Consider the following 284,752-nt stretch of genomic DNA (forward strand, 5'->3'; position numbering starts at 1 on the left):
CAGGTTAAGAGCTACAGTTTACAAGAGTTCACCAATGTCCATAATACGCTGATGGTGAATTTTCTCATAATTATAAAAGATGTAAGCCTTTCATCATTGGCTTCCTTCAAAAGGACATGAAGTCTCCATCCTGCAATTTCAGGAACAAGTGTTTCCCAAGCAGCCACTACAGCCACTGCCAGATGACAATCTAGTCTGGGATTTGTGAATTTAGAAGTCATGATTCTCCATGTCACAAGAGGAGAATAAAAAACTTGAAACGAACAAGTCCTCCCAGAGTCATGAGAGCACCGATTCAAAGGGCAAACTGGTGTCCTGAAAATGGAAAACAGAAAAGAAATGACTTTTAAAAAATGCCCCAAATATTCTGTTCTTAGGGCCTGTTACCTGTTTCACCAGAGTCTCACATAAAGAAAAAAAAATATATAGAACATAAAATCCATGACCCTCACATGACCTTCTTTAACAGAAGACTTATATACACACAATGAAAATAACGGAAGGAGAAGAGAGATAAAAATAAGTAACAACCGGTAAGATTTTCCTAATACCAATGATGAATCTCAGTTGAACAAGAAAAATGAAAACACCTAAAATGGAGATGAAAGTGTATTATAATCAAATAGAGAGAAAAAAAGGCAAAGAGACTATACTGTCAGAAGGTAGAAATACACTTTTGATATAGAGAAACAAAGACTAGAATCAACTTGGAGTTCTTTTCAGGAAAACAAAAAAATACAAGCAAGAACCAAATGGACTGAAGTATTTAAAGACCAACAGACACACAGAGATTAGAAGAAACCTGACAAAATGATTAAAAGGTCCATTCTCCAAAAAAGTGTCTTTCACATGTACATACATAGCAACAAAGTGGCAAACTATATAAGGCAAGACATGAAAAAGGCAGGGAGGACTCCTGGGCAATTATCTGGAGAAAAACACGATTAGAAAAGATAATGTGCCCCCATGTTCAGTGCAGCACTGTTTAACAATAGCCAAGACATGGAAGCAACCTAAATGTTCATCGACAGAGGGACAGATAAAGAAGATGTGGTCCATATATACAACGGAATATTACTCAGCCACTAAAAAGAATGAAATAATGCCATCTGCAGCAACATGGATGGACCTAGAGAGTGTCATCTTGCCTGGAGAATCCCAGGGATGGGGAAGCCTGGTGGGCTGCTGTCTATGGGGTCGCACAGAGTCGGACACAACTGAAGCGACTTAGCAGCAGCAGTAGAGAGTGTCATACTGAGTGAAGTCAGACAGAGGAGAAATATCTTATGATATCCCTTACATGTATAATCTAAAAAGAAATGATACAAATGAACTTACTTACAGAACAGAAACAGACTCTCAGAATGAGTTTCTGGTTGAGGGTTGAGGGGAGGAGACAGAGAGTTAGGGATGGACATATACACACTGTTATATTTAAAATGGATAACCAATAAAGACTTACTGTATAGCACATAAAACTTTGCTCAATATTATGTAGCAGCCTGGATGCGAGGGGAGTTTAAAAGAGAATGCTGCTGCTGCTAAGTCGCGTCAGTCGTGTCCGACCCTGTGCGACCCCATAGACGGCAGCCCACCAGGCTCCCCCGCCCCTGGGATTCTCCAGGCAAGAACACTGGAGTGGGTTGCCATTGCCTTCTCCAGTGCAGGAAAGTGAAAAGTGAAAGTGAAGTCGCTCAGTCATGTCCGACTCTTAGCGACCCCATGGACTGTAGCCTACCAGGCTCCTCGGTCCACGGGATTCTCCAGGCAAGAGTACTGGAGTGGGGTGCCATCGCCTTCTCCGTCAGAGAGTAGGTACATGTATATGTATGACTCAGTCCCTTCCCTGTTCACCTGAAACTATCACAACATTGTTAATTGGCTATATCCCAGTACAAAACAACCAAAAAAAAAAAAACCTGAACTGAACAGCACCATGAAACAACTCAGTTTAATTGTAATCTAAGAAATGATCAATGTGACGAAAGCAAAATTGACATTCTTTTCAAATACACATGGAACATTCAACAAGACAGAACATTTTCTGAAACATAAGACTAACTTAAGGGGCTTCCCTAATGGTCTAGCGGTTAAGAAACCACCTGCCAATGAAGAGGACGAAGAAGAATGATCTCTGGTACAGGAAGATCTCACATGATGACAGGGCAACTAAGCCTGTGTGCCACCACAACTACTAAAACTCACCCACACCTACAGCCTGAGCTCCACAAGAGAAGACACCGCAATGAGAAGCCTGCATGCCACAACCAGAAAGTAGCCCCTACTCACAAGTAGAGAAAGCCCATGCTGCAAGGAAGACCCAGCATAGCCAAAAATAACTAGTATTTAAAAAAAAAAAAAAAACAAACTTAAGAAATCTGAAAGAACAAAAATCATATAAACGATGTTCTTAGAACTCAAAGGCATTCCTCTAGCAATCAATACAAGCAAGAGTTGGAAAATCCCCTAACATACAGAGATTCAACAGCATATCTCTAAACAATAAATGGGATGAAAGAAGTTTCAAGAGAAATTAAAATTTACGTAGAGCTAAACTGTGGGATGATGCAAAAGCAGTATCTACAGAGAAAATTATGCCATCATCAAATACACTCAGAAAAAACAAAGATCTGTAAACAATAATGCAAGCATTTATTTTAGGAAACAACAAAGAGAAGAGCATAAAATAACAAAGAAAGTGGAATAAATTACAAAAATCAGAAAGGAAATTAATATAATTGAAGGAGAAAAAAATTTAAGCCAGATCTTTGACAAGATTAATAACACTGATAAACATCTAGTCAATCGACTACAAGGGTAGATAGAAATTATTAGTATCAGAAAGGAACAGAGAGGGAAATGAAAATTTAAAAGGATTTTGTAAAATCCAGCGCCCACTTATAATCACAAATAAGTAACAGAGGGAATATCTACTCATGGTGAAACAAGATATTCATGAATCCTGTAGGTAAAAGCAAATATTTATTCTCTAGGGCATAACTGGGCTTCCCAGGTGGTTCACATGGTAAAAAAATTAGCCAGCCAATGCAGGAGATGTGGGTTCAATCTCGGGGTTGGGAAGATTCTCCTGGAAAAGGAAATGGCTACCCACTCCAATATTCTTGCCTGGGGAATCCCATGGGCAAAGGAGCCTGGCGGGCTACAGTCCATGGGGTCACAAACAGCTGGACATGACTGAGCGACTAACACTTACTTTCTACACTTCACTTATCTCTGTGAAACATCTGAAAGTTTCTCCAACAACAGATAACTGGAGTTCCCCAGACTGAAAAAAATCAATTGTTCTCCTATAGATCCACAGTGAACTTGGACAACGAAGGAAAGGCAATTCAAACAAAATCTTTTCAACAAATATGGCTGGAAATAATGGATATTCACAAAAACATACAAACAAACAAAATAAATGCAGACACAGGATTTATAAATCTGACCAAAAAGCCCTGAAAACGTATCACAGATCTAAATGTCAAATGCATAAGCAGGACTTCCCTGGTGGTCCAGTGGCTAACACTTCATGTTCCCAAATGCAGGGGGCTCAAATTCAGTTCCTGGTCAGGGAACAGGATTCCATATGTCAAGACTTGGCACAGCCAAATAATATGTAAATAAATGAAAAAATGTTTTTTAAGATTCAAAAGTAACAAACTTCTGGAACATATCATAGGATGAAATCTAGGTCACCTTGGGTTTGGTGATGAATTTTCAAATATAACAACAAACACAAGGTCTGTAAAGAAAAAAAAGTATAATTTAACACCATTAAAATTTTAAAAAAAAAGTCTCTTCTACGGAGGTGATATATGTGTACATATAGCTGATTCATGTTTTTGTACAGAAGAATTGTAACATTGTAAAGCAATTATGAAAGTGAAAGTGTAGTCACTAAGTGAGTCAGACTCTTTGTGACCCCATGGACTGTAGCCCGCCAGGCTCCTCTGTCCATGGAATTCTCTAGGCAAGAATACTGGAGTGTATTGACATTTCCTACTCCAGGGGATCTTTCAGACCCAAGGATTGAACTTGGATCCCCCGCATTGGCAAGTGGGTTCTTTACCACTGAGCCACCAGGGATGCCCTAAGATGGGGGGAATGGAATCTGGTACCCTTCCCATGGAAGACAGGAGCTTTTTTTCAAAACAAAATATACTCTTAATATGTAAATTAAGGCCCACAATCACACTGTTATTTGTCCAAATAAGGTTAACTCATATTCACACAGAACCCGCACATAAATACCTGTAGAGCTTTATTCACAACTGTCATGAGTTGAAAGGTAAGCAAGATATCTTGCAAGAGTCAAATAATCAGCAGTATATCCATATGATGAAACTGTTGTTCAGTTGCTCAGTCGTGTCCGACTCTTTGTGACCCCATGGACTGTAGCATACCAGGCTTCCCTGTCCTTCACCATCTCCTCCTCAGTCATCCCTTTCAATCTTTGGCAGGTGGATTCTTTTACTACTGAGCCACCAGGGAAGAAATCAAGCTATGAAAACATACCAGGAAAGCTCAAAAGTAAATTGCTAACTAAAAGAAGTCAATCTGACAAAGCTATAAATGGTATGATTCCAAGTATATGAGTGCCTTCAAGTACTTCCCCTTGAAGGCGCCAAGGGGGCCTTAGCCTGAAAACACTGACCTCAGGCTCTGCTCTCCATTTAAAGAGCTCTCTACCACCACTGAAATTTTAAGTATACAAACTCTGTCTGACTAATTCAGGAAAATTACTCAAACCCAATGTTTATGTGGAAATGAGAGAAGAAAATTACAAGTCACTTTTACTACTCTACCCAGAAAACCCCAAGCATCTATTCCTTTCAGAAAATATATATCAATTAATACTTCCAGGGCAAGTTTATTTTCTACATAATTAATCATACTTGAATACTTTTAGTCTGCAAGTCTAAATCCTATAATGCCGTTTGAAATCAACCAATAGTACAGTCCAAAATAAGTCACCATACTCACTCAGGGAATAAAAAACAGTCAAACAAAAATTCTTCACAAATGGAATGTAATACTAGAATTTATTACCCCCTGAAATTAACCTCTCTTAGCTCTTACCAGGTTCTATTAATTAAATACATTTTACACTATTGAAAAAAAAAAAAGAAACTTAGGGAGTAAATCTTTTGAAGGGGAGCTAACATAGTGACTGACAGGGTAGATCCAGAAAAGTTTTCAAAAAACCCTCTAGGGGGGCTCCCCGGTGGCTCAGAGGTAAAGACAGGAGACATGGGTTCCATTCCTATTCTGGGACGATCCCACATGCAGGGGACCTACTAAGACAGTGCTCTAGAGACCGCAGCCAACTACTGAGCTCACCAGCCCTGAGACCCCTGCTCCGAGGCGGCAGGGGTGACCACTGCAATGAGAAGATCGAGCAATGCAGCCAAGAAAGGCCCCCGCTTTCCACGACTGGAGAAGGGCCGGCGCAGAGGCAAAGGCCCAGCACAGCCAAAAATGAATAGATGAATTAAAAAAAAAAAATTCTCCACGAAAGAACTTCTTCTAGGATATCTGTTCTCAATCAAAAAAGAAAAAATCGGGAACGGAAAGGATTTCATGCAACCTACTTCCCAGTGGTTATTTTCGCGGCTTGCCGCTCAGGTAAAATATCCACAGACTGCCCCCACCCCGCCCCGCCCCGCCCCGCCCCGCCCCTTGAAAATATGCCATCCACGACTCCGTAAACAGGATGAACAGTTAGAACATTGCTTGTGTTTAAATGCACCGCAGAGACAAACAGCTGATAAGTAATTTGAATCCGAGAGGCGAAATCGACTTTGAGAATGAAGGGAGCGATCTGGAAATTTAATGATTCACTGCCAGTCCTACAAAGCTGCTCTAGAGGGCTAAGGTGTTCAATTTTCAGAGTCCACTTCCCAAATATTCGGAAAACTCAGAGGAAACCCGGCGCTCCCCCTCTCCTTCCTGCAGAAAAGATGGTCTGGGACCCCTCAGACAACAGCTAATCCCGCGACAGAATCTTGGACAAGTCCCAATTGTCTCCTGAAGACCGTGCACGTGGTCAGCGCACAATCTAGGGGAGAAGAGGGTCTGCAGGCGCAGAGCCAGCGGGCAGAGGCTCCGGGGCGGAAGTTTCTTCCGGAAGTGACAAGATTGGACGCCCGGGGACCCGGCTGCTGGCCAACAGCCCTGCTGAGAACCCGAGGGGGCTGCGATCCGAGCGGAGCCCCAGACAACGCGTATCTGCACACTCCAGGGGTGAACACGAGGGGCCAGTTCAAAATGGCGGGTCTCCGCCGATTCCCACTAGTCCTACCGCGGCGTCCGATGCCCTGGTCAGCACACTCACCATTTCCAGGTCTCCTGGGACTGTCTGAGTCCCTCCCAGAGAGAACCACCAGAGCGACAGAAGATGCACGAGAATGACCAGGCCAGTGACCCAGACAGAACACGAACCTTGCGCAATGCGAAAAAGAGAGGAAGTCCACGTAGCGGGACATCGCCCCGCCCATCTGCCTCAGCGTCCTCTTGGTTGGACAGATCCCAAAGCCCCGCCCCTTGGGCCTAAGTGACAACTTGCCGGAGGTGAGGTGAGCCCAGACCCTCGTGGCTGTCACTTTTGTTGCGTTGTTGTTATTGTTGTTGCGCTTAGTACTCAGTCGTGTCCGACTCTTTGCGACCCTATGATAGAAGACTTTTTCCTGGCTAAGATTGCTTTTAGGCCTGGAAAGTCCCATGGACGGAGGAGCCTGGTGGGCTGCAGTCCATGGGGTCCGGAAGAGTCGGACACGACTGAGCGACTTCACTTTCACTTTTCACTTTCATGCATTGGAGAAGGAAATGGCAACCCACTCCAGTGTTCTTGCCTGGAGAATCCCAGGGATGGGGGAGCCTGGTGGGCTGCCATCTCTGGGGTCGCACAGAGTCGGAGACGACTGAAGCGACTTAGCAGCAGCAGCAGCTCCTCCTGCCCTGGGATTCCTGGTTTAGTTTGAAGCAGCAAGTACAGATAAGAGGATGGCCCAGGCCAAACCTGCCAGGAACAAGGTTTTTGAGTCCACCAGGGGTCAAGGGCTTGGTGTAAGGTTGCGTGGCCAGGCATGAAATGTGCTACCTTTTAAGAAAACCAGACACTTAAATGTGAACTCCCCTCTGCAGTAAAGGGGTCTGATGCATTTTCATCTTTGGTCCTTGACTGCTCTGAGCCTTCTACCCATCCCTGCACCACTCCCACTCATTAGGTACTTAAGCTGAAGAATCCTAGAGCACTTGGCTCTCTGTTAGGAGGTCTGAATCACTCAACCTTTTCTGGTACCAATGTTGCAGAAGCCAATTCTGACTCCATGTTAAAACTGTTTATTTGACTTGCTTTTCATTGCCTTTGTTATTATAGTTATACATAACGACAAGCCCTTGACCCCTGGAGGACTCAAAAACCTTGTTTCTGACAGGTCTGGCCTGAGCCATCTTCTTATCTGTACTTGCTCTTTCTTCAAACTGATAATAAGCTTCCCTGATGGCTCAGTTGGTGAAGAGTCTGCCTGCAATGTCAGAGACCCAGGTTCCATCCTTGGGTGGGGAAGATCCCCTGGAGAAGGAAATGGCAACCTACTTCAGTATTCTTGCCTGGAGAATTCCATGGACAAAGGAGCCTGGTTGGCTGCAGTCCATTGGGTCCCAAAGAGTCAGACACTGAGTGACTAACACTTTCACTTTCAATGGCCTGTCTCAGACGACCCTGCCAAAGGGCGTTTGTTCAGATCACAGGGAGATAATCTGACTCTGCCTCCTGTGAAAAGAAGAGATTGACACATCGCTTCCAAAGGCTAGCCATTCCCTGAGATGTTTTGCAAGACTGATGGCCCTTTTTGCTTTACTTCCTCATTGTCTCTCCCTCTCTATTCCGGCCTTTTGTTGTTTTTTGAAATTTTAATTGGAGGATAATTGCTTTACAATATTGTGCTGGTTTCTGCCATACATCAACATATGATGTTGAGGGCACATATGTGCCCTCCCTCTTGAACCTTCCTCCCATCTCTCACCCCCATCTCACCCCTCTAGGTTGTCACAGGACACTGGATTGAGCTCCATCCCACTGGCTATCTATTTTACATATTGTTGTTGTTGAGTTACTAAGTCGTGTTGGACTCTGCGAACCCACCGGCTGCAGCAGGGCCAGACTTCCCTGTCCTTCACTATCCCCCGGAAGAGTTTGCTCAGACTCATGTTCATTGAGTCAGTGATGCCATCCAACCATCTCATCCTTTTTCACCCTCTTCCCCTCTTGCCCTCACTCTTTCCCAGCATCAGGGTCTTTTCCAATGAGTCTGCTCTTTGCATCAGGTGGCCAAAGTATTGGAGCTTCAGCTTCAGCATCAGTCCTTCCAATGAATATTCAGGGTTGATTCCCTTTAGGATTGACTGGTTTGATCTCTTTGCTGTCCGAAGGACTCTCAAGAATCTTCTTCAGCGGGCCGGGTTCTGGGCTGTCTGGGGGTGAGGGCCTCGTGGGCTGGGGACCTGGCCTGGGCGCATCCCGGCGGTGGCAGCGGCGGTGCCCGGGTGGCCGAGAGCCTGAGCTTTCCTCGCCAGCCGGGCCGGCCCTTGCCCCGCCTCTCCCCTCGCCCTTTCCTTCCCCCTTCGTGTCCCCCTCTCCGCCCCCCCGGCAACGGAGGGCGGGGGAGCCGTGTTCCCGTCCCGCCTCATGGGTCTGTCCCTCTCCCCCGGACCCGCCGGTGACGTTTAGCACACGTGCGCGGAGGACGCGCTTGTGACTGGGGAGAAGGGGGCGGCGGGGGCGGCGGGAGGAGGCGCTGGATGGGGAGAGGGGGCACCCACTTCCTCCTGCTCGCCGGCTCCCTGGCCTGGGACCGTCCCGGCGTCCTCGGACCCGCCCCTGGCGCGGCCACCCTCCCTCTCCTCTCCACAGCACCCCCGCCCCGCTCCGCGCGCGCCCGCCCATGCCCGGCACCGCGCTTCTGCTCCGCACTCCGGGCCCCCTCTACAGCCGGCACCGCTCCCCTCCCCGCCCCCGAGCCAGGCTGGTTTCGGAAACGCCCTTACAGCAGCAGGCAGAACGCAGGCTGGAGCTAGAAGAAAGCGATCAGCACTACTCTCACAGGGTTAAAAAACCCCCAAGGGCAAAGGAAGAGCTGCACTCCGAAGTCCAGAGAGCCCCAAGACTCCAAAATCTCCCTCAGAAAAAACACGGTATGATACATCCCTTGGTCTGCTCACCGAGAAGTTCATTCAACTACTGAGCCAGTCACCTGATGGGGTCTCAGATTTGAACAAGGCAGGAGAGGTGCTGAAAGTGCAACAGAGAAGGATTTATGACATCACCAGCGTCCTGGAAGGCATCCACCTCATTAAGAAGTCTAAAAACAACCTGCAGTGGATGGGCTGCAGTCTAACTGAGAACAGGGGCATACAGGCCCAGTGTCAAGGGGTGTCAAAAGTGACTGAGCTCAGTCAGGAAGAGAAGAAATTATGTTATGTGTAGTTGATTATCCTTTGTGTGAACTCCTTTTATAAACCAATACTTTTTTATTGTGAAACCAGAACATGCGTCATGCAGCGTTGTCCCTTCCTCCTTTCTTCCTCCAAGATAGTATCTTGAAGTAAACTACAGATTTCAGAACGAAGCTGACATTTTAATGAATTAAAAAACGAACAACTGCCTATCAAGGCACAGTTACAGGCTCCCTTGGGAAAGCCCCGCCTTGCCCCAGGCTCCAGAATCCCCTGAAGGAGTCAGCAAGTGAGAAAATGTGCAATCAGGTGTCTCTCACCCGTCCTCTGCCTCCCCTGCTCCCTCCCTCCTGGATTGGCTTGCTGTGTCTGAGGGATGATGGGCTGTAGAATGGGGTCTGGCCACCTGGCCCATTCAAAAGCAGCAATTTTCCTTAATAGCATTTCAAGTCGTGCCTTCTCCGCAGAATGCATGTCTTTGGGGGTCTGCTAATTTGAGGTGGAAACTGCAGGCACTGTAAACTTGAAGTCATGCAAAAGTGTGAAATGGATTTCTTCAGCTCTTCTTAGGAATATTTAAATTACTCTCATACTCCGTTTAAGCCATGGACTGCGTGTACCACTCTGAGGCCAAGAGATCTTCCACATCCTTTCGGATGAAGAAACTGTTCTCTAATATTCATCCAGATACAAGAGTTCTGACCCTCTAAGCTGTTGTGGAGTTTCCTGTCTCCATAAACCCCTCCCACTCTCTTGGCCCTGTAGGGGGAGTTTGTTATTTGCTCAGGTCTGTCTTGTTGCAACAAAAATTTGAAGCAACAGGCTGGACCAGTGTTACAGTTCCATGTTACAACTCAGTTTTATGTTAACTCAGTTTTATTTAGAAAGTAAAGGAAAATACATCCTCCAGTTGTAAGGGCATGCCAACCCAAAAGACCCGAAGAGAAGAGAGGCCCCTTGGCCCAATTTTGGCTCCCCCTTTTATATGTTTTTTTTTCTCCTTCCCCTGAGTCTGCCCTGTGTAAATTGGTCTAGCATGGAGGCTGTTTGTTTTACCTGAGGTTCTCTCTCCGATATTCCGACCTTCCTTTGCTCTATTTTAGTGGGCTCTTCCCTTCCTTGTCTTTTAGCTACCGACATTCTGGACTCCTTTTTCCTATTCTGACTGCCTAACACCCCCAATGTATTTGTAAGTCTGAAGTTTGTAGCAAGTGCCTACTTAGGAGTTCCTTGTGGATTGTTTTAATTTTTTTCTTTTCTTTTTGTAGCCGCCATTTAAGCATTCCTGTGGCACCTATCAACCATTTCAATATAATTGTTTACTTTGAAGCGATTTTTCCTGATTCAAATGATTTTAAGCAGAGGTAGAGAACCTCTACTGATCAGAGCATGTGTGATCTAAGGCTTAATAGCCTTGGGGAGAATCTTCACCCCATCTCACTTTCTTCCCCAGGAGGGGATGCTCGGAGTGAGTGGAGCTCGCTGACAGGGGGCGGCCCATTGGAGAAAACCAGGTCAGATGACATCGCAGCCCCAAGGAGCAGCAGGTGTGGATGGATCCCTTCATCCCTTGGGCTTCCCAGGCCCCCTGTGACCGGGGAAAGGGCTCTTATACTGCATTCAGGAAGACCACTTCTCAGGATGGGGTCTGATGGAGAGGTCTTTGTGGAGAAGGACATCCCCCGTTGTGAGTAGCATGCTATCAGTGGCATTTAGCTTCAGTCCTTGAGAGGAGGGAGCTCTCACTGTGTCAGGGGCTACAGGAGTCCTGGCCAGAACTCCCTGTTCCCCCTTTCACTGTGAAGGAGCAGGTTGGACCAAGGAAAGCTGGGGCTGTAGGAAAAAACATAGGGCAGGATGCCGGGGCATTTCCCACTTAACTCTTCAAGAATAGCATCCCAAGTCAGAGGCTTCCTGATAGAGACAAAATCCTACCAGTTGAGTCCAAGAATGGCTTTCCCATTAGCCAGGGGGGAGAAGGCCATCTCCCACTGGGAATGTGGCAGAGCACCTCACATCCATTCCTTGGATGCTAACGACTGTGGGAATGAGGGAGTCATCTAAAAAATAAATAAATAAACCTCAACACAAAGAACAGTTGAATTGAATCACTGTTGTGCCCGACACAGTGGGAGGCACATGGTAGGCACTCGATTCAACAAGATGGGAAAAAAAAAAGACTGGGTTAGCCAAAATGTTCATCTGGGCTTTTCCATACCATCTTATAGAATATCCCTTGCTTATATCCCTTAGAAAAGTACAAAACAAACCCACGAAAGCCCAAGCCGATGACAGGCACTCCCCTAGTGCCTGAATGCTGTCAGATCCTGAGTCACAGTAGAGGCTTCAGAGACCTCCGTTCCTGCCTCTGGAGTTTCCCGTCAGGCCTGAAGCTGTACACAGGCTTCTAACCGAGGTCCTGCCCTGGCCCTGTACTGTATGCCACTCAAGCTGCAATTATAACTCCTGACAGAGCTGTGCTGAAAACAGATAGCCCTGAAGATAGGACCCCCTCATTCAGATTCTCATTATGAATTGGAGCCTGTAAGCAGCACTCCAAGAGTTCAGCACAGCTATGGAGACCCCCCTGAGACAAGATACAGCTGATTCTGGGACACCCCCCCCGCCCCACACACACACCATAACCTACTTGCAGGAGGAGGGGGCCTCCCCTCTCCTGGGTCCCTTGCCAGGTGCCAGGTGATGAAGGAGGTCACTCCTTTCCAGACCTCTAGGCTCCCTGTGGGCTCCTTAGGATTCCCTGAGTGAAGAGCAAGGAGAGTTCATAGACTTCAGAATGATTATCTCCACATTCATATGTGATCCAGCTCTTCACGTCTTAGTTGGGACATTCTGCTGAAGGAAGGGACTCAAGGGTTCACAGCAGACCCAACATCAGCCTGTCATCTTAGCCCTGACCAGCAGTTGGCTTGGACAGCATGTGTATACAAACCCCTGGGTGACTGATCATCTAAGAGTTGATGATAAAAGAATTCTGGGAATCTATTCCCTACCAGATACCCATGATCTACATCAAGGTAACACTTGTCTGCATATATACTGAGGCCTCGCCAGGACACTCTTATCCACATCAGAGCCCCAGGTACTGCTGATAGTAACCAAGGCACTCATTTCACTTCTCAGGACATCTGCTGGAACACGGCATTCAGTGGAGTTTTACCCTCTCTTCCAAGTCTCAGGGTTCAGGCCTCATAAGAGCACCATAATGGCTCATTGAAATAAATTTAAAGCAGTTGAATGAAAGATGACCTTTTCCAGTTATCAGTCACCATTCAAGATCAATATTAATACATCGGTCTTTATCTTTTTTTCTAATACACTTATTTATGGCAGTTTTAGATTTACAGAAAACTTGATGAGAAATTAAACAGAATTCCCACATAACCCCCTGTGCCTCTGGATAGTTTGCCCTATTTTTAATAATTTGTATGACTGTGGTATGTTTGTTACATTCAATGAGCTAATATTGATGCATTAAAATCTACATGTAAAATTGCTTTGATTCTCTGTGTTATGGGGTTGGCCAAAAAGTTCCTTTGGGTGTTTCCATAAGATGTCACAAAAAATCCAAATGAACTTTTGACTCACCCAATAAACTGTCTGGACTTTGATGTTAGGAAATAACATGTCTTTCATTTCTGTGTCTTGTACTTTCGCTCTGCTAAAAATCCCTTGTGCTCCACCTCTTATTTACCCCCTCCCACCCCAAATCATTGGCAACCAAAGATCTTTCACTTTCTCATAGTCTTGTCATTTCCAGAAAGATATAATCACTTAGCAATCTTATTTTAAGGTTTCTCCATGTCTTTTTGGCTTGATACCTCATATCCTTTTATCACTGAACAATATTTCATTGAGTGGATGTTCTCATGATTATTTTCTCTATTCTTTATTGGAGGATATCTTGGTTACTTGTAAGTCTTGGCAATCATGAATAAAACTCTTATAAAAATTCATAATTAGGTCTTTTATGAACCTAAGTTTCAGCTCATTTGGGGAAATAGAAAGGGACATGCTAGAGTGGGTGGAAAGGATGGGTTTCGTTTTAAGAAACTGCCTGTTTTCCAAACTAGGCATCAGTTCAGTTCAGTCGCTCAGTCGTGTCCAACTGTTTGCAACCCCATGGACTGCAGCATGCCAGGCCTCCCTGTCCATCCCAACTCCCGGAGTTTACTCAAACTCATGTCCATTGAGTTGGTGATGCCATCCAACATTCTCATCCTCTGTCATCCCCTTCTCCTCCCACCTTCATTCTTTCCCAATCAGGGTCTTTTCAAATGAGTCAGCTCTTCAAATCAGGTGGCCAAAGTATGGAGTTTCAGCTTCAACATCAGTCCTTCCAATGAATATTCAAGACTGATGTCCTTTAGGATGGACTGATTGGATCTCCTTGCAGTCCAAGGGACTCTCAAGAACCTTCTCCAACACCACAGTTCAAAAGCATTAATTCTTCAACACTCAGCTTTCTTAATAGTCTCCAACTCTCTCATCCATACATGACCACTAGAAAAACCATAGCCTTGACTAGATGGACCTTTGTTAGCAAAGTAATGTCTCTGCTTTTGAGTATGCTGTCTAGGTTGGTCATAACTTTTCTTCCAAGGAGTAAGCATCTTTTAATTTCATGGCTGAAACTAGGCATATCATTTTACATTTCCACCAATAGTGAGTGGGGGTTCCTGTTACTACACATCTTCTCTATTGTTCAGTGTTTGTTCTTGATGATTTGATTTGAGCCATAATAGTAAGTATCTAGTCATATTTCATTCTTCTTTTATTTGCACAGACATTACTCTGAATGTCTGAAAGAAAAGGTGTGGCCTTGGGAATTTTGACACAACACTGAGGGCCTCACCAGCAATGTATTGCTTATCTAAGCAGAGAATTAGATGTAATTTCACGTGAGTGGCCCCACTGCCTAAGAGTAATTGGGGCAGTGGCTTTATTAACACCCGAAGCTTTAAAAATAATTAATGGACGAAACCTTACTGTACTGCCTTCTCATGATGGGAGTGGAATCTTAAATTCTAAGGTTAATATTTGGATGACAGACAGTAGGCTTCTTAAATATCAGTCACTGTTGTTAGGAGGACTAGTAACTAAGCTTAAAGTTTGTGAAAATTTAAATCCTGCCACTTTCCTTCCTGAGAAGGAAAATGAAACACCTGATCATGATTGTTCCCAATTTCTAACTTTAAACTATGCAGCTTGGGAGGATCTAATGGTTACCCCATTAGACAATCCTGACATGGAAATATTTACAGATGGCAGTTCTTTGTTTGGTATGCCGTGGTGACAGCTGAACAGGTTTTAGAAGCAAAACCTCTCCCCCAGGGAACCAGTGCTCAGTTAGCAGAGCTTGTGGCTCTGACCCGAGCTTTCAGTTCAGTTCAGTTCAGTCGGTCAGTCGTGTCCGACTCTTTGTGACCCCATGAATCGCAGAACGCCAGGCCTCCCTGTCCATCACCAACTCCCGGAGTTCATTCAGACTCACATCCATCGAGTCAGTAATGCCATCCAGCCGTCTCATCCTCTGACGTCCCCTTCTTCTCCTGCCCCCAATCCCTCCCAGCATCAGAGTCTTTTCCAATGAGGTGGCCAAAGTACTGGAGCTTCAGCTTTAGCATCATTTCTTCCAAAGAAATCCCAGGGCTGATCTCCTTCAGAATGGACTGGTTGGATCTCCTTGCAGTCCAAGGGACTCTCAAGAGTCTTCTCCAACACCACAGTTCAAAAGCATCAATTCTTCGGCTCTCAGCTTTCTTCATAGTTCCACTCTCACATCCATACATGACCACTGGAAAAACCATAGCCTTGACTAGACGGACCTTAGTCGGCAAAGTAATGTCTCTGCTTTTGAATATGCTATCTAGGTTGGTCATAACTTTTCTTCCAAGGAGTAAGCGTCTTTTAATTTCATGGCTGCAGTCACCATCTGCAGTGATTTTGGAGTCCCCCAAAATAAAGTCTGACACTGTTTCCACTGTTTCCCCATCTATTTCCCATGAAGTGATGGGACCAGATGCCATGATCTTCGTTTTCTGAATGTTGAGCTTTAAGCCAACTTGTTCACTCTCCTCTTTCACTTTCATCAAGAGGCTTTTTAGTTCCTCTTCACTTTCTACCATAAGGGTGGTGTCATCTGCATATCTGAGGTTATTGATATTTCTCCTGGCAATCTTCATTCCAGCTTATGTTTCTTCCAGCCCAGCGTTTCTCATGATGTACTCTGCATATAAGTTAAATAAGCAGGGTGACAGTATACAGCCTTGACATACTCCTTCTCCTATTTGGAACCAGTCTGTTGTTCCATGTCCAGTTCTAACTGTTGCTTCCTGACCTGCATACAGATTTCTCAAGAGGCAGGTCAGGTGGTCTGGTATTCCCGTCTCTCAGAATTTTCCACAGTGTATTGTGATCCACACAGTCAAAGGCTTTGGCATAGTCAATAAAGCAGAAATAGATGTTTTTCTGGAACTCTTTTGCTTTTTCCATGATCCAGAGGATGTTGGCAATTTGATCTCTGGTTCCTCTGCCTTTTCTAAAACCAGCTTGAACATCAGGAAGTTCACCGTTCACGCATTGCTGAAGCCTGGCTTGGAGAATTTTGAGCATTACTTTACTAGCATGTGAGATGAGTGCAATTGTGCGGTAGTTGGAGCATTCTTTGGCATTGCCCCTCTTTGGGATTGGAATGAAAACTGACCTTTTCCAGTCCTGTGGCCACTGCGGAGTTTTCCAAATTTGCTGGCATATTGAGTGCAGCACTTTCACAGCATCATCTTTCAGGATTTGAAATAGCTCAACTGGAATGCCATCACCTCCACTAGCTTTGTTTGTAGTGATGCTTTCTAAGGCCCACTTGACTTCACATTCCAGGATGTCTGGCTCTAGATGAGTGATCACACCATCGTGATTATCCGGGTCATAAAGATCTTTTTTGTACAGTTCTTCTGTGTATTCTTGCCACCTCTTCTTCATATCTCCTGCTTCTGTTAGGTCCACACCATTTCTGTCCTTTATCGAGCCCATCTTTGCATGAAATACTCCCTTGGTATCTCTACTTTTCTTGAAGAGATCTCTAGTCTTTCCCATTCTGTTGTTTTCCTCTATTTCTTTGCATTGATCGCTGAAGAAGGCTTTCTTATCTCTTCTTGCTATTCTTTGGAACTCTGCATTCAGATGCTTATATCTTTCCTTTTCTCCTTTGCTTTTTGCCTCTCTTCTTTTCACAGCTATTTGTAAGGCCTCCCCAGACAGCCATTTTGCTTTTTTGCATTTCTTTTCCATGGGGATGGTCTTGATCCCTGTCTCGTGTACAATGTCACGAGCCTCATTCCATAGTTCATCAGACACTCTATCTATCAGATCTAGTCCCTTAAATCTATTTCTCACTTCCACTGTATAATCATAAGGGATTTGATTTAGGTCATACTTGAATGGTCTAGTGGTTTTCCCTACTTTCTTCAATTTGAGTCTGAATTTGGTAATAAGGAGTTCATGATCTGAGCCACAGTCGGCTCCTGGTCTTGTTTTTTGTTGACTGTATAGAGCTTCTCCATCTTTGGCTACAAAGAATATAATCAGTCTGATTTTGGTGTTGACCATCTGGTGATGTCCATGTGTAGAGTCTTCTCTTGTGTTGTTGGAAGAGGGTGTTTGCTATGACCAGTGCATTTTCTTCGCAAAACTCTATTAGTCTTTGCCCTGCTTCATTCCACATTCCAAGTCCAAATTTGCCTGTTACTCCAGGTGTTTCTTGACTTCCTATTTTTGCATTCCAGTCCCCTATAATGGAAAGGACATCTTTTTTTGGTGTTAGTTCTAAAAGGTCTTGTAGGTCTTCATAGAATCGTTCAACTTCAGCTTCTTCAGCATTCCTGGTTGGGGCATAGACTTGGATCACCGTGATATCGAATGGTTTGCCTTGGAAATGAACAGAGATCATTCTGTCGTTTTTGAGATTGCATCCAAGTAAGCAAAAGGCAGTGGGTAAATATCTACACTGATTCTAAGTATGCTTATTTGACTTTATATGCTCATGCTGCAATATGGAAAGAAAGTTTAAAACAGCAACAGGAGAATCTATTCAACATTTCACAGAGATCGAGAGACTTTTAACTGATAATATTGTCCTAAAGAAGTAGCTGTTATGCGTTGCAAAGGGCACAGCAGAGAGGGGGGTAAAGTAGCCGAAGGTAATCAGCTGGCTGACTGTCAAGCCAGAAAAGCGGCACTTTAGGAAACCCCTGCACTGCAGACGCCTTTGATCTGGACAGGTCCTGTGGAACAGGAAAAACCACAGTATACTGAGGAAGAATTAGAAAGATATGAGAAAGGAGGAGCAAAGATTGCTGATAAAGGATGGTTACAGTCCGAGGATGGATGATTAATAATTCCTGAAAATGCTCAGTGGAAAATTCTTAAGGGTTTACAGCAGAGTTTTCATTTGGGTGCAGAGAGTACTTAGCAAATGGCTTCTCGTTTGTTTGAAGGTAAAAATGTAATGAAAACTTTAAAGAACATTATCAAAAGGTGTGAGGTTTGTCAAAAAAATAACCCAAAGACTGAAAAGCTAGCAAAATCTGGATTACAACGAAGTGGAAAGTATCCTGGAGAGGACTGGGAAATTGATTTTACTCATATGCCAAAAGCTAATGGGTATTCTTGCTCACAAGTTTGGGTAGATACTTTTACTGGATGGATTGAGGCTTTGCCCTGTAGTGAACAGGCTAAGGAAGTTATGAAGATTTTAATCCATGAAATTATCCCCAGGTTTGGGCTGCCACGGAGCCTTAAGAGTGACAATGGCTCTGCCTTTAAAGCTGCTGTAACTCAGGGGGTGTCTAAGGCTCTAGGAATAGAATATCACTTACACTGTTCTTGGAGACCCCAATCCTCAGGAAAAGTTGAAAAAGCTAATGACATTATCAAAAGACATCTGTGCAAATTAACTCAAGAGACGCAGGACAATTGCATTATAGTCCTACCCATAGCTTTAATGAGGACTCGAACTGCCCCCCAAAAGGAGAGACTGTCCCCCTTTGAATGCATTTATGGAAAGCCTTTCTTATGCACAGACATTGTTATAGACCCTGAAGCCTTGGAATTAACTAGTTATGTAACTTAACTCTCAGGTTTTCAACAGACATTAACAGAACTCCAGGAGACAACTCCTGACCCAGCCTCTGAGTCAAGCAAGCCTCTTTTTGAGCCAGGTCCTCATAAAGTCATTAGGGCCTGGGGGCCCATCCCTTGAGCCCCTCTGGGAAGGCCCTTACCAGGTTATTCTTTCTTCTCCCACAGCTGTCAAAGTGCCAGGAATTGATTTGTGGGTACATCACACTCGAGTGAAGAGTTGGCACCCTGACCAGAACAAAGTAACTTCATTTTATGTCTTTACTTTCTATGCTCTGACTTTGTACTTTTCAGATGGGCCTGATAACCTATGTGAGCTTACTTCTGCTGACTCCAAACATCCTGAGTCTGCCGTTTGATCCTCAAGACAATGCCTTCCTGTCCTGGGCTCATTCCTACGCTGCATTCCACAATCAGTCTGACTGCTGGGTCTGTGGAGCACTCCCCTCTTCATCAGTGAAAGTGGACATCTCCACTTCAAGGAAGACTTTCTCCAAGGCTGCAAATACCTTCAACAACAATTGCATGTGAGGTCTCTTCTTAAACTGATGACATCTAACAATCCTAAGATGGACTGATGTAACTATGGACATAATATGACTTTTAATTTTGATTTTAACCTATTTTAATGACTGTTTTGCCTTGCATCTGTAACTGTGTAATTGGATTTGTTTCTAGTCACATAAAGGCTTTTAAGTTACAAACGGTTGTCCAAGCTCCTACGAGTGCCACAACCTCTTCCAAATATTACTTGGGGCCCCTGGATCAGAGACCCTCAATATGAGGGTTAGGAGAATATGTTGCCTCACTCATTTAGGGACAATGCCCCTTATCAGCTCAGAAGCAGTTATGTAATGAAAACGACACCCCTTTCCCTTGGCAACATAATTCTCCTAAAAGAAAAGGGGGGAATGACAGAGTCATTTCCTAGGCAGGTTGATAAGCAGTCTAGGGGTCCCCAAGGAGAGAGGGGTCTGGAATTCTCAAGGAGGAAGAAAGGACAAATTTTTTGTTCCTCTACATTCCTTAGGATTATAGAACAATAATGTATGACCTAAATCAAATCCCTTATGATTATACAGTGGAAGTGAGAAATAGATTTAATGGCCTAGATCTGATAGACAGAGTGCCTGATGAACTATGGGCTGAGGCTCATGACATTGTACAGGAGACAGGGATCAAGACCATCCCCATGGAAAAGAAATGCAAAAAGGCAAAATGGCTGTCTGGGGAGGCCTTACAAATAGCTGTGAAAAGAAGAGAAGCGAAAAGCAAAGGAGAAAAGGAAAGGTATAAGCATCTGAATGCAGAGTTCCAAAGAATAGCAAGAAGAGATAAGAAAGCCTTCTTCAGCGATCAATGCAAAGAAATAGAAGAAAACAGCAGAATGGGAAAGACTAGAGATCTCTTCAAGAAAAGTAGAGATACCAAGGGAGTATTTCATGCAAAGATGGGCTCAATAAAGGACGGAAATGGGTATGGACCTAACAGAAGCAGAAGATATGAAGAAGAGGTGGCAAGAATACAGAGAACTGTACAAAAAAGATCTTCACGACCCAGATAATCACGATGGTGTGATCACTCATCTAGAGCCAGACATCCTGGAATGTGAAGTCAAGTGGGCCTTAGAAAGCATCACTACAAACAAAGCTAGTGGAGGTGATGGCATTCCAGTTGAGCTATTTCAAATCCTGAAAGATGATGCTGTGAAAGTGCTGCACTCAATATGCCAGCAAATTTGGAAAACTCCGCAGTGGCCACAGGACTGGAAAAGGTCAGTTTTCATTCCAATCCCAAAGAGGGGCAATGCCAAAGAATGCTCCAACTACCGCACAATTGCACTCATCTCACATGCTAGTAAAGTAATGCTCAAAATTCTCCAAGCCAGGCTTCAGCAATGCGTGAACCGTGAACTTCCTGATGTTCAAGCTGGTTTTAGAAAAGGCAGAGGAACCAGAGATCAAATTGCCAACATCCTCTGGATCATGGAAAAAGCAAGAGAGTTCCAGAAAGACATCTATTTCTGCTTTATTGACTATGCCAAAGCCTTTGACTGTGTGGATCACAATCAACTGTGGAAAATTCTGAAAGAGATGGGAATACCAGACCACCTGACCTGCCTCTTGAGAAATCTGTATGCAGGTCAGGAAGCAACAGTTAGAACTGGACATGGAACAACAGACTGGTTCCAAATAGGAAAAGGAGTATGTCAAGGCTGTATATTGTCACCCTGCTTATTTAACTTCTATGCAGAGTACATCATGAGAAAAGCTGGGCTGGAAGAAACACAAGCTGGAATCAAGATTGCCAGGAGAAATATCAATAACTTCATATATGCAGATGACACCACCCTTATGGCAGAAAGTGAAGAGGAACTAAAAAGCCTCTTGATGAAAGTGAAAGAGGAGAGTGAAAAAGTTGGCTTAAAGCTCAACATTCAGAAAACGAAGATCATGGCATCCGGTCCCATCACTTCATGGGAAATAGATGGGGAAACAGTGGAAACAGTGTCAGACTTTATTTTGGGGGGCTCCAAAATCACTGCAGATGGTGACTGCAGCCATGAAATTAAAAGATGCTTACTCCTTGGAAGAAAAGTTATGACCAACCTAGATAGCATATTCAAAAGCAGAGACATTACTTTGCCAACTAAGGTCCGTCTAGTCAAGGCTATGGTTTTTCCTGTGGTCATGTATGGATGTGAGAGTTGGACTGTGAAGAAGGCTGAGCGCCAAAGAATTGATGCTTTTGAACTGTGGTGTTGGAGAAGGCTCTTGAGAGTCCCTTGGACAGCAAGGAGATCCTACCAGTCCATTCTGAAGGAGATCAGTCCTGGGATTTCTTTGGAAGGAATGATGCTAAAGCTGAAACTCGAGTACTTTGGACACCTCATGCGAAGAGTTGAGTCATTGGAAAAGACTCTGATGCTGGGAGGGATTGGGGGCAGGAGGAGAAGGGGACAACAGAGGATGAGGTGGCTGGATGGCATCACGGACTCGATGGACGTGAGTCTGAGTGAACTCCGGAAGTTGGTGATGGACATGGAGGCCTGGCGTGCTGCGATTCACGGGGTCACAAAGAGTCGGACACGACTGAGCGACTGAACTGAACTGAACTGTATGTATCCTGCTTGAAGAGAGTCTCTGGAAAAAACCTTCTGGCTAATCCTGTTATCTTAAGGTGTAAATTCTGGGAGTAGATCTAGTGAGGTCTTTACAACCTATAGACATTCTTTTGATTCACTGTAATAACTAATTAGAGAGTATTTAACTCCATGGTAACACTAGCAAGGGGGTACTGGTTCTGCCCCCTTCTGATGCCTATGTCAGAAGCTTTCTCTATCTCCTTTATACTTTAATAAAACTTTATTACACAAAAGCTCTGAGCGATCAAGCCTCGTCTCTGGCCCCGAATTGAATTCTTCTCCTCCGGAGGCCAAGAATCCCAGAGTCTTTGCGTGGTTCAACAACAACGTTTCACAGTAGTAAAGAATACACCTGCCGATGCAAGAGACTCGCGTTCGATCCCTGGCTGGAAATACCCCCTGGAGGAGGAAATCCACTGCAATATTCTTGCCTGGGAAATACTATGGACAGAGGAGCCTGGCAGGCTATACAGGTCACGCAGAGTGTCAGACACAACGGAGCAACTGAGTACGCATCATAAAACATATCGCTCTCCTGGGAAAAGATCAAAATTCACACTTTGAAGTATGATTTCCACTTAATTCATATTGCTTTCATACCATTGTAAAGTTGAAAAATTATAAGTTGAAGCATCATAAGTTGGGGGCAGTTGATAGAAGCCTTTTTTTGTTTGTTTGTTTCACCCTTGTTGTTTTTGTTAGAAAGGAATTTGTAAATTTTTTTATGGTCATTGGTTTTATATCTGTTAAATGTTTAAAGGATTAAATCTTGAAGTGATTTCCTATGTAGAAAAGTTTAATTTCCAAAATCGAAAACTAGGGACTTCCCTAGTAATCCAGGGTCTGAGACTTTGAGTTCCCAATGCAGGGGGCCTGGGTTTGAGCCCAGGTCAGGGGACTAGATTGCATATGCCACAGCTAAGCCCCAGTGCAGCCAAATAAATAAATATTTTTTAAAAAGCAAAAGCTAATTAAAAATAATGATCAATTGTAGGAAAATACAGCATATGTAAATTTCTCTTCTTATTTTCACTATGTAATGCATGGGAAGGTTGAATCAAAAAAAATTTTTTTTTAATTCCTAATATAGGAAACTAGTGATGTTGGAGATGATTTTTGAGAGTCCCTTGGACTGCAAGGAGATTCAACCAGTCCCTAAAGGAAATCAGTCCTAAATATTCACTGGAAGGACTGATGCTGAAGCTGAAACTCCAATACTTGGGCTACCTGATGTGAAGAACTGACTCATTTGAAAAGAGCCTGATGCTGGGAAAGATTGAAGGTAGGAGGAGAAGGGGATGACAGAGGATGATATGGTTGGATGGCATCACTGACTCAATGGACATAAGTAAACTCCAGGAGTTGGTGATGGACAGGGAGGCCTGGCGTGCTGCAGTCCATGGCGTTGCAAAGAGTTGGACATGACTCAGTGACTGAACTGAACTGAACTGAAGATAGGAAACTAACCTACATATCCTGCTCTATTTTGCTCTTATTCCAGCCACCCTGGAGTCGGAAATTGCAACCCACTCCAGTATTCTTGCCTGGAGAATTGCATGGACAGAGGATCCTGGTGGGCTACAGTCCATGGGGTCACAAAGAGTTGGAGATAACTGAGTGAATAACCCTTTGAAATAAGCAGTTTTGATTACTTCCTGATTTCATTTTGTTAGTGTTTCCTTGTATGAAAACAAACCAATGCGAATGCTTACTGGGTTTGTTCTTATAATGAGCTGTCAGGGGTTCACATATTTGATGTTTGCCTAGTATTCTTGCCTGGAAAATCCCATAGATGGAGGAGCCTGGTAGGCTACAGTCCATGGGATTGCAAAGAGTCGGACACGACTGAGTGACTTCACTTTCTTTCTTTCTTTCTAGTAGTACAAGTTAAGCCACATCCCTCCCTTTTATCCTAGTGCTTCTTACCTGGACAGGCTGATAAGAAAGCCTCGAGGCTCTTGCTTTTTGAGCTGCTGTTTGCTGGGGAGCTTTTCCTATGCCCTGTGCTGGCTGCCCCTGGGTAGCATGGTGGACCCCACCAAGCCTGAATTCTATATACAGAGGACACCGAGTTGGAAGTTTTGGTAATTCCTTATCTTTTCTGGATATTGTTTTTGCTTTGGCTCCGTCCCTTCATTCTTTCTAGAGTTATTTCTCCACTGATCTCCAGTAGCATATTGGGCACCTACTGACCTGGGGAGTTCCTCTTTCAGTATCCTATCATTTTGCCTTTTCATACTGTTCATGGGGTTCTCAAGACAAAAATACTGAAGTGGGTTTCCATTCCCTTCTCCAGTGGACCACATTCTGTCACACCTCTCCACCATGACCCGCCTGCCCTGGGTTGCCCCGAGGGGATGGCTTAGTTTCATTGAGTTAGACAAGGCTGTGGTCCTAGTGTGATTAGATTGATCAGTTTTCTGTGAGTATGGTTTCAGTGTGTCTGCCCTCTGATGCCCTGTAGCAACACCTATCATCTTACTTGGATTTCTCTTACCTTGGGCGTGGGGTATCTCTTCACGGCTGCTCCAGCAAAGCACAGCCACTGCTCCTTACCTTGGATGAGGGGTATCTCCTCACCGCTGCCGTTCCTGACCTTCAACGTGGGATGGCTCCTCTAGGCCCTCCTGCGCCTGCGCAGCCACCGCTCCTTGGACATGGGGTTGCTCCTCCTGGCCGCCTCCCTGGCCTCGGACGCTGGGTGGCTCCTCTCCGGCGCTGCCCCTGACCTCGGACTCAGGGTAGCTCCTCTCGGCCGCCGTCCTTGGTCTCGGACGCTGGGTAGCTCCTCTCCGCCGCCGCCCCTGACCTCAGATGCGGGATAGCTCATCTCGGCCATTCCTGCGCCGTCGCAGACTGGCACTCTAGGCCGCTGCCCCTCACCTCGGAGGTGGGGTAGCTCCTCTCGCCTGCGCTTAGTGCGCCAGCTGCAGCCGCCTGGTGATAGAACCAAGGTCTGATGCTGTAAGAGCACTATTGCATAGGAGCCTGGAATGTCAGGTCCATGAATCAAGGCAAATTGGAAGTGGTCAAACAAGAGATGGCAAGAGTGAACGTTGACATTCTAGGAATCAGCGAACTAAAATGGACTGGAATGGGTGAGTTTAACTCAGATGACCATTATATCTACTACTGCGGGCAGGAATCCCTAAGAAGAAATGGAGTAGCCATCACGGTCAACAAAAGAGTCCGAAAAGCAGTACTTGGATGCGATCTCAAAAACAACAGAATGATCTCTGTTCGTCTCCAAGGCAAACCACTCAATATCACGGTGATCCAAGTCTATACCTCAACCAGGAACGCTGAAGAAGCTGAAGTTGAATGGTTCTATGAAGACCTACAAGACCTTTAGAACTAACACCCCAAAAGATGTCCTTTTCATTATAGGGGACTGGAATGCAAAAATAGGAAGTCAAGAAACACCTGGAGTAACAGGCAAATTTGGACTTGGAATGTGGAATGAAGCAGGGCAAAGACTAACAGAGTTTTGCCAAGAAAATGCACTGGTCATAGCAAACACCCTCTTCCAACAACACAAGAGAAGACTCTACACATGGACATCACCAGATGGCCAACACCAAAATCAGACTGATTATATTCTTTGCAGCCGAAGATGGAGAAGCTCTATACAGTCAACAAAAACAAGACCAGGAGCTGACTGTGGCTCAGATCATGAACTCCTTATTACCAAATTCAGACTCAAATTGAAGAAAGTAGGGAAAACCGCTAGACCATTCAAGTATGACCTAAGTCAAATCCCTTATGATTATACAGTGGAAGTGAGAAATAGATTTAAGGGACTAGATCTGATAGATAGAGTGCCTGATGAACTATGGAATGAGGCTCGTGACATTGTACACGAGACAGGGATCAAGACCATCCCCATGGAAAAGAAATGCAAAAAAGCAAAATGGCTGTCTGGGGAGGCCTTACAAATAGCTGTGAAAAGAAGAGAGGCAAAAAGCAAAGGAGAAAAGGAACGATATAAGCATCTGAATGCAGAGTTCCAAAGAATAGCAAGAAGAGATAAGAAAGCCTTCTTCAGTGATCAATGCAAAGAAATAGAGGAAAACAACAGAATGGGAAAGACTAGAGATCTCTTCAAGAAAAGTAGAGATACCAAGGGAGTATTTCATGCAAAGATGGGCTCGATAAAGGACAGAAATGGTGTGGACCTAACAGAAGCAGGAGATATGAAGAAGAGGTGGCAAGAATACACAGAAGAACTGTACAAAAAAGATCTTCATGACCCGGATAATCACGATGGTGTGATCACTCATCTAGAGCCAGACATCCTGGAATGTGAAGTCAAGTGGGCCTTAGAAAGCATCACTACAAACAAAGCTAGTGGAGGTGATGGCATTCCAGTTGAGCTGTTTCAAATCCTGAAAGATGATGCTGTGAAAGTGTTGCACTCAATATGCCAGCAAATTTGGAAAACTCCGCAGTGGCCACAGGACTGGAAAAGGTCAGTTTTCATTCCAATCCCAAAGAAAGGCAATGCCAAAGAATGCTCCAACTACCGCACAATTGCACTCATCTCACATGCTAGTAAAGTAATGCTCAAAATTCTCCAAGCCAGGCTTCAGCAATGTGTGAACCGTGAACTTCCTGATGTTCAAGCTGGTTTTAGAAAAGGCAGAGGAACCAGAGATCAAATTGCCAACATCCTCTGGATCATGGAAAAAGCAAGAGAGTTCCAGAAAGACATCTATTTCTGCTTTATTGACTATGCCAAAGCCTTTGACTGTGTGGATCACAATCAACTGTGGAAAATTCTGAAAGAGATGGGAATACCAGACCACCTGACCTGCCTCTTGAGAAACCTATATGCAGGTCAGGAAGCAAACAGTTAGAACTGGACATGGAACAACAGACTGGTTCCAAATAGGAAAAGGAGTACGTCAAGGCTGTATATTGTCACCCTGCTTATTTAACTTCTATGCAGAGTACATCATGAGAAACGCTGGGCTGGAAGAAACATAAGCTGGAATCAAGATTGCCAGGAGAAATATCAATAACCTCATATATGCAGATGACACCACCCTTATGGCAGAAAGTGAAGAGGAACTAAAAAGCCTCTTGATGAAAGTGAAAGAGGAGAGTGAAAAAGTTGGCTTAAAGCTCAACATTCAGAAAACAAAAATCATGGCATCCGGTCCCATCACTTCATGGGAAATAGATGGGGAAACAGTGGAAACAGTGTCAGACTTTATTTTGGGGGGCTCCAAAATCACTTCAGATGGTGACTGCAGCCATGAAATTATGACGCTTACTCCTTGGAAGAAAAGTTATGACCAACCTAGATAGCATATTCAAAAGCAGAGACATTACTTTGCCGACTAAGGTTCGTCTAGTCAAGGCTATGGTTTTTCCTGTGGTCATGTATGGATGTGAGAGTTGGACTGTGAAGAAGGCTGAGTGCCCAAGAATTGATGCTTTTGAACTGTGGTGTTGGAGAAGACTCTTGAGAGTCCCTTGGACTGCAAGGAGATCCAACCAGTCCATTCTGAAGGAGATCAGCCCTGGGATTTCTTTGGAAGGAATGATGCTAAAGCTGAAGCTCCAGTACTCTGGCCACCTGATGAGAAGAGTTGACTCATTGGAAAAGACTGATGCTGGGAGGGATTGGGGGCAGGAGGTGAAGGGGACGACAGAGGATGAGATGGCTGGATGGCATCATGGACTCGATGGACGTGAGTCTGAGTGAACTCTGGGAGATGGTGATGGACAGGGAGGCCTGGCGTGCTGCGATTCATGGGGTCGCAAAGAATCGGGCGCAACTGAGCGACTGAACTGAACTATCTTTTCTGAGTATGGGAATTAGGTCTTTTTTAAAATAGTGCTCAGTCGAAGTGTTGGCTGTAACCTACTTGTGTCTTTAAGTAAAAATGTAATTGAGGCTGGGATTGCCTGCTCTTAAGAGAGGAAAAGCCTGTTTACACCTTGTGAATGAGGTGAGCCCTTCAGATGGTCACTGCTTAAAGAGCAGTTACTTCAGAGAAAAAGCATTTGGAAAAGGTGGCCACTAGGTGGCAGGCTGAGTCCACGCCTAGTAGGCAGGGCTCAGTCAGTAGGTCAGTCAGTCACAGTCCAACTCTTTGTGACCTCATGGAGTGTAGCCCGCTAGGCTCCTCTGTCTATGAGATTCTCCAGACAAGAATACTGGAGTGGGTTGCCATTTCCTCCTCCAGGGAATCTTCCTGAGCCAGGAATTGTACCTGCATCTCCCGTGTCTCCTGCTTTGCAGGCAGATTCTTTACCTGTGAGCCACTGGGAAAGCCCTTCACCAGGACCTTTAGGTACCTCTGCTGCTGACCCTGCCTCTCCTGCAACAAAGCTCCTGACCCTCTGTGTCAGGGGGACAGAATACATACACAGCAAAGGGGTTAGTTCACACCAGTTTAAGCCTGGGGTGCCTAAACTCTATAAAATAACCAGTTATCATGGAGGAGGTCTCTGATCCCGATGACACTAGTGTGCACCTCTCTGGAAGCAAACATTTATGAATGCCAGGGTAGAGAAGACACACTCTTTTCTAACTTAACACATTATTGGGGCTTCCCTGGTACCTCAGCTGGTAAAGAATCTGCCTGCAATGCTGGAGACCTGGGTTCGATCCTTGGGTTGGGAAGATCCCCTGGAGGAGGGCATGGGAACCCACTCTAGTATTCTTGCCTGGAGAATCCCCACGGACAGGGGAGCCCAGCAGGCTGTAGTCCATTGGGTCGCAAAGCGTCAGACACGACTGAGCAACTAAGTACAGCAGCACATACGGCACAACACGTTATTGACCAGGGTCTTCTTGCAGAAACTAACGCTTGTGTCATTAACACTTCTCCGGTCAATAATGTGTTAAATCGTAATCTAGGGAAGAACAGGAGAGAAGGAACAAAAGGAAAAAGATACTGGAAAAGGTCCACAATTTTCCAGCTGGAAATACAAAACGCACTAAAGGAATTTACAGGAGTTTCCCTGGTGGCACAGTGGTTCAGACTGCGCTCCGCATACGTGTGTGTGTATTGGGGAGGGGTGGGCTGGGCTCGACTCCTGGTCAGAGAACTAGATCCTGCATGCCACAACTAAGATTCTTTTTTTTTAAATAAGAATTTACATAGCTAAAAAGATAAAAAGGACAGTCCAGGCCTTTTGGACCTCTAGAATGTAGGGGGTTTTTTGTTTGTTTTTGTTTTCCTTTGTTTGGTTTTATTCTGTTTTTTAGCTGCAGCCTGCAGGATCTTCGTTTCCCCACCAGAGATCAAACTCATACCCCTGCATTGAGATCACAGTCTTAACCACTGGACCACCAGGCAAGTCCCTACAACTTAGGTTTAGAATCAGTATTACTGTCTCCTATAATGAAAGAATTTACTAAACCTTCCAACAGTTACTCACTGCAAAGTCTTGTATTTGTTGTACTTAAATTTATACTGCATGATCTTAGAGGAATTGCTGAATATAATATAGAGGACATATTGGTATACTTCAGAACTCTGCCTGTCCTTATGATCACAGCGCCCACTGTTGTAAAATATTCAGCAGTGAGCAGGAAAGCTCTGAACCAGTAAATCATACAAATTAAATTCTTGTTACTTCCAAACTGCCTTCACAAAATGAAATTCCGTGGTCTTTATGCCTTAGTTAAATTAGTGGTATGGTCCAGGACAAGTTAAAAAGGGCCTTTGAGGATTGAAAACTGTTGTTAGAAACCTTTAATTTGGGATTATATAAGTTTGCAATTATCCCTGGTGCTTCTACTTTGAACAGCCTCATTTGACCTGTTCTTAAGCCTAGAAAGAGTTACAGACACCTCACAGTGGGATGCCACGGTCTTGAGGCTGTTGTCCAACCAACTAAACCCCTTATTCCCAGTCTCCAACGTGTGGAAATGACTGACTCCATCCACTCAGCAGCTGCTGAACATTCTGCTTTCACAGATTTGGCCAAGTGTGTTCTGTTTTGTGTCTATTTCAGCAGCCCCTCATCTGTGTTTGGCCTTCTCCTCTGAAGGGACACGGATAGCTTTACCTGGTTACCCTGGGGGAACCTCAGCACCATTGCCACTGCACAGCCTCAGCGGGCAGGGTCTGTGCTGTATCCACTTTGTGCCATGAGCAGAGGGGTGTTGTGGCATTAATGACATCTCTTCTGAGGAAGTTCATTTGACATTTAGGACATACAATATTGAAAAAGGAGGTTTGTAAAAAGTGGATGGGCATTGCTTCAAGCATATGAGGCCTTTCCTCAAGGAACTTCATTTATATTGATATTTTTTCTTTTCTTATAACCAGCAGTGCCAGATAATCAGACAGGTTTCTGACCATAGGTAATATTTATGGGCTCCTCCCTCCAGAAAAACAAACAAAACAGACAAACATATGAGGCCTGGACATCTTTTAATGGATGCATTAAAAAAAAATAAATAAACAGAAGGCCTCCCCCTTCCTGATACCGTGAAGAAATAGCAGTAGTCCCTCTCAGCACCCACAACATTGTCTACATTTCTTTGATGTTTTGGAGGCAACAAATCCCTTGTTTACAACTTTATTGGAGCACATATGCTATTACTTGCAAATTGGGCCACCTTGAACCCAAATCCTCTACTACAGAAGGCTCTGCTGCTGCTAAGTCGCTTCAGTCGTGTCCGACTCTGTGCGATCCTATAGATGGCAGCCCACCAGGCTTCGCCATCCCTGGGATTCTCCAGGCAAGAACGCTGGAGTGGGTTGCCATTTCCTTCTCCAATGCATGAAAGTGAAAAGTGAAAGTGAAGCCGCTCAGTCGTGTCTGACTCTTAGCGACCCCATGGACTGTAGCCCACCAGGCTCCTCTGTCCATGGGATTTTCCAGGCAAGAGTACTGGAGTGGGGTGCCATTGACAGAAGGCTCTAGACTGTTTAGTTTGCCTTACAAAAGGCACACACAGGGCCTTCAGTACCTACCTCATATACCTCCTGGTTACCCATGATGCCTTACATTATAATTTCTGTCTCTCTTTTTAAAATTTCATGTATTTAGTTTTGGCTGCACTGGGTCTTCATTGCTGTGTAAGTGGTTGTGGCAAATGGGGGTTACTGTCTAGTTGCAGTGGCCAGGCTTCTCACTGCAGTGCCTTCTGTTGTTGTGGAGCACAGGCTCTAGGGTGCGTGGGCTTCAGAAATTGTGGTGCAGGGGCTTAGCTGCTCCGTGGCATGTGGAATCTTCCCAGACCAGGGATCGAACCTGTGTCCCTTGCATTGGCAGGCAGATTCTTAACCTACTGGACCACCCGAGAAGTCTTCTCTCTTAGTAATGATCACAAGATATTTATCAGTTTCATTAATCATGTCAGAGAACCAGAGAACCAACTCTTCAATTGCAGTGCACAGGCTTCTCACTGTGATGGCTTCTATCGTTGTAGAACATAGGATCTAGGTGTGTGGGCTTCAGGAGTTGTGGCTCATGGGCTTAGTTACTCCGTAGTATGTGGAGAGTCCTGTTTTGGAGGAGTAAACCTTTTCATAGTCTATTGGGAGCATGTGATATCATCAACTGAGGAATTCCTATGCTCAGGGATTTAGCTGCTGTGTTGCACTTAGTCACTCAGTCGTGTCCAACTCTGCGACCCGGTGGACTGTAGCCTGCCAGGATCCTCTGTCCATGGGATTTCTAGGCAAGAATACTGGAGTGGGTTGCCATTTCCTTTTCCAGGGGATTTTCCTGACCCAGGGTTTGAATCCAAGTCTCCTATGTCTCCTGCATTGCAGGTGGATTCTTTACCACTGAGCCATCAGGGCAGCCCAGGGATTAAACTGCCATGCTCCTTTACTCCCTAGGGGAGCTTGGATGTAACTGTATGTAGGAGGGCAGCCTCTAGAGTGGCTACTCAGGAAACAACTTCCTCCTTAATGGAAAATGATTTTTGTTCTTTCGGGGGAAAGTACTGCTGACACCTTTATATAATGTATCATGGACAAATCCACCATCTGACCGTTATGGACTAGAAGAAGCTCCCTTGCAATCTTCATCTTCTTAACTTAAAAAAAAATTTGGTTGCATTGGGTCTCAGATGCTGCATGCGAGACTCTTGTTGAGTCATGCGGGACACTTCGTTGCCATGCATGGGCTCTCTTGTGGTGTTTGGGCTCCAGAGCACACAGGCTCAGTAGTTAGGGTGTGAGCCCAGTTGCTTTGCAGCATGTAGGGTCCTAGTTCCCTGACCAGGGATTGAACCCGCATCCCTTGCATTGCAAGATGGACTCTCAATCACTGGACCACCAGGGGAGTCTCATTAACGTTTGAAAAAGTGTCAGCAGGGCCCAGGAGAGATTATTGTGGTTCTGTGGGAAAACGCTTTTTTGGTATGTTGTTATGTCTGTGTGTGTATACCAAAAATTGGCTGGAAACAGTCTTGATGTACACAAACATAGGGAGTTTATAATCTTAAGTTTTTACGCCTTCTTCCTCATGTCTGAGCTTGAAGTTACAAATAACTTTCTAACCTGTCAAACTGAACAGAGAAAAAGAAAGAACTGGGTTTGTGATAAATATTACACAAAGTAGAAGCTGTGCTTTTCTGCAAGAATATTTTCATTCTAAGTTAGCAGCCTCTGATTACTTCTAAGGGCTTGGAATACTTTAGGCCAAAATGGCCAGCTGGATCTTGTTAAAAGTTGGATGCCACAGGCCTCCTGAACTCTCATATTTGGTGATGGGAATAGAACGCTATGTTTTTATTCATTTTACCCTCATGCAGACTTGAGCCTCTCTCATGGAATGTATAAATTGTGGGTAGTAAAGAAGGAGAGGAAGGCATTTTTCTCTCAAGAAGTGGGTGATTTTGAATTGATATTTTGTTTCATTTGTATAGCATTTCTGCCATTTCTCAACATACTGTGGACCCTGCCACTAGATAGCAATAGATGTAATGCAGGGCTTCCCTGGTGGCTCAGCGGTAAAGAATCCGGCTGCCGAAGCAGGAGACACAAGTTTGATCTCTGATGCGGGAAGATCCCACATGCCTCGGAGCAGCTGAGCCCATGTGCCACCACTGCTGAGCCCATGTGCAGCCACTGCTGAAGCCCGTGGTCCTGGAACTGGTGCTCCACAGCAAGAGAAGCCGCCGCAGGGAGGAGGCCAAGCACTGCAGCTAGAGAGCAGCCCCCACTCGCCACAGCTAGAGAAAAGCCACAATGAAGCAATGAAGACCTAGTGCAGGCAAAAATAAATGAAACAGATTTGTAATGTGGTCACAGTAAAACAGCTATGTAAGTAGTTTACACATGTTCACGATGCTGTTAAATTTATGAGGAAGTGAGCGTGGACAGAGAGTTTCTGATGAACAAGTCAAAAGATAAATAAATGGGAAACAACAGAGTCAGAAGTAACCCTCCTCTAAGTGGAGTGTGGATGTGCAGAGCTGTCAGGTTCACTCATCCTACTGTACACATATTTGGGATATTTTAGGATTCAGTGGTCTTGGAGGATGTGACTGTGAACGTCACCCTGGAAGACTGGGCTTTACTGGATTTTTCACAGAAGAAACTCTACAGAGATGTGATGGGGGAAACCTTTAGGAACCTGGCCTCAGTAGGTAAGGAAGACAACTGACCTTCACCTTGTCGAAGGACAAGTTTTTCTGCCCGTCAGTGTTTTTCTAAGAGGTGGAACGTGTAAAGGGAGGACATTGGTAAATAAATAAATTAGGTATTGTCACAGCTCATTGTAGAACTAGAGTCTACTGATTTTTCTATAACTTCTAATACTTTGGAATAATTTTTATGTGTATTTTAGGAACAACATGGGAAGATCATGACATTGAAGATCAGTACAGAAATCAGGGGAGAAAACTAAGGTGAGTGGCATTCACAGTAGAAAGCAGTATTTCACATGAGAATTATGCTATTGTACCAGATTTTAAAAAGAAACAAGGTAACCCATGCTTCAAATGTATTGCTCCTCAAAATTTTCACCAAATTGCTTTCTTATATATGATATAATGTTCAGTGTTTGCAAAATAGTTCACTTGGAAACAGTATTAATAAGCCCTATATATAAATATCACCATTTTGGTGAGTCCTCTTGTGGAGTACTCGGTATGTTCAATTTTGAACAATTCACACGTGCTAGAAAAAAAACCTATGCTTTTGCTATAAATTGTAAAAGTGTAGCTGAAGCATTTTTAATAAATATAAAATCATTAACAAAGAGATCATTAATACTTCCTTCTTGTTTTTTTTTGGAGAAGTCAGAAGGCAGAGAGAATCTGTGAAGGTAAAGAGGATAGTTCCTGTGGAGAAAATGTCAACCTTATTCCAAATCGCAATCCGAACAAGAAAACTCTTACCAGAGTAAGACCACAGGGACACAAAGTATGTGGAAAAGACCTCATGCATCATTCCTCCCATAATAGGTCCACCAAAGTCACACTGGACACAAGCCATACGAGTATCAGGAAAATGGAGAGAATAAATGCAATGTATGTGGGAAAGCCTTTAGTTACCTTCAGTGTTTTGAAAAACATAAAATAAATTACAGTGGAGAAAAAACCTACACATGTAAGAAATGTAGGAAAGCCTTCATATGGCTCAGAACTTTGCAAAGACACATGCCAAAACATAGTGGGACGCCTCTTATAAGTGCAAAGGCTGTGGGAAAACTTAAAGTTCTTCAGCTTCACTTCAGATACATGAAAGGACCAGCACTGGGGAGAAACCTTATAAATGTAAACATTGTGGAAAAGCCTATGGATATTATCAACCTTTCTGAACACAAAAGAGGACTCACACAGGAGAAAAATCCTATGAATGTAGAAAATGTAGTAAAGCATTCAGTTGTCTTAGTTCACTCTGAATACATGAAAAGACTCATACCAGAAAGAAACCTTATGACTGTAAATGATGCGGTAAAACCTTCAGATATTACCCCTCCTTCAAAACACAAAAGAGTTCACACAGGAGAGAAATGCTATGAACGTAAGTCATGTGGTAAGACTCAGTTCTAACATAGGTTTCCAAATACATAAAAGAAATAACAATGGAGAAAAACCCTACCAATGCAGAAAATGTGGTAAAGCCTTCAGTTGTCCCAGTTCTTTTCGGAAACATCAAAAAATTCATACTGGGGAAAAACCTTATGAATGTAGGGAATGTGGAAAAGCCTTTAGAGCTCTTGCAAGGCTTTGCATGCACTTGATCACTCATAACTGGAGTTGGACCTTCTAAGTGTAAGCAGTGTGGGAAAGCGTTAATGAGAGGGTAACAGGCAGGAAGGCCAGGGGTCTCCAAATGGAGGAAATAGCCTGCAAGTGTCAGACGTTTTTATCTCTCTTAAGCGGCAGGAGGAAACAAACTAGCGATATTTTTTTCCTTCTCTATACAAATCTAAAAGGAGGTTTCTCTTAAAATACTGTGTTGCCATAATGACACCTGGTTTCACCTAAGTTCAGTTCAGTTCAGTTGCTCAGTTGTGTCCGACTCTTTGCGACCCCATGAATCGCAGCACGCCAGGCCTCCCTGTCCATCACCATCTCCCGGAGTTCACTCAGACTTGCTCACCATCTCCCGGAGTTCACTCAGACTTGCGTCCATCGAGTCCGTGTTGCCATCCAGCCATCTCATCCTCGGTCATCCCCTTCTCCTCCTGCCCCCAATCCCTCCCAGCATCCAAGTCTTTTCCAATGAGTCAACTCTTCGCATGAAGTGGCCAAAGTACTGGACTTTCAGCTTTAGCATCATTTCTTCCAAAGAAATCCCAGGGCTGATCTTCAGAATGGACTGGTTGGATCTCCTTGCAGTCCAAGGGACTCTCAAGAGTCTTCTCCAACACCACAGTTCAAAAGCATCAATTCTTCCACGCTCAGCCTTCTTCACAGTCGAACTCTCACATCCATACATGACCACAGGAAAAACCATAGCCTTGACTAGACGGACCTTAGTTGGCAAAGTAATGTCTCTGCTTTTGAATATACTATCTAGGTTGGTCATAAATTTTCTTCCAAGGAGTAAGCATCTTTTAATTTCATGGCTGCAGTCACCATCTGCAGTGATTTTGGAGCCCCCCAAAATAAAGTCTGACACTGTTTCCACTGTTTCTCCATCTATTTCCCATGGAGTGATGGGACCGGATGCCATGATCTTCGTTTTCTGAATGTTGAGCTTTAAGCCAACTTTTTCACTCTCCTCTTTCACTTTCATCAAGAGGCTTTTTAGTTCCTTTTCATTTTCTGCCATAAGGGTGGTGTCATCTGCATATCTAAGGTTATTGATATTTCTCCCGGCAATCTTGATTCCAGCTTGTGTTTCTTCCAGTCCAGCGTTTCTCATGATGTACTCTGCATAGAAGTTAAATAAGCAGGGTGACAATATACAGCCTTGACGTACTCCTTCTCCTATTTGGAACCAGTCTGTTGTTCCATGTCCAGTTCTAACTGTTGCTTCCTGACCTGCATACAGATTTCTCAAGAGGCAGGTTAGGTGGTCTGGTATTCCCATCTCTTTCAGAATTTTCCAGTTTGTTGTGATCCACACAGTCAAAGGCTGAAGTTAACTATTCTCAAACCTTGAGATAACCAATGCATTTTTTATGGAAATGTTTGTCTTAAGCTATGCTAATGTACTATGCATTTACCCCAAACTGTATCTTCAAGTCAGTCCTGCCTAATGGCTCAGAACCTACTTAACAAACCAGTATGTTATACTCAGATATTGTTGCCCTAATCTATGTAAAGGAAACTATTTGTATGGCAATCTGTCCTTCTACAAGATTCAAGTTAATCATTTTATGCCCAGGATGAACCATTTGGTGCCAAGATTATCCCAAAATGCATCTTATGGGTGTGAGGGGCCTGGTGCCATTCTGAGTTTTAAGACATTCCTTTATTAACAGACTGCTAGTGACTATGTTCTTGCCTGGAGAATCCCAGGGACGGAGGAGCCTGGTGGGCTGCTGTCTATGGGGTCGCACAGAGTTGGACATGACTGAAGTGACTTAGCAGTGACTATACTCTTGCCTGGAAAATCCCATGGGTGGAGGAGTCTGGTAGGCTGCAGTCCATGGAGTTGTGAAGAGTCGTACATGACTGAGTGACTTCACTTTTCACCTTCATGCATTGGAGAAGGAAATGGCAACCCAATCCAGTGTTCTTGCCTGGAGAATCCCAGGGATGGAGGAGCCTGGTGGGCTGCTGTCTATGGGGTCACACAGAGTCGGACACGACTGAAGTGACTTAGCAGCAGCAGCAGTGACTACATAACATCCAGCTGAAGACTAATGGGTGGGGGTACTCTTTCTGCCCTCTTCTGACACCTATGTCAGAAGCTTTCTCTATCTCCTTTATACTTTAATAAAACTTTATTACACAAAGCTCTGAGTGATCAAGCCTTGTCTCTGGCCCCGGATTAAATTCTCCTCCGGGGGCCAAGAATCCTGGTGTCTTTTTTCGTTCAACAACAACCTTTCAGCTATTTCCCCCAGTTCATTTCAAATACACCAAAGGAGTAACACTGGAGAGAGACCTTATGAATGTAAACAGTGTGGCAGAACCTTTGAGTAGTACCCCTCCTTTCAAAAACATGAAAGAACCCACACTGGAGAGAAACCCTATGAATACAGGGAGTGTGGAGGAGCTTTTAGTTGTTCAACCTCACTTTGAATACATGAAAGAACACACACTGGAGAGAAACTCTATGAATGTAACCAGTGTGGAAAAACCTGCAGAGATTATACTTCTATAGAAATGCACAGAAGAATTCATATTCTACGAATGTAAACAATGGAAAAGCCCTCGGATGTTGTCAAAGTTTTCGAAGACATGAGAGAAATCAGGCTGGAGAAAAACCCTACGAGTATAAAAAATGTCATAAAGTGTTCAGGTGTCCCAGTTACCTTCGAACATGTGAAAGAACTCACACTAGAGAAAAACCCTATGAATGTAAACAATGCGGTAAAGCCTACAGAGGATACAGTTCCTTACAAAACTGTGAAAGGACTCATACAGGAGAGACACCCTATGCATGTACGGAATGTGGGAAAACTTTCAGGTGGTATCAGAGTTTTCAAAGACATGAGAGAACTCACACTGGAGAGAAACCCTATGAATGTAAAGAATGCGGGAAAGCCTTCAATCATACCACTTCCTTCCGAAGGCATGAAAGGACTCATCTCATGGGGTAAAAATCTTTTGACTGTAAAGAGTGTGGGAAAGACTTCAGTTGGTCTTCATCGTTAAATGTTAAAACTCCCACCAGAAATAATTACAAATGTGAGTAACATGAGAACTCATAGCTTGATGAAAATTAATCTGGGTATAATGTTCCAGAGCGCCGAAGAACTGATGCTTTTGAACTATGGTGTTGGAGAAGACTCTTGAGAGTCCCTTGGACTGCAAGGAGACCCAACGAGTTCATCCTAAAGGGGATCAGTCCTGGGTGTTCATTGGAAGGACTGATGTTGAAGCTGAAACTCCAACACTTTGGCCACCTGATTCGAAGAGCTGACTCATTTGGAAAGACCCTGATGCTGGGCAAGATTGAGGGCAGGAGGAGAAGGGGACGACAGAGGATGAGATGTTGGATGGCATCACTGACTCAATGGACATGGATTTGGGTGAACTCCGGGAGTTGGTGACGGATAGGGAGGCCTGGTGTGCTGCGGTTCATGGGGTCGCAAAGAGTCGGTCACGACTGAGCGACTGAACTGAACTGAACTGAATGTTCCAGAAACCTTTAAACCACAAAAGAATTGTTTTTAACAGGTTGTAAATATATTGGGAAACCCTCTTTCTTAAACTACATCACTAGAGTGTGAGTTTCTACTAGTTAGTTTCATACATGAGTATTGGGGTGATATAATTCTGCAAGTCATCTTTCAACAGCAGTTGTTCAGTTCCTCAGTCATGTCCAATTCTTTGCGACTGTAGCCCACTAAGCTCCTCTGTCCTTGGAATTTCCTAAGCAAGAATACTGGACTGTGTTGCTCCAGGGGTCTTCCCGACCCAGCAATCGAACCCGTGTCTCCTGTGACTCCTGTGGTGGCAGGTGGATTCTTTGCCACTGGGCCACCAGGGAAGCCAGTCAACAGTAGTACATGAGATTAAAAGGTAGTGCTTTTCCTTTGAATCAGCTAATATTTTCTCTCTCCATTTGAAAGTCTATTGGATCCATGGGTGAATTGAAATTTATATCGGATGCATGTGTAGTCAGGTTTCATTTTTTGTAATTTTATTCTGTATTAAGAAGCAACTGGAAAATGTGGTCATTTCTTCGGATTTTCCTACAGGATATCTGGATTCTGGACAATTCGTGGATGTCTTTATAGTCTGTTTTCTGTGTTTTATCTTTAACAACAAAGCTCCTTTTTGGAGACTTTAATGTGAATAATTGTTTTTATATTTGGACCTTTGCTTGTTGTCCTTCCTCTGACTGGTATTTGGTGAATAGATTTCGAGAAGAGAGACCTGTGATGGGACAGATACCTGATTCTCTGTGTAATGTTAGAAACAAAATTTTCTAGCATCCATCCTATTTATGGTTCAGTGTTAGAATTCACTGATAGCCTTACTTGCATAGGATTTGGAAAGCAGAAGCAAACAAGGCATTAGTCAGAGTTTGGAGGCACCATACATGAAGAAAGACACCCATATACGAGCTTCCCTTGTGGTTCAGCTGGTAAAGAGTCCACCCGCAATGCAGGAGACCTGGGTTCAATCCCTGGGTTGGGAAGATCCCCTAGAGAAGGGAACGGCTACCCACTTCAGTATTCTGGCCTGGAGAACAGTCCATGGGGTCACAAAGAGTCGGACACAACTGAGTGACTTTCACTTAAGGATACTACCTTTTAGCCCATCATTTTGGATTCTTTGACCTTCCAATCAAGAGTACCTCAAAACCACCACCAGTGTTTGGCTTCCATTTTTGTAGAGCTGTAGGTTTCCATTGATGTCTTCCCAAGATCCACATCAAAGATCCATCGGAGTTGGGATTTTTCTGTCAGGTCTCCTGTGTCCACCAAGAAGCTACTTTGGATTGTACTGTTTGGGAGTATTTTCTGATCCCCCTCTTCTCTAGATTGTATCCATTTAAAGTCTAAAGTGTTTAACAAATGCCTTATGCTGTTAATGGTGCTAGCGAGGGTGTTTTCCTGATTCACCATGACATCTACAGTGATGCAGTGAAAAACCAAGGGAGTTTGTTTCTCTACCACATTGTATGCCGGCTGCCTTCTCCTGATCTTTTATTTATTTCTGAAAATAAACTCCTTCCTTGTGTTGGTGTGTCCTGTTCTGGTAGTTGACTATAATCTCTCAATATGTTATAAATTATGTTTGTATGTAAGAAGTATGTGAGTTTTTTTTTTTCTTTTTTTGCCACAGGAATGCTTTGGTAGTTGTTTCATAGAAACATTTTATTAACTATTCTCTAACCCATCACGTGCTAACAAACACTGTGTTTTTAATTTCTTGAGAGGATCTATGAAAATGACCCATTATAATTATCAATTTTCAGGTAAACTTTGTAATTTTCTGCCTTTGTTCATTATATTTTATGAGTCAAGATTATGTACATATGAATCCAGGTGTTTTTTCTGCCAGGAAATTTTTCTTTTTTTTTAGTTTTGATTTTAGTCATGTAGCTAATTTCTTAATTGTTCTTAATACCCAGAAGTTAAATCACGTGGGTTTTTTTTGTTTATTTTTTGGCTGTGCTATACAGCGTGCAGGATCTTAGTTCCTGGACCAGGGATTGAACCTGGGCCTTCTGCACTGGGAGCATGGAGTCCTAGTCACTGGACCACCAGGCGAGTCTGGGATTTACAGTTTCTGAGAGTGAGGTATTAAACAGTAACAGAGCATCTACAGTATTAGCATCATGCCTGGGATGCTTCAAGCAGCGTGTTGGGGAGTCTCTGCTTTAACCGTTCAGTTAGATTCAGTGCAGAAAAAAAATGAAAAAAGGGACTGTCTTTATTTTTTCTCTCAGATCTTTCCCCTGAGTTTTATTCATCTTCAAATTCAAAGTAGGCTCTATCTCTCTAGAGTTTGCTGCCACTCTGGGACTCAGTCTTCCCAGATACCAAGTCCCAGGGCTGAGTGCAGAATCATGGCTGACCCACTCATTCCTCTTAGTCTATTTCCTACCTTGGAGGACCTGTGATGAAGGAGAAGAGTCAGTGAACATCCTGGTGAATCTGAACATCAGAGAATAAGGTAGTTCACAAGGAACTTGAGACTGCCAGGGCTTCGGGGAAGGGGATGCAGAACAGGGAGGAATAGAGATGGGGTGATGGCTGCCCAGGAGTCAAGGAGAGAGGTGTTCAGGGGGTGACTAGGAAGGTAAACCTCACTTAAGTGGGATGTCGATTTTGTTCGTTAGCCACGTCTGTGCCTATTTCACCAATCCTGGTGTCCCTGAGGGTGTGAACCCATCAGACAGAAGTTGCAGTTGTCTTCAGGACATCGAAGGGGAGACCTTTTCTCAGCCCACTGTGAACCAGGTGGGGGCCAGGCCAAGAAAGGCCTGGAGGTTGTGTCCGACCAACGTGGTTTGCTTCTGTTCCAGCCAACCTCCTCTGGAAACTGTCTGGGAAAAGGGGACTTGCGCAGGTGTCACTGCAGCTTCCTCAGGTCCAGGTGCGGCAGGTAATAGCCCACGCTATCGGGCTGTAGTTGCTGAACCTCATAGTCCGCCTCCTTCTTCCGCTGGTGGACTCTGGCCTGCGAGGGTGAACAGAGGGCTCAGAATGGACCAGTCGTCTGGTCAACTGTGGGAGGCTACGGGTGAAGGACATGACTGCAGCCACGGATACCTGCTGCTCCTGTGCGTCTCTCTTCCCATTTTCTCTTTTCTCTCAGCCTCTCCTTTTCCCCTCTTTCACCTCTTTTTCTTCTTTCTTCCCTTTAACTCTCCACTTTTTTCCTACCATTTTCTCTCTGATAGACCCTTTTTTTATCTTTTAAAAAAATTTGTTTTTTTTTTCTTTTTTCTGATATCCCCTTCATATCTTGTCTCTTTTCCCTAACCCCAGCTTAACTGATATACAGTAAACTGCACATATTTTTAAAAAATGTTTAAAGTTTATTAGAATTAGACATCTTTCAAAGAATGAGTATGTAGTTTTTTTTTATTTTTTGCCATTTACTTGAAATGTGATCAGTTGTATGCATGGTGGGTTCATTAGCTTTCAGCATCTGCTTGTAAACTTGGAATCAAAAAACAGAAGGAATATGTATTCCAAGTTATATATATACATTTAAAATTATTAGATCATGGTGGTCTAGCTACTAAGTGGTGTCTTACTCTTTTGAGCCCATAGACTGTAGCCTGCCAGACTGCTCAGTCCGTGGTGGTCTCCAGGCAAGAATACTGGAGGGGGTTGCCATTTCCTTCTCCAGGGGATCTTCCTGACCCAGGGATCGAACCTCTTGGTCTCCTGCATTGCGGGCAGATTCTTTACTGACTGAGCTACAAGGGAAGCCCCTATTGGACCATAATTGTTAATAAATACTGGTTGTCTATATATTAGTTATTTTATCAATCAGTTTTAGTAATATTAATACTGTCTTTAAAAATTTCCTGTACCTTTTTTCATATTCTGATCACTGAGTAATATGTGACAGTACCTTAAAGAATTATTTATTTACGGCTGTGCTTGGTCTTTGTTGCTGTGCATGGGATCTCTCTAGTTGCACTGAGTGGGAGTTAGGGCTGCTCTCTAATTGCAGTGCATGCGCTTCTCATTGCAGTGGCTTCTCGTTGAAGCTCTTGAGCTCTAGAGCACAGACTGAAGTAGTTGTGGTGCATGGGCTTAGTTGCCCTGTGGCGTGTAGGATCTTCCCTGACCAGGGGTGGGACCCATGTCCCCTGCATTGGCAGGCAGATTCTTAACCACTGGACCACCAGGAAAAGTCCTGCAGCATTACTTTTTAAATCAACTCACTTTACTAAAGAAAATACAAATGCTAAATATTTTAGCTTTTGAACAAAATCATGTAAGCTTTTACATTATTATGAAAAAGTATATTATTCAATATTTTCTATTATTGTAAAGATTATATAGACTTCAACTTCTAGTAATACATCATCGAGTAATTTGGACTAAATGTCTTATAAAGATAGCTAGAAAACTTAGACAGAATGAAAAAATGCCTATTTGAAAGCTTTGGAGAAAAACAATGTTACTAGACTGGGATATATAAGATAATGGAGGCCCTGAGAAGGATCCTATTTGTAGGTAAACTGCATACATTTAAAGTGAATGATTTGATAAGTATGGATTATAAACTTATTGAACCATCCCTGTAATCAAAATAAGGAATGCTCATTATTCCCCCAGTTTCCCTCATGTTCTTTTGTAATTCTTCCTCCCCTGCTGTTTACAAACACATTCTTATCCCCAGACAACCACCGATCTGATTTCTATCCTCAGAGATTAATTAGTATTTTCCAGTTTGTTTATAAATGGAATCGTACAATAAGTATTCTTTTTCATCTAACTTCTTTCATTCAGCACATTCAAATTCAAATTATTTTGAGATTTGTCATTGTATATGTTAATAATCCAGTATTATTGCTAAATAGTTTTGAATTGTGTGAATATACCACACATTGTTTACCCATTCACCTGTTGATGGACTTCTTGGTTTGTTTTTCAGTTTTTGACTAGTGCAAATATTATTATGAACATTTGTGTACAAGTCTTTGTATAGATAGGTGTTTTAATTTCTCTTAGACAAATTCCTAGGAGCGAATGGTTGCACAGATATACGTAACTTTGAAAATTTATTTTTAATTGAAGTATAGTTGATTTACAGTGTTGTGTTTGTTTCTGCTATACAGCAAAGTGACTTAGTTATACACACACACACACACACACACACACACACACACACACATATATATATACTTTAAAAATATTCTTTTTTATATTATGGTTTATTCCAGGATACTGGATATAGTTCCCTGCGTTAAACAGTAGGATTTTGTTTTTATCCATTCTATATGTAATACTGTGTGACTACTAACCCCAACGTGACATTTACTTATTTTTATTGTAATTGCTCTACAGTGCTATGTTAGTTTCAGGCATGCAGCAAAGTGAATCAACAACATGTATACATATATCCACTCTCTTTTAGATTTCCTTCCCATTTAGTGGAGAAGGGAATGGCAACCCACTCCAGTAGTCTTGCCTGGAGAATTCCATGGACAGAGGAGCTTGGCAGGGCTACAGTCTATGGGATCACAAAGAGTGGGACACGATTGAAGCAACTAACACTTTCACTTTCCCATTTAGGTCACCATAGAGCACCCAATGTAACTTTTAAAGATGCATCCAAGCTATTTTTCACCAGCACTATAGGAGAGTTCCAGTTGCTTCATATCTTCACCGACACTTGTTATCATCATTTTGATTTTAACCCTTCTCATGCATAATGGTATCTCATTTATAACTTTCATTTACATTTCCCCAGTGACAAATGTTGTTAAGAAAAGGAAAAGGCAAACCCCTCACAGACTAGGAGAAAATATCTGCAAAACACATCCCCGCAGAGGACATGTCCTTATAATATATAAAAAGCTCTTACAACCTGATAGTAAGATGACAAGACCTCCTTGCTTACCAGGAAAAAGCCGATCAGGCCCATGATGAGCACCAGGAGTCCTGCCAGGCAGATGAGGATGATGGCCCAGAAGGGGAGGTCTGGGGAGACAAGTCCTTGTGTGAGACACCATCTATCATTCCTCCAGGGACCCTGCTTCCCCAAGCCCCTCCCCCACCCCCCTGCCCACTGACCCTGACTGTGCCCAAGTCCCAGTTTTGGGTTGACCAACTTTCATCATCATCCAGTGCCCTGGGTATGTGGCTCTTTTCAATGAGGCAGAGAACCAGAATATTCCCTCTCCACCCTGGGCTACAGCATCTTTGAAGCTTACCAGAATTCTCAGTCACGACATCATTTCTGTTGGGAGGATACCCTGAACGTGAATGAAATGGAGAATACATGTGAGTGTGTTTTACTTTTTTAAATAAAACTTTTCAAATATACAGACAAATAGAACCACATCACAAACATCCATCATCTAGAAGTAACAATATTTATGTCACCCAGTTAAAACAATAATATTTGTTGTTTAGTCACTAAGTCGTGTCTGACTCTTTGTGACACCATGGACTGTAGCCCACCAGGCTCCTATGGACAGAGAAGCTTGGTGGGCTACAGTCCGTGGGATTTTCTAGGCAAGAATACTGGAGTGGGTTGCCATTTCCTTCTCCAGGGGATCTTCCCCACCCAGGGATTGAACCTGAGTCTCTTCCACTGGCAGACAGATTCTTTACCACTAAGCTACCAAACAATATCATACCTAGTGGATAGGTATTTGGCTTCCCAGGTGACGCTAGTATAAAGAACCTGCCTGCCAATGCAGGAGATGGAAGTGATGGGGGTTCGATTCCTGCATCAGGAAGATCCCCTGGAGAGGGATAGGACAACCCATTCTTGCCTGGAGAATCCCACTGATAGAGGAGCCTGGTGGGCTATAATCCACAGAGTCGCAGAGTTGGACATGACTGAAATGACTTAATAAGCATGCATGTATGTATAACTTATTAACACTTGCCACACTTGTTTCATCCCATGCTGCTGCTGCTGCTGCTAAGTCGCTTCAGTCGTGTCCGACTCTGTGCGACCCATAGACGGCAGCCCACCAGGCTCCGCTGTCCCTGGGATTCTCCAGGCAAGAACACTGGAGTGGGTTGCCATTTCCTTCTCCATGCATGAAAGTGAAAAGTGAAAGTGAAGTCACTGAGTCGTGTCCAACTCTCAGCGACTCCATGGACTGCAGCACACCAGGCTCCTCTGTCCATGGGATTTTCCAGGCAAGAGTACTGGAGTGGGGTGCCATTGCCTTCTCCATAATTCTACTGCAATATTAAAGTCATGTAGACATAATGGTTCACCCCATTTTAGTTTGCATCACTGGAAAATGAGGATACTTACTACATAATAACAAAGCCACAATCACACTACAAGAGTGTGATATTTCAAATCATACCTCTGGGAATGGATGGATGACTGGTGATGGACTGAACTATCTTATGCTAGTGGAGGGGAGAATGGGTCATAGGAGTTGACAAGACCATGGGATCTCTCTAAATTTATAAATTCCTGCTCAAAAGCCCTCTGCCTGTGAACACATTCACTCCCTTTTCCCTTTACTGAATTTTTTTTTAATGCTTATTTTCCAGGATTCACCTAGACTGTAATTTCCTCTAGGAAGCCTTCTGATTACCACTCCTAAGTGTGGATTGGTTCACATCAAGTAATTCATTGTTTTCAACTGCCTATTCTTGTTATTTCCAACTGCAACATAAACTATTTGAGAAGTGATTGGCACTGACTAGGGGAAGGTTGTAGGCCCCCCTTGCTTGTACCACCTCTCCCTAGCCAAAATCTTTTTTCTTTTTAATTTTATTATTTTCTGATTTTAATTGAAGTATTCTTTTTAATTGGAGTAAAATTGCTTTACAATGTTGTACTGGTGTCTGCCTCACAATGAAATAAATCAACCATAAATATATGTATATGGCCCCCTCCCTCTTGGATCTTCCTTCCCATCTCTCCTCCCCAGGCAAATTCTTAAGATGTGCTGTGTGATATAAGCAGCGACAAGTACCATTTTATTTTATTTTATTTATTTATTTATTTTTGTTTTTTGATAGTGACTATTTTAAAGTTACATTTTTAATATATTTTTTATTTTTATTTTATTTTTATTTTTTTTATAGTTTTTTATTTTTTTAATTTTAAAATCTTTAATTCTTACATGTTTAAAATTAATATTAATGAAGTAAAGTTTTAAAAAAATCTGGTACTCTGTACTATTAAAATTCAGTAACCATAAAAGCCAGTCACAATAAGTGAAAGTGAAAGTTGCTCAGTCATGTCTGACTCTTTGTGAGTCCATGGTCTATATAGTCCATGGAATTCTCCAGGCCAGAATATGGGAGGAGGTAGCCTTTTCCTTCTCCAAGGGATCTTCCCAACCCAGGGATTGAACCCAGGTCCCCCGCATTGTGGGTGGACTCTTTACCAGCTGAGCCACCAGGGAAGTTCAAGAATCCTAGAGTAGGTAGTCTACCCTACCCCTTCTCCAGCAGATCTTCCCGACCCGGGAATCAAACGGGGTCTTCTGTGTTGCAGGCAGATTCTTTACCAACTGAGCTATCAGGGAAGTCCTCCGTCACAATAATCATACTTCAAATATACTCAGGAGTCTCATGTGATGTATGCTCTGGGCAGTACAGATATAGGACATTTCCATCATTAAGAATTTCTACTGCATTATGCTGTCTAGGAGAGATGGCAAGTGTCTCCTGTGTCCCACTGGGTATCATTTCTTCTCCCTCAGTGATGGGTAAAGGGAGACTGTGCCACCTCTGCCAGCCTGGAAAAGTTCAATGCTGACTCATCCTCAGGTCTCCAGACTCCCAGGAAAGCCCCCATGTGAGGAAGTTGGAAGCCCTCACTCCTGCCCCAATGATCAGGGAGTCTTACCATCCACAAGTAGACTGTTCCTGTCCAGGGTGAAATTCTGCAGCTGAGTGCCATTCTTGGTCAGACGCAGGAATTCCTCATAGATGACAACTCGGTTCAGACTCCGAGCCAAAAATGCGAAGTTACACTGAGCGTTAACCCCACTGTGGTTGCTTGGAGGGACAGACCTGGAAAGATACCAGTATATGGAATTCTACCCCAATTCTAGGTTCTCTGCTGGCCCTGTCCAGGAGAACTTTCTGCAATGATGTAAACATTTGTGTCTGCAGGATCCAGTGCAGTCATTATTTGCCCCTTGTTACCGAGCACTTAAAATATGGCTGCTGTGGGACTTCCCTGGTGGTCCAGCGGCTAAGACTCTGTGCTCCCAATGCAGGGGGCCTGAGTTCAATCCCAGGTCAGGGAATCAGATCCCATATGCCACAACTCAGAGTCTGCATGCCACAACTAAAACAGATTCTGCATGCTGCAATTAAGACGCGGCGGTGGCTCAGACGGTAAAGAATCTGCCTGCAATGTGGGAGACCCAGGTTCAACCCCTGGGTTGGGAAGATCCCCTGGAGAAGGGAATGGCAACCCACTCCAGTATTCTTGCCTGGAGAATTCCATGGACAGTCAAATAATAAATATTAAGAAAAATGGTTAATCTGCACATTATGAAAGCAAACCAGAAAGAAATAAATCAAATTTGCCTCAAAAAAAAAAACATGACTAGTGTTAAGTGAGAAACTAAATGTCTCATTTTATTTAATTGGATTAATTTATAAATAAATAAGCACAACAAGAACATTTTGAAATGCTAAAGTAAGGACTCCCGAAAATCTGTAAAAACAATGAGAATACTGGTAAACATGGCCAAAATCAACTTTTCCAGAAGTCTGGAAATGAACCGAAGGCTGGCAACAAGCCAAGCAGCATTCAGGTAAGAAAAAAATGTTTGTATCTTGGTAAATAGAGTCAACGTTATGGCATTATACCTTGCAAAGTTCTCATTCCACTCTCACAAAGGACTCAGTAACTGTGACAACCGTAAGGTTAGAACCAGTTGACTCATTAGCATGGGTCCTCCCCATTCTTCCCTCACTCTCATCCCTTAGCAAAAAATTTCCTTTCTCCCCCTGGGGATTCACTCTTCTGGACAATAGGCATTCCATTTATATGAAATGTATGTAAATGGAATCACATGCTGTGTGGTCTTTTGTGACTGATCTCTTTCATTAGAACAGTGTTCTTAAGAGGGAGGTGAATATAGGTATAATTATGACTGATTTGCATTGTTATACGGCGGAAAACTGAAAGCATTAGTGGCTCAGTCATGTCCAACTCTGCAACACCATGGACTGTAGCCCGCCAGGCTCCTCTGCCCATGGGATTTCCCAGGCAAGAATACTGGAGTGGATTGCCATTTCCTCCTCCAGAGATCGAACAGGTGTCTCCTACAGCTCCTGCGTTGGTAGGCAGATTCTTGACCACTGAGCCACCGGGGAAGCCCCAGTGTTTAGGTAACAGCTCTATGTTCCTAGGGCTCTCTTCCATAACAGCTAGGAACTGAAAGACTACAGCAGTGGGGACACTTCTAAAGGACAGTGCGAGTCTCCAAAGGGATCAGGTCCTGAGCTGGAACTCACCTGAATGCTGAAACTTCACAGTCAGAAAAATGAGTCTTGATGCTGCTGTTTCGGAAGAGCTGGTTGAGCTGAAAGGTAGGGCAACATTTCCTAGGTCAGAATCCATGACTCTGTGGCACTGGAGAATGCCAATTAGCCAATGAGTACACTGCCCCATTTATTTATTTATTTATTTTTCTGTCGGTCAAATGGTAAAGAATCCCTGCTCCCACTGCAGAGGGCATGGGTTCCATCCCTGGGCAGGGAACGAAGACCCTGCATGCTGCACAGTGCAACCAAGAAAACAACAAAGAAAAGAAAAACCAGCCCAGGTATGTACACCAAAGCATGTCCTGTTCCAGGATATTACTTGGGCTAGTAATTGAACCCTTCAATGGCTGTCTCTTCATTTGTAAAATGCAACTATTTATGAACTATTAAAAAAAGAAGTCATCTTCTGGATAACCAACAAAGATCTACTGCATAGCACAGGGAACTATACATAATATTTTATAATAACCTACAATTGAAGATAATCTGAAGAAGGATATATATATATATACATATATACATATGAATTGCTATGTTGTACATCTGGAACTAACCCAGTATTGTAAACCAACTATACTTCAATTAAAAAAAAAATGTCCAGGGCACTTCCCCTGGTGGTCCAGTGGTTAAGAACTGCCTTCCAATGCAGGGGATACAGTTTTGATCCCTGGATGGGGAACTAAGATCCCATATGCTGCACGGCAGCAAAGCCCACAGGCTGCAGCCACTGAGCCCGTGCACTCTGGAGCCCATGTGCCACAACCACAGATGTCTGTGTGCTGCAACGAAGACCCAGCACCACCAAAATAAAATAATAATAAAAAATAAATAAAATTTAGAAATGTCCAGATGCTAAACTGAAAAAAAAAATGTAAGTGTGCACACTAAAAACAAAGGTCACCCTCTGACTCTTCAGTGTCCATAGGTCAGTCTCTGCAGAGGAACAGAGTGGGCACAGAAGCCCATTCTTACCGCATCTTCAATATTTCTCTTGTTTCTCTGGTATTTGGGAGTGTCTGGCTGCTTCATGTCCTGAGAATAGAATAGGTTGGTGACAGTGAAATTTAGCTGGACTTCCTGGAAACTGGGGCTGATCGTTGATTGGTCTGTTGGTAGATGAATTGATGGCTCCACTTCTAGAATAAAAGGAAAGTGAAAGTTCCCATCAGGGGAAGTTTTCAACAAAGAAGTCATTAGAGTCAGTCTACTTATTCCTGGCACTGTGGACTGAGCTGGGTTTTTAAAAGTGGGTTACAGGAACTTCTCTGGTCCCCCAGTGGTTAAAGATCTGCCTTGCAATGCAGGGGATGGGGATTTGACCCCTAGTCTGGGAACTAAGATCTCACATACCGTGGGGCAACTAAGCCCACTTGATGCAAAAGAAAAGCCAGTATGTTGCAACTAGAGAAATCCTATGTGTGCAATGAGGAAGACCCAGGGCAGCCCTCCCCACAAAAAGTAGGCTACAATAAAAAAAGAATGAAATAATACATTTGCAGCAACATGGATGGACATAGAGATTATCATACTAAGTGAAATAAATCAGAAAAAGAAAGACAAATACCATACGATAGTACTTGTATGCGGAATCTAAAATATGATATAAATCAACATATCTATTAAACAAAACCAGACTCACAGACATAGAAAACAGACTAATAGCTGCCAAGGGGGAAGGAGATAGAGAAGGGAGGGAATGGGAGTTTGGGATTAGCAGAGGCAAGCTATTATATATAAAATGGATAAACCACAGGTCCTACTGTATACCACAGGGAACTATTAATATATTCAGTTGTCTGTGACAGGCTCTAATGGAAAAGAATATGAAAAAGGAAAATACATATGTGTGTATGTTCTTGTTTAATCACTATGCCATGTCCGATTCTTTTGGGACACCATGGACTGCAGCCTTTCCAGGCTCCTCTGTCCATGGGATTTCCCAGGCAGGAATATTGGAGTGGGTTTTCATTTTCTTCTCCAGGGTCTTCTTAACCTAGGGATCAAAGCCATGTCTCCTGCACTGGCAGGCAGATTCTTTATCACTGAGCCACCTGGAAAACCCGTATATATACGTATAACTGAATTGCTTTACTGCATTGAAGAGGGTAACACAACATTGTAAATCACCTGCACTTCAAGGAAAAGTTTTTAAAAATTGGCTACTGAAGACCATCTGTCCACCTTGAATCCATTTGTCTGTCTGCCTGTCCAGCTGTCCACTAAGCATTGTGAGAGAGTTCAGTAGGTTGTGGGGAAGAGGAGTTTTCTCTGGAGCAGTTGGCAGATGTTGACCATTCCAGTGGGCATCCATCATCTTTGCTGATCTAGGTCCCTAATGTGTCTTTCTCCCTCTCCCCACTCATTGTCCTGGTAGAGGGCAATCACCAGAGGATGAGCTTTCTAAAGTAGAACTCTGAGTGTGCCATGTTCCTCCCCAAACCATTCTAGTGCTCAGGAAAGTCTCTGCCCACATCTTTAGCCACAGTTGTCACCCATCTTATGTCAAGGTGTATGCTCCAGCCACACCAAACTCCTTATATCCTCCTTCAATGACATGCTCTATCTTGTAGGTTACAGACACATGTGGCTCAACTCCGTATCTCTTCCCTTCAGCTACGTCCTATTCTCTTTCAGATCTGTTTCTTCATCACTTCCTCTAGAAAACTTTCCAAGAGAGAGCGGTATAATCCTTCTTTGGAATTCCCACAGACTTTCGAAATTCCTCTGTCGTAGCAGCAATCACAATGTACCATCAGTGCCTATTTATTTTCACGGCATATACATTTAATGACTAAACAAATGATTCAAACGATGTATGACTCATAACCACAGCCTAAGAAGGAAACCCAGGATCCTTCCCATTTTGGGTTAGAAAAACTGACATGCAAAATAATCATTCTGTTGGTTGCAATTGCTGGATTTTCTCTTCCTGTCTCCTGTTGGATGACGTTGCCATGAATCATCAGCATGGGCTTCCAGAAAGCCTCTCCTTTTTCCTTTGCACCCTCTATCCATGTCGCTCATACCCAGAAGCCCTATCCTTCACAAAACCATCTTTTGGACTTCCCTCATGGTCCAGTGGTTAAGATTCTGCCTGCCGATGCAGGGACCCCCTGGTCTGGAAAGATCCCACAGGCTGTGGGGCAACTAAGCCCACGTACACATCACAACTACTGAGCCCATGCTCTGGAGCCTGACAGCTACAACTACTGAAGTCCAAGTGCCTAGAGCATGTGCTTCACAACAAGAGAAGCCACCACAATGAGAAGCCTGCACACTGCCACTAGACAGTAGCCCCTGCTCGCTGCAGCTAGAGAAAGCCCACTCAGCAATGAAGACCCAGCGCAGCCAAAAATAAATAAAATTTTTAAAAAGACTAAGAATATACAGTAGTCATATACAGATGGAAGAATTGGACCATAAAGAAGGCTGAGCACCAAAGAGTTGATGCTCTTGAACTGCGGTGCTGGAGAAGACTCTTGAGAGTCCTCTGGACAGCAAGGAAATCAAACCAGTCAACCTTAAAGGAAATCAACCCTGAATATTCACTGGAAGAACTGATGCTGAAGCTGAAGCTCCAATACTTTGGCCACCTGATGTGAAGAGCCAACTCATTGGAAGAGACCCTGATGCTGGGAAAGACTGAGGGCAAGAGGAGAAGGGGGCAACAGAGGATGAGATGGTTGGATGGCATCACTGACTCGATGGACGTGAGTTTGAGCAAACTCCGGGAGATGGTGAAGGATAGGGAAGCCTGGGATGCTGCCATTTAGGGGGTCATAAAAAGTCAGTTGGACATGACTTAGCGACCGAACAACAACAAAAGAATTTTTAAAAACACCTTTTCCAGCACTCTATGTCCCTCACTCTATGGGGGGACATATCCCCCCATATCCCCCACTCTATGTCCCACCTGTCACGTGCACATCTGTCAGCTGATAGGTGGCACCCAGCCAGTGGGATGAGGCGTTCAGGGTCTTGTCTAGAAATACTTGCTTCACCATGCTGGAGTCCACTCTGGAGGAGAACTGGGCCTTGATGGTGACCGATATGGGATCCAACCTGGGAACAGAGACCATGGGATCTCAGCCAGCACCCAACACCAGCAGTGTGTCCTGAGTTCCTGCTTTGTAGAGGTAAAGACTTAAGGGTAAGCACCGCAGGATCTGACTGCCTTCTTGCTCCAGGCAAGAGAAGAGACGCTGAGCAAAAAGGGAAAAGCCTTCTAGGAATTAAGAAGAGAAGCAATAACAGTAACAATAATGAATGTCTATCGTGGACCTCTAAGAAGTGACTTCCACAGTCCTTCCCTATCACTCTGGTAGAAGCTATAATTATAATCTGTTGTTTAGTCACTACGTCCTGTCCAACTCTTTGTGACCCCATGGACTGCAGCCCAATAGGCTCCTCTGTGGGATATTCCAGGCAAGAATACTGGAGTGGGTTGCCATGTCCTTCTCCAGGGGCTCTTCCTGACCCAGAGATCAAACCCAAGTCTCTTGCATTGGCAGGTGGATTCTTTACCACTGAGCCCCCAGGGAAGCCTATTTTTATAATTATCCCCATGTTAAAGACAAAAGAACTGAAATGATTAACTTTCAAAGTCAGCAGCATGTCCCATGAACCTCCCTCTCTGTGGTATAGATATCCTAGGCCTCTACTTATCCTTCAGAGATGTGGGTTCAAACCCAACTTCTATGCATCAGTTTTCCCATGTGAACATGGGGGATGCACATACTGTATCTCTCAGGTGAGAATGTTAAGCAAATGAAATTAGATGATCATGCACAAAAGTACTCAACAGGAAGCCTGGCCATGATAAATGTTATTAGATTACTATTAGCTAGAAGTTGTATTTCCCAAGAAGGAGGTGGGTGCAGGGAGATGGTGGGTCCATGAGGATAACCCTTTTCCTGTACCCCAAAGACCTAAGGAAGGAGATGGAAGGAGATGGTAAGTTGTCAGGGATGTGGGGAAGAATGGGCACCATGTCAATGACTTCCAGTCCAAGGGTGTGCCAGCCAGTGCTCAGAGCCTTGAGCTGCCATCTCAGCCAATGCTTTCAGTCTCCTCAACTTACGTCAAGTTGGTGACCAGGCAGGAGAGGAATACGTCTTGTAGCTGGCTGCTCCTGTAGAGTTTGGTGACCTAGAATAAAGAGGAGGGAGGCTGGGTGAGAGGGAGGTCTCTTGGGGCTGGAGGGGGCCACTGGAGCCAGAGGAACAAACATAGGTCTTGAAGCAAGGGAGACCTGAGTTCTGATCCTGGTTCTGCCCTTAACTCCACTGTGCGCCCTTAGGCACAATGTTCCCTTTTCTGAGCCTCAATTTTCCCATCTGAAAAGTGGGGAGGCAGCTAGGGTACCAACTCCGGAATCTGAAATAACCTAGAACATGTAGGTAAAGGGAAGAGTTGAAACAATCACTTAACAGATGCAGGGCAGGACTTCTCTGGTGGGTCAGTGGATAAGAATTCACCTGCCAATGCAAGGGATATGGATTCGATCCCTGGTTAGGGAAGATTCCACATTCTGCAGAGCAGCTAAGACTATGCCACAACTACTGAACCCATGCTCTGGAGCCCAGAAGCCACAACTACTGAAGCCTGTACACCGAGGGCCTGTGCTCCACAACGAGAGAAGCCACCGCAATGATAAGCCCACGCACCACGACAAGGAGTAAACCCCGCTTGCTGCAACTAGAGAAAGCCCGAGTGCAGCAATGAAGACCTAGCACAACCAAAAATAAAATATAATAATAATAAAAATGGAAGGGGAACAGCTTAGAAAAATAGATGCATGTCAGACTGAGGAATAAGAGGGGCACTCAGGGTCAGGAGAGATCGGAGGGGTGAGAAAGACCCCCACCTTGTCACTGATGTCCCACAGCAGGGCGATGTACTCTGATGATGTGGGGTCTGGGTTGCTGAGATTCCAGTTGATGATGTGGAAATTTAGTTGGTATTCCCTCTGGATAGATAAACTCTGGGGTGCATAGCCTGGAGCCACAGAGAGGAAGAAAAGACAGACAAAGACTCGGCTTTTAGCATAGAGACATGGTGGCCCAGGGGACGCCCTACCTACCATCATAATCAAAATCAGGTCCGTATATTGGAGACTTTAGGGGCTCATGAATGGAAAGTCACCCCATAGGGGAGGAAAATTGGAATTTTATAAGAAATTTCCTGAGCTGAGCTTTTCTGCTTGAGCTTATGCAGTTCCTGCTTCCTGGAATGCTCTTCCACCTTCCTCTTTTCCAGGAAAACTCCTATTCCTACTTCAGGAGCCCACTGAGATGGAGCTCAATAAGAGCAGGCCCTCATCTGTCTTGTTCTTGTCATGTCCAATGCCTAGTATAGTTTCAGGCACATAATCTCCTCCTCCAGGAAGCACTGCTTGACTTGCCCTGCCCGTGCACTCCCATGGCACCCTGTTAATAATAGTGTCTCTGCCTTTTCTGTGTCCCCAGTTTATTTTATTGAAGTGCAGCTGATTTACAATATTGTGTTAACTTCTACTGTGCATGCGCGCGTGCTCAGTCACCTCAGTTGTGTCTGACTTTTTGCGACCCTGTGAACTGTAGCCCACCAGGCTCCTCTGTCCATGGGATTCTCCAGGCAAGAATACTGGGTTGCCATGCCTTCCTCCAGAGGATCTTCGAACCCAGGTCTCCCGCATTGCAGGCAGAGTCTCTACTGCTGAGCCACCAGGGAAGCCCAATTTCTACTGTACAGCACAGTAATTCAGTTATATATTTATCTTTCACATTCTTTTCCATTATGGTTTATCCCAGGATATTGAATTTGGTTCCCTGTGGTATAAACTAGGACCTTGTCATTTACCCATTCTATATACAATAGTTTGCATCTGCTAACCAAACTCCCACTGGATCTCTCCCCCATTCCCTTCCCCCTTGGCAACCATAAGTCTGTTCTCTGCGAATCTGTTTCTGTTTCATACATAGTTTCATTTGTGTCCTATTTTAGATTTCACATATAAGTTATATCATATGGTATTTGCCTTTGTCTTTCTGACTTACCTTACTTGTGTCCCTAAGTAATCTTTAATTCCCTTGATTATGACTTTTTCAGGAATAAAACTGTGTGTATTCTATCTCTATGCCCAGAATATGGTTTGGTACAGAATGGTCACACATATGAGTTTGCTGAATGAATGAATGTGAATTGCAATGGATCCCCAAATATTAGGACTGAGATACTCAACTTTCGTTTGTTCACTGATTCATTGTGTATTACAGTGTATCAACATATTAAGAACAGGATCCAGTGCCATGTTAAACAAACACTAATTCTGTAGAGTTGGACCATTAATTAATTGCTGTGAAGTGTGATAAGTGTTGGGCTTCCCAGGTGGTGCTAGTCAAAGAACCTGCCTGCCAATGCGTAAGAGCCCTGGGTTCAATCCCTGGGTCTGGAAGATCCCCTGGAGGAAGGCATGGCAACCCACTCCAGTATTCTTGCTGGGAGAATCCCATGGACAGAGGAGCCTGGCGGGCTGCAGTCCATGGGGTTGCAAAGAGTCGGACATGACTGAAGCAACTGAGCAGGCACGCATGTGATAAGTGTTGGTCTGGTCCTCAGCTAGGAACAATGGGACCATGTTCAGCAGGGTTTCTCATCCTCAGAACTACTGAAATTTGAGGCTATATAATTCTTGGTGGTGAGGGTCTGCTGTGCATTGAAGGATATTGGTTACATTCTTGGCCTTTATCCACTAGATGCCAGGAGCACCCTCCCCTACTGTGGTAATCAAAAATGTCTCCAGACACTGCTGAGTATCTCTCAGTGGGGCAGAAATCACCCCCAGGTAAGAACCACTGCCATGGAAGAACCTTGCATTGAACTTCAGTCCCAAGAGATCCCATGGGTTAGACATTTTGGTTCTGAATGAAAATTCATTGACATTCATTTGGTCAAAGAATTTCATGCTATTTTCCTGAACTAACAAGGAAGACCAATCTCATGGAGGTTTGGAAGGTGCTCCCCAGATAGAACTTGGGCTGACTTGTTCAAGAGGAAATAAAATAGAACAGAGACAAGTAGTGATCACTGTTAATCCAAGTTCAGCATAAACACTCACCATTGATGAAGAGGCTGTCCTTGACCAGAGTGTAGAGGCCCAGCTGGGTGACACCATGGGTCAGTTGGCTCAGCTCCCAGTAAAGCTGCTCTATGTTCAGCCTGTGGCCCATGGGGTCAGGGTGGTAGGTGCAGACGACATACACGCTGGTGGCTGCACCATCCTTCTCAGGTCTAGGGAGAGGGAGGTGGGAACTCAAGAAAGAGGTCTTGAAACCTCTGGGCGTGGGGCCCAGAAGAGGAAGAAGCAAGTGAGAGGTCAGTGGGAAGACTGAGAGAGGGGTGGACACCAAAAGTGGTCTTTACTGGCAAATACTCAGGAAAAGGTCTTACTTGAGGGAGATCAGTCTGCCACCTGAGTAGAAGGGGCCCAGGCTGCTCTTCTGGAACAAGGATCCAAGCTGGGGAGGTAGGAGAAAGATGATGAGCAGAAAGGAAGGCACTGGGGCAGAGGATACATGGGAGTGATCCCACCAGTGGTTGCTGGGACCAGCATCTCACCAGGTGATGCAGGATCATCTTGGTAGAGTTGAACATCGCGGAGCCATTGCTCATGTCTGATGAGTATGGAAGGTTGGAGATGGTGAAGTTAAGTGTGAGGGTCTTCAGGTTGTATCCCATAGCTGCAATAAGAGAGGGGGATAGATGGTTATCACTGAGAGCTGACCTGGAACCACATCAGAGTTCCATATTCTTTGTATTTGGTTGTCTTCCAGTAGCACTACCACCCACCAAGTCAAAACCAGTGTTATCTGTTCAGCTCCTCCTCCCTCATCTCCAGTTAATACCAGCTGTGCTTGCAGAACAGTTCCTCCATACATCCCCTCCACCCCTGTTGCAGCTCAGGTCTTATCTTCTCTGACCTGGACTGACACCCCAGCAGCCTCACTGGATGCCCTTACTAAAGGATGTTCTCTACACCGAACAGTAGAAGAAATTTTCTTAAATAAAAACCTGACTCTTGTCACCACTGTTCTAGGACCACATGTGCCTCTCTATGGCCTTCAGCATAAGTTCAACTTTTTTGATCTGGCACTCAAAGTCCTTCTTAATCTGGTTCTTGCCAACCTTTGAGCTTAATGTGTCCATTTGCTTCATCTACACCAGGGCTTCCCTGGTGGCTCAGACAGTAAAGAATTTGCCTGAAATGCAGGAAACCCAGGTTCAGTCCTTGAGTCTGGAATAACCTCTGGAGAAGGGATAGCTACCCACTCCAGTATTCTTGCCTGGAGAAGTCCATGGACAGAGGAGCCTGGTGGGCTACAGTCCATGGGGGTCACAAAGAGTCAGATGTGACTGGGCAACTAAGGGATCCATCTACTCCAGCTTAAGCTTTAAACTTCATGCAAACCAAATTCCTCCCAGTTCTCCCCATACGCTATGCTGTTTTTGACCACTGACATTTTTGCTCGTGGAATCCCACCAGCCAGGAAAATTCTCATTCCCTATTTGCCTGGATGGCTCTTACTTTTAGTTAAAGACTCAGGTCATATGAAAGTTTCTCCAGAAAGCCTTTCCCTTCTAAATGGTGCCAGGGGCCTTTCCCCAAGACATACATTAGAATAGTCTGTAAGTCTCACAAGAGTGGGGGCTCCATGAGGGCCAGCATCAGATTGAATTGTTGGTATAATCTTTGAGATAAGCGTGATGGCCCTAAAGCCAGAACTGCACACCCTGGCCTCCCAGATTCTACGTTACAATTGGCTGGTGGATGTGTGGGGCTGGAGAGCTTCTCTTGGGAAGGAAAAGGGGCCTCCGATACCTGTGGTGGATTCCGGTTGCACAGGTGATGGTGAAGTGGGAAGGAACGTGGTAGCTGGTGCGGGAGCTGTGGAAAGGGGAGGTATAAGGGAGGAACACAGCCCATCCCGAGACTTGGAGAAGCCCCCCAGGGTATAAGTGGTTGTCCAAGGACAACCATTCATAGATCTACCATTAAGGAGTGAGAGCAAAGGAATCATTGTGTAAGTAGAGGGATGAACAAACCTGTGAGTGAAATGAACCCAAGAGAGTGGGTAAACAAGAGAGAGACTGAACAAAGAGGACAGACATATGGAAGGGCAGAAATATGGACAGACGGATGGGATACCTGGATGGATCAGAAGAAGAATGAACAAAAGGACGATCAAAGAGGAGAGAAGGATAAACACAAGGAAGAAAAGTTGAGAGATAGATGGAAGTGCAGAAGGAAAGAAGGAAAAACAGGTGTATAGGCAGAAGCATGGTTGGATGGATGAATGGATAGATGGGTGGATGGATGGAAGGAAGAAAGGGAGGGAAGGGGGAAGGGAGGAAGAGGTCCAAGAGCAGGTATAACTGGGAGGATAGAGGAAGGATTGGTGAAAAAATAGGTAAAGTGATCATTACAAGTGTGAAAGGACAAATATGGCCAAACTGCTGAGTAGCCACTAGAGCTTGCACTTTGACACTATGACCCCTTCTGCCTCTCCTATAAAAGATTTTGTTATCAGGAGGCAGAGACTACAAGGTCATTATATGACCTCAACCCTTATTACTGTAGGGAATGCTCGTTCAAATTTCTTCCTCTAACCCAGAAGGGTGTGGAAAATTCAGAATGCCAATACCATGGCTGTGGATCCCAAAAAGAGACCAAGGACTCATCATCCTTTCTCCCACTGACACTTTGTCCACATTCAAGAGATGCAACCTGAGTTTGAGGCAAGCTCCTTTTGTCAATGACAAGAAAAGTTAGGCTCAAGACCACTAGAGGCTGAAATGGACAGTGGATGAAAAGATACCTACTTGTAGGAGGCTCATCTGGACCGCGTTCATTATAACCTGGAAGCAAAAAGGCCACACGTTAAGGGGAGGTGGAGGAACAAGCCCAGATAGCCCTCCCTGCCTTTGTCCACGTGGGGTTCCTTTCTGGATGCCATTCCTTCTGTACCAGGTGAGTATCTATGCATCGTCTAGGAGCAGACTCACATGTCATCTCCACGATTAAAGCTTTCCTGACCTTTGGATTAGAAATTAATTGTGGGACTTCCCTGGTGGTCCAATGATTAAGACTCCATGCTTCCAATGCAGGCGGTGCTGGTTTGATTCCTGGTTGGGGAACCAAGATCCCACATACTGTGCCATATGGCCAAAAAGAAAAGAATAAAATGGGCATCATAAAGGACCAGGATGTCTCCCTGCCTACCGGATGGTGCAATGGTGATAAGAAAGTGTGAGCTGTCAAACTCTATTCCCGGGTGGGGGACAGACAAGGGAACCAGAGTATAATTTCAGTCAACTTCATCACAGCTGTGCACTGACCATCAGGGACCCCCTTAAGGGTCACCCTTTCAAATGCTGTTTCTTTCTGGATTTGATGCTCATTCCCAGTGTGTCTGAAGCTTGGATCTCCTGGATGTTCAGAGTGCCTGCCTTCCTTCCTGGCTAGAGGCCCCATCCAAGAGAGAGGCCCATCCTGGTCAAAAGTGAGGAGTGGGACACAGGAAACTCTACTCAATACTCTGGAATGGTCTATATGGGAAAAGAATTTTTTTAAAAGTGGGCATATGTATATATATAAAAAAATAAGCAAAATTTTTAATCATTTCAGTTACACATTTAAATAAGATAATGATGTTTTAAATCACTAAATAAAAGGAAGAAATAAAGGAGGTCAATGACTTTAAAAAAATTACCCCAAACTGATGTAGAATTTAGAATTAGATGCCATGTCATTTGTGAGTAGTGATGGTTTTGCTTCTTCCTTGCTGGTTTGTGTGTCTTCTGTTTCTTTTTCTTGTCTGATTGCTGTGGCCAGGAATTCCAATGCTATGTTGGGTACAGGTGGAGAGAGTGGGCATCCTTGCCTTGTTTCTGGTATTGGGGAAGGGCTTTCAGCTCTTCACCATTGAGTGTGATGTTGGCTATGGGTTAGTCATAGATGGGTCTGTTGTGTTGGGATGTGTTCCCTCTGTACCACCTTTGATGGGGGCGCTTCAGTTGTGAATGGGCATTGAATTTTGTTGAGTGCCTTTTCTGTATGTATGATCATGAATTGATCATGTGATTTTTATCCTTCCTTTGTTGGTATATTGCATTACATTGATTGATTTGTATATCCTGGAACTGACCTTATTTAAGCATGGTATATTAAAAAAGAAAGTGAGAAGTGGGGGAAAGGAGACAGATATGAGCTATTCTTTCCCTAAGTCTCCCCTAGAAAGATTTTTTTTTTGTGGCCATGCCCCTCAGCATGTGGGATTTTAGTTCCCTGACCAGGGATGGAACCCATACCCTCTGCATTGGAAGCATGGAGTCTTAACCACTGGACTGCCAGGGAAGTCCCTAGAAAGATTCTTCTATGAGTTAAATGGATAGAAGGGAGCACAATGTTGGATCCTGAAAACAGTCTTGTACCCTGACTCTGCCACTCTCAAGCCACACCCACTTGGGCAAATTACATAATCTTGCAGAACCTCAGTTTCTTTGTCTCTAAAATGGGTTTGCTCAAGGACCAGCTTTGCAGGGTGGCAGTGTGAGTTCAGTGTGGAGTCAAGATTCACACCAGAGTCTGTCTCAAGGTTTCCCCTGGAGAACTGGCTAGCTAATAGAGACTCTTCTGGAGTTAGGGTGTGGACCCAGTGAGGTGGGCTGAGAACCACTCACCATTGAGGTAGAGACTGTCCTTGTCCAGAGAATAGGGACCCAGCCGGGTGATGCCGTGGGTCTGTCTGCTCAGCTCATGGAACACCTGCTTGGCCAGCAGACTGGGGCCACTGGGGGACTGCCGGTAGGTGCAGAGGATGTTCACACGTGTCTTGGCACCATTTTTCACAGACCTGCGGAAGGAGAGGTTGACCTTTGGGAGATGCAGTCCACTTGGCACTTCTTTACCTGTGGTCACCACATACACCTCACTTCCTGTGTTCCAGCCTTATTGAACCATTCTTAGTTTCTTCACCTAGTCGTACTCTCTCACCCTAGGATCTTTGCACATGCAGTCACTTCTGCCTGTAAGTTTCTCCCCTTCTTTCTTTACTTAGGTAATTTCCTGATCATCCTTCAGGTTGCCACTTACATACTTCATCCTCCTCCTCCAAGAAGTCTCCCAGACTGGGTCAGGTTCCATTCAGGTTCCCACAATATCCCATGCTTGTCGAGTCACAACCCTGGTTATCTTCTATGTGAGCATATGTTATTTGTCCCTCTTCCCTCCAGATGGTGACCTCCATGAGGTCAGGGAATAGGTTCACTTTTGTCAATATGGAACCCCCCTGTACCTAGCACACTGCCTGCTCTGTGTAAAAACCCAAGTACTGCTGAATGGATTTTAAAATGTAGTTCATCCATCCAGGGGGATGTTATTTGGCCTTAAAAAAAGAAGGAAATTATGGCAAAGGCTGCAGCACAGATGGACATTGAGAACATTATGTTAAATGAATTCAGCCAGTCGCACACACACAAATAGTATATAATGTACACTTCTATGAGGCACCCAGAGTTGTCAAGTGCATAGAGAAAGAAAATAGAATGGTGGTTGTCAACATTTAGGGGTAGATGGAAATGAGGCACTGTTGTTTAATGTTTAATGGGCATAATTTCAGTTTTGTGAGTTCTGGAGCCTGGCCGCACAGCAATGTGAATGTACGTAACACCACTGAGCTATGTGGCCTTCCCTGGTGGCTGAGCGGTTACGAATCCACCTGTCAATGCAGGAGATGCAGGTTCAACCCCTGGTTTGGGAAGATCCTCTGGAGAAGGAAATGGCAACCCACTCCAGTATTCCTGCCTAGGAAATCCCATGGGCAAAGGAACCTGGTGGGCTGCAGTCCATGGGGTCGCAAAAGAGTTGGACATGACTTATCAACTAAACAACAATGACTGAACTATACACTTAAAAATCATTCAGATATAAGTTTCACGTGACGTGTATTTTACAATTAAAAAAATCAATTTGACATATGGTAGATATTCATTTAATAGGAACTCTATGGAGAATCCCAAGGACGGCAGAGCCTGGTGGGCTGCCATCTATGGGGTCGCACAGAGTTGGACACGACTGAAGCGACTTAGCAGCAGCAGCAGCAGCATGGTAGGGAGAGATTAGAAGGGTTTAGAGTTGTTTAGCCCCTGAATCCCTTGATCTTTGATGAGACCAGTCCTACAAAATATGATACAATAGACCCTAAAAAAGTTTCTTGCAAAACCAGCACTTCAAAAATGCACGCATGTATACGTGGAATCGAGAGAGATGGTACTGATGAACCTACTTGCAGGGCAGCAATGGAGATGCAGACAGAGACAGCAGACCGGTGGGCACAGGGTGGGAAGGAGAGGGTGGGATGACTGGCAAGAGTAGTGTGGAAACATACGCATTACAATAGGTAAACCAGATAGCCGGTGGAAACTTGCTGCATGACTCAGGGAGCTCAAACCAGTGCTCTGTGACTATCTAGAAGGGACATATGTATACCTATACCTATGCATGTAGACATATGTATACCTATACCTATGCATGTAGACATATGTATACCTATACCTATGCATGTAGACATATGTATACCTATACCTATGTATGTAGACATAGGTATATGTGTACCTATGTATGGCTGATTCATGTTGATGTATGGCAGAAACCAATGCAATATTGTAAAGCAATTATCCTTCAATTAAAAATAAACTTTAAAAAAAAAAAATGCATGCCTGCAGTGGCATTTACACCTCCACAAATGCTGAGAAGAACTAGGTGTCTAGTGCTAAAGAAAGACATGCTACAAAAATGTTCCCATGACAAGAAAAAAATGTAATTATGTGTTGATGGGTGTTAACTAAATGTATTGCGGTAATAATTATTTTACAATATACAAATATATCAAGTCATCTTGTTGTACACTTTAAACTATTAATAATACGATGTTATATGTCAATTACAACTCAATAAAACTAGAAAAGATGAAAATAAAATGACACACAAAAGGAAGAAAGGAAAGAAAACATTCATCTTCCTTGAAAGGACAGTATAAATTCATGTGTGTGCGTGTGTGCTAAGTCGCTTTAGTTGTGTCCGACTCTTCACGACCCTATGGATTGCAGCCTGCCAGACTCCTCTGTCCATGGGATTTTCCGGGCAAGAATACTGGAGTGGGTTGCCATTTCCTGCTCCAGGGGATCTTTCCAACCCAGGGATTGAACCTGTGTCTCCTGCTTGGCAGGAGGACTCTTTACCACTGAGCCACCTGGAAAACTGTTCTCCAGTTCTATTTCTTTATGCTCTCACTGCCTTTGAAATCACTTTACTTAGATATTTATTCTGCTACTAGGTATCCGTTTTATTGACTAGATGTGGGCAGGTCTACTGCCTGCCACCCAGAGTACCACTTGCCTCAGAGGCTGCACCATCAGTGTCAGTTGAATGAAAATAAGAATGAAAAGTGCTTCACCCATACCAACAGTTCACAGACTGACCAGGAGAAGTGAGATTAACTGCTCAGTGGACACCGAATTTCTGCTCAGGGTGATGAGAAATTTTGGGAGTAGACAGTGATGATATTAGCACACCACTGTGCATGTAATCAGTATCACTGAATTGTACACTCAAAGATGGCTACAAAGGCTAATTTTACATTTGTATGATTTATGTTATCGGGCTTCCCTAGTGGCTCAGTGGTAAAGAACCTGCCTGCCAAAGCACGAGACATGGGTTCCATCCCTGGGTCGGGAGGATCCCCTGGAGAAGGAAATGGCAACCCACTCTAGTAGTCTTGCCTGGAGAATCCCATGGACAAAGGAGCCTGGAGGGCTATGGTCCATGAGATCACAAAAAAGTTGGACATGACTTAGGGACTAAAACAATGATAACAACAACAAACAAAATTATGTTATCACAATTAAAAATAATGAATAATGTAATGCGAAAAAAGTGGATGCAGAATAGGACCCTCCAAGGATAGCCTGCTGCCTCTTTGGGCAGCTTCCACAGCCTGGAGTCCACGTCCTTAGGCGGTGTACCAGCGGCGGGGGTGGTGGGGGTGTTCTCACCTTAGGGAGATGACCCTGCAGCCCGCATACCGGGCACCCAGGCTGCTCCTCTGGAACAACGGGCTGAGCTGGAGAGGAAGGAGAGAGCCGTTGATGGTCACATGTGGGTGTTGGTCCACAAGAGGGGCACAACGGGGTGAGTGGGGGAAGCTGGCATCTCACCAGGTGCTGCATGAGGGTGTCTGTGATGTTGAACTTGTGGGAGCCTGGGTGACCCATGTCTGCAGAGTAGCGCAGGTTGTTGATGGTGAAGTTCAGCGTGAAGGGCTCCTCACTGACCTCCCCAGCTACAGTAGGTAGAGAGATAGTCCAGGCTCACTAGGAGCTTGGGTCCCAGCGTCCACCCAGGTGGGGCTTCCAAGGGTCCTGTGTCTTCTTCCCGATCAATCTGAAGGTCACTTGTTGATGTGATGGCTCCAGCAACCAGTGAGGGTTGGCTTAATGATTTGGGGATTCATTTTTTGCACCCTGATGTAGGCGTGGAGGGCTCTGTGAAAACACTGGTGGCTTTGTCCTTTCCCAGGAGAAAAGAGCATTAATGACCCCAGACATCTGTCATAGTCTCTCTGCTCTCCAACTCTCTGTCTCTGTCTCTATGCACATATATTTATATTTAAATATAAATTTATAAGTGAATGTATACTATATAAACATGTAATTAATATATTACATATTATGTAATATATAAATAAATATACATATCTTCCCATATATATATATGTGTGTGTGTGTGTATATTTCTTTCTCTTTCTTCTCCCCTTACAGACAGATGTGCCAATCTTTTATGCATTGGTTAAAAAAACCCAACAATCTAGTAGCTATAACCAACCTTTCAGCATCTCAGTGAACTGATGTGTAAGATAATATAAAAATGACTCCTGCTTCAAAGGTTGTTATGAAGTTTCAACAAGTTAATTTTTGTAAGCCATTTAATAAGCACAGTGCTGGGAACAGATGGATCAATAGTTGGGGTGACGTGTACAGATCCCAAGAGAAGTAGAATAAATGAATGTATGATGCAAGTGAGACCAGAGACCCCTTGACTTGACTCTAGACTAGATAAGCACAGCCGGAGCTAAGTGATTAAGCGAAACTTTTCTCTGGGATAAAAGTTTACTTCTTTTCTCCTCCTTTCCCTCCACTCCTTTCTATGTATCACTACGTCCAGATTTCCTTCTGTTCACCTTTCCTTCCATCCTTCCATATTTCTTCCCAAGCATTTCTCCTTCCTTCTTCCTTCTATCCTTTCTTTCTTTTTTCCACCCACCTATCCGTACATCTGTCCTTTTATCCTTCCTTTCCTCTATCCATCCATTCATCCATCCATCCACTCATCCATCCGTCTTTCCTACCTCACTCTTTCCCTTCCTTCTTCCCGTTCTTCTCCCCTTCTATGATCTTTCTGTCCCTCTTTCCTTCATCCCCTGCTTCCTTCCACCCATCTTTCCTTGCTCCCTCTCTCCTTCCATCATTTCCTTTCTTCCATCCATCCATCCTCCTCTCATTCCATTCACTCCTATTTCCCTCCTCACATCTGTTTATACATCCTCCCTCCTTCCCTTCACTTTCCCTTCTTCCGTTCATCTTTCTGCCTTTCATCAGCGCATCCATCTTCTCTCTCTCTCTCCTTCCACTCATCACTTCTTTGATCAGTGACAGACCCAAGGACAGTTTGAGAGTGTTGAAATAACACACTTCTAAGGCAAGGGTGAGTTTCCCTGATGCGTTAATGGTAAAGAAACTGCCTTCCATGCAGGAGATGCAGGATACGCGGGTTTGATCCCTGGGTTGGGAAGATCCCCTGGAGGAGAAAATGACCATCCACTCTGGTATTCTTGCCTGCAAAGTCTCATGGACAGAGGAGGCTGGGGGGCTACAGTCCATGGGGCACAAAAAGCTGGACATGACTTAGTGACTGGGAAAGACAAGGGCGGTAGATTCTTGAAAACCTACAAGGTTCTCATTACAGGATTTGCTGGGAATGCATTTCAGTGAACACCTATTATGTCTGGTCCATGAAATAGAATATAATAGGTGTGCACCAAAAATCAGCATGTCTTTTGAGATAAACTCACTATAAATAGCAAGAAGTGACAACATGAGTTTTGGAATTGTATGAACTCTTCGTTTTCCTATTTGTCTGCTGTGTAGCTTGGTATTCTGAGTCTGAGTTTCCTCAATTGTAAAATGGAGCAAAATCACATGACTGTATGGAGAATTAAGGTATAGAGTGTATATACTTTAATGAACTGTTCCCCCATTCACATGTTGAAGCCCCAGTCTCCGTTCCTCAGAAGGTGACCGGAGACCTCCCTGGTGGTCCCGTGGCTAAGATTCCCAGTGCGTGGGACCTGGGTTCGAGCTCTTGTCAGCAAACTAAGATCTCACATGGCAAAACTAGGAGTCTGCATGCGGCAACTAAAAAACGATCCTGCATGAGCAACTTAAAAATAGGTCCTGAGTGCCACAACTAAAGATCCTGCATGCCATAACCAGCATCCGAAGCAGTCACATAAATAAATAAAATATTTAAAAAAGAGTACCAAGGGCATGGTTTTAGGAGAATTAAAATTCAAGCCATATGAAGTCAGAATATAGTGGGATAACGTTGTTGATTTTCAATCACTCAGTCATGTGACCCCATGGACTGTAACCCACCAGGCTCCTCTGTCCATGGAATTCTCCAGCAAAGAGCACTAGAGTGGGTTGCCATTTCCTTCTCCAGGGGATATTTCCGACCCAGGGATTGAATTCACGAGTCCTGCATTGTGGGTAGATTCTTTGCTGCTGAGGCACCAGGGAAGTCGGGTGGGAGAACATAAATGTGTCTAAAACCTCCTGGGCGGGAACTTCCCACCAGGATCCAGGAGAGAGAGAAGGGATGAGGTAGGGACCTTCCAGAAGGACGGGGGGTGAAGAAGAAAAACTACTTCCCAATCGCAAAGTGGAGGCGGGCCAGGAATTCCAGGCAAGGCATACTCACTGGTGGTAGTGGGGGCCAGGACTGCATAGGTGTAACCTGCGGAGAGAAGATGAGAGAAGCTGAATCAGCACTGGGGTGAACATAAAAGATTAAGGGATATATCGTGTTCGTTCTTCTCTTTCAGACTGTCATACAGAATTAAGTCAAAAAGAGAAAAACAAATATTGTATGTAAACGCATATATGGGGAGTCTAGCAAATGGCCCTGATAAACCTATTTGCAGGAATAGAGACAGAGACATAGAGAAAGGGCACGTGGACACAGCGGGGAAGGACAGGGTGGGATGAACTGGGGGATTAGCATCGACGCCTATACACTGTGTGTGTGTGCTGGGTTGCTTCAGTCGCATCTGACTCTGTGCGACCCTACATGGACTGCAGCCCGCCAGGTTCCTCTGCCCATGGGATTCTCCAGGCAAGAGTACTGGAGTGGGTTGCCGTGCCCTCCGCCAGGAGATCTTTCTGACTCAGGGACTGGACCCACATCTCTTATATCTTCTGCACTGGCAGGCAGGTTCTTTACCACCAGCGCCACCTGGGAAGACCTTATATACTCTGCTGCTGCTGCTGCTGCTGCTGCTAAGTCGCTTCAGTCGTGTCCGACTCTGTGCGACCCCATAGACGGCAGCCCACCAGGCTCCGCTCTGCTATGTGTGAAACAGCTAGCTAGCAAGCTCCGAGAGCTGGCGATGGATAGGGAAGCCTGGAATGCTGCAGTCCACGGTGTTGCAAAGAGTCGGACATGACTGAGCAACTGAACTGAACTGGGAGGCTACTGTATAGCAGCGGGAGTTCAACTCAGTGCTCTGTGATGACCTAGATGGGTGGGATGGGGGCAGGGCGGGAGGCTCAGGAAGGAGGAGGGGTATACATACTTATAGCTGATCCACATTGTTGTACAGCAGAAACTAACACAACATTGTAAAGCAATTATGTGCACGCATGCTCAGTTATGTCTGACTCTTTGTGACCCCATGGACTGTAGCCTGCAAGGCCCCTCCAGGATTTTACAGCCTTCCAGGCCCCTCTGGGATTTGCCAGGCCTCTCTGGGATTTTACCCTGGAAAATCCCATGGACAGAGGAGCCTGGTGGGCTGCAGTCCATGGGGTCGCTAAGAGTCAGACACGACTGAGCGACTTCACTTTCACTTTTCTCTTTCATGCATTGGAGAAGGAAATGGCAACCCACTCCAGTGTTCTTGCCTGGAGAATCCCAGGGACGAGGGAGCCTGGTGGGCTGCCGCCTATGGGGTCGCATAGAGTTGGACACGACTGAAGCAACTTAGCAGCAGCAGCAGCAGCATGGGATTTTACAGGTGAGAATACTGAAGCCGGTTGCCATTCCCTTCTCCAGGGAATCTTCCTGACCCAGGGATTGAAGCCTCCCTCCTGTATCTCCTGCATTGGCAGGCAGATTCTTTATCACTGAACCACCAGGGAAACCCTAATTAAAAAAAAAATGAAGGAAGTTATTTCAAGGAAAAAATGAAAACGTGTTATTGAGAATTTGAAGCATTTTAATGGATTAATGTTATTATTGCTATTAGAACAATAAAATTAAGCAAAAGTAGTGGCTCAGATGGTAAAGAATCTGCCTGCAATGCAGGAGACCTGGGTTCGATCCCTAGGTTGGGAAGATCCCCTGAAGAAGAGAATGGCAACCCACTCCAGTATTCTTGCCTGGAGAATCCCAGGGACGAGGGAGCCTGCACTCCATGGAGTTGCAAAGAGTTGGACATGACTGAACGACAGACACTTTCACTTCCATACAAAAAATAAAATAAAAAATATTATACATAAGAAAAGATTAAAGAAGAGGGTGGATTTAGGGGCCTATGTGGGGAAAGCAGAGAAGAAGAGGTGGTGGAGGGATGTTCAAGAAGCAAGCAGGCAACAAGACTGGGCAGAACCAAGTTATTACTTCATCATAATGAAGACAACCCAGACCAGGAGAAAAAGATGGATCAGAGCGTCCTTTAGAAGAATGAAAACAATGGCAACTCAAGTCCCCCTCCTCTTGAGAGACCATGGCTATCACACAGTCCCTCACCATTCACGTAGAGGCTATTTCTGTCCAAACTGAAGGAGCCCAGTTGGGTGATGCCGCCTGTCTCATGGCTCAGTTCCCAGTACAGCTGCTGTTCGTTCAGTGCGGGTCTTGTGGGCTCAGAGCGGAGGCTGCAGACTACATTCACTCCAGTGGCTGCTCCCCTCTTTTCAGGCCTAGAGAAGAAAAGATGCAGGAACGTGGAGCACTAAGGAGGAGTCTGTCTAGGTATGAAAGGGAGAAGGCTAAGGGAGATGCTGAAGGCATTAGCTTGGAAGCCTGCAGGGGTTCTCCTAAGTGTCTTTCATCTGAGACCAGCCCCTAGCAACTCAGGACAGAAAACATTTTAATTAGAAATTTGCAGGGGCGTTCCCTGGTGGTCCAGAGGTTAGGACTTGGTGCTTTCACTGCCCTGCTTGGGTTCAATCCCTGGTGGAGGAACTAAAATCATGCATGTGATGTGACCAAAAAAAGAAAAAAAAAAAAAGAGGGGCTTCTCTGGTGATCCAGTGGTTAAGAATCTGCCTGCCAATGCAGGGGACATGGGTTTGATCCATGGTCTCGGAAGATCTCACGTGCTGCAGAGCAACAAAGCCTGTGTGCCCCAACTGCTGAAGCCAGCGCACCCTAGAGCCCGAGTTCCATAACCAGAGAAGCCAGCACAGAGAGAAGCCCGTGCACCTCAACTAGAGAGCAGCTAGCCACAACGAGGGAAAGCCCACGCAGCAACAAAGACCCAGCACCACCAAAATAAATGAAAGCATAAATAAATCGATTTCTTTAGAAAAAGGAATTTGCAGTTGGGAATTTGCACTGATTATCCCACTTCTTCGCAAAGGAGTGCTTTCATTTGAAACAAAATATCATACAGATTCTGTAAATAACAACATGATGCCTTGTTTCCAAGCATCGAGCATAGCACCATCTGGGCATGAAGAAGGCATGAGGGGTCATGGCGGGCACTGGCGCTCAGTACTTCCAGGGACATGCCTAGCCACTGAGTCCAGCGCCCGGTGCAAGAGGGTCCACTGACCGGATGAATCATTCCATCTGGGGGAGTCTCACCTGAGCAACTCCAGCCTGCAGCCAGCATAGAGGGGGCCGACACTGGTCTTACTGAGCAAGACCCTGAGCTGGTGGGGAAAGAGAGGGAGGTGAGCCGAAGGGATGAGAGGATACACAGGGACAAGGTGGACCTAACAGAGGCCACCCAAGGGCTCTCACTCGGTGCTGTAAGATCCTTTCGGTGGCGCTGAACTTCAGAGAAGATGGGCGCCCCATGTCGTCCGTGTAGTGCATGTTGGTGATGGTGAAGTTCAGGGTGAAGGACACCAGGTGAAGGTCAGTGGCTGCAGCGGGGAAGGAAGAGAAGGATGTCCAGTTTGGGCCACAGTCATGGCCAAGTTTTCCTGGGAGACTGGGACTGACATATACACACTGTGTGCTAAGTTGCTTCAGTCGTGTCTAATTCTTTGAGACCCTATGGGCCGTAGCCCACCAGAATCCTCTGTTCATGGGATTCTCCATGTAAGAATACTGGAGTGGGCTGCCATGCCCTCCTCCAGGAGAGCTTCCTGACCCAGGGATCAAACCCACATCTCTTACATCTCCCTCATTGGCAGGCGGGTTGTTTACCTTTAGGGCCCCCTGGGAAGCCCATATATACACTACTGCGCGTAAAATAGATAATTAATGGGGCCGACTGTATGGCAGAGGGAACTCTACGCAAGGCACCAGAAGCAAATTAAGGAAAGCTGTAGGCTTCTCAAGCTGAAGGAGAGAACATGCTGGAATTGCCAAGACATCAGGAACCTTCATTCATTCATTCCGTGAGCACTTACTGAATACCTAGTGTATATGAGGTTCTGTGTTGGACTCTGCACGCCCAAAGATGAATAGGGCATGGGACTTCTCTAGTGGTCTAGTCGTTGAGATTCCACGCTACTGATGCAGGGGGACCGGGCTCAATCCCTGGTCAGGAAACTAGATCTGGTGTGCCACAACTGAGAGTTCACACACTACAACTAAGACTTGATGCAGCCAAATAAATAAAATATTAAAAAAAAAATGAGTAGGGCAAAGTCTTCCAGCGTGGCCAGTGGAGTGAGCAGGTCATTATGCTGCAGGGGAAGCTGGGGGTGGGGGATGGTGTGCAATTCCAGGATAGGCACCCAGCCAGTGACTGAGGAAAGATTCTTAGAGGAAGCATCATTTTAAGTGTAACCAAACCTATGAGTAAGAGTTAGGTGAATAGGAGCAGAGCAAGTGTTAGGAAGAGGGAGCAGGGTGGCTGTAGTCCTGGCAGGAGGGCAGAACAGTTACACTCAGAATGAAGTGCATTGGCCATGGGGGAGTGTAGATGTGAGACTGGAGGGATCCTCTGAGCCCAGAACACTGAGGCAGTGGCTATGCAGGACAAGGGTCCGGACTCGATTTGTAGACCAGATGGGGCCATCCAAAGATTGTCCACAAGAGAGGAATTAGGGCTTCCCTGGTGGTCCAGTGGTTAAAAGTCCGCCTGTCAAGGCAGGGGACAGGGGTTTGATCCCTTGCCAGGAAGATTCCACATGCCACAGAGCAAATAAGCCCACACGCCTCAACTACTGAGCCTGTCTGCTGCAACTGCTGAAGCCCAAGCTCCTGAAGTCCGTGTTCCACAACAGAAGCCGCTACAATGAGAAGCCTGCCCACCGCAACTAGAGAGGAGCCCCTGCTCGCTGCGACTAGGTCAAGCCTGCAAGTGGCAAGGAAGGCCCAGCACAGCCAAAAATAAGTAAATAAAAGTGAGGAATTATATGGACAGAGGCTTGTTGGGAGGGACACTGCAGCTGCTGTGGGGAAAACTAGGAAGCCAGTGTGGAAACTGCCAATAGAGATTAAGCAATGCAGATGCAGGGAAAGGAAAGACTCAAGACATTCCGAAAGGAGATGATTTTGTGATGGATGGACGTGGGTGGTGAGCGAGAGGGAGGGCTTAAGCTGGCACTCATGTCCCTGCCTTTGGTGATGGGGAGAAGGAACAAATTTGGGAGAGGATGATGATGTTAAGGGTCAGAGACCAAGAGGTTGTGTGGTGTCTGGCAGCTGGGTGGACCCAGGGTCGGGAGCTGCTGTGTGGTTGGGGCTGGGCTCAGGGTTTAGATTCTGAACAACTGGACCCTAAGCAGCCAGATGGCCCTTAAGATCCATGGAAATGGATGTATTCACTCAGGGAAGGTGAGTAAGCAATGACGGAAGAAGTGATCTGGTGGGAATGATTTTGTAAAAATGGCCTGGGTACCAGTAAGAGCCTTCCTACATGTAGGCTTGGAGGATGGAACCAGAGAAGACACTGGGAAGAATGTGGAGGTCCCAGCAGCTGAGGAAAAAGACACCAGAAATGAAATTGAGAGTGGTACAACTGTAAAGAAATAGAGGCATTGGTGGTGGTTCTAGTTATAAAAATGTGCCTCTTTTCAGTTCAGTTCAGTTCAGTCACTCAGTCGTGACCGACTCTTTGTGACCCCATGAACTGTAGCACGGCAGGCCTCCCTGTCCATCACCAACTCCCGGAGTCCACCCACATCCATGTCCACTGAGTCAGTGATGCCATCCAACCAGCTCATCCTCTGTCGTCCCCTTCTCCTCCTGCCTTCAATCTTTCCCAGCATCAGGGTCTTTTCCAATGAGTCAGCTCTTTGCATCAGGTGGCCTAAGTATTGTAGTTTCAGCTTCAACATCAGTCCTTCCAGTGAACATCCAGGACTGATCTCCTTTAGGATGGACTGGTTGGATCTCCTTGCGGTCCAAGGGACTCTCGAGAGTCTTCTCCAACACCACAGTTCAAAAGCATCAATTCTTTGGCGCTCAGCTTTCTTTATAGTCCGACTGTCACTTCCTTACATGACTACTGGAAAAACCACAGCCTTGACTAGATGGACCTTTGTTGACAAAGTAATGTCTCTGCTTTTTAATATGCTGTCTAGGTTGATCATAACTTTCCTTCCTCTTTTAGAAATGGATAAAGAAGATGTGTGTATACACACACACACACACACACACACACACACAGAGGAATATTACTCATCCATGAAAAAGAATGAAACAATGCCATCTGCAGTAACATGGATGGACCTACAGATTGTCATACAGAATGAAGTAAGTCAGACAGAGAAGGAGAAGCATCATGACATCCATTACACGTGGAATCTAAAAAGACATTATACAAATGAACTAACTTACAAAACAGAAAGAGACTCATAGACTTCGAGGACAAACTTAATGATTGCAGGGGTGGGGGGAAGGATGGGGGAAGGGATCCTGACTAGGGAGTTTGGGATGGACATGTACACTCTGCTTTATCCAACAAGGACCTACTGTAGAGCACAGGGAACTCTGCTCAATGTTATGTGGCAGCCTGGATGGGAAGGGAGTTTGGGGAGAATGTATATATGTATATGTATGGCTGAGTCCTTTTTCTGTCCACCTGAAACTATCACAACATTGTTAATCGGCTATACTCCAAAATAAAATAAAAAGTTAAAAAAAATAAAAACAAAGAAACAAAAACTGTGTCTTGCTCTGCCCTGTTTAGCCTGCAGTCAGGGCACCATCCTCAGTTGTGTGTATCAGGGAGGGGAGGAGAGGTGACTCCTGCCACCTGTAATTCAGTCCACAGTTGCTGTGTATGTCCTCTAGACCCCTCCCATCCAGAGGGGTATAACAGGAGGGAAAGGTTGGCTGGTTAAACAACTCCTATTTTTCAGGGGAAGGGAGGTGGTCATAGGCACATAGAAATACTCACTGTTGGCAGTGGTGGCTGAGGTCCGATGGGAGTAACCTGTAAAGAGGGGGTGAGACAGTGAGGAAGGGGAGGGAGAGACGTTTAACGAAGAGACAGCTTGGCCATTGGAGAGACGGCAGCTGGACTGATATGGCTCTGAGTTGTTAAAAGAAAGACCAAGTGCTCACCAGGAAGGGATCAAAGTCTATTACTGCCCTCGGTCTCCAGAGAGACAAATGTGTGCTCTGTTGTTGTTTAGTTGGTAAGTCATGTTGGACTCCTTGTGATCCCACAGACTATAGCCCACCAGGCTCCTCTGTCTGTGGGCTTTCCCAGTCAAGAATCCTGGAGAGGGTTGCCATTTCCTCCTCCAGGGCGTCTTCCTGACCCAGAGATTGAAACCGAGTCTCCTGAATTGCAGATGGATTCTTTACCACTGAGCCACCTGGGAAGACCAAGCTGAGCTCTAAGCATTTTGAAATATGAGTCCCCAGTGGAAGTGCAGAACCCTTCTGCGGCAGAGTCCACCCAGTGGGAATGAAGAGACCCACCCCCAACATAGCCCCTCACCATTGATGGAGGCACTGTCATCACAGAAGCTGGGAGAAAACATCCCAAGTGCTTGGGTTGGGGACCTCATCATCTTGGGGAATCCAGGAAGGAAGGGGCTACGCCTGGGACTTTGGTGGGTATTGGTCTCTGTTTTCCCAAGGTTGGAGGCAGATGGGGGTAGGGAGAGGAGGCAGTGGGCTCCAGGACTCTTCTGTTCCCAAGGGCTGGGATTCAGACAGAGGGTTATAGAGACTTCTGAGGCCTCTTAATACTCACTGCTAGGGGTGGTGGGCTGAGTTTGGTGGCTGTATCCTACACATTTAAGGGGAGGAAGGGAGAAGAGGGGGAAAGCTGAGTCAAAGTGAAGAAAGGATAGGGAGAATGTGGGGCCTCATGAAATGCAAACATTAAACAAATGATGGTGGTCTTCCTGGTGGTCCAGTGGCTGAGAATTTGCTTGCCAATGCAGGGGACATGGGTTCAATCCCTGGTCCGGGAAAATTCCACATGCTGAGGAGCAACTAAGTCCATGCGCCACAACTACTGAAATCCACATGCTGTAGAACCCACGTTCCGCAACAAGAGAAGCCACCGCAGTGAGAAGCCTACACACAACTAGAGAGTACCCCTCACTGCAACTAGAGATCGCACGGCAACAAAACCCAGCAGAAACAAAGTAAATAAAAAGGATGGCAGACCCTCACCATTGACGTAGAGACTGTCCTGGTCCAGGGTGTAGGGGCCCAGCTGGGTGACACCGTGTGTCAGCTGACTCAGCTCCCAATACAGCTGCTCTCTGTCCAGCCCAGGGCCCACTGGATCAGGGCGGTGGGTGCAGACCGCATCCACTCCAGTGGCCGCTCCATTCTTTTCAGGCCTGGGAGGAGCAGCAGGAGAGGAGGATGACAATAAATGGAAACTCCAGGGGTAAGGGAGGGTATCGAGATCTCTGGGGATAGGACAGGAAGGGGCCAGGGGAAATGGGAAGGCTGGTAGAGAGGTGAGAAGTCAGACTTAGATTTTCTGAGAGCACAGACTTCCAGCCAACCTGGGACTGTGAGCAGAGTTGGTGGTGGGGGGAGGAGGAAGTATTTCAATTAAATTGCAAATCTGAAGCCTGCTTCTTTCTGGGATGGGGACAAGGGAGCTCACACTTGAGACAGATGAAGAGCTGGACAGGGGAACAGCTGGAATTTGGGATTAAAGCAGGTGAAGAAGGCATGCTTCTCTTGAGAAAAATCATCAGGATAGAATTGAAAACCTAAAGGAAATGCCCTCATTGGTCAAGGGGAGGGGAGGGGGGGAATTCAGAAGGATGACCAGCTCAGGGGCTCAATCCTGCTGATGGTCTGCAGAATCTGGGGACTGTTGGGGGAAGTCCTTGGTCCTTAAGTAGGTGACTCCTGAATACCACCTCAGTTGAGGATACAGGGGAGACAGGAAGGAGGAAGGTCAAACTCCTTGGGTCTGGGAGCATTTGAGGCAGCTCTGGCCGCCTATGCTAAGGTCCTACCTGAGCGATGTCAGTCTGCAGCCTGAGTACTGGTGGCCCACACGGGTGTTCTTGAACAAGAGTCTGAGCTATAGAGGAGGGAGACGGAGAATAGGAGGTGTGAGGGTTGGGAGAAGGGCAGATGTGATATGGGTGTGGCTGGCATCCGCGGGAGCAGGGGTGAGGTGGGTGGGGCTTATGTTAGGTGGGCGGGGCAGGAGTGAAGTTGGCCGGGCTCTCACCAGAACCTGCAGGACTTTCTCTGTGTTGACGAACTTCGAGGAATCAGGGCGATGCATGTCCTCCACATAGTGCAAGTTATTGATGGTGAAGTTGAGGGTGAATGGCACCAGGGCAGGGCTGGCTACTGTAGTAGGAGTTTGCGAGAGATATCCACTGAGCTTACCCTATGCTCAATAAGCTGGGGCATAGGTCATCCCACCTGCATGTCTTCAAGATTGGGAAGGGTCTTCCCCCAGCATGGGTAGTTTCCATAGAGAGAAGATTCCAGACATTACCCTCACTGGAAGCACTGGAGATAGTTATGAAAAAGTACACTAAAGAGTAAATATTGGGTTGGCCTGAAAGTTCCTTCAGGTCTGTCCATGTGCTATAACGGAAGAACCCAAACAATTTTTGGGCCAATCCAATACATCCGCAGGCAGGATGCAAGTATATCTGACCCTTCAGTTAGCTAAAATTCCAGACAGATATCCTTTTTCTTTTTTTTTTTTTAGCTTTAAAAAAAAACAATTATTTTTCTGAGATTCATCTACTTATTATTTTAAAAATTTTATTTGAAGAAATGCTTGCATTGCATTTTTATGGGTAAGGCTCTGTTGTAAGTACCTTCCTTACATTTTAACTCATTTACTTCTTGAGGCAAAACATTTGGAGGGAGATAGTATTCTTATCCCCATTTTACAGATGTAAAAACTCAAGGGAGGTTAAGTAATTTGCCCCAAGCCATTTAATCTATAAGTGGCAGAGCATAGAATGAATCCAGGTGTGTGGTCCAGGAGTCTGTGCTCCTAACCCCTCCACTTAGGACCACTGGCAAGTCCCGTCTGGAGTGACCACTCACTCTGGCCTGAGTGGTCAGTGGTGAGAACTCCTTCAGAGGCCCTAGCTGATGAGTATCTAGAGATTCAAGCGAGCCAGCGATAATGATATCTCAGACCCTCAGTCGGGTCAATGGGTGGTATTGAAATCTACTCTGGGCCAGTTGGAGGCCAAGAATGGGAAGCTGGCCTCTGATCGAGCCAGAGTCTGCCTAAGTCCCTGACCAGGACCTGTGAGACAGCTATACTTGTAGCTCATGTGATTCCTCTCTTTTCTGGAAATAAAAACTAAATTCCCTGAGAGAAAGAACCAACCCTTCTCACCACCAAATCTCACCCTTGATAATGCTAATTATAATTCAATATTTACTTGTACATTCACATGTTTAGTCTCTGTCTTTCGTGTTGGAAGCCCATCTAAGACTAGCCCTTTCTATTCTTTTTGTTGCTGTATCACCAGGGCATTTTGTATAGTAAGTGCTAAATAAATACTTATCAAATGAATGAATGAATGAGTATGATGATCTCCAATGACCAAGTGCCCAAGATCTTTGCAGGAAAACAGTGCAGAGAGGAAGCTCCTACCTGAAGAGACTGAGATGGGGGCCACAGAAGTCGCTGGGAAGATGGTAGAGGTCGTGGCAACTGAGAAGAAAACACAGTTAGGCAAATACAGTGGAAGAGAGGGCTTCTCTAATCAAGGAGGGCCCATCATGGAACCTTAAGATCCTTTTCCTGTTCAGCCTAAGGGCTGTGCTGGGCTTGTCTTTTTCCCAGCTGGAGAGTGAAAGTAGGGAAAGTCCAGAGATTTCCTGGTACCTTCCACCTCTGGGTACATGGACTAATGATAACAGGGAGGAAAGATGGACCCCAAAGCAATGGAACATTAGGGCCCACAAATTACTACTCACTGCTGGGGGTGGAGTTCAGGGCCTGATGGGTATAGCCTGCAGAAAGAGAAGGAGACAAAAGGTGAAGGTATAAGGATGGGGGGGGGGGGGGTGGGAGTGGCAAGAATCTGGGGCCCTTTGAGTTTCTATGAATCTATTTATTTAATATATTTAATTTATTTAATACCCATTGGTAAAGAGTCTGCCTGCCAAGCAGGAGACACAGGTTCAATCCCTGGGTCAGGAGGATCCCCTGCAGAAGAAAATGGCAACCCATTCCAGTATTCTTGCTTGGGAAATCCCATGGACAGAGGAGCCTGGAAGCCTACAGTCCATGGGGTTGCAAAAGAGGTGAACATGACTTAGTGACCCAGTCACTATAACAGCGATTTATTTAAGTAGTGTTCATGGTGCACCTTCAAAGTGCAGACTGTATAGACAAACCTTAGAGAATGCAATGAAAACAGAGAGATTTTTTAATAGATTTTTTTACGTGGACCATTTTTAAAGTCTTTAATTGAATTTGTTATAGAATTGTTTCTGTTTTATGTTTTGGCTTTTTGGCCACAAGGCATGCAGGATCTTAGCTCCTTGACCAGGGGCCGAACCCTCACCCCCTGCATTAGAAGGTGAAGTCTTCACCATTGGATCAGCAGGACAGTCCCGAGGGGACTCTCTGAATCAGGTCATCTGTTGCCTATCCCTCTGCCATCTCTTCCCCTCACCCTCTCTGAGCGTCTGATCCCTCAATGTATCTCCAGAAATGCTGCGAATGAGGGAACAAACCAAAGGTGCAGGCTAGTTTGAGACAAGCTCAAACCCTCCTCATACCCGATAGGAGGACAGGTGATCCGAAATGTGTGTCATGAGCCCAGGGCACATGGTCTACAGTGAGCCCCACGAGGAACCAGGAGGAGGTCCTGAGTGTAGCTCATGGTATAGTGAAAGGTGGGGAGGAGCAGTTAGTGCGTCAGGGTTAAGGGAGATGTGGGGACCCAATATGAGTCAAGGATACTCTGGTGCAATAAAAGGGGCTTCAGGGGGTAGAGGCCATCAAGGATTCCCCATTAGCATCCTCTCATCCGGAGAGAAGGCCTTGAGGGTGGAGTCGGTTCAAGGTTAAAAAGAAATCATGAGGGGCTTCCTTGGTGTCTTAGTGATACAGAATCCACCTGCCAGTGCAGGGGACATGGGTTTGACCTCTGGTCTGGGAAGATCCCACATGTCTTGGAGCAACTAAACCTGTGCACCACAGCCATTGAGCCTGTGCTCTGAAGCCTGGGAGCCACAACTACTGAGCCCAAGTGCGGCAACTGCTGAAGCCCCTGGGCCCTAGAGCCTGTGCTCTACAACAAGAGAAGCCACTGCAGCGAGAAGCCTCAGCTAGAGAGTAGCCCCTGCTCAGCTCACCTCGAGAAAGCCCACACAGCAAAGGACACCCAGCATAGGCAATAGATGAATCTATTTTCTGTTTAAAAAAGAAGAAACCATGAAGCCAAGATCTGAATCAACACACCCAGAGCACACAGCCAAGCCTCTAAGGGCAAGACAGGGAATGTGATCTCAAGTCTGAGCTGCTCACCATTGACGTAGAGACTGTCCCTGTCCAGGGTATAGGGGCCCAGCAGAGTGACACCATGGGTCAGGTGGCTCAGCTCCCAGTACAGCTGCTCTCTGTCCAATCCAGGGCCTTTGGGGTCAGGGCGATGCATGCAGATGGCGTCCACTCTGGTGGCTGTGCCGTCCTTCTCAGGCCTGTGTAAAAACCTCCATGTGGTTGGTCCAACTAGCTCTCCATCTGTCCATCCTGCCCTCCCTCTCTTTGCCACCCCTAAGGCAGAAACCTCAGAAGCCTGAATTAACAAGAAAACTTCCGGGATCATCCTCTCTGTTTTTTTCAGTCTTTTAATTTTACTGAGACTTTCAATGGCTAAGTCAAAGATCTCTCTTGGTAAATGTTACATTGCACTTGAAAATATTTGGGTTATTTTCAAATATCTTCGGATATTGATTTCTGACATAATTCCACAGTGATAAGAGAACAGACTGTATGATTTCAATACCTTTAGGCTATGAAATTTTTGCATATTGTTTCATGTCCCTGGATATGTTCCAGTGTCTCCCAGTATACAGTCTATGGGAATTTGAATAGAATTTGTATCTTACTGTTATGTGAAAACTGTATAAATCTTAATATCATATTCCTATAGGTTATTATTCCCTGAAAAGGACATGTCAACCTCCTCCAGTATTCTTGTCTGGATAATCCCATGGACAGAGGAGCCTGGTGGGCCACAGTCTATGGGGTTGCAAAGAGTCAGATACAACTGAAGTGACTTAGCACACACGCACGCACGTGTAATTACTATACCTACACCATATATAACATATACTGGGCTTCTCAGGTGGCAGTAGTGATAAAGAAGGTTCTTCATTATGTCTCCTGCCGGTGCAGTAGACGTAAGAGGTGCAGGTTCAATCCCTGGGTGGGGAAGATCCCCTGGAGTAGAAAATGGCAACCCCTCCAATATTCTTGCCTGAAAAATCCCATGGACAAGAGAGCCTGGCAGGCTAGAGTCCATGGGGTCGCAAAGAGTCAGACATGACTGAGGGACCAAGCATACACCTTGCAAGGATGTAATGAAGGCAGGCAGTGGAGGCAGTGCTATTTAAGGGCTAGGAGTTTGGCTCTAGAACCTGAAATGCTGGGGTTGTTCTGTGTGACCTTCACAAATTACTTAATCCCTCTGAGCCTCAGTTTCTCCTTTTGTTCTTGCTACCTGAGTCTGTGGAGAGGACTGATGATTAAATATAAAGTAACAGCACACTGCCTTGGGTCTTAGCACTTGTTAGTTGCTGGTGTTCTGGTTGTTGTTAATACTTAGTATCCATGAACAGCAGTCGTGCTAAGTGTGAGTGAAGTCAGGGAGCTGGTAGATTATGGTCCCATTAACCTGCTGGCTGTGTTGTTGGGGAGGGTCTTACCTGAGCAAGGCTAGTCTGCAGCCTGAATAGAGGGATCCCAGACTGCTGCTATTCTTGAACGTGTGTTTGAGCTATTAAAAAGGAGAGGGGAGTTGAGAAGGAACCGCTGAGAGAGGCCAGGAGGAGCTGGGACATAGGTGGACTAATAGGTCAGGTGGGTGGGGCTGGCAGTAGTGGGCGGAGCTGGGGCAAAGTGGGTGGGGCTAGTGTTAGTGGGTGAGGCTGGCATTGATGGGCGGGGCTCTCACCAGACCCTGCAGGATCAACTCGGTGGCATTGAATTTCCAGGAGCCGGGTTGCTGCATGTCCTCCTCGAAGATTAGGTTGGTGATGGTGAAGTTGAGGGTGAAAGGCATCAGAAGAGGGACTCCTGGTGCAGCAGGGGAAGGAAAAAGACCACTCTTGAGTCAGACCTGGGCTGACCTCTAAGATAACTTCCAGGGACAGAAATGGAGGGCCCAGATCTGAGGAAGTAAAGATTCCTAGCTGGCAGGCCACTGTAGGACCAGAGACAGTAGGCTAAATAAGGAGCAAAGCAAAATGCTGTTAAATGCAGTAGGGTGCATATTCATTAGGATGGCTACTACTTTTTAAAAAGGAAAGAAAAAAAAGCGTTGGGAATTCCCTGGCAGTCCAGTGGTTAGGACTCCACCTAGTCTTTCACTGCTGAGGGCCCAGGTTCAATTCCTGGTTAGGGAACTAAGATTGTGCAAGCCATGCCATGTAAAAAAAGATACTGTTGGTGAGGATATGGAGAAATTTGATTCTCATGCATTGTTGGTGGAAACGCTGGTGGAGTTGCTATAGAGAACAGTTTGGTGGTTCCTCATAAAGTTAATTCACTCCTAGGTATGTACACCCAAAGAACTGAAAACAGGGACTTGGAGACTTGAAAACAAATGTTCACAGCAGCAGCATTTACAGTAGCCAAAAAGTGGAAGAAAACTAAGTATCCATTAACAGATAAATGGATAAAGAAAATGTGGTATATACAATGGAATAGTATTCAGCTATAAAAGGAATTTAGGAAGTCAAGAGATACCTGGAGTAACAGGCAAATTTGGCATTGAAGTACAAAATGAAGCAGGGCAAAGGCTAACAGAGCTTTGTCAGGAGAAGGCACTGGTCATAGCAAACACCCTCTTCCAACAACACAAGAGATGACTCTTCACATGGACATCACTAGCTGGTCAATACCGAAAAGATGGACAAGCTCTATACAGTCAGCAAAAACAAGACCAGGAGCTGACTGTGGCTCAGATCATGAACTCTTTATTGCCAAATTCAGACTTAAATTTGAGAGAGTAGGGAAAAACCACTAGACCATTCAGGTATAACCTAAATCAAATCTCTTACGATTATACGGTGGAAGTGACAAATAGATTCAAGGGATTAGATCTGATAGACAGAGTTCCTGAAGAACTATGGATGGAGGTTCATGACATTGTACAAGAGGCAGTGATCAAGACCATCCCCAAGAAAAAGAAATGCAAAAAGGCAAAATGGTTGTCTGAGGAGGCCTTACAAATAGCTGAGGAAAGAAGAGAAGCCAAAGGCAAAGGAGAAAAGAAAAGAAATACCCATTTGAATGCAAAGTTCCAAAGAATAGCACAGAGAGACAAGAAAGCCTTCCTCAGTGATCAATGCAAAGAGATAGAGGGAAACAATAGAATGAGAAACCCTGGAGATCTCTTCAAGAAATTTAGAGCTACCAAGGGAACATTTCCTGCAAAGATGGGCACAATAAAGGACAAAAATGGTATGGACCTAACAGAAGCAGAAGATATTAAGAAGAGGTGGCAAGAATACACAGAAGAACTCTACAGAAAAGATCTTCATGACCCAGATAACCATGATGGTGTGATCACTCACCTAGAGCCAGACATCCTGGAATGTGAAGGCAAGTGGGCCTTAGGAAGAATCATTATGAACAAAGCTAGTGGAGGTGATGGAATTCCAGTTGAGCTATTTCAAATCCTAAAAGATGACGCTGTTACAGTACTGCACTCAATATGCCAGCAAATTTGGGAAACTCAGCAGTGGCCAAAGGACTGGAAAAGGTCAGTTTTCATTCCAATCCCAAAGAAAGGCAATGCCAAAGAATGCTCAAACTACCGCACAACTGCACTTATCTCACATGCTAGCAAAGTAATGCTCAAAATTCTCCAAGTGAGGCTTCAACAGTATGTGAACTGAGAACTTCCAGATATTCAAGCTGGATTTAGAAAAGGCAGAGGAATCAAAGATCAAATTGCCAACATCTGTTGGATCGTGGAAAAGGCAAGAGAGTTCCAGAAAAACATCTGTTTCTGCTTTATTGACTACGCCAAAGCCTCTGACTGTGTGGATCACAATAAACTGTGGAAAATTCTGAAAGAGATGGGAATACCAGACCACCTGACCTGCCTCCTGAGAAACCTATATGCAGGTCAGGAAGCAACAGTTAGAACTGGGCATGGAACAACAGATTGGTTCCAAATAGGAAAAGGAGTACATCAAGGTTGTATATTGTCACCCTGCTTATTTAATGTATATGCTGAGTACATCATATGAAATGCTGGGCTGGATGAAGCACAAGCTGGAATCAAGACTGCTGGGAGAAATATCAATAACCTCAGATATGCAGATGACACCACTCTTATGGAAGAAAGCTAAGAACTAAAGAGCCTCTTGATGAAAGTGAAAGAGGAGAATGAAAAAGCTGGCTTAAAACTCAACATTCAGAAAACTAAGATCATGGCATCCAGTCCCATCACTTCATGGGAAATAGAGGGGGAAACAATGGAGACAGTGACAGACTTTATTGTTTTGGGCTCCAAAATCATGGCAAATGGTGACTGCAGCCATGAAATTAAAAGACACTTGCTCCTTGGAAGGAAAGCTATGACCAACCTAGACAGCATATTATAAAGCAGAGACATTACTTTGCCAACAAAAGTCTGTCTAGTCAAAGCTATAGTTTTTCCAGTGGTCATGTATGGATGTGAGAGTTGGACTATAAAGAAAGCTGAGCACCAAAGAATTGATGCTTTTGAGCTGTGGTGTTGGAGAAAACTCTTGTGAGTTCCTTGGACTGAAAGGAGATCCAATCAATCCATCCTAAAGGAAATCAGTCCTGAATATTCATTGGAAAGACTGATACTGAAGCTGAAGCTCCAATACTTTGGCCATCTGATACAAAGAACTGACTCATTGGAAAAGACCCTGATGCTGGGAAAGATTGAATGTGGGAGGAGAAGGGGATGACAAAAGATGAGATGGTTGGATGGCATCACCGACTTGATGGACATGAGTTTGAACAAGCTCTGGGATTTGGTGGACAGGGGGGCCTGGCGTGCTGCAGTCTATGGAGTTGCAAAGAGTTGGACACGACTGAGCAACTGAACTGAACTGAACTGATAAAAGGAATGAACTTCTAATACTTCTACAACATGGATTAATCTTAAAAACATTATGCTAAGTGAAATAAATCAAACATGAAAAGACAAATACTGTATGATTCCCCTCACATAAAGTTACCTAGATTAGGCAAATTCACAGAGGCAGAAGAGAGAATAGAGGATACCAGGGCTGGGCATGGGGGTTAAGGGGATTTAATGTTTAATAGGTTTGGAGTTTCTGTTTGGGATGCTTCAAATTTTCTGGAAATGCATGGTGGTGATGACTGTACAATATTGTGAATAAACACTTAAAAATGATAAATTAAAAAAATTTAAATAGTAAATTATATCGGTTCTATAGTAAATTCTCTCAGCCTCTCGCCAGTCATGTGACCAGGGGCACGTTACTTAACTTGTCTGCCTATCTCCATTTCTTTATCTATAAAATGGGGAAGATTATGCATTGTAGAGAAATTATGAAGGTTAAATGACTGTTAAAAGAGTCAACACATTTCAAGGATATTATGCTGAATGAAAGGAGCTAATCCTCAAAGGTTACATGTACTTATACAACATTCTCGAAATAACAAAATTATAGAGATGGAAAACAGATTAGTAGTTGCCAAGCGTTCAAGTGGGAAAGATTGTTGTTTGTTGTGTCTGACTGTTTGAGACCCCATGGACTGTAGTCCGCCAGGCTCCTCTGTCCTTGGGATCCTCCAGGCAAGAATACTAGAGTGGGTAGCCATTTCCTTCTCCAGGGGAGCCTCCTGACCCCGGGATCAAACCCAGGTTTCCTGAATTGCAGGCAGATTCTTTACCATCCATCACAAGGGAAGCCCTTAGTAGAGGGGGTGAGGGACGAAAATCTTATTCCCTCTGCTTAGCACAGAACACATATCCAATAAATATTTGTCACACTGAAATCCTTGGTACTCCCTGTGGTAGGTGTTTTATGCACATTTTCTTTCTTTTTAAATTAATTTTTTAATTGGCATATAGTTGATATACTCACATTTTCATTTCACTTTCACAAAGACCACCAAGTATTATTATTCTTACTTGGCAGGTGAGGAAACTGAGGCACTGAGAGGATACGTAAATTACCCATGGTCAACAGAACTGGATGGATGAAGAATTCATATTCCATGCCCTGGAATTTAGAGCAGTGCAGGGGCAGCCCATGGTAGTTCTCATTGTTTCATGGCAGCTTGTCTCTGAAACCCATGGGTCCTAGCTTTGAGCCTTCCTAGAAGGATCTGGGGGCTTTCCTGGTGGCTCAGAGTGTAAAGAATTCACCTGCAATGCGAGAGACCTGGGTTCGATCCCTGGGGTGGGAAAATCCCTGGAGGAAGGCATGGTCACCCACTCCAGTCTTCTTGCCTGGAGAATCCCATGGACAGAGGAGCCTGGTGGGCTACAGTCCATGGGGTCACAAAGAGGCAGACACGACTGAGTGACTAAGCACGCACAGCAACAGAAAGATCTGGAGAAAGAAGTCACCTACCTGTGGAGCTAGGGAAGTGGGTTGGCACCATGGAGGTCCTTGGGAAGGGTGAGGAGGTCCCAGCAGCTGAGGAGAAATGGTCTGGAGTGAGAATAGGGATTCTAAGTGGGGCATGGATGCCACCACGTGCATTCTTCTGATCCAATTGGAGCCACTGTACGTAGCAGGCACTGGACGAGACACCCAGGTCCTCCCATATCTCTGCTCCCTGAGGCTCTGGAAGGAGGGGATCAGTGTCTGTCCACCAGGGGCCTGGAGCACACAGTTATCAAGGTCTTGAGTACTCACCACTGGGGGTGGAGGCTGACGTCCATTGGGTGTAACCTGCAATGAGAAATGGAGACAGGATTGGGATGCAAGCAGGAAAGAGATGGCCAAGATAGAGCTCAAGGACCAACAACCCCCACCCTCAACTGAGACTTCAAGTTGCATAGCAACAGTTATGATGGAGGAATAACCACATCTTGTTCTTAAAAGGCTTGTGACCCCATGGACTATAGACCACCAGGCTGAGAAATCAAAGATCCAATATATGTCTTCATGGGTTCACAATTTACTGTGTGTTTTAGTCACTAAGTCACATCCAACTCTTTGCAACCCCATGGGCTGTAGTCCGCCAAGCTCCTCTGTCCGTGGGATTTCCCAGGCTAGAATATGAGAGTGAGTTGCCATTTCCTGCTCCAAGGGATCTTCTGGATAGAGATGAAACCTGCGTCTCCTGCCTTGGCAGGTGGATTCTTTACCACTTAGCCACAAGGGGAGCCCTTGCAATTTATTTGGGAAGATAAATACACTGACAATTCTAGAACACGGGCTCTAAATTCATGCTTTTCTAGAGGAGATTTGAGATATTGCCAGGGGGAAGATGAATGGCCAGACTCTTGGGTCCCCATTGGCTACAGGCAGATTGATAGTATCTTTCATCTTCTTTTTTTTTTTTTAAATTTGTGTATTTGGTTGCAGCAGGTCTTAGCTGTAGCATGTGGGATGAAGTTCCCTGTTAGGAGCAGAGTTAGTTGCTCTGCTGTGCCCAACTCTTTGCAATTCCCATGGACTGTAGCCAGCCAGGCTCCACTGTCCACGGGATTCTCCAGGCAAGAATACTGGAGTGGGTTGCCATTTCCTTCTCCAGGGGATCTTCCCAGTCCAGAGATGGAAGCTGGGTCTCCTGCACTGCAGGCAGTTTCTTTAGCATCTGAGCCACCAGGGAAGTTTCCTGACCAGGGATCAAACTTGGGACCCTTGCACTGGGAATGGAAGTTCTAAGTTTCTTTCATCTTCTGGAGGAAGGCAGGCTCTCTGCCTCAGACAAGTTTATAAATGAAAGTCCTGGAATGCAGGAATAGCCCATGGGCTTTCTTGAGTCATCAAGAGAGACTGCTCAAGTGGGAAACGATACACAGGATGGGTCCTGTGGAAAACTGGAGAATCCTATCCCTTCTGGGAGGGGAGAGTATCAGCTTCAACCTGTGGTTACAAAAAGGACACTCAGATTTTGCCCATCTCTGACAGTGAAAGCGTTTGATGAATGTCTGTCCTCTACTGTGTCGAAGATGGAGAAAATGATTCTTTCTAGAGTTTCGATCATTAAATGGCAGGACTCATGGCATGCAGTTAGAAGCCAAAGGCAATCCATAAGTGATCTATGTGTATGTAGAAGGCATTTTTAAATTTTTATTTTATATTGGTGTGAAAATGTGAAGTCGCTCGCTCAGTCATGTCTGACTCTTTGTGACCCCGTGGACTATACAGTCCATGGAATTCTCCAGGCCAGAATACTGGAGTGGATAGCCTTTTCCTTCTCCAGGGGATCTTCCCAACCCAGGAATCGAACCCAGGTCTCCCACACTGCAGGTAGATTCTTTACCAGCTGAGCCACCAGGGAAACCCATATGAGTGTAGTTGATTTGCAAAGTTATGTTGGTTTTGGGTGTGCAGTGGGGGTGATTCAGTTACACACACACACACACACACACATATATATCTCCACTCTTTTTTAGATTCTTTTCCCATGTGGGTCATTATAGAGTGTTGAGTGGAGTTCACTGGGCTGTACAGTGGGTCCTTGTTGACTTTCTATTTTTTATATAGTAGTGTGTGTATGTTAACTCCAGACTTCTAATTTATCCATCCTCCCCCCTTTTCTTGCATAAGTGTTTGGAAATTTTCTGTGTGCAAAATTTAATCCCTCTATATGAAACTTTTATCTCAATTTTACTGACAAAGAAACTGAGGCTTAGAGGGATTAAATAAATTATCCTAAGTCACAAGACTGATTTTATCCCAAATCTATGGAGTTCCATTCCTTCTTTCACACCATCCTTTACCTTAGAACTACTCAGTCGTGTCCAACTCTTTTCAACCTCATGGACTATACAGTCAATGGAATTCTCCAGGCCAGAATACTGGAAGGGGTAGGGTAGCCTTTCCCTTCTCCAGGGGATCTTCCCAACCCAGGGATCGAATCCAGGTCTCCCACATTGCAGGCAGATTCTTTACCAGCTGAACCACCAGGGAAGCCCAAGAATACTGGAGTGGGTCTTCTCCAGTTGATCTTCCTGATCCAGGAATTGAACCAGGGTCTCCTGCATTGCAGGAAGATTCTTTACCAGCTAAGCTACCAGGGAAGCCCACTTAGAACTATTCATATAAACCTAAGAAGGGCTTCCCAGGTGGCTCAGTGGTAAAGAATCCTGCCAATGCAGGAGATGAGGGTTTGATCCCTGGGTTGGGAAGATCCCTGGAGGAGGAAATGGAAACCCACTCCAATATTCTTGCCTGGGAAATCCTATGGACAGAGGAGCCTGGCAGGCTACGTATAGTCCATGGGGTTGCAAAGAATCTGGCCCAACTTAGCAACTAAAATAACAATAACAACCTAGGAAAGCTAACACTTTTGGAAATAACTGATATGCATTAAAACAAAAAACCTTTAAAATATGTTACATTATTTAGATGGAATATTACATTGTTTTTTCTTCCCTGCCCCGCCCCCCCCCCCCCCCCCCCACAAAAAAAAAAATAAGATGCTCACCATTGACATAGAGGCTGTCCTTGTCCAAAGTGAAGGATCCCAGCTGGGTGACACCATGAGTCTCATGGCTCAGTTCCCGGTACAGCCTCTCTCGGTCTAGTTTAAGGCCCATGGGGTTAGGTCGGTGAGTACAGACAGCATCAACTCCAGTGGCTCTTCTGTTTTTTTCAGGCCTGGGTAAGGTAGGACACAGGCATAGGGAGGTGGGAATTCCAGAAAAGGGCTCTGGAAAGCCTCACTGAGGGAAGGAATTGAGAAGAGAAAACTGGCATGGTTTTGGTGTTGAGGGAGAATTGGAAATGACTATGCCAGCCAAGGTCCCTGAACACAGTGGATGTAGCACCTAGAAATGCTGATATTTGTGCTAAGCTGGCACTCAAAACAAGGCATCACACACCGTAACAACAAAAGCAGGACAGAGGGGTTGGAAGGAAGGAATCTGAGGGTTCAACAAGGTTACAAAAGGCAATGTCAAATTCCTTAAATTCCAGCCTTGCCACTCAACTGCTGAGTGACTCTGGCTAAGTCTCTCAAACTCTCTGTGGCTAAAGTTTTTTCATTCATTAAATGAGGTAATAGTATAGACCTCATAGTACTTAGCACTCTGCTCAACAAAAGGCAGCTAAGTTTACTACATATTAATAGGGCCAGCGTTCTTGGTGAATGGACCCTGTGATGAGAGAGACAAGAGTTTTTGAAAGAAACAGTGAGGTCAAGCTGCCAGTCTAGGGTGGAGGTGGGATGGGGGATTGTATCGCAGAGCCAAAAATTTCTCAGTGGATCAGTGGAATCAGTGGAAATGGGAAGACCTAGAATCATGTCTGGAGGGCAAGGGTGACTATCTTCAGAGCTGGGGGCATTTCATTCTCTGACAAAAGGTCAGTGACCAGCAGATGTCACACAAGGGAGTAGGGTACCCTGAGTATACACATGGAGTTTTCCACATGCTGAATTTACTCTCAGTGCTTGAATATATAAAATATTGTAAGGCTTTCCTGGTGGCTCAGGGGTGAGGAATCCACCTGCTAATGCAGGAGACAAGGTTTGTTTGATCCCTGACACAGTAAGATTCCACATGCCGTGAAGCAACTAAGTCCGTGCACCACAACTACTGAGGCTGTGCTCTAGAGAGTAGCCCCCACTTGCCACAACCAGAGAAAGCCCATACACAGCAACAAAGATCCAGCATAGCCAAAAATAAATAAATACAATTATTTAAAAAGATTGTGAATAATTTATTGCATGCATAGATATAATGACGCACCCTCTACAGGAAGCTTTCTTAACCTTGGCACCAGGAACATTTCAGGTCAGGTAATTCCTTGCCTTGGGAGACTGTCCTGTGCACTGTAGGATATTTAGCAGCATCCCTGGCCTCATTCACTAGATACCCCCAGTAGTAACCTCCACTCTTGAACTGTGACAACCAAAAAAATGTCTTGGACTTCTCTCGTGGTGCAGTGGATAGGAATCTGCCTGCCAATGCAGGGGACATGGGTTTGACCCCTGTTTTGGAAAGTTGTAGCCCGTGGGCTACAACTGCTGAGCCCGTGCTCTAGAGCCCAAGAGCCATAACTACTGAGCCTGAGTTGCAACTACTGAAACCCTTGCACACAGAGCCTGTGCTCTACAACAAGAGAAGCCACTGCAATGAGAAGCCTTTGCACAACCGTTAGAGAGTTGGCCCCACTCACCGCAACTAGAGAAAAGACTGTACAAAACAACGAAGACCTGGCACAGCCAAAAAATAAATGAGTAAAATGATTTTTAAAATGTCTCCAGATATTGCCAGATATCCCCTGGGAGTGAAATCACTCTTGGTTGAAAACTACTGCTCTCTAGTGGTGAAGCTGACGTGATTATTTGTTTCCTTGATGAGCTCCAGAAGAAAGGTCTTTCTGAAAAGTTCTACCTTCTCTCCTGGGAAGGAGCATCTAAGAGGATTTTGCATTTTCTGGTCAGAAACACAGTGTGAGGCAGGGTGAGAGCTGGTGGTCAGCTGTCCCTGGGATAGTGGGTATAAGATGTGAGGGTCTAGGTCTTGGTCATCACCCCCCCCTCTTCCCTGCATTATCCGGGTGTCTACTCTGGCGTTCTCACCTGAGCAAGGTCAGTCGGCAGCCAGAATACAGGAGCCCAATACTGCTATTCTGGAACAAGGGTTTGAGCTGGGGATGAAAGAAAGGGAAGTGAGCATATGATGCGCAAGGGTCTGGGCAGGACGCGGGTCGGCACTGGAGGGGTTCTCACCAGGCGATTCAAGATCCTTTCCATGGTGCTGAATAGCTCAGATCCTGGGGGACTCATGTTCTCTGTGTAGTTCAGGTTGGTGATGGTGAAGTTGAGGGTGAAAGGTACCAGAGAAGGGCTCATGCCTGCAGTGGGAGGGGAGAGAGAGGTTCATTATGAGCCCTGTCTGGGATGGCTGTGAACGGTGAGTTGTCAGCTTAGCCTCAGCATCCAGTGAGCCAGGCTTAAGATAGCCAACCCCTGTCACCCTTGCATCCAGCCGGACTTAGAGAAGGCGAGAGGCCTCCATACCGGAAGGATAATTTTAGCTGGAAAAAGAACCTCAACTCTTTTCAGCCTGTTGTGTCTAAAGATAAACAGCTATTAGATATTTCTGTGGGAGGAAGAGAAGCAAAGTCACTCGACCACCCCCAGCGGCAGAGACCTCCCATAGTCTCTGACTTCATTAGGAGAGAATGTGCGGCTATTGAGTGGTCAAGACTGTTCCCCCCATGAAAGTGACCCCTCCTTCTTTGTCAATAACCATTGTTGAAGAGTGCATTTTATTTTATTTTTTAATCAATAGTTTCAAGCTGAAGTACAGTTATTTACAATGTTGTGTGAATTTCTGCTATACAGCAAAGTGAAAAAGTTGAAGCCATGGTGGCTGAAACTTTCCCAAACTTCTTTAAAGCATACATTTTCAGATTCAGGAAATTTTATAAAATCCCACAGAGGAGAAACTCAAAGAAAACCAAGCTCAGATGCATATGATCAAACTGTTGAACACCAAAGATGAAGAACAAATTGTGGATACATCCTGAGACAAATGACAGCTTCAGTCATGAAGTGACTTGATTTATAGCACATGTCACACTTCAGACATGTTATATAAACAGTTAAGTTCATCAGGGTGGAGCAGTGAGGAAGTGGACAGTATGCATCCTGCCTATAACGTGTAAAAAGTTTGCAGTGTCTAGCCTTGCAAAACACAGAATTCCTGAAGGCAGAATTCAAATTACGAACCACTAGTTTGTATCTCGTAACCCTGGACTCACATGGTGGGATTAAGGTTCAAGGATGCTTACCCTCCACCATGACCCATATAGTCAAAGCTATGGTTTTGTCATATATAGATGTGAGAGTTGGACCATAAAGAAGGCTGAGTGCTGAAGAATTGATGCTTTCAAACTGTGATGCTAGATAAGACTCTTGAGAGTCCCTTGGACAGCAATGAGATGCTTGCAGAGACTCAAACCAGTCAATCCTAAAGGAAATCAGTCCTGAATATTCATTGGAAGGACTGATACTGAAACTGAAGCTCCAATACTTCGGCCACATGATGAGAAGTGCTGACTCATTGGAAAAGACCCTGATGCTGGAAAAGATTGAAGGCAGGAGGAGAAGGGGATGACAGAGGATGAGATGGTTGGATGGCATTACTGACTCAACGGACATGAGTTTGTGTAAACTCTGGAAGATGGTAAAGGACAAGGAAGCCTGGTGTGCTGCAGTCCATGGGGTTGCAAAGAGTCGGATAACACTTAGCGACTGAACAACAATGCTCACTCTGGACATGATAAAGATCTGAAGACTCAAAAAAAAAAAAAAAAATCTTGGGACTTTCTTGGTTTAACAATCCACCTGTCAGTATAGGGGACACAGATTCGATCCCTGGTCTGTGAAGATTCCTCACATGCCTTGGAGCAACTAAGCCTGTAAGCCACAACTGCTGAGCCTATGCCCCTAGAGCTTTCACTCTGCTACAAGAGAAGCCACTGCAATGAGAAGCCATTGCATTGTAATCCAAGAAAGCCCACATGCAGCAACGAAGATCCAGGGCAGTCAAAAAAACCCCCAAAACTTAAGGGCTGGGGTAAGACAGGTTTTATGGTATAAACCAAGTCCCTGTACCACGTACCTGGAGATTCAGGAGCCCTTAGACGAGAGTATGGAGCAAGAATCAACTCAAGACTAAGATCCTAAATGATTTTCTGCATGTTCAAATACAATCCACAAATTCAAACCTATACAGAGATTGCTACACTCATCTAATCAATAAATATACAGTGAATGCTGATCAGGTGTTAAGCTCCAGGGTGACAAATACACAAAGACTGAATAAAGCAAACTGGAGTAAATTTCATAAAAGAAATACTCAAGGTGATACGATAGAGAAAAACCCGTGAGCCAGGTATGGATTCAGGAGAAATGCTGTCTCATTTAAGTGACTTTGGAAGGTCTTTCGGTGAAGGTGATGATCAAGCTGAAACGTGAAAGTTAAATAAGTTGCTAGGCATACCTCATCTCCACTAAAAAGGCTACTACAAAGGCAAGACAGAGGTTAGGACAGTAGAAGAACAGACAAGCCTCTGATGTGGCCAAAGCTTAGAAAGTGTGAGAGAAAATGTGGGACAGGATGAGGCTGGATGGCCAATAGGGACCAGACAGTGCAGAGTTGAAGTTTCCTAGGCCCCAGAGAGCAGGTCCTACCTGTAGAGCTGAGGATGGGGGACAGAGACGTGGAAGATTCCAGAGAGAATGTAGAAGTCACTGGAGCTGAGGGAAAAAAATGGGGGAAATGATTTAGTTCCATCTGGAACAGATTGCAGAAGCAGAAACTTTTCATTGGAATTTGGATTTCTATCTTAAAAAAAAATTTTTTTTTTGATGTGGACCATTTTTTAAGTCTTTATTGAATTTGTTACAATATTGCTTCTGCTTTAGTATTTTGGTCATGAGGCATATGGGATCTTTTACAGTGATAAAGAATCCACTTGCCAGTGCTGGAAACACAGGAGATGCAGGTTCAGTCCTTGGGTTGGGAAGATCCCCTGGAGAAGGGCATGGCAACCCACTCTAGCATCCTTGCCTGGAGAATCCCATGGACTGAGGAGCCTAGTGGGCTATAGTCCATGGGGTCACAAAGAGTTGGACACAACCGAGCAAGCATGCAGGCTCCCCGACCAGGGATCAAACCCACAGCCTTGACACTGGAAGGCAAAGTCTTAACCACTGGACCAAGAAGGAAGTCCCTGTGTCTCTATCTCGACTCAGAACAAGAACTTGGGTAGGTTATGAGCTTCTCTGGGGCTACGGCTGGGCATTTAGGGAAGAGGCATTGGGAATTTCTCTCTTGAAAGATGTGCTCTGGGGAATAAGGGTCCAGTGGGCATTGAAGAGGCACAAATTGAAATACTCACTGCTGCTGGTGGGCATCCAGTACTGATGGTTATAACCTGCAGAAATGGAGAAAAGAGTACAGAAGGACTGTTATGATGTTAAGGAGTCAGATGGCAGACCTAGAAATGAAACTAACAAATTCCCTGAGATCCACGTGAACAGTAATGGTTACATCTTATTCTGTGACCTTCTGTGCCTTGTCCTTTGAAAATAACAATGAACATGCTCACTATTGTTATTGCTAAAGTGTTTTAAATTAATTTTTTATTGGAATATAGTTGCTTTACAATGTTGTGTTAGCTTCTACTGTATACAGATACAGAAAACAAACGTATAGATGATGTTCAGTCACTAAGTTGTGTCTGACTCTTTGCAGCCGCACGGATTGCAGCACATTAGGCTTTTCTGTCCTTCGCTGTCTCCCAGAGTTTGCTCAGACACGTGTCCATTAAGTCAGTAATGCCATCCAACCAGTGTATGGATACCAAAGGGGAAAGGAAGAATGGGAGGAATTGGGAGATAGGGATTGACCTGTATACACTATTGATCCTATGTATAAAATGGATAACTAATAAGAACCTACTTTATAGCACAAAGAACTCTACTCAAGGTGCTTTGGTGACCTGAATGGGAAGGAAGTCTCAAAAGGAGGGGATATATGAATATGTATGGCTGTACATTTTGCTGTACAGTAGAAATTATTGCCAAAACTAAAATGCATTACTAATATCTGGCTCTATTTATTGGGAATGCATCAGAAATAATGCTAAACACTACAAAGATAATGGGGCAAATTTATGAATGAGTGTGTGTTCCAAGCCTTACCCATGCTCTCTCAGTCTCTAAAGACAATTTTGTCCTTGCTCTTTCACCTTCTCTGCAACCACAAAATTTTTATGATAGTATGGTCTTTTCTGGCTTAGTTTCTGGTTTTTTCTTTTAGTGTGTGTGATGTAGAATTGACAAAATTGTGGCAGGTGGGAGAGTCGTATGTGGAGATAAAGGTACAAGCAGATGGAAGAAAGGGGATGCATGTGGTTCAAAATAGAGAAAATTTGCATCTGGGGTTGGGTAGTGAGAAAGAGGGAGAAGGCAATGGCACCCCACTCCAGTACTCTTGGAAAATCCCATGGACGGAGGAGCCTGGTGGGCTGCAGTCCATGGGGTCGTTAAGAGTCGGACACGACTGAGTGACTTCACTCTCACTTTTCACTTTCCTGCATTGGAGAAGGAAATGGCAACTCACTCCAGTGTTCTTGCCTGGAGAATTCTGGGGACAGGGGAGCCTGGTGGGCTGCCGTCTGTGGGGTCGCACAGAGTCGGACACGACTGAAGAGACTTAGCAGCAGCAGCAGTGAGAAAGAGGATAGACTCAAAAGTCAGATGAATAGTAGAAAGATTGGAGCCTGAAAGAAATTGGGGAAAAGAGAATTTCTTTTTTTTTTTCAGTGATGATGCATTTTATTTTTTAACTTTTTATTTTGTATTGGTGTATATTGGATTAACAATGTTATGATAGTTTCAGGCAAGCAGTGAAGGGACTCAGCCATATATATATACATATATCCATTCTCCCCCAAACTCCCCTCCCATCTAGGCTGCACAGAGTTCCCTGTGCTATGCAGTAGGTCCCTGTTGGTTATCCATTTTAAATATAGCAGTGTATACATCTCCATCCCAAACTCCCTAGTGGTCCCTTTCACCCATCCTCTGACCCCACCCTGGCAACCATAAGTTCATTCTCTAAGTCTGTGAGTCAAGAAGAGAATTTTTTTTTTATGATGTTCCCTCCATTATGGAATGCATGTCTTTGATACTCTCTGGGAGATGCGAGTGAAGGCTGGACTAAGGGGAGCTCTGTGATTTAGTTGGATTATTGCTAGATCATCTCATTTGTCAGGACAATCCTGTGTGGTATGTGTGTTTAGTCCATTCTATAGATGGGACCTTAGAGCCTGGAGAGGTCACATGGCTTGTCCAGCATCACATAAAACATCCGTCACTCATTAATCTCCATACTATTAATATGCTTTCAGTTAGTCCCAATCCTGGAATTAAACCCTCTATAGACACCACACAGGATGTGTTATTGTCAATCCAGTAAAATATATATTCCAAACCATATGTAAACGACATTTCCAAGCTGACATAGAAGGGAAATAACTAACCAAGCGTCAGGTTGTATTGCTGGCGAGAGATCATCAAACCCTCTCTCTTCCTGTCCTGACAGGCTTGCACTGAATGGTCTACAGTGCTGCCTTGTGGTCCAGAACTTGGAATTTAGACTTAACCTTCCATTTGAGTCCTGACTCTCCCTTGCATTATGGATGGATTATCTGGGGCAAATGATATCCTGCCTGAACGCATGATGGCTGTCTGTAAAAATGAGTGGAACAAGTCACAGGGTTTGGGGTAAAATTAATATGAGATCACATAAATAAAGTCCTTATCATAATTCCTGGCACGGAAGAAACTCTGGGTAAGAATTAGCTACGGTTGCAGTTATTAGTCTTGGTGCGGCACTGCGGTCGCTGTTGCTGTGGTGCGTTGTGTGCGCGCATGCTCCATTCTGTTCTACTCTTTGCGACCCCATGGACTGTAGCCCACCAGGCTCCTCTGTCCATGGAATTTTCCAGGCAAGAATACTGGAGTGGATTGCCATTTCCTCCTCCAGGGGACCTTCCCAACCCAGAAATCAAACTCGAATCTCCTGCATTGGCGGGCAGCTTCTTTACCACTGGGCTACCTGGGAAGCTCAGGTATATATTTCATTACATATCACAATTAATAAAGTGCGCAATAAATGTAATGTGCTTGAATCATTCCCAAACCATCCCCCCTCCACCTCCACTCTGGTTCGTGGAAAATTTTTCTTCCACAAAACCAGTCCCAGGTGTCAAAAAGGGTGATGCCACTAGTCTAGAGAGTTCTTCATGGTGGGGAGGCTGCCTTTTGCATTGTGGGATGTTTAGTAAGACCCTGATGCTGGGAAAGGTTAAAGGCAGAAGGAGAAGAGGGTGACAGAGAATGAGATGGTTGGATGGCATCATCGATTCAATGGACATGAACTTGGGCAAACTCCAGAAGATGGTGACGGACAGGAAAGCCTGGCCTGCGGCAGTCCATGGGGTCGCGAAGAGTCAGACACGACTTGGCGACTGAACAAAAAATATTTAGTAGCACTTCTGGCATTATCCACTAGATGTCGCTAGCACCCCTCCAGTGATGACTTGAAAAATGTCTTCGGACATTGTCAAATATCCCCTGGGATGCAGAATCTTCCCAGGATGAGAACTATTGGTATAGAGAGACATGGCTGTAGGAGACCCTGGCTGCAACACGGACACTCACCATTGACATAGAGGCTGTTACTGTCCAGAGTGTAGTTGCCCATCCTGGTGACACCATGAGTCAGCTGACTCAGCTCCCGGTACAACTTTTCTCTGTCCAGCCCAGGCCATGTGGGGTCAGGATGGTAGGTGCAGATGGCATCCACTCCAGTTGCGGCGCCATCCTTTTCAGTCCTAGGACGGCAGGAACAGAATAGGGACATTCAGAGATGTGGGTGAGTTACATACTTTGTTCATCTTGAAATAGGCTGAGACCTGGGATGTGAGACTCTTTGAGGCAGGGCTTGCACTTGGACAAATGTCTCCTGCAGCAATAAAATATGAAGAAAATATAGCGGGCTAAAAATAAGTGAGTGTATGTGCGTGTGTGCTCCGTTGCTCAGTTGTGTCTATTTGTGACCCCGTGGATTGTCGCCTGCCAGGCACCTCTGACCATGGGATTTCCCAGGCAAGAATACTGGAGCGGGTTGCCATTTCCTTCTTCAGTGGATCTTCTCAACCCAGGGATCGAACCCATGTCTCCTGCATCTCCTACACTGGCAGGCAGATTCTTTACCACTGCCCCAGCTGTTGGGGCAAATTATGGACAACAAAATACAAAGAGAACAAAACAAAAAACCAACCCAACTGCCACTTAACAAAAACAGGGGTTTGGGAGCAAAAATAGGATACTATGCATGCACCTTGCACATAGCACCACCAAATCGGTGGGCAGACCACCCAAGTCACCCCCTGGCCTGACCCCCTGAAAGCACCCTTATCCTCACCTCATATAAGGGACCAGTTTGCTCCACCCCTCGGGGAGCAAACAAACAAGGGAACCGTTGCTTGCTCTCACCCCCGCACTGCTTCAGCGGGAACTCCAATAAAGCCTTGCCTGAATTTCCTGTCTGGGATCTGATCAGTTTGTATTAAGAAGGACAAGAACCCTGGTTGGTAACAGTCTCTCTCTTAATGAATCCTCCTGCCAATGCAGGAGACAGAGGAGGTACAGATTCGATCCCTTGGTTGGGAAGATTCCCCTGGAGGAGCAAATGGCAACCCATTCCAGTATTCTTGCCTGGAGACTCCCATGGACAGAGGGGCCTGGCGGGTTACTGTCCATGGGGTCTCAAAGAGTCAGATATGACTGAGCGACTAAACAAAGCTGCCCCACCACATCGTAAACCACAAGTCTTCCCCTCCAGGTGAGCTAGCCTGTAACAGTGCAGCCCTCAGGTTGTGTGTGTGTGTGGAGGCGGGGGGAGCCTTGCCTTACCTGAGCAGGGTCAGTCTGCAGTTAGAGTAGAGTGGGCCGACACTGGTGTTCTTGAGCAGAGGACCAAGCTGAGGGGGAGGTGAGAGGGAGATGAGTGGGGGGAGCCAAGGTGCCCGGTGGGGTGAGGACGAGGCAGGCCAGTGCAGGGACTGAAGGGCTCTTACCAGGTGATTCAGAACCTTCTCAGTGAAGTTGAACTTCTCGGATCCTCGGTGCCCCATGTCTGGGGTATAGAACAGGTTGGTAATGGTGAAATTAAGGGTGAATGGCATCAGGGCTGGGCCCATGTCTGCAACTGGAGGGAGAAAGAGAGAGAGGAGACCTGTCAGTCTTAGGTCTGAGCTGTTCAGGGCAGAGGGGGAGGGACTAGTGGCATCTCTCTGGGCATCACTGTACAGTAGGCGAGCCAGACTGAGGTAGCCCACTGGAATACCCTCCCACTCCTCAGTCAGCCGGAGGAGAAGGGACCTTTGTCTTAGAAATGTGACATCAACTTGAAAGGAAACATCAACTCTCTTATCCCAGAGTGTCCAAAAGGTTGACATGTTGTGGGCTATTTTGTAGGAACAGGAGGTACCAAGACCTTTTGAGCTCAAGCTTTAGGCCACAAATACTTGAAAAAAGTCAAGAAAATAAAAATAGCAGTAACTTTTGAAAATGTGCATTTTATATATTCTATTAATCTTAACTTATGGTTACCAGAGAGGGAAGGAGGGAGGGAAGAATAACCTGGAAGACTGAAATTGGCATATATACACCCCTATATATAAACTAGATCACTAATAAGGACCTACTGTGTATCACAGGGAACTCAACACTCTGTAGTGACCTATATGGGTCATTACATGGTCTATCTGGGAAATGAACCTAAAAATAGAGTGGCTATATAGCCAGTCTACATACAGTTCTATATGTAGGACTTGGCTGTACATCTGAAACTAACACAACATATCCTAACAAAAATTGAAAAAAAAAGTGCATCTTATATATTTCATGGACAAGTCTACATTTATTAAAATTTTTTGAATGATTTAACAAATTTTACACAGTTTTAAATTTGCAGCTATTTCCATTTACAGCTATTACAAAATATTGGCTACATTTCCTGCACTGTACAATACATCGTTGAATCTATCTTACACCCAATAGTTTGTATCTCCCCCTCCCCACCTCTGTATAGCCCTTCTCAGCTCCCCCTGATAACCACTGCTTTCTTCTCTATACCTGTGAGTCAGCTTCTTTTTTTGCTATATTGACTAGTTTGTTGTATTTTTTTAGATTCCCATATAAGTGATATCATACAGTACTTGTCTTTCTCTGTCTGATTTATTTTACTAAGCATAATGCCCAAGTCCATCCAGATTGCTAACAAATGACAAAATTTCATTCTTGTTTACGATGGAGTAGTATTCCATGGTGTGTGTGAGTGCTGTCAGATCTTTATTCATTCATCTGCTGATGGACACGGAGGTTGCCTTCATAACATGACAGTTATAGATAGTGCTGTTCTGAACATTATGGGTGCAGTGTCTTTTCGAATCAGCGTTTTTGTTTTCTCTGGCTATATATACCCAAGAGTTAAACTGCAGGAAAAACTAAACTACTTTTAGTTTTTTGAGAAACCTCTGAACTGTTTTGCTCAGTGGCTATATCAATTTACATTCCCTCACAGTGTACAAGGGTTCCCTTTTCTCCAAATTCCCGGTAACAGAATAGCAGTAATTTCCAAGAAGGAACTGTTCATAGAAATAGAATAGAGATCAGCTAGGGAAAAGCTATTTTCTAGGAGGTGGTGTCTGAGCAAGAACATGCTGAGATGAGATCCGGAGAACAAGGAAGAACCAAGCACAGCTGAGTTCCTAGAACAGTAAGTTCCAAGAACAGTAAGGATGGACGGATGTTTGGGCCCTGCAGGAACAGAAATGAGGCTGGACTAGGGAGCAGCGTAGACAGTGGGATGGGCTGAGGCTGTGTGGGTATCAGGGTCCAGAGCATGCAAGAATCCATCAGCCATTGAATGGAAGTTGAAGATTCATGAGATCCAAAGGTTAGATTCCTACCTGTAGAGTTGGGGACGGAAGTTGGAAATGCTGGAGGTCCTGGAGAGAAGGTGGAGGTCGCTGGAGCTGAAAGAATAAAATTGTTGGGGCCTGTCATAAAGCTAGGAGAGGCTACGGTGGTTGATGGATACTTGCATCTGTTCCTTGGCTTCACCTGAGACTTTTGCTGTTCTGAGGCTATTGTGGGGCTGAGGATTTGGGGAATGGGGCATGCCTTCCTTCCAGGGAGCAGGCTTAGGGTGGAAGGGTCCCAGGGTCATGGAAACATTTGAGCCCTCATTACTCACTGCTGGTGGTGGGGATCCAGTACTGATGGTTGTAACCTGCAAGGAGAGGCAGAAAGAAAGCATAAGATGATGGGAGAGCATCAAGAAAGGAGTGAAGTGTAGAACTAGAAACACAAACTCACAGACCTTCCTGGGTATTTTTTTTGAGATTCACCAATAAATAATGATGGTTCTTCTTTATTTTTATTTTTTTTATTTTTTGGCCACACAGTGCAGCATGTGAGATATCTCAGGTCCCTGACTAGAGATCGAACCTGTGCCCCCTGCATTGGGAGGGCAGAGTCTTAATCACTTGACCACTGCCTCTTTCTCTGGTCCTTCTGATTAATTTCATCCTCATAACCATTAACCTCAAAGAAAACAATGATACCTGGAATACTATCACCCTCACCAAATGAACGTGTTTGTCTCTCAGTCATGTCCAACTCTTTGCAACCCCATGGACCTGTCCATGGAATTTTCTAGGCAAGAATATTGGAGTGGGTTGCCATTCCCTTCTCCAGGAGATCTTCCCAACCCAGGGATTGAACCCATGTCTCCTGCATATGTAGATGGGTTCTTTACCGCTGAACCTAAGAGGACCCTATCCATGATCCAGAACCATACTTATTTAAATCCTCTTTCCCCCATTTTTTCTTATTCTCCAACTTTATACTCTCTGGCTGACCCCCAAGTCTCTCTTTCTCTTCCTTTCTGTCACTATCTCATAGGAGTGGGTTGCCATTCCCTTCTCCAGGGGGTCTTCCTGACCCAGGGGCTTAACCCAGGTCTCCCACATCGCATACATCTTCTTTACCATCTGAGCCACTGGGGCTTTATCAAAGGACAACAATTTTCCTGTGAGTGTTTTCAGCCTTATTTGTGTTTTTTCATCCATGATGTATAATTTTGTCCTTGCTCTTTGAGTTTCTCCCACTCCCCAACTCTCCAAAGACAAAGCTTAAGCTTTGACAGCATAGTCCTTGGATTTATGTGATGTTGGGATTGAGACAGTGAGAGAGAGGAAGAGAGAGAGAGACTTGGGCGTCAGCCAGAGAGTATAAAGTTGGAGAATAAGAGAAAGTGGGGGAAAGAGGATTTGAATAAGTATGGTTCTGGATCATGGATAGGGTCCGCTTTGGTGACTCAGTGGTTAAGAACATGTCTACCTATGCAGGAGACATGGGTTTGATCCCTGGGTAGGATAGATCCCCAGGAGAAGGAAATGGCAATCCACTCCAATATTCTTGCCTGGGAAATTCGATGGACGGAGGAACCTGGTGGGCTACAGTCCATGGAGTTGCAAATGAGTCGGAAATGACTTAGAGAATAAACAATAACAACAAAGAAATGTAACTGAAACTTATGCTTATTTTGTATTTGATGGTTTGAATGGGTTTATTGAAATGAAACTCCTCGCTGAGACTGGGCCACATGGCGCCCAGTTAACTTGAATTATTCAGGTTTTATCTCATTTGACCATCACACTAATCTTGCTGCTGCTGCTGCTAAGTCACTTCAGTCGTGTTCGACTCTGTGTGACCCCATAGACGGCAGCCCACCAGGCTCCCCTGTCCCCGGGATTCTCCAGGCAAGAACACTGGAGTGGGTTGCCATTTCCTTCTCCAATGCATGAAAGTGAAAAGTGAAAGTGAAGTCGCTCAGTCGTGTCCAACCGTTAGCGACCCCATGGACTGCAGCCCACCAGGCTCCTCTGTCCATGGGATTTTCCAGGCAAGAGTACTGGAGTGGGGTGCCATTGCCTTCTCCGCACACTAATCTTAGGTGACTTTAAAAAAGAACTTCAGTCTATGTTTGATACAGGATACAGGATGCTTGGGCCTGGTGCATGGGGATGATCCAGAGAGATGATATGGGGTGGGAGGTGGGAGGGGGGTTCATGATTGAGAACTCATGTACAACCGTGGTGGATTCATGTCAGTGTATGGCAAAACCAATATAGTATTGTGAAGTAAAATAAAGTAAAAATAAAAATTAAAAAAAATAAAAAAGAACTTCATTCTAAAAAATGGACAAAAGTCTAGAGAGGTCATGACTTGCCCAGGGCCACAGAGTAAGTAAAAGGCAGGATCAGGGCTTAACTGAAGCAAGACCTGTAATTCACCAAAACCCACAGTAGTTAACTACTGCTTTTAGGTAATTCTTAAGGACTACTGAAATACAAAACAGATTTTAATCCAAGAAGAAAGAAATTGTCCAAGGTGATATAGTGAGGACATAATTAATTAATTAGTTTAAATTGTCATATTAGAGGTCCTTTATGTTTTGAATATTTGTTTCTATTTACTTGTTTATTTGGCTGTGTTGGGGCTTAGTTGTGTCACATGAGGTCTTTACTTGTGGAATGTGAACTCTTAATTGCAGCATGTGGGATCTAGTTCCCTGACCAGGGATCGAACCTGGGTCCCCGGCATTGGGAGTGTGGAGTCTTAGCCACTGGATCACCAGGGATGTCCCTAGAAGTCCTTTAATATGCTTTTCTGTCCTAATATTTGAGCTCGGTATTTAGCTGGGTTAGTCTGCAGTGTAGCATAGTAATTAGGTGGGCTTAGATTTTAGAGTCAATTTAGGTTTGAGTCCCAATTCTACCACTTGTATTAGTTCGTCTGGTCTTGGAAAAATGGATTTCTCTTCCTAAGCCTTGTTTGTTCCTCTGTAAAATATATATAAAACTCCAAAAATATACATAAAACTCCAAAATATACATAAAACTCCAAATATACATTAAACTCCATGTTGGGCAGGATTACCAAGGCATAATACGTATAACACTCTAGAACATGGGTTCCTCAATAAGTACTAGCTTTTAGTACAGGTGTTATCGTAGGTATTGTTGCTAAGAGCATTATTGCAAAGGAATTTGTTGCTAAAAACATTACTAACAGCTTTGTTGTTTGTTTCTTGGGTGGGGTTTAGTTCCAGTAGGCCCTTGATGAGTGAGTAAAGGACCACAAGCTGTTATTGGGAAAATAAAGACGTGAGGATTAGTCACTGCATTGCAAACCCATTGTTTCTCGGGCAAGAGTTAACCCCAGTGACCGCCATGGGCCTGCTTTCTTTCTAGATGTCTGCGTGTTCCATTTGGGCTTCTGTGAAAGGTCATTGGAATGAAGAAGACTTTGGAAGGAACCTTTATTTCCAGACCTGAAAAGTTCCTTTTAAGTTGTTCTGAGGGGAGAGAACTGAGTCCCTATGGAAATTGTAGGTTGTTCCAGAACTATGAAAGTGGGTACAGAGAAATCACACTGCAAGGAGACCCCATCTGGGGAGTAGGAGGAGACCCCAGCTAGCGCAGAGCTACTCACCATTGACATAGAGACTGTCCCTGTCCAGGGTGTAGTGGTCCAGCCGAGTGACACCCTGGGTCTGCTGGCTTAGTTCCCGATACAGTCGTTCCGTGTCCAGCCTGAAGCCTGTGGGATCTGAGCGGTAGGTGCAGACGGCATCCATCCTAGTGCTTGTTTCACCCTTGTCAGCCCTGGGGAAGAAGGGACACAGGAACAGGAACAGGAAGCACGCTTAAAGGTTGGATGCTCTTGATAACGCTTCCCCTTCAATTGCACTCCTTGGTTTTTATTTTTTAAAAATTCTTTTTGGAGGATAGTTGATTTACAATGTTGTGTTAGTTTCTGCTGTACAGCAAAGCGAATTAGTTAAGACATGTATCCACTTTTTTTTAAAGATTCTTTCCCCATATAGACCTAGGCCATTACAGAGTATTGAGCAGAGTTCCCTGTGGTATAGAGTAGGTCCTTATTTATCTATATAAATGAGTTATCTGTTTTGTATAGACTAGTGTGTATATATCAATCCCAATCTTCCAATTTATCCCTCCCTGCACCTTACCTGCTGGTAACCATAAGTTTGTTCTCTACATCTGTAACTCCATTTTCATTTTGTAGAAAAGTTCATTTTTACCCTTTTTAAGATCACTTCCCTGTTTTTTAAAAAAATATTTATTTGTTTTATTTTATTGTTTTGGCTGTGCCAGGTCTTCATTGCAACATGTGTGGGCTCTAGTTCCCTGACCAGGGATGGAACCCAGCCCCTCTGCACTGGGAGTGTGGAGTCTTAGCCACTGGACCATGAGAAAAGTCCCTTGGTCAGCACTCTCCCCTGGGTTTCTTCTGCTTTTCCAGACACATCTTTTTCCATCTTATGTGGGGCTCCAGGTCCCTCCAGCTCCTAAGTGCGATACTCTGCAGGGCTACTCCTTAGCTCAATTACTTCTTTTTGTCCCCATTCTTTTTTTTTAAGTTTTAATTCTGTTAAATTAATTTTTATTGGAGTATAGCTGCTTTACAATGTTTGTGTTTCTACCGTAGAGAAAAGTGAATTAGCGTATGTTTACATATGCACCCTCCCTTTCGGGCTTCCTTCCCATTCAGGTCACCAGAGCGCATTGAGTAGAGTTCCCTGAGCTGTACAGTATGTTCCCGTCAGTTGTCTATTTTATACATAGTAGATCAGTGTGTATATGAGAGGGCAACAGGCAGGAAGGCCAGGGGTCTCCAAAGGGAGGAAATAGCCTGCAAGTGTCAGACATTTTCATCTCTCTTAAGGGGCAGGAGGAAACAAACTAGCAATATTTTTTTCCTTCTCTATACAAATTTAAAAGGATGTTTCTCTTAAAATACTGCGTTGCCATAATGACACCTGTTTCCACCTGAAGTTAACTATTCTCAAACCTTGAGATAACCAATGCCTTTTTTATGGAAATGTTTGTCTTAAGCTATGCTAATGTACTATGCATTTACCCCAGACTGTGTCTTCAAGTTGGTCCTGCCTAATGGCTCAGAACCTACTTAACAAACCAGTATGTTATACTCAGATATGGTTGCCCTAATCTATGTAAAGGAAACTATTTGTACGGTAATCTGTCCTTTACAAGATTCAAGTTAATCATTTTACGGCCCAGGATGAACCATTTGGTGCCAAGATTACCCCAAACTGCATCTTATGGGTGAGGGGCCTGGTGCCATTCTGAGTTTTAAGACATTCCTTTCTTTCATTAACAGACTGCTAGTGACTATATAACATCCAGCTGAAGACTAGCAGGGGGGTATTCTTTCTGCTCCCTTCTGATGCCTATGTCAGAAGCTTTTCTATCTCCTTTATACTTTAATAAAACTTTATTACACAAAAGCTCAAGCCTCATCTCTGGCTCCAGATTGAATTTTTCTCCTCCGGGGGCCAAGAATCCCGGCATCTTTGTGTGATTCAGCAACAACCTTTCATATATAAGTTAATCATAATCTTCCAATTCCTTCCATCCCCTCTTCTGTCTTGGTATCCATTTATTTGTTCTTTACATCTGTGTCTCTATTTCTGTTTTGCAAATAAAATCATCTATACCATTTTTCTAGATTCCACATGTGTTAATTTATGATATTTGTTTTTCTCTTTCTGACTTATTCACTCTGTATGATGCTCTCAAGGTCCATCCACGTCTGCAAATGACCCAATTTTGTTCCTTTTTATGGCTCAGTAATATTATCTTCATTCTTTTTATTAATTGATTCAAGCTCATTGTTTCACCTACCAGCCCTTAGTGCACTCCCTGTCTACTCATGAAGGTAAATACAGATAGTGACCACTCCAGTAACCATTGAGTCCTGCTTGGGCCCTGGGGTTGGGGATGTAAAGATTTTAGGGAGGACAACAGAGATTTCTAGGGCAGGGAGCATGTGGAATTGTGGTGCTGAAAAAGACTCCTGAGAGTCCCTTGAACTGCGAGGTGATCAAACCAGTTAATTCTAAAGGAAATCACCCTGAATATTCATTGGAAGGACAGATACCAAAGTTCCAATACTTTGGCCACCTGATGTGAAGAGCAGACTCATTGGAAAAAGACCCTGATGCTGGGAAAGATTGACAGCAGGAGGAGAAGGGAGCCGCAGAGGATGAGATGGTTAGATAGCATCACTGACTCAATGGACATAAATTTGAGCAAACTCCAGGAGATACTGCAGGACAGAGGAGCCTGGTGTGCTGCAGTCCATGGTGTCCCAAAGGGTTGGACATGACTTAGCAACTGAACAACAACAGCACATGGAAGGGAAACCCAAGAGCATCATAGACCTTGGATAATGTGAATGAATCACCCCATGGCTGGCTGTGACATTGTGTAACAACCTTCATGGAGCCTGAAAGGGGGCGGATTTTATTTTCACATGGGCAAATCCAAAGGCTCTTTGGGAACACATGTTGGGCAGGCGATCAAGTTTGGAGAAAAACAGAGAAAATGAGTTAAGAAGAAGTAAAGGGAGAGATGGTTCAAAAATATCTTTGTCTTGTGGAAGCAACTTAGATGTCCATCGACAGATGCATGGATAATGAAGATGTGATACATACAAACAATGAAATATTACTCAGCCATAAAAAGGAACAAAATTGGATCATTCGTAGTCACGTGGATGGACCTAGAGTCTGTCATACAGAGTGAAGTAAGTCAGAAAGAGAAAAACTATATTAATGCATATATATGGAATCTAGAAAAATGGCACAGACGAACCTATTTGCAGGGGGGGAATAGAGATGCAGATGTGGAGAAAGGACATGAAGACACAGGGGAGAAAGAGGAGGGTAGGATGAATGGAGAGCAGGGCACTGACGTGTATGCACTACCGTGTGTAAAACAGATAGCTGGTAGGAAGCTACTGTATAGCACAGGGCGTCCCGCTTGGTGTTCTGTGACAACCTAGAGGGGTGGGATGGGGGTGGGCGTGGGAGGGAGGCTCTAGAGGGAGGGGATAGATGTATACATATAGCTGATTCACTTTGTTGTACAGCAGAAACTAACACAATATTGCAAAGCAATGGTGCGTTGAGTTGCTTGTGCATGTGTGCGTGCTAAATCGTTTCAGTCGTGTCTGACTCTTTGCGAACCTGCCAGGCCCCTCTGTCCATGGAATTTTCTAGGCAAGAATACTGGAGTGGGTTGCCATTTTCTACTCCAAAAGCAATTATATGCCAATTTAAAAATGCTATATATAAAAAGAACTAGTTATATGAAAACATATTTTTAATAAATAAATAAAGGAAAAAAATATCTTTGTCTTGAATTTAAGCTGACCCTACGGTGATTCACCCAAAGCAGTGGCTTTTTCAGGAAGGAAGAAAGATCCCATTCCTCTCTTGTCTGGGAATTCTGCTTGCTATTGTCTATACACTTCAAAGTATTCCCATCACATGTCCCTGTAGCATAGTACAGTAGTTCTCAAAGTGCAGCCCAGACACCCCTAGAGTTCCTCAACCTTACAGGGCATCCACCAAGTGAAAAATATTTTCATAGTTATACTAAGATATTATTTTCACTTTTACTCTTTCAAGAGTATACAATGATTTTTTTCTCCAGAGGCCACAAGGTGAAATATTGTAAATGTGGAATGCAGAAGCATATATTCTGCTGTGTCTTCCACTAAAGCCAGATGGTAATATTGTGGAAAAATAGAAACAATGACCCCCTTCCTCGTTATGCTTTTCTTTTGGCAGGGGGTGGGGCTAGAAGAAATATGGCTATTATTCACTCATTCTTCTTCTTTTTAAATCTGTTGGCCATGCCACATAGCATGTGGGATCTTAGTTCCCTGGGAGACGTCTCACCTGAGCAAGGTCAGTCTACAGCCGGCATACCGGGAACCAATGCTGCTGTTTCTGAACAAAGGCCTGAGCTGGAAAGAATGAGAGGGAGACGAGTGAGAGGGAACAAGACAGCAGGGTGTTGGGAGGCCGAGGCAAGGTGGGAATTGGTGTGGGTCTCTCACCAGCAGCTGCAGGTGTCTCTCAGTGTCTTTGAATATCTTAGAGTCCGAGTTTCCCAGGTCTTCTGTGTAGTGCAGGTTGGTGATGGTGAAGTTGACAGTGAAAGGCATCAAGAAAGGAATTGCAGCTGCAGTGGCTGGGAAAGTAAAATGAGGCCAGTCCTGAGTCAAGCCTGGGCTGAGGGCGGGAGCTAAGGCTCTGAGGACACACCTTTACTCCACGTCTCACATGGGTGCCTGGCATAGGCTGTCCCACCTGAGACACCCCATGAAGCAGTCCCTGTCCAAGATCCTCCCATATCAGCTGACCAACCATCCCAGTTTGCTTGGGATTACGTGGATTCTTAGGGCATCCCTAGTGGTGTTGGAGAAGACTCTTGAGAGTTCCTTGGACTGCAAGGAGATCCAACCAGTCCATTCTGAAGGAGATCAGCCCTGGGATTTCTTTGGAAGGAATGATGCTAAAGCTGAAACTCCAGTACTCTGGCCACCTCATGCGAAGACCTGACTCACTGGAAAAGACTTTGATGCTGGGAGGGATTGGGGGCAGGAGAAGAAGGGGACGACCGAGGATGAGATGGCTGGATGGCATCACTGACTCGATGGACGCAAGTCTGATTGAACTCCGGGAGTTGGTGATGGACAGGGAGGCCTGGCGTGCTGCAATTCATGGGGTCGCAAAGAGTCAGACACAACTGAGCGACTGAACTGAACTGAACTGAGTGGCTCAGTGGTAAAGAACCTGCCTGCCAATGCAGGACACACAGGTTCAATCCCTCGGGCGGGAAGATTCCCTGGAGGAGGACATGGCAACCCACTCTGGTACTCTTGTCTGGAGAATCGCATGGACAGAGGAGACTGGTGGGCTATAGTCCATGGGGTTGCGAAGAGTCAGACATGACTTAGTGACTACAAAAGCAACAACAACAACATGTAGCTTCTTGGGATGCAGAACTGATCACCTTATTCCCACTTCCCCTTTGCTCTTACCATTTCAGCACATACCAGCACCTGCGTCTCTTTGTCTTAGGGGACTTAGGCCCAGGGAGCATCCCCATAGCAATGATTCCTGGGAGTTGGTGGATAAATACCCTAGCTCCCTCCCCATCCAAGATAGGTTAATTCTATAGTTCATGTTCTGTGCATTCTCCCAGGGTCCCCCTCCAGCCTCCAGAACTGGGAGGAAATAAATTTCTGTTGCTTAAGCCACTCAGTTTGTTGTACTTTGTGAAGGCAGCCCTAATAAGTAATTCACCAAATGACTTAACAATTTTTATTCTAGGTGTATACCCAAGGGGAATGGAAAGAGGGACTCAGACAGATCGGTGCACACCCAAGTTCATAGCAGCATTATTCATCATAGCCAGAAGATGGACACAGCTTGAGTGTCCAACAGGTGACCGGACAAAATGTGGCCCATCTATACAAATGGAATATTATTCATCTGGTGGCTCAGTGGTCAAGAATCTGCCTGCCTATGCAGAAGATGCGAGTTTGATCCTTGGGTCAAGAAGATCGCTGGAGAAGGAAATGGCAACCCACTCCAATATTCTTGCCTGGAAAATCCCATGGACAGAGGAGCCTGGAGTGCTACAGTCCATGGGGTCTCAAAAGAATCTGACATGACTTAGTGACTAAACAGCAACAACAAACAGGAATGAAGTTCTGATAAACACTACAACATGGATGAAGCTTGAAGAAGATATCATGCTAAACAAAAGAAGCCAGACACAAAAGGAAACATACATTGTGTGATCCCTCTTATATGAAATACCTATAATAGGCAAATTCATATAGACCCTGAATAGATTAGATGTTGCCATGGGCTGGAAGGAGTGGGAAAGGGGGAATTTTTGCCTAATGAGTTCACAGACCCTGTTCAGGGTGATAAAAAATTTTGAAAACAGATAGTGGAGATGTTTGCACAATAGCGTCAATGTAATTCATGCTGCTGAACTCTCCATTTACATATGATTGGTAAATGTATCTACTATTTCATATGTGCCCAGTTGCTTAGTCGTGTCCAACTCTTTGTAACTCTATGGACTATAGTCTGCCAGGCTTCTCTGCCTATGGGATTTTCCAGGCAAGAATACTGGAGTGGGTAATAATACTTCAATTATTTCATATATATGTATACATTTTATCACAATAAAAACATTCTTACTTGTTCCTGAAGTCACAGTCACAGAGGCCAAGGTGGATGTTCCAGGTGTGGTCACATGGGCAGAAGGACTTCCAGCCAGTGTGTTGAAGGTGGTTGTGGTCTCGGCCACAGTGGGGCCTGAACCTGTGGCAGCTAAATGAGTGGTCTCAACAGTGGCGGTTTTCAGGATAGTGGTTGTACTTACTCCTTCCACATGACTGGTTTTAGGTTGCATTGTGGTCTCCGATGGTCTCAAGCTCACAGTGTCCCCTGTCACAGTTTTGGGAAATTCTGAGAGTTCAACAGAGGTTGCAGGTAGTGAGGTTTCTGTGTTCCCAGAAGTTACAGTATAAAGCTCAACGGTTGTTGCAGGGGTCCTGGAAGGCCCAAGACCACCAGGGGAAAGAGTCAGAGCAGGGAGGCTTGTACTGGCCTGGGCTTCAGGACTGGTGGCCAGGAAACCTGTGGTCTCTGGTAAACCATGGGAAGTAGCTGACACTGCAATGGCTGTGCTGAGTTGTGTCTCCTCAGTGGAGACTGAGGCTGTTTCTGAAGAAACCCCAAGTGAAACAGTTGGATTTAGATCAACTCTGGCTGTCATGGTCACAGGTATAGTGAAGAAAGAGGATGTTTCTGGTGGACTGAGAGAGACAGTCTGAGATGGAGGAGCTGTACTAGTCTCCAACTCAGGCCAGATGGACGGTGAGGCTGTGGTTTCTGGTAAATGAGGAAAAACAGTTGAAGCAGAAGTTGTGCTCGTCTCTGCACTGGAAGAGGTGACTAATAAGGCTGTGGTTGCTGCTTCACCAGGAGAAAGAGTCAGAGGTAGAATAGCCATAGTGGTGTCTGTTTCAGAGCTCACTGTATCTGGTAAACTAGGGGAGACAGTTGTAGCTGGGACAGCTGAACTGGTTTCTGTCCCAGGTCTGGTGGCTGTTGAAGGTGTAGTGTCAGATTCACTATGGGAAATACTGGGGGTTGTCTTGAGAACAGTTGGGCTGGTCTCTTCAGGATGGGTGACAAGTGAGACTGTTGTGTCTGGCTTTCCAGGAGAAACAATCAGAGTTGGAACAGCTGAACTCGTTTCAGTCTGGGTGAACCCTGAGGCTGTAGTCTCTGGTTTCCGTGTGGAATTAGTCCGAGTTGGAAAAGTTGTACTGATCTCTGTCACAGAATTGGTAACCAGAGAAGTCACCATCCCTGATACACCAGGTGAGACAGTTGTAGCTGGGAGAGCTGAACTTGTTTCTGTCCCAGCACTGGTGGCTGTTGAAGGTGTGGTGTCTGATTCACTCTGGGAAACTTTGGAGGTTGTCCTGGGAACAGTTGGGCTGGTCTCTTCAGGATGGGTGACCAGTGAGACTGTTGTATCTGGCTTTCCAGGAGAAACAATCAGAATTGGACCAGCTGAACTTGTTTCAGTCTGGGTGAACCCTGAGGCTGTAGTCTCTGGTTTCAGTGTGGAATTAGTCCGAGTTGGAAAAGTTGTACTGATCTCTGTCACAGAATTGGTAACCAGAGAAGTCACCATCCCTGATACACCAGGTGAGACAGTTGTAGCTGGCAGAGCTGAACTTGTTTCTGTCCCAGCACTGGTGGCTGTTGAAGGTGTGGTGTCTGATTCACTCTGGGAAACTTTGGAGGTTGTCCTGGGAAGAGTTGGGATGGTCTCTTCAGGATGGGTGACCAGTGAGACTGTTGTATCTGGCTTCCCAGTGGAAGCAGTCATAGTTTGAACAGTTGAACTGGCTTTTGTCTCAGAATGGGTGACCCATGAGGTTATGGTCGCTGGTTCATGTAGGGAATCAGTCAGAGCTGGAAAAGCTCTACTGGTCTCTGTCCCAGAACTGGTAACCAGTGAAGTCACCATCCCTGGCACACCATGTAAGACAGTTGTAGCTGGGACAGCTGAACTGGTGTCTGCCCTAGGACTGGTGGCTTTTGAGGGTATGGTGTCTGATTCACTCTGGGAAACATTGGAGGTTATCCTGGGAAGAGTTGGGCTGGTCTCTTCAGGATGAGTAACCAGTGAGACTGTGGTATCTGGCTTCCCATGGGAAACAGCCATAGTTGGAACAGCTGAACTTGTTTCTGTGTGGGTCACCCCTGAGGCTATAGTCTCTGGTTTGTTCATGGAATCAGTCAGAGTTGGAACAACTATACTGGTCTCTGCCATGGAACTGGTAACCAGTGAGGTCACCAGCCCTGGAACAGCAAGTGAGACAGTTGTAGCTGGGACAGCTGAACTGGTTTCTGCCTCAGGACTTGTGCTTGTTGAGGGTGTTGTGTTTGATTCACTATGGGAAACACTGAGGGTTGTCTTGAGAACAGTTGAGCTGGTCTCTTCAGGATGAGTGACAAGTGAGACTGTCATATCTGGCTTTCCAGGAGAAACAATCAGAATTGGAACAGCTGAACTTGTTTCAGTCTGGGTGACCCCTGAGGCTGTAGTCTCTGGTTTCAGTGTGGAATTAGTCTGAACTGGAAAAGTTGTACTGATCTCTGTCACGGAATTGGTAACCAGAGAAGTCACCATCCTTGATACACCAGGTGAGACAGTTGTAGCTGGGAGAGCTGAACTTGTTTCTGTCCCAGGACTGGTGGCTGTTGAAAGTGTGGTGTCTGATTCACTCTGGGAAACTTTGGAGGTTGTCCTGGGAACAGTTGGGCTGGTCTCTTCAGGATGGGTGACCAGTGAGACTGTTGTATCTGGCTTCCCAGCAGAAACAGTCATAGTTGAAATAGCTGAACTTGTTTCTTTCCCAGAATGGGTGACCTCTGAGGCTGTTGTCTCTGGTTTGTGAGTAGAATCAGTCAGAATTGGAAAAGTTGGAACAGCTGAACTGGCTTTTGTCCCAGAATGGGTGATCCATGAGGTTGTGGTCTTTGATTCATATAAGGAATCAGTCAGAGTTCGAAAAGTGGTACTGGTCTCTGCCTCAGAACTGGTAACCAGTGAGGTCACCATTCCTGGTATACTGGGTGGGACAGTCATAGCTGGGACAGCTGAACTGACTTCTGCTGCAGGACTGGTAGTCATTGAGGGTGTGGTGTCCGATTCACCCTGGGAAACACTGGAGGTTGTCCTTGGAACAGTGTGGCTGGTCTCTTCAGAATGGGTGACCAGTGAGACTGTTGTGTCTGGCTTCCCAGGGGAAACAGTCATAGTTAGAATAGCTGAATTTGTTTTTGTCCCAGAGTGGGTGACTGCTAAGGCTGTTGCCTCTGGTTCATGTGTAGAATCAGTCACAGTTCTAAAAGTTGTACTGATCTCTGCTCTCGAAGTAGTGATCAGAGAAGTCATAACATCTGGTACACTAGGGGAGATAGCTGTAGTTGGAATGGCTGAACTGGCTTCTGCCTCAGAACTTGTAGGCATTGAGGGTGTGATGTCTGATTTACTATGAGGAAAACTCAGAGTTGTTCTAGAAATAGGAGTATTGGTCTCCATAGAATGCATGACCCATGAGGCTGCTGTCTCTGGTTTATGTGAAGAATCAGTTGGAATTGTAAAAGCTGTACTTGTCTCTGTCCCAGAACTTGTGAAAAGTGAGGTCCCCAAGCTTGGCATAGTAGAGAAGACAACTGAAGTAGCTGAACTGGCCTGCACCCCAGGATGAGTGACCAATGAGGCTGTGGTCTTTGGTTCAACAGGAGAAAGTGTCAGAGCCGGAATAGCCATACTAGCATTTGTCTCAGAACTGGTGGCTTGTGGGTTCACTGTATGTGGTACACGAGTGGAAACAGCTGGAGTTGGACTAGCTGCACTGGCTTTTGGCTCAGAATGAGTCACCCATGAGGCTGTGGTTTCCATTTGACCTGGAGAAGCAGTTGGTGTAGGAAGAGTGGTACTAATTTCTTCCCCAGAACTAGTAACCAGAGAGGTCCCCAACTTGGTTACACTAGGTGAGACAGTTGTAGCTGGGATTGCTGAACTAGATTCTGTCCCAGGACTGGTGGCTGTTGAGAATGTGGTGTCTGTTTCAGTATGGGAAACACTGGGGGTTGTCCTGGGTAAAGTTGGACTTGTCTCTTCAGGATGGGTGGCCACTGAGATTGTTGTATTTGGCTTCCCAGGTGAAACAGTCATAGTTGGAACAGCTGGACTTGTTTCAGTCCCAGAGTGGATGATCCCTGAGGCTGTTGTCTCTGGTTTGTGTGTGGAATCAGTCAGAGTTGGAAAAGTTGTACTAGCCTCTGCAACAGAACTGGTGATCAGTGAGGTCATCATCTCTGGTATACCAGGTGAGGTAGTCATAGCTGGGACAGCTGAACTGCCTTCTGCCCCAGGACTAGTGGCTATTGAAGGTGTGGTGTCAAATTCACTCTGGGAAACATTGGGGGTTGTCCTGGGAATGCTTAGGCTGGTCTCTTCAGGATGGGTAACCAGTGAGACTGTTGTATCTGGCTTCCCAGGGAGAATAGTCATAGTTGGAATTGCTGAACTTGCATCTTTCTCAGTACGGGTGACACCTGATGCTGTTGTCTCTGATTTGTACATAGAGTCAGCCACAGTTGGAAAAGTTGTACTGGTCTGTGCCACAGAACTGGTAACGTGTGAGGTCACTGTCCCTGATACAGCAGGTGAGACAGTTGTAGCTGGGACAGCTGAACTGAATTCTTCCCAAGGACTTGTAGCCACTGAGAATGTGGTGTTTGATTCACTATGGGAAACGTTGGAGGTTTTCCTGGGAACAGTTGGGCTGGTCTCTTCAGGATGGGTAACGAAAGAGACTGTTGTATCTGATTTCTCAGGGAAAACAGTCATAGTTGGAACAGTTGAACTGACTTTTCTCTCAGAATGAGTGACCCATGAGGCTGTAGTCTCTGGTTCATGCAGAGAACCAGTCAGAGTTGGAGAAGTTGAACTAGTCTCTGCTGTGGAACTGGTAACCAGTGAGGTCACCATTCCTGACACACCAGGTGAGACAGTTGTAGTTGGGAGAGCAGAACTGACTTTTGCTCCAAGACTGGTGACCACTGAGAGCATGGTATCTGATTCATTATGGGAAATAGTCATTGTCTTAGACACAGTTGGGTCAGACTCTGGAGGTTGGGTGACCAAGGACACTGTTGACTCTAATTCATGTGGGAACCCAGTCAAAGTCGGAAAGGTTGTACTGGTGTCTGTCCCAGAACTAAGAACCAGGGAGGTCACCATCACTGGTTTGCTAGATGAGTTAGTCATCACTGGAGTGGCTGAACTGGCTTCTGCCCCTGGACTGGTGGTTGCTGAAGATGTGGTGTCTAATTCTCTAGGGGAAACATTCAGAGCTGTTTTGGAATCAGGTGTGCTGGTCTCTGTGGAAAGGAGCCATGAGGCTGTTGTAACTTGTTCATCAGGGGAGACAGTCAAAGTTGAAAAAATGGAACTGGCTTCTGTCCCATGATTGGTGACCCAGGAGGCTGTTGTCTCTTGTTCATGTGGGAAACCAGTCATAGTTGGAAAAATTGTGCTGGTCTCTGCCCCAGAACTGGTGGTTGGTGAGATTTCCACCCTTGATACATCAGGGGAGACAGTTGGAGTTGGAACACTTAAATTGGTCTGTGTCCCAGGATGGGTAATCAAGGAGACTGTTGTTTCTGGCTTACCAGGGGAAACAGCCAGAGTTTGATCAGCTGAGCTGGTCTCTGTCCCAGGACTAGCAACCAGTGAGGTCACCATCCCCAGTACCTCACGGGAGACAGTTGGAGTTGTAACAGCTGTACTGACTTCTTTCCCAGAACTTGTAGTTGTTGGGGGTGTGCTGTCTGATTCACTATGAGAAATATTGAAGATTGCCCTGGAAACAGTTGGACTGGTCTCTGCAGGATGGGTGACCCATGAGGTTGTGGTCTCTGGTTCATCTGAGGAAACAGTCAGAATTGGAACAGCTGTACTGGTTTCTGCCCCAGAACTAGGGACCAGTGAGGGTGTAGTCTCTGGTCCTCTACTGAAAATAGATGAGGTTGTCATGGGAACTACAGCGCTGGTTTCTGCCCCAGAACTAGGGACCAGTGAGGGTGTAGTCTCTGGTCCTCTACTGAAAGTAGATGGGGTTGTCATAGGAACTGTGCTGGTCTCATCTCCAGGTCTGATGGTCAAAGAGGCTGTCATCTTTGGACTATCTGGGGTTGTGATGATCGTTCCTATTGTGCTTGTGCTGGCCTTTTTATCTGATGTCCTGAGGAGAGGCAGCATTCCTGAAGTGGGAGTAGACATTCTGGTAGTCACTGTCACTGTGGTCTTCAGAGCTGTGGCAGTGGTCTCTGTCCTCTCTGTCCCTCCTGTTGATAATCCTGTGAAGTGAAGGATGGACACAAAATTGGGACAACATGATTACTATTTACTGGGTTGGCAATTGCTTATTTTGTCTCCATGTCAGGAAAGGGAGAGAAATGTCTGCCTGGTATGTGCTGAGATCCTTCTGGAATGGGAAAATGCTCTCACCTTACCTGGGGCTTCCCAGGTGGTGTTAGTGGTAAAGAACCTGGCTGCCAATGTAGGAGATGTAAGAGATGCAGGTTCGATTCCTGGGTCCAGAAGATCCCCTGGAGAGGAGCATGGCAACCCATTCCAGTATTCTTGCCTGGAGAATCCCATTGGCAGATGACCCTGGTGGGCTTCAGTCCATGGGGCCTCAGAGTCGGTCATGACTGAATCGACTTAGCATGCATGTTCCTTGCCTGACTCACCTTGGGCTGCACCTCCTCCACGAATTCTTTTTGTTGTTGTTGTGGGTTTGTTTGAAAGTATTTATTTAAAACAGGAACAGAATTTTTAAAAATCGGTTTCTGAATTAATTATAAATATTAAGGGTGTGAAAATAAAAAAGAGAACAATGAAAAATTGAAAATGGAAACCAACATAAGTTTTTTTTTTCCTCACTCAGGTAGACATCATAAAAATAACAGAAACAAAATTTAAAAACATAATGAAGTAAAACTCTCCTTAACAAAGAACCATGCACATAAAATGAAAGAGCTCTCTGTAAGCCAAATAAATCGAATTGCTCTTTTTATTAAATATAGAGAGGTGGCAGCTATGTTACCCAAATTCCAGAGAGTATAAATAACTCAGGACCATATTGGAATACTCTCTAATCTAAAATGAGTGAAAGCAGAAAAAGGAGAGGAAAGCTAAGAAAATTAGATCACTGTTTTTTTCTTGTTTTGACTGGGCCCTGTAGCTGTGGTTAAGATGCTGCACTTCCAATGCTGGGGATGCAGGTTTGATCACTGGTTGGGGAACTAAGATCCCACATGCTACCTGGCACAGCCAAAATACTCCTAATGAGGACTTCTTGTATAGCAGAGGGCACTCTAGTCAATACTATGTAAGGCGTATATGGAAAAAGAATCTGAAAAAGAGTGGATAGGGACTTCCCTGGTGGTCCAATGACTAAGATTCCATGCTCCCAATGCAGAGGACCTGGGTTTGATCCCTAGTCAGGAACTAGATCCCAAATGCCACAACTAAGAGTTTGCATGCTGCAACAAGACCCAACACAGACAAATAAATCATTTTTTAAAGAGTGGCTATATGTATATGATACATGAAACATTCACTTTGCTGTATGAAGCTAACACAACATTGTAAACCAACTAGTCTCCAATAAAAGCTGAAAAAAGTTACATCATCATTATTTTGTTCCTTTGCTGTCTCCTCTACTGGACTGAGAGAGCTCCACAGATGCAATGCCAGAGTATTTTCATTTATGTACCCTCAGTTTATGTCACAGTCTCTAACACACAGTAAATTAATAATAAGCCTTTTTAGAATTAAGTGAATATGTGAAGCTGACGCATTCAACCTTGAGCTAAATTCACTCAGCCATGTTAGGAGGGAAGGAAAAGTAGCATCTACCTGGTAACTACTTGACAAAGATCCAACTGGGACAGTGAAGCCCATGGCAACTCCATATAGTTCTTTGTCCAAAGAAACAGGGCTTCCCTAGTGGCCCAGTGGTGAAGAGTCCACCTGTCAGTGCAGGAGACGCAAGTTCCATCCCTGATCTGGGAAGATCCCACATGCTGCGGAGCAACAAAGCCTTTGTGCCACAACTATTGAGCCTGTGCTCGAGAGCCCAGGAACCACAGCTACTGAGCCCCCGGTGCTGCAGCTACTGAAGCCTGCATGCCCTAAAGCCAGTACTCCATTACAAGAGAAGCCACTGCGATGAGAAGCCCGAGAACCTCAGCTAGAGGGTATCCCCTGCTCTCTGCAACTAGAGAAAAGCGTGCACAGTAACAAAGACCCAACACAGCCAAAAATAAATGAATAAAAGAAAGAAAGAAAAAATTTTAAAATTTTTAAAAGGAAACATTTCATCTTTCTCAGGCAAGAAATAAAAGCATAAGTCAGATTATTGGGAAATAAAATGTTGAACCTACCTGTAAGACTAGCAGATGTGGATGCCTGGGGAGTATGGATGGTGGTGCCTCCATGGGCTGCTTTATTGGGTATCTTTGTGATATGCTTCACAATGTCATCAGTCCCTGTAGGAGAAGGCAGGGAAGAAGCCTAAGGTAACTATCTCTTCCAGAAGGAGAACATGATCTAAATGGATCCGCTTAATTTGACTACACAGCTCAATTCTTCTTAACCATCTGTATGGACCAGAACCAGGGCTATATGTCTTGAGTGGTCACACCCATTCATAGATCCATCCGTTCACCCAGAGATTCATCCATCCATCTACCCCTATATCTACCCATTTATTCTTTCATCCATTCATCCTTTTATCCTTTCTTCCTACCATGCATCTTTCTTATCATATTTCTTCTTTCTTTGCAACTTTTCATCCTTATTTCTTCAATCTCTATTTCTTTTGATCCTTCCTTCCATCCATCTTCCTTATTTTCATCTTTCCCACTATACACCCATCTTTTCTTCAGTCGTCTCTCCCTTCATTCTCCCTTTCTTCCTTCCTCCCACCTTTTTACCATTCCATTCATCATTTGCTTTCTGAACACCCATCACTCAACTACCAACCAATGTTTTAAGGGCGCATCAATCCCATTCAATGTGTTTAACTTGGTTGTGAATTGTTAAAGCTAGTTTGAGAAATAAATCACCCTCCTGCACATATTGCCTAGTGAACAGGTGCTGGAGTAGTTGGAGGGCCTCACTGGATTTGTGTCCAGAACAAAATCTGTGGTTGAACTCAACTTATCCATGGAATGAAATCCCCCTAAGTTCCCTCCCTCATCTGCTGTTCTTTTGAATGTGGTATTTCTCCTCCTAGGTCTTAAGGTCCTCCCATACCCACAGATACTTTTTCCCTCGGTTTTCACTCACTCCTTTTTCTTTCCCTAGCTGATTCTGTTCTCAATATAGAAACAGGCTCAGTTTAAAGGGGAATCTCTCCTTTTATTTACGCATTATTTTACCTGTCGTTTCAGTCCTCTAAAACTCAGTGATGCTCCTAGAATCTTTGCGGACCACATGTTGTCAAAGAACTTCTCACCTTATTTCAACTTGGCTCTTCTGCAGCATTTGACAGAACTAACCAGTACTTCTCAAAACTCTCCCTTCTGGCTTCTAGGAATCTCCTGCTTCTTCTCCTACCTCTGTGACCATTCCCACCTAACCGAATGGTTAAGAGTGTGGTTCCTAGTACCATGCTTTTGCTTAGATAGTCTGAGTTCTTACTCTTACCAGCTTTAATGATTTTGAACAAACTACTCAACCTCTCTCTATATCTATATAACTCACTTGTAAACGGAGTTTATAATAATTCCTTCTCAAACTGTGTTCCAATGGGAATTAAACAACTTACTAGAATAGCATTTGACACAGAAGAGGTGTTCTATAAACATTTGTTGCTGTTATTATTATTGCCATCATTAGCATTAGCAGTAATGTTAGAACATCCATCATGGTACTCTAATGACTCAACTGCTTGCTTACTTAGTTTTGTTTCCCCAGTGCCCATCTCAGTGCCTGGAAATGGAAACAGATCAGCTATAGTTTTTCTAAAGGAATTTCTGGTGCAGTAATAGACTCCTAGGGCTTCCCTGGTGGTTCAATGGTAAAGAATCCCCTGACAATGCAGGAGGCGTGGGTTCAATCCCTGGGTCGGGAAGATCCCTTGGAAAAGAAAATGGCAACCCACTTGAGTATTCTTGCCTGGGAAATCCTATGGGCAGAGGAGCCTAGTGGGCTACAGTCCACGGGGTCACAAAAAAGTTAGACATGATTTAGCAACTAAACATCAACAATCAGACTCCTAATTAATGTCATTTTCTTCTCCAGGGGATCTTCCTGACCCAGGAATCGAACCTGGGTCTCCCACATTGCAGGCAGATTCTTTACCATCTGAGCCACCAGGGAAGCCCAACTCCTTTTTTACCTGTCAGGAAAGAAGCCAAGCCCGAAATAATGAGAGTGTAGGAGCTGTGGGTCCTTACTTGTTGACTGTGTTGAGTGTGGAATAACTCTAAAAGAACTTGTCACTCTTCCCAAACCAACACTCCCTGTCATTTTAGTGTCCATAATGGGTGGCAAAGATGTCCAATGTGGCTGGGTCCAAGTCTGCAGCATACTAGTTGTAACCAAAGGTAATTCACTAGTCCTTCTGCTCTCTGTGTCAAGGCTGGTGTCTACTGTGCTTGGGGTGGCTGGGGAGGAAGTAATCCAATGGGAAAGGGAGCTCATTGAAGGATCAGTGGTATGTAAGGTTGAAGAGGGGAATGGTGTTGAAGCTGAAGAAGGTAGACCGTCTGCAGCGGTGGACCTGGTATCCTCCTTGGGGTCTGATTCTGTCCTAGAAAATGGACCATCTGAGGAGGTAGCTGAGATGGCACCTGGAACTCCAGATGTGGCAAAGGAAGCCATGGCCTCTGACATGGGAGATGTCAGTGTGTTAGCAAGAGTAGTCTCAGCTGAAGACAGCATATCTGTGTGTAGGTGATGAGTATTTGCTGATACAGGCATAGAAAGACTGGATTCTGGGAGAGTTATACCAGCAGATCCATTTATGGAGGGAGAAGCATTAAAGTGTGTGACTGTTTTAACTGGAACATCAGTATCCTGTGTAGACAGAGACTGAACTGGGGCTGATGATGTCACAGAAGAAGTAATATCCATCTTGGGACTCTTCAAACCATGAGTGGACAGAGCCGATGCAGGTGTGTTCGTGAGTGTGCTGGAGCTGAAACGCAGGGTCATGCTTGTCTCCTTCAGTCCAGGCGTCAGATGGGAAAGTTTCTTGGTCTCAAATGTTGTGGTCTCAAAGGAGGAAGGCTTTGATGTGGAAAGAGTGATCGCATCCATGGAGGAAGCAGGATATGTGATCCTGGAGGACTCAGAGAAATTTGAGCCAGAGGAACTAAGTTCATGGCCAGAACTGCTGGAACCCTCGGTGGTCATTGTGGTGTGTATGGAAGGAGGAATTTTCACTGTATCTGTGGAGAATTCAGAAGTGGAGAGTGTCTCCATGATAGGACTACTCAAAGGTGGAGGTGAAGTGGTCACTGGTTTGAATATGGTGTCCAGTTTCTCTGTGGTGTTCATGAGACTACTGGTGAGAAGTGAGGTCGCAGGGGTGGGAGAGGAGGGGCTCTTCCCTGGTACTATGGGGAACTGAAGGGAGGGTGACGTCATGGCAGATGAATGTACTGAGGAAGATGGAGAGCTGGTTGATGTGTCCAAGGTAAGTGTGCCCTGTGATGTAGCCTCAGGGAGACCTGTCTGGCTGGTGATGGTCATTTCTGCAGATTCCGTGGTCATAGGGGATGTGGAAAGGCTGGTGATGATGCCTGCAGGGTTGTCTGGGGACACTGCGGATTGAGTGGGGCTAGGGATGAACGTGCTGCTGGAGGAGATGGGTTGTGTCTTAGACAGCTCAGTGGTTGTATCAGTGGGCACTTTGGAGAGAAGAGTGACTTCCTCTGTGGTTGAACTGTTCTGCTGGATGGTGCTGGTCTCTCTAAGTTCAGGGCTCAGAGAGGATGTGGAGGCTGTCTCAATCATTGTAGTTTCAGTAGAGTGAGGCACTGGTGTGGAAACAGGGTTCTCTCTAGAGATGGAAGGAGTAACAATTTGAAATGTGACATTGGATGGCTCTGAGTCAGCTGGGGTAGAGGAATGAACTTCAGGTCCAGAACTCGTGTGGACCCCATGGGTCCTGGCGGTGCTTTTGGAAGGCTGAATCACCTCTGTACTTGTGGAGGCTCCAGAAGTGGACAGTAGCTCAGTGGTGGAGCTCATCTCAATTGAAGGTGAACTGGTCACAGGTCCCAAGCCAGTACCCAATGTGTCTGTGGTCTTCACCAGACCATGGGTAAGAAGTGAAGTCACAGGGGGAGGAGAGGAGGGGCTCCTGCCTGGTAATGTGGGAGACTCAGGGGAGGGTGATGTCACGGCAGATAAAGTCACTGGGGAAGGTGGAGAGCTGGTTTCTTCCACAGAGGCAGGGCTTGTCCAAGACACATCCTGGGGACCCCTGCTCATGAGAGTGCTCATCTCTGAGTGTGTAAAGCTCTGAGTCACAGCTGGGTGAGTGCCTGCCCCAGAGGCTTCGGTCGCTGTGTTCAAGGTAAGTGTGCCCTGTGATGTAGCCTCAGAGGGACCTGTCTGGCTGGTGATGGTCATTTCTGCAGATTCTGTGGTCACGGGGGAGGTAGAGAGGCTGGTGATGATGCCTGCAGGAGTGTCTGGTGACATGGTGGACTGAGTGGGGCCAGGGCTGGATGTGCTGGTGGAGGAGATGGGTTGTGTCTTAGCGAGCTCAGTAGTCGTATCAGTGGGCACTCTGGAAAGAAGAGTGATTTTCTCTGTGGTTGAACTGTTCTGTGGGATGGCACTTGTCTCTCTGAGTTCAGGGCTCAGAGAGGATGTGGAGGCTGTCTCAATCATTGTAGTTTCAGTCGAGTGAGTAACTGATGTGGAAACAGTGGTCTCTCTAGAGGTGGAAAGAGTAACAACTGGAGACATGACATTGGATGGCTCTGAGTCAGCTGGGGTAGAGGAATGAGCTTCATGTCCAGAGCTTGTGTTGGCCCCATGGGTCTCAGCTGTGCTTTTGGAAGGCTGAATCGCCTCTGTACTTGTGGAGGCTCCAGAAGTGGACAGTAGCTCAGTGGTGGAGCTCATCTCAATTGAAGGTGAACTGGTCACAGGTCCCAAGCCAGGACCCAATGTGTCTGTGGTCTTCACCAGACCATGGGTGAAACGTGAAGTCACAGGGGGAGGAGAGGAGGGGCTCCTGCCTGGTAATGTGGGAGACTCAGGGGAGGGTGATGTCACGGCAGATAAAGTCACTGGGGAAGGGGGAGAGCTGGTTTCTTCCACAGAGGCAGGGCTTGTCCAAGACATCTCTTGAGCGCCTGTGCTCATGGGAGTCATCAGCTCTGTGTGTAGAAGTCCCTGAGTCACAGCTGTGTTGGTCTCCACCATGGATGTTGTGGTTGATGTGTCCCAATCAAGGGTCCTCTGTGATGTAGCTGCAGGATGACCTTGTTCAATGGTGACAGTTATTTCTGTTGATTCTGTCATTGTGGGGAAAGTAGAAAGCCTTGTGATAGTTTCTGTGGAGATTACTGGTGACATGGTAGAAATGGCAGGGCTTGCACTGAGCACACCACCAGAGGAGATGTCTTCCGTCCTTGCCACCTCAATAACAGAACCAGTGTTCATATCAGAAAGGATGGTAGTTTTGTCTGTGGATGAGCTGGTATTCTTGGAGGTGCTGGTTTCCCTCATTTCAAACATCAAGGAGGAACTTGTCTCAGCTTCAATTCTTGGAGTCTCAGAGAAGCTAGACATTGGGGTGGAAACAGTGATTTTCCCTATGGTGATGGCTGTATTCATTGGGAATACAGTTTTGGATGGTTCTGAGTCAGTTGAGACAAAGGAACGTGATTCGTGTTCATCATCGGTGGTCCTCATATTGGTTACTGCTGTGTTTTTGGACGGATCTCTACTTAAGCTTTCCTCCTGATGGGTGCTGGTATCCCTTGGTCCAGCGGTCAAGGAAGATGTTGGCTCTGTCTCAATCTGTGCAGTTTTGGAAGAGTCTGGAGTTGATGTGGAGACACTGGTGTCTCTTCTGGTAGAAGACATAAACGTTGCAGTTGTGGCTTCGGGTGGCCCTGTGTTGGCTGAACTAGTGATCCCCATATCAGTTACTGCTGTGATTCTTGAAGAATGAGTTGTTTCTGTATCGCTGGTGGCTTCTGAAGAGGTTAGTGTCTCCTGTGAGATGTTGGTCACACTTTCAGGTGTACTGGTCACAGGTTCCAAGCTTGTGCCCAAAACCTCTGTGGTTTTTTCCAAGTCAGAGGTGAGAACTGAGGTTGTGGGCACAGGAGAGAAGGTACTGTTCCCTTGTAACATGAAAGGTGCAGAAGGTGAGTTTGTGGCAAAAATGGGTTCTAGGGAAGATGGAGAGCTGGTCTCCCCCATGGAGGCAGGGCTTGTCCAAGACATATCTTCATGACCTTTGCTCATGACAGTGGTCATCTCTGACACTGTGCCCGGTGACTTGTTGGTCCCTTCTGGAGTCCCAAAGTGAGCATTGGTCCAGTCCTCAGATGGGGAGGGGGAGACCCATTCTGTAGTTGTGGTTCCTCTTGCTGGTGACTTGGCCGCTGTCATGAATCCTGTGGGTGAGGGAGGGAGGCTGATGCGGCCACTCCCTGTGGCCACGGACTGAAGGGTGCCCGGTTCCACAGTGGTCACCATAGGGACAGCTGCTGTTGAAGTCTTCTGAGAATTTTCCAGAGTGTACCTGGTCTCTGTGCTGATGCTGGGCTCCTGGGAGCTTATGATTTTCAAGGCTGTAGCCATTTCTGGGCTTCTTGTGGACATACCTGTGATTAGAAAGCGAGTTGGTAGGAGATATGCAAACAGCACAGAAAGGGTGTCCTCCTGGTGGACAGTATAATTTGTTCCTTCCTGTGATTTCAACTCAAAATATTTCCTTCTTCTCCAGAAAAGAAAATATTTACCCTTTCCTACCACACTTCCAGAGTCTGGACACCAGAGAACATACTGACCATCCCAAAGATGGACCAACGTGGGTTGGGATTAGGGTGAGTGGGGTGAGGGCTTTGACTCATATTGTTTGCTCAGAAGAAACTGTTGCCTGGAACCCAATATACTGCAGACCCCCAAAAGAAAGACTCTGTACAAGGAAGGGCGTGATGAATCTGGGCTCTACCCATGCTAGAGACTTTCCCTACTCTGGTTTTACTTTTCTCCTTGGTGCTTGCTCTTGCTGAACCAGTTTCAACTTACAAATTGCAGCCTTCTCTAGATATCCTAAATCTTAGTTCACTGAAAGGCCACATAAGGATTTCTGTTTGAGAAGCAAGAGACTAGAAGGGCGACAGAATTCTTTTTCTTTACCTTCAACCTCTTTCAAATTCATCTGTCTCCCCGAACCCTTTTCCCATCCTTGAGGAGAAGGACATGTAACTGCCCCAGGAGTGAGAAAAGCTCAGCCTTCTAAGAGCACTCTTTCTGGGGACTACTTTCTCAGATTATTCTCACGATGGTGGCATGGCCAAGGACCATGATCCCTTCTTCTACTACTACTTATTGCCTTAAGTCTATCTGTGTCCTCCCTATCAACACAAGATTCCAGTGACGATCTCTGATTTAGAAACAGAAAGTGGGCAGGGAACTGGCCTGGGACATTTTCTGTTGCTGAACTGATTGGCTGGTTAAGAACAATACAAATAACCAGGGTGAAGCAATAAATGTGTTCCATGAATACAATCTCTAGGAAAAAAACCCAAAACATCCTCAGAGGGGCAAAAAGCCAAAGAAATCAATTTCAAACCTTGTCATTTTACTTCCTTAAACAATCCAACTTTTGACCCCAGAGAAGAGGGGAAAGGACCCACATGGGATGGCCTTGAAGGAAATAGAGATGATGGGCCCCCCCTGGTGGCTCAGCGGATAAGAATCCATCTGCCAGTTCAAGAGACGTGGGTTCGATCCCTGGTCTGGGAGGATCCCACACTCCTTGGAGTAACTAAGCCCGTGAGCCACAACTACTGAAGCCCTCACACTCCAGAGCCCATGCTCTGCAACAGGAGAAGCCACCTCGGTGCGAAGCCCGTGTATCGCAAATAGAGAGTAGCTCCTGCTTGCCACAATTCCAGAAAAGCCCATGTGTCAACAAATACCCAGCACATCCAAAAATAAATAAGTAAGATTATAAAAAAAGAGATATAGATGGTGCTTCTGCTTACCCACACTGATCGTAGTCATAAGAGATGCAGGATTACTGGTTGGCCGAGCAGCACCTCCATGTTTTCCTTGACTTGGCTCCCTGGTGATAGTGGCCACAGACTCATCTGGCCCTGAAGTAGAAGACAGAGGTGTTACCTTTCATTCCCCAAGCATATGGATCTGTGAGGACCATTCTCACTAGACACTGGATTAGCAATGCCCTCATTTAGCTCTCAGAAGGGATTTAAAGAATAATTCTCATTTACATTAAATCTTATGTTAAACCAAACCCTCAAGATGGTCATAAGGGATGAAAAGCTTTTTGTTAATTGTGGGGACTTCTCATCTGATTGGTTTCAAGGAAATGATTTTCAGACAAAAAAAAGAACATAATTTTTTCCTTATAAAAAAAGATTATTGAAGTATGCTTGACTTACAATGTTGTATTAATTTCTGTTATACAGCAGTTATTCAGTTATACATATTATATATTCCTTTTCATATTCTTTTCCATTATGCTTTATCACAGGGTATTGAATATAGTTTCCTGTGCAGTACAGTAAAACCTTGTTGTTTATCCACCCTATATATAGTAGTTTGTATCTGCTAATTCCAAACTCTGAATCCTTCCCTCCCCACCCCTGGCCCACTTGGCAACCACAGTCCATTCTCTATGTCTTTAAGTCTGATTCTGTTTCATAGGGATGCTCATTTGTGTTGTATTTTAGATTTCACACATAAGTGATATTATCTGGTATTTGATAGCAAGTCTGTGCACTGAAATGAAAAATCCCGCATGACTCAATGAAGATCCCACATGCTGCTACTAAGACCCAACACAGCTAAATACATAAATATTTTTTAAGGTAGATTCTGCCTAGGAGGCATTAAAACAGATCCCTGACAGCCATCTTCTCCCATTCAGTCACATTCGCAAAAGCTTAGAATTCCAATGCAAAGGAAATCAGGGTTCTTACTTGTAAATGGGGTGGAATTGTCAAGGACTGGAGCAGATCTGAACTCTGCACCAGAGGAGCTCTCCTTGGTAAGTGAAGTCTCAGCTATGCCAGATATGGGGACCTTTGGTGGTTCATCCTTAGCCACTGAAGTGGTGATGCCCACAGTGGTCATCCCAGGGGTCCTGTCCTCTCCTGTAGCAGTGCTCAGCGACCAGCAGGAATCTTCTGGGAATCCAGTACCTGGGAAAGTGTTGGTTTTCTGAGACTGAATGTTTGTGGATAATGTGACTGGTGTCAGTTCTGAAGCAGGAGGAAGTGACATGAGGATTGTGGGTTCCTGTGCTTCAGAGGAACTGGAAGAAGGTAAGAGGAAGCTGGGAAAAGAGACTGGGGAAAAGAGAAATTTGGTTTCTTCTTTAGAGAAAAAGCTTCTCCATGATAGTGTCCCTGGACCTCTGCTCATAGGAACAGTCATCTTAGTCATATCCAAGGGTATCCCTTCCCAGAAATCTGTGATTGTTTTGTCCAGAACAACTGCCTCCCCAGGCTTCCTCCTAGTGGGACCTGTTGATGCTGTAAAGGTAATATGTAAAGATTCCGCTGTAGAACTGTTGGAAGAGGAGGTAGAACTGTTGGCATTGGTTCCTTTGAAGATACTGGATATCTCCAAGGACTGAGCAGGACCTGGGCTACATATTCTGTCCAGAGAGGTGAACTCAGTCCTAGTGACATCAGTAGCAGCAGCACCATCCACCTGAGAAGGGATCATGCTTCTCTCTGTGGCTGAGCAGGTCTCCCTGGGCCCAGAGGTTTCAGTGGAAACAGGTTCTTCCTGAGTCCCGGTAGACACAGGATAAGTGGAAAATGTCTGAGACAGGTTGGTGGTCTCCACAGTGGAGGTAGTAACCACTGAAGAAATGGTCTTGTGAGACGCTGAGTGTGCAAGGGCAGAGGAACATGGCTCAGAACCAGAACTGAGAGCCTGATGAGGGGTCACTGCTGCTTCTGTCAAATGATTCATCTCTGTGTCTGGGGTGGTCTTGGAAATGGCCAGTCTATCATGTGAACTACTGATCAAAATTGGAGATTTCTTGATCCCAGATTCCATGCTTGTGCCCACAAGCTCTGTGGTCTTCAGTGGTCCAGGAAAGTGAGAGAACCCCTTGATTGTCTCCAGGGGGATGGAAGAGACTGATGCTATTTCTGTGGTCGGTTGTGTGGTCCAAGTTGTCTGTACTTCACTTCTAGAGATGGATGGATCTGTCATCTCCAATATAGGAGCCCCTAGGCTCTGTCCCTGGGCACTTGAATTGCGGGTTAGGATTCTCACTGGAGATGTGATCTCTCCAGGAAGAGTCACTGAAACTGTGGACTTCTGTCTCGAAAATATAGAAGTCATGACGGGAGAGAGCACGGAGCTCTGCTCTGACTCTCCACTGGTGAGCACAAGATCTCCAGTGATGGACACTTCGGTGCTACTGACTGTCTGAGGCAACATGACCCCATCTGTCATGGTCCTTGGAGGAAATGGCAGCAATGAGATAGATGAGTTATCACTGGACTCTGAGGTGACTCCTTGAGATCTTGTGGTTCTAACATGAACTGAACCTATTATAGACGCTGAAGACACAGATCTTCTAGGGGCCAAATCCAAAGTGGAGACATGAGGCGTGAAGGCTGGAGGAGAGCCATTATGTCAGTCTGTGTGCTTGGCAGCTCAAGAGAAATAATGAAAACTGGGAGGGCTGTTATTTCAGGTCCTCGGGGAGTCGAGTTTGTACCTGAAATCTGAGAGCGCTCACCTCCTGGTCGTCAGGAAAAATTTGCAGTGGGAGCAGATGTGCTTATGTTCCTTGGACTTCAGCCTTCTAGTCTTGTGCTGAGGTCAGTGATTTTTATCTGAACAAGAGGACTATAGAGCACCCAGAATCATTCCAGTGAAAATTGAAGAATGATGGATAGATCCTGTTGCTGGGCCGTTGCTAAGGATGATGATGTTCTTCCTGTATTATTGACCTCAGGAAAATCATATAAGTGGCCAGCTGTGCCTGTGGAAGTCCATGGAGAAGTCCCTGGTGCTTGGGTGCAGTGTGGGGTTTTGAAGGCTCCTCTGTGTGGTAGGTGAAACTGACCTCGCTCCCTTGGGGCTGGAGGTGATGACCTCCTGAGTGAGGTCCCCACCCTCGATTGTTAGCTCTGTAGGAAATGATGTCACAGAAAGGGCCCCAGGTGGAGATGTAGTTTCAATGGTCTCCTGTCCTGTGATGGACTCAGACTTTGGCCCCATTGAAGAGAAGGTAGCCAGCAGTCTCTCTTGCAATACTGGTAAGGTTGATAGTGGTTGAGTCTTCCGGTCTACTGGAAGTCCAAGGCTGAAATAATGTAGGCTCTGAAGGTGGTAATAGCTATGTCTGTATCCACAGAGGAGACCCTCAGTGTCAGGTCACTTGCGGCTGTCTGCTCTGACCTTGAGCTAGCAGAGGAATAAGCATCACCCACAGGTCTATGCATTATAGCCGTCATTGCCTTTTTACTCAGGGCAGTGGAAGGAATGACTATAGAGCTGACCCATATCATGGATCTGAGTTCAGATTTATCTGTCACTGAACCTTTGGTTACTTTTTTTTTTTTGGCCACACTGCTCAGCATGTGGGATCTTAATTTCCTGACCAGGAATCAAACCCATGACCCTTGCAGTGGAAGCATGGAGTCTTACATGGGACTGCCAGGGAAGGCCCAACCTGGGGTTACTTTGGTGATCATAACAAAGCTGGTTGCAGAGTCTTGAAGGTTGGTGGGGCATGTGCTCAAAAGGGCATACATGTTTATTATGGTCCTTCCTATGGAGCCAAGCCATGTGGATAAGTCAGTTCAATTGTCTTAAGAATCAGAATTAAGCTGACTCACTGAATATTCCCTATGAAACAAGGGAGGATATTGATCCTCTTTTTTAAACTTTTATTTCCTTCCTTATACTTTGAGTTTATTCTGTTCTTTTTCTTTATTTATTTAAATATTTTTTGGCTACAGTGGGTCTTCATTGCTGCATGTAAGCATTCTCTCGTTGCAGCAAGCAGGGGCTGCTCTCTAGTTATGGTACCTGGGCTTCCCATTGCAGTGACTTCTCTTGTGGAGCATGAGCTCTAGGGTGTGTGGGCTTCAGCAGTTGTGGCGCACAGGCTTAATTGCCCCACAGTGTGTGAAATTTTCCCAGACCAGGGATTGAACTTGTGTCCCCTGCCTTAGCAGGTTGATTCCTAACCACTGTACCCCCAAGGAAGTCCCCTTCTTCCTATATATTTTTATACGCTTTCACTTCTCTCATCAAAAAAGAACAGAAACCTTTTATCTTCTAGCACAGAGGGACATGTCAAATTATTATCATATATTTATACTTTTATTAGAATTCCTCAGAACTGTAAACAATTGGATAACATATTAGGAAAATAACATGGAACATCAACATCCTTTAAACTTGTACCACTTATATATTTACACATAAAGTTACTGTATACAGAAAAAATATTTTCAAAGACTCATGGGCTTGGGGATATTTAAAAGACACTATTGCCACATTTGAATATTTACTAAAAATATTCCACAAAATAATTTCAAACATTAAGCTACCACAAAGAAACAGCAGATGTAAAAAAAAATGATAAAAGTATAAACTTTCAAGAATGTCCCAGACAAACTCTCAGTGAAGTTTTGCATCATTCTAAGCATTTTAAGTGAATACCTCCTCTCAACTACAAGCCATGTATTGAAAGCCATAACAGAGGACAAGAATTCTTTCACCTTCTGTTATAATCATCTTAGCAATGAATTGTCCTATAAAATAAACCTATGGCATCTCACTTTTATGTTTCCTGCTCATGGCAACCCCTGATCTATCTTAGTGATAGTGCCTGTTTTAGGAAAGCCCTTCATACTTGTCCGCTGACTTGTGGAGTCATATATTCATTCCTAAGTGGAAGCAATTGGCTCTTGTGGATATAAATTACCAAACAGAAGCAATTCATGTTAGAAGTCGGATTAGAAATCTCCCTAAAAATGAGTATCAATAGCTTCTGAGTACAAAAGTAGAAAGTTGTGATTATCTACTAGAATCTGGAACATAGACAATCAATTAGCTTACTTCAAAGTGAAAGCATTAGTCGCTCAGTCATGTCCGACTCTTTGCAACCCCATGGACTGTAGCCCACTGGGCTCCTCTGTCCATGGAATTCTCCAGGCAAGAATACTGGAGTGGGTTGCCATTTCCTGCTCCAGAGGATCTTCCTGACTGAGGGATTAAACCTGCATCTCCTACATTGGCAGGCAGATTCTTTACTGCTCAGCCACCAGGGAAGCCTCTTACTCCAGAGACCAGGAGAAAAGACTCAAGTATTATGTACCAAAATATGATCATACATACCCAGACTGATGGTCTTCAGAGATGTGAAGCTACCCATTGGCTGTGTGGTGCCTCCAGGTTCCTCCAGATCCGTGGTGGTGGTTGCCACTGACCCTGAGGGAGAAGGGGACAGAAGCGTCAGTCTCCCATCCCCTTAAGATGCACATCCACAGGAAATGCTCTTGCTAGATCCTGGCTCAGTATCTGATCCTCATCTGCCTCTGAGAAGGCACTCTGGAAGGAATAATTCTCTTATTGGCATGAAATCAAACCCACAATATGACCTGTGTCTTAATTATGGAAAATAGTGGGACTGCTGAATGTATTGGCCTCAAGCAAAAACATTTGGTGATAGTATGTCTCCATCACTTAAAAAAATATATTGAGGGCTTCCCTGGTGGTGCAGTGGTTAAGAGTTTGCAATGCAATGCAATGCAGGGGACACAAGTTTGATCCCTGGTCTGGGAATTTCCCACATGCCATGGAAGGACTAAGTCCATGCATCACAACTACTGAGGCTGTGCTCTAAAGCCTGGGAGCTGCAACTACTGAAGCCCGCATGCCTAGAGCCTGTGCTTCACAACAAGAGAAGCCACCACAATGAGAAGCCCATACACCGCAACTAGAGTGTAGTCCCCACTTGCTGCAACTAGAGAAAGCCAGCACACAGCAAGGAAGACCCAGCACAGCCAAAAATAAATAACTGAATAAGTAGAATTAAAAAACACCGGATTCTCCTCTATTTATTTATTTATGGCCATGCTGTGGCATGTGGGATCCTAGTTTCCCAACCAGAGATTGAACCTGCACCCTTGGCTCAACTACTGGATAACAGGGAAGTCCCTCCATCACTTATCATGTGTGAATTCACCATTGTTTAATTTTTCACTTCTATGGTTTGGACTCCACATAAGTAAAATCAGAATAATACCTGGAGTTACAATTATATCTGGTTAGTTAACATATAAAATTATTTCTTGATTACTCATTTTGTCATTTTCTTTTATCATTCTTTTATAATTATTAACCACACACACTCTACCGCTGGGAAGGGAAAAGCTAGGCTCTGCCTGGGAGGACCTGAATCTGGGCTCAAGAATGCTAAAAGTGTCACTAGTTGCATACAGATAGTAGAATGACCCTATGAGATAAGTGGAAACTGAAAGGGGAGGTGAAAGATACTGCAGAGACTTTGTAAGTGAGAGCAGAAGGAGATGAGGACAAAACATGGAGCTGGCTGCTTCTAGCAGAGCTGAGCACAGGAGATGAGGTTGGTGCTTCTGGCATTCTCAGAACCAGTATGTGAAGGCTGAAGCTGGATGTGTTAGTTGATTAAAGGTGAGATTCTGGGGGTGGAGATTTCTCTGGTGGTCCAGTGGCTAAGACTCAGAGCTCCCAATGCACGGGTGCATGGGTTTGATCCCTGCTCAGGGAACTAGATCCCACATGTTGCAACTAAGAGTTCGCATGCCGTAACTAGGAGTTCACATGCTGCAACTAAGACACAGCTCAGCCAAATAAATAAGTAAAATAAAAATAAGGTAGATGCTAGGGGCAGAGACTCTCCCTTCTGACAACTCCATTGAGGGAATGAGGTGGAATACCCAGGGGGACCAGAGGTGTGCTTCCATAAATCAACACTTGTGGCGATATGCCTTGGTGATAAGGAAGTCATAGAAGGTAACTTGAGCTGTCCCCATTTACTAGTTTCAGTTTTATCCCTTAACATGCTACTGGAAAATGTGGTCACTGTGATTTTGTAAGTGAGAGCAGAAGGAGATGAGGATAAAATACAGAGCAGTTGCTTCTAGCAGAGCCAGGTGCAGGAGATGAGTGAATTGCAATTGTTTGCGGAGTCAGAGGTGGGCTGGTTCCATCCCCAGACAGTGTAATCCCACTAGGGGCCAAATGATAGAGTGCATCAGAAAATGTGCCAACTGGGAATTCCCTGGTGGTCCAGTGGTTAGGATTCTCACTTTCACTGCCAGGGGTGCAGGCTGGAACCTTGGTTGGGGAACTAAGATCCTACAAGCCAGACCCATGGCGAAAAAAAGGAAAGAAAGAAAAGAAAGAAAAAGGTGGTACATATATACAATGGAATATGACTCAGTCATTAAAAAGAATTAAATAATTCCATTTGAAATACCATATGACATCCCTTATATATGGAATCTAAAAAAAATGATTCAAATGAACTTACAAAACAGACAGAGACTCACAGACTTAGAAAATGAACTTATGGTTGCCAGGGGAAGGGACAGTTAGGGACATTGGGAAGGTCATGTACGCACTACTATATTTAAAATGGATAACCAACAGAGAGCTTTGTATAGCATATGGAACTCTGCTCAATGTTACGTGGCAGCCTGGATGGGAGGGGAGTTTGGGGGAGAATGGACACATGTATATGTGTGGCTGAATCCCTTTGCTATTCACCTGAAACGATCACAACATTGTTTGTTAATTCAGCTACATCCCAATACAAAACGTTTTCGGTGTTAAAAAAATAAAAATTAAAAAATAAGTTAGCAAAATGGATAACTAACCAGGACCTACTGTACAGCATAGGGAACTCTGCTCAATGTTACAATGCAGCCTGGAGGGGAGGGTAGTTTAGGAGAGAATGGACACATGTATATGTATGGCTGAGTCCAGTCACTGTTCACCTGAAGCTATCACAGCATTTTAGTTGGCTATGTACCAATACAAAATGGGCTTCCCTGGTAACTCAGCTGGTAAAGAATCTGCCTGCAATGCAGGAGACCCCAGTTTGATTCCTAGGTTGGGAAGATCCTTAGGAAAAGGGATAGCCTACCCACTCCAGTATTCTTGGGTTTCCCTGGTGACTCAGCTGGTAAAGAATCCACCTGCAATGCCGGAGACCTGGGTTTGATCCCCGGGTTGGGAAGATCCCCTGGAGAAAGGAATGGCTACCCACTGTAATATTCTGGCGTGGAGAATTCCATGGACTATTCCATGGGGTCACAAAGAGTCAGGCATGACTGAGTGACTTTCACTTTCAATACAAAATAAAAAGTTCAAAAAATAAATAAAATTAAAAAAAAAAGAAAATGTGCCAACCAATTGGCCTGAGGGCTGGAGCTAGAAGCACCCACTGACTGAAATGGAGACATTGAGTTTGGGACACTGTTCTTGGCCAAGAAAAATCTGTAGATGTCTCAGAGGGAGATGTGGTTCCAATGGGCAAGTGGCTTGTTCCCATCTTTCTTTCACACTCAGAGCCCCTTGTGGATTTTACATTGGTGGGAGCTAGAGAATGAACAGTGACTGGGCCACTTGTATCTCCGCTGTGAGTGTGGCTCTGCATGCTTCCTTAAGAGAAGTCCTTTCCATGGAGGTCATTGTTGGAGAAATAAGTTTAGGGATCACCATGGAAGCAAGGAGAGAAAAGGCAGAGGCTGAAATAGTGGTTGGTGCAAAACATCATCTTGAGAGTGTTGAAATGAAATGGTTAGTCTCTCAGTCATATCTGACTCTTTGTGACACCATGGACTGTAGCCTGCTAGGCTCCTCTGTCCATGGAATCCTCCAGGCAAGAATACTGGAGTGGGTTGCCATTCTCTTCTCCAGTGGATCATCCCAATTCAGGGATCGAACCTGTGAATACTGAGCCAGATACTGCAACCCGGACACACTAGAGCCTGTGCTCTGCGAAGAGAGAAGCCACAGCAATGAGAAGGCCAGGCCCTGCTACTAGAGAGTAGTGTCTGCTCTGCACAACTAGAGACGTGCCCTTGCAGCAACGAAGACCCAGCACAGTAAAAAATAAATACATAAATAAGATTATTAAATAAAAAATTAAACTGGTTCTCTGGCCAGATTCTGTTGACATACAGTGAAATAAATAAAAGTGCCATTGTTGGATATCACTACTGCAGAAGCAAAGCAGAAGTCCTAGATGGGTGAGAAGGGCTGTCCTGGTGGAGTTTGTAACTGAGGCACTGCTGTGTCTCTGAGCTAACTCCCTAGGTGGGATGAAGAAAACTGAGTTGAATGTGTGCTGTGTGTTTCCATGGTGAGGAAGCTGTGGGTAGGGGACAGAGGTGATGACCTAGGTGGTCATTAAACTGAAAGTAGAGGTCTCAGGTTGAGACATGGATAGATTCAAAATTTCCCTTGGTTTCCTCTCGAGTTAGGTGGGGCTTCCCAGGTGGCTCAGTGGTAAAGAATCTGCCTGCTATTGTAGGAGACACAGGTTCAATCCCTGGGTCAGAAAGATCATCTGAAGAAGGAACTGGCAACCCATTCCAGTATTTCTTCCTGGAGAATTCCATGGACAGAGGAGCCTGGTGGGTACAGTCCATGGGATCACAAAAGAGGAGTCGACATGACTTAGCGACTCAACAGTGTTAACAATAAATAGGTGGCTGTTGGTCTCTGCTGAGGAGGAAGGGGTGAAGAGAGAAAAGTGGATGTCTTTTGAGAAATATTGACAAGGTTGAGGGGATGAGGATCAGCTGACTCCTCTGAAGCCAAGGAGCTCAGTATGGGGAGGGTGAGTGAACCTGTGATATCAAGAGAGATGCCAAGACTGAGGACACATTCATCCCTTTGCCTGATAGAGATGAGACAAACAGCGGAAGTCATACCTCTGACTCTTTCAGTACTTGTTTCTGCATTACTGAGTGTACTGGAGAGAGGGGAGGCCGAGCTGGGCTCTGTCTTTGCTGTGGTCTCAGGGGTCTCTGTGTGCACAGAGGAGGTGAACTTAAGATCTGAGAATGTGCCGAGGCCTGATGCTGTACCATCAAGAATTGAAGAGGACATCAACAGAGGAGGGCTGGTGCTTTTCATGATATTTCCTGCAGGGCTGGATTCAGAAGACAAAAAACGATGTCTGGAAGTTGATGGAGTCAGACCCCAGCTGCTTGGCTTCCCAGAATCAGGATTCCCTGTAGATAAGACTTCTGGAATTGTGGAAGAAAGCTTGCTTGATGTTGGGCTTGTCCCTGCTGGAGCACTTGAGCCAGGAGGCACCGTGATCCCTGCTGTAGCCACGGACACTGGGGCACTGCTGATGGCTGGGGTCAAATGTGTAATTGTTTCAGAGGAAGCTGTGTCTCTGCTAGTTGGGTAGGTCATATCCTGGCCGGTCCTTGTGTCACTGTCACCTGTGCGTGTGATCTCAGTGGAAGGTGTAGTCTCCTCAGGGGTTGGGCCAGCTGTGGCTTCTAGGGGGGGTGTGTCTGAAGATGTTTCTCCAGGTGACGCTGTTTCAGTGAAGCTTGTGCTTGGCTCAGTGGACTCAGAAACCACCCAGTTACTAAGGGAGGTGTGGATAGGGCCTGTCTCCGTGGTCAATGTTTCCTCTGTAGGACTTGTCTCTGCCCCCCAGGTGGACTGGGGTTCAGCTGAGGGTTCACTTGTACCTGCGCTGGTCCACATTTCTTCTGATGGGGTGCTGGAATCTAGTGTCCTGGAGATGGCAGAGCTCCCGGGGGCAGTTGTGCTGGGGCTGTGTCTTTCAGAAGTGGTGTGTGGTGTTCTGAGCTCCCATTCTGGATGGGATTTTGAGAGCTGAATTGAGCTTGTCCCCTTGCCGTCCGTAGAACTGAAGCCTGGGGAGGGGGCAGAAGTGGTGGCCAGATTATCCTCCCTTCCGGGAGCAGAGGTCACAGATGGAGCCACAGGTGCTGTCAAAGTTTCTCTGGTATGTTTCTCGGTCATAGATGGATGAGTACTGGTCTCCTCTGAGACGGAGGTGGTGGAAGGGGATGCAGTTTTCACTCCTAGAACCTGGGTGATGCCGAGGGTGGCCAGACCAGCTGAAACTTCCAAAACCAAGGTACTGGCTGTTGATGAGTCTGTGGCATCAGGGGATGTACTAGGCACGAGGACAGTCCTTGCTGTCCCTTCCCCTGATGGAGATGGGAGGCCCAGAGGGAAAGTTGTACCTCTGACTCTTTGGGCACCAGTTTCTGCGTCAGTTAGTGTTTGGAAAATAGGGGAAGCTGAGCTGGGCTCTGTCTTTGCTGTGGTTTCTGTGTGCATGGAGGAGGCGACTGTATGGTCTGAAGCTGCGCTGATCCGTGATGTGGTATCATCAGGAGCTGAGGTGGACAACAGCAGAGGAGGGCTGGTGGGTATCCTGCTGTCTCCTGCAGGAGTACTGTTGGGAGAGGGTTGATGTCCAGGGTTGGATGTCCAGTACTGATATCCAGGGTTGGATGTCCAGTACTGATGTCCAGGGTTGGATGGAGTCAGAACCTGGCTGGTTCCCTCCCTAGAATCTTGCTTCCCTGTAGATAACATCACAGGCATTTTGGAGGAAACCTTGCTTGTTGTGGGGCTTGTCCCTGCTGGAGCACTGGAGCCAGGAGGCACTGTGGTCACTGTTGTAGCCATGGACACTGGGATGTTGCTGGTGGCCAGGGTCAAGTGTGTAGTTGTTTCAGAGGAAGCTGTGTCTCTGCTAGTTAGGTAGGTTGTATCCTGGCTGGTCCTTGTGTCCCTGTCACCTATCTGCGAGATCTCCGTAGGAGACGTAAACTCTTTAGTGGTTTGTCTGGTTGTGGCTTCTGGGATGGGAGTGTCTGAAGATGTTTCTCTGGGTGATGCTGTTTCAGTGGAGCTTGACCTTGGCGTGGTGGAGCCAACAGATCCCCAGGTAACAGGGGAAATGGTGACAGGACCAGTTTCACTGGTCAGTGTCTTTGTTCCAGGACTTATCTCTGTCCGCCTGGTGAGCTGGGATCCAGGTAAGTGTTGACCTGTACCTGCACTGCTCCGTGATGCTTCTGTTGAGGTGCTGGAAACAGGAGTCCTGGGGAAGTCAGAGCTCTCAGGGGGAGCTGTGCTGGGGATATGTCTTTCAGAAATGGTGTGGTGGCTTCTGAGCTCCCTCCCTGGGGGTGATGGAGAGACCTGAGTTGTACTTGTCTCTCTGCTGTCAGTAGTGCTCAAATTTGGGGCAGGGTCAGAGGCGGTCATCCAATTACTCTCCCTTCCAGGAACAGAGACCTCAGGGGGAGCTGAAGATCCACTGAAGGTCTCCTTGGTCTCATTTCCAGTTAACGATGGACGGATATTGGTCTCCTTTGAGACGGCGGTGGTGGAAGGGGATGTGGTTTTCTCTCTTGGAACCTGGAGGCTGCTGAGGGTGCCTGGTTCAGATGACCCTTCCCAAGCCAAGGTGCTGGCTGTGGAGATGCTGGGTGAGTCTGTGGCATCAGGGGATGTGCTAGGTGTGAAGACACTCCTTGTTGTCCCTTCGCCTGAGGGAGATGGGTGGCCCAGAGGGGAAGTCGTACCTCTGACTCTTTCACCACTGGTTTCTGTATGACTTGATGTTTTGGAAAGAGGAAAAGCTGGGTTTGGCTCTGTCCTTTCTGTGCTCACAGGAGTCTCTGTGTCCCTGGAGGAGGCGACCGTGTGGTCTGAAGCTGGGCTGGACCGTGATCCTGTAGGATCAGAAATGGAGGTGGACAAGAACAGAGGAATGCTGGTGGGGGTCATGAGGTCTCTTGGTGGGCTGGTGTCAGGAGAGGAGAAGTGATGCTCAGCTTTGGATACAGTCAGAACCTGGCTGGTTCCCTCCTCAGAATCTGGCTTCCCAGGCATTTTGGAAGACGTCTTGCTGGATATTGGGGTTGTCCCTCCTGGAGCACTTGAGCCAGGATCCAGCATGGTCACTGCTGTCCACATGGACACCGGGGCAGAAGCGAGGGCGGGAGTCAAACCTACAGCTGTTTCAGACAGAGCTGTGGCTGCTGTAGGTAGGGGTGTTGTATCCTGGCCGGTCCTCGTGTCACTGTCACCTGTGTGTGTGATCTCAGTGGAAGGTGTAGTCTCCTCAGGGGTTGGGCCAGCTGTGGCTTCTAGGGTGGGTGTGTCTGAAGATGTTTCTCCAGGTGATGCTGTTTCAGTGAAGCTTGTGCTTGGCTCAGTGGACTCAGAAACCACCCAGTGAGTAAGGGAGGTGTGGATAGGGTCTGTCTCCATGGCCAGTGTTTCCTCTGTAGGACTTGTCTCCGCCCCCCAGGTGGACTGGGGTTCAGCTGAGGGTTCACTTGTACCTGTGCTGGTCCACATTTCTTCTGATGGGGTGCTGGAATCTAGTGTCCTGGAGATGGCAGAGCTCCCGGGGGCAGTTGTGCTGGGGCTGTGTCTTTCAGAAGTGGCGTGTGGTGTTCTGAGCTCCCATTCTGGATGGGATTTTGAGAGCTGAATTGAGCTTGTCCCCTTGCCGTCCGTAGAACTGAAGCCTGGGGAGGGGGCAGAAGTGGTGGCCAGATTATCCTCCCTTCCGGGAGCAGAGGTCACAGATGGAGCCACAGGTGCTGTCAAAGTTTCTCTGGTATGTTTCTCGGTCATAGATGGATGAGTACTGGTCTCCTCTGAGACGGAGGTGGTGGAAGGGGATGCAGTTTTCACTCCTAGAACCTGGGTGATGCCGAGGGTGGCCAGACCAGCTGAAACTTCCAAAACCAAGGTACTGGCTGTTGATGAGTCTGTGGCATCAGGGGATGTACTAGGCACGAGGACAGTCCTTGCTGTCCCTTCCCCTGATGGAGATGGGAGGCCCAGAGGGAAAGTTGTACCTCTGACTCTTTGGGCACCAGTTTCTGCGTCAGTTAGTGTTTGGAAAATAGGGAAAGCTGAGCTGCGCTCTGTCTTTGCTGTGGTTTCTGTGTGCATGGAGGAGGCGACTGTATGGTCTGAAGCTGCGCCGATCCGTGATGTGGTATCATCAGGAGCTGAGGTGGACAACAGCAGAGGAGGGCTGGTGGGTATCCTGCTGTCTCCTGCAGGAGTACTGTTGGGAGAGGGTTGATGTCCAGGGTTGGATGTCCAGTACTGATATCCAGGGTTGGATGTCCAGTACTGATGTCCAGGGTTGGATGGAGTCAGAACCTGGCTGGTTCCCTCCCTAGAATCTTGCTTCCCTGTAGATAACATCTCAGGCATTTTGGAGGAAACCTTGCCTGTTGTGGGGCTTGTCCCTGCTGGAGCACTGGAGCCAGGAGGCACTGTGGTCACTGTTGTAGCCATGGACACTGGGACGTTGCTGGTGGCCAGGGTCAAGTGTGTAGTTGTTTCAGAGGAAGCTGTGTCTCTGCTAGTTAGGTAGGTTGTATCCTGGCTGGTCCTTGTGTCCCTGTCACCTATCTGCGAGATCTCCGTGGGAGACGTAAACTCTTTAGTGGTTTGTCTGGTTGTGGCTTCTGGGATGGGAGTGTCTGAAGATGTTTCTCTGGGTGATGCTGTTTCAGTGGAGCTTGACCTTGGCGTGGTGGAGCCAACAGATCCCCAGGTAACAGGGGAAATGGTGACAGGACCAGTTTCACTGGTCAGTGTCTTTGTTCCAGGACTTATCTCTGTCCGCCTGGTGAGCTGGGATCCAGGTAAGTGTTGACCTGTACCTGCACTGCTCCGTGATGCTTCTGTTGAGGTGCTGGAAACAGGAGTCCTGGGGAAGTCAGAGCTCTCAGGGGGAGCTGTGCTGGGAATATGTCTTTCAGAAATGGTGTGGGGGCTTCTGAGCTCCCTCCCTGGGGGTGATGGAGAGACCTGAGTTGTACTTGTCTCTCTGCTGTCAGTAGTGCTCAAATTTGGGGCAGGGTCAGAGGCGGTCATCCAATTACTCTCCCTTCCAGGAACAGAGACCTCAGGGGGAGCTGAAGATCCACTGAAGGTCTCCTTGGTCTCATTTCCAGTTAACGATGGACGGATATTGGTCTCCTTTGAGACGGCGGTGGTGGAAGGGGATGTGGTTTTCTCTCTTGGAACCTGGAGGCTGCTGAGGGTGCCTGGTTCAGATGACCCTTCCCAAGCCAAGGTGCTGGCTGTGGAGATGCTGGGTGAGTCTGTGGCATCAGGGGATGTGCTAGGTGTGAAGACACTCCTTGTTGTCCCTTCCCCTGAGGGAGATGGGTGGCCCAGAGGGGAAGTCGTGCCTCTGACTCTTTCACCACTGGTTTCTGTATGACTTGATGTTTTGGAAAGAGGAAAAGCTGGGTTTGGCTCTGTCCTTTCTGTGCTCACAGGAGTCTCTGTGTCCCTGGAGGAGGCGACCGTGTGGTCTGAAGCTGGGCTGGACGGTGATCTTGTAGGATCAGAAATGGAGGTGGACAAGAACAGAGGAACGCTGGTGGGGGTCATGAGGTCTCCTGGTGGGCTGGTGTCAGGAGAGGAGAAGTGATGCTCAGCTTTGGATACAGTCAGAACCTGGCTGGTTCCCTCCTTAGAATCTGGCTTCCCAGGCATTTTGGAAGACGTCTTGCTGGATATTGGGGTTGTCCCTCCTGGAGCACTTGAGCCAGGATCCAGCATGGTCACTGCTGTCCACATGGACACTGGGGCAGAAGCGAGGGCGGGAGTCAAACCTACAGCTGTTTCAGACAGAGCTGTGGCTGCTGTAGGTAGGGGTGTTGTATCCTGGCCGGTCCTCGTGTCACTGTCACCTGTGTGTGTGATCTCAGTGGAAGGTGTAGTCTCCTCAGGGGTTGGGCCAGCTGTGGCTTCTAGGGTGGGTGTGTCTGAAGATGTTTCTCCAGGTGATGCTGTTTCAGTGAAGCTTGTGCTTGGCTCAGTGGACTTGGAAACCACCCAGTGAGTAAGGGAGGTGTGGATAGGGTCTGTCTCCATGGCCAGTGTTTCCTCTGTAGGACTTGTCTGTGCCCCCCAGGTGGACTGGGGTTCAGCTGAGGGTTCACTTGTACCTGCGCTGGTCCATATTTCTTCTGATGGGGTGCTGGAATCTAGTGTCCTGGTGATGGCAGAGCTCTCGGGGGCAGTTGTGCTGGGGCTGTACCCGTTAGCAGTGGTGTCAGGACTTCTGATCTCCCCTGCTGTGTGTGATGGAGAGACCACAGTAGAACTTTCTTCCTGGCTGTCCACAGTGCTCAAATCTGAGGTGTTAGAGGTGATATCCCTACTGTTCCTTCTTTCAGTAACAGAGGTCTCAGGTGGAGCTGTAGAGGCACTCGAAGTTCCCTTAGCCTCATGTTCAGCCATTGTTGGGTGATTGGTGGTGTTTTTTGGGACAAGGATGGCAGGAGATGTGGTTGTCACTCCTGAAACACTGGTAAGGTTGATCTTCCCAGGACTCCTTTGTTCTCCAGAAGTTAAAGCACTGGTTTTGCTGATGTTGGTTGATTCTGTGGCTCCTGTGGGTCTAGAATTCCCCAGTGTGATGTGGGTGTTGCTGCCTGGTGTTGTCAAGGACTGGGTTGACGTCGTTGATGCAGTGGGGCCTGTGGGTTCAATTAGGGATGGGTCATTGTTATCTCTGGGTGTTCAAGTTTAAGACTAGTCCTCTGGAACTTCCCTGGTGGCTCAGTGGTAAAGAATCCACCTGCCAGTGCAGGGGACATGGGTTTGATCCTCGGTTCTGGAAAGATCCCACATGCCGAGGGGCAACTAAGCCTGTGTGCTACAACTACTGAGCCCGTGCTCTAGAACCCATGTTCCACAGTGAGAAGCCCGAGAACAGCAAAGAAGAGTAGCCCCACTTTCTGCAACTAGAGAAAGCCCTCGGACAGCAGCAAGGATCCAGCCAAAAATGAATAAATACAATTTTAAAAGAAAAACAATAGTCCTCTGAGTGGAGTTGGCTGCTACAGACCTACTTTGCTTTGCATGCGTGCTCAGTCATATGAGATTCTGTGACCCCACGGACTGTAGCCCTCCAGGCTCCTCTATCCATGGGATCTTCCAGGCAAGAATACTGGAGTGGGTTGCCATTTCCTCCTCCAAGGAATCTTCCCAACCCAGGGATAGAACCCAGGTCTCCCACACTGCAGGTGGATTCTTTACCACTGTGCCATCTGGGAAGCCTACTACTGACCTTCTGCAGTTTAATTTTGTGGTATGAGATTTAGGTAGAATCTCTGGGCTCTGTTGGACAAAGCTGGGTCTGTATGAACCGTTATATAGTGGAGGCTGGAGGAAACATGGGCAACTCTTCTGATCAAGAATACATAAATTTGGGTGGAATGAACTGGGAGGTTGAGATTGACATATATACTCTACTACGTATAAAACAGATGACTAATAAGAACCTACATATAGGCCAGGGAACCCTACTCAGGCTCTGTGGTGACCTAAATGGGAAAGAAATCCAAAAAAGAGGGGCTATATATATGATTTGTAGCCTCTGATCTGTTCTGGACTATCTTTGATTGGTTTGTGTGCTGTTATGTGAAAAATATCTGATGATATGGTTAGATCTGGGCTTCCCTGTTGGTGCAGTGGTAAAGAACCCACCTGCCAATGCAGGAAACACAGGTTTGATTCCTGGGTCAGAAAGATCCCCCCGGAGGAGGAAATGGCAACCCACTCCAGTATTCTTGGCCTGGGAGAATCCCTATGGACAGAGGAGCCTGGCAGGCTACACAGTCCATGGGGGTCTTGAAAAGGTTGAACACGACTGAGCAACTAAACAACAAATATACACACATATATGCATAGCTGATGCACTTGGCTGTAGAGAAGAAAATAACATAAACTGTAATGCAGCTATACTGCAATAAAAATTTTTAAAAGAAAAGTAAATTTGGGCAGGAGAAACAGGAGGGTGTTGCAACCACAGAAAGTTCTTGAAGATGAAAAGCTAACCATTTCTCAGTTCCCTTTCTGAAATCTTTCAATGGATCCTCACTGCCTATAGGATAGAGTTCCTTAGCGTGTCAGGGTCCTTAATGATCCATCCCCTTGTGTCTCTAAAATGGTGCTTCTCAACCCATTGTGATTGTTCTTCCAGAGAACAGGTATTATCTATGCACCTTTAGTTGTCACAGCTAGTGATCTTCTACTTCCATCTAGTGGTCAGAAGCTAGGGATGCTTCTAACAACTGTAATGCATAGCCCACCCCCTCCCCTGCAAAGAATTACCTGGCCACGACTGAACTGAACTGAACTGAATCTCAACAGTGCGGTCCCTGGTGGCTTAGAGGTAAAGAATCTGCCTGCCAGTGCAGGAAATTCAGGAGACACGGATTCAACCCATGGGTTGTTAAGATACTCTGGACAATGGCTTGGCAATCCATTCCAGTATTCGTGCCTGGAAAATCGCATGGACAGAGGAGCCTGGTGGGCTACAGTCCATGGGGGGTCACAAAGAGTTGGACACAACTGAGTGACAAAACGACAACAACACAATAGCGCCGAGGGTGAGACTCTCTGCTCTGTCCTTATATCCCATAAAATCCATCCTCTCATCTTCTTTAAACCACAGCTACATTCTCACAGTTCCCCAGCCCAAGAGCATAATCCTTCACTCATCTTTTCAATGATCGCCATGTCCTTTACACAAATGAACACCTATTCATTAACTCAGCTTCTGTTATTGTATTCACTCTTCTCTCCTTACTGAATTGTCTTTTCTTTTTTCTTTCTTTCTTTTTTTTATTGGCCTCACCTGCAGCTTGTGGGATCTCAGTTCCCCAACTAGGAATGGAACCCCCTGCATGGAAAGGAGTTGGAAGTGTCGAGTCTTAACCACTATTACTATTGTTGTGTCTTGACTCTTTTGCAACCCTATGGACTGTAGCCCATGAGGCTCCTCTGTCCATGGGATTTCCCAGACAAGAGTACTATAACTGATTTAACTTTTATGCAGAGTACATCATGCAAAATGCTGGCCTAGATGACTCACAAGGTAGAATCAAGATTCCTGGGAGAAATATCAACAACCTCAGATATGCAGATGATACCACTCTAATGGAAGAAAACTAAGAGGAACCAAAGAGCCTCTTGATGAGGATGAAAGAGGAGAGTGAAAAGCTGGCTTAAAACTCAACATTCAAAAAACTAAGATCATGGCATCTGGTCCCATCACTTCATGGAAAATAGATGGGGAAAAATTGGAAACAGTGACAGACTTTATTTTCTTGGGCTCCAAAATCACTGCGGATGGTGACTGCAGCCAAGAAACTAAAATATGCTTGTTCCTTGGAAGAAAAGCTATGATAAACCTAGCTAGCATATTAAAAAAGAGACATCACTTTGCTAACAGAGGTCCACATAGTCAAAGCTAGGGTTTTTTCCAATAGTCATGTACAGGTGTGAGAATTGGACCATAAAGAAGGCTGAGTTGGATCATAAAGAAATGATGCTTTTGAACCGTGGTGCTGGAGAAGAGTCTTGAGAGTTCCTTAGACAGCAAAGAGATCAAACCAGTCATTCCTAAAGGAAAACCAGCCCTGAATATTCATTGAAAGGACTGATGCTGAAGCTGAAGCTCCAATACTTTGGCCACTTGATGGACTCACTGGAAAAGACCTTGATGCTGGGAAAGATAGAGGGCAAGAGGAGAAGAGGGCAACAGAGGATGAGATGTTTGGATGGTATCACCGACTCAACAGACATGAGTTTGAGTAAACTCGGGGAGATGGTGATGGACTAGGAAGCTGGGTTTGCAAAGAGTTGGACACAACTTTGTGACTGAGCAACAAATAACTGATTCACTTTGCTGTGCACCTGAAACTAACACAACATTGTACAGGGTTGGCCAAAAAGTTCATCTGGTTTTTCTGTAACATCTCATGGAAAAATCTTTACAAACTTGAGGGCAACCCAATAAATCAACTACGTGTGTGCTTAGTTGCTCAGTTGTGTCCGACTCTTTTTGACCCCGTGGACTGGAGCCCTCCAGGTTCCTCTGTCCATGGGCTTTTTCAGGGAAGAATACTGGAGTGGGTTACCATGCATCAACTATACTCCAATAAATTTTTTTTTTAAAGAAACAGTTCTGTCTCTGAAGCATCCTCCAAAGTTCATGTCCCAGATGAGCCATGCTTTCAGAGACACAACTGTGAAGAAAACAGGGACTCAAAAAAATTGGTTGAACATTGTCCCCAACGATGTGCCCAAAGCAAGACTCATGACAGGACTGGGGACTGAACCCTGGCTGAAGAAGAGGTATTTGTGGGTACCACCTGACACAAACCCAGAGGCTTCTTCAGAAGGCCCTGCAGCAACAGAGAAAGGGGTGCGGAGGGAGAGGTGGCAAGCTGAAGGCTTCTGGAAGAGTCGGGGGAGAGCTCAGCACTGGGCTCGTCCTGGGGCGCTCAGAGGAGCCGCAACTGTCAGAGAGATGCTTTGCGTGTCTTCCTGTCAGTCGGGTCCTGCTTTGGACAGAGAAGATGAACTGGCATCCCCTTAGGCTATCAGGACCGCTGTCATGACCCGGGAATGAGGCTGCAGACCAGTAATCTCAGCAAGAGAGATTTTTTTGCCTTTATTATTCATGAGACAAATATTTCCTGCATACCTACTATTTTCAGGTACTGTGACAGGCTGCATTTGGCAATGTCTGGAGACACTTTGGGGATTCCCAGGTGGCTTCCCGGAGCAACTCAGCAGTACGGAATCTGCCTGCCAGTACAAGAGACACAGGAGACTTGGCTTCCATCTCTGGGTTGGGCAGATCCCTGGGAGAAAGTAATGGCAACCCGCTCCAGTATTCTTGCCTGGGAAATCCAATGGGTAGAGGAGCCTGGCGGGCCACAGTCGCAAAGTATCAGACATGACTGAGCATGTACTCATGGAGCATTTTTGGTTGTCATGACTCGAGGGTCAGTTGCTATTGGCATCTTGTGGGTAGAGACCAGGGATGCTGATTAATATCTTCCAATGCAAAGGACAGTGCTCCCACAACAAAGAATGATCCAGACTCAGATATACTGACCTCTGTGCCCAACTGAGAGACTGTTCTAGTGTGCTTGGTCTAAGCTTATTGCTGTTGCATAGAAAAAGCAGATAGGAACCCAATTTAGTGGGTTGTCAACAGCACCAAAAATGTAAGAGGATAACAGAATAAGGCATCAGGGCACACTGGGTGCAGCAGAGGTAAATGATTTTACAAAAGTATTTTTAGATACACACACACCTAAGCACAGAGCTGGTCACAATGTAAGATGCATTTCTTTTTCATTCCCTCATAGCTCAGTTGGTAAAGAATCTGCCTGCAATGCAGGAGTTAAAGTGAATTTCTCAGTCATGTCTAGCTCTTTGAGATCCCATGGACTATACAGTCCGTGGAATTCTCCAGGCCAGAATACTGGAGTGGGTAGTCGTTCCCTTCTCCAGAGGATCTTCCCAACCTAGGAATCAAACCTAGGTTTCCCGCATTGCGGGTGGATTCTTTACCGGCTGAGCCACAAGGGAAGCAATGCAGGAGACCCCGGTTTGATTCCTGGGTTGGGAAGATCCACTGGAGAAGGGATTAGGCTACCCACTCTAGTATTCTTGGGCTTCCCTTGTGGCTTAGCCGGTAAAGAATCCGCCTGCAATGCTAGAGGCCTGGATTTGATCCCTGGGTTGGGAAGATCCCCTGGACAAGGGAAAGGCTACCCACTCCAGTATTCTGGCCTAGAGGATTCCATGGGCAGAGGGGCCTAGTGGGCTATAGTCCATATATTCGCAAAGAGTCAGACACACAGAGACACACACACACCCTCTCCCTCTGAGACTTCCCTCCCAACCCCCCTCCCACCCACCTTCCTAGATCATCCCAGAGCACCGAGCCGAACCTTCTATGCTATACGGCAGCTTTCTACTAGCTAGCTATTTATACATGGTGGTGTATATGTGGGTGCAGGCATGCATGCTAATTCGTGTCAGTAGTGTCCAACTCTGCGACCCCATGGACTGTAGCCCGCCAAGCTCCTCTGTCCATGGGGATTCTCCAGGCAAAACTACTGGAGTGGGTTGCCATGCCCTCTTCCAGAAGATCTTCCTGATCCAGGGATCAAACCCAGGTCTCACGTCTTCTGCATGGGCAGGCAGGTTCTTTACCACTAGCGCCACCTGGGAAGCCCTACTGTATATATGTCGGTTCTAATCTCTCAATTCATCCCCCCTTCCCTTCCCCCCACAATGTCCATATGTCTGATCTCTATGTCTGCTTCCCTATTCCTGCCCTGCAAATAGATTCCTCACATTTTTTTTTAAGATTCCACATATACGCATTAATATACAATATTTGTTTTTCTCTCTCTGACAGTTCACCCTGTCCTGCTGACTCTAGGTCCATCCACATCCCTACAGATGTATTTCTTATTATGAATCCCAGTCAAAAACTCTGCCAGATGTTCCTGCATCAGCTCATCCTCTGCTATCTAGCTTCGCCTGGCTTCCTTCCCCATCCCATCTCTTCTCTCACACTGGTGTCACTGGGAAGGGAGCTGGTGTCAGCATCACTGGGCATTTACAGAGCCAGGCTGCCTGGAAGAGAGGTCCAGCTCTCCCACGGACCAGTGGCATGACCTTGGGCAAGTCACATAAACTAACAAGGCCTCCATTTCAGTTTCCTTATCTGCAAATCAGGCCACTAAGAGGATTAAATGAATTAATCTACGTAAAGGGTTTAAAATAGTGTCTGGGACTTCCCTGGGGGTCCAGTGGTTAAGACTCTGCCTGCCAATGCCTGGGACACGGGTTTGATCTCTGGTTGGGGAGGATTCCATGTGTCTTGGGCAACTAAACCCGTGTGCCAGACTACTGAGCCCACCCATCCCAGAGCTCGTGCTCCACAAGAGAAGCCACTGCAGTGAAGCCCAGGCACCACAACTAGAGAGAAGCCCCCGCCTGCCGCAACCAGAGAAAGACTGCCCAGCTTTAAATAAATGCATTTATTAAATAAATAAAATAAAAAATCCCATTGTCTGGCATATATTGCTTTTGATTGTTGTATGAGTATAATTTGTCAAAATTCACCAAAGACAGTGGGCTGGATGTGAATTAAAATTTAAAAACATAAGCCATTAAAAAGAATACATTTGAATCAGTTCTAATGAAGTGGATGAAACTGGAGCCTATTATACAGAGTGAAGTAAGCCAGAAAGAAGAACACCAATACAGTATACTAATGCATATATATGGAATTTAGAAAGATGGTAATTGATAACCCTGTATGCAAGACAGCAAAAGAGACACAGATGTATAGAACAGTCTTTTGGACCCTGTGGGAGAGGGAGAGGGTGGGATGATTTGGGAGAATGGCATTGAAACATGTATATCATATATGAAATTAATCGCCAGTCCAGGTTCGATGCATGATACTGGATGCTTGGAGCTGGTGCACTGGGATGACCCAGAGGGATGGTACGAGGAGGAAGGAGGGTGGGGGGTTCAGGATGGTGAACATGTGTATACCTGTGGTGGATTCATGTTGATGTATGGCAAAACCAATACAATATTGTAAAGTAATTAACCTCCAATTAAAATAAATAAATTTATATTAAAAATAAAAAAATTAAGATGAAAAATAAAAAAGAAAAAACATAAAATAGAATAGAATAATAAAAATAATTGAAAAATATTATTATTACCTTGGCTTATTTTAGCATAGCACTGAATGCTCTTATTATTATTATTAGTTAGAAGGAGGATGTAAATGGGATCAGAGTTCTGTTAGGGAGTGGGTCAGAACCAGAGAAGTGGGAATCAGAATAAGAATCAATGATGGGGGGCTTCCCTGGTTGTCCGGGGATTAGGAATCCGCCTGTCAATGCACGGGATACAGGCGAGGAAGTTCCCATACGCCTCAGAGCAACTAAGCCCATGTGTCACAACCACTGAAGCCTGCACATCTAGAGCCCATACTCTGCAACAAGAGAAGACACTGCAATGAGAAGCCCGAGCACCTCAACTGGAGAAAGCCCTTGAGCAGCAACAAAGACCCAGTGCAGCCAAAAATAAATATATAAAATTTAAAAAAAGAATCAGTGATGGGGAGCAGGGGTCAGATTCACTGTATCTTGTTGCTTAGTTGCTAAGTCATGTCTGACTTTGGGACCCCATGGATGCAGCATGTCAGGCTTCCCTGTCCTTCACCATCTCCTGGAGCTTACTCAAACTTATGTCCATTGAGTCAGTGATGCCATCCAACCATCTCATCCTCTGTCACCCTCTTTTCCTCCTGCCCTCAATCTTTCCCAGCATCAGGGTCTTTTCCAATGATATGGCTCTTCGCATCAGATGGCCAAAGCATTGGAACTTCAGCATCAGCACCAGTCTTTCCAATGAATATTCAGTACTGATATGCTTTAGGATGGACTGGTTTGATCTCCTTGCTGTCCAAGGGACTCTCAAGAGTCTTCTCTGGCACCACGTTTCAAAAGCATGCATTCTTTGGTGCTCAGCCTTCTTTATGGCCCAGCTCTCTTGGGGAGTCCCAAAACTGGGTGCCCAAAGGACAGCTGTCCCAGAACAGATATTGCAAGCGGCTGGCTGGTCCAATGGAGATGAATGAGACTGGTCAGGATGGGTAGGGGACAGCCAGGCAGGATGCCCTGCTCAACTTCAGTGTCCGTTCCTTTGACTGCTGAGAGGTCTGGCTCCACACATGTATGGGGCCGCACCAGGCAGGGCAGCTCCTGGGATGTCTCCTCCCAGGCAAGGACCCAAGGTGGGGGCACAAGGAGGTGAAGCCCATCCCGAACAGCAGAGGAAATGCCAAGCCCAGCTCTACCCTCAGGTGGGGCCTCAGGTAGTGGACTGAGTCCCTTGGTCCCACCTTGCCTTGCTGGCCTACCCTGCACCCCTGCAAGGGACTGCTGGTTGGGTAGGGGTCCTTTGGGGGTTTCAGCACCAACTGAAGTCCTACCTTCCCTGGGAGGAGAGATCTAAGGGCTCCTCTCCATCCCTGAGAAAAGTGAGGACATGCTGTCAGAAGAGAAAGAAGAGGGCTCATCAGGGCTTCCATGGTGGCTCAGTGGTAAAGAATCCACCTGCCAGTGTCAGGGACACAGGTTCAATCCCTGGTCTGGGGAGATCCCCAGGCTGGGGAGCAACTCAGCCTGGTGCTGCAGCCACTGAGCCTGTGCTCTAGAGCCCAGGAGCCATAATTGCCAAAGCCATGCTCCCTACAGCTCGTGCTCCACAGCAAGAGAAGGCACTCCAATGAGAAGTCTGCACACAACAACCAGAGAAAAGCTCTCGCAGCAACGAAGACCCAGCACAGGCAAAAATAAATAAATAATTTGCTTTTTTTTTTTAAAAAAAGGAGAGTACCCCTCATAAGAAAAAAGAGCTTGTTTTGCTCTCTCCCTATCTCACACACACTGTCTCACATACATACGCACACTTACACAAGTGCACACACACAGCCAGAACTCAAGCCCTGGTATCCTGGATTTCAAGCTGGTCCTGCCCCACTCACTCCACAGAGCCTCAGTTTCCCCATTTTTAAAGCACAAATAACATCAGAGCCCACCTGCCTCTGGGTTGCACAGGGTTTTACTGGGATGCATTAGTTCATTGACCCACAGGAGGCTTCCCCTCACCCTGACCTACTGATGAGAGCAATCCACCCCAACACACTCCAGCACCCCAGATTCTCTGTCCAAAATCTCTTCTCCTTATCACCATTTTAATACTTATGTGTGCCTAATTGCTCAGTCATGTCCAACTGTTTGCCACCCTTTGGACAGTAGGCTTCCAGGCTCTTCAGTCCATGGGATTCTCCAGGCAAGAAAACTGGGGTGGGTTGCCATTTCCTTCTCCAGGGGATCTTCCTGACCCAGGAATCAAATCCTTGTCTCCTGTTTGTCCTGCATTGCAGGAGGATTCTTTACTCACTGAGCCATCAGGGAAGCCCCTCTTAATACTTAAATGCATAATTTATTTACTGTTGATATGGGTTTTGATCTGTCTCCCCTGCCAGAATGTCAGCTCGGCAGGGATCTTTGTGTTGCTCACAGCTGTATCCTCATCACCAGAACAGTGCCTGGGACACAGTAGGTGCTCAAGAAATTATCACTGAACAAATGAATGGATGAATGAATCGCTGTGTAAGAGTGTTGAGTAAAGAGGTGAGGACCTCCCCAATAGAGTGAAGATGCTTAGGGACCCTTAATGTGAGGGAAAGGGGGACCTTTTCGACTGAGGAGAATGAAGACCCCCCTCTCCGGGGGAGAGTGAGGACACCCCTAGAAACCAGACATGAAAGAGAAGGGTGAAAACTCCATCCAGGTGGGCTGGTGGGATGTAAAGTTGTTGTTTTTTAGTCACTAAGTTGTGTCCGACTCTTTGTGACCCCATGGACTATAGCCCACCAGCCTCCTCTGTCCATGGGATTTCTCAAGCAAGAATACTGGAGTGGGTTGCCATGCCCTCCTCCAGGGGAACTTGCCAACCCAGTTATCGGACCCACATCTGTTGCATCTCCTGCGTTGGCAGGTGGATTCTCTACCATCGTGCCACCCAGGAAGCCAGGATATTGGCCCCTAGACAGCTGAGGTGCATATGAAAGGAACAATCTCAGTGAATCCAGACTCTCGCATCTTCCCATACTTAGAAAGGCACTCAATTCCTTAACTTGGGCTATCTGGTTTTCCTCCTGTAATTCTTTCTTTTTTTTGGCTGCCCCTTGCAGCATGTGGAATCCTACTTCCCTGACCAGGGATGGATGGAACCCAGACCCCCTACACTGGGAGTGTGGAGTCTCAGGCACTGGACCACCAGAGACCCTGGTTTTCTTTAATTAACAATCATCTTTTGATGTTCAGGCTACCTGCCCTTTGTTGCAAAACTTTTGTATAACCTGGCTCCTCCCCTTGCCTCCTCGGAGCAGTTCTCTCAGTGTTACTTGAGATGCTGCCTCCTTGGCTTGAAGTCCTAAAAATTTCCACCAAGTAAAACATAACTCTCAACTTTTAAGTTGTGAGTATTTTTTACGTTGACAGAGGGGTGATGAAGGGCAGTTGCTGTCTACCTTGGGGGATGGGGATACCCAAGGGCCAGGAAACAGCCAAGAGAGGAGAAACACTCCTCAACCCTCAGTCTTTTCCAGGCAGAGGGTGAAGTACAGGACTTAGGAATCATCCAGAAATGGGAGTTCAGACCCCTTCCCTCATTTGTTAAAAAATTGTTTTTAACCTGATGCAAAGAAGCCAACTCATTGGAAAGACCCAGATCCTGGGAAATATTGAGGGTAATAGGAGAAGGGAGTGGCAGGGAACAGATGGTTAGATAGCATCATTGACTCAGTGGACATGAACGGAGCAAACTCTGGAAGGCTGTGAAGGACAGGGACGCCTGGTGTGCTGCAGTCCACGGGGTCACAAAGGGTTGGACACGACTTAGTGACAGAATAACAATAAACGAGTGGCTTTACCACGCCATGCTAGTCACCACTGTACAGCAAAATGAGTCAGCTACACACATACATATGTGTGCATGCATGCTAAGTCGCTTCAGTTGCATCTGACTCTTAGCGACCCCATGGAGGCTCCTCTGTCCAGGGGATTCTCCAGGAAGGAATACTGGAGTGGGTTGCCGTTCCCTTCTCCAGGGGATCTTTTGGACCCAGGGATCAAACCTAGGTCTCCTGGGTTTCCTGCATTGGCAGGCGGGTTCTTTACCACCAGCGGCACCTGGGAAGCCCATACATACACATATATCCCCTCTGTTTTTGGATTTCCTTCCCATTTAGGTCACCACAGAGCACTGAGTGCTTGCTGTGTGACTTTAAAACAAAGAGCTCAATCTCTCTGAGCCTGTTTTCTCTTCCATAAAATGGGAGGCAATGTACCCCTACTCTCACCCATGCAAGCTCAATCCAGAGAATGCGTGTGAAAGCCCTGGCCCAAGGTAGGTCCGCAATAGAAAATGATGATTACTGTGGTCCTCTGGGATCTTATCAGGTTTCAGCCACACGGTCAAGAAGGGGGAAAGTACAGCATACAGATGCAGAAGAAGATTCACAGGATGGGGTCTAGGGTGGAGGGAGAGGTGAGAGGGGAGCGGATCTCCACCAGCTCTGGAATTTTTAAAATTACCCTTTAGGGAGATAGAAACTCAGAGAGGTTAGGCATCAGGCCCAAGGACACACAGCCTGTCAACGTCGGATTTACATTTCTTTTCGTCTCTGCCCAGGAATCGAGGGAGTCTTTTCCAGAATTAAAGAGAAGAGTCCTGAAAGGTGTCTGAATTGACCTGCCAGGGGAACCCCTCCCCAACAGGCTTCCTGTTTACTGTGGAATTGATGGGCAACTGGGGAGGGATGTCAACCCTTAGTCCAGGCAACCAGCCCTCCTTGGGGTGGGAGCAAGAGCCCGTTCCATTCACACGGCCCTCGGCATCTGACTCTGAGGAAGCCTCGGGGTCAAAAGCAGTCAAACAGCCTCTGTTTGTGGTGACGTGCTTTGGGGACAGCTCAGGGGGACACGCCCCATCAGAGGTGGTGGAATTGTCCGGTACAAACCCGCCCACCATTCAGGCCATTGTGTGGGTGCCTTTCAGTGGCGTCCAACCGCAAAGCTTTTCCGGGGCCCAGAGCTGTCCTGGGTGACTCAGGGCTGGGGGCTGGGGCACCCTCTCCACCTGTTCCAGGAGCTGCGGAGAGTGAGGCTTGAGTTGGGGAGGGACTAGGAGGTGGCCCACCCACCCTGGGTGGCTTCCAGCCTGCCAGTGTCCGTGGCCTCAGCCCCTGAGAATGGGGGGAAAAGGATGCCCTCACCCCGACTCCCCTTCAGGCTCTAGAAGCTTCTGTTTTGCAGCCAAGCATTACGGACAGTCCTTTCTCCTGGGAGGAGTAAATTAACAGATATTTAAGCACCCAGCACAGTGCAGGAGACATGGGTTTGATTCCTGGGTTGGGAAGATCCCCTGAAAAAGGAAATGGCAAACCACTCCAGTATTCTTGCCTGGTAAATCCGATGGACAGTGGGGCCTGGTGGGCTGTAGTCCATGGGCTCACAAAAGAATCAGACAGGACTTAGTGATTAACAAACAACCACAGTGTAGATGGTGGTTTTCAGGTTATTTTGCACACCAGAGGGCTTCCCTGGTGGCTCAGACAATAAAGAATCTGCCTACAATGCAGGAGACCTGGGTTCAGTCCCTGGGTTGGGAAGATCCCCTGGAGAAGGGAATGGCAACCCACTCCAGTATCCTTGCCTGGAGAATTTGGACACCAGAGTGGTTTGGCTGGAGAGCCCTAATTTCCTGCCCAAGGGGTAAAAGTGTGGGGGTCTAGAAGCCCTGGAGCCACACATGGAGAGCCTTGGACCTTTTGGTAGAGAAGAGAATCTGATTCCTCTCCCCAACACCAAGCTGGAGTCCCACCTCTTCCTGAGGCCGGTGGGCTTTCTCTGGTTAGCCAGGCCCAAGCTGACCCCACAAATGACTAACAGGCTTATGAGGTCCCCCTTGGGGTCCAAGAGCACACCTTCCATAATCCTCACAAGCTGCCTTTCCACTACCACCCGTCCCCTCAGCATCCCCTGATTGTGCAGCCCAAATTCGCTCACAGCACATCAAAGGACCCAAATACACCTTGTAGCTTCCTGTCTCCTGGCCTTTGCCCCCTCGGTTCTCCCTTCCAGGAGTGTCCTTTTCATTCTTCCGCTGAACTTGTCTGTAGAAATTCCAGCCAATCCAATACTGCCCTGCAGTTTTGGGGAAACTGCCGCCTCTCTGCACCCCTAAGGTGGCAAAGCTCTTGCTCAACTTTGTACCAAGAAAGACTGGGCACCCCTCTGACTTGCCCACCAGCCTGGAGTTCCTGCAAGCCTGGGGCTGTGACTTGCTCATTTCCTATCTGGGAGCTCAGCACAGGTACTGAAATCAGAGGTGTCAATAAAACAAAACAAAACAAAAAAAACAAAAAAAAATGGAACTTCCCTGGCTGCCAGTGCTTAAGACTCCAGGTTCCCAATGCAGGGGGGACGGGTTTGATCCCTGATCGGGGAACTAAGATCCCCAAACACTATGTGGCTCTGTCAGAAAATATAAAATAAAATAAAACTCATCATAAAAAAAGAACCAAAAACCCAGATGGATAACCAATAAGGACCTACTGTACAGCACACGGAACTCTACTCTATATTCTGTGATAACCTTTATGAGAAAAATCTTAAAAAAGAAGGAATATATATACATAAATTACTGAATCAGTTTGCGATACACCGGACACTAACACATCATTGCAAATCAACTATCTGCTTAGTCATTCGGTCATGTCTGACTTTTTGGGACCCCACGGACTGCAGCCAACAAGGCTCCTCTGTCCATGGGGATTCTCCAGGCAAGAATACTGAAGTGGGTTGCCATGCCCTGCTCCAGGGGATCATCCCAACCCAGGGACTGAACCCAGGTCTCCCACTTTGCAGGCAGATTCTTCACCGTCTGAGCCACCAGGGAAGCCTGTAAATCAACTATACTCCAATTAAAAAAAAAAAAAAGCCCTAGGAAATGAATGTGTCAGTGAGCCAGTGAAAGGAGGAATGCTTGGCCATCTCTAATCCTGCAATATTTAATTCCCACTGTAGCCATTCTGTGATGTCTCCTCCAGTCAGTATGGAAAACCAGCCCCACCTGGCTGACTGTGATAGAGGCCTTTGCCAAAAAAAGCAGAAGCCCTCTGGACTGCCCCCGAGGGGGTTCGGGAGGCCTGAGGCACTTGTCACATCTGTCCCTCTCTCCTCCAGGTATGTATCTGCCTCCTCCACTGACCCCAACCCAGCCCGGCTTACCTGGCCAGCAGGTGAGAAAGAAGCTCAGGGTCAGAGCCACCAGGTGCCCTCGCCGATGGCGCCCCTGGTATGCAGGGTCTTTCCTGCCCATGCTCCTGCCCACCCTCCTGCCCACCCGCCTGGGCAGTGCTCCTCACACCCTGAACGAGCCCCAGTGACTGAACCCAGCCCAGCCTGGCCGGGCTCCTGGGAGGGTGGTGAGGACACGCCTTGCTGAACTTCCCAAGAGGGGCAGGGCTTGCCCTAGGGGGAAGCAGTGGTTCTGTGGCTGGCAAAGGTCAGCTGGCTTTATTCAGTGCCCTTGTGATGACTAATGCCTGCAGACTGATACTGATACTGTCCAGGGCCCTGTGGGGCTCCTGGGCACAAGCCCTTTCTGTGTCCCACACCTCCATTTCTTTGATTATAGGAAACACACCTTCATTCAGCTTCTAAGACCTTCTCTGAGTTCCAAGGGGCAGATTCAACCAGATGTTAATTAGGGAAGGGATGGGGTGTAAGACCAGGGAGAAACTAACAGTCAAGAGCAGCCTTGGGGCAAGGTCCTGATTCCTCATCAATGGATACACACATCTTTGAGTTCTTTTGCAGAGACTGAAAGCCCCTCCAGGTGGGAGAAGTTAATGATTAATAATGGTATGCTGCCCACAAGCGTGTAGACCCCAGACTTGTTGAACTTGAAGGTTGATGATGCTGACTCCTACTTACCTCACCACCAACCCCTCAGAAGAATATCCACAAGCTGATCATGCCCTCTTTGAATATTTACGATAAAATCTCTCACTCCTGGTGGCTCAGCGATAAAGAATCCACCAGACAATGCTGGAGATGCGGGCTCCATCTCAGGGTCATGAAGATTCCCTCAAGAAGGACATGGCAACCCACACCAGTATTCTTGCCTGGAGAATTCCATGGACAGAGGAGTTTGGTTGGCTACAGTCCATAGGGTTGCAAAATGTTGGACACAACTGACTAACACACAGCACAATCTTTCCCAAGAGAAAACACGTGGTTTTGAGGGCATGCACCCGCTGTGTCCCCCTTTGCTTGCCAAAGCAATAAAAATTTCCTTTTCTACTTCACCCGGAACTCGTCTCTGATATTTGATTCAGCACTGGCGTACAGAGAAGCTGAGGTTTTGGCATCAATACCCTCTATGAAGAGGGACACATGGGACTTCCACACACCAGACGAAATCTGGCTCCTGAAAAGCCTGCTGCCAGACCAAGAGATGCCCTGAAGTGGCTGGCTGCCTGGGCTTAAAGGCGAACAGAGGTCTGGGCATAGATCTGTTCTAGTCTTCCCAGCCCCCTGGGTCTTACCTGGCTGACAACTTCCTGCTCAGGAGCTGGCACTACCAGACTGAGCCGGGTGGACCCTCCCTGGGGGAGGCACGGCTGGCTCAAACGGTTTTGGAATGTGTGGGAGTGGACGGGAGATTGCATTCCCATGTGAGAACTCTCTGGCTGCTGGGGGAGTGGAGGGCTGGACTTGGTGTACCCTTGGGGAGCCCTGCAGAACCGCCCTCTGCCACCCCTGGACCCCTCTAGGACTCACATGGCCAGCATGGAGGATGTAGCTGAGCCATTCAGCAGCCCCCAGGGGCAGAGAAGGCCAGGAGGGGCTGGCCTTGAAGGTTACTTATCACCCAAGCCTGGACTGTTACAACAGCTGCCCCTAAAAACTGCCTCTCCCCCACCGTCTGCCAAACACAGACTGTGCCAGGGTGATCCTCTGTAGGTACGTGATCCACAGTGGCCCCCATGCGCCTGCCTCATCCAGGGGCTCAGGAGATCCCCATCCTCCTTCCTGGTCCACCCCTCAAGCCTCTCACAGCCAGACATGTGGGTTTGTCTTCTCTTCCAGGGGATGACACGGGAAGGCACCTAGTGTGAAGGTGACAGACAGGGGCAACCCCGCAACACCTCACATCTCTCCTGCAGCTGGTTGTTGTTGTTGTTTAGATGCCCTGGTACCCAGAGCCAAACTCCATGGATTGTAGCCAAGGAGAGCTTATCAGAACACTCCAAAACCCAGCTCCTTCATGCTCAATGCAACTTCCTGCTAACCTGTTCTCCTCCCTTCTTGCCCCGATGATCTCAGTTCACTCGTTCTCAGCTCAGACACACGCTGAGCCCTGAATACCCTTCGGACATGCAGCCTGGCCAAGATGCACAAGTGGTTAAGATGGGCTGACAGAAGCACTGTAGTGGCCCAGTGGCTAAGATTCCGAACTCCCAATGCAGGGGGCCCAAGTTAGAGCTCTCCGGCCAGGGAACTAGGTCCCACATGCTGCAACTAAGACCTGACACAGTCAAATAAATAAATAACTGAGAAGTCAGTTGGAGATATCAGTCCCAGACAGGGAAGCTGCAAGGGATCAAGGAAGGCTTCCTGGAGGAGGTGCCATGTACACCAAGTCCTGAAGCTGGAGCCAGCTGGGCCAGGGGAGTTGGGGAATGGAGAAAGGAGTGTTCTGGGGAGAAGACACAGCAATAGCAAAGACTGGAGGTAGCAGGAAGCAGGAAGTGGAGTCTGGCCTTTGCCCAATTCCTCTCCCTTGGTTGTCTGCCTGGGCACCCCCTCCCTTCCTTAAGAAAACAATCACAGAGAAACAGAGGCCAAGCCAGAGTCCCGTGGGAGATTACAGGGTTCGGTTCCCACTACCTCACAGAGGGGAAAATTGGGTACCAGAAAAGCACCAGGACCAACAAGATCTGTGACAGAGGGGACTAGACCCCAGACCCCGAGATTCTTCAGACTCTTCCTGAGTTAGCAATTTATTTACTTATTTATTTTTGGCTGTGCTGGGTCTTCATTGCTTTGTGCCAGCTTTCTCTAGTTGCGGCAAGTGGGGTCTACCCTCTGCTGCAGCGTGCGAGCTTCTCATCGCTGTGGCTTTTCTTGTTGTGGAGCACTGGCTCTAGACACTTGGGTTTCAGGATTTGTGGCGCGTGGGCCTCGTTGCTCTGAGGCATGTGGAATCGTCCTGGACCAGGAATCAAACCCACGTCCCGTGCACTAGCAGGTGGATTCTTATCCACTGCACCAGCAGGGAAGTCCTGTTTAAACGATTTAAATCTTCTGTCTCTCCAGAACACGACAACAAGCACTTCCGAGCACCATCTGGGAGTCCTCAGGGTCCTGGAGCTGCCCTGCTCTTCAAGGGGTGCATAGGGGTTTATAGGTTTAGGTTCACGATGGGTAATCACAACTTTACTGTTTATTGAACACCTACTACACGCTGGGCATGGCTTCCAGTCATGATCCAGACCCTGAAGCTAGGTGTCACTCCCACAGCATTCCCTAAAGTGGTTGCTACTCATTGGCTCCATTGCAGAGATGAGAATGCTGAGGCTTGGGGATTTGCCTCCAATCATGCATCTAGCACACGACACAGCTGGGGCTTGAACTTTTGATGAAGAGCAGTGCTTCTCACCTAGGGGCTATTCCCCTCTTCCCGCTCTTCACTCCCTCCACCCCCTACCCCCAACTCCCTCCCACCACCGAGGACGTTTGGCAATGCCTGGAGTCGTTTTGTCGGAAAAGGCAATGGCACCCCACTCCAGTACTGTTGCTTGGAAAATCCCATGGATGGAGGAGCCTGGTAGGCTGCAGTCCATGAGGTTGTGAAGAGTCGGACACGACTGAGCGACTTCACTTTCACTTTTCACTTTCATGCATTGGAGAAGGAAATGGCAACCCACTCCAGTGTTCTTGCCTGGAGAATCCCAGGGACCGGGGAGCCTGGTGGGCTGCCGTCTATGGGGTCGCACAGAGTCGGACACGACTGAAGCGACTTAGCAGCAGCAGCAGCAGCAGTATTCCATTGTATATATGTACCACACCTTGATCCATTCAGCTGTTGATGGATCACTAAACTGTCTCCCCTAAGTTAGTGGTTCCTGCACCCGTGACAAGGATGGAGGGGATCCATATTCCCCTCTCTGCCCCTGATGATGTTTAACTATGTCAGCAGGACCACTTGGGAACTGGGAAAGATGAGGGGAATTTTCTGGATGCTCTTCTCTCAGAGGTCTGCCGGCCCCTCTGTGGGCACGCACTGCAACTGTGGAGCCCAGGTGCTCTGGAGTCCATGTGCCACAGCTAGAATCGGTGCATCACAACAAAAGATCTCACACGATGCAACAAAGATCCTGTGTGCCGCAACCAAGTTTCAACACAGCCAAATAAATAAATCATTTTTAAAAAGTTCTATAACTCAGACTGTGCAGTGATGCAGTTTGAGTTTCCATTCATAATATGTTTAAGAACACGCAAGACTAACAGATGGGGTTGGAAGTCAACAATGTTCTGAGGATGGAAACACTGTTTGGAAAAGGAACATGAAGGAAACTTCTAGAGCAACAGTTCTTAATCGAGGACAAGTATGCCCCCCAGGGGACATTTGGCACTGTCTGGGGGACATTCTGGGCTGTCCAAACTAAGGCACATTCTCAAAGAAGACATAGAGATGGTCAACAGGTACATAAAGGTGCTGAACATCACTAATCATCAGGAAAATGCAAATCAAAACCATAAGGAGATGTCACCTCAACCTCTTATGATGGCTGTTATTGGAAAGACAAGAGATAGTTCATAGCAGCGCTGTTCACAATAGCTAAGGCATGGAAGCAACTATCAACAGAGGGATGGATAGAGAAGATGTGGTTCATGAATACAGTGGAATGCTACTGAGCCATAAAAAAGAATGAAATAATGCCATTTGCAACAACATGGATAGACCGAGATTATCATACTAAGTGAAGTAAGCTAGACAAAGACAAATACTATATGATATCCTTTTTATGTGGAATCTAAAAAAAATTACAAATACACTCACATACAAAACAGAAAGAGACTCACAGGAAAGAAACTTATGGCTATCAAAGTGGAAAGGAAGAGTGGCAGGGATAACTTAGGAGGTTGGTATTAACATCTACACACTACTATACATAACACAGATAACTAACAAAGATCTACTGTTTAGCTCTGGGAACTATATTCAGCATTTTGTAATAACCTATAAGGGAAATAACCTACAAGGAAAAAATAGTTTCCCTGATAGCTCAGACTGTAAAGAATCTGTCTCTGAGGCAGGAGACCTGGGTTTGATCCCTGGATGGGGAAGATCCCCTGGAGAAGGAAATGGCAATCCATTCCAGTATTCTTGCCTGGAAAATCCAATGGACAGAGGAGCCTGGCAGGCTACAGTCCATGGGGTCACAAACAGTCAGACACGACTGACTGAGTGACTTTCATAAGGGAAAAGAATCTGAAAAAGAATATATATATATATGAATCACTGTTCTGTATAACTGAAACTAACATGATATTGTAAATTGATTATATTTTGATAAAAAATGAAAGAGTTTAGCACTTTAAGATAATCATATATATAATATATATATACATGCATACACACACATATATATGTATATATAAACTGCTATAAAAAAGAAAAGAGATAAAAAATGCTAGTGTGAATGTAGAGAAAAGGGAATCCTCATGCACTATCGGTGAGAATGTAAATTGGTGCATTAAAATATTTTATTTAAAATATTTAAAATAGAACTACCATAGAATCCAGCAATCTCACTTATGGGTATTTATCCAAAGGAAACAAAATCACTATCTCAGAGAAATATCTACTTCTCCACTTTCATTGCACCATTATTCACAATAGTCAAGACATGGAAAAAACTTACGTGTCCATCAATGGATGAATAGATTAAAAAAAGCATCCCACACACAATGGAGTATCATTCAGTCATAAACAGGAGAAATCTTGTCATTTGTGTTACCATGGATGCACCTGAAGGGTATCATGTTAAATGAAATGTCAGGCAGAGAAAGACAAGCACTGTATGATCTCACATGAAATCTAAGCAAACCGTATTCAATAATACAGAGAAGAGGACTTCCCTTGTGGTCCAGTGGTTAAGACTCTGCCCTTCCACTGCAGGGGACACGGGTTCAATCCCTGGTCGGGGAAGTTCCACGTGCTGTGTGGTGTGGTCAAAAACAACAACAACAACAAGAAAAACAACTGAAACAAAACCAAGCCAAAAAAAAAAAAAAAAAAAGAGAGAATAGATTGGTAGCTGTAAGAGATGGGGAATGTGGTGTGAAGGAAATAGGTAAACATAGTCAAAAGGTGCAAACATCCAAGAAACAAAGAACAAGTGAGAGGCGATGTGTGGGTGGTGGCTGGGGTCAAGGTTAACACCCTGCAATGCACAAGAGAGCCCCTCCCAACGAAGAGACGTCCCACTCCAAATGTCAGTGCAGTAGAGACTGAGAAACTATGTCCTTGCAGAAAGGAATGTTCTATACCTTGTGCGGGGTGAAGGTTACACATGAGTAAAAATTCATTGAGTCATGCACTTATGACCAGGGCATTGTGCACTTTACAGGGGAGCTGTTATACCTCAACAAAAAGTTTTTTTAGGGGCTTCCATGGTGGTTCAGTGGTTGATACTTAGCCTTCTTATTCACGGGGTGGGGGTATGGGTTCGATACCTGGTAGGGGAGCTAAGATCCCACATGCCTTGAGGTGAAAAACCCAAAATATTAAGAAAAAAAATAATGTTGTAACAAATTCAATAAAGACTTTTTAAATAGTTTTTTTAACTTTAAAATTTACTTTAATTTTTATTTTCTATTGGAGTACAGTTATCTGGGCTTCCCAGGGGGCACTAGTAAAGAACCTGCCTGCCAATGCAGGAGATTAAGAGACCTGGGTTTGAACCCTGGGTCGGGAAGATCCCCTGGAGGAGGGCATGGCAATCCACTCTAGTATTCTTGCCTGGAAAATCCCGTGGTCAGAGGAGCCTGGTGGGCTACAGTCCATAGGGTTGCAAAGATTTGGACATGATTGAAGGAATTTAGCACACATGCACAACTGATTTACAATGTTGTGTCAGTTTCAAGTGTACAGCAAAGTGATTCAGTTATACATATACATATACCTATGTTTTTTCAGATTCTTTTCCCTTATATGATTATTATAGAATATAGTGGAGTTCCCTGTTCTATGCAGTAGGATCTTGTTGATTATCTATTTAATGTATAGTAGCCTGTATACATTAATCCCAAATTTCTAATTTATCCCTCCCCTCTTTTCCCCTCTGGTAAGTTTGTTTTTGAAATCTGAGTCTGTTTCCGCTTAGCAAATAAGCTCATTTGCATCATTATTTTTTAGATTCCCCATATAAGTGATATCACATAATATTTAAAATATTTTTTTCTTTAGAAGAAAAGATTTTTATTGTTGCAACTAAAGTGCAAACCGTCATTTATATGGCAAGTTGGAAAACTGTACAGTTTGACAGTTCTGTGAGGTCACCGAAGACCCTGAGACATACCGCCCCCCCCCTTTTAAAATATTTCATATGCAATTGGCAGAGGGCAATGTTGAACCAAAGCCTGTCTGAATAATACTGGGTTGGCTAAAAAGCTAGTTCTGGTTTTTTCATTAATACCTGAACGAACTTTTTGGCCACCCACAGTTTTTCACCTGAACAACGTTCACGTTGCTCAGTGACTCCCTGCTTGCCTTCCTGCTCCACTCCAAATCATTCTCTATGGCACCTCTGTTCAAACCTCCAGTGTCTTCCATGTGCCACACTTGGAGCAGTCTCAATTCCCCATCAAGGTCTCCACAGCCCTCAGGTCTGACTTCAGCCGCCTCTTGTCTTTTTCCGCCCCCTTCTTCTCTCCACCCTCTCTCTCGCTCTCTCTCTCTCTGATCTACCAACTGGTTTCCTTGCTGGGAGTTACTCATGTGAAAGCTGTGCAACCTCAGGGCCTTTGCACATGCTTTCTCATGTGCCTGACTCTCTACATAACTGGCACCTGCCCATCCCTTTAGCCTCCACTGAGATATCACCTCCTCAGAGAGGTTTACTAGTCACCACCCCCGCCCCCCACACCCAACTGTCCTGTCTTATCCATCACTTGCCACCTCATCCTCCTCTTTTTTCTCCCCGCCCCATTCCAGGGGTTCCCTGATGGCTCAGACAGTAAAGAATCGGCCTGCAATGTAGGAGACCTGGGTTCGATCCCTGGGTCGGGAAGATCCCCTGGAGGAGGAAATGGCTACCCATTCTGGTATTCTTGCCTGGAGTATTTCATGGACAGAGGAGCCTGGCAGGCTACAGTCCATGAGGTCACAAAGAGTGGGGCAGGCTGAAGAACTATCACATCACCCCCACCCCAGTGTTCTAAATTCTCCATTTGTTTGCTTGTCTATTGTCTCCATTTGCTCCTGGTGGGCAGGGCTGAGTCTACCTTAGATATGGCTGTATCCACTCCGTTAAGCCCTGGGTGGGACAAAATAAGCCTTCAAATAGTTGTTGAATAAAAAAATAAAGTCCTAGGATTTCCTCAGTGGACTTGAGAAGGGAACTCTGTTCTATTTACTGTTTGAGGGCTAGTAGCCTAGAAATCAGCCTTCTAGGGATGCCCCACGTGAAACCCGGTTCTGGACCACCCTTCCCTTCCATCCTCAGAATATTCTATGTTATTCTTTTTTTACTATTATTATTTTTAAATTTTTTTGGCCATGCTGTCACAGCATGCAAGGGCTCTTAGTTCAGTTCCCCAGCAAGGGGTCGAACCTGCCCTCCTCTCAGTGGAAGCGCACAGTCTTAATCACTGGAGCTTCAGGGAATCACCTGCCCCTTCTATCTCATTCTTGCCTCTCTGCCCCCAGCCCCACCTGAGTTCAAGCCTTCGTCATCTCTGACTTTTTGAAACTTGGCCTCTTTACTCACGCTCTTCCTCCAGCTCCACTCACCCTGTTCCTCTCCACCCAGCTGACAGAATGACTTTCCAAAAATGCAAAATGGCCCATGCCCCACCCCTGGGCTGAATTCTCCAGTGGCTTCTCATTGCCCTCACGTCCAAACTCTCCAGCCTGGCTCTTAAAGCTACTTCTGGTCTGGGGCCAGCGCCCCCACACCCGCCACCCCATTCCCCTCCCTCCGCCCCTCTGCATCCGCTTGAGCACTGTTTCCCCATGAACCAGCGCTTTAGTCATGCTCAGAGCACCCATCCACCCACTACCCCAGCGTTTGGCCTGATCGCTCCCCTTCAAGCCTCTGCCCTGACTGTTCCCTCTCCCAGGACTCCCCTCCAGGCTTTCACCTGATACATTCCTTCAAAGGCTTTGTTTATAGGTCCTGTGATTCCCGAAGGGCTCCTCCCGCCTCTCCCCCACCTCCGCCTCCCCTCAGTGTTTAGCTCCCCTCCTGGTTCTCAGAGGTTCCTCCCTGAAAGAGCTTGACCCCATGAGCACACATTTATGTTTGCATCTCTGACAGTCTCAAGATCAGTGAATACCACAGAGGGTATCTGACACACAGAAGGTGTGCAAAAAACTAAAAATAAAATAAAGGAATTTGCTGACTGATTCATTCATTTACTTACCTATCACCCGGCACCAAGCGCTGGACATAAATAAAGAGATGAATGAAACAGACCCACTGCACCCCCTCTGTGTTTTCTGTACCTCTCTGGTGCTTCATTCCCCTCCCTTTTAAAGACATTTAGTATTATTATTTTATTTTTTGGCATAAAGGATCTTAGTTCCCCAACCAGGGATTGAATAGGTGCTCCCTACGGTGGAAGGAGGAATCAACCACTGGGCCACCACCCACGTGCCTGCTTAATTGCTTAGTCATGTCCCACTCTTTGCGACCCCATGGACTGTAGCCCACCAGCCTCCTCTGTTCATCAGATTCTCCAGGCAAGAATACTGGAGAGGGTTGCCCTCCTCCAGGGGATCTTCCCAACCCAGGGATCGAACCGAAGTCTCTTACTTCTCCTGAATTGGCAGGCAGTTTCTTTACCACTAGGTCCACTTGGGAAGCCCATTGATGTTTAGAATCAAATAATCCTTTGCTGTGGCAGGGGGGCTGTCCTGTGGGGTGTTTGTAGGGTGTTTATAGGTTTGTAGGGTGTCTAGCAGCATCCTTGACCCTTACCTACAAAATGCCAACAGCCCCTCCCCAGTAGTGACAATCAAAATGGCTCTGGATATCACCAACTGTCCTCTAGGGGCAAAGTGAAAGTGAAAGTTGCTCAGTCATGTCCGACTCTTTGCGACCCCATGGGCTATAGTCCCTAGAATTCTCCAGGACAGAATACTGGAGTGGGTAGCCTTTCCTTCTCCAGGGGATCTTCCCAATCCAGGGATTGAACCCGGGTTTCCTGCACTGCAGGCAGATTCTTTACCAGTTGAGCCACCAGGGAAGCCCTAGGGGGTAAAATCACTCCTAATGGAGAACCTAATTGATTTATAGTAATATCAAAGAATCTGGCCCAAAGACAAAATCCAGTTATGAGGAAGAAAAGTAACTCCAAGTCCAGCCCAGTGGTTAAAGCTTAGAGTTCACATAAAAATTCACTGAGTGATACACTTAGGATTTGTGGATTTTACTGAGCATAAATTATACTTCCATAAGAAGAATAACGGAGAAGGCAATGGCAACGCACTCCAGTACTCTTGCCTGGAAAATCCCATGGATGGAGGAGCCTGGAAGGCTGCAGTCCATGGGGTCACTAAGAGTCGGACACGACTGAGCGTCTTCACTTTCACTTTTCACTTTCATACATTGGAGAAGGCAATGGCAACCCACTCCAGTGTTCTTGCCTGGAGAATCCCAGGGACAGAGGAGCCTGGTGGGCTGCTGTCTATAGGAATGCACAGAGTTGGACACGACTGAAGTGACTTAGCAGCAGCAGCAGCAAGAAGAATAAAAGGGAGGATAATGTGCTGTATCTCTGGGGTGAGGCTGGTGATATTTTATAGCTCAATAGAAAATCGGGTTATACCAATGTATGCATTTGTTCAAAGTTAGCAAATTACACCTGAAGAAATTGAAAGTGAAAGTGAAAGTGAAGTTGCTCAGTCGTGTCCGACTCTTTGCGACCCTGTGGTCTGTGTCCATGGGATTTTCCAGGCAAGGGTACTGGAGTGGGTTGCCATTTCCTTCTCCAGGGGATCTTCCTGACCCCAGTCTCCCACATTGTAGGCAGATGCTTTACCGTCTGAGCCACCACCCCTGAGATCTATGCATGTCATTAAATGTAAATTAGATCTCAAAAGATAAAAATCTACACACAAATACCGAACTCTAGTTAATACTCCACATGATGAACTACTTGGAGGGTACTGATAATTCAACTTCTTTGGAATGTATCAAAATTAAGATGGTTAGATAAGATGGATAGAGGGATGAAGGAATGAATGGATGGATGGATGGATGATGGATAGATGGATGGATGCAGATAGACAGATGTGTGATAAAGCAAGTATGGCAAAACGTGAAAGTAGAAACCAGTTGGTAGGTATACGAGAGTTCAAAGCGGCATTCTTTCAACTTTGCTGTAGGTTTGAAGTTTTTCAAATTAAGCTGTTGGAAAACAGTGCCTTGGGCTATGTATGTTTTTGTGCGTAAGTTTTCATTCCTTAAATAAGGAAAACATAATAGCCTCTCTGGCTATAGGTTCAGATCCACCTCTGACCAACCTGTGCCCTTTCTTCCTCTGAACCTGCTTTCTCTCCCATCAACTAGGGGTCGTGATTTATTGAGGCAGGGTTACCGGCACAAGCTCTGGAGGGAAACACATGGGGTTCACATCAGGACTTGACCACATCAAAAGTAAGTAGCCTTGGACAACGACCTCACACTCTGCGCATCTCAAACTGGACAATGGCGTTTGCAGCAACATGAATGGATGAATGGACTTAGAGGTTGTCATACTAGGTGAAGTAAGCCAGAGAAAGGCAAACAAATGATCTTTCTTATATGGGGAATCTAAAAAGAAGGCTACAGATTAGCTTATTTACAAACCAGGAAGAGACTCACAGACATCGAAAACAAACTTACGGAGAGCGGCACTGACATATATGTGCTGCCATGTGTAAAGCAGACAGTGGGGAGCTGCTGCATAGCACAGCAAGCTCAGCTTAGCGCCCTGTGATGACCTGAAGGGTGGGAGGGAGGCTCAAGAAGGAGGGGATATACGTATACATACGGCTGTTTCACAATGTTGTACAACAGAAATGAACACAACCTTGTGAAGCAACTATACTCCAATAATAAAATAAAATTACAAAAAAAGAAAACAAGCTATGGTTATCTAAGAGGAAAGAGCGGAGGGGTGAAATAGGAGGTTGGGATTAGCATACACACGTTACTATATATAAAACAGGCTTCCTAGGTGGCACAGTGGTAAAGAATCTGCCTGCAAATGCAAGAGATGTAAGAGGCTTGACTTTGATTTCTGGGTCAGGCAGCTCCCTGGAAGGAGTACATGGCAACCCACTCCAGTATTCTTGCCTGGAGAATCCCCGTGGACAGAGGAGCCTGGCGGGCTGCAGTCCATGCGGCAGCAAAGAGGTGGACACGACTGAGCTACTAAGCATAAACACATATGTAAAACAGATAACCAACAAGGACCTATTGCATAGCATAGGGAACTACAGTCAATATAGTAACTGATATTATATTTGTAATCACCTATCAGGGAAAAATGTAAAACAGAATTGTATAACTGAATCACTGTGATGTACATCTGAAACCAACACAACATTGTAAAAAAAACTATAAGTCAGTTTAAATAAGATGAATCAAGGGGTTAGGGAAAACACTGAGCAATAGCCGTACCTATCTATTTTGCAACACTGCCAATGGGGCTGAGATGAGAAACTTTGTACTTGTGTAGCAAACCTAGTGGTGACAAGAGGTGGCAGTGAGCACACTAATCTGGGAGTGTGGGTGAGACACCTCACTGCCATCCACCTGGGGGAGACCTTGAGAGACTTTAGAAAAGCAGAAGAGGATGGTAGGGGAGGGCAAAGCCAAGGGAATATTTTCTTGTAAGTATGTGCAATAAATAAATAATAAAATCTATTCATTCTCATTTCCCCTGGTGATGCAGCCTGAGAAAGAGAAATTCCAAAGGCACATTTGCTCTTCTTCACTTGCAGGTCTTGAAAGCGGGATTAAGATGCCTTCCAGGGACTTCCCTGGTTGCCCAGTGGTTACGACTCCATGCTTCCACTGCAGGGGGCATGAGTTCCATCCCTGGCCAGGGAACTAAGATCCTGAATGTCATGGGATAAGGTAAAAAAAAAAAAAAAAAGATACCTTCTAGGACTTGCCCTAGAGGGCCTCTCCAGCCCTCAGCTTAAGAGTTTATTTTACCAAGTTCCTCTACTCATATTTCCTCAATTATGTGAAAGTGGAGGCAAAGATGATTGAGGTTTCAAGTGTGGGTGACTCTGAGGGCAGAAGCCTCATGTTTATGGGTTAAACTGTGTCCTCCCCCCCCCAAAAATACTAAAGTCCTCACCCCCCAGTACCTGTGTGTGGAACCTTAATTGGAATAAGATCTTTCCAGATGATCAAGTTAAAATGAGGTCATAAGGGTGGTCTCTAATCCAATATGACTGTGTCCTTATAAAAGGGGGAAACTTGGACACAGATAGACATGCACAGGGAGAAGGCACATGAAGATGAAGGCAGAGGTCAGGGTGATGTATCTGTAAGACAAACTGCCAGAAACTACCAGCTGGGACTTCCCTGGTGATCAAGGGGTTAAGAATCCACCTGTTAATGCAGGAGACACAGGCTCCATCCCTGGTCTGGGAATATCCCACGTGCCATGGGGTGACTAAGCCCGTGTGCCATAACTACTGACCAGTCATAACCACTGGGCCACCAGGGAAGCTGAGCCCACGCGCTGCAACCACTGAAGCCTGCAAGCAGAGCCCATCCTCTGCAAGAAGAGAAGCCACTGCAACAAGGAGAAGCTGGCGCACCACAACCAGAGAGTAGCCCCCGCTCGCCACAGCGAGAGAAAAGCGCAGGCAGCAGTGAGGACCCAGCGTAGCCAAAAATAAGTACATAGATAAATAAATTTAACAACAAGATTTCCAGCAAACCACCATGATCCAGGAGAGAGGAATGGACGAAACTCTGCCCTCAAGCCATCAAATGAAGCCAACCCTGACAACACGTTGATCATGGACTTTTTTCCTCCAGAACTCTGAGACAGTTCATTTCTGTTGTTGAAGCCACTCAGCTCGTGATGTTTTGTTACAGCAGCCCTAGGAAACAGATACACCTGTATCCAGTAACCAGGAAGCCAGCCCTGGGGCGGGAGGAGAAAGGACAATGAGTCAGATCAAGCTGACCAGGTGTTTCCAGGAGCTGCATGACAGGTACTGTGCCAGGTATGAGGATGTAGCCATGTGCAAGGGTCACAGCCTCTGCCTGGAGGGAGCTTTAGAGTGACCCAAAGGTTGGGAAGATATTCTGGAGGAGGAAACGCCAACCCACTCCAGTATTCTTGTCTGGAAAATTCCATGGACAGCGGAGCCTGGTGGGCTACAGTCCATGGGGTTGCAAAAGAGTCAGACGCGACTGAGTGCACACAGACACACACACAGACACACACACACACACACACACACACACACAAGGAGCCAAGCAGTAAGGAATAGTCCACAAGCCACTGTGACTGTAGGTGATTTACAAGGTGGGGATTTAATCTAATCTGGGAAGTTGGGGAAACAGGGTTGGGGAGGGTGGTATGGAGACATGAAGTATGAGTAATGCCAGAGGAGCATTTAGACAGATGGGGCAGCATGCCTCAAATCCAGAGACTAGAGTGAGCTGGGGCAGAAATTTGGGGAATGATATCCAGAGAGAACCTGGAGAGACAGGTGGTGGGACCAGAAGACAGTGGACACAGACATGGCTGGCAAAATCAGGCCCTCCCAAAGATGTCCATGCTCTCATCCCCAGCATGTGCAAATGGGACTTTCCATGGCAAAAAGAGGGGACCCTGATGTTGGGAAAGACTGAGGACAGGAGGAGAAGGGGGCAGCAGAGGATGAGATGGTTGGAGGGCATCACCGACTCAATGGACATGAATTTGAGCAAACTCTGGGAGACAGTGAAGGACAGGAAAGCCTGACGTGCTGCAGTCCATGGGATTGCAGAGTTAGACATGACTTAGCAACTGAACAACGATGGCAAAAGGGACTTTGCAAATGTGTTTAAGGATCTCCAGATGGAGAGATGATCTTGGATTACCCAGGTGGCTCAAAGTCATCCCAAGGGTCCTTACCAAAGGGAAGCAGAGGATTCCCTGGTGGCTCAGTGGCAAAGAATCCACTTGCCAATGCAGGAGACAGGGGTTCGATCCCCGGTCCGGAAAGATCTCACATGCTGTGGAGCAATTAAGCCTGGGCGCCACAACTACTGAGCCTGTGCTCTAGAGCCTGGGAGCTGCAACGACTAAAGCCCGCATGCCCTAGAGCCTGTGCTCCGCAAGAGAAGTCACCGAAATGAGAAGCCTGCACACCGCAACAGAGAGTAGTCCGGCTTCCACAACTAGATAAAAGTCCTTGCAGCAACAAAAATCCAGCATAGCCAAAAATAAATAAACGAAATAAAACTTCTTTAAAAAAAGAGAGAGAGAGACAGGCAGGAGGATCAAAGTCAGAGAAGGAGACGTGAGGAGGGAAGCAGATGTTGGAGAGTCAGAGAGATTTGAAGATGCTACACTGCTGTTTTTTTTTTTTTTTATTTTTGCTGCTCTGCGAGGCATGTGGGATCTTAGTTCCCAGAACCAGGGATCAAACTTGTACCCCCTGCAGTGGACGCTTGGAGTCTTAATCACTGGACCTCCAGAGAAGCCCCACACTGCTGGTTTTGAAGACAGAGGTAGGAGCCATCAGCCAAGGAATGTGGACCGTGTTCCTGAAGGTGGAAAAAGCAAGGAAGAGATTCTTGCTGAGAGCCTCCAAAAGAAATGCTACCCTGCTATCGTAAAAAAAAAATTATTTATTTATTTAATTGGAGGATAATTAAAATATTGTGATGGTTTTTGCCATACATCAGTATGAATCAGCTATAGGTATACATGTGTCCCCCACATCCTGAACCCCCCTCCTACCTCCCTCCCCACCCCATCTCTCCAGGTAGCCTGCATCACACATCAAACTCCCACTGGCTGTTTTACATATGGTGATGTATATGTTTCAATGCTATTCTCTCAAATCATCCCACCCTCTCCTTCTCCCACTGAGTCCAAAAGTCTGTTCTTTGCGTCTATGTCTCCTTTGTTGACCTGCATGTAGGATCATCAGTACCATCTTTCTAGATTCCACATATACACGTTTAATATACGATATTTGCCTTTCTCTATCTAACTTACTTCACTCTGTTATAATAGGCTCCAGGTTCATCCACCTCATTAGAACTGACTCAAATGCATTCCTTTTCATAGATGAGTGATATTCCATTGTATATGTGTACCACAACTTCCTTATCCACTCATCTGCTGATAGACATCTAGGTTGCTTCCATGTTCTAGCTATCGTAAACAGTGCTGCAATGAAAATTGGGGTACGTGTGTCCTTTTCAGTTCTGGTTTTCTCAGGGAATATGCCCAGTATACACTGGATATATGCCCAGTTTATACAGTTTTATTCCTAGTTTTTAAAGCAATCTCCACACCGTTCTCCATAGTGGTTGCATCAGTTCCCATTCCCACCAACAGTGTAAGAGGATTCCCTTTTCTCCACACTCTGTCCAGCATTTATTGTTTGCAAACTTTTTGATGATGGCCATTCTGCCCAGTGGGAGATGATACCTCATTGTGGTTTTGATTTGCATTTCTCTAATAATGAGTTCGATAATATTTTGGTGTTAACCCAATGAGACCCATTTTCAAACCTTTGACCTCAGAAGTCTAAGATAGCAAACTGGTTTTGTTTGAAGGCATTACTGTTTGTGGTGATTTGGGACAGCAGCCTTAGGAAACTAATACACTAAGGGAACAATCAGGAGGGACTTCACTGGGGAGGTTCAGAGAAGTAAGGCTGGTTCCCCACAGAGAGCACGGAGGGATGTCAACACCCAGGCTCCAAGAAATGGTTGCCAAATGACCGTGTGAATAGGTGAGTCAACAAACAATTTGGCAATCCTCATCACTACCATCATCACTTACTCTTTTTCTTGAGCACTTACAGTATATGTAGGCGCTTCCTGGCAGGATCTTGTTTTATTTCTTTAAACCCCACAACAAACTTAACAGTTATGTAATATTTCGCCCCTTGTTCAGAGGTGGAAACTATGGCTCTGAGGAATCGCCTCACTTGATCAATAATCAATGGAGGAGAGACAGAAGCAGGGTTTGAACTCAGGCAGGTCGGAGTCCACAGCCTGCATGCGTGTACTTCAGTGTGCCTCGTTTCCAAGTCATTTTATTTTAACTTTTTATTGGAGTATAACCGATGACCCATGTTGTGATAGTTTCAGGTGGACAGTGAAGGGACTTAACCATACATATACACGTGTCCATTATCCCCCCAAACTCCCTTTCCATCTGGGCTGCCACATAACATTGAGCAGAGTTCCTTGCGCTTTACAGTAGGTCCTTGTTGCTGATCTATTTTAAATAGAGCAGTGTGTACATCAGAGATGAATATACTCACAAAAGCATTCACAGCCCTGCAGCTGAGATGTCCTTCCCTTGGGACCCTCCTTACGGAGGTGATGGCACTAACATCTCTGGGAAGAAATCTTTGAGGAGTTCTTGAGCCCGGCAGGCAGGAATGAGGGGCAAAGGATACACTTTGGAGAGGCTGGGACCTCTCGTAAGATCACTGAAGGATTCAGGAAAATTCACTTTTAAAAGAACTTTCCAAGAGTGGTCTTTACAATGGTGCCACAGTCACAGATTTTTAATTACATGCTTGGGTCTTGCTCAACCTATAAGGACCTGATGTAACATTCCCCAGGCAGAGTCTTTCAGCCTTCATTTGCATGCCTCTAGTGATGGGAAGCTCATTACCTTACTCAACTCTTATGATTAATCATATTAACATATCAAAACTCTCATGATTAATCATGATGACATACCTCTACTGGTCCAAATTCTGACCTCTAGAGCTCCAATATCTTCTTCTTTCTTCCAATGTGAGATCCCTTGGGTTCTTGTCAGAGGCAGATTGGCAAAATAATGTATGTAAATGCCTACTTAACTCTCTGCATTCATAATAAGGCCCAACATCACATGATGGCTGAGCTAGTTGGATAGGCAACTTTCAAAGATGGTCCTCCATAGAGAACAGAAGTTGTCAAGGAGGAGGGTGTTGGGAGAGGAATGGAGTGGGAGGTTGGGGTTAGCACGTGTAAGCTTCTTTACATAGAATGGATGAATGACAAGGTCCTAGTGTACAACACAGGGAACTACATGCAATATCCTATGATAATGGAAAAGAATATAAAAAAGAATGGGGCTTCCCAGACAGCACTAGTGGTAAAGAACCTGCCTGCCAATGCAGGAGATGAAAGGGACATGGGTTCGATCCCTGTGTCAGGACGATCCCCTGGAGGAGGGTATGGAGGCAAACCACTCCATTATTCTTGCCTGGAGAATCCCATGAACCGAGGAGCCTGGTGGGCTATAGTCCATGGGGTCACAAAGAGTCAGACATGACTGAAGTGACTTAGCACACACACGTCCATGCATATATATGTGTAACTGAACCACTCTGCTGTACAGCAGAAATTAACACTACATTGTAAATCAATTATACGTCAATAAGAAAAATAAAAAGCAAAGGTGGTCCTCAATGTTCCCCACTTGCCAACAATCACACCCTTGTGGAATCCCCTCAGGTGTGGGCTGGACTTAATGAATCAGTTCAAATGAATAGGATATGGCAAAAATGATGGTATGTCACCTTCATGAGAGGTGGTGCTTTCATGAAGAGATGCTTTCATGAGAGACTGATGCTTTCATCTTGTCAGAGCGCTGTTGCCTTCCAGACTTGCATTCTCTGATGAAGCAAATAGCCACGTGGGAGAGGATCATGTGGCAAAGAACTGAGGGTGGTCTCTGGTCAAGAGCCAGCAAGAGGGATTTCCCTGGCAGTCCAGTGGTTAAGGCTTACTCTCCAATGCAGGGGTTATGGGTTGGATCCCTGGTGGAGGAGCTAAGATCCCACATGCTTCTTGGCCAAAAAACCAAAACATGAGACAGAAAGAATATCATTACAAATTCAATAAAGACTTTAAAAATGGTCCACATCAAAAAAAAAAAAAGAAAAGAAAAGAAAGGAACTCAGAAGAAACTAGGGGTCCTTAATCCAACAGCCTCTGGGAATTGAATCCTGCCAACAGTGAACTTGGAAGGCAGGTTCTTCTCCAGTGAAGCTTTCAGATGACTGAAGCCACAAATGTCACCTTGACTGCAGATTGTGAGAGAACTTGAGGCAAATGACCCAGTTGAGCCCACCCAGATGCCTCACCCACAGAAACTGTGACATAGCAAATGTTGTTTTAAATTTTTACATTTTGGGGGGCAATCTGTTACACAGCAACAGATGACTAATACAAATACCCCACCTAAGCTGGTGCCTGCCCACCCTCTTGACTTCATCTCACAGAACTCTCTTCTTATTCACAACACTCCAGGCACTCCAGCCCTCTTAAAACTCCCCAGACCCTTGAGACACATTTTCCCCTTAGAGCATTCACAAAGGCTGTTCCATCTGCCTGAAATGCCTTCGTGTTTGCAGGATCTCTCTTACCACTGAAACTTGGCTCAAATGTCCCCTCTTCAGAGAGGCTTTCCCTGATCACCTTGTCTGAGGTTGCCACCAATGCCTTGTTCACCCAGTTCCATGTTCACTTTTTTTTTTTACACCCGTCTCGATTTTCTGCCTCCATGAGAGCAAGGGCCTTAATTGCTTAGCTTGCTGTGCATAGCTTCTGCTTGGCACCAGTGTAGCCACAAGGCTGGTGTGCTGGGCTATGCTCAGTCATGTCTGACTCTTTGTGACCCTATGGACTGTAGCCCACCACACTCTTCTGTCCATGGGATTTCCAGGCAGGAATACCAGAGTGGGTTGCCGTTTCCTCCTCCAGGGATCTTCCCGACCCAGGGATCGAACCCACGTCTCCTGTGTCTCCTGCATTGGCAGGTAGATTCTTGACCACTGAGCCACCTGGGAAGCCCATGAGAGCAGAAGCCTTGAGCATTTTGCTTTCTGTGCACCACTTGTGCTCAGCGTGGCCCCAAAGCAGGCACTCAATAAATATTTGCCAAACCAGTGAGTGAACGAAGCATGCCAATGAGACACGTTGGCTTGATGCTCTGAGCTGGAAAACAAAGCAGGGTTAGGAACTGGTGCCACATTCATCCCCAGATGTCCAGCACTACCTTGTGCCCAGCTCTTGCTAGCTGGTCATGCAGGGGTCAGCCATCATTAGCAGAGGCTGTGTGGCATTTCCCAGCTGCCAAGAGGACTCGCTTTGGTTGCAAAATTTATCTAGTGACCGTCACGCCCTACTGACCTCTGTGGTCTCCTGGCCACACCTGTGAGTGTCAGCCAGCTCAGTAGAATCATGACGGTTGCTAACCACAAGTGTCCACAAAAGCAGCTGGGCAGGGCTGTAAGGAAGGGTTCAGGAGGGGCCAGACTGGGAGACCCCTGGCTAAAGTACGCTGGCTGTCCTGAAATATACAAAGAACTCGTTCAGTCCCAGGGAGGTGGTGACTTAGAGGGTCCCTGGCCAATGGATTTAAGGAGCTCTTCTCTTGCAGTTGATTTCCATGAGCCAGACACTGTGCTAACCCTTTGTCATATGTTATTACACGTTCTCAGACACCCAGAGGAGAGGTGTTGGTCTTACATCCACATTAATAGATGAAGATGTGGAGGGTCAGTGGGTTAAGAAATGTGTCCAGGGCTTCCCCAGCGGCTCAGTGGTAACAAAATCCACCTGCCAATGCAGGAGGCTTGGGTTTGATCCCTAGTCCTGTAAGATCCCACATGCCGTGGGACAGTTAAGGCCATGCGCCACAACTACTGATCCTGTGCGCTAGAGCCTGGAAGCTGCAACTACTGAGTCTGCACCCTAGAGCCTGTCTCCGTAACAAGAGAAGCCACTACATTGAGAAGCCTTCACACCGCAAGTAGGGATTAGCCCCGGATCGCCCCAAATAGAGAAAGTTTGAGCACAGCAACGAAGACTCAACACAAATAAATAAATAAATGAAATATTAAAAAAAAAGAAACAGGTAGAAATAAAATGAATAATATATTCCAGAGCTTGGCGAACTTTGTAAAGGGATCGAGTATGTATTTTAGCTTTCATAAGCTGTGCTCTTGTGGGCTCTGTTGCATATTCCTATTTGTTCTGAATTTTGGTGGGGAGAGGAGGGAGCAGGTTAGCTTTGTTTATTTTGTCCCAGCCCTTTAAGCATGCAAAAATCATTCTGAGCTCGAGGTCTGCACAAAGGAAGAGCCACAGGGTCTTTGTCCATGACCTGAAGGACTCAGGAAGTAAATGGTAATCAGTTTTGAAATAATCAAAGGAGGAAGAGGAGGGGGAAAGAGGAGAAGGCAACTGAGGTGAGCAGAGAAGGAGAAGGTGGAAAGGGGAAGGAAGAAAGAGACAGGGGCTTCCCTGGTAGCTCAGGGGTTAGGAATCTGCCTGCCAGTGGGGATGGGTTCTATCCCTGGTCTGGGAAGATCACACATGCCGCAGAGCAACTAAACCCATGCTCCGCGGCTACTGAGCCTGTGCTTTAGAGCCCGCGAGCTGTAGCTGCTGAAGCCCACATACCCTAAAGCCCATGCTCTGCAACAAGAGAAGCCATAGAAATGAGAAGCCCTTGTACTGCAACTGCTGCTGCTGCTAAGTCACTTCAGTCGTGTCCGACTCTGTGTGACCCCGTAGACGGCAGCCCATCAGGCTCCCCCGTAGCTTCTGCTCAGCTAGAGAAAAGCCTGAGCAGCAGCGAAGACCAAGCACAGCCAAAGATAAATAAATAAATAAGAAGAAAGGAAGAGACTGTTAGGGGAAGCACACTGACTGAGACCGCCCACTCTGCCCAGGCATCGTAATAACCATCTGCATGAGTTGTTTCCAGACAAGAGGTCCTGGTAAGGAACATGGAACTAATAAGCCACCGCGAACTGGAAGAGCTCGGGAGAGGTCAAAAGGAGACACCACGTGTCCTACCACCTCCCAGAATCCTCCTTGCTGGCATCCATCTTGGCTGAACAAGGCATGCGCCACCAGGAAGGACTCTGAGTCAGAATCATGAGCCAAAGACAACACAGAAACTAATCCCATCACCATAAAACCCGAGGCTGTGAGCAGTTCTCCTGGGTTTCCTTATCCTACTGCTCTCTGCCTGGGCACCCCTTGCCAATAAAGTCTCTTGCTTTGTCAGCACATGTGTCTTCTCAGACAATTCATTTCTGAGTGTTAGATAAGAACCTACTTTCGGGCCCTGGAAGGGGTCCCCCTTCCTGCAATAAGACCAGGAGGAAGGAGAAGAGACATCGGCTAGATCTTTTTGTCTTTCCCTCTCCTCCCCATCTCTCACCTTGCAGGTGAGCTCCTTCTCCTCCAGGTTCAATTTCAGTGCCTGATGAAAGGAACCCAGATTCTCTAACCCAGGTTAGACCCCCTTGCCAGGATCCCAGGTCCTTCTCCTCACCTCCAGCACATCACACTCTATTCAGTTCAGTTGCTCAGTCATGGCCGACTCTTTGCAATCCCATGGAGTACAGCATGCGAGGCTTCCCTGTCCTTCACCAACTCCCGGATCTCATCACACTCTATTGGGACAACTTATTTGAAGTCTACCTTCCCTGCTTGCCTCTGAGCTGTGTGATGCCTGGAAGGATCTGGCTGCAGGGACCTTGACCTCAATATCTGTCAAACCAATGAATGCAGGGACTTCCCTGGGGGTCCAGTGGCTAAGACTCCGAGCTCCCAATGCAGGGGTCCCAGGTTCGATCCCTGATCAGAGAACTAGATCCCACATACCGCAACTGAGAGTCCACATGCCACAACTAAAAAAATGATCCTGCCTGCCGCAATGAAGATTGATGATCCCGAATGCTACAACTAAGACCTGGCACAGCCAAATAAATATATATTAAAAAAAAACAACAATGAATACAGAACCAAAGATGGTAAAACATTTGGCTGACCAATGTCAACTTGGAAAATTAAAACAGCAAAAGGACTTACCATCTCTGATCTGTGAGTAGGAGGCTGGCGGGTGCCTCTGCTCAGAGTGAGGAGGGTGTGGCTGTTCAGGGGACCCTGGATTCACTGGGACCTTGGAGCCTCCTGGATCCCATCCTTGGTTTCTGGTGCCTGGCCTCTGGAGACTCAGAGAACCCAAGGAGACTGGGCTGGATTCTTCCCTTCTGATCAGCTTTCTCTCGTTCACTTGTCTCTTGGCATCAGCAGAAGAATCACTTGTGTTTGTGACTCTGGACAGTGAGCGTGTCCCTGGAGGTCTCCCAGGGGAGACGGGCACATCTGGGCACTGCCTCTCTGCAGAAGGCTGAGATATGGGCACATGGTGATCACCCAGAATCCCTGTGGTTGCCTCTGGGCTAGGCGGCGCTCTGGTGCCCAGCTGAGTAATTCCTCCTGGAGAGAAGAGAGAGGAGAGAGGACAAGGGTTACCTCTTGGGTAGTTTGAAAAATCCTGAACCACAAATGCACTTTAGAGAGGCATTTCTTGAGGGTGTGGAGAAAAGGGAACCCTTTTACACCATTGGTGGAAATGTAACTTGGTGCATCCACTATGGAGAAAAGTATGGAGGGTCATCAGAAAACTAAAAATAGAGTTGCCATGTGATTCAGTAATCCCGCTCCTGGACATACACCCGCACAAAAGTATAATTCAAAAAGATGCATGAACCTTTCTGCTCATACCAAGAGTATTCACAATAGTCAAGGCATAGAAACAACTTAGATGTCCATTGACAGAAAGATGAATACAGAAGCCGTGGTACATAAATACAATGGAATACTACTTAGCCATTAAAAAAATCCCAGAATAATGCCATTTTCAGCCACATGGATGGACCTAGAGATTATCATAGAGAGTGAAGTAAGTCAGAAAGAGAAAGACAATTACCATATGATATCATTTACGTGTGGAATCTAAAATATGACACGAAATCTATCGACAAAACAGAAACAGACTCACAAAGAGAACAGACTTGTGGTTGCTAAGAGGGAGGCCAGCTGGGGAGGGAAGGACTGGGAGTTTGAGACGAGTAGATGCAAGCTATTATATGTAAAATGAATCAAGAGCAAGATCCTACTGTACAGCACAAGAAACTGTATCCAATCTCCCGGGATAAACCATAATGGAGAAGAGTACAAAAAAAGAATGTATATATGTGAATAACTGAGTCCTTTTGCTGTACAGAAGAAATTAATGCAACACTGTAAATCAACTATCCAGTTCCGTTCAGTTCAGTCGCTCAGTCGTGTCCGACACTGTGCGACCCCATGAATTGCAGCACGCCAGGCCTCTCTGTCCATCACCAATTCCCGGAGTTCACTCAGACTCGTGTCCGTCGAGTCAGTGATGCCATCCAGCCATCTCATCCTCTGTCGTCCCCTTCTCCTCCTGCCCCCAATCCCTCCCAGCATCAAAGTATTTTCCAATAAGTCAACTCTTTGCATGAGGTGGCCAAAGTACTGAAGTTTCAGCTTCAGCATCATTCCCTCCAAAGAAATCCCAGGGCTGATCTCTTCAGAATGGACTGGTTGGATCTCCTTGCAGTCCAAGGGACTCTCAAGAGTCTTCTCCAACACCACAGCTCAAACGCATCAATTCGTCAGCACTCAGCCTTCTCCACAGTCCAACTCTCACATCCATACATGACCACTGGAAAAACCATAGCCTCGGCAAAGCAATGTCTCTGCTTTTGAATATGCTGTCTAGGTTGGTCATAGCCAAGGAGTAAGTGTCTTTTAATTTCATGGCTATACCTCAACTTAAAAATTTTTTTTTTTTTAAAAAGAGGCATTCTGGGCTTCCCTGGTGGCTCAGTGGTATAGAATCTGCCTGCCAATGCAGGAGACACGGGTTTGATCCCTGGTCCGGGAAGATCCCACACGCCAAGAACCAACTAGGCCTGTGCACCATAACTACTGGGACATGCTCTAGAGCCTGAGAGCCACATTTACTGAGCCCATGTGCCCTAGAGGCCATGCTCTGCAACAAGAGATGCCACCACAATGAGGAGCCTGTGCACTACAGTTAGAATAGCCCCTGCTCACCACAACTAGAGAAAAGCCTGTGCAGCAACAAAGACCCAGCACAGCCAAAAATAAATATAAATTATTTTAAGGAAGAAACACATTTTTTTAAAAAAGAGGCATTCCTCTATAGACATGCCCTGAATACCAAATACCCATTATTACCAATGAATTTTGCAAATAGCTACACCAGAAGCAGCCAGAATTGCAGCCCAATTCTGGAAGCTGTAATAATACAAATTTTAAAAATGGCAGCACTTTCTCAGTCACCTCTTTGAAATGTAATCCACTTAGAAATCACATGTTTAGATGCAGATTCTGATACAGTAGGTCCTGCTGAGATTCTTCATGTCTAACAAGCCCCCAGATGCTGCTGTTGCTCCACAGTCCTTACAGAGACTTAAAACATGAATATTCAGGCAAAATATATTCAGTGACTTTGCTGGATGAGTGAATGGATGAATGCCAAGGCAATCATTAGCTCCAAACAACTGCCAAGTCTCCTTTTTCTCTGTATCTGCTTTGCCCTGTACAGCGCATCCTCCTTACAGGTATTTCTTAACTTTCCGTCTCCAGGAATAAAATCTTGCCACAGTCAGCCAGGCTATATGAACTGGCTGCCTTCTATCTTCTTAGCTTTTTATACTACTTACCTTCTCACTCTCAAGGCTCCTACAACTCTGGTAGCCAATGAGTCTTTCAAACTGCAGTGTTCCTTCTTACCCCAGGACCTTTGCACAGACCATTCTCTCTGTGCCCAGGTAACTCTTTCTCTCTTACTTATACATTATGTAGCTCATTTAGTGTCTATCTTCCTACTGGAGTGAAAGCCTCAAGATGGGGATTGTATCCATTTTGCTTACTGCTTGTCCCCAGAGCCCAAACAGTGGCTGGCAATGGACAGGCAAGCAGTAAATACTTGTCGAATGAACAAATACCCTGTACCTAAAAATTACAATCATACTTCTGTAATAGGGAAAAACAAATCTAACTCCACATTAGATCTGTTTCTTATACTTTAACCTTTGTATTCCATCGCTTTTGCTCCGAGTTAAGAATGCTGCCTATAGCCTGAAATATATAGGATATACCATTCTCAAGGCTGTGACCATCAAGGGTAAAATACTTTCGCATTCATACAGAGATAATAAGTTTCAGAACAGAAAAAAGCATTTGTCTCATAGGTTTACCAGAACACCATGACCTGATCTATGAGGACAGCTGCAAAAACAAAGGATTCCTACGCCAAGAAGTTTGCAGCAACCAATCCCACCCCTCCCTCACCTTGCCTTTAAAAATGCTTTGCTGAAACCCTTCCGGGAGTCTGGGAGGCTTTCAGAACATGAGCTCCCTGCCCAGCCCCACGCCCTCACGACGTTCTCGCTGATGCTGATTTTGAAAGAAATTTCTAAGATGGGTCATTGCAGTTGGGTCAAATGGGGTGCTGAGTGATGCCCAACGGGTCATGTGCCCACAAAGACATTGGTACTATAAAGGCAATGTTGACTTTCAAGCTATTAATTCCTGTAACATCCCTGTCTACAAGCCAGGACTGAGGTTTCAACAGACGATGCCATTCAAGCTGGGTTTCTCAGCCTTGCACCATGGATATTTTGAACTTACTGGATAATTCTTTGTTGTGCGGGGTTGTCCTGGGCATTGTAAGATGCTCACAGCATCTTTGGCTTCTCCCTATGAGATGCCGTGGCGTCTGCCCCTCTCCCCAGCTATGTCAAGCAGAAATGTCTCCAGCCGTTACCTAGTTTTCCCTGAGTCAGAATCACCCCAGCTTGACCCCAGTGGATTAAAGCTTGCTGATGGGTGGTGGGCCTCTCCAATGAGAGATACAAGTTCCTCTCTCGTGGGCTGGCTTGATCCGGAAATTACATTTATACTACCTACAGCAGAGGGCTTCCCTGGTGGCTTAGTGGTAAACAGACTGCCTGTCAGTAGACTCAGGTTTGACTCTTGGGTCAGGAAAATCCTCTAGAGAAGGAAATGGCAACCCTCTCCAGTATTCTTGCCTGGAGAATCCCGTGGACAGAAGAGCTTGGTGGGCTATAGTCCTTGGGGCTGCAGGGTTGGACTCACCTTAGCAACTAAGCATGCATACACAACAGAGGTGTATAATATTTGAGGGGTCATGAATCCATTTGAGAATCTGATGAACTGTATTAATTCTCTGAGAAGGGATGCACAGGTGCTCAAGCCCACTTCCTAAATATTCAGGAAGATTACTGAACATCTGAAGTCTACTAATGCCTTACTCAGGAGCTTATGGACTTCAGTCTAAAAAACCCTCATTAAAAAAAAATTGGATAGCCAATGTATCTTTCAGGTATTTTTTCATTAATATAATATTTATGCATGGAGGGGCCTTCTCTGGTGGCTCAGTCGGTTAAGAAATCACCTGCAGTGTGGGAGACCTGGGTTCGATCCCTGGGTCAGGAAGATCCCCTGGAGGAGAGCATGGCAACCCACTCCAGGATTCTTGCCTGGAGAATCCCAAGAACTGAGGAGCCTGGCAGGTATGGTCCATAAGGTCACAAAGAGTCAGACAGGACTGAAGTGACTGAGCATTAACTATGCATTAGACTCCTCCACATTCCATGAAGAAAGAAATATAAAGCTGTACACAGCAAATTAAGTTTTAAGTGAGGAGATCAGAGGGAAAGGAAAAATGAAGCAATGTCTGAAAACTTTGGTGCCTGCTTTTTAAGTTAATAAAGTGCCTTATATGAAGTCAACGCTGGGTATATAACTGACTCTGATTGGGTGTAAAGGGAAAAAAGTAACCAGCTCATATGCTCATTGTTGTAAGGGAATGCCCCAAGATAGGGTCAATATTTTCCCTCTATTTTTTCTCTCTCTCCCTTTCTCTTTTCCTTCAATAATTTCCTCAGAATACAAATAGGCTCACTAAGGACCCTGTGATTGAGCCCATAGAGAACTTGTTGAAATGGTTTTGTTACTGACTCTCTAATCCATAGGAACTGATGAGGCCAGTCAATAAATTCAGGCAAGACTTCTCTGGTGGTCCAGTGGCTGAGACTCTGAGCTCCCAACGCAGGGGAACCACGTTCAACCCCTGGTCAGGGAACTAGATCCCGGTAAGAGTTCAAATGCCAAAACTAAAGGCTCCACATGCCACAGTGAAGATCAAAGACCTTGCATGCTGTAACTAAGACCCAGTGCAGCCAAATAAATAAATAAAAATTAAAATCAAATATTAAAAAGCAGAGACATTACTTTGTTGACAAAAGTCCATCTGGTCAAAGCTGTGGTTTTTCCAGTAGTCAAGTATGGATGTGAGAGTTGGACTACAAGGAAAGCTGAGAACCAAAGAATCGATGGTTTTGACCTGTGGTGTTGGAGAAGACTCTTGAGAGTCCCTTGGACTGCAAGGAGATCCAACCAGTCCATCCTAAAGGAAATCAGTCCTGAATATTCATTGAAAGGACTGATGCTGAAGTTGAAACTCCAACCCAATCCAGGATTCTTGCTTGGAGAATCCCAAGAACTGAGGAGCCTGGCAGGCTATGGTCCCTAGGGTCAAAGTCAAGAAATGCTTGACTGGTAAAATATCCACCTGGTAAAGAATGTCTTGACTGGCTCAGTTTGTAAAGGATCCGTCTGAATACTGGGCTTCCCTTGTGGCTCAGCTGGTAAAGAATCTGCCTGCAATGCAGGAAACCTGGGTTTGATCCCTGGGTTGGGAAGATCCTGTGAAGAAAGGAAAGACTACCTACTCCAGTATTCTGGCCTGGAGAATTCCATGGACTGTAGAGTCCATGAGTTCACAAAGAGTCAGACACCACTGAGCAGCTTTCACTTTCCAGGAAGATTCCACATGTGGAGGGGCAGCTAAGCCCTCAGGCCCTAGAGGCCATGCTGTGCAACAAGCCGCTACAGTGAGAAGCCTGCTCATACCACAACTAGAGAGTGGCGGCCCCCACTTACTGCAACTAGAGAAAGACTGCACACAGCTAGAGAAAGCCCACACACAGCAACAAAGACCCACTGCAATAAAAAATATAAATAAATGAAAACCAAAATATCTGTTTTAAAACAAACAAAAAATTCAAAAAAGAAATTCAGGCAAGACTTTACTTGGACTTAGGCTACAAGTTGAGGGAGAGGTTTCTTTGCTCAGTCCTTGATGGGGGAGAGAGCTGGTCCCTTATATGGAGTGACGGTAGGGGGTGGGTCCAGAGGTTGGGCCGGAGGGGTGGCTTGGGTGGTCTGACCACCCCGCTGATGGTGTTGAATGCAGGGGGCATGCCCAGGACCCTGCTTTTGTTCCCAGCTCCTCAGGAATGGTAGTTAGATTTTTTGGTCTTTTTGTATTTTGTTCGTAATTTGCCCCAGCTGAGCATGAATGCAATTATTTCTAGTACCTTATAGTCTGGGCTTCCTTGGTGGCTCAGCGGTAAAGAATCCACCTGCAATGCAGGAGACTCTCTGCGTTTGATCCCTGGGTCAAGAAGATCCCCTGGAGAAGGAAATGGCAACCCTCTCCAGTATTCTTGCCTGGGAAATCCCATGGACAGAGGAGCCTGGCAGCCTCAGTCCGTGAGGTCACGGAAGAGTTGGTCACGACTTAGTGACTAAAACACCACCACCAGTTTCTTTGTATTCTGTTGCTGGAGGACACCTTTGTCCAGGCGCAAGCACTGCAGCAAAGGGTCCCAGGTTCCAAGTTTCAGGTCCTGCCCTGTCTCAGTTTCAGCCTAGTCAAAAAAGTTTGTTTTAATACAGGGATTTCTAAATGCTAGTTAGTAAATGCCAGCATGGATTTGAAAAGCTTTTTTGCCTGTTGCCTGCTACATAGCAGGATCTGTCTAAAGATCATTCGTATTATTTTATTATTATAATTGTCACAGCCATTTACTAAAGTGGGTGTTACCCTAAGACACCTTGTTGTTTTTAGTTGCTCAGTCGTGTCTGACTCTTTGTGACCCCATGGACTGTAGCCCGCCAGGCTCCTCTGTCCATGGAATTCTCCAGGCAAGAATACTATAGTGGGTTGCCATTTCCTTCTCCAGGGGATCTTCCTAACCCAGGGATTGAATTCGCATCTCCTGCATTAGCAGGAGCCTTCTTTACATCTGAGGGATCAGGGAAGCCCCTTACAGGTAGGAAAACTGAGGCTCAAGGAGAAGTGCTGAGGGGCAGTGTTCATAGAGCTGGCAAGTGTCAGAGTGCTGTTTGTAACATAGTAATATTCTCAGGCCACCTGATGTGAAGAACTGACTCATTTGAAAAGAATCTGATGCTGGAAAAGATTGAAGGCAGGCGAAGGGGATGGCAGAGGATGAGATGGTTGGATGGCATCATCAACTCAAAGGACATGAGTTTGAGCAAGCTCCGAAAGTTGGTGGTGGACTGGGAAGCCTGGCGTGCTGCAGTCCATAGGGTCACAAAGAGTTGGACACACCGATCAGCTGAACTGAACTGAACTGAACTGAACTGAATATTCTCAGGAAAGTATGGACATTGCAGATCAGTCTGGTACATTCCAGGAAACAAGACGACTCCAAACTGATGATACGTGAATATATGAAGAATAGATACAGTGTCCATCTCTCGGAGTTAGCTCGACTCATTTCCCTGCCACCGAAGGAAAGGTGTTTCTCAGACAGGTAGTCATAGACCTCACGAAGTTCTGGCATGACACCCAAGGGGGAGGAAACAACAGGTGTGAAAGCCTGGAATAAAAGAACTTATTCTAGGACAAAGCATCTTGAGAGGGCTTGGCCCCTCTTGACGTGGGGCTGACTCACCGCTTTTCTGTTCAGAAACATGACCGGGGTCATGCACACATACCTGGGAAGGGGGAGGGTAATGGGCTCAGCAGACACTGAGAAGCCTGATGTGAAATGGAAAGCTTTGAAAAAGTTAAACATTGGAAGTACATTTCCAGGAAGACCATGCCCCCCCAACACCACCCCAGGTCCTTGAGAAAGTCACAGGGATGGGCCAGGTAATGTTCCCTGAAGGATGAGATCTGAAGTGAGCATCCTTGCCAATACTTGTGATCTCTGAGATCAGCCATTCTCAAGTGTGAAAGAAGAGGACTTTCCTGGTGGTCCAGTGGTTAAGACTCTGTGCTTCCATTGCGGGGGGTACAGGTTCGATTTGTGGTCAGGGAACTAAGGTCCTGAATGCTGTGAAGCCACAGATAAATAAAAATGAAAGTAAGTTTATTTAGAAATAACAAAGTGTGAAGGGATATCTCACTGTTTTTTTTCTTTAAATGTGGCTGTTCCGGGTCTTAGTTGCAGCATATGGGATCTAGTTGGGATCTAGTTCCCTGACCAGGGATGGATCCCAGGCTCCCTGCATTGAGAGCACAGAGTCCTAGCCACTAGACCACCAGGGAAATCCCTCACTTTGGCTTTAATTTGCATCTTCCCAATGATTAATGATGTCCAGCCCCTGTCAGTCATTCATTTGTCTTTGGGAAATGTCTATTCAGTTCCTCTGTTTTTTTATTTTTTGGCTAGAGTAGAAACATTTTGGCTAAATGTTTTCAACACACACACACAAAGAAATGGTAATTATGTGATGTGATGGGGGTATTAGCTAAACTCTGAGGGTGATCATTTTGCAATATATTAGTGTATCAATTCACTGCATTCTACACCTTAAATGTACACAGTGTTGTATGTCCACTGTAACTAAAGAAGCTAGAGGGAAAAAAGGAAAGAAAAAATCTCAGGTGTGCAACTGAGAAATGAGAAACTCCTAGTTTGGGGGGGGGGTGTGTGTGTATTTTTCTCTAGAGCAAACTGAGACACACGATGCTCTGAGGAGTGAATAGCCTAGCGTTGGCCAAGTCTTTCTCCAGGGCAAGACTCTGCACTTCCAAAGTATGGGGCACAAGTTCCAGCCCTGGTCAGGGAACTAAGATCCCACATGCTGTGGGTCATGGCCAAAAATAAATATATAAATAAAACCACCTATTTCCAAGCTCTCTTAAAAATATAAAAAGAATTAAAAACAGATAAAATGAGGATAGTAAAAAGTGGAAACATTAAATTTCCATTCTTGCGGTTGAAAACCAATATCGACATTTTCCTGTGATTTGAGGGGTCCGTGGGGATTGACAGAGATCATTCACAAGGTGTCCAGTCACTGCTCAATACAGCAAACTATTAGAATATTTTGGTAATTATTTTTCAATGTTTTATTTATTGTATTTAAATGTAATTAAAAATATACATAGTGAATTTGCTATCTTAACCTTTTTTAAGTGTACAGTTTATTGGTATTAAGCATATCCATATTACTGTACAACCATATCCACCATCCATCTCCTCTGTCCCCATTAAACACTAACTCCCCATGCCCCCTGTAACCCTCATGCTACTTAAAAAAAAAAAAACTTTTCCCCATCTCCAGTTTCTGGTAACCACCCGTCTATTTTCTGTTGCTATGAGTTCAGCTTTTGTTTTGTTTCTTAAAGATTACACAGCTCAGGGAATTCGCTGGTGGCCTGTGGTCAGGAGTTCACACATTTTTTTTTTCTTAGTTCTGGTCAGGGAACTAAGATCCCAAAAGCTGCTCGTTGAGTGGAACGGCTTAAAAAAAAAAAAAGAAAAAATCCACAAGTCAGCGGTAAGAAAACCAAACATTTCAACTGAAAAAATGGGCAGAGGAACTGAATAGACATTTTTACAAAGAAGATATACAAATGGCCAACAAGTATATTTAAAGGTGCTCAGAATCACTAACCACCAGGGAAGTGCCAATCAAAACCAAAGATAAGTTATGCCTTCAAGCCTGGTAGATGGCTATTCTCAAACAGGCAAGCGATAACAGGTATTAACAAAAACGTGGAGAAAAGGGAACCCTCTTGCACTGTTGATGGGAATGTCAACTGATGCAGCCACCATGGAAAAAAGTATGGCAGTTCCTCAAAAAAATTAAGAAATATGACTACCATAAGATCCAACAATCCCATATTTTGGATACATAGCCAAAGGAAATAAAATCAGTATTTGCTCAATTATTCCAGCTCATGATAGATTGAATTTGCCTTCATTCAGAATGAATTGGATGATCAGCAATCAGAGTAGTTGAAAACTCACTGTCATTTATTTGGGAAGAGCAGGGAAAAAGGTCAAAGCTGCTAATTAATATTTTAATTGAAGTAGCTGTTTTATAATATTGTGTTAATTTCTACTGTACAGCAGAGAGATTCAGCTGTACATATATATAGTTTTAAAATATTCTTTTCCATTATGGTTTATCATAGATATTGAATATAGTTTCCTGTGCTATACAGTAGGACCTTGTTTTTTATTCTATGTACAATAATTTGCATCTGCTAACTTCAAATTCCTGCTCCATCCTCCCCTCACCTTCTCTCCCCATTGGCAACCATGGCTGGTTAATTTTTAGTTGGAAAGAGCTAAAATTTACCTTACATCTCTGATGAGAAATTTGAAAAGTTGTGTCATGTAAATGGAAAATGTAAATGGAAGTGTCAATGTAAACAGAAAAAAACACAAAATGATTTCCATAATAGGACCCCAAGTATGTAAATGTTTTTGTAAAAAAAAAGTTGTAAAGATAAGACACTCTCAAATACCCAAAAGATATAAATCCCCACAAAAGAATAATATCAATAGGGAAGAACAGTCAATTGCCTTTTTACAATGTTATGATTTTTTTCCTTTCTTTTAGCTTTAAAATTTTCAGTTCCATAAACTCCTTGAAGGTGAGGATACCCTAGGCATAGATCAGAGTCTCGTGCTGTTTGCTAAATGAATAAATGTATCAGTTTACTCAGTATTCAGTACCTGTTTGCTGAGTGAATAATTGAAAATACTTTTAGTGTTGTATAGTTGAACATAGACATATATTCTACAGGTGAAGAAAAACAGTCCAGATGAGCCTGTGTGATTGACCCAGAGAACTTTTCTTCCTCTTCTGAATTATATTGGCCATTTGTATGGAGTGAAAAAGCTCCTTATCTGAGAGTCCTGGGTCTCCTAACCTGTGTGAGTTCAGAGAAGTGAAGATATTATAAAATAATAAGAAAGTGATGAGTTTTGAGTATTGATTACTTTTAATGTAACGACTATAATCATTTTTTTAAATTGCTGTTTATCGACTTGCTTCCAAGGTTATGGAGAATTTCATAACAGTCTCTTGCTATCTGGTACCAACACTGCAAGAATTTTAATCTCATCTTTTCTTAGTGACGTAGAAGATAGACGGGGCTCTGGACTGAGCAGCTGGGGTTTGTCAAGTGGAGTAAATTGGAGCTTCCTTTTCCCTAGACGCTCCAAGGACAAAGTTAATGGCATGAGCTGAGTTCTGCAAGGGTAAAGAGATAAGAAGACCACTTCTATCAAGGCTGAGGTCAAAGAAAATTCCCCGACTGCAAATGGCAGGAAGGCTTCTTGGGGATCGAAGAGGGAGGGGTTGTCATCCCATAATAGGCGTTGTGAAACTTCCTGTCAGCCTCTGCACTGGAATTCATCATGGCAAAAAGATTGTGCACACAAACTGGGGAGAGCCCTAGGACAGATCAGGTATAGAAAAAGAAGCAAGATAATTTGCCAGAGGAAGACAAAGGCCTGGTGGAATTCCCCTACATACATAATTCAACTGCCTCTTTACTGTGCTCTGTCCACGACAGGGGCCTGGAACGCCAAAGCAGGAAGTCAAGAAACACCCGGAGGAACAGGCAAATTTGGCCTTGGAATGCGGAATGAAGCAGGGCAAAGACTCATAGAGTTTTGCCAAGAAAATGCACTGGTCATGGCAAACACCCTCTTCCCACAACACAAGAGAAGACTCTACACATGGACATCACCAGATGGTCAACACCGAAATCAGATTGATTCTATTCTTTGCAGCCAAAGATGGAGAAGCTCTATACAGTCAGCAAAAACGAGACCAGGAGCTGACTGTGGCTCAGATCATGAACTCTTCATTGCCAAATTCAGACTCAAATTGAAGATCGTAGGGAAAACCACTAGACCATTCAGGTATGACCTAAATCAAATCCCTTATGATTATACAGTGGACGTGAGACATAGATTTAAAGGCCTAGATCTGATAGATAGAGTGCCTGATGAACTATGGATGGAGGTTTGTGACATTGTACAGGAGACAGGGATCAAGACCATCCCCATGGAAAAGAAATGCAAAAGAGCAAAATGGCTGTCCAGAGTATAGCAAGAAGAGATAAGAAAGCCTTCTTCAGCGATCAATGCAAAGAAATAGAGGAAAACAACAGAATGGAAATGACTAGAGATCTCTTCAAGAAAATTAGAGATACCAAGGGAACATTTCATGCAAAGATGGGCTCGATGAAGGACAGAAATGGTCTGGACCTAACAGAAGCAGAAGATATGAAGAAGAGGTGGCAAGAATACACGGAAGAACTGTACAAAAAAGATCTTCACGACCCAGATAATCATGATGATGTGATCACTCATCTAGAGCCAGACATCTTGGAATGTGAAGTCAAGTGGGCCTTAGAAAGCATCACTACGAACAAAGCTAGTGGAGGTGACGGAATTCCAGTTGAGCTATTTCAAATCCTGAAAGATGATGCTGTGAAAGTGCTGCACTCAATATGCCAGCAAATTTGGAAAACTCCTCAGTGGCCACAGGACTGGAAAAGGTCAGTTTTCATTCCAATCCCAAAGAAAGGCAATGCCAAAGAATGCTCCAACTACCGCACAATTGCACTCATCTCACATGCTAGTAAAGTAATGCTCAAAATTCTCCAAGCCAGGCTTCAGCAATACGTGAACCGTGAACTCCCTGATGTTCAAGCTGGTTTTCGAAAAGGCAGAGGAACCAGAGATCAAATTGCCAACATCTGCTGGATCATGGAAAAAGCGAGAGAGTTCCAGAAAAACATCTACTTCTGCTTTCTTGACTATGCCAAAGCCTTTGACTGTGTGGATCACAATAAACTGTGGAAAATTCTGAAAGAGATGGGAATACCAGACCACCTGACCTGCCTCTTGAGAAATCTGTATGCAGGTCAGGAAGCAACAGTTAGAACTGGACATGGAACAACAGACTGGTTCCAAATAGGAAAAGGAGTACGTCAAGGCTGTATATTGTCACCCTGCTTATTTAACGTCTATGCAGAGCACATCATGAGAAACGCTGGACTGGAAGAAACACAAGCTGGAATCAAGATTGCCGGGAGAAATATCAATAACCTCAGATATGCAGATGACACCACCCTTATGGCAGAAAGTGAAGAGGAGCTAAAAAGCCTCTTGATGAAAGTGAAAGAGGAGAGTGAAAAAGTTGGCTTAAAGCTCAACATTCAGAAAACGAAGATTATGGCATCCAGTCCCATCACTTCATGGCAAATAGATGGGGAAACAGTGGAAACAGTGTCAGACATTATTCTTTTGGGCTCCAAAATCACTGCAGATAATGACTGCAGCCATGAAATTAAAAGACACTTACTCCTTGGAAGGAAAGCTATGACCAACCTAGATAATATATTCAAAAGCAGAGACATTACTTTGCCGACTAAGGTCCGTCTAGTCAAGGCTATGGTTTTTCCAGTGGTCATGTATGGATGTGAGAGTTGGACTGTGAAGAAGGCTGAGGGCTGAAGAATTGATGCTTTTGAACTGTGGTGTTGGAGAAGACTCTTGAGAGTCCCTTGGACTACAAGGAGATCCAACCAGTCCATTCTGAAGGAGATGAACCCTGGGATTTCTTTGGAGGGAATGATGCTAAAGCTGAAGCTCCAGTACTTTGGCCACCTCATGCAAAGAGTTGACTCATTGGAAAAGACTCTGATGCTGGGAGGGATTGGGGGCAGGAGGAGAAGGGGACGACAGAGGATGAGATGGCTGGATGGCATTACGGACTCGATGGACGTGGGTCTGAGTGAACTCCGGGAGCTGGTGATGGACAGGGAGGCCTGGCGTGCTGTGATTCATGGGGCCGCAAAGAGTCGGACACGACTTAGCGACTGAACTGAACTGAACTGAACTTACTGTGCTCTTCCTCATACGGGAGGACACCACACCCTTGCCTTGCTTCTGTCTTAAATAAATCAACTGCTTCTCTATGTGTTGCGCTGGGATAATAATAATAACCAACTTTGTACCTGTTTTAACAGTTTGTGCCTCCTGGAAACCTTCTTGCTTTCAAACCAGACAAGAGCCTGGGCAACTTTGCTTCTAGCCTCTAGCCCCTGGTGGATTAGCTGCTAAGATTCCTGGTTGTCATCCATCAGGGAACTAAGGTCTGTCTTCAAGACTGCTCACTGCTGTGTCTCTGAGACCAAGATCATGTCACATCAGACACTCTCCCAGGGTTCATGGGATGCCTTCAATTACCACTCATTCACTCAGCATCCTCACATTCCAATGCCCGTTCCGCTACTTCTGTTTAGTTGCTGAATCGTGTCTGACTCTTTTGTGACCCCATGGACTGTAGCCCACTCAGCTCCTCTGTCCATGGGATTTTCCAGGCGAGAACCTACTAGAGTAGGTTGCCATTTCCCCCTCAAGTGGATCTTCCCGACCCAGAGACTGGACCTGGGTCTCCTGCATTGGCAGGTGGATTCTTTACCACGGCGCCACCAGGATGGAGATATGTGTATGTATATCTGCTTCACTTTTCTGCACAGCAGCAACCAACACAACATTGCAAATGGACTGTACTCAGGTGGCGCTAGTGGTAAAGCACTGGCCTGCCAATGCAGAAGACTTAAAAGATGCGGGTTCGATCCCTGGGTGGGGAAGTTCCCCTGGAGGAGAGCTCAGCAATCCACTCTAGTATTCTCGCTGGGAGAATTCCATGGACAGAGAAGCCTGGTGGGCTACAGTCCACATGGTCGCAAAGAGTCAGACACAACCGAAGTGACTTAGCATACACACACCAGTAAAAATTAAGAAGAAAAGAGGAAAGAACAGTTGGTTCCAAAGCCAGTGCACTTAGACACTCTCATGGCCCCCAAATTCCTCAGAGATCAGTAGGGGGAAGTCTATGGGAAAGGGGGTATCTGAGGCTCAGAGACCCCTAACCCCGCCCACCCTAGGAGGGAGGCCTTGCACTAAGATTGTCTGAACTGGAGAAAGCCAAGAGTTGAACAACACGTTTGAACTTGTCTTTTCTCCCCGACAGTTTGATGACCAGGGTGGATCTTCTGCTTCCTCATGTGGAGTCCTGTCACATAGCAAGAGGGAAATATTTGCAAACAAGTGGAAGAAAAAGTGAGGTGTGGAACAAAGCACAATTGTGTTTCTGGATGATTGTAGATGAAACTCTCTCTCTCTCTCAGTGCAGTTGGCCTCAGAGACAGAGCTGAGGCCACCACCCAGCTTCTGGTGGGTGACTAATAGACCCACCACCCACCACTACAGGGACACCTGTATCAGCGGAAGTGTCCTCAGCTGGTTAGGGTGGAGACCTTCCCTGGGAACTCAGGGCTCAGCCTGTCAGGAAAATGAGAGAAGAGTGTCAGCTCTTTACCTGGGGAGTCTCCCCATTTAAAGTCACCCTCACCTTTCACTAAAGCCAAACGGAACTGCGGTCAGAGATATTCATACCCAGACTCACTCACCCCAAATCTGCACTACTTGCCCAGATACAGCTGCTCATAGGTCCTCAGCCCCCAGTGGCATGCTCCCCCAGGGACACATAGACACAGAAACATCCTTCCATGAGCTTTTCACTGCGGGGATGGGTTTTCATCCTCTTAGAAACACATTAACTGTTCTTTGTCTCTACTGCTGCCTCTTCTCAAAGAAGCACATAACCAGAAAGGCTTCCCAGGTGGCTCAGTGGTAAAGAATCCACCTGCCAAGGCAGGAAATATGAGTTCGATCCCTGGGTCAGGGAGATCTCTGGAGAAGGGGATGGCAACCCACTCCAGTATTCTTGCCTGGGAAATCCCATGGACAGAGGAGCCATGACTACAGTTCATGGGGTCCCAAAAGAGACACGACTTAGCGAATAAACAATACAACCAGAAACAGACCAGCAGGGCTCTGCAATTTTTAAATCTACCCTGCCAGACCACAAGATGTCTGCACCCCATGTGAATCGTAGCATTATTTACAATAGCCAAAATGTGGAAGAGACCTAGGTGTCCATTGATGGATGATGGATCAAGAAAAAAATATATGTACACCATGGAATATTATGTGTGTTTGCTGCTCAGTAGTGTCCAACTCTTTGTGACACCATAGACTGTAGCCTACCAGGTTTCTCTGTCCATGGAATTCTCCAGGCAAGAATGCTGGAGTAGGTAGCCATTCCCTTCTCCAGGGGATCTTTCTGACCCAGGGTTCAAACCTGGGTCTCCCACATTGCAGGCAGACTTTACTGTCTCAGCCACCAGGGAAGAAATGGAATATTATTCAGCCATAAGAAGAATGAAATCTTGCCATTTGCAACAACATGGATGGATTTTGAGGGCATTAGGCTAAGTACAATAAGTCGGACAAAGACAAATATCATATGATCTCACTTATAAGTGGAACTTAAAAACAAAAAACAATAACTCAGAGATATAGAGAACAAACTGATAATTGCCAGAGGCAGGGGGTAGGAGATGGGCAAAATGGGTGAAAGGGATCAAAAGGTATAATCTTCCAGTTATAAAAAGTCCTGTGAATGTAATGTACCGCACAGCAACTGTAGTTAATAACACTAGGTTGTATTTTGAAAGTTGTTAAGAGACTAGATCCTAGAACTTCTCATCACAAGAAAAAAATTCTAATTGTGTTTAGTTATGGGTGTTAACTGGGCTTCCCTAGTGGCTCAGACCATAAAGAGTCTGCCTGCAATGCAGGAGATCTGGGTTGGGAAGATTCCCTGGAGGAGGATATGGCAACCCAGTCCAGTATTCTTGCCTGGAGAATCCCATGGACAGAGGAGACTGGTGGGCTACACAGCTCATAGGGTCGTAAAGAGTCGGACAGGACTGACTAAGCACAGCACATGAGTGTTAACTCTGCGTTAACTTCTCATGGTGATCCTTTGCAATATATACAAATATTGAACCATTATGTTGTACACCTGAAACAAATATACTGTTCTATGTCAATTAAGTTGCAATGAAAACTTTTCTTAAAATAAGCAAGTTCTTATTCTCAAATATATTCACAGACATTCAGTCCCCTCAGCCAAAACACACTTTTCTAGCAGATTCTCCACACAGGCACCTACAGCTCTGTGAATGTACACCCACCAATATGCAACACCAGGAACTGACCCCCAGATGTTGAAAGACATTCAGCCAAACAGTAGAATCACTCACCAACTCATCAGCACACTTTAACCACAAAGGAAACAGAAGGGTGTATATTGACACATACCAGCTTATGGCATACCCACACACACCCTTAACTCCCCACAGATATATTTAGAGGTTAGGGAGGAGACAAGTATACATGAGACCAGGGCATTGACAGATGAGCAGGGAGCAGGGAGTGTTCTGATACCTCTCAAGCCCTAGCAGTGACACTTCATTCATTTGTTCAGTCAACAAACATATATTGAGTGCTTACTGTGTGAGAGCTACTGTTTTAAGCATTTAGGAAAGGTCAATGAACAAAACAGATTTTACACTGTTTTAAACATTTAGGAAAGATCAATGAACAAAGCAAGGATTCCTGTTTGGGAAGGTGTCAAAATTAAAAAGTCCCGGAATATCTTGTACCAGAAAGTAAGGAAGGGTTCCAAGATTAATGGGGATAGGTACTTCCCCAGCTGCCCAGTGGGCAAGACTCCATGCTTCCAATGCAAGGGGCACAGGTTCAATTTCTTGTCAGGGAACTAAGATGCCCCATGTCATGTGGCTCAACCAAGAAAAAAAAATTAATGGGGACATATTGACAAGACAAAGGAGGCAGCCTACAAGAGCTCCCATTGGCCAAAGCTGAGATCATTTGAGCATCAGCAGAAGTGATGATAGTAACCAATGATACTCCATTGAATGCAATAAGATAAAGAGTTTATGCCAACATAAATTAATAATGAATAATACCTAAATGAGGGAAAAGAGAAAGTTTCCTCATAGTAGAATGGCAGCCAGCAAATGTAGAAGTGAAGAGCTAGAAAACCAACATTTTGCAACCATCATAGGAATAACTGATCCAGCCAGAATCAACAATGGAGTCTGTGACAGTTAAGCGCATGGGTCAATTTGACTTAGCCAGGAATGCCTACACATTTGGCCAACATTATTTGGATATTTGGATAGTATATTGGGTATTTCTGGTATTTCTGTGAGGGTTTTTTTTTTTTTTTTTTTAAATGATATTAAGACTTGAAATGGGCTTTCCAGATGTCTCAGTGGTAAAGAATCCACCTTCCAGGGCAGGAGACACAGTTCAATCCTTGGGTCAGGAAGATCCCCTGGAGGAGGAAATGGCAACTCACTCCAATGTTCTTGCCTGGGAAATCCCATGGACAGAGGAGCCTGGCTGGCTACAGTCACATCTCTTGCATTGCAGGTGGATTCTTTACCACTGAACCACCTAGGAAGCCCTAAAATTCATATATTGAGGCTCTAACACTCAGTGTGATGGTATTTGGAGATGAGACCATTGGGATCCAATTAGGATTAGGTTAGATCATGAGAGTGGGGTCCTTATCCTGGGATTAAGGGCCTTAAATGCAGAGATTTTCTCTTCTCTATGAAGGCACATAGGAAAGGCCTTATGACACCTCAGTGAGAGGCCAGGCAAGAAGACAGTCACCTACAACCCAAGGAGAAGAAGGCACCAAACCGCCAGCACCTTGGTTTTGGACTTCAGCTTCCAGGAGTACTGTAATTGCTCAGTTGTGTCCGACTCTTTGTGACCGAGAAGTGCTTCTTTCAAGGAGTGGTGAAATCCCAGATCTCAGCGTAAAGCCTGGCAGAGAGAAGAGGTCTTTTGGCATTCTGAGACTCATTTCCAGAGTGGTGGGGCTATGGGGTGATGTCCCTCACTCCAAGAAGAGATCCTCAGGCACCAGATTTCAACTTGGTTCAGCTCAGTTCTGACACTATCTCTGCAGAGGTAGCATCAGGTTACCTGGGTTAAGAGTTCAGTCCTTCAAGACTGCCCCACACTCACCCCACAAACACAGCTGTTATCTGTGCTTCTGACCAACAGGGTATAAATCAGAGGTTCCCACAATTTTGGGGGGGGGATTTGATTAATTTGGAAGAAATGGCTGACAGATATCAAAGAAGCTATACTTATTGGATGACTTGCTGTTTAGTCATTAAGTCACGTCCGATTCTTTTGTGAACCCATGGATTGTAGCCTGCCAGGCTCCTCTTTCCCTGGGATTTCCCAAGCAAGAAAACTGGAGTGGGTTGCCATTTCCTTCTCCAGGGGATCTTCCCGACCCAGGGACTGAACCCCCATCTCCTGCATTGGTAGGCAGATTCTTTATCATAGAGTCACCTGGGAAGCCCAGCCAGATTATGAGTTTATTATAAAAAGATAAAATTCAGGGACAGCCAGATGGAAGAGACAGGGCAAGGCATTGGGAAAGGATCGGGCCTTCATGCCCTCTCCAAACTTCCCATTCTTTCCAAATTTGCATTGACCTGGAAGCTCTCCAAACCCTGTCCTTTTGGCTTTTTATGGAGACTTCATTATATAGGCATGGTTGATTAAATCATTGACCATTGGAGATTGATCCAACCTCCAGCCTCTTTTCCTTCCCCTTCTAATGACAGGATTGGTCGGGTCTCCTAGCAACCAGCCCCCATCCTTAGATGAGGTCCAAAATTCACCTCATTAACGTAACAAAAGACAACTTGGTCATTCTTGACATTCAAAAAATTCCAAGGGTTTTAGGAGCTCTGTGCCAGAAACTGGGCGAAGACCAAATATATACTTATTATAAATTATCTATCACAGAAGGCCAAAGGGGTGATTGGCTGGTGACCAAGATTCTTTGCTTGACCAAACTTTATTTTTACTTCTCTAAAAAATATTTTGGCCCCCCCAACTGACTTTTGGGGATCTTAGTTTCCTGACTAGGAACTGAATCTGTGCCCTTGGCTTTAAAGCACAGAGTTCTAACCACATGGTCACTAGGGAATTCCCAAGCTAGACCAAACTTTAGTCAGATTTCAGAAACTTCTAGCTGCATCTGTGCACTTCCTGGTAAAGTTAAACTTTAGCAAGAACACTCCCCTACCCTGATCACTCTCAATAACTCATATTTAATATAGTAATAAATAATATCAGCAGTAAATAATATCAGTAATAAATAATATCAGCAGTAAAGAACCTGCCTGCCAATGCAAGAAATTCAAGAGACATTGCAGTGGGAGATAGATGGGCTCCAGGTTGGACATTTACAATCAGCCAGCCTCCTCTTTGCATTTCCTGAGGCAAGAGATAGGTGGGCTCCAGTTGAGGAATTTACAACCAGTCCCTTGTTTGGTCTCAAATGAAAGTAACAGCAGAAACAGGGTAAATAGCCAGTCTTTGTCTCCTGTAAACATCTCCAGTCAAATCCTAAAGGAAATCAATCCTGAATATTTATTGGAAGGACTGATGCTGAAGCTCTAATACTTTGGCCACCTGATGCGAAGAACCAACTCATTAGAAAAGACCCTGATGCTGGGAAAGATTGAAGGCAGGAGGAGAAGGGGAGGACAGAGGACAAGATGGTTGGATGGCATCACCAACTCAATGGACATGAGTTTGAGCAAGCTCTGGGAGATGGTGAAGGACAGGGAAGCCTGGGGTGCTGCAGTCCATGGGGTTGCAGAGAGTCAGACACGACTGAGTGACTGAACAACAACAACAACAAACATCTCTAGGGAATCATCAGGGCAAAGAGAGGCAAAAACCCTGTCTGAGTAAAGGGTAAGAGAGATACTACATGTGTGCACAAGGGCTCCTTGGAGTCAAAGTCAGGGGATAATTCCAGGCCATAATGAGTCTTGCTCCTTCCAGAAGCCTTCACTTCAAGGTCCATCTTGGCTGAGGGGTACATGCACACCCCAGGGGAGGGTCCCAGGGTAGATCAGGTGTGGAAAAAGAAACCAGATAATTGGTCTGAAGGAAGACAGCCCAGAAGAACTGACCTATGTCAATGGCTTATATGCCTCTTTACTGTGCTCCTCCTCACTAGGGGGGATGCCCACACCTTTCCTCTGTGGGTGTACATCTCTGCCTTGCTTCTGTCCCAACTAAAGAAACTGTTTCTCTATGTGCTGGCCCACTTGTTGTTGTGCTATGTCTCGAGTAATAAACTTTGTATCTGCATTTACTGTTTCTGCCTCGGTGATAAATGCGTTTTTCAGCGGGGGCAAAAATCCAGGGAAAATTAGCTGCTAGCATCTAGCCCTTGCTGGTCTGGTGGCTAGGGTTCCCGGTTCTCATCCAGGCTACACAGGTTCAATTCCTGGGCAGGAAATTAACATCTCACTTCATGCCACCGCTCACTGCTGCCTCACTGAGATCAATACGGGTTTGATCTCATTAGGAAGATCCCCTGGAGGAGGAAACGGCAACCTGCTCCAGTATTCTTGCCTGGGAAATCTCATGGACAGAGGAACCAGGTGGGCTACAGTTCATGGGGTCTCAAAGAGCCGGATATGACTGAGCGCCACCTCCCCCCCCCCCCCCCCAACACATTATCTAGTTAGTTTCACCAAAATCCTCCTTATCTTTGATGCTTCTTAGTAATTTCTCATTCATTTATTCCCACCCTCCCAATCTTGCTCTTTAGCTATAGATTCCCACTTGCCTATGTTGTTTATGGAATTGATATCAAGCAGGACTCTGTGGGCCCCCTGGGCACAGGCCTTTCTGTCCCCCATTTCTCTAATTAGAGGAACAGCCTTCACTCAGCCTCCATGACTTTCTCTGAGTTCCAAGGGGGCAGATTCAACCTGTTGTTAATTAGAGAAGGGAGGAGATGCCAGGCAGTCAAGACCAGCCTTGGAACAAGGTCCTATTTCCCCATCAACAGATACACACAATATCTTTGAGCTATTTAAAAATACTGAAACCTCCTCCAGGTGGGAGAAGTTAATGATTAACAACGGTCTGCTGCCCACAAGCATGTAGATCCCAGACCTGTCGGATCTCAAGGCTGATGATGCTGACTCCTGGTGCAATGAAAAGGAAAAAATAACAATGAGTTTTTCTCTTTCCCTTTCCTGAGAACAAAGAATTATAAAGAGAACAGTGAGCAGGCCTGAACATTCCTAGCTTTTTCTATGTTTAACTGCTCCTAACTCTGAATGTCTGTAACTAAGTTTCTTCTCTGCCCCTAATTCTGTGCTGCTGCTGCTGCTAAGTCGCGTCAGTCGTGTGCAACTCTGTGCGACCCCATAGATGGCAGCCCACCAGGCTCCTCTGTCCATGGGATTCTCCAGGCAAGGGTACTGGAGTGGGTTGCCATTGCCTTCTCTGGCCCTAACTCTGTAGGAGCTAACTATTTCTCTTGACTTTATCCTAAATACATCCCCCTATCAGCTGTTTATAATTACAACCCCCTTCTCCTTGTAGTTACATATCAGAAGGAAGGCCGCAGAGCCACAGAACTGCCAAACTCAATTACTCGGTTACTGATGCCAGTTTATGACTGTCTTTGAAGCAATGCAAGAGGAAGAAATCAAGATCTTATCACTTTTGTTCCTCACCACCTACTCCTGACTGCAAGGCCTTGCCTTATAGAAGCTCCTAGGCCCTCACAGATGGGGTCACAGTTCTTGAGGCACGAGCCTACTGTGTTTCACTCTCCGCGGGCTGAGAATAAAAGCCACCGTCCAATTTCCTCCAAGCTCTCTCTCCGTGTTTTTCATTCAGCTTTGGTGGGCAGAGGCCAAGATTTCCGCTGGCAACACTCCCATTTACCTCACCACCAACCCATCAGAAGAATGTCCAAGAACTGGTCATGCCCTCTTTGAACAATTATTATAAAACTTCTCTTCCTCAAGGGGAGGACACATGGTTTTGAGGGCATGAGGCCACGGTGGCCCCTTTGCTGGGGAAGCTTTTCTACTTCACCCTAAACTGTCCAAGATTTGATTTGGTACTGGTGTACAAAGAAGCTAAGATTTTGGCATCAAAATTAAGCCCAATCTGTCTTCTCCAGTCGAGAATTCCATCACACTGATCCCTATACCTGATATTTCGCCTTGAATCAAGTCTTTCTTACCATGTTTTAATAATGTCATTAAGCATTTTTTAAAATACTGGCAGAATAAATGAAGGGAGGAATGAATGAATGAACGAGTTACGTTTCAAAAACAGGTGTGCCAGCCATTACCATTACCAAGGGATGCTAAGCAGACTGGAGAGGTGTATTGATGAACGGAAAGGAGAAACTAAAGCTCGCAGTCAGCAATGAAAGTAGGTCTGGGAAAATCTGCCTGAGGGTAGGAGGGGAAGATACTGTGCCATCTTCAAGGCAGTGCTATTCTCTAGAAATATGAGCCACAGATGCATGCCACAATGATAATTTAAAATCTCCTACTGTTAAAAGAAAAAATATTCTAACAATTGTTAAAATGGTGAAGAGTGAGACTTCCCTGGTGGTCTAGTGGCTAAGAGTCCATCTTGCAATGCAGGGGATGAGGGTCGGGGAACTAGGATCCCACAGTCTGTGGAGCAATTAAGCTTGTGTGCTGTCTTGACTAAAAAATATAGTCACAACCTGAAAGTAGAGAATTATTTTATTTGGTGGGAATGTTTAGGACTCCGAGCCTGCGAGACAGCATCTCTGTAGCTCTGAGAAAAGTGCTCCAAGGAGGGAGGCAGGGAAAGTCAGGCTAGTTTGCAACAAAGGGAGAAAACAGTTTGATCCTCAAAGATCCGGTATCAAGTGAAGGAATTTAGCATTTTATGTATGGGAAGCTGCAAGCCTCTGGGCTCACTGAATTCATTCCTTTCATATGCACCTCAGCTATCTGGGGCCAACCCTGTTTCCTCGTTCACCTTGCTTCTTGCATTCTCCCAGCTCCTCAGCAATCACCATTGGCGGATGGCAGCATTTGCTGGATCACAGTTTTGGGAGCCCTCAGTCACTTTTGGAGGCCAGAAATCATTGATGGCTGTGACATTGATTGATTAATATGGTGATTAATATGGCAGGAGATATTTTAATTTCACAGCTGCAACTACCGAGCCTGCATACTCCAAGCCCTTGTGACAAAACTGGAAAGTCTGTGCGCTGCAACAAAAGATCCTGCATGACACAGTGAAGATCCTGTGTGTTACAGCTAAGACAGGAGGCAGCCAAGTAAGCACATAAATATTTCTTTAAAAAAGAAAAAGAAATTGTGAGCGTAGATTTTTTAAAAAAAATGATGAGGACTACTTTATTTAAAACTGTTGCCATGAAGAATTACAATAGAGGTGAGAGATCAGAGATCAAGATGAGATGGTTAGATGGCATCATCAACTCCATGAACAGGAATCTGAGCAAACTCCAGGAGAGAGTAGGAGGACAGAGCAGCCTGGCATGCTGCAGTCCATGGGGTCTCAAAGAGCCGGACATGACAGAGTGACTGAACAACAACAACAAGAGAGATCAGCGTTAACTCAGAATACAGTTAGCACAATCAGTCAGTCAGTTCAGTCGCTCAGTCGTGTCCGACACTTTGCGACCCCATGAACCACAGCACGCCAGGTCTCCCTGTCCATCACCAACTCCCGGAGTCCACCCAAACCCATGTCCATTGTGTCGGTGATGCCATCCAACCATCTTGTCCTCTGTCGTCCCCTTCTCCTCCTGCCCTCAATCTTTTCCAGCATCAGGGTCTTTTCAAATGAGTCAGTTCTTCGCATCAGGTGGCCAAAGTACTGAAGTTTCAGCTTCAACATCAGGCCCTCCAGTGAACACCCAGGACTGATCTCCCTTAGGATGGACTGGTTGGATCTCCTTGCTGTCCAAGGGACTCTCAAGAGTCTTCTCCAACACCACAGTTCAAACGCATCAGTTCTTCGGTGCTCAGCTTTCTTCACAGTCCAACTCTCACATCCATACACGACCACTGGAAAAACCATAGCCTTGACTAGATGGACCTTTGTTGGCAAAGTACTGTCTCTGCTTTTGAATATGCTGTCTAGAATGTTCATTACTTTCCTTCCAAGAAGGAAGCGTCTTTTAATTTCATGGCTGCAGTCACCATTTTCAGTGATTTTGGAGCCCAGAAAAATAAAGTCTGACACTGTTTCCACTGTTTCCCCATCTATTTTCCATGAAGTGATGGGACCAGATGCCACTGTCAGGCGAGTGTATATTCCTCGGTTCTGTCTCGTCACAGCAAAGATTTGGAGTGACGGACCTTAAAGCCCTCGGCGTGTCACAGCTCTCGGGTCTTGGACAGACCGTGTTATAGCTCTCACGTCTCGAATGGACCGTGTTATAGCTCTTAGACAAATCAGTGTTACAGCTCCATGTTACAGCTCTATTTTATTTAGATATTAGCAGGAAAATCCATCCTCAAGGCGTGAGGGCATGTCGACCCAAAGACTCGAAGAGAAGAGTGCCCCAGCGTGTGGCAGAGAGAGAGACCCCCAGCCCTTTGGCTCCTCATTTTTATATGCTTTTTCTCCCCTTGGGCCTGCCCTATGTAAACTGGGCTAGCCTCGGACCTTCCTTTGTTCTATTTTCTCGGGCTTTTCGCTTCCTTGTCTTTTAGACACTGCCATTCTGGATTCCTGTTTTCTAACTACCTAACACCATGACCTTAGTTTTCTGAATGTTGAGCTTTAAGCCAACTTTTTCACTCTCCTCTTTCACTTTCATCAAGAGGCTCTTTAGTTCTTCTTCACTTTCTGCCATAAGGGTGGTGCCATCTGCATATCTGAGGTTATTGATATTTCTCCCGGCAATCTTGATTCCAGCTTGTGTTTCTTCCAGCCCAGCGTTTCTCATGATGTACTCTGCATAGAAGTTAAATAAGCAGGGTGACAATATACAGCCTCGATGTACTCTTTTTCCTATTTGGAACCAGTCTGTTCCATGTCCAGTTCTAACTGTTGCTTCCTGACATGTATACAGGTTTCTTAAGAGGCAGGTCAGGTGGTCTGGTATTCCCATCTCTTTCAAGTGGGGATTTATACCCAAGGAGCCAGGTGAGGGGGGTCTATGCATGAAAAATCACTAAGGAGACATCAAAGGTTGGGGGTTTCTTGTTTAACTGACTTACCCGGATTCTTGCTAAAGGTAGGTCAAAGATTTGTACAACAAAAGTGAGGGATCAGGAAGTTGACCAGATATTCAGGAATGATCAGTTATAATGGGTGAGTGGATCCTTGATAAATCATCTTGGGCAGAATTTTGCCAAGACTAGGCTAGGCAGCCTTGACAAGGATAGAATGGAAGCAGAAAGCCGAGTTCAAGGTCTACTCAGTAAGAAGACTCAGATAAGAATCCCCCTGCCAATGCAGGGGACAGAGGTTTGACCCCTGGGCTGGGAAGATCCCACTTGCTGGAGGGCAACTGGCACAGATGTGCCACAACTATTGAGCCCATGCTCGACAGCCCAGGAGCCACAACTACTGAGCCCACGTGCCACAAGAACTGAAGCCCCTGCACAGAGGAGCCTGTTCTCTGCAACAAGAGAAGTTACCACGATGAGAAACCTATGTGTCTCGGCTAGGGTGTAGGCCCTGCTCTCCAAAACTAGAGAAAGCCCAGGCACAGCAATGAAGACCCAGCGCAACCAAAAATAAAATAAATAAATTATTAAAAAAAAAAGACGACTTAGGGACTTCCCTAATGGTCCAGTGGATAACACTCCCCCCTCCCAATGCAGGAGACTGAAGTTCAAGCCCTCGTCAGGGAACTAGATCCCACACACCACAGCTAAGAGTTTGAAAGCAGAAACTAAAGATCCCACGTGTTGCAACTAAGACCTGGAGCAGTCAAATAAATTAATTAATTTAAAAAAGACTCAAAAGAGCCTGACTAAAGTTTGCTTAAGGAGAGAACCTTTATCATACCATCTATGCTTTAAAATAAAAGTAGTAAGAAACAGCTGGGGACTTCCCTGGTGGTCCAGTGGCTAAGACTCTGCACCCCAATGCAGGGGGCCCAGGTTCCATCCCCGGTCAGGGAGCTAGATACCACACATTACAACTAAAAGTTCCTCTGTGTCACAACTAAGACTCAGAGCAGCCAAAAAATAAACAAATCGTTTTAAAGAAGAAACAGATGATATTAGTTCTAACTATGTGTTTTATTGAACCCAACATTTTTGACTTATAATCAGTGTCGAAAAACAGTAATGAGAAATCTTGTATTCTCTTATTGTATTTTATTGTTAAACTAAGCCTTCATTTTATGTTCATTTTGGACCAACTACATATCAAGTGCTCAGTAGCCATGGGAAACTAGCGGCTACCTTAGTGGACTGCACCACTCTGGCAAATGGATCCACGTTGTTGGTGTAGCCGAAAAAAACACAAGATCCATCAGAGAGGAGCCCAGGGGTGCCAGGCAAGCTGTCGAGAGAGAGAGAGAGAGAGAGAGAGAAAGAGAGAGAGAGAGAGAGAGAGCTTCTCCCACCAAGCTGAGAAGTTGGTTCAGGACTGGAAAGAAAGGATATTGCAGTTTCAGAGACCTCAATGAAGGTACCCAGGTGGAGAACAGCCTTCACCCTAAGGACTAGATCCATCGTTTCCTCCCTCCAGGAGCTTGAACTCACCAACAGAAGACTTTAAGACAAGAGATACCAGAAATCCAATGACTCTGTGATTCTATTTCCAACCCATCTGCTTCAAATACATTCCCGGTTGGTTTCATTCCACTTTTTTTCTGTTACTCAGATAAAAAGTTTTACCTGATATTCTATATTTTGCATCTTTTAGAAATATTTATTTATTTGGCTGTGCCAGGTCTTCATCATGGCCCGCGTGATCTTGGGGCCCGTGTGTGAACTCTCAGTTACACGGGATCTAGTTCCCTGACCAAGGATTGAACACGGGCCCCATGCACTGGGGGCACAGGAGTCTTAGCTACTGGGCCACCAGGGAAGCCTTGCATCTTTGTTTAATGTCCGTGCCTGCTTCCAGAATTTCAGCTCCAGGAACATGAAAATCGTGTCTGTTTCATTGAACCAGAAAGAGGCTGTTAACTTGGGTACATTTCTTCTGTGCTCTGACTCAGTTGACTCATCTGGAAAATGCCGGTAAGCATGGCTACCACACTGTTGGGCTACAGAGGGCATTACATGCTTTAATATCTTCCTGTGCACGGCCCAACCATAACGAGCACTCAGTAAAGGGGAGCTGTAGTTATCTTTCTCAGTTTCTAGACTCACTTCTGCCTCAGAGCCATTGCATTTGTTGTTCCCACTGCCTGGAACATCATTTTTTACCAAATAGCTACTTTGTGGAGACCTATACCAAGGTCTTGGGTTTCCCACGTGGTGCTAGTGGTAAAGAAACCACCTGCCAATGCAAGTTAGATGTAAGAGATGAGGGTTTGATCCCTGGGTCTGGAAGAACCCCTGGAGGAGGGCATAGCCACCCACTCTAGTATTTTTGCCTGGAGAATGCCATGGACAGAGGAGGCGGGCCGTCTATAGTCCATAAGGTCACACAGTCAGACACAGCTAAAGTGACTTAGCATGCATGCACTCATGCACCCACAAGGGTCACAGGAGGAGCCCTGTATCAAGGTCATCTCCGGAACAGATGGAGTCCCATAGCAACCAGTGCCATGAACCCCCCAACCAACACCAGCCAGCTCCCTGATGCATACGCATTCAGTTCAGTTCAGTTCAGTCACTCAGTCGTGTCTGACTCTTTGCAACCCCATGAGTCGCAGCACGCCAGGCCTCCCTGTCCATCACCATCTCCCGGAGTTCACTCAGACTCATGTCCATCGAATCTGTGATGCCATCCAGCCATCTCATCCTCTGTCGTCCCCTTCTCCTCCTGCCCCCAATCCCTCCAAGCATCAGAGTCTTTTCCAATGAGTCAACTCTTCCCATGAGGTGGCCAAAGTACTGGAGTTTCAGCTTTAGCATCATTCCCTCCAAAGAAATCCCAGGGTTGATCTCCTTCAGAATGGACTGGTTGGATCTCCTTGCGGTCCAAGGGACCCTCAAGAGTCTTCTCCAACACCACAGTTCAAATGCATCAATTCTTTGGTGCTCAGCCTTCTTCACAGTCCAACTCTCACATCCATACATGACCACAGGAAAAACCATAGCCTTGACTAGACGGACCTTAGTCGGCAAAGTAATGTCTCTGCTTTTGAATATACTATCTAGGTTGGTCATAAGTTTTCTTCCAAGGAGTAAGTGTCTTTTAATTTCATGGCTGCAGTCACCATCTGCAGTGATTTTGGAGCCCCCAAAAATAAAGTCTGGCACTGTTTCTACTGTTTCCCCATCTATTTCCCATGAAGTGGTGGGACCGGATGCCATGATCTTCATTTTCTGAATGTTGAGCTTTAAGCCAATTTTTTCGCTCTCCTCTTTCACTTTCATCAAGAGGCTTAACCACCCTATAATGGGCTTCCCAGGTGGCGCTAGTGGTAAAGAATCCACCTGCCATTGTAGGAGACACAAGAGATGTGGATTAGATCCCTGGGTTGGGAAGATCCCCTGGAGAAGGAAATGGCAACCCACGTAGTATTCTTGCTTGGAAAATTCCATAGGCAGATGAACTTGATGGGCTAGTGTAGTTCAGTTCAGTTCAGTCGCTCAGTCATGTCCGACTCTTTGTGACCCCATGAATCACAGCACGCCAGGCCTCCCTGTCCATCACCATCTCCCGGAGTTCACTCAGACTCACGTCCATGGAGTCCGTGATGCCATCCAGCCATCTCATCCTCGGTCGTCCCCTGCTCCTCCTGCCCCCAATCCCTCTCAGCATCAGAGTCTTTTCCAATGAGTCAACTCTTCTCATGAGGTGGCCAGAGTACTGGAGTTTCAGCTTTAGCATCATTCCTTCCAAAAAAATCCCAGGGTTGATCTCCTTCAGAATGGACTGGTTGGATCTCCTTGCAGTCCAAGGGTCTCTCAAGAGTCTTCTTCAACACCACAGTTCAAACGCATCAATTCTTCGGCGCTCAGCCTTCTTCACAGTCCAACTCTCACATCCATACATGACCACAGGAAAAACCATAGCCTTGACTAGATGGACCTTAGTCGGCAAAGTAATGTCTCAGCTTTTGAATATACTATCTAGGTTGGTCATAGCTTTTCTTCCAAGGAGTAAGTGTCTTTTAATTTCATGGCTGCAGTCACCATCTGCAGTGATTTTGGAGCCCAAAAGAATAATGTCTGACACTGTTTCCACTGTTTCCCCATCTATTTCCCATGAAGTGATGGGACCGGATGCCATGATCTTCGTTTTCTGAATGGTGAGCTTTAAGCCAACTTTTTCGCTCTCCTCTTTCACTTTCATCAAGAGGCTTTTTAGCTCCTCTTCACTTTCTGCCATAAGGGTGGTGTCATCTGCATATCTGAGGTTATTGATATTTCTCCCGGCAATCTTGATTCCAGCTTGTGTTTCTTCCAGCCCAGCGTTTCTCATGATGTACTCTGCATAGAAGTTAAATAAGCAGGGTGACAATATACAGCCTTGACGTACTCCTTTTCCTATTTGGAACCAGTCTGTTGTCCATGTCCAGTTCTAACTGTTGCTTCCTGACCTGCATACAGATTTCTCAAGAGGCAGGTTAGGTGGTCTGGTATTCCCATCTCTTTCAGAATTTTCCACAGTTGATTGTGATCCACACAGGCAAAGGCTTTGGCATAGTCAATAAAGCAGAAATAGATGTTTTTCTGGAACTCTCTTGCTTTTTCCATGATCCAGAGGATGTTGGCAATGTGATCTCTGGTTCCTCTGCCTTTTTTAAAACCAGCTTGAACGTCAGGAAGTTCACGGTTCATGTATTGCTGAAGCCTGGCTTGGGGAATTTTGAGCATGACTTTACTAGCATGTGAGATGAATGCAATTGTGCGGTAGTTTGAGCATTATTTGGCATTGCCTTTCTTTGGAATTGATATGAAAACTGACCTTTTCCAGTCCTGTGGCCATGCTGAGTTTTCCAAATTTACTGGCATATCAAGTGCAGCACTTTCACAACATCATCTTTCAGGATTTGAAACAGCTCAACTGGAATTCCATCACCTCCACTAGTTTTGTTAATAGTGATGCTTTCTAAGGCCCACTTGACTTCACATTCCAGGATGTCTGGCTCTAGATGAGTGATCACACCATCATGATTATCTGGGTCGTGAAGATCTTTTTTGTACAGTTCTTCCGTGTATTCTTGCCATCTCTTCTTCATATCTTCTGCTTCTGTTAGGTCCAGGCCATTTCTGTCCTTCATCGAGCCCATCTTTGCATGAAACGTTCCCTTGGTATCTCTAATTTTCTTGAAGAGATCTCTAGCCTTTCCCATTCTGTTCTTTCCCTCTATTTCTTTGCATTGATCGCTGAAGAAGGCTTTCTTATCTCTTCTTGCTATTCTTTGGAACTCTGCATTCGGATGCTTATAACTTTCCTTTTCTCCTTTGCTTTTCGCCTCTCTTCTTTTCACAGCTATTTGTAAGGCCTCCCCAGACAGCCGTTTTGCTTTTTTGCATTTCTTTTCCATGGGGATGGTCTTGATCCGTCTCCTGTACAATGTCACAAACCTCAGTCCATAGTTCATCAGGCACTCTATCTATCAGATCTAGGCCCTTAAATCTGTTTCTCACTTCCACTGTATAATCATAAGGGATTTGATTTAGGTCATACCTGAATGGTCTAGCAGTTTTCCCTACTTTCTTCAATTTAAGTCTGAATTTGGTAATAAGGAGTTCATGATCTGAGCCACAGTTAACACCTGGTCTCATTTTTGTTGACTGTATAGAGCTTCTCCATCTTTGGCTGCAAAGAATATAATCAATCTGATTTCGTTGTTGACCATCTGGAGATGTTCATGTGTAGAGTCTTCTCTTGTGTTGTTGGAAGAGGGTGTTTGCTATGACCAGTGCATTTTCTTGGCAAAACTCTATCAGTCTTTGCCCTGCTTCATTCCACATTCCAAGGCCAAATTTGCCTGTTACTCCAGGTGTTTCTTGACTTCCTACTTTTGCATTCCAGTCCCCTATAATGAAAAGGACATCTTTTTTGGGTGTTCGTTCTAAAAGGTCTTGTAGGTCTTCATAAAACCGTTCAACTTCAGTTTCTTCAGCGTTGCTGGTTGGGGCATAGACTTGTATAACTGTGATATTGAGTGGTTTGCCTTGGAGATGAACAGAGATCATTCTGTCATTTTTGAGATTGCATCCAAGTACTGCATTTCAAACTCTTTTGTTGACCATGATGGCTACTCCATTTCTTCTGAGGGATTCCTCCCCACAGTAGTGGATATAATGGTCATCTGAGTTAAATTCACCCATTCCAGTCCATTTCAGTCCAGTTCGCTGATTCCTAGATAGTCGACGTTTACCCTTGCCATCTCTTGTTTGACCACTTCCAATTTGCCTTGATTCATGGACCTGACGTTCTAGATTCCTATGCAATATTGCTCTTTACAGCATCGGATCTTGCTTCTATCACCAGTCACATCCACACCTGGGTATTGGTTTTGCTTTTGCTCCATCCCTTCATTCTTTGTGGAATTATTTCTCCACTGATCTCCAGTAGCATATTGGGCACCTAATGACCTGGGGAGTTCCTCTTTTGGTATCCTATCATTTTGCCTTTTCATAGAACTGCAATCAGATATAACTGAACACACACACATGACCCTACCACATCCTAACCAACCACCTCATGCCATCGTTGCAGCAGGAATTTTGTCTTAAGGCTATAAAAGTTGGCTACTGGCCCACGAAAGAGGTAGACTCTCCCTGAGCTGGCCCGCTGTTCTAACATCATCTCCTGTTCTAACAAACTCTATTCTCTTCTCTTTCTGTCTCATGCCTGGAAATTCTTTTCCATCCCACACACAGACCATGACATGTATGATTCCATTCTCACCCCCGTCAGTCCTCCTCTCAGATGTCGCCTCTTCAAGAACCACCCCTACCCCACAATGCCTGTCACCTACCATCTCTTCTCTTTCTTCTCACAGCATTAGTGCCAGGAGATGTGATACATTTCCTTGCTTCTTTGTCCCGGCCCTTTCTCAATTCTAGGACAGCCCCTGCAAGGTCCATTTTGCTCATCACTGTATTTCCAGCACAATGCTTACCACAGAGTACGAGCTCAGTGAATGTACGTGATGTGAATAAGTGATGGGAAAAAGCTTCTTCTCAGATTATTCTCTCCTGTCCTCTCTCTCCCCCTCACCTCAGACATATATTTCCCTTCTTTTTCTTCTTATTGTATAGTCGCTAAGTTATGTCTGACTCTTTTGCCACCTCATGGACTGAAGCTCGCCAGGCTCCTCTGTCCATGGGGTTTTCTAGGCAGTAATACTGGATTGGGTTGTCACTTCCTTCTCCACGGGAATCTTCCCGAACCAGGGATCAAACCTGCGTCTACGGCATTGGCAGGCGGATTCTTTACCACTGAGCCACCCGCGAAGCCCTTCCCCTCCTCTCAGCCATCCCGCAATGTCCACCCTTATCTTTCATCTCCTGAGGAAGAGGAGGGATATGGACCCCGAACCCCTGCTTCACCACCCCAGGACCTTCAGACCCTACCTTTGTCACCGATTGGTTGTGTCTTTTGGCAAGTTGTTTAATCCTTCTGAGCCTCGGTTACCTCAACTACCAAACCCACACAGATAGAAATTCTGCTATCATATGGCTGTTGAGAGGATTAAGTGAGATTATTAATGTAAAGCTCTCAACACAATGAGTCACACTGTAAATAGCAAGCAAATTGGGAAATGAACTATTGCAATAATAATTCTTATCTAAATACAATTAACAGGGATTTCCCTGGTGGTCCAGTGGCTCAGAATCCATGCTCCCAATGCAGGGAGTCTGGGTTCCATTTCTGGCCAGGCAACTAGATCCCACGTGCCATAACTAAAGATTTTCTACATACTGCAGCAAATAGTGAAGATTCTGCATGTTGCAACTAAGACCTGGTGCAGCCAAATAAATAAAAATAAATATGGCTAATAAATATAATGATGTATATAATCAATAATCAGAACAGCTATGCCATCTCAATTCTACCACAAGTCAGCTGTATGGGCTTCTCTGAGCCACAGTTTCTTCATCTGTAAAGCAGCAATGACGATAATAAAATCTTCCTCAAAATATTCTCATAAGGACTTTGTGAGAAAGACCCTGGTCGATGGTTCCAGCACATGGTTTTTGCTACATAGCTGTGGGATGCTATTTTGACTAGCATGGGGTCTTCTCAGCTGGCACAGTGGTAGAATCTGCCTGCTAATACAAGAGGTGAGGGTTTCATCCCTGGGTTGGGAAGATTCCCTGGAGAGGGGAAGGGTTACCCACTCCAGTATTCTTGCCTGAAGAATCCCTTGGACAGTGGAGTGAGGCAGGCTACAGTCCATGGGATCGCAGAGGACAATGTGACTGAGCACACACACACACATTTTGACTGGTTTAAGCCAAAGGGCCGCTGTTGCTGCTAAGTCGCTTCAGTCATGTCCAATTCTGTGCCACCCCGTAGACGGCAGCCCACCAGGCTCCCCTGTCCCTGGGATTCTCCAGGCAAGAACACTGGAGTGGGTTGACATTTCCTTCTCCAGTGCATGAAAGTGAAAAGTGAAAGTGAAGTTGCTCAGTTGTGTCTGACTCTTAGCGACCCCATGGATTGCGGCCCACCAGGCTCCTCTGTCCATGGGATTTTCCAGGCAAGAGTGCTGGGGTGGGGTGCATAGCCAAAGGGCAGGCTGTCTCAAATTAGATGCTTTTTAAAGAACTACATTGCCCCCTAAAGGAAGCCTCCAAATCCTCAGGCTGGTGCTCATTGCAATTTAACAGTCTTGGACTGTATCCCAGTTATACCTGTGAACGCTGTTGACCTGTTAAATGAGCAAATGACAAAACCTCTCGGAGCTTCAGTTTCTTCATATGTAGTACAGAGTGGATAGCATGGGCTTTACAAATGAGGTACTTTATGAATGAAGAGTAAAAGGAGATGGGAAGCTTATCTGGACTAGGGAGGTCTAGTAACAATTATTATAGTAAAATAAATAATCATATTTATGTTAATAATAGATGTTATGTTATATACGCATATAATAGATTATATAATTATAATTATACAGAATATATTAAAATAATATATAACAATACATAATTGTTACAGTACAATAAATAAAATGTTAATGTTTAAAAAGATGTTAATTAATGTTATATTGTGTTATCATATAATTATAATAATAAATTTGTAATATAATTCTATATAGTAATACGTAATTGTATAATATGGGACTCTGCCTTCCAATGCAGGGAGTGTCAGTTCGATCCCTGATCAGGTAGCTAAGATCCCACATGCTTTGAGGCCGAAAAACCAAAACATGAAAACATAAAACAGGAACAATATTGCAACAAATTCGTTAAAAACTTTAAAAATGATCCACATTAAAAAAAATCTTTAAAAAAAAGTGGTTAATATGGCTTAGGCACGTAACTGTTATTTTTATCTGAAGTGAAAAGTGAAAGTCACTCAGTCGTGTCCAACTCTTTGCCACGCCATGGACTATACAGTCCATGGAATTCTCCAGGCCAGAATATTGGAGTGGGTAGCTTTTCCCTTCTCCAGGGGATCTTCCCAACCCAGGGATCGAACCCAGGTCTCCTGCATTGCAGGTGGATTCTGTACCAACTGAGCTATCAGGGAAGCCCTAAACAGAACTTCCGAAATCCGGGATTTTTGTTAAATCAAATAAAAACATTGACATGTGGCTAGAGGCTATCATAATGAGAAGTACACTTTGGGACCCTTTCCTCAACTACACTTCACCTCGTGTCATAGTGTCTGTGATTGAACAAACTGGCTGTAAGAAAAGCACACTTTTTTTGGCCAGGCAGCGGTGGTTGGGGGGCGGGCGGGCTATGCTGCTCAGCTTACAGGGAATCTTAGTTCCCTAATCAGGGATTGAACTTGGGCCCCGGCAGTGAAAGCACCAAGTTCTAACCACTGGACCTCCAGGGAACTCCCAAAAGCAGGGATCCCCAACCTCCAGGCCATAGACTGGTACTTCCAGTTACATCAGTGGCAGCGTTAGATTAGAAATAAAGTGCACGATAAATGTAATGAGCTTGAATCATCCCGAAACCATCCTCCCCAACCTCCCTGGCCCATGGAAAAGTTGTCTTCCATGAAATCAGTCCCTGGTGCCAAAAGTGTTGGGAACAGCTGCCCCCAAACATTCTTTATATAACAAATGCAGAGGAATAATCTTGACTTCTGTAAAGAAATATTTCTTCCTGTCTTCCTGGGAATATGAGACCCTCACTTCCCACTTGATTTGGAGATGCTAACTCTTAGATTAATGTATTACCTTCTGCTAAATTTTATTGTGAGAACCAGCAGTGCCACTGTGAAAAGCAGAACTGGGTCCCTCAACTCAGCATCTTAGAAGCAACAGCAACTGGTAGTGGTTGTTGTTCAGTCACTCAGTCGTGTCCTACTCTTTGCGACCTCATGGACTGCAGCATGCCAGGCTTCCCTGTCCTTCACCATCTCCCAAACTCATGTCCAATAAGTCGATGCCATCCAACCATCTCAGCCTCTGTTGTCCCCTTCTCCTCCTGCAAGTGGTGGGGACTCTAACAAATTGAAACCTCCTCCTGCTTCATTTAAAGGAACAGGTGTTGCTCTGCTTCTGCTGGGAGGTACCCCTATGATGGCTGAAGGCAAGGTCAAACTTTAAAAAAGAAAGATGGAAACCTGGAAACTTTATGAACCACTGGATTTTGAAACATCAAGGAATGAAAATATTTTTGAGACACTTTGCAGCAAAACAAACATGTCATCCTTGGGCTTGAGTCAAGCCCTTAGGCTATCATGTCAAAACTTTTGGTTTTAATTCCCCAGTGGTTCGGTGGTTAGGACTCCCTGCTCTCACTGGTGAGGGTCCGGGTTCAATCCCTTGTCAGGGAACTAAAATCCCACAAGCAGTGTGGCTTTTTATTTCAATCGATTGTTCTCCATCTTTACCATTCATTAAAATCTCCTGTGAAAGCTTGTTTTTTCTTTTTAACAGTGTGAAAATTATCCTTTAAAAAAAAAGAGTATAATTGCTTTACAATGCTGTTAGTTTCTGCTGTACAAAGTGAATCAACTATATGTTATACATATATTCCCTCCCTCTTGAGCCTCCCTCCGGCCTCCACCCCCTCCCCGCAACTAGGTCTTCACAGAGCACAGGGCTGAGTCCTGTGAAAGCTTTTTTTTTTTCTTTAAAAAAGGAAAAATACCAATCTGGGGTGGAGTGGTGACGTAGAATTGTGTTGAAAGTTTCCAGGCATTCAGTATGCTTGAGCACCCTCAATTTGAATGCCTCGTTTCAAATGCCGATTTGATCCTTCATGCAATAAACATTTGTTGTGGTCCAAGTGCTGTGGTTTGTGATGAAGAGGAAGAGTTAAACTTTTACATAACTTCCTGCTCCTTCTGCCTCTGTAACTCAGCTTGCCCCTTGCAAAGTCTGGGTCACGTAGGTCACGTAGTCTCAGAAAGTGGGGAACTGGAGCTTATCTCACTCGCTCTTGTCCTGCTCTTTGCAGTTGCCCGGCCCCTGCAAACCTCCCCCTCCCCATCCTGACTGTGCAGGAAACCCCTTGGTTTAAACCAGCCTATTAACAGCCAGTGTTACCCACTCTAGTCTGTCTATAAAAACTCTGTAAGCCCTTTGTTCTGGGCTCAGAGCTTGGAGTGTTAACTCCCCTGGGCCCGCCAGCATAATAAACCTGAGCTCTCCAACTCTCCGAGTGTGGTGCTTGCTTTCTCGAGTACTGGTTTCTGCAACAGTGACAGTGACAAAGCAGGCACTTGATAGACGGGACAGAAATGTTACAGCAGGCTGGGAGCTAGGGACGGGCAGAGAAATGGGGTAGAGGCCAGGTGGCAGGAAATCCCACGTCTTGGAAACAGTGTGGTCCACAGGCACAGAAACCACACGTTTTGGGTGATTAGCATTCCGCTTTGGAAGCGGACAACGACAGGTGGGGAAAGGCAGGAATCTCCTGCATCTGAAAGTAACCTCTTGTTCATTATGCTCTCCTTACAATAAAATTGTATGGGCTTCCCCGGTGGCTCAGAGGTAAAGTATCCGCCTGCCAATGCAGGAGATGTAGGTTCGAAGATCCCCTAGAGAAGAGAATAATGACCCATTGCAGTCTTCTTGCCTGAGAAATCCCATGGACAGAGAAGCCTGGTGGGCTATGGTCCATGGGGTCACAAAGAGTTGGACACAACTTAATGACTAAAACAACAATAAAATTAGCCTTGCAGACCATCAAGCATGGACCGCACGACACCTCTGATCTAAGCCGAATAAGGACAAAAATCCCTCCTCCCCGTGGGAAAATGGAGTTGCGATGAAAACCAGGGAAGACGACCCCCACACTCTTCCTTCGCCTTGATTTGTATGCTCCTCAGACCTGCCCCCCCCCCCGCCCCCGCCAAGAAAACCAGGGCAGCAACTCCTCGTCTGCCTACTCTCCCTCTGAACCGATACTTGCTTAAATATTTTCTTAACCTCCTTGCTTTTCCCCAAATTCTTTCAACAAAGAAACAAACAAGTTCACCGGAACAGAAATGCAGAAAAACAGGCACTTCACTTTCTCTCTCTCTCCCACCTCCTGCCTGCCATCTCTCTTTCTCTTTTTCTCCCTCCATCTCTCCTCTTAAATCTTCCTCTCCTCACATGTGTCACTCCGAGTGGAAGGTAGAAAGGGAAAGATCATAAGCGCTCATTTACGCCCCTCTGTTCTCTCTTCATTTTCACTGACATTTGAGCTCTGAAACTGCTGGGAGGCCTGGAGTCTATGAATGACTTCCTGGCAAGCCTTGGGAAGACTTGAGCAGAGCAGTTCTGACATTCTTTAATCCTCACCAAACAGGATCGGTCACGGTCAAGAGGCTTACAGCACAGAAGGAAACCTCCAGATAACTTCCTTCTGTGAGAACACAAAAGCAACCCCGCGGGAGTGGGAGGTGTCCCCTGCTTTGCACTTTCATTTTTTTTCCCAAAGATTGCAGAGGAGCAAAAAAAAAAAAAAAAAAAAAAAAAAAGAAAAGAGTTGGAACAAATAGAAACTTGAAGATAGAAATGTTCTGGCTTTGAGCCAAGGGCTGTGCTCTCTCCTGGGGCTGCTTGGAACTGAGTTAAAAAGAAACTTGGGAGACTCCCCAGGGGCTCAGATGGTAAAGAATCTGCTTGCAATGCGGGAGTCCCAGGTGTGGTCCCTGGATTGGGAAGATCCTCTGGAGAAGGGAATGGGGCCTGGTGGGCTACAATCCATTGGATCGAAAATAGTCAGGCAAAGAGACATGACTAAATGATTACCTGAAGGATTTCTCTGGTGGTCCAGTGGTTAAGATTCCATGCATTTCAATGCAGGGGGCACTGGTTCTATTCCTGGTCTGGAAACAAAATCCCACATACCACAACTAGCCAAATAAATAAATAAAAATGTTTTAAAAAATTAAAATGAAACTTGGTTTTAATGATTCCACTTCTTCAAAGATGGACATGACCACGTTTGCTTATCTCATTTTCCTCCCATTTGTTTTATCTGACATTTGAGCTCCAAAAGGGGCTTCCCAGGTGGCACTCGTGGTAAAGAATCCACCTGCCAACGCAGGAGATATAAGAGATGTGGGTGCGATCCCTGGGCTGGGAAGATCCCCTGGAGGAGGGCATGGTAACCCACTCCAGTATTCTTGCCTGGAAAATCCCATGGACAGAGGAACCTGGCAGGTAGAGTCCATGGGGACCCAGAGAGTCAGACACTTGAGCACACATGCACGCAATGAGCTCTGAAGTAGGGAGCTTGGAGGCTGGGGGACTATGCTAGCAGCCCCAGCCAGGCTCTCTGTTTTGTTACAAGCCACATCTAGAGCTCAGAAAGGTTTGTCAGTTTTTTTCTCTGCTCAAAACCCTGCAGCCCATCTGTGTATCCACCCAATAAACATGTACTGTGTCTCATGTAGGCTAAATTCTATGCTAGAACCTAAGGATTAAATTATTATTGCTATCATACCACCAAAACCTGCAAACACTTGTACATATAGTCTCTATTCAGTGTCCCCTTCATGTTCTAAGAGTTATTTATTTAATCCTTATTGGAACTCTGCTATGTTCCCCTTCTTATGGAGGAAGAGACAGAGGTTCATAGAGTCACCATGTCACACATCTGAGCTGGAATTCCACTCTAGGCTGTGGGGCTCCAGATGGGTGCCACTGTCATGAAACATATAGTCTAGGCAGGGAAACGTAATTGTTCAGCAAAGTATTTTCAGGAATTTCGATGCTCTGGGGATTCTAAAACAGAGTATTTCCTGATTTCTTTTTCTAAGAGGAGCTGGTCACACCATGAATGATGAAAACGAGCCAGCCTTGGGGACAGCAACAGAGAGAACACTTGGGCAGAGCAAATAGCAAGTGCAAAGGCCCTGGGGCCCCAACTTCTTCAGAAACAGCAGAGGCCAGTGTAGCTGGAGGAAGGGGCTAAGAGGCAGGAGGCAGAAAGCAGTGGTTTTAGGCCACATGGGGAGTAAGGATTTTACCCTGGGGAGAGGAGTCTGGTAGCATAAGCAGGGGAATGGGAGATGGGCTTTCAATCCCTCTTGGTCTTTATTCATGCCTCAATCGCCCTCACCGCAGGCCCTTTTCATTCTTGTTCCTATTAACACCCAGCTTTTGGACTTCCCTGGTGGTACAACGGATGAGAATCTGCCTGTCAATGAAGGAGAAGGCGCATAGAATCTTGCGGGTCCGGGAAGATTGTACATGACTCGGAGTCACTTAGCCCATATGCCACAGCTACCAAAACCCGTGCGTTCTAGAGTCTGTACTCCACAACAAGAGAAGCCACTGCGATGAGATGCCTACACATGGCAACTAGTGAGTAGCTCTGCTCGCCACAACTAGAGAAAGCCCACGTGCAGCAACGAAGACCAGCTCCTCTGTCCACGGAATTCTCCAGGCAAGAATACTGGAGTGAGTAGCCATTCCTTTCTCCAGGGGATCTTCCCAACCCAGGGATTGAACTCCGGTGTCCTGCACTGCAGGCAGATTCTTTATGGGAAGCCCCAAAACAAAACTAAATAATCAAGCAAATAAAGATCCAGTTCTTGTGAATTCTTTGTAATCCTCTCAATAACACAAAAAAAGAAACCCACCCCAACCTCTTCTCTCTGCTCCCTTTGACTTTACATCCAGGGCTTGTCTGTGAAAGGACAAATAAAAATGAAAAATTAGACTTAAGTTTCCCAATCTCCCAGTTTCTGTGGGAGAGCAGGAGGCTAAATTTAGCCAGGACCTTGCTCAAAGTTGCAAAACTACCTCCATCACAGAGAGATGAGAAATTTGGTTTTGCTGTGAATAAAGCCAATTAGCCAATACCAATAGTCACTTCAATTACCAGGGTGAATCTCGGAGGACCTGGCTATGATAAATGGTGCTGTCAAGGCCTCTGATTTGAGGGTGAATTATCCTTTGTCATGTAAATATGTGTGTAATAGGTTGTAGCAGCTCTGCTGTGGAAAAGAGTAAGGTTTCTTTCTGTCTGGCAATCTCTCAGCAAATTGCCTGTGAAGCGCACCATATTAATGCTTGTGATTTCATGGTTTTTAATTATATTTCCCCAACATGTGCATGCCATGTCCTACTTTTTTTTTTCTAATTTATATAGCCAGTCTAAGAGTTTCAGGGAGTCTGAGATGGTTTAGACTTTATTGTTATAATTTTATAATGACATAGCAAACTCTGCTGGGCCTCCCCACTGGCTCAGCAGTTAAAGAATCCACCTGTAGTGTAGGAGACACAGGTTCAATCCCTGGGTTGGGAAGATACCCTGGAGGAGGAAATGGCAACCCTCTTCAGTATTCTTGCCTGGAGAATCCCAAGGACAGAGGAGCCTGGGGGGCTACAGTCTGTGGTGTTGCGCAGAGTTGGACACGACTGAAGTGACTAAGGGCACACACAGGGGCTATGCTATCAATTCTGGGGGTGAATCTTGTGTGGTCTGGACAAAGCATTCAACATCTGTGTGCCTGAGTTTCCCTTTTGGTAAATTAGAGCTGCGAATAACACCACTTATTTCAGAGGGTTGTTACAAGGACTTATGGGGCAAAAGGCTTAGCACAAATCCCAGCAAATCCCAGCACAAAGCAGATGATTTCCGTCTATAACAATCATCAGGGCTTCCTGATGGCTCAGATGGTAAAGAATCTGCCTGCGATGCAGGAGACCCGGGTTCAGTCCCTGGGTTGGGAAAAACCCCTGAAGAAGGGAATGGCTACCCACTCCAGAGTTCTTGACTGGGGAATCCTATGGACAGCGGAGCCTAATGGGCTGCAGTTCTTGGGGTTGCAAAGAGTTGGACATGACTGAGCGACTAACACACACGTAATCACCAGCATGCTTTCAGGATGGTTCACGCTCATTGAGTCAGCACCATGTCAAACCCAGGTGTTAATAACAAATGGTGTTCACATTCTCAATAAAAGCTAATATTTTGTCTTGACTGGGGCACAGGCCCTGGGTTTATTCCTTTTTATTTATTTCTTTTTAAATTGTGGTAAAATCCATACAACATGAAATTTGCTGTCGATCTGTTTTAGGTACACAGTTCACGGCATTAAGTACATTCATGTAGCTATGCAACCATTACAGCCGTCCATCTCCAGGTGCATGCCATCTCCCCAAACTGAAACTCTGTCCCCATTAAACAGTAACTTTCCATCCTCCTCCCCTAGCCCCTGGCACCCATCATCCTACTTTTTAATCTCTGTGAATTTGACTCTTCTACGAACCTCCTATAATTTGAATTATATAATATTTGTCCATTCATGTTTGAAATATTTCACTCAGCATAATGTCCTCATGCTGTAGCCTGTGTCATAATTTTCTTCCTTTTACAGGATTGACTAATATTCCATTCTGTATTTTGTACATTTTATTTTTAATTAATTAATTGAAGGATAATTGCTTTGCAGAGTTTTTTGGTTTTCTGTCAAACATCAACAAGAATCAGCCAGAGGTACACCCATGTCCCCTTTCTCACAAACCTCCCTCCCATCTCCCTTCGCATCTCACCCCCCTAGATTGTTACAGGGCCCTGTTTGAGTTCCCTGAGTGATACAGCAAATCCCCATTGGCTATCTATTTTATATGGTGTTGTAAGTTTCCATGTTACTCTCTCTATACATCTCACCCTCTCCCTCCTCTCCTCTCGCTGTGTCCATAAGTCTGTTCTCTGTGTCTGTTTCTCCATTGCTGCCCTGCTGATATTTCACTCTGTGTTTTATGCATTTTATACACATCCATTCATCTCATCTGTCAACAGACATTTGAGTTGGTTCCACCTTTTGGATATTACGAATAACGTGCCGTGGATTCCACCATCCAAGTCCTGAGCTTGACCTGTCCTTCCAACACAGACTGCTTTTTACTCTTAGTCAATTTTGTCCAATAGTTTCTCAGAGCTGCAACCTTTTTTTTTGGCTGTGCTGCAGGGCCTGTGGGATCCCAGTTCCCCTACCAGGAATTGAAATCATGTCCCCTGCATTGGAGGCAGTGAATCCCAACCACTGGACTACCAGAGAAGTCCCAGGTTGCATCTTCTAATCCTGCTTGATCCTTAGATGCCCCAGGTGATGTTTCCATTATTAAATCCACATTATTAAATCCGGGCATTGTTCTGCCAGCCTTTCAGAGCCTGTTGTTGGCGTGCATACATACTCAGTCATGTCTGACTCTTTGCAACCCCATGGGCAGTATCCTGCTGGGCTCCTCTATCCATGAGGTTTTTCAGGCAAGAATACTGGAGTGGGTAGCCATTTCTTTCTCCAGGGGGTCATCCCAATCCAGGGATCGAACCCAAGTCTCCTGCATTGGCAGGCAGATTCTTTACCATCAGAGCCACCAGGGAAGTATTTTATATACAGTAGTGTGTATATGTCAGTCCCAAACTCCAAGTTTATCCCTCTCTTCTTCCCTAGAAATTTGAGTTCAGTAAGTGGGAACCAAGAATCTGGATTTCAACACCTCTTTCCTACTCTCTAGCGCCTCACACACAGGTATGATTCTTATGTGGGCAAGACCCTTAGAATCCTCAGGGGATGCTTTCTTTATGAAACTCATAGAGTACCAGGCGTTCTTCTGCCAGTGCCGTGTCTCAGAGAAAGGCCTCTGTGGGCTTTCTGGCTGGCATAGATTCATCGAGGTATTGGTTTTCATTTTCTGTTTTGTTTGCCGAGTTAAGATTGCTTCTGTTTATAAAGCAGACATGGACCCAGGCTGTAAAACAGTGAACCTCAAAATGTGGTTTCCAGGACTAATTTGACCAGTTGTATCAGCACCATCCCTTCGTACCCATGTATTTGTTCTCTATGTCTTGTGTCTCTATTTCTGCTTTGCAAATGACATGGATGGACTTACAGAAAATTTTAAAAATATTTATTTATTTATTTATTTACTCTATTTTTGGCTGTGCTGGGTCTTATTTGCTGCACACTGGCTTCCTCTAGCTCTGGTATGAGGGCTTTTCATTGTGGTGGCTTCCCTCGTTGTGGAGCAGTCTCTAGGGAGCACGGGCTTTAGTAGTTGAGGCATGTGGGCTCAGTAGTTGCAGCATGCAGTCTCAGTTGCCCCTGGGCACATGGGATCTTCTTGGGCCAGGGATTGAACTGGTGTCCCTTGCATTCCAAGGTGGATTCTGAACCACTGGACCACCAGGGAAGCCCCATAAAATGTGTTTTAATAAGCCCTGTAGGGGATGTTAAGGTATCCTCCATCTGAGAACCACTGGAGTAAAGGTTCCTTCTTTATCTCACTTTACATCCCTCTGCAATGTGGGTATGGGGCTCATGAGTAGGCAGACTCCAATCTCACTCAGACATCCTTTGCCTTAAACCTCACCCCCTGAGGCTGGGGTTCCTACCCCTTGACTCAGGTCAGGTCAATGCAAGACCCTCTTTGACAACAGGGGTCATCTGTAACCCCACATTCTTGGAGAAAGTTCCCTTCCCACACCACTTTCCCAGCTCAGCTACCTTTATTTCCCGACCCTTCTGTTATAAGGTGAATTGTCTCCCTTTGACATATGTCAAATTCCTATGGTGAAATCCTAACCCTTAGTATACATCACATGGTGATATTATTTGGAAATACGGTTGGTGCTGATGTAATTAGTTAAGTCACAATGAGGTCACGGGTTTTCCAGATGGTGCTAGTGGTAAAGAACCTGCCTGCCAATGCAGGAGATGTAAGAGATGTGGGTTCGATCCCTGGGTCAGGAAGATCCCCTGGAGGAGGGCATGGCAACAACTCCAGTATTCTTGCCTGGAGAATCCCATGGACAGAGGAGCCTGGCAGGCTACAGTCCATAGGGTCAGAAAGAGTTGGGCACGACTGAAGTGACTTGGCGTGCATGCATGAAGTCATACTGTGGTAGGGTGGGTGTAACCAAGCAGAAACCTGTGAGGCCTTTTCAGAATAGACCGCTACCCATGTCCTCCTCTTGTCTTTTGTCTGCAGAAAAACTTCAGTCCAAGAGTAAATTTAACCGGAGAGGTGAGAAAATGCAGAAAGAAAGGAAAACAGTCAGGCAAGACAAAGTAATAATGCTTTAGCCACTGAACAAAGTCAAGGGACTTTAGTTCTTCCTCATAGACTATAGGCATTATTCTAAACTGTATCCTCTGAGCTGTTTTGCAGATACTGAAAGCCCCACCAGGTGGAAAGTTAACTGTCTGCTGCCCACGTGCATGTAGACCCCAGATCGGTTGGAACCAGAAGGCTGATGGTGCTGACCCCCAATTGCCTCATCACCAACCAGTCAGAAGAATGTCTACGAGCTGATCACATCCTGCTCCTTTAAGAGTCCTCACTACTCCCTCCAGGGTGGGACACACAGTCTTGAGGGTATTAGCCTGCTGTGGCCCCTTTGCCTGGCAAAGCAATAAAGCTATTCTCCTCTGTGTGCTCAGACGCTCAGTCATGTTTGACTCATATTGTGACCCCATGGACTCTAGCCCACCAGGCTTCTCTGTCCATGGGGTTCTCCCGGCCACAATACTGAAGTGGATAGCCATTCCTTTTACCAGGGGATCTTCCTGACCCAGGAATCAAATCCACATCTCTTACATTTCCTGCATTGGCAGACAGATTCTCTTCTACTTCACTCAAAACTGTTTCTCCGAGATTTAATCCAGCATCAGTGTACAGAAGCCGAATTTTGGCAACATGGGTCTCTAATCCAATGCGACTGGCGTCCTTATAGAAAGGAGAAACAGACACAGACAGACACACACAGAACACCATAAGAAGATGAAGGCAGAGATATCAGTGAGGCTACCAGAGCCAGGGAATGCCAAAGTTGCCAGCAGATCACCAGAAACTAGGAGAGAGGTGTGGAAAAGATTCCCTGGGACTTCCCTGGTGGTCCAGTGGTTAACAATCTGCCTTGCAATGCTGGGGACACGGGTTAGTTCCCTGGCCAAGGAACTAAGATCCCATATGAAGTAAAAAGTGAAAGTGTTAGTCGCTCAGTTGTGTCCAGTTCTTTGCAACCCAATGGACTATAGTCTGCCAAGCTCCTCTGTCCTTGGGATTCTCCAGGGAAGAATATTGGAGTGGGTAGCTGTTCCCTTCTCCAGGGGATCTCTCCAACCCAGGGATCAAACTCAGGTCTTCTGCATTGCAGGCAGATTCTTTACCATCTGAGCCACCAGGGAAGCCCCAAGACCCCATATGCTATGGGGCAACCGAACCCGAGGGCCACAGCCAGAGAATCCATGAGTTGCAACGACGATCCTGTGTGCCACAAGTAAGACCTGATGCAGCCAAGTGAAAAAAAATATTTTTTTCTGAAAAAGATTCCTTTTCACAGCACTCAGAAGGAACAAACTATGCGGACAACTTGCTCTCAGACTTCTGGCCTCCAGAACTCTGAGACTGTACATTTCTGTTGCTTAAGCCTCCAGTCAGTGGTACTTTGCTATCTGTCCCAGGAAATGAATGCAAACCCCTCATCTCTCCCTACTGTGCTTCTACTTTCCCCGTGAGTGCCGTGGCCTTGCTGCATCGTCAGAGCCTGCAGGGATACGTGGCAGGGACTCAACACATAAACTCCCTTTGAGTGACTGAGTGACCTTTTCAGGAGAGGCAGAAAGAATGTAGGTCTGAGTTAAGAGAGAGGAGTCTGGGAGTAATATTCCATTGTGTACATGTATTGGAACTGGATTCACCTCTCCTGCTGTATGGCCCTGGGAAAACCCTGACCCTCGCTGAACCTCAGTTTTCTCCTCAATACAATGGAGTCTACAAGCAACTCACGCAGTTCAATATCAAAAAAACCAAATAACCCACTTTAAAAATGGGCAGAAGATCCAAACAGACATTTCTCCAAGATGATTTAGAGATGGCCAAAGACCCCATGAAAAGATGCTCAACATCACTAATTAATAGAGAAATGCAAATCAAGCATATAATGAGATATCACTGCACCCTGGTCAGAATGGCCATCATCGAAAAAAATCTGTAAACAATAAATGCTGGAAAGAGTGTGGAGGAAAGGACCCCTCCTACACTGTTCGTGGAAATGTAAATTGGTGCAGCCACTATGGAGAACAGTATGGAGGTTTCTTAAAAAACTAAAAATAGAACTACCATATGACCCAACAATTTCACTCCTAGGCATATATCTGGAGAAAACCATAATTCAAAGATACACGAACCCCAGTATTCATTACAGCACTGTTTACAATAGTCAAGACATGGAAGCAATCTAAATGTCCATCAATAGAAGACTAGGCAAAGAAGATGTGGTACTTATATACAATGGAATATTACTCAGCCACGAAAAGAATGAAATAATGCCATCTGCAGCAACATGGATGGACCTAGAGAGTGTCATGCTGACTGAAGTAAGTCAAAGAAAGATATATACGATATCGCTTATATGTGGAATCTAAAGAAAGGGTACAGATGAACTTTTTTGCAAAACAATAGAGTCACAGATGTAGAAAACAAACTCATGGTTACCAGGGGATAAGGGAGAGTAGGGATAAATTGAACTTCCCTGGTGGCTCAGATAGTAATGAATCCACTTGCTTTGCAGGAGACCTGGGTTGGATCCCTAGATTGGGAGATCCCCTACAGGAGGGCATGGCAACCCACTTCAGCATTCTTGCCTGGAGAATCTCCTTGGACAGAGGAGCCTGGCGGGCTACAGACCATGGGGTCACAAAGAGTCAGACATGACTGAGCAACTAAGCTCAGGACAGCACAGGGTAAATCGGGAGATTGGAGTTGACATATACACACTACTATAAATAGAGCGCAGGGAACTCTACTCAATGCTCTGAAATGGCCTATATAGGAAAAGAATATAAAAAAATGTGGCTATATGTATATGTACAACTGATTCATTTTACTGTACAACTGATTCATTTTGCTATACAGCAGAAACTAACATAACATTGTAAATCAACTATATGCCAATAAAAATTAAAACAAAAATGGGCCATCAGATAAGCCGGTATCTCTAAGCTCCTTGTTATCATAAATCCTGCTTGCTGCCTCCCCTCAAGCCTGAGTAGAAAATGTGGTTTCTTCTGGGTGCCAGGCAGAGAAGGTCCCGTCCACGCCCCTCTGCCCACCTGTGTGTGCTCCCCACTTCATAGCCGTAATGGTCAGTGTTTACTGACCTTTTAAGCATGCCAGCCATTGTCTCCATGACCCCATCAAATCCTCCCAATACGCCCTGCAGGCTAAGTGCTGTTCTCATCATTGTGTCCATTTTGCATATAGGTAAAACTGAGCCTCAGAAGGCCAAGTCAAGTGGCTTCAGGAGTCACAGCCAGTGACTGGGGAAGGTGGGATTCAACCTCCAAACTCAGGCCTTCGGTGGCTGTGCTTCCCACCCCCAGCCAGACTGGACCCAGATTACAAGATAAATATTCAGAAGGCCTACAGGGGGCTTGGCATGGCCAAGGACAAATCTGTCAACAGTTCAAAGCATTTCACTGTCCTCAAGGGGCTCATGAGCTAGAGGGGGAGATAGACAAAAAATTGAATCAATAACAGTGGAAAGTGAAGTCAGGTGGAGTGAAGGAAAATAAAGAGGAGAAGGGGAGGAAGAGCGGTCTCTGTGGGTGAGATGTTTAGAAACATGGAAGAAGTGATAGTTGGGTGGTGACCAAGTTAGAAAGGCAAACCCAGTGCAGCTGACCCTCAGAGCCATCCAGGAAAGACCCTAGGCTCTTAAGCACCCATATCCCCTCCCCCGCCAGGAAGATCAGCAAAGGCCCTTACCTGTGGGCAGCAGGTATCTCAGAGCCAGCAGCACCAGGAGCCACTGCCGGCCTCCAGGGGTGCCCTGCCATGGGCCGGCCATTCAAGGCATCAGGAAGATGTGGGGGGCCACTCCTTGGCCTTGGTACAGCCTCTGAGTCGAGCTCACAAATGTGTCTGGCACCTCCTTTCCAGGGCCAGGAGGCCAGGTGGCTGAGATCTGGCAGGTATCAAATATACCCAGTTGGTCTAATCCTGTGAGGCCGGGCAGGGCTGGGAAAGGCCCCCTCGCCTGTTCCCAGGCCCTGATTGGCTCCCTGGGCCCTTGGTTCAGCCCTCCTGATTCTCAAGAAGACAGGGATCCATGAGCATGGAGAAGTCACCTGCCAGCCTTGGCCATGGGTGTCAGGGAAAGACTCTACTAGACAGTACCTCCCTGGCATGTTCCCCAGACCCAGGGCCACATCACAATTTTCATGAGCCACAGGCACTTTTGCTCCTTTATTGGAAAAGACCCTGATGCTGGGAAAGATTGATGGCAGGAAGAGAAAGGGGCGACAGAGGGTGAGATGCTTGGATGGCATCACCGACTCAGTTGACTTGAATTTGAGCATTCCAGAAAATATTGAGGGACTGGGAAATGGCTTGCTGCAGTCCAAGGGGTTGCAAAGATTCGGACACGGCTTAGCAACTGAACCATAGCAACAACAAGAGCATGGCCTCTTCTTAAGAGTCTCAGAACATACATTAACAGCTCACAAAGGAATGGACCCCTTAAATCCAACACTTGCCAAACCTGTTTGGACAAAGACTGGTTTTAAGAACAGAAAGGTGAGTAAGGTACCAAAGTCACACAGCCAATTTGAACATAGGTCCGTCAGGTGCCACAGACCATGTATTTCATCACTGTCCCGTGCTGCTGCTTTCTGTTGGACCAGAGCCAAAGAGTGTGGACATTCTGTATGATCTCAGGCATCTTAAATTTTTTTTTCCCTTTTTTGACCACGCTGCACAACTTGTAGGATTTTTAGTTCCCTGACCAGGGATTGAACCTCGGCCCTTGGCAGTGAAAGTGGACAGTCTTAACCACTGGACTGCCAGAGAATTCCCAGGCATCTTAAACTTTTTAAACCTCGGTTTCCTCACCAGTTAAGTGGGCCTAATAATAGTACCTACCTTTTAGAGCTCCTGTGAGGCTCTTTCTAAAACTTTTAGAATAACTCAGGCTGCTCTAATAAGCACTAAGGCAGAGTACTCATTAAACCCTGAGATGAGGATTTCCCTGCTGGTCCAGTGGTTAAGAATCTGCTTGCCAATGCAGGGGACACGAGTTTAATCCCTGGTCTGGGAAGATCCCACAGGTTGCGGGGCAAATAAGCCTGCATGCCAGAGCTACTGAGCCAGCACTCTAGAGCCCGCAAGCCACACTACTGAAGCCCGAGTGCCTAGAGTCCGTGCTCCACAGGAGGAGCCACCACAGTGAGAAACCCCTGATCACCATAACTGGAAAAAGCCTGAGTGCAGCAGTGAAGATCCGGTGCAGCCAAAAAAAATTAAAAAAAAAAACCAAAACATAAATTTAAAAAATAACAACAGCAAAACAGAGATGAATAGTTCAGAAACACGTGTGGAGAAACATGGAGTGCTGGCTCTGTGCTGGACTCAAGGCAAAGTCTCTTGTATGATGTTCCTCCTTTAAGCCTTATCATCATGAGGATTAGGGCTTCTCACATTTTTTTGTGCACATGAGTCATGTGGGGACCAGAATTCACTTGTTGTTTTTGTTCAGTTGCTCAGTCGTGTCCGACTCTTCGTGATCCCATGGGCTGCAGCACGCCAGGCTTCCCTGTCCTTCACCATCTCCTGGAGTTTGGTGAAACTCATGTTCATTGAGTCAGTGATGTCATCCAACCATCTCATCCTTTGTTGTCCACTTCTCATCCTGCCTTCAATCTTTATCAGCATCAGGGTCTTTCTAATGAGTCGGCTCTTTGCATCAGGTGGCCAAAGTATTGGAGCTTCAGCATCAATCCTTCCAAAGAATCTGCATTTCTGACAAGTTCTCTAGTGATACTGATGCCGCTGGACCAAGGACGACACTTGAATTAGCCAGGGGTTATTCTCATTTTTCAGAGGTGGCAAACTGAGGCATAGAGAGATTAAGTGGCTTGCCATAGCTCACAGAGCCAGTGAGGGTCAGGGCTTTTATGGACACCAGGATCTGATTGCAGGGTTTCTTGACAGCTGCGGTCTACAGAGTTCCTGCCTGGAGTCTGATCAGGAAGGACCAAACAGCAGACAGAAGAACTGCACCTTGTTTTGAAGGTTCCTTCTGAGGGAAGAACCCTCAGGGTGAAGATGAGATTCTAGAAAAAGCCCCTGATGGTGTTGAAAAGAAAGATTTGGAAGGAGAGGTCCTGGGGGCAAAAGGGGGCCAATGAGGGGCTGCTGGCGTGACTCAGGGAAGCATAATTTGATTCATAGCGATGGGACCAGAACAGACACCAGGTGGGTGGAACAGAGAAGGTTAGGAGAGTGATGGGTGAGAGTGATGGTTGAGAGAGTAGGGGTCCAGGAGGGGAATTCTGTGGTCCCCAGCTTCTCCTGGATCCAGCCCCACACAACCCTGGATGTGGTCACTTTGCCCAAGTTAAAAACTCTTAATGGTTTCTCATGGCCCCAGGACAGAGTCTGCTTCTTTAACTGGCAAATAAGACTGTGCAGGCAGGGGTGGCATGATTTAATGCTCTGCTGTCACTATCTTATAATTCATCATTTTCAAACAAGCAATCCCTGTTTTCATTTTCATTGGGTCCTGAATATTATCCTTTTTGTATATAATAGTTTGCACCTGCTAATCCCCAATTCCCAATCTTTCCCTCCCCCACTGCCCTTTCATCTTGGCAACCTCAAGTCTGTTCTCTATGTCTGTGAGTCTGTTTCTGTTTCATAGTTAGGTTGGTTTGTGTCATATTTCAGATTTCACATGTAAGTGACATCATATGGTGTTTGTCTTTCCCTTTCTAATTTACTTCACTCAGTATGATAATCTCTAGTTACATCCACGTTGCTGCAACTGACATTAGTTTGTTCTTTTTAATGGCTGAGTAATATTCCATTGTATATATGTACCACAGCTTCTTTATCCATTTATCTGTTCAACATCTAGGTTGTTTCCATGTCTTAGCTATTGCAGCACCTATATGGGCTTCCCTGGTGGCTCAGGTGGTAAATAATTCCGCCTGCAGTGCAGGAGACCTGGGTTCGATCCTTGAGTTGGGAAGACCCCATGGAGAAGGAAATGGAAACCCACTCCAGTATTCTTACCTGGGAAATCCCATAGACAGAGGAGCCTGGTGGGCTGCAGTCCCTGGCGCAAAGAGTCAGACATGACTGAGCGGCTAATACTTTTTACTTTCTTCTATATGCTTGCTGAATGAATAAATACACGAAAGAATTAATGGATAGATGGAAGAATGAAATGATGAATGGATGAAAATATTTGCTAATAATGGAGTTGACATGAATAGGGGGAAATCAGAGAGGGCCACCTAGAGGAGGCACTTGATTCCTTTGGGTTACAAATTGCCCCAGAGGGTCCTCTTTTCAAATACAGCATTGGGGGCAGGAGTGATCAGTGTTCTTTAACATGGATGCTTTTTTTTTTTTTTTTTTAGCTAAAGCAGACCCAGAGGGCAGAGAGTCTGAATCCCTTTAGCCCACCAGGAAACTGTTCTCCTTCTCCCTGCCTGGGGAATGCAGAAACCCTGCCCAGAAGTGGAATTAGTAATTGAGCTGTTCCATTGTCCCTGAATGGTGGCTCCATTGTCTCCTCCCACGTGACTAAGGAAAATGTTGTGGAGGATGAGAGAGGGGCCTGACACTGCTCAGCTCCTCAAGATATAAACACAGGGTCTGAGTCTGGGTCCAACAGAACCAGGACTCCAGGGACAGGCTAAGAAAGAATGGATTTCTGGAATCTGGGTCTGTATCCCCCAGTTTAGGTGTATTTGCCACACACATCAACCCCCAAAAAAGCACAGTGGTTAAGTGTGAGGGCTCTGAAGCCTGATGCCAAAGTTCAAGTTTTGACCTGTCTCCCTGCTAGCTGTATAACTTTGGGCAAGTTATTCAACCTCTCTGGGACTCCTGTCTCTTCACTTGTCAATGGATATAAAGAAACCATATCACAGAGGAGCTGTGCAAAGTGGTTAGGACTGCCTGATGCACAGTAGGCCCTCTCTGTGAGTTTTTCTTTTTGAAATATTTTATTTGGGACTTTCCTGGTGACCCAGTGGTTAAGAAAGCAGGACACATGGATTTGATCCCTGGTGGGGGAACTAAGATCCCACCTGCTGTAGAGCAGCTAAGCCGTGCACTGCAATAAAGGACCCTGAATGATGCAATGAAGATCTGAGACAGCCAAGTAAATAAATAATAATAATTAAACATATATATAATTTTTTATTATTACTTTTTTTTTCTTTGACCATGCTGTCGTGCATGTAGAATCTTAGTTCCCTGACCAAGGATTGAACTGGCACTGCAGAGTCTTAACTACTGGACAGCCAGGTAAGTCTTGTGAGTTTTAATAAATGCAAGAAGTTAAGTGGGAAACTTGAACCTGCCCTTTCTGCCCTTATTCCTGGGACTACAATTTGATTCTCATCATGTTGCAGCCACGCATTCTGGGAAACAAACTCACTCAGTAGGACAATGCAGATAATGGAGTGAAGTTTATTACACCGGTGGGCCCAGGGCAGAATCTCCTCTTAGCCAAGGACCCCGACCGACTTTAGTAAAAACCTTATATACCTTAAGTGTACTACTCAAGCCCGCATCCCCAAATTCCTTAAACCTAGCCTGGAAAGGGTTAAAGGGAAATACAATCAGGTTATAGCCATGATTCATAATCAGAAGGGTCAGCTGGTTATACACTGTAGCCAACACCAACGGGTGCCATAAAGCTTACAAAGGTGATTGACTACATAGGGGATTATTACATTCTTTTTGGTGATGGGAATTCTTGGTATGGAATCTGGTGTTTATCAGTCTGGGAGGCCAGTTCAGCTGTAGGTTTGTTATCCTCATGTCTACCAGGGACATAGTGCAAAGCTCACTGAGAGTGCAAGATGGAGTTTCCTCCTTTTCTTTTTCAAGATGGAGTCAGCTTGGCCTGTTCCTTTCCTTCCCCAGTCACACCCAAAGGAATTCAGAGCCTAGTGAAAGCTCATTTTGCGCCTAAGAAAACTAATGCTCAGAGGTCATGGGCACAAGATTGTGAGTGCTGGTGTCTCCTGTCAACTTAAAAAGTATTCACAACCTCAAAGTTGAGAATTATGTTTCATTCATTCAGTGGGAATTTTTAGGACTTCAAGCCCAAGAGATAGCATTTCAAGTAACCCTGAGGAAACTGCTCCAAGGATGCGAGGAGAGGAGTGAGGTTGGAGTAAAGTGCAGGTAGTTTGAACATGAAAAGATTAAAATTAATTAAGGAAAACTGGATCACAAAGAAGGTTAAGCACCAAAGAATCGATGCTTTCAAGTTGTGGGGTTGGGGAAGACTCTTGAGAGTCCCTTGGACTGCAAAGACATCGAACCAGTCAATTCTAAAGGAAATCCACCCTGGATATTCATTGGAAGGACTGATGCTGAGATGAAACTCCAATTTTTTTGATGGGAAAAGCCGATTCATTGGAAAAGATCCTGATGCTGGGAAAGATTGAAGGCAAAAAGAGAAGGGAGTGGCAGAGGATGAGATGGGCATCACCAACTCAATGGACTTGAATTTGAGTTAACTCCGGGAGATAGTGGAGAACAGAGAAGCCTGGCATGCTGCAATCCATGGGGTCCCAAAGAACTGGACACGACTGAGCGACTGAACATCAACAACAACAAAACAACTCAGGAAATGTGCATCAGATATTGTTGTCTAGGTTCTTCAGATAGAAGCTAAAGCAGAGCATATAGGGGAAGGAACTGTCTGGGGAAAACCCCATAGGGTCCTGCCTGGTTACACTCTCTCTGTTCTAAAGGGAAATGCTTCTCTTTCCCCTCACTCTGTTTTGGGTTCTTCTTGAGGAACAGTCCTTAGATCTGCTAAAACCTGATAGTTCAGGCTTATTCCTTGGACACTTTGGAGGACACCCTAGCCCCTTCACTGATCCCAAGGCCCTGAGATAGAAAGCCTGTCCATAATGAATGCTCACTGTTCCCTAGTTTTTCTGGGCAGTGGAAACAAAGAGATGAGTGGAATTGGGATTTCCCTGGCAGTATAGTGGTTAAGACCCTGCACTTCCAATGAAGGGGGCACGGATTGATTCCTAGTTGGGGAACTAAGATCCCACTTGACGTGTGCTTTTTCCAAACCTCCCCATCTCAAACCCCTCTGTGATAGTTACACAACTCTGTAAATATACAAAAAATCATTGAATTGTGCAAGTAAAGCAAGTGAATTGTGTGGTATATAAAATGTAACTCAATAATAATAATAAAAGCAGGCACAAATCTGCATATTAGAGGTGAGTTTAAAAAAAAGAAATGAGCCAGACAGACCGTGAGGTTCATCCCTCAAGGACATTGGACCTAGCTGGGAAATCTAACATCTTTCACTGAATTCTTAGGTGGTTGGTTAATGATGCCTGAGACTTGCCTGCTGCAGAAGGGGGCCGGGGCAGGGATTGTTGGGGGAATGGGGCATCATCAGGGAAGCAGGCCTGAGCTACTGGAGACTCTGAGGAGGAGGGTGGGTGGGTCACAGGGAGTCCCAGCCTTTGGGGCATCAGTGTCAGCTACTAAAGTCCATGTCTTCCCCTTTGGCTGATCTGGGCCCACCTGGCTGGCTCTGACCCCAGGGTAACATCTCCATCCAGCGGCCATTCACACTCCTGTGCTGGTGACTCATACCTTCCCCACCTCCACGCCTTTCCATTGTTCTGCATCTCTCTGCTCCTCACACCACTCTACCGTACACTTTTTCTCTGGGAAGTGCTCCAACTGTTGTGTGTGTGTGTGTGTGTGTGTGTGTGTGTGTGTGTTAGTTGCTTAGTCGTGTCTGACCTTTTGCGACCCTGTAGACTGTAGCTTACCAGGCTTCTCTGTCCATGGTGTTCTCCAGGCAAGAATACTGGAGTGGGTTGCAGATTGTTTACCGTCTGAGCCACCAGGGACAAATTGCCTTACCTTTAAAAACCTGCTCCTTGGGACTTTCCTGGAGGTCCTGTGTTAAGACTCTGCCCTTCCTTCCACTGCAGGGAACGTGGGTTCAGTCTCTGGTTGGGGAACTAAGATCCCACATGTTGCACATTGTGGCCAACAAAACAAAACAAAATTGCTCGTTATTTATTCTTAGAGTGATTCCTTGTACATGCCAGGGTGTTCTCTCACCTCAGGGCTTTTGCACTGGTTGTCCTCTGTGTCTGGCCATAGGGTTCCCTACTTCACTTTTTTTTTTTTTTTTTTTAATAGCTCAAGCAGACATATCTTTTACTAAACAGACAGCAGATAGTATACCTCCAAGATGTGGCAGTGGGCCAGTCCCAAAGGAGTGGCCCTTCCTTCAGTTTTTTTTTAAAAAATTAATTTAATCTTTAAATAAAATTTTATTGAAGCTTCCCTCATAGCTCAGTGGGTAAAAAATCTGCCTGCAGTGCAAGAGACCTGGGTTTGATTCCTGAATCCAGAAGATTCCCTGGAGAAGGAAATGACAACCCACTCCAGTGTTCTTGCCTTGACAATCCCATGGTCAGAGGAGCCTGGCAGGCTACGTCCATGGGGTCACAAATAGTTAGACATGACTTAGCAAATAACCACAACAATTGATTTACAATGCTGTGTTAGTTTCTGCTGTACAGCAAAGTGAATCAGTTATTCATATACATATATCCACTCTTTTCAAGATTTCTTCCCCTTATAGGTTTTTACAGAGTATTGAGCAAAGTTCCTTGTTCTATACAGTAGGTCCTTGTTAGTTCTCTGTTTTATATAGGAATAGATAAAGAAGATGTGGTACTTTTATACAGTGAAATATTACTCAGCCATAAAAGAGCAAAATATTGTCATTTGCAGCAGCATAGGTGGACCTACAGATTTCATTTTGAGATGAAATAAGTTAGAGAAAAACAGATATCATATAATATTGCTTACATGTGGAATCTTAAAGAAATGGTGCAACTGAACTTATTTACCAAATGGAAACAGAGTTGTTAGGTAGTTAGAATAGGGAAAAGGAGTCCAGAATAGTGGTGGCTAAAAGATAAGGAAGAGAAAAGCCTGTGAAAATAGGACAAAGGAAAGTCCGAGGACCAGAGTGAGGACCTCAGGTAAAACAAACGACACTCCTGGCTGGCCCAATTTACAAAGAACAGGCCCAGGGAAAGAAAAACATATAAAAAGAGGAGCCAAAGCTCTCTCTCTCTCTTGAGCACGCATGCGCTGGGGCGCTCTTCTCTTCGCTTCTTTGGGTCCACATGCCCTCACGCCTCGAAGATAGATTTTCCTGTTATTATCTAAATAAAATAGAGCTGTAACACGGAGCTGTAACACTGATTTGTCTAAGAGCTATAACACGGTCTGTTTGAGACCTGAGAGCTATAACACGGTCTGTCCAAGACCCGAGAGCTGTGCCACGCTGAGGGCTTTAATGTCCGTCACTCCAAATCTTTGTTGTGGACGAGACAGAACCGAGGAGCATACACTCGCGTGACAGTCATAGCTGCAAAACCAAATTTATAGCTACCAGGGGGAGGGATAAATTAGAAGACTGGGATTTGACACTTAAAAGATAATAATTTATTAATTAGTTTTTGGCTGTGCTTGGTCTTCCTAGGTGCACATGTGGGCTTTCTCTAGTTGTGGTAAGCAGGGGCTACTCTCTAGTTGCGATGCGTGGGCTTCTCTTGTTGCGGAGCGTGGGCTCTAGGCCCATGGGGTTCAGTAATTGTGGCGCTGGGTCTTAGTTGGCCCAAGGCATGTGGGATCTTCCTGAACTTGTGTTCCCGGCATTGGCAGGGGAACTCTCAAACACTGGCCCACCAGGGAAGTCCCCTTCCTTCACTTTTTAAGGTCCTTAAACCAAATGCCACCTTCTAAGAGAGATCTTTCCTAACTTCAATTTAAAACTGCCATCCTATGTATAGCATGTTAGTCAATCATACAGTATTGACTGTAGTTCAGTTCAGTTCAGTTCCTCAGTCGTGTCTGACTCTTTGTGACCCCATCGACTGCAGCACGCCAAGCCTCCCTGTCCATTACCAACCCAAGGAGCCTACTCAAACTCATGTCCATTCAGTCAGTGATGCCATCCAACCACCTCATCCTCTGTCGTCTCCTTCTCCTCCACCTTCAACATTTCCCAGCATCAGAGTTTTTTCCAATGAGTCAGTTCTTCACATCAGGTGGCCAAAGTATTGGAGCTTCAGCTTCAGCATTGGTCCTTCCAATGAATTTTCAGGACTGATTCCTTTTAGGATTGACTGGTTGATCTCCTTGCAGTCCAAAGGACTCAACAGTCTTCTCCAACACCACAATTCAAAAGCATCAATATTTTGGCACTCAGCTTTCTTTATAGCCCAACTCTCACATCCATACATGACTACTGGAAAAACCATAGCTTTGACTAGATGGACGTTTGTTGGTAAAGTAATGTCTCTGCTTTTTAATATGCTGTCTAGGTTGGTCATAGTTTTTCTTCCAAGAAGAAAGTGTCTTTTAATTTCATGGCTGCAGTCACTATCTACAGTGATTTTGGAGCACCATAAATAAAGTCTGTCACTGTTTCCATTATTTCCCCATCTATTTGCCATGAAGGGATGGAACCAGATGCCATGATCTTCGTTTTCTGAATGTTGAGCTTTAAGCCAACTTTTTCACTCTCCTCTTTCACTTTCATCAAGAGGCTCTTTCGTTCTTCTTCCCTTTCTGATGGAAGTGTGGTGTCATCTGCGTATCTGAGGTTATTGATATTTCTCCTGGCAATCTTGATACCAGCTCATGTTTCATCCAGTTCAACATTTCGCATGATGTACTCTGCATGTAAGTTAAATAATCAGGGTGACAATATACAGCCTTGACGTACTCCTTTCCCTATTTGGAACCAGTTTGTGGTTCCATATCCAGTTCTAACTGTTGCTTCTTGACCTGCATACAGATTTCTCAAGAGGCAGGTCAGGTGGTCTGGTATTCCTATCTCTTTAAGAATTTTCCACAATTTGTTGTGATCCACACAGTCAAAGTTATTATAATATGAACACAGTATTGCATATTTGAAGGTTGCATAGAAGTTCTGGTCATAAAGAAAATAAATTTCTAACTATGTATGGTGACAGAAGTGAACTAGACTTATTTTGATCTTTTTGCAATATATACAAATGTTGAATCATGTTGTATCCTTAAAACTGATAAGTCAATTATGCCTTTATAAAGGTAATAATAATGAAAAATTAATCTTGTTTGTACAAAACTTCTATGTGAATGTTCACAATGGTATTTTTCACAACAGGCAAAATGTGGAAACAACTCAAATGCCCATGAACTGATGAATGGATAAACAAAATGTGGTCTCTTCAAACATATACCCCTGAAGCGGTCCTAAGATGGCGGAGGAATAGGACAGAGAGATCACTTTCTCCCCCACAAATTCATCAAAAGAACATTTGAACACTGAGTAAATTCAACAAAACAACTTCTGAATGCCTGCAGAGGACATCAGACACCCAGAAAAGCAGCCCATTGTCTTTGAAAGGAGATGTTTTATCAATGGTGCTGTATAGAAGGAGAAGTCTTGAGACTACTGTAAAAATAAGACTGAAAACCAGAAGCAGGGAGACTTAAGTCCAAATCCTGAGAACACCAGAGAACTCCTGACTCCAGGGAACATTAATTGACAGGAACTCATCAAATGCCTCCATATCTACATTGAAACCAAGCACCACCCAAGGGCCAACAAGTTCCAGAGCAAGACATACCATGCAAATTCTCCAGCAACACAGGAACACAGCCCTGAGCTTCAATATACAGGCTGCCCTAAGTTACTCCAAAACCATTGACATCTCATAACTCATTATTGGACACTTCATTGCACTCCAGAGAGAAGAAATCCAGCTCCACCCACCAGAACACCAATACAAGCTTCCCTAACCAAGAAACCTTGACAAGCTGCCTGTACAACCCCACCCACAGTGAGAAAACTCCACAATAAAGAGAACTCCACAACCTGCCAGAATACAGAAAGGCCACCCCAAACTCAGCAATATAAACAAGATGAAGAGACAGAGGAATACCCAGCAGGTAAAGGAACAGGATAAATGCCCACCAAACCAAACAAAAGAGGAAGAGATAGGGAATCTACCTGAGAAAGAATTCTGAATAATGGTAGTGAAAATGATCCAGAATCTTGAAATAAAAATGGAATCACAGATAAATAGCCTAGAGACAAGGATTGAGAAGATGCAAGAAAGGTTTAGCAAAGACCTAGAAGAAATAAAAAAGAGTCAATATATAATGAATAATGCAACAAATGAGATCAAAAACACTCTGGAGGCAACAAATAGTAGAATAACAGAGGCAGAAGATAGGATTAGTGAAATAGAAGATAGAATGGTAGAAATAAATGAATCAGAGAGGAAAAAAGAAAAACAAATTAAAAGAAATGAGGACAATCTCAGAGACCTCCAGGACAGTGTTAAATGCTCCAACATTCGAAACATAGGAGTCCCAGAAGAAGAAGACAAAAAGAAAGACCATGAGAAAATACTTGAGGAGATAATAGTTGAAAACTTCCCTAAAATAGGGGAGGAAATAATCACCCAAGTCCAGGAAACCCAGAAAGTCCCAAACAGGATAAACCCAAGGCAAAACACCCCAAGACACACATTAATCAAATTAACAAAGATCAAATACAAAAAACAAATATTAAAAGCAGCAAGGGAAGCACAACAAATAACACACAAGGGGATTCCCATAAGGATAACAGCTGATCTTTCAATAGAAATTCTTCAGGCCAGGAGGGAATGGCAAGACATACTTAAAGTGATGAAAGAAAATAACCTACAGCCCAGATTACTGTACCCAGCAAGGATCTCATTCAAATACGAAGGAGAAATCAAAAGCTTTACAGACAAGCAAAAGCTGAGAGAATTTAGCACCACCAAACCAGCTCTCCAACAAATGCTAAAGGATATTCTCTAGACAGGAAACATGAAAAGGGTGTATAAACTCGAACCCCAAACAATAAAGTAAATGGCAACAGGTTCATACTTATCAATAATTACCTTAAACGTAAATGGGTTGAATGCCCCAACCAAAAGACAAAGACTGCCTGAATGGATACAAAAACAAGACCCCTCTATATGCTGCTTACAAGAGACCCACCTCAAAACAAGGGACGCATACAGACTGAAAGTGAAGGGCTGGAAAGAGATATTCCACGCAAATAGAGACCAAAAGAAAGCAGGAGTAGCAATACTCATATCAGATAAAATAGACTTTAAAACAAAGGCTGTGAAAAGAGACAAAGAAGGACACTACATAATGATCAAAGGATCAATCCAAGAAGAAAACATAACAATTATAAATATATATGCACCTAATATAGGAGCACCGCAATATGTAAGACAAATGCTAACAAGTATGAAAGGGGAAATTAGTAATAATACAACAGTGGTGGCAGACTTTAATACCCCACTCACACCTATGGACAGATCAACTAAACAGAAAATTAGCAAGGAAACACAAACTTTAAACGATACAATAGACCAGTTAGACCTAATTGATATCTATAGGGCATTTCACCCCAAAACATTGAATTTCACTTTTTTCTCAAGTGCACACGGAACCTTCTTCAGGATAGATCACATCCTGGGCCATAAATCTAGCCTTGGTAAATTAAAAAAAAATTGAAATCATTCCAAGCATTTTTTCTGACCACAATGCAGTAAGATTAGATCTCAATTACAGGAAAAAACTATTAAAAATTCCAACATATGGAGGCTGAACAACACGCTGCTGAATAACCAACAAATCACAGAAGAAATCAAAAAAGAAATCAAAATATGCATAGAAATGAATAAAAATGAAAAGACAACAACCCAAAACCTGTGGGACACTGTAAAAGCAGTGCTAAGAGGAAAGCTCATAGCAATACAGGCATACCTCAAGAAAGAGGAAAAAAGTCAAATAAATAACCTAACTCTACACCTAAAGCAACTAGAAAAGGAAGAAATGAAGAATCCCAGGGTTAGTAGAAGGAAAGAAATCTTTAAAATTAGGGCAGAAATAAATGCAAAAGAAACAAAAGAGACCATAGCAAAAATCAACAAAGCCAAAAGCTGGTTCTTTGAAAGGATAAATAAAACTGACAAACCATTAGCCAGACTCATCAAGAAACAAAGGGAGAAAAATCAAATCAATAAAATTAAAAATGAAAATGGAGAGATCACAACAGACAACACAGAAATACAAAGGATCATAAGAGACTACTATCAGCAATTATATGCCAATAAAATGGACAATGTGGAAGAAATGGACAAATTCTTAGAAAAGTATAACTTTCCAAAACTGAACCAGGAATAAATAGAAAATCTTAACAGACCCATCACAAGCACGGAAATTGAAACTGTAATCAGAAATCTTCCAGCAAACAAAAGCCCAGGTTCAGACGGCTTCACAGCTGAATTCTACCAAAAATTTAGAGAAGATCTAACACCTATACTAACTTAAACTCTTCCAGAAAATTGCAGAGGAAGGTAAACTTCCAAACTCATTCTATGAGACCACCATCACCCTAATGCCAAAACCTGACAAAGATGCCACAAAAAAAGAAAACTACAGCCCAATATCACTGATGAACATAGATACAAAAATCCTTAACAAAATTCTAGCAATCAGAATCCAACAACACATTAAAAAGATCATACACCACGACCAAGTGAGCTTTATCCCAGGGATGCAAGGACTCTTCAATATCCGCAAATCAATCAATGTAATTCACCACATTAACAAACTGAAAAATAAAAGCCATATGATTATCTCAATAGATGCAGAGAAGGCCTTTGACAAAATTCAACATCCATTTATGATAAAAACTCTCCAGAAAGCAGGAATAGAAGGAACATACCTCAATATAATAAAAGCTCTATATGACAAACCCACAGCAAACATTATCCTCAATGGTGAAAAACTGAAAGCATTTCCTCTAAAGTCAGGAACAAGACAAGGGTGCCCACTTTCACCACTACTATTCAACATAGTTTTGGAAGTTTTGGTCACAGCAATCAGAGCAGAAAAAGAAATAAAAGGAATCCAAATTGGAAAAGAAGAAGTAAAACTCTCACTGTTTGCAGATGACATGATCCTTTACATAGAAAACTCCAAAGACTCCACCAGAAAATTACTAGAGCTAATCAATGAATATAGTAAAGTTGCAGGATATAAAATCAACACACAGAAATCCCTTGCATTCCTATACACTAATAATGAGAAAGTAGAAAAAGAAATTAAGGAAACAATTCCATTCACCATTGCAACGAAAAGAAAATACTTAGGAATATATCTACCTAAAGAAACTAAAGACCTATATGTAGGAAACTATAAAACATTGGTGAAAGAAATCAAAGAGGACACTAATAGATGGAGAAATATACCATGTTCATGTATCAGAAGAATCAATGTAGTGAGTGTACTATCCAAAGCAATCTATAGATTTAATGCAATCCCTATCAAGCTACCAACGGTATTTTTCACAGAGCTAGAACAAATAATTTCACAATTTGTATGGAAATACAAAAAATCTCAAATAGCCAATCTTGAGAAAGAAGAATGGACCTGGAGGAATCAACTTGCCTGACTTCAGGCTATACTACAAAGCCACAGTCATCAAGACAGTATGGTACTGGCACAAAGACAGAAATATAGATCAATGGAACAAAATAGAAAGCACAGAGATAAATCCACACGCCTATGGACGCCTTATCTTTGACAAAGGAGGCAAGAATATAAAATGGAGAAAAGACAATCTCTTTAACAAGTGGTGCTGGGAAAACTGGTCAACCACTTGTAAAAAAATGAAACTAGAACACTTTCTAACACCATACACAAAAATAAACTCAAAATGGATTAAAGATCTAAACAGAAGACCAGAAACTATAAAACTCCTAGAGGAGAACATAGGCAAAACACTCTCCAACATAAATCACAGCAGGATCCTCTATGACCCACCTCCCACAATATTGGAAATAAAAGCAAAAATAAACAAATGGGACCTAATTAAACTTAAAAGCTTCTGCACAGCAAAGGAAAGTATAAGCAAGGTGAAAAGACAGCCTTCTGAATGGGAGAAAATAATAGCAAATGAAGCAACTGACAAACAACTAATCTCAAAAATATACAAGCAACTCCTGCAGCTCAATTCCAGAAAAATAAATGACCCAATCAAAAAATGGGCCAAAGAACTAAACAGATATTTCTCCAAAGAAGACATACAGATGGCTAACAAACACATGAAAAGATGCTCAACATCACTCATTATCAGAGAAATCCAACTCAAAACCACAATGAGGTACCATTTTACACCAGTCAGAATGGCTGCGATCCAAAAGTCTACAAGCAATAAATGCTGGAGAGGGTGTGGAGAAAAAGGAACCTTCTTACCCTGTTGGTGGGAATGGAAACTAGTACAGCCACTATGGAGAACAGTGTGGAGATTCCTTGAAAAACTGGAAATAGAACTGCCTTATGACCCAGCAATCCCACTGCTGGGCATACACACTGAGGAAACCAGAATTGAAAGACACACGTGTACCCCAATGTTCATCGCAGCACTGTTTATAATAGCCAGGACATGGAAGCAACCTGGATGTCCATCAGCAGATGAATGGATAAGAAAGCTGTGGTACATATACACAATGGAGTATTACTCAGCCATTAAAAAGAATACATTTGAATCAGTTCTAATGAGGTGGATGAAACTGGATCTGATTATACAGAGTGAAGTAAGCCAGAAAGAACACCAATGCAGTATACTAACGCATATATATGGAATTTAGAAAGATGGTAATGATAACCTGTATGCGAGACAGCAAAAGAGACACAGACGTATAGAACAGTCTTTTGGACTCTGTGGGAGAGGGAGAGGGTGGGATGATTTGGGAGAATGGCATTGAAACATGTATAATATCATATATGAAACGAATCGCCAGTCCAGGTTTGATGCAGGATACTGGATGCTTGGGGCTGGTGCACTGGGACGACCCAGAGGGGTGGTACGGGGAGGGAGGAGGGAGGGGGGTTCCGGATTGGGAACACGTGTATACCTGTGGTGGATTCATGTTGATGTCTGGCAAAACCAATACAATATTGTAAAGTAATTAACTTCCAATTAAAATCAATATATTTATATTAAAAAAAACCATATACCTCCCAATTTTTTGTGTGTGTGTGGTTTAGTCACTCAGTTGTGTCTGACTCTTTGCAATCCCATGGACTCTAGCTGGCCAGGCTCCTCTGTCCATAGGATTTCCTAGGCAAGAATACTGGGGTGCGTTGCCTTTTCCTCCTCCAGGGGATCTTCCTTGTCCAAGGATCCAACTGGTCTCTTCTACACTGGCAGGCAGATTCTTTACCATTGATCCACCAGGGGAAGTATCCCCATAATCCATTGCTGGGTCAGTCTTGTCTCTTCACCTTCACCTTGACTTTCTTCTTCAAAACCTGTCTTGTTCCCCACCCCTCAGATAAAGTAGACCCTACATCCTGTCTTGTTCCAGGGTCTCCTCTGGACTTCTACATCCTCATTTTTGTCTTATTATTCATTGTATCTTCCCTTATCTCTCCCCCACTGCCTCTCTCTCTGTCTCTCTTCTCTCTCCCTCCCTAATCCCTTCCTCTCTCCTCTTCTGCCCCCACCCTCTCCCTGCCTGGGAAACAGCTGGGCCCTGTGGATCTTCCCTATTTGGACCCCAGAGAGTGCTGGTCTGGGGTGTGGTCGGAAGACAGGGCACAGATTCCTTGAATCCTGATGGTGGGTGAATGGATGAGAAATTCAGAACACTTAGGCTACTTTCCTAAAGTGCTCCAACTTGGGAAGCCTTTGGGGAAGCTGTGAGTTTGTGGCTCCCCTGTGGTGAAGTACCTGAGGCGGGGGTGGTGTAAGACCCAGGATTTGCTAGCCTGTGTCTGGTACCAAAAAGGCATTACACGGAAACTTGGAAACTTTGGTTTCAAGGACTTGAGGGGAGAGAGACGTCTTAGGTATGTGTTTCTGTTGCCCCCGTGTGTCTCAATGTGGAACTGCATGAATTGAGTGTCTAGACCAGCACCAAAGTCCAGCTTTGGAGAACAGCCATCCTCAACCTCCCATTACATTGTGGGTCAATGAAAAAACGCCTCTAGGAGGATGTCAAGGCATCTGGCAGTCTCTAAGGTGGCTCAAACTACTGCACAATTGCACTCATCTCACATGCTAGTAAAGGAATGCTCAAAATTCTCCAAGCCAGGCTTCAGCAATACGTGAACCGTGAACTTCCTGATGTTCAAGCTGGTTTTCGAAAAGGCAGAGGAACCAGAGATCAAATTGCCAACATCCGCTGGATCATGGAAAAAGCAAGAGAGTTCCAGAAAAACATCTATTTCTGCTTTCTTGACTATGCCAAAGCCTTTGACCGTGTGGATCACAATCAACTGTGGAAAATTCTGAAAGAGATGGGAATACCAGAGCACCTGACCTGCCTCTTGAGAAATCTGTATGCAGGTCAGGAAGCAATAGTTAGAACTGGACATGGAACAACAGACTGGTTCCAAATAGGAAAAGGAGTACATCAAGGCTGTATATTGTCACCCTGCTTATTTAACTTCAATGCAGAGCACATCATGAGAAAAGCTGGACTGGAAGAAACACAAGCTGGAATCAAGATTGCCAGGAGAAATATCAAAAACCTCAGATATGCAGATGACACCACCCTTATGGCAGAAAGTGAAGAGGAACTCAAAAGCCTCTTGATGAAAGTGAAAGTGGAGAGTGAAAAAGTTGGCTTAAAGCTCAACATTCAGAAAATGAAGATCATGGCATCTGGTCCCATCACTTCATGGGAAATAGAGAGGGAAACAGTAGAAACAGTGTCAGACTTTATTTTGGGGGGCTCCAAAATCACTGCAGATGGTGATTGCAGCCATGAAATTAAAAGACACTTAATCCTTGGAAGAAAAGTTATGACCAACTTGGATAGCATATTGAAAAGCAGAGACATTATTTTGCCAACTAAGGTCCGTCTAATCAAGGCTATGGTTTTTCCTGTGGTCATGTATGGATGTGAGAGTTGGACTGTGAAGAAGGCTGAGTGCCGAAGAATTGATGCGTTTGAACTGCGGTGTTGGAGAAGACTCTTGAGAGTCCCTTGGACTGCAGGCAGATCCAACCAGTCCATTCTGAAGGAGATCAACCCTGGGATTTCTTTGGAAGGAATGATGCTAAAGCTGAAACTCCAGTACTTTGGCCACCTCATGGGAAGAGTTGACTCATTGGAAAAGACTCTGATGCTGGGAGGAATTGGAGGCAGGAGGAGCAGGGGACGACCGAGGATGAGACGGCTGGATGGCATCACTGACTTGATGGATGTGAGTCTGAGTGAACTCCGGGAGTTGGTGATGGACAGGGAGGCCTGGCGTGCTGTGATTCATGGGGTTGCAAAGAGTTGGACACGACTGAGCAACTGAACTGAAGTGAACTGAACTGAAGGTGGCTATGATCCCCAAATCTCTGTCCCCTAGTATTTACTCCGTGTATAATGCTCTTGCCTTGAATATGCGCTGGACATATGACTTGCTTCAGAGAAATGGAATACAGCAAAGATGATAAAAACTCATTCTGATATTGGATTATAAAGATTGTCTGGTTGTGCCCTCCTCCTCCTCATCTTCACTCATCCCTTCCCCCACTCCCTCCTTCCTTTTTCCCTCACTCTCTCACTCTCTTTCTGTCTCTCTGTGTGTCTCTGTCTCTCTCCCTCTTTCTCTCTCTGCACTGTGAAAAGGTCTATATGCCCAGGCACTGTTACCCATCAGCAGAGAACTGAGATCTGCTCAGTGTAAGACTGGAAAACAGTTCCTCTATCCTCAGTCAAGGTATGAGATGATCACAGTCTTTGCTAGCATCATATTTTTTGTTGTTGTTTTGGCCACACTGTGTGGTTAGTTCCCTGACCAGGGATTGAACCCACACCTTTCACAGTAAAAGTGGGAGTCCTCACCACTGGACCGCCAAGGAATTGCCCTTTCTAGCATCTTGACTGCAACCTTATGAAAGACTCAGAACCAGTCACCCAGCTAAGCCACGCCCAGTTTTCTGACCTAACAAGACCAGAAGATAATGACTGTTGGTTGTTTTAAGTTGAGTTCTATGTTGGGTTGATAATACTTGCAGGATTTTGTTCCAGGATTAAGAAGTGAACAAATCTAAATATATATTTAAAAGCATGGGGTCTTCCCTGGTAAAGAATCTGTGTAAAGAACCAGTGGTAAAGAATCTGCCTGCCAATGCAGGAGACATGGGTTCAGTCCTTGGTCCAGGAAGATTCTGCATGCCATGGAACAACTAAGCCACAGCTATTGAGCCTGCATCCTAGAGCCTGGAAACTGCAACTATTGAGCCCACGTGCTGCAACTCCTGAAGTCCCAGTGCCCTAGAGCCCATGCTCCTTGACAAGAGAAGCCACTGCAATGAGAAGCCAGTGCACTACAGCTAGAGCATAGCCCCTGCTCACAACTAGAGGCAAGCCTGCACAGCAATGAAGACCCAGCACAAAGACAAATAAGTAAATAATTACATTTAAAAAAAGGCATGGACAGCTCCTTACAACTTATTTAAATACTGGCTTATCTCTGACTTTGCACATGCGGTTCCCTTCTTTTGGCACACTGTTCCCATCTCCTTCACAGGAATACTTCCCTCTTGCCTGATTCAGCAGGACTCAGTTCAGAAGTCACCTTATAATAGAGACCGATTGCTCTCAGAAGTCCTCAGATTAAAATACCATCCCCATTTGTCTCTGTCGCATACCCTTCCTAGTGCCTTTGAAGTCCTTCTCACCATTGGTAATTATCTGGCACAGAGATCATCTCTTTATTTATTGTTGTTTTCCCTGCTGAATGGGGAATGGTTGCTTTGCTTTCTATTCAATTTCTTTTTAAAATTAATATCAGTGAAATTAACTTTTTTTTTCTGTTGTGCCATCCTTGGTATGTTATCCTTTGTATAGATGTGTGGGATTTGGGAAGTAGAGTCCCACTTAAATTTCTTAGCACCTTCAGAGTCACTGCTCTGATGTCAAGATGCAGAAGCGTTCCATCACCACTCCCCTCCACCACCACAAAACTCCTTGTACTAAACCTCTGTAGTCATAGGAAAGGGCTTTGTTTTCTCTTTCTTGCTTGCTGCTTTACAGTCAGAGCTCATTTGTTAAATGACTGAATAAACAGATATCAATGCCGACAAATGTGGGAAGCTGATATTGTGAGGGCTATCAGGATAACTCTCTCCTGGAGTTGTGGTCTTAATTTCTTTTCTCTGTCTTCTTAAGCAGGCTTCTCAGTGCGGTGGCTTCTCTTGTGGAGTACAGGCTTTAGATGAGAACGCTCAGTAGTTGGAGCCCACGGGCTTAGTTGCTTCATGGTGTGTAGGATCCTCCTGAATCAGGGACCCAGCTGTGTCCCCTGCATTAGCAGTGGACTCTTAATCCCTGGACAACCAGGGAAATCCTATACAGTATTGTAAATTAAAATAAAGGAAAAAAAATTATTACAAAAATAAATAAAATATTGAATTCATTACAATATTGCTTCTGTTTTATGCTTTGTGTTTTGGCTGTGAGGTGTGTGGGGTCTTAGCTCCCCAACCAGGGATTGAACCTGCACCCCCTGCGTTGGAAAGCAAAGACTTAACAGTTGGACCATGAGGGAAGTCCCCTGTCTACATGTTTAATTGGAGCATAGTGGATTCACAAAGTTGCATTAGTTTCAGGTGTATACCACAGTGATTCAGTTATACATATACATGCATTCTTTTTCAGATTCTTTTCTCTTACAGGTTATCACAGACTATTGAATAGAGTTCCCTGTGGTATATAAGGGATTGTAACCTTGTTGGTTATCTATTTTATGTATGCTGCTGCTGCTGCTAAGTCGCTTCAGTTGTGTCCGACTCTGTGTGACCCAGTGGACGGCAGCCCACCAGGCTCCCCCGTCCCTGGGATTCTCCAGGCAAGAACACTGGAGTGGGTTGCCATTTCCTTCTCCAATGCATGAAAGTGAAAAGTGAAAGTGAAGTCGCTCAGTCGTGTCCAACCCTCAGGGACCCCATGGACTGCAGCCCACCAGGCTCCTCAGTCCAAGGGATTTTCCAGGCAGGAGTACTAGAGTGGGGTGCCATTGCTTTCTCTGATTTTATGTATAGTGGTGTGTATATGTTAATCCCAAACTCCTAATTTCTCTTCCCTGTACTTTCCCTTTTGGTTAGTTTGTTTTCTATGGCTGTGGGTCCATTGCTGTTTTGTAAATAAATTCCTTTGTGTATATATATATATATATATATATATTAGATTTGTGCTCTTAACTTCTTTTTTGTTATAGCTTTCTAAAAATAATTTTATTTATTTATTTTTGGCTGGGCTGAGTCTTCATTGCTTTACACAGGACTTCTCTAGTTGCAGTGAGCAGGGGCTACTTTTCGTAGCGGTTTACGGGCTTCTCACCGTGGTGGCTTCTCTTGCTGTGAAGCACAGGCTCTAGTAAGTGGCTTCAGTAGGTGGGGCCTGCAGGCTCCAGAGCATGGACTCAATAGTTGTGGCGCACTGGCTTAGTTGCTCTGGGCGTGGCATGCGGAATCTTCCTGGACTAGGGATTGAACCCGTGTCCCCTGCGTTGGCAGGTGGACTCCCATGCACTGCACCTCAAAGAAAGTCAGCTCTTAACTTCTTAACAAAAAGCAAGACAGAGATGGTTTGGCTGACAGAATCTTAAGAGATTTTTATTGCGGCATTAATGAGGTATTCCTCATTGCACAGGAGAGGGAGGGAGGTAAACAAGTGCTTCAACTCAAACAGGATACAAAGGGAAAGGTTTGCACGAAATTCTATGAGCCCCTGAGTTCTAATAATTTCCCGTCTCTGTCTGGTCATTCCAACCCTCTCCCAACCAGCATTGTAACGATTTGCATTCATATGGCAGGGGGATGAAGGGAAATTTCAAGGAGCGCCGTGGACCAACTTTCACTTGATTTTTGGTTTTTCCAAAAAAGGACCAGTCCAGACTGATGGATTCCACCTCCTTCTCCAAACTCCAATATTCTTAAATTCTGGATTTTATTTACCAGAAAATGGAGGATTTCACTGTCTTTGCAGCCTACCACAGGGCCAGGTCTGGCGGTCTGTTGTTTCAACTGAAAAAGTCTAATTTAATACTCTTGAATAGAAAGCAACAGTGAGGATCCTTAAAGATTATTTATGGTGATACTCAGTCCTTATAACAGTGAGGTCATGTCCCCAGGAATAATAATACATGTGCATTCAATCTATCAGCCTTCTTTTAAAAAATAAAATAAAAAATGGGTCCATCAAGTGACCTATATAAGCAATCCAGCTTCAAATGAGATTGTATCAAACTAATGTGCCTTTTTCAAATGGTAATTTATTTAAAAAATTAAGATATTGAAATGGATAAAGAAATGTGGTACATATATACAATGAAATATTACTCAGCCATAAAAGGAATGAAACTGGGTCATTTGCAGAGAGGTGGATGGACCTAGAAACTACGGTACAGAGTGAAGTAAATCAGAAAGAGAAAAACAAATATATATTAATGCATATTTATGGAACCTAGAAAAATAGTATAGATTAATTTATTTGCACAGCAGAAATAGAGACACAGATGTGCAGAACAAATGTGTGGACACCAAAGGGGAAAAGGTGGTGGGGTGGAATGAAAGATTAGGATTGACCCATATACACAATTGATACTATGTATAAAATAGACAACTCATGAGAACAGACCAAATAGTATAGGAACCGTTTGTCCCCTCAATGCTCTGTGATGATCTAAATGGGAAGGAAGTCCAAGGAAAAGGGGATGTATGTATGCATAGCTGATTCATTTGCTGTGCAGCAAAAACTAACACTACATTGTAAAGCAACTATACTCCAATAAAAAAGTTAAAAAATTAAGTTGTTGAATACAAGAGTGGGAGAGGGAGATATAATTGTAGATGAGGTAGGATTGGCCAGAGGTTGGTGGTTATGTGGCTGAGGAAAGAGGTGTATGGGAGTTCATTAAACAATTATGTCAGCATTGTGTGTGTTAAAATTTTCTATTAGAAAATGTTTAAATAAATAATTGAGAGATTGTAAAAAAAAAAAAAAGAAAGGAAAGCTACAAAAGAAAATTAGATGTATGATAATGCAAAACCATTCTGCTTAAGATGGTGTCAGCTGCTTAGCACCATTTGAAAATTTCTGGCCCCATTCAAAGTCACCACTCTTTCCATTTTAGTTGTAAATCTCCATATGAGAGGTGCAGTGCTAAAGAATCTGTCTGCATATGTAGGAGACACACGAGACATGAATTCAACCCCTGGGCCAGGAAGATCTTCTGGAGTGGAAATGGCAACCCATTCCAGTATTCTTGCCTGGAAAATCCGATGGACCGAGGAGCCTGGTGGGTTACAGTCCATGGGGTCGCAAAGAGTTGAACACGACTGATCACACACACACATGCACATACACTCCTTATGAGTATTAAGACTACTCCGTGATAGACATAAATACAATGTATCGCCCTTATAGGAACTTTAGAACAATTAAAAGAGCTCAGAGAAGCATGGTAAGGTGGCAGAAATGTGCAATGAATAACTCTCATTTCTGGTATCAGCCATGTTACTGCTTATTGCAATACACGGAATAAGTAATACAATACACGCATAGGTATGTATTGAGAAGGAGACATACCTCCGCTTTGTTCTGGTTTAGAGGCCCATCATCGAACTGACTAATATTCTCCTCTTTGTCTATGAAGATAAACGCCACAAGTGACGGCTCTTCACTTTGTTAATGTGCAATCTGAATCACTTTCTCCCTTGGGCCTTGCACAACTTTTATCTAACACAAGCCATCTTGCTCCCTGAGAAGATAGGCTAAGTGACAGGAAGGGTGGACAGCTCATTCAAAGTTGCTCCTCGATGTTGGTCCCTGCAAGTCAAATGAACACTCAGGTTCTCGGGAGAAAGGCCATACTCTTAGCTTGGTCCTAAAGCCCTCAGGACCGCACATTCCCCAAGTCATTCGCCGTAACTGGACTTCTCACTTCACAAATGCATGTTTTTCTCTCTTTCACTTGCTCTGTCACCTTTTCACATGTTGTTGGTCTTCTGAGGCACTCGTTCTCCTCCTTTGGCCTGAATGATACCATCTTATACTTTGGGTTTCTGGCTCACCTCTCCCAGGAGACCTTCCCTGATTCTCCCTTCCAGACTCTGTTGGATATTCTTACTATATCTTTCCTCTTATGTTTATATTCCATTTTACTATTACTGTCAAAGAACTTCTCCAACTGTCAGCTATAAACTTCAAACTATAAGGAATTTTGTTACTCCTGTTCATGACTCTATGTTCAGCATCTAACGTCAAACCCAGGATACATACTCAATAAATACTTGTTGAGTGCTCTCTGGTGGCTCAGTTGGTAAAGAACCCACCTGCAATGCAGGAGACACGGGTTCAATCCCTGAATCTGGAAGATCCCCGGAGAAGGAAATGGCAATCCACTCCAGTATTCTTGCCTGGGAAATCCCATTGACAGAGGAGCCTATTGGGCTACAGTCCATGGAGTTGCGAGAGAGTTGGACATTACTGAGCAACAACACAGAAAAGTAGATTCTGAACCAGAATAAATCCAATCTGCTAGAACTAGACTGATCCTTGTAGAAACATAGCATGAGACATGCCCCCAAAGGACACTCAGTGGTCCCAATAATTGAGAAAATAGTTACAGGGTTATCTTGAGCTTCTGCAATTCAATATTTAAAGTGATACTCTCCCAATCCAGGAAATTCCAGATTTTCGCCCAAGGACCCAGCTGTTTACATCATAACTCCCTGGAAGCTTCCAGGTGTCCTGGTGGTCAGGAGGTTGAGGTGATTTATCTGTTGACCAGCCTCATCAGGGCCCCCTTCAGGTCTCTGTTCCTCAGGCTGTAGATAAAGGGGTTCAGCATGGGGGTGACGGCAGTGTATATCACAGCAGAGGCTTTCTCCTTCACGGCTGTGCGGACAGATGAAGGACACAGATAGACCCCAATGGTGGTCCCGTAGAAGAGTACAACCACAGAGAGGTGGGAGCTGCAGGTGGAAAAGGTTTTCTTCCTGCCTCCTGCAGAGGGCACTTTCACGATGGCCACAATGATGCGAGCATAGGAGGCCAGAATGCAGATGAAAGGCATGGCTATGACCATCCCTGCCACAATGAGCACAAAGATCTTGTTCACAGAGGTGTCAGTGCACGAAAGTCTGAGGAGCGGGGTGAGGTCACAGAAGTAGTGAGGCAACTCATTATTGCCACAAAAAACCAGACGGGCCATCAGGAGGATGTGGGTGAGGGAGATGAAGCCGGAAAACACCCACGGGCCTCCAACCAGCAGGCCACAGAGGCGTGGGCTCATGATAGAGGTATAGTGTAAGGGGTGACATACAGCCACGAACCTATCATAAGCCATCACGGCTATTAAGACACTGTCCATGATGCCAAAGAAATGGAAGAAGTACATTTGTGTCAGGCAGCAGGAGTAAGAGATGGACTTGCTCTTGATTTGGATGCTCACCAGCATCTTGGGGACAGTGTCGGTGGCCAGGCAGAAATCAACCAAGGAAAGGTTGGCCAAGAAGAAGTACATGGGGGTGTGGAGGTGGGAGTCGGTGCTGATGGCCAGGATGATCAACAGGTTCCCCACTACTGTGACCACATACATGCAGAGAAACAGAGCAAAGAGGAGAGTCTCCTGTTCTGGCTTTTCTGAAAGTCCCAGGAGAATAAACTCAGAGGAGCTGGTTTGGTTGTCTGGTTCCATGGATATGATTCCTCTGGAAGTATTGAAAGGGTGAAGTTACATGAATGCTATTGAGATGATTCTGAAAGATTCGAAGAGATTACCTTCAATTTCCGTGTGTGCGTGTGTTCAGTCATGTACGACTCTTTGCAAGCCTCGCCAGTTTCCTCTGTCCATGAGATTTCCCAGGCAAGAATACTGGAGTGGGTTGCCATTTCCTCCTCCAGGGGACCCACCCTAAATTTCCAATCTGGACTAATTATGATGTCTACTTATATATGTGTTCCATCATGAACCATTGATGTAGTGTTTACATCTCATGTCAAGCTTTGGCTCAAGGTTGCTCCCTTGGATATCCCTGACTCATACAAAGACTGACAGTAAACCATGCATGAACTCCGGCTGGGGAAACTACTAAAGGGTTTACATCATGACAAAACAAACCGAATCCAGAAAAAAGCATTATCTGAGAAGCAATGATCAGCCAAGAAATTGGTAGTAATGTAGAAAAAATCTGAACAAAGCATTGTTTTAAAATAGTAATAATACAGGCTTCCCTGGTAACTCAGCTGGTAAAGAATCCACCTGCCATACATGAGACCCCAGTGCAATTCCTGGCTGGGGAGGATCCTCTGGAGAAGGGATAGGCTACCTACTACAGCATTCATAGGCTTTCCTGGTGGCTCAGTTGGTAAGGAATCCTCCTGCGATGCTGGAGACCTGGGTTCGATCCCTGGGTTAGGAAGGTCCCCTGGAGGAGGGCATGGCAACCCACTCCAGTATTCTTGCTTGGAGAATCCCCATAAATAAAGGAGCCTGGCTGACTACAGTCCATGGGGTCGCAAAGAATAGGACACGACTGAGAGACTAAGTGCACACACACAACTTGTACCTGTGCTGTGCTCAGTTGTGTCCAACTCTTTGTGACCCCATGGATCGTCACCAGCCAGGCTCCTCTGTCCATGGATTTCCCAGGCAGGAATACTGGAGCGGGTTGCCATTTTCTCCTACAGGGAATCTTTCCAACCTAGGGGTTGAACTTGCATATCTTGCATCTCCTGCATTGCAGGTGGATTCTTTACCAACTGAGTCACCGGAAAAGCCCATGCATGTAAATAATGGGGATTAAAATACTATGAGACCTGGGATTTATTTATCATAAAATAATATGAGGCGAAATGGGGAATTAAAATTGTTGTAATGTTTTTGTGTTGAGTTGCAGAAAAATAGAAACTGTGAACATTTTGGACTTTCTACAAAAATACACATGATTAAAGTTTAGGTGTAACTACTTAAATAATGGGTATAGAATATATAACTTTAAAATTATAGTAGGGGTATGACAGGCTTCCCTGGTGGCTCAGCAATAAAGAATCCACCTGCTAATGCAGAAGATGAGGGTTGGATCCTTGGCTGGGACCCCAACTCTGAAAAAACAACAACAACAACAAAAACCCTTCTTGGTAGAAGTCTCATGGTTTTCAGAATTGATTTCCAGACTTACAACTCCAAACTCCTAACTTCCAGACTGCCTGCCAACTCAATTTTACTACCAGGATAATGTGCACAAATGTAGTGCTTCTCAGAAGGTAAAGAATCTGCCTACAATGCAGAAGACCTGGGTTCCATCCCTGGGTGGGGAAGATACCCTGGAGAAGGAAATGGCAACCCACTCCAACATTCTTGCCTGGGAAAATCCCATGGACGGAGGAACCTGGCTGGCTACAGTCCATGGGGTCACAAAGAGTTGGACACCACCGAGCAACTAACACTTACTCAGTGTAGAAAGATGGAAGCACTGAGATAATTGGATTCAGACAGACCAGGATTCAAATTCTGGTTCCATTACTTAGTGACTACTAACCTCTCTTGTTTGGCTCAGTGGTGAAGAATCCACCTGCCAGTTAAGGAGACATGGGTTCAAAGCCTGGGTTGGGAAGATCCCTGGAGAAGGAAATGGCAACCCACTCCAGGATGCTTGCCTGGGAAATCCCATAGGGTCGCAAGGAGTCAAACGCGACTGAGCCTTTAATGCTAACCCCCGCCCCCAGCCTTCCTAAACTTCATTTTCTGTATCTTTAGCCTTGATAATACCCACCTGGATTTTCTTAGAAGATGAAGTGATGTAGCCCATGGAAGGTGACTGAGACAGTGCCCCACAGTATAGTATGACCTCAGGCAACATTTGGCAGCATCATCTCAGGTTTAAGGAAGGGCTGTGAAAAGAGAAATACCTGGGTGTGATTCATGGGCTCACCGCTTACTAGCTAGGTGATCTTTATTTATTTTTAATAATTGGAGCATAATCGCTCTACAAAGTTGTGCTAGTTTCTGCTGTACAACCATGTCAGTCACCTATAAGTATACATATATCCCCTCCCTCTTGAGTCTCCCTCCTACCCCCATCCGAACCACCCCTCTAGGTCTTCACAGAGCACTAAACTGAGCTCCCTGTTCTATACAGCAGCTTCCCACATAGCTAGGCGATCTTCAGTGAGTTACCTAACCACTAAAATCTCACTTTGTTGGTCAACATGGGATGAGAATAGTGGTGTATAGATAATAGGCTTGCTTTGAGGATTAAATGAGATGTTGGTGTAAAATTTTCTGCACAGTATCTGACAGAGAATAATATAATTATAAAAGCAGTGGTTTTCCTTTCTCTTTCTTCCTGGCAGACCAAGTTTATCATATAAATAACAAAGTCTGTTTCTTTTCTGGTGACCTTATTTCCATGAATAAAATCATCATCGCTTCAGACACCTGTGATTGAAACTTTGACATTTCCTCCCCTGTTACTTCCACTGCCAAAGCCAACCTGCCGATGAGTTGCTACGTCTTCTACAAGCTGAACTGTCTATTCTTACTGTTATTTTCCCATCTACCTCCTCCCACCACTGACTTGCATCAAGGCTCTTCTTAGTCTGGTTGTCGAGTATTAGTCTTGAATTAGTCCTCATGCATCCTTTCTGTCTCCTCCAAACCATCATGAAATCACTGATGGAATAGTCTTCCTGATAAGTCAGAAAGAAAGAAACAAATATCATATATTAACGCATACATGTTGAATCTGGGAAAATGGTTTACAGATGAGTCTATTTGCAAAGCAGAAATAGAGACACAGGTATAGAGAGCAAATATGTAGATACCAAGCGGGAAAAGGGGAGGGTGCGATGAATTGGGAGATCAGGATTGAGATCCACAGGCTACTGCGTATAACATAGATAACTAACGAGAACCTACTGCATGGCGCAGGGAACTCTACTCAATGCTCTGTGGTGACAAAGAGGGGATATATGTACACACAAAGCTGAATCATTTTGCTGTGCAGCAGAAACTAGCACACCACTGTAAAGCAACGAAACTCCAATGATAAGAAAGAATAATTCTGGTCATATCACCTTTCTTCACTTATTTATGCACTCACTGTCTTTTTTTCCCCCATAAACAATTATTGGACAGGATTATTATGAGGATTGAGTGTGTTAATAAAGTATTTACTCAGGGAAAAAAAAAAACAATTATTGGTGGCTGCATTAAGCCAGGATTTGGGGTGAGTAGTGCAGAAAAAGACACAGAGAGACACAAACCTGTCCTCCAGACACTCTAAAGCAGGAACTGTGTGCCTTTGTTCATTTTTTAAAAATTTATTTTTAATTGGAGGATAATTGATTTACAATGCTGTGTTGATTTCTGCCATATGACAGCCTGAATCAGCCGTTAAGTATACATATTTTCCTTCCCTCTTGACATCCCTTCCACTCCCCACACCATCCCAGCCGTCTATGGTAATGTATATGTTTCAACACTATGCTCTCAATTTGTCCCACCCTCTCCTTCCCCCGCTGTGTCCACAACTGTTCTCTATGCCTGTGTCTCTATTCCTACTCTGTAAATAGATTTCTTTGTTCGTTTTTGTAGCCAACATCTTAACTGGATATAAAAGACATATAACCCATCTTCAATAAATGCATAAATAAATAATGATCCTCTTTTTTTATTGTCTCCTACAATCCCAGGCACTGTTCTACATTCTTTGTCAATTAGCTACTCGAAACAACCCAATGTTGGTGGGTCTGTTTCACACATAAGGAAATGGAGATGCAGGGAGATTAATAAAATCAAGTGGAGTTCCACAGAAAGTGGGTGGCAGAACTAAGCCACGCAATCTGAATATGGAGCCTGTACTCTTTTAAAAAATTTATTTATTTGGCTGCCTCAAGCCTTAATTGCAGTACTTGGAATTTTTGTTGCATCATATGGGATCTTTTGCTGTGGTGTGTGGACTCTCTAGTTGCCTCTCAGACTTAGCTGCTCCAAGGCATGTGGGATCTTACTGACCAGGAATCAAGGGATCAACCAGGGATCAAACCCAAGCTTCCTGCATTGAAGGCAGATTCTTTGTCACTGGACCATCATCAGGAAAGTCTCTAGAGCCTGTATTCTTACTCCTTTTAATTTGAAAAATCAAGAGTGAATTAATGAATTTACAGTTGAATGAAGGAAACAGACTCAAGAGGCATTTATCAACTTATGCTGAAATGGGCATAACAGCAAATTATCCTGAGAATTGCAAGACTGTTTAGTATATGCAACGCCAAGGGCTTCAGAGACTCAGTGATGGAAAGAACTCAAACCTTTACTTACAAAAGTTTGGTGGGAACTCCTTTGTTCTTTGAAATACTCAAGCAAGCTTTGGAAATATCTGGTGTAGGTACTAAAAACTGTGCTGAAAATCATGGGCGTTGGAAAGGGCTTGGTGGCATCACCTTTGGACTATGTTGAACTAGGTAGCCAAGTGCGGTTATTGGATTCTGGGCTGGAAACTGTTGAATTGAGCCAAGCAGACTCTCCCAGTTCTCTGAAAACATAGGAGCTCTAATACCCACTGGCATTCTCTCCAAGTTCTCTCTCTCTTTCTCCTCCTCCTTCCCTCTTTTCTTGTTCCCAGATCCACTTACAGGGCTATCTTTCCTCTTCTTGACATTATCACAGGGGCATGAGGCAAACATGGTTCCATTCCCTCCCTGCTGATGGACAATAAAGATGCTGGCTCTGCTTCTAGGAAAGGACAAGAATGATGAAGTTAGATCAGAACAGAAAGATGCTCATAAAGGCAAAGATATACAGCCTCCTGGCCCAAAGAAGGAAAGCTGGGGTGGAGGATAAATTGTAGGAACGGAGGGAATATTTATGATTTCTGGGCCAATAAGAAGTCAATTCCCAAGGCTCCTTGTTAGATAAATTGTTCAATTTCACCTCTGTTCCCTGAATAGTTTGACTTCCTTGGGGGTGCTGGAATATGGCAGTTAGAAGGTTGTATTGAGTATATTAGGTCTTCAGGAGGCAACTTGGAGCAAGTTGAGTTTCCCAACTTGCTCTGCACCCTGTCCTATGGGAACAAACTTTCCTAGTCTCCCAGACTCTGTCTCCCCAAGGCCCAGGGCTTCTCATAGAGGAAGTTTCCATTTTTCTTTGAAGTCAGTCTTCCTTTCCTCATCACTCTAAGAATCAAAAACAAGGCTTCCCTGGTGGCTCAGTGGTAAAGAATCCACCTGCCAATGCAGGAGACACCGGTCTTCCTGGTCTGGAAAGATCCCACACGCCATGGAGCGACTAAGCCTGTGAACCACTACTATTGAGGTTGTGCTGCAGAGCCCAGGAGCCACAACTATGAAGCCTGCATGGCCTAGAGCTTGTGCTCTACAATTAGAGAAGCCACAGCAATGAGAAGCCTGCACACCGCAGCTAGAGAGTAGCCCCTGCTTGCCACAACTAGACAAAAGCCCGCACAGCAATGAAGACTCAGCACAGCCAAAAATAAAAATAACTCACTAAATAAAGGGGTTTCCCTGGTAGCTCAGTCAGTAAAGAATCTGCCTGCAATGCAGGATACCTGGGGTCGATGCCTGGGTCAGGAAGATCCCCTGGAGAAGGAAATGACAACGCACTCCAGTATTCCTGCCTGGGGAGTCCCATGGACAGAGGAGCCTGGCAGGCTACAGTTCATGAGGTTGCAATGAGTTGGACACTACTGAATGACTAAACATAAATAAAAATTTTTAAAAATCTTTATTTAAAACAAGCAAGCAAAAAGTCTCTCTACATCCACGCAGTGATGTAATACACAGATACAAGGCTGCTTCCAACACCACTTAACCTCAAGAGGGAAACTCTGTAGAGACACCATTTCTCCCTTCCAGTTCTGCCAATGGAGGAAGCAGAATTTAACTTGATGGGCATACATAGAAAGGGGTTGGCTGAATGGGTCTGCAGAAAGATCTTCGATCTGAATATTGGTCCCAAGATAGTATCAGTGGGTGTTTCTCCGTTTGCATTTTTAGGAATTCAGATTCATGAAATCTTTGTCAGATTTTTGGGTCTTGTGTCCACTTAATAAATATCCATAAAACTGACTGGTACATTAACTGCCAGTTTAAAAAAGCCTTTTGTTATAGAAATAACCAATTGCAGACAAAAGTAGATTCAGTTCAGTTCAGTCTCTCAGTCATGTCCGACTCTTCGCAACCATAGCACTAAAAGATGATGCTGTGAAAGTGCTGCACTCAATATGTCAGCAAATATGGAAACCTCAGCAGTGGCCACAGGACTGGAAAAGGTCAGTTTTCATTCCAATCCCAAAGAAAGGTAATGCCAAAGAATGCCCAAACTACCGCACAATTGCACTCATCTCACATGCTGGTAAAGTAATGCTCAAAATTCTCCAAGCCAGGCTTCAGCCGTACATGAACCATGAACTTCCAGATGTTCAAGCTGGTTTTAGAAAAGGCAGAGGAACCAGAGATCAAATTGCCAACATCGACTGGGTCATGAAAAAAGCAAGAGAGTTCCAGAAAAACATCTATTTCTGCTTTATTGACTATTCTAATGCCTTTGACTGTGTGGATCACAATAAACTGTGGAAAATTCTGAAAGAGATGGGAATACCAGGCCACCTATCCTGCCTCTTGAGAAACCTGTATGCAGGTCAGGAAGCAACAGTTAGAACTGGCCATGGAACAACAGACTGGTTCCAAATAGGAAAAGGAGTACATCAAGGCTGTATATTGTCACCCTGCTTGTTTAACTTCTATGCAGAGTACATCATGAGAAACGCTGGGCTGGAGGAAGCACAAGCTGGAATCAAGATTGCCAGGAGAAATATCAATAACCTCAGATATGCAGATGACACCACCCTGATAGCAGAAAGTGAAGACGAACTAAAGAGCTTCTTGATGAAAGTGAAAGTGGAGAGTGAAAAAGCTGTCTTAAGCTCAACATTCAGAAAATTAAGATTATGGCATCTGATCCCATCACTTCATGGCAGGTAGATGGGGAAACAGTGGAAACAGTTGCTGACTATTTTTTTGGGCTCCAAAATCACTGCAAATGGTGATTGCAGCCATGAAATTAAAAGACATTTATTCCTTGGAAGGAAAGTTATGACCAACCTAGACAGCAATTAAAAAGCAGAGACACTATTTTGTCAACAAAGGTCTGTCTAGTCAAGGCTATGGTTTTTCCAGAGTCATGTATGGATGTGAGAGATGGACTATAAAGAAAGCTGAGTGCAGAAGAATTGATGCTTTTGAATTGTAGTGTTGGAGAAGACTCTTGAGAGTTCCTTGGACTGCAAGGAGATCCAGCCAGTCCATCCTAAAGGAGATCAGTCCTGGGTGTTCATTGGAAGGACTGATGTTGAAGCTGAAACTCCGATACTGGCCACCTGATTCGAAGAGCTGACTCATTTGGAAAGACCCTAATCCTGGGAAAGATTGAAGGCAGGAAGAGAAGGGGATGACAGAGGATGAGATGGTTGGATGGCATCACTGACTCAATGGACATGAATTTGGGTAAACTCCAGGAACTGGTGATGGACAAGGAGGCCTGGTGTGCTGCTGTTCATGGGGTCACCAAGAATCGGACACGACTGAGTGACTGAACTGAACTAAAGGTTGAATCATAAGATATTGTCAATACTCTGATTTTTGACCAAGAAAACTCAGTTTTTAACATGAGGACTTGGCTTTGTGTAATGAAACCCATGTATTCATCACACAGGTTCAGTGATTACCAATTAGAATCTTGTTTCATCTGTATTCTATCTACTTTGACCTCTTCTCCAGGATTATTTCAGAGCAGATTTTATATATCACATGATTTCAGTACAACTCTAAAAAGACAAGTTATTTTTAAAAGCATAATCACAATCCCATTAGTGTACTTTAAAGTATTAATAATTATCAAATTATAATTTTATTAAAATATTAAATATCCAAGTAATAATCAAATTAACCCAATTGCTCATGATTTTTAAATAATTTTTTCACATTAGAATCCAAATAATATCCTTATATTCTAATTGGTTGATAGCTGTCTAAAGTCCTTTCTAATCTATAGGATTTTTTTTGTTTGTTTCCCCTCTTGTACGTGATTCTTGGAATTTATTTGATGAAGAAATGGTCTGATTTTGCTGATTGCATTTGTGTGCTATTGTTTCAAATATGCTTCTTGTAAGTTATAATTATAAATTGATGTGTAGATCTAGATACTTGATCAGGTCCTGGGTTAATTTTTCGGGGAAAGGATACTTTACAGTGATGTTGTGGAGTCTCCTGAGAAGGCACATACTTTTTTTTTTCAGCTATACTGACACATAATTGACTAATAAAATTGTAGTATGTTTAAGTACACAAAGTGAGACTTCTTCAGTGGTCCAGTGGTTAAGACAGCGGGCTTCCAATGAAGGGGGCATGGGTTCGATTCCTGCTTGGGGAACTAAGATCCCATATGTCGTGCAGTGTGGCCAAAAATAAATAAACAAGTAAAATAAGAATGAAAATTTGAATAAAAAAAATACAGGAAGCAATAATTTGATATACATATACACTGTGAAGGGCTTTCCTAGTAGCTCAGCTGGTAAAGAATCCACCTGCAATGCAGGAGACCTGGGTTCCATCCGATCCCCTGGAGGAGGGCATGGTAACCCACTCCAGTATTCTTGCCTGGAGAATCCCTGTGGACAGAGGAGCCTGGCGGGCTACAGTCCCTGGGGTCGCAAAGAGTCTGTCATGACTGAAGACTAAGCACAGCATAGCACTGCCCATTGTGAAGGATTTCCACTACCAAGTTAACATATCCATCACCTCACATATCCCCCACCCTTTTCTTAGACTCTAAATGTAAATTATGCCATGAAGTAGTTTTTTTTTTTTTTCTTCTCATTTCATTTAGCATAATGCCTTCCAGGTGCATTTTTTGGGTCACAAGTGGAAGGATTTCCTTCTTTTACAAGGCTAAATAATATTCTATTGGACATATATACACCACATTTTCTTTATCTTTTCATTTGTCTATGGGCACTGTTTTCATACCTTGACTATTGCAAATAATGCTGCAATGAACATGAAAATACTGAAATTTCCTTGAGATGGTTTCATTTCCTTTGGATGCATTCTCAGAAGTGGAATTTATGTATTATATGTTAGGTCTACTTTTCATCCTGAATTAGGGTGTGTGCTGGACTTCCCTTGTAGTTCAGTTGGTAAAGAATCTGCCTGCAAGGCAGGAGACCTGGGTTTGATTCCTGGGTTGGGAAGATACCCTGGAGAAGGAAATGGCAACCAACTCCAGTAGACTTGTCTGGAGAATCCCATGGATCGAGGAGCCTGGCGGGCTACGGTCTATGGGGTTGTAAGAGTCAGACATGACTCAGTGACTAAACACACCAGGGTGTGTGTTACATCCAATGATTGACATCATCTTTATACAAGGAAGCAGGGGTAGGTTTGAGGCACACAGACACAGAGAAGGGTCATGTGAAGATAAACAGATTTACGATTTATATAGCTCCAAACAGGAATGTCAAGGGTTTCCTGCTGCACTACTATTTTTCATAGCACTGGAAATTTTACATTTCTGCCAATAAAAGTTATTTTTTTCTCTTTGTGTGTTCTGTTTGGTTGTTTTTGTCTGTTTGTTTTTATAACAGCATTCCTAATGGCTGTGAAATTTCATTGGGGTTGATTTGCATTTCATGTGGAATGCCTTTTCATGTGCTTACTGGTTATTTGTACATTCTCTTTGGAGAAATGTCTATTTAAGTCCTTGCCCCATCTTTAATTGAGTTGTTTAGCTTGTTATTGTTGTTGACATGTAGGAACTCTTTATGTTCTAGATATTAATTCCTTAGTAGATCTACGGTTTACAAATGTCTTCTCCCATGCCATGAGCTGTCTTTTTATTCTGTTCGTAGGGCCCTTTGACATTCAGAAGCTTTAAATTTTGTTAAAAATTTTTATTGGAGTATAGTTGATTTACAATATCATGTAAGTTTCAGGTATGCAGCAAAGTGAATCTTATATGTATGCATATATCCACTCCTTTTTTCATTCTTTTACCTTGAAGGTCCTTACAGAAGAGAATTCCCTGTGTAATAGGTCCTTATTAGCCATCTATTTTATATATAGCAGTGTATATATATCAACCCAAATCTTCCAGTTTATTCCCTGCCACTTATGCCCTGGTAACCATAAGTTTGTTTTCTATATCTGTAACTTTATTTCTGTTTTGTGAGTAAGTTCATTTGTACCTTTTCTTTTCAAGATTCCACATATAAGCCATATCATATGATATTTGTCTTTCTTTGTCTGACTTACTTCACTAGGTACTGCAATCTCTACATCCATCCATGTTGCCGCAAATGGCATTATTCCATTCCTTTTTATGACTGAGTAAAATTCCATTGTATATCATCATATATATACCTCAACTTCTTTAGTCCTCTGTTGAAGGACATTTAGGTTGACACCAGGGTCAATCTATTGTTAGAATATAGAAATGGAACTGATTTTTGTATACTGCTCTTATATCCTTCATGAACTGTATAGCTTTGCTGAATTTGTAAGTTCTAATAGGTTTTTTTGTGTGGCATCTTCAGGGTTTTTCACCTATAAGATTATGTCATCTGTGAACAAACATCATTTTACTTTTTCTTTCCCAATTTGGATGCATTTCATTTCTTTTTCTTGTCTAATCGCTCTTTGTAAGAGTTCTAGTACTATATTGAAAGAAGTAGTAAAATCAGGCATTTTTGGTTTTTTCTTTTTTTTAAATTTATTTATTATTATTTTTTAATTTTTATTTTTACTTTATTTTACTTTACAATACTGTATTGGTTTTGCCATACATTGACATGAATCCACCACAGATGTACATGAGTTCCCAATCATGAACCCCCCTCCCACCTCCCACCCCATATCATCTCTCTGGATCATCCCCGTGCACCAGCCCCAAGCATCCTGTGTCCTGTATCGAACATAGACTGGCGATTCGTTTCTTACATGATAGTATACATGTTTCAATGCCATTCTCCCAAATCATCCCACCCTCTCCCTCAAAGTCCAAAAGTCTGTTCTACACATCTGTGTCTCTTTTGCTGTCTCGCATACAGGGTCATCATTACCATCTTTCTAAATTCCATATATATGTGTTAGTATACTGTATTGGTGTTTTACTTTCAGGCTTACTTCACTCTGTATAATTGGCTCCAGTTTCATCCATCTCATTAGAACTGACTCAAATGTATTCTTTTTAATGCTGAGTCATACTCCATTGTGTATATGTACCACAGCTTTCTTATCCATTCATCTGCTGATGGACATCTAGGTTGTTTCCATGTCCTGGCCATTATAAACGGTGCTGCGATGAACTTTGGGGTACATGTGTCTCTTTCTATTCTGGTTTCCTCGGTGTGTATGCCCAGCAGTGGGATTGCTAGCTTTTGGTCTTTCATCATTGGGTATGGCAGGATTGATGCTGAAGCTGAAGGTCCAATACTTTAGCCACCTGATGTGAAGACCCAACTCATTGGAAAAGATCCTGATACTGAGAAAGATTGAGGGCAGGAGGAGACGGGGGCAACAGAAAGTGAGATGGTTGGATGGCATCACTGTCTGAATGGACAAGAGTTTGAACAAACTTAGGGAGATAGTGAAGGACAGGAAAGCCTGGAATGCTGCAGTCTACGGAGTCCAAAGAGTTGGACATGACTCATTGACTGAACAACATTAAGGATGGGGTGGAGATGAGGGGGGTCAGGATGGGGGACACATGTACACCCATGGCTGATTCATGTGAATGTATGGCAAAAACCACTACAATATTGTAATTAGCCTCCAATTAAAATTAATGAATTAATTTACAAAAAAAAGAAAAAAAGAACAACAATCCCACTCATGACACCTTGATTGCCATCCATAAGAGAGCTTAAAGCAAAGTCATACTTGAATACTTGGTCCACAGAAATTATGAAACAATAAATGTGTATTATTTTAGCTGAACTACATGGTGTACTTAAAGCACTTGCAGAATTTATCCAAGATTGAGAAAGGAAAGAAAAACTTAAATTAGAAGCACATAGAGGGACTTCCCTAGTGGCCCAGTGGTTAAGAATCTGCCTTCCAATGCAGGGTATATGGGTTTGATCCCTTGTCCAGGAGCTAAGATCCCACATGCCTTGCAGCCAAAAAAATAAAAATGTGCAGAAGCAATACTGAAACAAATTCAGTAAAGACTTCAAAAATGGTCCACATCAAGAAAACATCTAAAAAAGGAAAGAAAAAAAAAAAAAAAAGACATGGACAACTCCTAATCCAAACTTGTTTCTGACTGCATATTTAGCTTCCTTCATCTAGCACACTGTTGTTGCATTATGGCTTTCATATCCTTCTCACTATCAGTATTTGGTTAATTAATTAATTTTTTAAATTGTTATTTCCCCTGCTGCTGCTGCTGCTGCTGCTGCTGCTGTGTGTGTGCTCAGTCAAGTCTGACTTTTTGTGACCCATGTACTATAGCCCACCAGGCTCCTCTGACCATGGAATTTTCCAGGTAAGAATACTGGAGTGGGTTGCCATTTCCTACTCCAAGGGATCTTTTTGTCCCAGGGATCAAATCCAAGTCTCTCTTCTCCTGCATTGGCAGGCAGATTCTTTACCACTAGTGCCACCTGTGAAGCTTGTTTGGGCTAGTAATGGTTGTTTTGTTTAATTTTATTTTTTTAAAAGAACGTCAGTAAACTGTGTTTTGTTTTTAATGTTCAGAGCTTGGAATTTTATCTAATGTATACATTCATGATAATTGGAGGGAAGAGCACCATTTTAAAATTTCTGGCCTCTAAAAGTCATTGCCCTACAATGAGGAGAAAAGAGTTGATAAACTCTCATGCTATCTTTTTGTAGACATGGGGAAAATCCTTTAATTTCTCTTGTTTAATGCTTTGTGCCCACTGCTAAGAAAAATAGCCATCATGGAATAGATATTTGGTAAATGTTAAATGAATGGATGAAGCATATATTGGGGTCAACAAATGATGGAAGTTGATATCAGAATGATGAACAAGACAAATCTCTCCCAGAGCTCTGATTTTTATTTATTAAAATGAAACAAGCAGAAAATATTCTGGAAATCTTAGGTTTTTACTGGCTGATGGAATGTCTCCTTCCATAGAGAAAAGGGTGGTTAAATCAGTGCTTTACCTCAAGTTGTATCTATCTGTATCAGAGAGAGAAATATTCATAAAGATTCTATGAGTCCCCCTATGGTGATCATTTTTCCCTTTTTAAAAAAAGTTTGTTTTAAAAATGTGGACCAATTTTTAATGTTTTTCTTGAATTTGTTACAATATTGCTTCAGTTTTATGTTTTGCTTTTTTGGCCGTGAGGCATGTGGGATCTCAGTTCTCTGACCAGGGATTGAACCCACATCTCCTGCATTAGAAGGCGAAGTCCCAACCACCTGACTGCTGAGGAAGTCCCTGTAATCACTTTCAAAGTCACTGGCAATTCAAACCCTCTCCCAGCCAACACCGTAGAATGGTAATTTCTATTCATGTGGCAAGAGAATGGAGGGGAGTTAGGAAGAAAGAGCATCATGGTTCACCTTTTACTTGTGTTGTTTGTGTGTGTTTGTGTGTGTTATTCTAAAAGGGCATGACCAGGGACTTCTCTGGTGGTCCAGTGGCAAAGACTCTATGCTGTCTATGAAGGGGGTCTAGGTTTGATCCCTGGTTGGGGAACTAGATCCCACATGCCCCAACTAAGACCCAGCATGGTCAAATAAATACATAAATATTAAAAAATAATAATAAAAAGGCATGATCAGATCCATGAGTGCCCTGTGGGCAAACTTCAGTGTTTTTAAATTTTGGATTTTATCCATTAGAATATTACCCACAAAGTGCATTTTCACTTTTCTCACATGTACCCTCACTAGCAGAGTACTAAGATGGGACTGCAGCAGGTCTGTTGGTTCAACTGGTACATTCTAATTTAATTTTCATGAAAGGAAAATAGAGAGGCAAATGAGATGTGGGATTCTTTAAAGCCATTCTACTAAGGATGACATCAGATTCTTAGCACCTTTTGAAAACTTCTGACCCCTGCAAATCACTGCCTGCTTCACTTTAGTTGTAACGCTCCATATACATAATAGGATTACTCTCTAATCAAGTGAGACTTACCGCTTTCATAGGAGCTTTAGAATGACTAGATGAGACACAGAGAAGAAACAAACCATAGTGTTTGGCACAAGATAAACTCATAATGAGTAGCTCTCATTTCTGGTTTGGGCTTCTCTGGTAACTCAGCTGGTAAAGAATCTGCCTGCAATGCGGGAGACCTGGGTTCAGTCCCTGGGTTGGGAAGATCCCCTGGAGCAGTGCATGGCAACCCATTCCAGGATCTTTGCCTGGAGAATCCCCTTGCCTGGACAGAGGAACCTGGAGGGTTATAGTCTATGGGGTTGCAAAGAGTCAGACGGGACTGAGCAACTAAGCACAGCACAGCACATTTCTGGTATAAGCAGTGTTACCACTTAGATACATTCCACAGGCATATATGGCAATTGAGGCATGCCAAAGCTTCCCTCTGGTTTAGAGATTTATGATTCAATTGACTGGTATTTTGCTCTTTGTCTATGAGATATACACCAAAAAGTAGTATTTTCTCATTTCCTTAGGGCATGGTCTGAATCTCTTTCTCCCTTGTGTCTTGCACAAGCCTTCATGCTCCCCATGAAGACAGAATAGGAGTCGGAGGAAGGGGGCTGTACAACTCATTCCCATGCTCCTTGACTTTAGTCCTGGAAAGTCAAGTTAACTGGCCAGTCCTTTGGAGAAAGGCCACCCTCTTAGGTTGGCCCTAAAGCCCTCAGTACCTGGCACCTCCCACATCATTCAGTGTAACTGGACTTTTAACTTCACAAATGCATGCTTCACTCTTTCTCTCGCTTTCTTACCTTTCCACAGATTGTTTTGTCTTTTTAGGATGTTCTTTCTCCTCATTTTGCCTGTTCAACATATTCTCATCCTTTGGGTTTTTGGATCACCTCTCCTGGAAGACTTCCGCTAAATCTCCCTCAGACTCTGTTGTGTGTTCCTATTGGATTCTATCCTTCCTCTCATGTTTATATTCCATTCTACTACAACTAAGTGTACAATATCTTCTCCCACACTCAGCTGTAAACTCTAGACTATTGGGATCTTATCTCTCCTGTTTATATTTCCACATCCAGCCCTGAATATGTACTTAATAAGTATTTGTTGTGTGTTCAATGGTTTCAAAACCAGGGTAAACCCAAGCTGGTATGGCTAGGCTGATCTTCTGGGTTATAGCATGAAGTTTACCTAAAAAACACCCTTTTTGGTCCCAGTTTTGGAGAAAATGGGCTTCCCTGGTGGCTCAGTGGTTAAGAATCTGCCTACAATGCAGGAGACGCAGGTTTGATCCCCGGGTGGGGAAGAGCCCCTGGAGAAGGAATTGGCAACCCACTCCAGTATTCTTGCCAGAAAAATCCCACAGAGGGAGGAGTCTGGTGGGATACAGTCCATGGTGTCACAAAGAGTCAGATGCCACTGAGTGCACACACACACACACACACACACACGCACACACACACACACGCACACACACACACATTTGAGAAAATAGTTATAGGACCCTCCTGATTATCCCTTTTAAACTTCTGCAATTCAAAATTCAGAATGGCTGCACTTCCAGCTCTTGTAATTCCATACACTTGTCCAGGACCCTAGATTTTGAGGTCCTGCCTCTAGGAAGCTCCCAGATGACCTTGTGGTCATGAAGATGAGATGATTCTTTTTCTCATGAGATTCCTTAGGGCCCTCTTCAGGTCTCTGTTCCTCAAGCTGTAGATAAAGGGGTTCAGCATGAGGGTGACAGCAGTGTACATCACAGCGGAGGCTTTCTCCTTCATGGCTGTGTGGACAGATGAAGGACACAGATAGACCCCAATGGTGGTCCCGTAGAAGAGTACAACCACAGAGAGGTGGGAGCTGCAGGTGGAAAAGGTTCTTCTCCTGCCTTCTGCAGAGGGCACCTTCACGATGGCCACAATGATTCAAACATAGGAGGCCAGAATGCAGATGAAAGGCATGGCTATGACCATCCCTGCCACAATGAACACAAAGATCTTGTTCACAGAGGTGTCAGTGCACGAAAGTCTGAGGAGTGGGGTGAGGCACAGAAGTAGTGAGGCAACTCATTATTGCCACAAAAAACCAGACAGGCCATCAGGAGGATGTGGGTGAGGGAGATGAAGCTGGAAAACACCCACGGGCCTCCAACCAGCAGGCCACAGAGGCGTGGGCTCATGATAGAGGTATAGTGTTAGGCGTGACATACAGCCACGAATCTATCATAAGCCATCACGGCTATTAAGACACTGTCCATGATGCCAAAGAAATGGAAGAAGTGCATTTGTGTCAGGCAGCAGGAGTAAGAGATGGACTTGCTCTTGATTTGGATGCTCACCAGCATCTTGGGGACAGTGTCGGTGGCCAGGCAGAAATCAACCAAGGAAAGGTTGGCCAAGAAGAAGTACATGGGGGTGTGGAGGTGGGAGTCGGTGCTGATGGCCAGGATGATCAACTGGTTCCCCACTACTGTGACCACATACATGCAGAGAAACAGAGCAAAGAGGAGAGTCTCCTGTTCTGGCTTTTCTGAAAGTCCCAGGAGAATAAACTCAGAGGAGCTGGTTTGGTTGTCTGGTTCCATGGGTATGATTCCTCTGTTCAGTTCAGTTCAGTTGCTCAGTCATGTCCGACTCTTTGCGACCCCATCAATCGTGGCACGCCAGGCCTCCCTGTCCATCACCATCTCCCGGAGTTCACTCAGACTCACGTCCATCAAGTCAGTGATGCCATCCAGCCATCTCATCCTCGGTCATTCCCTTCTCCTCCTGCCCCCAATCCCTCCCAGCATCAGGGTCTTTTCCAATGAGTCAACTCTTTGGATGAGGTGGCCAAAGTACTGGAGCTTCAGCTTTAGCATCATTCCTTCCAAAGAAATCCCGGGGCTGATCTCCTTCAGAATGGACTGGTTGGATCTCCTTGCAGTCCAAGGGACTCTCAAGAGTCTTCTCCAACACCACAGTTCAAATGCATCAGTTCTTCGGCGCTCAGCCTTCTTCACAGTCCAACTCTCACATCCATACATGACCACAGGAAAAATCATAGCCTTGACTAGACAGACCTTAGTAGGCAAAGTAATGTCTCTGCTTTTGAATATGCTGTCTAGGTTGGTCATAACTTTTCTTGAAAGGAGTAAGCGTCTTTTAATTTCATGGCTGCAGTCACCATCTGCAGTGATTTTGGAGCCCCCCAAAATAAAGTCTGACACTGTTTCTACTGTTTCCCTCTCTATTTCCTATGAAGTGATGGGACTGGATGCCATGATCTTCGTTTTCTGAATGTTGAGCTTTAAGCCAACTTTTTCACTCTCCACTTTCACTTTCATCAATAGGCTTTTTAGCTCTTCTTCACTTTCTGCCATAAGGGTGGTGTCATCTGCATATCTGAGGCTATTCATATTTCTCCCAACAATCTTGATTCCAGCTTGTGTTTCTTCCAGCCCAGCGTTTCTCATGATGTACTCTGCATAGAAGTTAAATGAGCAGGGTGACAATATACAGCCTTGACGTACTCCTTTTCCTATTTGGAACCAGTCTGTTGTTCCATGTCCAGTTCTAACTGTTGCTTCCTGACCTGCATACAGGTTTCTCAAGAGGCAGGTCAGGTGGTCTGGTATTCCCATCTCTTTCAGAATTTTCCACAGTTTATTGTGATCCACACAGGCAAAGGCTTTGGCATAGTCAATAAAGCAGAAATAGATGTTTTTCTGGAACTCTCTTGCTTTTTCCATGATCCAGTGGATGTTGGCAATTTGATCTCTGGTTCCTCTGCCTTTTCTAAAACCAGCTTGAACATCAGGGAGTTCACGGTTCACGTATTGCTGAAGCCTGGCTTGGAGAATTTTGAGCATTCCTTTACTAGCATGTGAGATGAGTGCAATTGTGTGGTAGTTTGAGCATTCTTTGGCATTGCCTTTCTTTGGGATTGGAATGAAAACTGACCTTTTCCAGTCCTGTGGCCACTGCTGAGTTTTCCAAATTTGCTGGCATATTGAGTGCAGCACTTTCACAGCATCATCTTTCAGGATTTCAAACAGCTCAACTGGTATTCCATCACCTCCACTAGCTTTGTTTGTAGTGATGCTTTCTAAGGCCCACTTGACTTCACTTTCCAAGATGTCTGGCTTTAGATGAGTGATCACACCATCATGAGTATCTGGGTCGTGAAGATCTTTTTTGTACAGTTCTTCCGTGTATTCTTGCCACCTCTTCTTAATATCTTCTGCTTCTGTTAGGTCCATACCATTTCTGTTCTTTATCAAGCCCTTCTTTGCATGAAATGTTCCCTTGGTATCTCTAATTTTCTTGAAGAGATCTCTAGTCTTTCCCATTCTGTTCTTTTCCTCTAATTCTTTGCATTGATTGGTGAAGAAGTCTTTCTTATCTCTTCTTGCTATTCTTTGGAACTCTGCATTCAGATGCTTATATCTTTGCTTTTCTCCTTTGCTTTTCACCTCTCTTCTTTTCACAGCTATTTGTAAGGCCTCCCCAGACAGCCATTTTGCTTTTTTGCATTTCTTTTCCACGGGGATGGTCTTGATCCCTGTCTCCTGTACAATGTCACGAACCTCATTCCATAGTTCATCAGGCACTCTATCTATCAGATCTAGACCCTTAAATCTATTTCTCACTTCCACTGTATAATCCTAAGGGATTTGATTTAGGTCATACCTGAATGGTCTAGCGGTTTTCCCTACTGTCTTCAATTTAAGTCTGAATTTGGCAAAAAGGTAAGAGAAACCCAAGTAAGATGGTAAGTGTTGCAAGAGGGCAACAGAGGGCAGACACACTGAAACCATACTCACAGAAAACTAGTCAGTATTATCACACTAAGACCACAGCCTTGTCTAACTCAATGAAACCAAGCCATGCCTATGGGGCAACCCAAGATGGGCGGGTCATGGTGGAGAGGCCTGACAGAATGTGGTCCAATGGAGAAGGGAATGGCAAGCCACTTCAGTATTCTTGCCTTGAGAACCCCATGAACAGTATGAAGCAGCAAAATGATAGGATACCAAAAGAGGAACTCCCAGGTCATTAGGTGCCCAATATGCTACTGGAGATCAGTGGAGAAATAACTCCAGAAAGAATGAAGGGATGGAGCCAAAGCATAAACAATACCCAGGTGTGGATGTGACTGGTGATAGAAGCAAGCTCTGATGCTATAAAGAGCAATATTGCATAGGAACCTAGAGTATCAGGTCCATGAATCAAGGCAAATTGGAAGTGGTCAAACAAGAGATGGCAAGAGGGAACGTCGACATTCTAGGAATCAGCGAACTAAAATGGACTGGAATGGGTGAATTTAACTCAGATGACCATTACATCTACTACTGTGGGCAGGAATCCCTCAGAAGAAATGGAGTAGCCATTATGGTCAACAAAAGAGTCCGAAATGCAGTACTTGGATGCAATCTCAAAAATGGCAGAATGATCTCTGTTCATCTCCAAGGCAAACCATTCAATATGACAGTTATACAAGTCTATGCCCCAACCAGCAACGCTGAAGAAACTGAAGTTGAACGGTTTTATGAAGACCTACAAGACCTTTTAGAACTAACACCCAAAAAAGATGTCCTTTTCATTATAGGGGACTGGAATGCAAAAGTAGGAAGTCAAGAAACACCTGGAGTAACAGGCAAATTTGGCCTTGGAATGCAGAATGAAGCAGGGCAAAGACTCATAGAGTTTTGCCAAGAAAATGCACTGGTCATAGCAAACACCCTCTTCCAACAACACAAGAGAAGACTCTACACATGGACATCACCAGATGGTCAACACAGAAATCAGATTGATTATATTCTTTGCAGCCAAAGATGGAGAAGCTCTATACAGTCAACAAAAACAAGACTGGGAGCTGACTGTGGCTCAGGTCATGAACTCCTTATTGCCAAATGATTCCTCTGGAAGTATTGAAAAGGGAAAGTTACATGAATGCTAGGACCATTATTCTGGCAGATTAAATAATTTTATTCCCAGTTTCTTCAGTCAGTTCAGTTGCTTAGTTGTTTCTGACTCTTTGAGACCCCATGGACTGCAGCATACCAGGCTTCCCTGTCCATCATCAACTCCCGGAGCTTACTTAAACTCATATGCATTGAGTCGGTGATGCCATCCAACCATCTCATCCTCTGTTGTCCCCGTCTTCTCCCACCTTCAATCTTTTCCGGCATCACGGTCTTTTCCAATGAGTTAGTTCTTCTAATCAAGTGGCCAAAGTATTGGAGTTTCAGTTTCAGCATTAGTCCCTCCAATGAATAGTCAGGACTGATTTCCTTTAGATGGACTGGTTGGATATTCTTGCAGTGCAAGGGACTCTCAAGAGTCTTCTCCAACACTACAGTTCAAAAGCATCAATTATTCGATGTTCAGCTTTCTTTATAGGCTAACTCTCACATCCATACATGACTACTGGAAAAACGATAGCTTTGACTAGATGGACTTTTGTTGGCAAAGAAATGTCTCTGCTTTTTAATATTGCTGTCTAGGTTGGTCATAGCATTTCTTTCGAGGAGCAAGCATCTTTTAATTTCATGGCTGCAGTCACCATCTGCAGTGATTTTGGAGCCCACAAAAATAAAGTCTGTCACTGTTTCCACTGGCTCCCTATCTATTTGCCATGAAATGATGAGACCAGATGCCATAATCTTAATTTTCTGAATGTTGAGTTTTAAGCCAACTTTTTCACTCTCTTCTTTCACTTTCATCAAGAGTCTCTTTAGTTCCTCTTCACTTTCTGCCATAAGGATGGTGTCATCTGCATATCTGAGGTTATTGATATTTCTTCTGGCAATCTTGATTCCAGCTTGTGCTTCCTCCAGCCCAGCATTTCTCATGATGTACTCTGCATATAAGTTAAATAAGCAGGGTGACAATATACAGCCTTGACGTACTCCTTTTCCTATTTGGAACCAGTCTGTTGTCCATGTCCAGTTCTAACTGTTGCTTCCTGACCTGCCTACAGGTTTCTTAAGAGGCAGATCAGGTGGTCTGGTATTTCCATCTCTTTCAGAATTTTCCATAGTTTGTTGTGCATAGTCAAGAAAGCAGAAATAGATGTTTTTCTGGAACTCTCTTGCTTTTTCCATGATTCAGTGGATGTTGGCAATTGATCTCTGGTTCCTCTGCCTTTTCTAAAACCAGCTTGAATATCTGGAAGTTCATGGTTCATGTACTGTTGAAGCCTGGCTTGGAGAATTTTGAGCATTCCTTTACTAGCATGTGAGATGAGTGCAATTGTGCGGTAGTTTGAGCAGTCTTTGGTATTTCCTTTCTTTGTGATTGGAATGAAAACTGACCTTTACTATTTCCTTAATAGTGTATACACAAACAGAATCAATGTTAAATCGGCCATACATAAAATTAGCCCTTAGTGTTTGCATTTGTAGGGTACATTCACCATAGTACCACATGTACAGGTAATATATATCTACCTGTACACGAAAACTACATTTTTGATCTTAAATGTAGTATTAGTTAGGAGAGTGGTAAAGCGGTACCTTTAAATATAGATTTTAAAAAGAGAACTGTAATACAATAACAATAAAAAAATCTGTTGAGGTGTGTAGGGTACTTGAAATTAATGTGAGCCAAGAAAGGTGCAGGGAGAAGGTCACTGTAAAGAATTATTCACAGCAAAAAGTTTTTCACTTCTGAGCCTTGCTGCTCAAGAATCTGAACTGCCCTGTGATCACATGGGAGTAAAAGAGTTTGACTAATGAGGAGCTTTGGATATTGAACCCCCAAGAGACAGACAGACTGCAAATAAGTCTGCCTTTGACCACCCCACTCAAAAACCCTCCCAGGTCATGTGAAACACACCTGACACTGGTCACAGGGGCCATCACTTCTGCCCAGGAGCCCGGTGCTTCACTGTCTTTCTGTGCTACTTCAATGAACTCAGAGCTTTCATTTTTCCTCCTTCACATCCAGGGAAGAACTGAATGTCATCACTTAGTGTTGGGACCATGCGCTTTTGAGTCCTCTGTTTCCTGTTCTGCAAATAGGGACAGGTGTTTGTTTAGCAGTCGATCTGGGGGCATCTATGAGGTGAGTTCTTGCAGAAGATGAGCAGAGCTGGGTTACCTGGGAGGGGCTGCTAATGGTCCATCAATTTCTCTGGTCTATTTCCTTGTACCTTTGCACTTATGCGTGACTGTCTCTCACTCTGCTGATCTGCTCTGATCCCAGAGTCCAGGGACTTTTTCCATCCTCAAGATTAATCTGCTTGCTCAACCTGAAGAAGGTTCTAAACTTCTCTTACATGCCCTTTATTACTTTGTCAAGGGGCAGAGGGGTGCACCCAGCTTCTGCTTTCCTTCTCATTGCTGGCTCATGATACCACTTTATAGAAGAAAAATTAGTATTGAAAATATTTCATGATGATGAATAATCTAACAAAGAAGTGGTGGACAATGAAGCAGATCCCAGTCTACTGGTTTCTCTTTAGTAATGTATGAAATATCTTTAAGTGCAGAGCACCATAGAATAAATAAGCATTTATCCGTGCTTCCAGACATTAGTAAAACTGTTTGTTTTGTCATCAGAGTTCTTAGATTTATTTATTTTATTTTGGGCTGTGCTGGGTCTTTGTTGCTTCATGGGCTTTTCTCTGGCTGTGGCAAGCAAGGGCTACTATCTAGTTGTGGGGCTTGTACTTCTCATTGCAGTGGCTTCTCTTGTAGAGAATGGGCTTTAGGGTGCACAGGCTTTAACAGTTCCGGTTCCTGGCTCTAGAGCACAGGCTAGATAGCTGTGGCGCACAGGCTTAGTTCCTCCATGGCATGGGGGATCTTCCTGGACCAGTGATTGAACTCATGTCTCCCACCCTTTGCATTGGCAGGAAGATTCTTTACCACTGAGCCACCAGGGAAGCCCCAGAGTTCTTTAATTAAATTAACAAAAATGTGAATAAATAGAATCTATCTTTTAAGTTCACTTTCATCCCTAGCTAATCTAAGCTAAGTCACTTCAGTCGTGTCCGGCTCTGTGCGACCCCATAGACGGCCACCCACCAGGCTCCCCCATCTCTGGGATTCTCCAGGCAAGAACACTGGAGTGGGTTGCCATTTCCTTCTCCCCAGAGGCATCCAGAATCTTGAATTTGGTTGTTCTCCATGTGTTATTTAAAGTTGTTTTACACATTACGTGTGTGTGTTTGGGTGTACAAGGCAATAATGATAGTGCCCCACTATAGGAAAAGGGATAAATAAATAGTGATGTAATAAGACATAGGAACTAGGTAAGATAGTTAATGAACAGAAAAAGCTGTACCGAGACATTAAACATTATTTTAAAATGCAAAATTCCATGTACAATGTGTAAAGATTAAATGTGAAACAAGAATGTAATTTATAAGTACTTAGTCATTGTATCAAAATCAGAGGAGAATAGTGAGCACCGAGTTCATTATCATGGTTCCCTTTGGGAATGAAAAGTAATTGAGAATATGAAAAAAATATTAATTCTTTAAAATATCTACTGCCAATTATGGCAATATATTTTAATTTAGTGGTCCTTAGTGGGTGGACTTTGTTATCTGTACTTTTTTATGCTCGCAATGTTTCATAATAAGAATTGAACTTTTAATATTTTGTTATTTTAAAGCTTTTAAACTGTATTGTGATATAGATGTCTTTGGGGGCAAATTCTTTCTCTGAACTTTTTATCTGGGGTGATACATCAAAGTCTGATTTATTCACTTTAATTGTGACATGTTTTATCATGTGTCCGTGAGAAAGGAGCATTAATCACTGATGTCATTTGAATTGTGCACTCCTCCTGTTTCTCTGGGATTTCCCTGGTGGCTCAGATGGTAAAGGGTCTGCCTGCAATTTGGAGATGTGGGTTTGATCCCTTGGTCAAGAAGATTCCCTGGAGTAGGAAATGGCAACCTACTCCAGGATTCTTGCCTGGCGAACTCCTGTTTCTCTATCTAAGCAAGATTCCCAACAGGAGTTTCAGCATATCCATTTTTCCCTGAAAATTACAGTTATCATGCTAAAGACATTCTTCCGTTCTCCTTCCTTTGTCTTACTCTTTCAATTACTTTTCTTCTATAATAAACTATGCCCAGCGGTGCCACTTGTGTCCATTGCAGAAACAAACCACAATAAGTAATATTAAGAGTGTCTTGTATATAAAACACTGTACTTGGGATTTTTGTCTGCTCAGCCTTCTTGCATTCCTGTAAGGTTTCATGATGGTTCTTATTGTCCAAATGGGATTGGGGCTTTTCCCACAGTTGAAAATATTTCCTCGTTTACAGAGCAAGTGCTGGAGACATAATTAAACTCAGGAGTGACTGAGTCAAGATCTTAAATGATGCTGTTACAATTGCTAGCTTTTATAATTTCATGTTAAGAACACATATTTTGTCATTGTTGAAGCAGAGTTTACCGAGGGCCAATCAGTTCCAAATATTGGTATCCTAATGAGCTATTTGAGGTTTTCCAGGTGGCTCAGTGATAAAGAATCTTCTTGCCAGTTCAGGAGACATGGGTTCAATCCCTGGGTCAGGAAAATTCCTTGTAGAAGGAAAGGGCAACCTAATCCAGTATTCTTGCCTGGGAAATCCCATACACAGAGGAACTGGGCAGGCCAGAATCGCAGAGTTGGAAACGACTTAGCGACTAAACACAGCAATTAAACTCAGAGTGAGTTTAGTTACAACAACAATGGAGCTATTCCTGTCATAAAGTTTTTCTAAAACGTTGGTTCACCAGAATATTTGGCATAATCATTGATGCACCCAGGACACAGTCAAATACCTCTTGCATGTTTCAGGTGAACCAATGGTTATATTCTTAGGAACTCACCATAACACAGAAAATTGGAATGCTCTTGAGTTGATCCTGATACATAAAGGATTCTTTTGGGAGCAAGTGGGCAAGGCTTCCTAACCTAGATGGACATAGATGGGGCACTTACAGTCATAGAAGAAGGGTGTTCTGAAGTGCCATGCTAATTTTCCACATTTCTTTTCCTAATATTGTCAGTTTTTATACAACAGAGACATGTGCCCCCAACAAAAGCAATATGGAATCCATCATATTGCTGAGCTTAATTATTTCTGTGTGTGTGTGTGTGTGTGTGTGTGTGTGTGTGTGCTCAGTCGTGTCTGACTCTTAGCGACCATGTGGGCTTTAACCGGCCAGGCTCCTCCGTCCATGGAATGTTCCAGGCAAGAATAATGGAGTAGCCTGCCGTTTCCTACTCCAGGGGATCTTCCCGATCCAGGGATCAAACCCAGTTCTCCCACGTTGCAGGCGGATTCTCTACCGTCCGAGCCACCAAGAAGCCCGATTATTTCCGTGAAAGTGAAAGTGTTGGTCACTCTGTGGTGTCTGACTCTTTTCAACCCATCTGAACGACCAAGGAAGCCCCATAGTCGACCATAAAAAGAAGGAAATGAGCGAAGCGACAGCTCTCACTGGCTGGGCTACACTGGAAGGAAAAACAAAAAAAGAAAGGAAAAGGAGATTTACAAGTAATTGGCCATTAATGGAGATCATGGACATCTCTTAAACTTGTTAATTTAAGATCTCCAGGGGATCTTCCTGACCCAGGGATTGAACCAGGGTCTCCTGCATTGCAGGCAAATTCTTTACCATCTGAGCAGCTATATGCATACATAAATCCCCTCCTTCCTGACCATCCTTCCCTCTTGACCCTCTCTCCCACCACGCCCATCCTATACCATCCTCTAGGTTATTACAGAGCACCGAGCTGAGCTCCCCGTGCTACACAGCAGGCTCCCACTAGCCCGCTATCTTACACATTGTAGTGTATGCATGTCAGCGCTACTCTCCCAATTCTTCCCGCTTCCCCTTCCCCCACTGTGTCCACACGTCCTTTCTCTACCTCTTCATTTCTATTCCTGTCCTTCAAATAGGTTCGTGTATACCATTTTTCTAGACTCCATACATGTGCATTAATATACAACATTTGTTTTTCTCTTTCTGACTTACTTCACTCTGTATAACAAGGTCTAGGTTCATCCACCTCACAACAACTGACTCATATTCATTCCTTCTCATGACTGAGTAGTATTTCATTGTATATGTGTACTACAACTTCTTTATCCATTCATCTGTTGATGGTCATATAGGTTGCTTCCATGTCCTAGCTATTATAAACAGTGCTGCAATAAACATTGGGGTACATGTGTCTTTTTTTGAATAATGGTTTTCTCAGGGTATACTGGGGCTTCCCAGGTGGCACTAGTGGTAAAGAACCCGCCTGCCAATGCAGGAGACATTAAGAGATGCAGGTTCGATCCCTGAGTCAGGAAGATTCCCTGGAGAAGAGCATGGCAACCCACCTACTCCAGTATTCTTGCCTGGAGAATCCCAAGGACAGAGGAGCCTAGCAGGTTACAGTCCATAGTGTCACAAAGAGTCAGACACCACAGAAGCAACTTAGCACTCATGCATGCAGAATATAATAAGCCATTTTTACTGATTACAATTTTAAGTCCCACGATTATCGAGGTTTCCAGGTATCTGGATGTAAGTTTCTCACTTTGCTTTTTCCATTTTAAGACTGACAATTGTCTCCCTCTCCCTACTGTTGTAGCAATTCTTCTGTCAAGCAGACTGGGCACTTGTGTTGGGAGATTTTATCTTCTTGACCCCAGGATTGTGCTTTAACACGCTCACAGGTTGTTGCTTTTTAGTTAATTTTCCCTTCACTTTCAACATGTCACGCACTTTCTATTTCCTCCAATTCT

General features: G+C 44.9%; 2 protein-coding genes, 1 long non-coding RNA gene and 2 pseudogenes across 3 annotated transcripts in view; 1 reads left to right on the forward strand and 4 right to left on the reverse strand.

The window, feature by feature from the left end:
• The window catches only part of LOC128051571 (uncharacterized), an 8,368-nt gene extending 1,952 nt beyond the window's left edge, over positions 1-6,416 (reverse strand). Inside the window, exon 1 of the long non-coding RNA XR_008199725.1 lies at positions 6,341-6,416. This is a non-coding gene — a long non-coding RNA (uncharacterized LOC128051571). The remainder of the gene's footprint in view (positions 1-6,340) is intronic.
• Positions 6,417-8,951: 2,535 nt separating this feature from the next.
• On the forward strand, positions 8,952-38,014 carry LOC128050490 (zinc finger protein 709-like; annotated as a pseudogene).
• A 3,316-nt stretch (positions 38,015-41,330) lies between these two features.
• LOC128050492 (mucin-16-like) lies at positions 41,331-138,941 on the reverse strand. Its single transcript, XM_052642747.1, has 56 exons — positions 138,668-138,941; positions 133,557-133,649; positions 129,824-130,072; positions 122,408-126,601; positions 120,389-120,493; positions 117,695-118,294; positions 116,518-117,316; positions 116,123-116,433; positions 115,538-115,655; positions 114,842-115,440; positions 114,498-114,748; positions 114,101-114,443; positions 113,805-113,935; positions 113,429-113,723; positions 112,037-113,377; positions 109,873-110,006; positions 109,712-109,779; positions 105,412-105,584; positions 102,107-102,142; positions 99,924-100,054; positions 99,760-99,827; positions 98,503-98,675; positions 91,990-92,114; positions 91,840-91,907; positions 89,740-89,912; positions 86,994-87,029; positions 82,067-82,188; positions 81,819-81,889; positions 80,416-80,588; positions 78,855-78,890; positions 77,125-77,249; positions 76,904-76,971; positions 76,095-76,267; positions 75,667-75,702; positions 74,860-74,895; positions 71,301-71,485; positions 71,142-71,209; positions 70,080-70,252; positions 68,031-68,066; positions 65,210-65,361; positions 65,048-65,115; positions 61,676-61,848; positions 59,816-59,851; positions 58,815-58,880; positions 57,554-57,675; positions 57,386-57,453; positions 57,054-57,226; positions 54,822-54,952; positions 54,036-54,103; positions 52,869-53,017; positions 49,928-50,091; positions 48,926-48,993; positions 47,298-47,464; positions 44,677-44,718; positions 44,364-44,443; positions 41,331-41,456 (listed from the first exon to the last, which is right to left on the reverse strand). The coding sequence occupies exons 1-56, from the start codon at positions 138,939-138,941 to the stop codon at positions 41,349-41,351; spliced, it is 14,025 nt and encodes a 4,674-aa protein (XP_052498707.1). The 3' UTR covers positions 41,331-41,348.
• Positions 138,942-256,626: 117,685 nt separating this feature from the next.
• LOC128051562 (olfactory receptor 24) lies at positions 256,627-257,550 on the reverse strand. Its single transcript, XM_052644190.1, has one exon. The coding sequence runs from the start codon at positions 257,548-257,550 to the stop codon at positions 256,627-256,629; it is 924 nt and encodes a 307-aa protein (XP_052500150.1).
• A 16,116-nt stretch (positions 257,551-273,666) lies between these two features.
• Positions 273,667-274,613, reverse strand: LOC128051568 (olfactory receptor 24-like; annotated as a pseudogene).
• Positions 274,614-284,752: the final 10,139 nt, after the last annotated feature.

Source organism: Budorcas taxicolor, chromosome 7, assembly GCF_023091745.1.
Source record: "Budorcas taxicolor isolate Tak-1 chromosome 7, Takin1.1, whole genome shotgun sequence".
Lineage (NCBI taxonomy): Eukaryota > Metazoa > Chordata > Mammalia > Artiodactyla > Bovidae > Budorcas > Budorcas taxicolor.

Coding starts and splice junctions, on each gene's coding strand:
- LOC128050492 (XM_052642747.1), bottom strand. CDS start 138,941: ATGTGGACCAGCGCAGGTACAAGTGAACCCTCAGCTGAACCCCAGTCC. Junction 120,494..122,407: donor ACACTCAACACAGTCAACAA/GTAAGGACCCAC, acceptor CTTCTCCTACAG/GGACTGATGACATTGTGAAG. Junction 41,457..44,363: donor GCCTGATCGGCTTTTTCCTG/GTAAGCAAGGAG, acceptor TCACCCTCGCAG/GCCAGAGTCCACCAGCGGAA.
- LOC128051562 (XM_052644190.1), bottom strand. CDS start 257,550: ATGGAACCAGACAACCAAACCAGCTCCTCTGAGTTTATTCTCCTGGGA.